Source organism: Tachypleus tridentatus, chromosome 6 (genome assembly GCF_004210375.1).
Source record: "Tachypleus tridentatus isolate NWPU-2018 chromosome 6, ASM421037v1, whole genome shotgun sequence".
Classification (NCBI taxonomy): Eukaryota; Metazoa; Arthropoda; class Merostomata; order Xiphosura; family Limulidae; genus Tachypleus; species Tachypleus tridentatus.
In genome coordinates, this window is record NC_134830.1 from 64,805,126 (window position 1) to 65,072,707 (window position 267,582).

The 267,582-nt window shown below is 32.6% G+C and overlaps 4 protein-coding genes across 14 annotated transcripts; 3 read left to right on the forward strand and 1 right to left on the reverse strand.

The window, feature by feature from the left end:
- The first annotated feature begins 16,564 nt into the window (after nucleotides 1-16,564).
- Nucleotides 16,565-49,281, forward strand: LOC143252704 (cGMP-dependent protein kinase 1-like). Its single transcript, XM_076505257.1, has 19 exons — nucleotides 16,565-16,700; nucleotides 17,174-17,739; nucleotides 27,483-27,664; nucleotides 29,162-29,328; nucleotides 31,882-31,995; nucleotides 32,216-32,321; nucleotides 32,734-32,797; nucleotides 33,185-33,262; nucleotides 33,540-33,634; nucleotides 34,227-34,295; nucleotides 35,101-35,172; nucleotides 36,898-37,018; nucleotides 37,459-37,598; nucleotides 42,992-43,081; nucleotides 43,432-43,573; nucleotides 44,300-44,463; nucleotides 44,929-45,114; nucleotides 46,299-46,365; nucleotides 47,704-49,281. Exons 2-19 carry the CDS (start codon nucleotides 17,284-17,286, stop codon nucleotides 47,797-47,799), a joined length of 2,409 nt encoding a protein of 802 aa, XP_076361372.1. The 5' UTR covers nucleotides 16,565-16,700; nucleotides 17,174-17,283; the 3' UTR covers nucleotides 47,800-49,281.
- Nucleotides 49,282-53,821: 4,540 nt separating this feature from the next.
- Nucleotides 53,822-92,891, reverse strand: LOC143252706 (SPARC-like). Of its 2 annotated transcripts, XM_076505265.1 has the most exons (9): nucleotides 92,719-92,891; nucleotides 68,368-68,457; nucleotides 67,829-67,970; nucleotides 65,493-65,510; nucleotides 60,233-60,348; nucleotides 59,257-59,395; nucleotides 57,230-57,440; nucleotides 56,748-56,896; nucleotides 53,822-54,736 (listed from the first exon to the last, which is right to left on the reverse strand). In XM_076505265.1, exons 2-9 carry the CDS (start codon nucleotides 68,428-68,430, stop codon nucleotides 54,678-54,680), a joined length of 897 nt encoding a protein of 298 aa, XP_076361380.1. In that variant the 5' UTR covers nucleotides 68,431-68,457; nucleotides 92,719-92,891; the 3' UTR covers nucleotides 53,822-54,677. The 2 variants fall into 2 exon arrangements, with proteins under 2 accessions (XP_076361380.1, XP_076361381.1); XM_076505266.1 differs by lacking the exon at nucleotides 65,493-65,510.
- An 8,307-nt stretch (nucleotides 92,892-101,198) lies between these two features.
- On the forward strand, nucleotides 101,199-183,825 carry LOC143252705 (uncharacterized). 7 transcript variants are annotated; one of them, XM_076505258.1, is made up of 27 exons: nucleotides 110,767-110,976; nucleotides 112,311-112,384; nucleotides 122,909-123,256; nucleotides 126,094-126,189; nucleotides 126,928-127,001; nucleotides 128,791-128,938; nucleotides 132,148-132,216; nucleotides 132,808-132,895; nucleotides 133,157-133,296; nucleotides 135,550-135,648; nucleotides 136,189-136,280; nucleotides 136,967-137,062; nucleotides 138,493-138,567; nucleotides 138,661-138,754; nucleotides 167,565-167,912; nucleotides 170,642-170,737; nucleotides 171,985-172,058; nucleotides 173,680-173,827; nucleotides 177,446-177,514; nucleotides 178,042-178,129; nucleotides 178,391-178,530; nucleotides 180,361-180,459; nucleotides 181,057-181,148; nucleotides 181,831-181,926; nucleotides 182,926-183,000; nucleotides 183,104-183,197; nucleotides 183,538-183,770. In XM_076505258.1, exons 1-27 carry the CDS (start codon nucleotides 110,886-110,888, stop codon nucleotides 183,640-183,642), a joined length of 3,108 nt encoding a protein of 1,035 aa, XP_076361373.1. In that variant the 5' UTR covers nucleotides 110,767-110,885; the 3' UTR covers nucleotides 183,643-183,770. The 7 variants fall into 7 exon arrangements, with proteins under 7 accessions (XP_076361378.1, XP_076361377.1, XP_076361374.1 ...); XM_076505261.1 differs by lacking the exon at nucleotides 112,311-112,384 and adding an exon at nucleotides 117,750-117,800 and having other exon boundaries at nucleotides 110,770-110,976; nucleotides 183,492-183,824; XM_076505263.1 differs by lacking the exons at nucleotides 110,767-110,976; nucleotides 112,311-112,384 and adding an exon at nucleotides 101,199-101,340 and having other exon boundaries at nucleotides 183,492-183,824.
- Nucleotides 183,826-197,430: 13,605 nt separating this feature from the next.
- LOC143254564 (MFS-type transporter SLC18B1-like) lies at nucleotides 197,431-224,759 on the forward strand. 4 transcript variants are annotated; one of them, XM_076509722.1, is made up of 15 exons: nucleotides 197,431-197,694; nucleotides 198,554-198,661; nucleotides 207,258-207,605; nucleotides 211,425-211,520; nucleotides 212,714-212,787; nucleotides 214,402-214,549; nucleotides 218,161-218,229; nucleotides 218,770-218,857; nucleotides 219,119-219,258; nucleotides 221,094-221,192; nucleotides 221,788-221,879; nucleotides 222,562-222,657; nucleotides 223,724-223,798; nucleotides 223,902-223,995; nucleotides 224,289-224,759. In XM_076509722.1, the coding sequence occupies exons 3-15, from the start codon at nucleotides 207,285-207,287 to the stop codon at nucleotides 224,454-224,456; spliced, it is 1,560 nt and encodes a 519-aa protein (XP_076365837.1). In that variant the 5' UTR covers nucleotides 197,431-197,694; nucleotides 198,554-198,661; nucleotides 207,258-207,284; the 3' UTR covers nucleotides 224,457-224,759. The 4 variants fall into 4 exon arrangements, with proteins under 4 accessions (XP_076365837.1, XP_076365836.1, XP_076365838.1 ...); XM_076509721.1 differs by lacking the exons at nucleotides 197,431-197,694; nucleotides 198,554-198,661 and adding an exon at nucleotides 200,499-200,634; XM_076509723.1 differs by lacking the exons at nucleotides 197,431-197,694; nucleotides 198,554-198,661 and adding an exon at nucleotides 200,499-200,634 and having other exon boundaries at nucleotides 224,335-224,759.
- Nucleotides 224,760-267,582: the final 42,823 nt, after the last annotated feature.

The following is a 267,582-nucleotide window of genomic DNA, read 5'->3' on the forward strand; positions in this document are numbered from 1 at the left end:
CTAACAAGTAAAGACACCAAAATTGTCGATCATTTTATGGAACATTATATATTACCATATTTATTTCTCTGTTGCGTTGTCTTCATAATTGGATTAAAAATAATTTGTGGGTTTTGAAGTAAAAATTTATGAAGTAACAGTAAGGGAAGAAAAGTCTACGAATAAATTCTGAAATATTATAGCCTAGCATGATCCCTGTTTTGAATCCTCTTCACTGAATGTAGTCGCCATTTCAGTTGTGAAGAGCGTTATAATGTAACAGTCAATCTTACAATTCATTGGTAAAGGAGTAAACTAAGAGTTGACGCAGGGTGTTGTTTGACTAGTTGCCTTTCCTTTGTCTATCCCTACTAAATAAGGAAAGACTAGTGGAGATAGCCCTCACAGATGTGAGCTACAACGACGCGATGAAGCTCAAAAATTGTTTTAATATATATATATATTAATATAATAGTTTCATACGCAAATCAATGAATTGATATAATAAGTTTTTAATGTTTATATATAAAAGTGACTGAATTCGGGTAAGTTCGGTAAATAAATACATCCGTATTTATTAGCGAATGTGATTTGTAAAATATAGTTAATTTAAAATAATTAATTAAAGATGTTTAGCAAAAAATAAATAAGTTTTAGTATAATCCTTTTGAATTTCATTCTTAGAAAGGATTAGTAGCTGTATGTTAAGCTGTAAATATTAAAGTATTGGATGTATATAGCCTATAATTGAAAATATTCTGGATATAGCCTAAAGCTAATTTTTACTCTTTGTTGCGTTGTTATAGGTTGTTTTTAACAAAGTTATATAAATATTCTGAGCTTATAAATTCATACACACACTTAATTAGTTAAACCTATCTAGTACCGGGAAGGACCACCTTTTGCCTTCAGAACAGCCTGAATTCTTTTCGGTAGATTCAACAAGGTGCTGTTAGCATTTCTTAGGGATTTTGGTCCATGCTTACATCTATAGCACTACGCAGTTCCTGTAGATTTGTCGGTCACACATTCACATTGCGAAATTCCCGTTTCACCTCATCTCAAAGGTGCTCTATTCGATTGTGATCTAGGGACTGTGCAAGCTACTGGAGTACACTGAAGTTACTGTCATGTTCGTGGAACCACCTGGAGATCATGAGATGATACTGTGCTTTGTGATATGGCGCATTATTCTGCTGGAAGCAGCCTTAAGAAAACGAATATACTATGGCCATAAAGAGATTCACATGGTCAGAAATAATGCTCAGGTATGCTGTAGCATTCAAATGATGCTAAGTTGCTATTAAGGGGCCTAATGTATGCCAATAAAGCATTTTACACACCATTACATTACCAACAACAACAACCTGTACCTTTGACACAAGGCAGGATGGGTCCATGCAATTATGCTGTTTACGTCAACTTCTGATCCTACCATCTGCATGTCCCAGCATAAATCGAGATTCGTCAGACCAGGTGACGTCTTTCCAATCTTCAGTCTCCTAGTTTTGGTGATCCCGTGCACACTATAGCCTCATCTTTCTGTTCTTAGCCAACAGGAGTGGAACCCGACATGGTCAGCTACTGCTGTAGCCCATCTGCTTCAAAGTTCGACGTATTGTGTGTTCAGAAATGCCCTTTTGCACACCATTGTGGTAAAGAGTGGTTATTTGAGTATTTGTGGCCGTCCTTTAAGGTTGAACAAGTCTGGCTAGTCTTATCTGGTCTCTCTCATTAACAAAGTGTTTTCGCCCACGGAACTGCCGATGTTTTTTTTTTTCACACCATTCTCTGTAAAATCTAGAGACTGTAGTACGTGAAAATCGCAGGAAGTCAGCAGTTTCTCAGATGCTGGAGTCACTACCTCTGGCACCAACAATAATCCCATCTTCCCTTTCTAATATTTAATCGAACAACATCTAAGCCTCTAGACCATATCTGCATGCTTTATATATTCAGTTCCAATCACATGATTCGATGTTTGGATGAGTGTACAGTAGTAATTGTACACTAACAAAGTATTTAATGCTGGATTATCAATTAAATAAAAACCTCCCTATGAGCCAACGGTCAGGTTGGAGGCCTGTAATGTTTCAGACTTCGGTTCCTTCTATGGTCACCGTGGAGAATGCTCATCGTAGAGTTTTATGTTTAAAACAAATCAAATAACAAAACTATTATTAGTGTCGCCATCTGTCCGTAGTTTGAATAACAAATTGTGATGATTATTACAGAACTGAATGGCTGAGAGGACAAGCATATCCGGTGATTGGGATTGTAACTTAATCTCTCAGCAACACTTATCATATAAAGCTCATACTCAAGAATTTCTTTTAACACAATGAAAGGCAGTTACGTTACTGTTCAATGTTTTGCTGATGTTTGTCTTTTGGTAAAACTTTAAACAGTAACTGTCTTATAGTGAATTAAAACAAACCCTCCAGTTTGAGTTTTACACGATAAGTGTAGCTAAAGAATTACGAATCTATCGCTTTAATATATATAACATAATATATAATAATTTTAAGATTTACTTAAGCTAAACAGATGTTATATTTTTGTTATTTTTGTTTTAAATAAAATTTATCTTTTATGAGAACTGAGCGTTTCAATATGCAACACTAAATATATGTATACATAAACACACCTCTGTGCACATATATCTTCATACACAGATATATACGCATATATTCTTTTATTGCTCCTTGCTGATATTGCGTAACACGTGAAATAACTCATCAAATTAATGCACACTTTATGTTAATAGGTTATTGCTGCAAAACTAATAAGCTAAAATGAAAAATAAGTTTACAAGAAATAAAATCGGTACCACATGCTTCAGTTTACCTCATTTTCTTTAATAAAATCGGTACCACATGCTTCAGTTTACCTCATTTTCTTTAATAAAATCGGTACCACATGCTTCAGTTTACCTCATTTTCTTTAATAAAATCGGTACCACATGCTTCAGTTTACCTTATTTTATTTAATAAAATTGGTACTACATGCTTCAGTTTACCTTATTTTATTTATTGCTGAAGCTTGATCATTTATTTTACTAGGGTGATTAGGCTGCTTTGTTCTAGACGAATACGACATTGTGGTTAATTTGTTTGTTTGTTTTGGAATTTCGCACAAAGCTACTCGAGGGCTATCTGTGCTAGCAGTCCCTAATTTAGCAGTGTAAGACTAGAGGGAAGGCAGCTAGTCATCATCACCCACCGCCAACTCATGGGCTACTCTTTTACCAACGAATAGTGGGATTGAGCGTCACATTATAACGTCCCCACGGCTGGGAGGGCGAGCATGTTTGGCGCGACCGGGATGCGAACTCGCGACCCTCAGATTACGAGTCGCACGCCTTAACACGTTGTGGTTAATGCTAGACCTATTTTACCATACTTTGTTTGCCCTTTAACAGGATGTGATCTGTTTGTAAAGCTAGTCTTCCTCTGAGTTGTCCTCTGATTTTAAACTTAAATGACAAAAACAAATAATGAAAAATAAACCTCTTTAATTAATGAAGTTTCTAAATTAGAAGACAACGTTTTAAAAACATTTATATTTTGTACATTTCATTTTATACCTTCAGCACAGATACTCTTAACAACATTATCAGGTTATACTGTTATTCCCAAGCAATATGATGTACACGCCGTTATCGGAATGCATTGTTGTCAAAACGCAAGGGCTTTTGCTATATATATAAGAGATTGTTATATACGGAAGGAAACACTTCTTCTCTATATGTTTTTCCCTAGGCTACCTCATTCCCTAATATTATCACTAAAATATATAATAATGAGGTGCATGCCTCATTAAAAAAAATACGTATGCACGTGAACATTTCTTTTCTGTGTGGTTTCTTACACAAAAAGATTCGCACGTGCAATATTGCACTCACTGGATAATGAATAATACCCAAGTGCACATCCTCAGAGTACGCTTAGTATGAGTCCAAAATGTCTGGCTTCTAGGTGCTTTGCTTTTCGTGCTTCTTCGTGTGGGTATTTGGGTATGTTGGAAATTTTAGATACACAGGAGGATCAGGTGCAAAAGATCTCTTCCTCCATCCCTAATTTATATTTCAGCTACTACTGTGTTGTAATTGTGATGCTCCGGTCATTTTCAGGGCAATGTCCATATATTGTCTTGAGTTGTCTTTTTGTTATTTATTTTATTTATTATTATTTATTTTTTACTCTTATTATCTTTTTTCTTCCCTTAGATCTATTTAAAAAAATAACTATGATTATTATACTAGTTCTAATCGTCTAGTGCCTGGTGGCCAGCTTGATTTCTATTTCTTAAATATATATTCATAGGAGAGAGGTATTTAAAACTTTGTTTATCATGTGTGTATATCACACAATAAATCATTTTATGCCAATTTTTATTATAATAATTTAGTGCATTGTGCAAGAGTCTATCGAATATTGTCTCTGTGTCTGCATACTTGTGCTTGTTTGTTTGTTTTGTTTTGAATTTCGCACAAAGCTACTCGAGAGCTATCTGTGCTAGCCGTCCCTAATTTAGCAGTGTAAGACTAGAGGGAAGGCAGCTAGTCATCACCACCCACCACCAACTCTTGGGCTACTCTTTTACCAACGAATAGTGGGATTGACCGTCACATTATAACGCCCCACAGCTGGAAGGGCGAGCATGTTTGGTGCGACGGGGATGCGAACCCGCGACCCTCGGATTACGAGTCGCACGCCTTAACGCGCTTGGCCATGCTGGGCCGCATACTTGTGCATAAATGTTTTTGTGTTATGTTTATCCAGGTTGGACATGCGTATTCTATAATGGGTCTAATGTATGTTTTGTAGATTTTTATTATATTATCAGGTGATGTGCATTGATTTTTATCCGATAGGATTCGTGCATACTTTGCTCTTTTCTAGATTCTAGTCAGGATATTGTTAATATGCTGTATCCACGTTAATTTGGTTTCGTAAATTAATCCTAAAAATTTAGCCGAGGTAGCAGTCTGTAAAAGTGATTCGTTCATGTATAACTTTGGTGGATTGTTTTTTAGTTCATTTAATCTGGTGAATAATACTACTTGGTTTATCGGAATATCAATTTTATTCTATATTTCTGGCAGTATTCTTCTAAGCTATTGAGAACTGGTTAGAGATTTGTTGCTGCTATTGAAGGAGTGGGGACACTTTTCCAGACCGCTACATCGTCAGTAAATTGTGATGCAAAACCTAAGTTTAGGTCTGACAGTGGCATATTATCACATACCTTATAAGTAAGATAGGGAAAACTACCCCTGCCTCAAGTGAAAAAGACCCTGAGTAGGCACCATTCATATCTACTTTACACGTTCTATTGCCCAGAAAGTTAGATAGCCAGCGAATAGTTCTCTGAGGTAAATCCATTTCCGTTAAGCGGTAACGTAATCCGTTATGCCAGACCGTGTCGAATGCTTTCTCAATGTCAAGAAAGCGAGCTACAATGCATTTGTTTTTGTAAAACTGTCTGTAATTGTTTCAGTTAATCTGATTAGGTGGTCTGTAATTTCTCTATATTTTCTAAAGCTTGGTTGAATTTTGAGTAATTTTGAAGTTGCTTCTAAGTTTATCTATAGTCGATTGCTAATTATTCTTTCTAATATTTTTTCTATGCAGCTGGTTAGACTATTCGGGCGGTAATCGTTTGGTTTATTTGCTGGCTTTTTTTTTTCCTTTTGAACATTAAAATTACGGTTTGCTTCAAAGAAACAGTGATATATGCAGCTGAAAATGATAAGTTAGATTAAGTTGTTAGGTGCTCATATAATTTCTGAGTACCATTTTTCAGGAGGATGGTTTGTATACCATCTTCTCTAGGTACTTTGTTTTTTGTGTTTTTTTATGGCTGTTGATATTTTCGTTACTGTTATTTCTTTTATCAGTTGATGAGTGCTCCAGTCTATTGTTTTCTCTGGTTTTATTAATGTGTTGACTGGGAATTTTGGCATGTATATGGTTTTGTTCTGTTCAATGAAGTTAATGACTTTATTATAGAAGTATCTGTTTATGTTTGTTTCATTGTGTGTTTTGAACGTGTTTTTCAGGTGGTCTTTAAATATATCTGCTTTTTCTAGGTTAGTGTAAGCTGTTTTGTCATCTGTTTCAAGTGGTGGGTACTCTTTGTTTGTTTTTTACTGTGGTGATATATCTTTTCAAGTGTGTCCAGAATTGTTTTAGATCTGTTTTATGATTTAATTGTGAGCAGGAGGTGTCCCAACTGTCTTTGCTGTCGGATCTGATTTCTTATGGTATGTATCTGTGTTTTTAGTTTCGATTTTGTATGTATTGTCCACGTAGTTGGTTAGCGCACGGTACTTATAAGACAGTACATGTGAGTTATGTCGGGGTTGTGAGTTCGTGCCTCATCTGGGGAAGTTTATTTCGTCAGAATGGCCGAGCGGTCTAAGGCGCCAGATCCAAGGTACAAAAACCTTCCGTTATTGTAACAGGTTTGTGTATTCTGGTCTCCAAATGGAATTGTGGGTTCGAATTCCACTTCTGACAATAGTTTTGCGTACTGCTCTTCGTGCTATGGGGATTTGGTTTGGTTTTCTAATTTCGCGTAAAGCTACACAAGGGCTATCTGCGATATCCGTCCCTAATTTAGCAGTGTAAGACTAGAGGGAAGGCAGCTAGTTATCACCACCCACCGCCAACACTTGGGCTACTCTTTAACCAACGAATAGTGGGATTGACCATAACATTATAACTCCCCCACGGCTGAAAGGGCAAACATGTATGGTGTGACGGGGATTCGAACCCGCGACTATCAGCTTACGAATAAGTTGCCTTAACCACATGGTCATGCCGGACCTGCTACGGGGGAAGTCACATATTCTTTCCTGTGATGTTTTTATTAGCTTGCTTCGCAAAAGCGTGTGATCGCACATCATTGTAGATTAGCAATAATACCCAGGCTCTCACCCTCAGAGTCTACTTAGAACGGGTGCACAATTTTAGGTTTTTAAATTCATTCCTCTTGGAGTTATAGCGGTCACTCTTTATATCTGATATAGTCTTCGTAGCAGTCAGTAGCTCTAGGGCAAGATTAAGTAAGTGCTCAATAAGATATGTCGTAAAATAGCTGTATCCACTCGTTAATACTTCCATAGTAACATGAAGGAAGTGAACAACACTTTTAATTACGCATGTAAATTTTTCATTGATCCTGCCTCTTTTGTTTCACGATCCCCGCTAGTACAGTGGTATGTCTCCGGATTACAACGCTAAAATCAGGAGTTCGATTCCTCTCGGTGGGCTGATCAGATAGGGCGATGTGGCTTTGCTATAAGAAAAACACACTTTTGTTCTATAGCACAAAAATCAAAAGTTAATGATATACATTTTTCGTTATTTGTAACATTAACTTTAAAATAATAAAAACAAACGAACAGACAATGCTATAAATTTATTATTGCTAATATTATTTTTTTATGATTTAAAAATGAATACAGGTTACTTTATATTGGAATCATGAAGGGTGTCATCGCTACGTTAGCTTTTAAAAGTTTCATTAGACATTTTTGTCTTTCTATAATTACGAATAGTTGCTGTCCAACTGATTTTCAAGAATAATTTGTTTTTCACCATACCTGCATAATATGAATGAACAAGCAATTAGCGTTTCCGGCTTCCCATTATTTCAATTTTGGAAACCACATCATGCCTTACTGATAGTTCTTCCTCTTAGCAATTAGTCAATGTTCAATTCATTAAAGAAGTTGAATTGGGTTGGGGCACGTTTTCCTTGAAAATTCATAGTTGAGTTTGGTTCTCAGAAATGTACGTGGGAAACTCATAATAACATAGGTTAATAGATTGAGAAAAAAACGATTTACCTTGTTGAGAAATTGTTGAGCATGTGTTGATTTGAAAAAGGAAACAAGGAACTATATACGTGTTAATTACGTCATAGAGTCGAACAGATGACATTTAACACTGGTGAGGTATGCGCATGAATAAGACGTGTGACGGAAGTTTGGTAATTATTTTTCTGGCAAAGTTTATTATCTCGTGTCTCAATTGAGAGAAAAACAACATAATAGATTTTGGTGCTAAAGTCTGAAAGCAATTAAGGTCATATCTAGATTTGTCCTTCTACGAGAATGTGTTAAACAAGTTCTTAGTGGTTCATGAAATGAGAAACAGGAGTACTTGTAAAAATAAACAGCTTTACATAAGTATTTTGTATTTTAGACAATTAAAATAGTCCATAAAATTACCGTTTAAACAAATCAGTGAGTAAAAAAAGTGATACGAATATTATGGCTATTATGTGGTTACATCAACAAAATGTTTTGTCTTTTTGAATAAAATTATGTTTTTAAAATGTGTTTGTTTGTTTTTCAATATTGCACAAAGCTACACGAGGGCTATCTGCGCTAGCCGTCCCTAATTTTGCAGTGTAAGGATAGAGAAAAGGCAACTAGCTATCGCCACCCACCGTCAACTCTTGGGCTACTCTTTTACCGACAAATAGTGGGATTGACCGTACATTTTAACGCCACCACGACTGAAAGGGCGAGCATGTTTGGTGCGATAGGGATTCAGACCCGCAGGTTACGAGTCGAACTTCTTAACCCACTTGGTCATGTAGAGCCTATTAAAATCTGAATTCTAAAATGTATTACAAATCCGAGGTCAAACATGCTCGCCCTTTCAGCCATGGGGGCGTTATAATGTGACAGTCAATCCCACTATTCGTTGGTAAAAGAGTAGCCCAAGAGTTGGCAGTGGGTGGTGATGACTAGCTGTCTTCCCTCTAGTCTTACACTGCTAAATTAGGGACGGCTAGCACAGATAAACCTCTAGTAGCTTTGTGCGAAATTTAAAAATATATAATTACAAATCCAGTTATTTTCTAAATATAAATATTGCTATTTTCAATCTATAGAAACTTTTATGACACACTCACAGTTTTTTTTTTTTAATGTTTACCTCATTATTACGAAAAACACGATTCCTTGGTCTTATTTTGACAATAAATATAATTTACTATTTACTTCGTAAATTATTATTTGTGCTCAGTTTCTCACAAGTAATTTTTACATTTTCACTGGCAGATGACTTTACTTCCATGAGGGCACCACCGGTTTAACTGCTGAATTATCGATATTTTAAGGGTAGTTTGGAGACACTATAAATAAGCGTATAAGTAAAATGTTGTCCTAAAAAAAACAGGCAATAATTAAAAAGTAATATTAAAGTTACAAGATACTCAAATACCCTCTCCAAAAATTGTCACTGAAAAGCATTATTAACGTTTTCGAAGCACATATGAAGGTCATTGTTCTGTTTGCCGTTCAGTAACTGGTAATTTTTTTATTGGTTCGGTTCATGCGTATGTTGATTCGGACAACACTGTTTCTTCAATTAGAAACGTATAAACTTTCTACATATTGAAATAAGTAATGAAAAACTTCGAACTGTTCAATCAGCATAGTATTCTATTAAAACTTTCTGTTATTGTACAACAAGGACGCTACGTATCAAGCAACGGTAATACTTAAATATAAACTAATTACTCACATAATGATTTGATTTAAATTTGAGAGAACTCTTGACACAGAAAATACTTGTACAAATAGATTCAAATTGAAAACAAAATATAAAATAACTATTAGTTTTGCTTAGATAAGGCAAGAAGAGTTTCTGACATTCAAAAAAATACTTTAACAAAATGAAAGAAAGTTTTGAACCGTGTGTTCAAAAGCTTGTACTTGTACAGACTGAGAAACCGAAACGGATCTAATGTTTTTCAGATGTTTTCTCATTATTTTACTAAACACAAACAAAATAAAAAAAAATATCGAAGTATTTCAACAATATTTGATATAACTTCTAATGTAATAGGTATTACAATACACAAACATATGCATATTATTTTCAACAATACTTGATTTAGCTTCTAATTAAACAGTTTTTACAATACACAAAACATATGCATGTTATTTTAAACAATACTTGTTATAGTTTCTAATTAAACAGTTTTTACAATGCACAAAACATATGCATGTTGTTTTAAACAATACTTGTTATAGTTTCTAATTTAGTAGGTGTTACAATACAAAACTTATGTATATTGTTTCAAACAATACTTGATATAGTTTCTGATTTGATAGGTGTCAGAATACACAAAACATATGCATATTGTTTTAAACAATACTTGATATAGCTTATAATTTGATAGGTGTTACAATACTCAAACGTATGCATATTATTTTAAGCATACTTTTCATGAAGAAGTAACTGTCTTGAAAGAGTAACAATAAATAATAATATTTTCATTTAAAATATTACAGTGTAATAAACTATAGTGAGTTTAATAAATATATTATAACAAACATATGTTGATGATAACCTTAATTAGTCATAAGTGAGAATATAATTGCTATGATGAAAAAAAAATAGAAAGTATATCATTATCCTTAGAGATCGTCTTCCTGTTTTGAATGGATTTAGAAAATATTCAATAAGCAGAAAATAAATATATAGAATACAAATATTTAAGAGCCTGGGAAAATTCTATGATGTACGTCATTCGATTCGAACAGTTCTAATCATATAGTGTTTGACCATGTTACTTTGGTATACTGTGGATATGAAGATTCAGTTATCGCAAAAAAAGTAACAAAAAAAGAAAACAAAATGGGAATATTACTTTAGGGCCGTGTACGTGTCAACTACACATTGATCTATTAGTTCTGTACTCCTTCCGTAACTGTGCGCGAAAATCCGAAACAAACAAATACACTAGAATAGTGTATCATGTCATTTCCATTTTGTCGTCTATTACTTTAAGTTTTCTTGACATGGAACATGTTTTTTCTTAACTCAAATTCTCAGATAATTTGATTTTCTGAGGACCAGCTTGGTTATTAGTAATCGGATATATTGTTATTGATTTCACACATGTGAAGCACCCAGGTAAAAATAATTTAAAAAATGCTTGCGTTAAAATGTTTAAACTCTGTGTTATTCCTTAGACCATGAATTCAACTATGTATATGCAGAAAAACTCTGTATATTATACAGGCTACACAAAAGACCTAAAGTGAATGTAATTGTTTTTGACAATATGAACTTGTACAAGTGTGGCAGTTATGAAAGCTGACTTGAGGTTAACGTTTCTTTGGTACGGCCTCGAAACATGCTTTGATAAGACATTGCTTTGGTATCTGTTGTTCTCATGTACGACGTAAATATAGCTTTTTATAAGAACAGTTGTTCATTTCTTTTTGTCGTGAAGTAGCTATTGATGATCAAATACATTAGACTGATTAAAGAATATCTGAAGCAATTTTATCTAAATTGGGGTTATACCACGAATATCCTTCTAGCCGGCTATTCTATCGGGTTTATTTGCCCTTTTCCTGCCAATGTTTTAGCTTTTGTTTTTGCTAAGCATTCAGCATTCAGTAACATCACGTGAAAAAATCAACTGATAATAGCTCAACAAGTACAACTCCCTAATCGTTTATCACATTATGTTTGTTTGTTTGTTTGTTTTGGAATTTCGCACAAAGCTACTTGAGAGCTATCTGTGTTAGCCGTCCCTAAGTTAGCAGTGTAAGACTAGAAGGAAGGCAGCTAGTCATCACCACCCACCGCCAACTCTTGGGCTACTCTTTAACCAACGAATAGTAGGATTGACCTTAACGACCTTTGTAAAGAAAATAAACGAAATGCTTTAAAGTTAAGGTTGAACAATCCAACTGCCCTTGTGTACGTTGTGTTTTTTTTTCATTTATATATTGTTTTTTCTTCTCTTCTCATAAAGTGATGGGCCCGGCATGGCCAAGCGTGTTAAGGCGTGCGACTCGTAATCTGAGGGTCGCGGGGTTGCATTCCGGTCGTGCCAAGTATGCTCGCCCTTTCAGCCGTGGGGGCGTTATAATGATACCGTTGATCCCACTATTCGTTGGTAAAAGAGTAGCCCAAGAGCTGGCGGTGAGTGGTGATGACTGGCTGCTTTTCCTCTAGGTCTTACACTGCTAAATTAGGGAAGAATTAGGAAGGATCCCTCGTGTAGTTTTGCGCGAAATTTAAAACAAGCCAAAGCAATCTTTACAGAGGATAAAAAATATCAAATTACGCAAAGGTTTTGGACAAGATAAATAATTTATTTTTTCATAAATGAAAGCTTTTAAGGCACGAGTATAATGACTGATACAAAACAAACGAAAATGTTAAAAACATTCTATATTGTAAAAATCTTGAGTCATATCAAGATTTGTTTCCTTGTTTAGGGATAAGCACAAGGCTACAAGATGGCCTATTTGTGCTATGCCTGCCACGAGTATCAAAACACGGTCTTGTGTGTGTGTATGTATTTTCTTATAACAATTTAACAAAGCCACATCTGGTTATCCGCTGTGTCCACTGAGGGAAATCAAGCCCTAGTTTTAGACATTGTAAATTCATAGACTCACCGCTGTATCAGGGGGGGTAGGGTCCCTCAGTCATATGAAGGAGAATCTGCGATTGTAAGTAATTATTTGTCACTCTTCACTTTTCCTAAAAATTTGCTTATGATTGGTATTCGAATACTGTTTTATTGTTAGTGTTTTAATGTTTCAAATATTTATTAAGTTAATTTTAGCCCTTAATTTTTACATCCATTTACTTTTATATTGGAGAACATTAATTTATCCACAAATGATACGTTTTGTTTGTCTATAACTAAGCACAAAGCAACACAATGGGCTATTTCTGCTCTACCCATCACGGTATTGAAACCAAGATTCTAGCATTTAAATCCAAAGATATACAGATGTGCAACTGTGGAGGAGGGGCACAGGTAATAAGAAGCTAGTGTTGTTGAGTCGTACTAAATATACCGCTGTGCAACTGTGGAGGAGGGGCACAGGTAATAAGAAGCTAGTGTTGTTGAGTCGTACTAAATAGCAGTTCTACGTGTGTTTCTTTCGACCTCTTTAAATTTCAGGACTTTAATTATTTAGTTTTATTTTTTCTTTTAGTAGCAGAGGTGTGAAGTGTCTTTCTCAGATTTGGGTCCTTGAATTTCTTAGACATTTGTTTTACAGTTAATGATGTTGCATTATCTTTGTCTATGAACAAAGGTTATAAGGAGAGCGTGGAACAGTTGATTCCAATGAAAGTAATATAAATACAAAACTTTATTGCTCTTATGCCTCGTCTATATGCTAACTGGATTTGACAACATTTTATATGTTATGTATTGAGTAACTGCAAAGTACTTAACTGTGTTTCTGGATGTTTGTAAAAGACTTCTCACTTCCCATACTTCTATTCATGTGAAATTAAAGATAATTTTTCTAATAATCTAAAAAGTTGAAAGATTAGTAAAACAGAACACACGTGTAATCTCCTCTTTAAAGTTTAAGCCTTTTTGGTCTCATTTGGCTGAAGTATTTTCGACGGGGTATATAATACAGATGCAATTGCTTTTAGTATAATAAAATATTACAATAAGTTTTAAAAAAATGTTATTCTTTAATTATTCTTTTCCTAATGGTCAAAAGAATAAACATATTAATGCAGCCCTTAATATAAAAAATCATAAATTTCTAAGAATTACGCTTTTTATGGGTTTGAAATAGTTAATTAAAATTAATTTTGTAATTACTTAAGTTATTGAAAAATATACATATATAAATATGTACATACTTTTGGCATTAAAAAGCAATTAGATTTTTTTATAACTATAATGTATATTTGCAAATCTTGAAAAACTTTACTTTTCATTAACGTATAACAGCGAAATTGAAGAAATTTGAATTTTTATCACAATTCTGTAAGTTTTGTTGAGCAGGTATTTATTCTATAGTTTTATTCTTTAACTTGAGAAGAAAAAATCACTTTATGTTTTAGTTTAATTTGGTTAAAAACAAAGGATCATGTTAGTGTATATTACTTTGTTCTAATGTTACGAGCTATGTTATGAATGTACTTACAACTTTCTTTTTAGATTTTACTTTATGGTGTTCATATAGAAATTTAAAGGCCTATAAATGTGTTTTGAACTTTAAATGTAATATTTAGTAAACTTATGAATAGTCCTACAAACTATTCTGGATAAAATTACTAATTTATCACCAAGGTTCATAGCACGAATGACATTTATTTCTGATATATCTTAGTGGTATTATTAAGTTTAGTTTTATTAATTCGTATCAGCAAAATCTCAAACAAGTATCTTAAGTTGATAATTAACTGGATTCACAAACATGAAAGTTTATAATTTGTAGCTTTAGGAAGAGGTTAAAAATTAATTCACTTGTTTACCGATATCTTAAACAATTAATATTTATCGTAGATCTAGCTGTTCTTAAACTATAAGTTTGAAGATTATATGAGCATACATAACTAATGACATCAAAATGTCTGATCCCTTGCTGTGAAGAGAAATATAAATAGGATTTTTATAACTAACCATATCTCTCATAATTGAAATAAGGCTGTGTTTTCACGCATGAAACTTATGTGGGTAGCATTGACGTTGGAGCAGTTTCTGCAATGGTGGTGTGGAAAAACCAATCGAAATCTCTGTACAATATATGATAAAAGTAACTCATTCGGAGAACTCTCGTGGCCCACTAAAAGAGATTGCCCTGTTTATAAAGCTAGTAATATTAAAATTTTTCTTCTAAGGCTACCTGTCATATATAATGCGATAAAATAAGTAATTTGAAAAATATCATTTGCGTATTCTTCAAACGGTATTATAGCTGTTAAAGTTAGCTACGACTAGAAAGATCGGTTTCTTGGCATTCAAAGATATACGATCAACCCTTCTCTACTGCATGATTGACTGCTCTTACATAAGCACCATTAGGTAGAAACGACAGATAAAAGATATAATTCTAACTTCTAGCAAATCATAAGTTGTGCAATACATGCTCAAAACTGTAAAATATGTGTAAATATGAAAAGCCAAAATACCAGCTTCTTTCAAGTTGTGTCTCTTCATATCGCAAACTCATACAGGTCTCTCGTTCCCATTACTGAAGTTACACATCCGCCAATAGGTTTGTTTGTTTAATTTTGCGCAAAGCTACACGAAGACTATTTGCGCTAGCCGTCCTTAATTTTGCAGTGTAAGACTAGAGGGAAGGCAACTAGTCATTACAACCCACCGCCAACTCTTGGTCTACTCTATTTACCAACGGATAGTGGGATCGATTGTCATATTATAACTCCTCAGGGCTGAAAGGGCGAGCATATTTGCTGTGAAGGGGATTCGAGCCCGCGACCCTCATATTACGAGTTGAGTGCATTAACCACTTGGCCATGCCAGGCCCCTTTAATAGGTCGGTGATAGCTATTTGAACTAAGCAGTGCTTACCTTTTGATTAAGAATTATTTTGTTTTTTTAAGTATTCATTAAGTGTAAGTTCTGAAATTATGCTTCTATTAAATACGTTATTAATCTACTTTTAGTTAGCAGTGACATGCATTCTAGGATTGCATTCAAAACAGTTACATTCACCATGTTTTAAATCATACATAAACCATACCGAAAAATTTTTATAGTGTAGTAAGAATAGTGTTCACCCTTAGGGTCCACTTAGTATGGACGCAAAATTTCAGGTGTCTAGGTTCTTTTTTCTTGGAGTTATCACTGTCACACAGAAAAAGACTCACAAACAAGTCCATTTATTATTACAGATGCATCTCAGTGACACACATTATAGGGTTACATTCAAAATAGATACATTCATCGTATTTTAAATCGTACATAAACCATACTTGAAATTTATGTGGTATAGAGCAACTTTATATAATAGATTAGTATAGCTTTTATTTATAGTTTTCTTTGGAAGAGGTTTAATAAAACATTATATAATCAAAACTAGCGGCACCATGGTAACGTATAACAACATATTTATTTGATCATTTTGAAATTCAAACTAAAATGTTTTAGGAAACTTATGTACCCCTAGTGAACATTCAAATATAAACAAGAAACTATCTTCATTTTAATTCTTTTTTTCTCAATTTAATGTTTAGCTTTAAATTTTCTCATTCATCTAATTTTTGAAACTTATTTTTTTCTGTTGTTTTTTAACTCACTTTTACTTCACAGTGCTATTTATATATGTATATCTACCACATGTATATATATGCATGTTTTATATGATTTTATAGTCTGAAGATGTAAATTTCGAAATGATTCAATAAATATTTCGTTAAGTGTTGCCGTGGTACTTATATTCCTAATTAGACTACTTTAAGTGTTGCCATGGGACTTACATACCTAATTAGACTATGTTTTACGCCTAATGAGTCTATTAGTATACTACAAACTCAAAAGTTCACAAATGCAATTGTTTTAAGTTTTGAAGGATATTTTGTATCATTCTCTGAATTCTATCGTCTTTTCAAGTATTTAAGCTAAGACTCAAATAGAAACAGTACTCAACTGTGATTTATAATTCTAGCAATGATGATAGTAAAATTTATTGATATAATTATATAGTTGAGCAGCTTCGACGAATCAAAGTATCGCAATATTTGTGCACGCGCCAGTGGTATAAGACGTGTAGCTTTGCCGAGTACGATGCTCGCGCGCTATAAAGCATCGTGTTCTCAGAGTAAAGGTGTTTCGCGTCATGTCCTGATGAGTCATTGAAGTAGTTGACGTAAAGGTGAATTGTCTTTCCAGTAGCCATCTCTATCCCACCAATTATAGTCTACTGAAACAATATACACGTTTAGGTAAGCTAAAGTAATTGTTTCTTTATATATATATATAGTCACCTTCAGATTTAAAAGGGGATAATCAGAATTATACCATAAAGAATAGATAGGATATTTACTGAATGTAAACCAGAATACATTCTGTTACCGAGATTAGATGTTTAAGCTAAGATAATATTTAATCTATAAAAAACAAACAAACGTAAGGGACAGATGAAGCAAAAACGTTTAATTGCAACAACGAGGGGTTTAAAGTTGAAGCTGGTAGTTGCAAGGTGTGAAAATAAATGAATGTGCTTTTTAAACAAAACTCTCTAAGTACTGAATAATAAGCTAACCATAAACCGATAGGTCTAATGAGCAATTTATTCAATATTCGTCAGACTATTTTAATTATTCAAGAGGACTCTGTTGTAGAACAAAAATAAAAACAAATCCAATTAACACTCACGAAAACGACTTGTTCATTTAAGATTTTCTTTGTTACTTAGTTAACAGAAGAATTTACTTGCCCAAGAGAACTTTTGGCAGTGAAAGAATAACTACTTACTCAAAAAGCATTGGCCTAGGTCTTCCACAAATATCTGGTGGATTTTATACAATGGAATCCATCTCCATAGGAAACCCTGACGACTTGCATCAAAATGCGCCGCAGATATCTAAGAACTCTCGATGGCGGCAGGGTGTGTTTCAAGCCTTGACAGAGCACAAAGGTAGATTTAATAGCTCTAACAGGCTGGTTAAGAGTGCTCGTCGTTTTTTCCGAGCTGCCGGCCGTTTGAGGTCAAGGGTGACTGGAACAAATGTCGCTGAATTCTGTAGCAAAAGAAAGTCAAGCTTTGACGTGAACAAACGAACGTCGTGTGATGTTATTAGTCAAAATTTTCATAAAGAAGAAAACAACAGTACAGCGCTTATTTCGGATATGAAGAAGGAACTCGGAGAGCAAAAGAAATATGTGCAAGAACTCGAGAATAGTCTGAGAGTGATCAAAGAAACGCTGGGCGAACGAGAAGATACAATTAATCGTCTGACCAGTGAAATTCACAAGCTCAGGGTAAGCCTAGTTTACTTCGTTCTATTCAATTTTCCATTGTAGCGTTATATAAGCTGAATGTATCACCCAACGTTTTACAAAATAAGTAACCAATCTGTATTTCAGATTACTCACTTGTTTACGCTGGAACATTACTGAGAGATGAAAACCACTCGTGACTGAAATATTTGAACTTAAAAATTCCAACTAGACAATATGTTCGCATGTGGTGAAGACAGAGCCTTTTCAGGACAGTTATGCTAGTTTGATTGAATATTTATTTAAAGAACTATGTACAAATACATTTGAAACTCTATATTGGGCTGTTGAAACTAGAAAACTGTGACAGAACTGTTACATTACATTCTTTATCAACCTTCTGTAGACGAAAGTCACAAAGACCCACTTTAGTACTAAAAAATACCTTGAACTAAAAAATGCTCAAAAACGCTCACTGGTTAATATGGTAGCAGTGAATCATTCAATGAATGGATGTTGGGATCTGCCGGCACAGTCTGCAGACTTACAATGCTAAAAACTGGGCGGAGCACAGACAGCCCTTTATGTAGCTTTGTGCTTAATAACAGACAACAACAATAACAGCGACGTTGGTGTTTAATGTCTTAGAGAATAATTAATATACCACTAGTGTGATGAAAATGGTATATTACCAAATGCAACAAAAATCATAATGTTTGTAGAAGTATACATGGACTTTTTCTCTACTTTAACTTAGTATTTTAACCTAGAGAAAAGTCCGTATACATATTAATTTACTTACCTCATGAGACTTAAACAACAGAACCATAATGTTCACATTTTATCAAGACATTTTCTCTGCTGAAGGTCTTGCCCACGACAGTTTAAGCAACACTTACTTCAACATACAGTTACTTATTAGTGCATTTCACTCTTCTCCTTGTTTATAATTGGTTACAAACTATTTTGTTACGAAAGAAGACGGTAAGCAAATTCTGTCATGATTGTTGTGCTGTAGCGCAAAACAACACAATGGGTTCTACCCATCGTAGGGAATCGAACCCTGGATGTTTGCGTTATAAGTTAATAAACTTATTCTCTGGAAAACATCCATAACAGAAAATTGTAGTATCCTATCCTATGTCTCTTATAATATCGTCAGCATTCCTGCATGAATGATATCTAACGGTGTGTCTAGAATATTCACGTGAATATATATTAGTATAATAGCTATGGATAATGGTAATTTATCTTGAGGCTGCAGGTATTTTAGGATGAGAATATGGATCCAAAAGCTCGCGGGTTTTTAATATTTAGTGAAGTAAACTCTATCCTTTTCTTCACAAAATTTGGTACTTTTTGAGCCTCAAATTATGTTTGAACCAATGATAGAAGAGGTCAAAGGTAAAGGCCCACAAGCTGAGAAATAATTTTTCTTACCTATCCGCAACTTCTAGTATATTTTTCAAGCACTTCAAGAATAAATAAAAAAAGTGTCAATGCAAATTTAATGCTTACCAAATTTTATTGCCTCTTTAGAGCATACAAGCATACATATTCCATATACCTTTGTAGGAAGACACCTTTTACCAAATGATAGCGTGAATAATATTAATAACGGTAATTTTATATTCTGAAACTTAGTATGAAGCATTTCGCTACGGAAGTTATCTGGCAGTTAAAATCCTAATAATGATATTTGAGTGAATTCATTTCCGTATATTCCAGTCACGTTTCCATCTCTTTTTCTCCAAATGATTTGCAGTCCTCTTTAATCCTGTAACCCGCTAGTACAGCGGTATGTCTCTGCGTTTACTAACAGCAGCGGTTCGATTCCCTTCGGTGGGTTCAGCAGATAGCCTGATGTGACTTTGCTATAAGAAAACACACACACTCTTTAATCCTCTTATTCTCACAAATCATCATATTAAATTATAGCTGGAGTACCAGTCCAATATGAATGGAAGTTATATAAATTAATGAAGGGTTGTCCTAGGCTTGGGTTGATTTCTTTTGAATTTCGCTCAAAGCTACACGAGGGCTATCTGCGCTAGCCGTCTCTAAGACGAGAGGAAAGGCAATTAGTCATCATCACCCACCGCCAACTCTTGGACTACTATTTTACCGACGAATAGTGGGATTGCCCTTCACATGATTACGCCCCTACGGCTGAAAGGGCCTGCATGTTTGGTGTGATGGGGATTCGAACCCGCGACTTTCAGATTACGAGACGAGTAACTTAACCACCTGGCCATGCCGGGCCGTTATTATTGGTCATGAAAAGTTTCTTCCCTTATATGTAATAGTGAGAAAACAAACAAAAAACAACAACACGAAAAATTCCCTTAAAAATTACAAAATACAAATTATGAAATTGCAAGCATGCTTGTATCTCTTCACGGACCCAATAAACCTTCATGTCTAATTTGGTGAAGGTCCATCAACAGGAAATGAAGTAGTGATAAAAAACAGAAACACACCCACAAAAAACCCGAAAAAAGCAGAATGTGATACTGATAATTTATATATGCACCTAATAAATCTCCATACAAAATTTGATGAAGAACCATTTATAGGGGCGAAGTAAAGTTAAAAAAAATGTCCGTAAAAACTGGAAAACGTAAAATGCAAAACTCATAAAAGTGTGTGTGACTCTCCATGTACCCTATCGACCTCCAAATCAGATTTGGTGAAGATCAATTTACATCCTGCGAAGTAAAATGTATCTCAGTACGGCTGGTATGGGTGTTAACACTTTTGGTAATAAAGTAGAGAACAACGCTTCGACCTTCCTAAGTTATCTTCAGGTTAACAAAGATAGAGTTTGCAACTGACAGTTACCGGGCACATTTCTTCAGGACGATTGTATAAACGGTTACGGGATTGTAGGAGGCGTTGCAGTTAGATATTAGGTTATTAATTGGTATGGGTATAGAGTTGTTCCTTTATATTAGTTTAATTTTGGGTTTAGTTGTTGTATAAGTAGGGCTTCTTTGATTTTGCGTTTGTTTATATTGGTTTTCCCATTTAGTATCAGAGTGTTTTTTATGGTTATGTTGTGTTCATTTGATTTATGTTCAAAAACGCATGAAGGCGTTTTTTTGTTGTTGTCCTTTGAATCCAGTTTCCATTTTTCTGCTTATTTCTCCAATAAAGAAGTCGTGATAATTGTTGCATTGTATTTTATAAATTATGTTGGTGTTGTGTTTGTCAGTGTAGTTTTTACATAGTATGGACTTTAATTTTGTACCTCGTTTTTTGAATAAATTTGGTGTTTACTGGAATATTATGTTTTGTTATACGTTTTTTTCCAAATATTGCTTATTTTTTTGCTGATGTCAGGAACATACGGTATGCAGCAGTGTGAGGTTTTGTAGTTTGTTGTAGCTTGGGAGTTAATATTACTTGTTTATTGTTGATCTCAAAAAACGTTGAAGAAAATTATACCAAACTATTATGTATTGAAATTCCAAAGATGTATTAAAAACCTTTTTAAAATTTTTGTATAAGTTTATGGTCGTGAAATGAGAAAAAATAACCAAATACACAGATCGATTAGTTTATTTTGGGATACTCGCTGAAAACTACTTCAAGACAATATACGTTAGCCGTGCATAATGGTCCCCATTGGGACAGCGGTAGGTCTACGGATATACCACGCTCAAATCAGGGGCTCGATTCCCCTCGATGGACATAGTAGATAACCCGATGAGTCTTTGCTATAAAATAACACACACACCCATCCTCAATGTTGAACTAGTAGAAATGGGAAAAGCAGGTAGTCATTAACATTATTCAACAAACTCTTCCGCTCTTTTAGTCTGGTTCAAAAGTGGGATTTGACTGTTACTTTTATAACGCACATACGACAGCAAAATATGGAGATCAATGTTTCTGTTGTTTTTTTGTCGACAGCATGAAGCAGACGACGGGCCTGCAGGAAATTGGATTATTAAAGAAAGTCTAAGTGTCTGTGAAAAGCAATCTACATAATGAATTACAAATTACAATCCACATTATAGAGAAGTAAAATAGCCTATCTTTCAAATAGGAGAACTTCTTATTTTCTGTTTTTCTTAGTTGTATCAAATATTATTGGCTGGATAAACGACGTTTCATTTTCAAACAAAATTATTTACTTTAACCCAGGGTAAGGTTTCCAACAAAACATTCAGCTTTTACCATTATGAGTGATTGTGTGTATGAGAGATAGAGTGAAAAAAAACTGTGTCTTAGGTCATAGGTGAAATCAATGAGAATAGATAGTTTTACATTTTCCAACAACCTAACTTCCGACTTAAATCCTAAATTAAATGCACTTATCATTTTTTAAACTAGAGATTAATTATTAGTGTTACTTAAATGTCGAAATAATTCATTACTATTTTGCCATATGGACTATCTCACATCTTGCTTCAAAAATGATATTTTTGGAAAGGAATAATTGTTGATAACATTTTCTCATGTCCGTCAAAAATGATTGCTTCATAGTTTTCATTACTGTAATATTAGTGCTGGTATCATTATTATTCTAAAGAAAAGCATTATATAGTGATAGACTAGAGGAAGACAGCTTGTCAATATCAATCATGTATTAATTATTGTACTACTCAGTCAACAGTATTCCCATACTAATTTTGTACTACTCATTCAACAATATTCGTATATTAATCATTGTATTAATTATTATACAGTATTCACGTATTAATCATTGCACTACTCAATCAACAGTATTCATATATTAATCATTGAAATATTCAGTGAACAGTATTCATATATTAATCATTGTTCTGCTGAGTCAACAGTATTCACATATTAATCATTTTACAGGTATACCACCGATTTTCGGCACCCTTAGTTTCAGAGCATTGCCAGATTTTTCGTTTTACCGAACCAATACACCTCTGACCCAATAATTATACCCCTCCCGTGTTTCTAAATCACTATGGACTGCTATAGACTTAAATAAAACAAATATTAATTGTAAATAAAATATGAATTGAATGATTAATGAAATACATTAGTACAGGTATAAATGATAAAGGTTTATTAGTACAGTATTTTTTGTTTAGAATTTCGCGCAAAGCTACTCGAGAACTATCTGCGCTAGCCATCCCTTACTTAGCAGTGTAAGACTAGAGGAGAGGGAGCTAGTCATCACCACCCACCGCCAACTCTTGGACTACTCTTTTACTAACGAATAGGGAGATTGGTTGTAACATTATAACGCCCTCACGGCTGAAAGGGCGAGCATGTTTGGTGCGACCGGCATTCGAACCCGCGACCATCGGATTACGAGTCGAACATGGGAGCGTTTTATGTGACGGACAATATCACTATTCGTTGGTAAAAGAGTAGTCTGAAAGTTAGCGGTTGGTGGTGATGACCAGTTGCCTTCCCTTTGGTCTTTCACTGCTAAATTTGGGACGGTTTGCGCAGATAGCCATAATGTAGTTTTGCGCAAAATTCAAAAAACAATCATATAATAAAATCGAGAGAAATAACATCTAATAATGATAAAATCGCTGGATTTCTTACCTATAATTTAAGTGATGTCTCTTCTAATGCGTTTATGATTCAACCTTATGATTATTAAAATGGTATTTTAAACTGTAAGTAAATTTTCCTCGACGATTAGAAGTTTGCATTATAAAACCAATTTAGCCCAATAACGTTAATAATAATAAAACAAAAATATGCAGAAATGTTCCACTCTAAGGTAAAAAATAGAACTTTCTGCTGAAGAAAGGTGAGAGACATCAGAAGACCGAAATAATTGCAATTTAAATTCAACAGCGTAGTTGGTTTTAAATAAAGTGTTTTTGTAATTTAAGATTTTTTCTCTGAAAAGAACAAAACCGTTGGCGTGGAATGTAAACAAAAGAATTACTACACATTACTTTTTTTCTTCTGAAGAACATTGAAATACATACTGATTAGTAGCAAAAGGTTTCATTAAAAGTTGTGTTAAAGCTCGTCTGCTAAGAATTAATTTATTAAAAGCCTTCATTAAAATCACTGTAACTTTCCCATTTTCATCTAGGGCAATTTTATGAAAGTAACTGTTGAAATAATTGCTTTTGTTTTGTATATGAGAATCTAAACGTAACAAAAATCGTGTAATGCATGACAAAACAATTATTACATGATCGAAAAATCATGTATTTAGTAAAAAGGGATGTCACATGTGTAACAGATATACTAATGCATATTTATTTTAATATCTATATTTGTTCCAGTTTTAATATATATTTGGAAATGCATGTCATTTATATTGTTAAATGTGTATTGCAAAAGTCCCGTCTGTTCTCTGAATTTGTAGATTCTCGAGTGTAAGAATCATCAATATATGTTTTACATTGTTCCTAACTGAACTTTCGAGAACCCATTGAACAGCTGAGAGAGCCCCTCGCTAGTACAGCGGTATGTCTTTGGATTTACAACGCTAAAATTAGGGGCTCGATTCTCCTCAGTGGGCTCAGTAGATAGCCAGATGTGGCTTTGCTATAAGGAAAACACACACAACAACTGAGAGCTACTGCACAATCTTGTTTTAATAAACAGGCTCTGATATAATTACCGTTCATAGTTATTATGCATATAATTTATTTTTTAATCGATTAGAACTTATCTTACAGTTTTTGTGCTTTTATATAAAGCATTCAACCATCTTAACAACCGAAAACTACGAAATGAAGACATTCTGATATTCAAAGACAGTGATTAAAGAATAATAATAATAAGAGGACATGTGGTTGTTATATAAAGACAAAATATTAAATCAATGCATTATTATTTTGTAAATAAATAGGCTAGAAAAAAATGAAACATACATAAGGACATATATATGTACATCAATAAATAAAATATCATTAATTTTTTTAAATATATGCTCTCAAAAATATTACATTTTTAAATTTATCCCTATTTACTTCACTGATTGCAAAGCAACATACTGCTCATATCTTTAATGTTTTAAAGTAATAAAACATAAATATTATGCCCTTTGATGGACGAGTGGCAAATGTACAGGGCTAAAGCGCCACCTCCATCTGCGAAATATATTGTAGCGTCTGAGATATCTGTAAGCGTGACTGAAAGCTATAATTGCTAATATTTAATAAGAAATATTGAAAAACGGGCACAGTAAATTTCTTCCAGCTCTGAAATACTTCCTGTGTTACTACTGTTTGTATTAAGTATGCTTCTTTGAGTACAAATTAGGAAAGTAGTTTTTCAAAAGTTAATAATTTTAGCATGTAAATTACAGTTTAAATTTACTTTGATAAAAACTTTGGATAGAGATTAGAGCAGTTAAAACTTGTTTAAAGTGTTTTTTTCTGTTATAAATAATAAAATTCAATAGATATTTACTTCACTTTGTAGGTTGTTTGTTCTCTGCTCACTAGGGGTATCGAAATCAGGATTTTATCGTCGAGAGAATGCAGACTTACTGATGGGTCTCTTGGGGGGATTTATTTGGAAAACAGTGTTTAGGTGGTACATTACTAAACTGCTATTACTTTCGTATTTTCGTCATATTAATGCGGTATACGTACTTACATATATTATTTTCTTTACGACTCTGTCCCCACCCATGGGTTCAGAAGTAATTCAGAGGACTTTTAGTACTACAACTGGTTTTTAGTACTCATGGCGGGCACAGTACAGATAACCTTTATGTAGCTTAACTAGAAATGAATAAGGAAATGTTACGATCTTAATACCAATTAATTAAAGGTCAGCGACATTTTTAAGCCAAAAATGTTTACACCATGGTGTCTTGTCCAGTCAAAAACCATCCAGTACGAGCATATTTAGCGACAGGATTCGAGCTCGCTAAGATCAAGTTGCGAGTCAAGCGCCCTGACACCAAACCATGCAGGGCCCACAAATATATATGTATGCTACAAATGCTGTTGAATGTTTCAAAAAGATAGATGATGTTGCAAACATCTGGACATCATTAGGATGACTGCTGAACCTAATTGTGATAATTTAACACGTTTATAAGAATTATTTTAAAGCAAAGCGACAGTTTACTTGGATTAATTGTAACGATAAAAACAATATACTTGGAATAATCGTAACAATAACAACAATATACTTAGATTAATCATAAGAATGGCAAAAGTATCTTGAATTAATCATGATAATAATAACAATTTCAATAAATTGCTCAAAATAATTAAAAATAATCAGAATTCGCAATGATATAATGACGACCAGGCCAGACTGCTGTTATAAAATAATGGAAGTTACTCCGCTCATTTACTTCTTATGTAAATTAGTTATTTTATGAGCGGATGTTTTGGTCTGATATATTAACGAATGATTATTCTCACCAACCTCGTAAGTGCTGATTTGGTTGATGCAGCCTTCCATCTTTAAGTTATGTTAAGTTTCGGTTGCATAGGAAATATGATCACCATGAACAACCAGAGAAATCTCGAACCATATATTACATTATTGAAATTAGTGTATTAACAAACTCCTCAGCAATCCTTCACCACTCTTTTGGGAAAAAAATCAACAACAAAAAAAACAAACTGTTTTCGGACATCTTCAATGTCCGGGGCCATTCAACGAAATGTGATGCGTTCCTGAAGTGCACACCTCACACCAGGAGTGGGGGAAGCGACAATTTACCAAAATTCATGGAGTACCCCTTCACCCTGCGAATATTATTGCACGTCCCATCCTCACATGCTAGATGAGATGGAAGTCTGATGAGCATGAAAGCCATCCCATTAGATTAATTTCTCTTCCTTAATGCAATGCTGAAAATGGCAGTATGATGGGAGTGGTAGCTATTGCTCACTAGTCTGAAATCAAGGCTACTTGTATTAACATACAGTAGCACAAACGGCTGTCGGATGAGGTTTCTATTATGTGTGATGCCAATGGAACTATTTTGTATGATGTAGAAGTCTATAAATTCAACGATAGTTATTATTCCTGTTTCTACCACATTTTCATCCCTGCTATATGTGTCCAATTTTTATATGAAAATGGAGAGAATCAAGTTCCATATTCCGTCTAAATGAGTATAGGCATGTAACATGGCAGCAGGTAACTCACTTTACGTGTCCTTGGCACTACTGAAGGTGAGATGTTTTGTACAATTCTACGAATGAAACGTGTTTTACTGTGCATCTGACATGCAGGCTGATCTTATGAAATCTATTTCTAGCATTCGTACTCTGACAAGGCATTCAATTGTTTCTAATAGCATCTGATGTATTCTCAGATTACTGTGATCTGCTTTTTTCTTCGATGATGGCCTCCTTTGTTTAGGTGTTTGATAAACAGCACTGTTACATTGAATTGAAAACAGTTCTACGTTCTGCTAACGAAACCTCGATTCACTTGAAACCAATTCTGAACAGCTCTCTCTGTTTGAGGGGCTTTCACATGTCTAATGGTTCTCCACATGCATAAACATGCACACGTCTTTCTGACACCTAACCATGGTCTGTTAGTGCCTGGAAGTACTTTGAATTTCGCGTAGGCTGAAAAAATATCACATTTAAAATCACGTAACAGGATATTACAATAATAATTTTAGTAATAATGAGCCTCCTTCTATTTTTTTATGGTTATAAGATTATGAATTCCAAAAGTACTTTAATTGTTTTGGGCAGTAAAATTTAAGAAACATCTATATCGTCACATTAAGGCAGAATATACACGTATCTATGCTCAATTTATTGTATTAACAAATGTCATGATAGTATGAATCTTTACAAGAGGATCAAATACATTCCTCTAACCTTTGATTTTAGTCTGTGCTCCAGGTAAAGTCTAAGTTTCAAGAGAAAAAACCGGACATTTTGGTTACTCTTAACAAACAACACCCATTGTTAGAGAGGACTGGATTTACTAAAAGGCAAGGAGTGTCAGGAGAAAGCGCTAATGACCGCTCTTTTTCTGATTCTTCCATACCTAGCTACACGAAAGACATTCGGTAGGTAGCGCAATATAATCTAATCTTGTTCTGAAGTGACTTATCGATAAATAAATCTAAATCTAACGTAATGTTATAAGTATCAACTATTATGTCTTAATTTTTTGCAAAATGTTTTTTGTTAAAGCACACAATATGCTTTGTATTTAAAAAGTTTGGTGCCAAAATTGTATTTATTTTTGTGCTTATATTACACATTTCCGTTGATGTAATAGTAAATTCTCTTGTTGATCTCAGTATATTTGTTTAACAAAATTATTAGTTAACTATAAAAGTGAAAAAAGGCACTTATTTTAAGTGTTCTGGTTACATTTGTAATGAAAGTACGTAACTAGTATTGAAAACGAAAAACCTTACAGATTAAATTCATCAAGTCTTATCTTATATTTTTCAGAGAAGAAACCTGAAGAATGAAAACAAATATTGAATTGTTTAGTGGCGGCGTTATGTTTGTAAATTTTGCAGAATATAAATTATTAAATCTCAGTATTTTGAATGAAACTTGTTTTGAACCTTGAACTTGTTTTTATCGATACATCATTTAAAAGATTTCACTAAAAATAAATTGCATGTACCTTTCAGAAATTAATTTGTTAAACTCCCTTTTATCAGTTGTCAAATACATTTGTCGTCAGGTAGTCGCTAGTTAAAATGTTTTCCACCTACCGTTATTGACAGATCCAAGTGAATTAGGTTTGACAAGCTACTAAGCTTTACATGCTGTGCTAAAAGGACTAATTCTTTCAACAGTAAACAAGATCTAACTAACTTTATACGTGTCATGCAAAATTAATTTTATCAATGACATATATCATCCAAAACCACCTATTTTGGAGGCAAACAAAAACAGTATGGACTCAGTAGTATTTAGAGTGCAAACCGCAGGCAGTAAATAACTGTATCCATTTGAAATGGTTTATAAAAAGGTTTACCCTGTTCTGAATTGAAGTAAAGTAATATAGGATGTCTGACCTTGTCTATGCTGTTCTAACATTAGTAATATATACCATGATAAGTTCTTAATGACCTATGTCACGATAAGGTTTTACTAATGTATGCCGCGATAAGTTCTTAGCGATCTATGTTATACTAAGTCTAAGTTATTAATCTATGAGATCTCAGACGTGGTCAAATACAGTAATAAAAAGGGTTTGATACCCTGAGTCTAAAACTGTAATTAGATCTCAAATCGGTAACAAGATAATGGAGTTAGCTGAAAGTTTGTATATGAAATCTCAGAGCCGTTTTATGAGCCACTATGCCGTGACTGAAAAGATCATTCAAAAATATATTAATTATAAGAGTTATTATAACTTCATTATCCAGGCAAGAATTTACAGACCTATCTAGACAAATGGACAACAAAACTACTGCAATGTATTTTCTTTACCTACTTCTGCTTTTATTTGTTAAAAGAATGTAGCAGAGGTTGAACTAATATTTTTAACATTGTTTATTTTTAACGTATTCTATGCATAATACTGTTATTTTCAAAAGTTCCAAACAGCTAATCAAAGACGCAATCATGGATAACGATTTCTTGAAAAAGTTAGATTCTTCTCAAATGCGAGAGATAATCAATTCTATGTATTCCAAGAGTTTCGAAGCAGACGAATATGTTATCAAAGAGGGCGATGTTGGAAGCCATCTGTTCGTTTCTGCAGGTTTGTACTTGGCTGGTAGTTAATTTCTTTAAATTAATTTCACTTGGGATAATAGTGAAGGTTTAAAAAAGCATATCTGTGATCCGTAAAATATCAGTATTTGTATATAATCTACACATATGATTTATACAGTGTTATAACAGTTTATATGAAAGATGCGGTTATTTGTATTCTTAATTTTATGGAATTCTATAGTGAAACTTCATACTTAGCGTGTTTACTATATTGAATACAGAAACGACTGCTTTGTCTACATAAAAAAAACAAATAAACTTGTTTAATGTTCATTATTCCGCCTTGGGAATTCTTCCGGAGCTTTCCGCCACTGACACAGCGCGGGTATATCAAAGAATGTGCAAACCAGATGTGCTATTTGTTTTACGGATAGCGGGAGTCGCTGGAAACCAGCGTAGTGGTTCATTTTTAGTTTTTGCTTATTTGTTTGATTAGAATTAAGAACAAGGCTATATACAATGAGCTGCCTGTGCTCTGCTCACTAAGTGTATTGAAACCAGTTTCTAAGGGTGTGAATCCGGGAGATATACCGCTGTGCTAATGGGGGGCATAGTTTTTGTATTCTACGTAAAACTTTATTCCTTCAATAAGTACAACCCAGTGGCTCAGGACTTGTTTACAGACTTCTAGCGCGAGAAATCTGGTTTGGATATCCGTGGTGGGCGGAGCACAGGTAGCCCATTGTGTAGCCTTGTGCTTAATTATAGAAATAAATAATATGTTCACTTATATATCTAAAACTACTCGTTTGGGTTGAGAAAATTTTTTAGGCCTTCTTCGGTCATCGTCAGGTTTACAAAGAAAGGAAGAGGTAATTGACCGGAAGCTGACCACATGTTTGAAAGGGGTTGTGTAACTGAGTGTCGGAATGTAGAGGGCGTTTTAGATGTTTGAATATATAATTTTATAATTATTTCATTATTATTATTTATTACATTATTTTTAATATAGGTATAAAGGTGTTCTTTTGTATTGGTTTATTTTGGGCTTGAGTTGTTGTATAAGTAAGGCTTCTTTAATTTTGCGTTTGTTTATGTTTGCTTCTTTATTTAGTATTTGAGTGTTTTCTGTGGTAATGTTGTGTTTATTTGGTTTTCAGTGTTCGAAAACGTGTGAAGGTGACTTTTTATGTTCTTTTAATCTGGTTTCCATTTTTTTACTTGTTTCTCCAATATAGAAGTCGTGGCAGTTATCACATTGTATTTTATAAATAATGTTGGTGTGGTGTTTCTCAGTGTAGTTTTTACATATATAGACCTCAGTTTTGTGCCTGGTTTTTGAATAAATTTGGTATTAATTGGAATATCATATTTTGTTACTAGTTTTTGCCAAATTTTGGTTATTTTTATGCATGATTCCCAAAATTACTGATCGTAAAATTTTGTTCCGTTTAAAATAAACTAATCCCCAAAATAAATTTTTCTATCTAATCTCCCTCTCTCTCTCTATATATATATATATATGGCCCGGCATGGCCAGGTGGTTAAGGCACTCCAAGGGTCGCGGGTTCAAATCCCTATCGCACAAACATGCTCGCTCTTTCAGTCGTGGTGGCGTTATAATGTGATGGTCAGTCTCACTATTCATTGGCAAAAGAGTAGTCCAAGAGTTCGCGGTGGGTGGTGATGACTAGCTGCCTTCCCTCTAGTTTTACACTGCTAAATTAGGGACGGCTAGCGCAGATAGTCCTCGTATAGCTTTACGAGAAAGTCAAAACAAACAAAAACTCTCTCTGTATATATATCGTGATAGTTATGTTATGTCTACTGATAATTTCAAATAATGCTAAATTAACGTAATATTTTTATTGCAGTGCTGTAGCATTTTATCACTTGGGTTCTGGTAGATAATTCATGCATTTTAACAGAAGGTTATCTAATTACTGTGCCCCTAACAAAACACAATACTTAGTTGTGTTATGAGTATGATTATTCACAACCAATCATGAGATTGTACAGTTATTTCATTATAACACTGGTATTACGAAGAGAGAATTTAAACTAATTTAAATTTGTTCTTCAAGTACGGGGATAAAACGTAGTTCTTAATGCAGTGTAAATTTTAAAACTTATAGAAAGAACTGAAACTTTAATTTAGACTACCTGGATATTTAACATAAATATCCATAGCCTAATAACCGAATATCTAGTATCACGTACAAAATAACTGGCTGTGTTAAAACTTGTATGAGTGAAATTGGTTGCTTTGTTTTTGAATTTCGTTCAAAGTTACATAAGGGCTATCTGCGTTAGCCACTCCTAAAATTTAGCATTTTAAGACTAGAGGGAGAGCAACTAGTCATCACTAGTCACTGCCAACTCTTGTGCTCTTTTGCAAATGAATAGTTGGATTGTCCGTCACACAATAAGGGCGAGCATGTTTGATGGGGTGGAATTCGAGCCCACGACCTTCAATTGCGGGTCGAGCATTCTAACAACCTAGCCATACTAGACTCAAAGAGGGAAAATTAAACAACTAAATAAGAAAAAAAAAAGTGTTATTTTATAACATTAATGTCAAGTCGTTTTTCTTCTTCAGCTGGAGAGTTGGAAGTTCTCAAAGATGACAGCGTTCTTGGTATGATGGGACCAGGAAAAGCCTTTGGAGAACTGGCTATTCTTTACAACTGCAAAAGAACTGCGAGCGTTAGAGGTAAAAAAAAATCATGAATTTTTATTAGTTTGAAAAAAAAAAACAGATAACATTTATGAAACCTAAAGCGCAACGAATAGTTTTGGACATAAAACAAAAGCAGAAAACATGACATTTAAAATTCAATTGGTACGGTCAATGTAAATATGAATCAATTATTAAATACCTACCTCTTTTATTGGAGTAAATTAAACGTTACCTTTGCTTTCTTTTACACAAGCTGCCACTAATGCTACTGTTTGGATGCTTGATCGTCGTATTTTTCAAGCAATTATGATGAGAGCTGGAACGCAACGTCGACGGGAAAATATTTCCTTCTTACGCAGGTTTTTTTCTCATGTTTTTGTAATTCGCGTTTAATATTTTATTAAACGCTCTACTTGGTGTAAATAATTTAATTAAATATATCTAAGAGATGCTCTATTACAAAAGCAAATTAACGTTCAATGTGTAAATAATACAATGTTTCTCCACTTCTTTCTTTGTTGATGTAATAGGTTACTTATTGCTTCTGTCTTCACTGTTTGTCATCTTATTATTTCCTGTTGTAAAAATCAATTCATGTTTATTGTATAACATTTTAGATTTGTAATAGATTGCAACTCTACGTTTAAATATATTTAATAAGATTCGTTGACATTACACAGTTATTCTTTAACGTTGAAATCAAATAATCGTCGCTGTTGACCTTTCTTCTTGTCGCATGTCTAACACTTCTCTTAATCATGTTTTGTTTAGTGTTCCATTACTCCAGAATCTGGATGATGACACCTTATCAAAGATATCTGATGTTTTGGAACTTGTAAGCAATATCCATGGTCTTATTCTATATGATATTCCTTTATTATATATAAAATATCCTGTCTAAATAACGTTACTGAATCCTTTGTTTCCTTAACCTTTTAAGTGCTAACTGGAGTACATAATTCATATTAACAGTATATATTCATGATTTGTTAAATGTGTATTTTTAAAAGATTTCGAAACTTAAACATATATAAAAATAAGTCTTTCTGGAAACATAGGTCGGTACTTTGGCTTAGCATTCTTCGAGTTTACCGTGTATTCATGTTGTATTTTTCAAGTTTGGTGGTTGTTTCTAACGGTTCGTATTGCCTTTTACATTCTTTAATATCTCCGGTTTTATTATTATTGGTTTGTAATACTAAAATCGGCTTTACTCTTGCAGGAGTTTTTTCCAGCTAATGAGCACATAATTCATCAAGGTGATATAGGGTGTACGTTTTTTATCCTCATCAATGGAAAGGTCAGTTTTTGTCATCGCTTCTCACCAAATGGTTGCTTAAGGAAAAAACAAACAAGCTTAAAAGAAGTTGCTGTCTTAAAGGAGATAATATTAAATACTTTTAGATTTATAAGATTTTTAAGGATTAAGAGGTTACTTTAATATCCGGAATCACAGCATTTTTGTATGGTTACAGAAGTTAAAAAGCCAAATTCAGATGGTATAATATATCTAAGTTTACAATAATAAACAAAACAACGAAGCACAATACAACTGGTTTCTCTGATATATTCTATAGGTCAAGGTTACGCGGAGAAACTTGATTCTTGAGGAAGAGCAAGATTTACGAATTCTTCAAAAAGGAGAATATTTTGGAGAACAAGCTCTTCTCAGGTAAAAGATAACACAAGTTTAGGTCTAATGAATAGGACGGTATTTAATGAAACATTTTTGAAATAATATTGAGGGTTATTTTCATAAATGTGTATATGATGCACGTAAATTCAGAACGGGACATGTTTTCTATCGAGATTATTATCAAGGGTTGTAGAGATATTCAACAGCTTAATTTATTTGTTACATTGTTTACGCCTAGAATCGAAAAATAGTAAATAGTTGGACGATAGAGAAGAAATATTGAATACGAAAAAAAACGGCTTATTTAGGTTCCATTGCTATTTGTTGTATGAAGAATCTCTCCATATATAACGTGTAAATAAGCTATATGAAGCTACTTGATATATTACGAGTTACATTCTGACAAGTTTAACGTGTGTTATTCACTCCTAGGAAAATAAGCTACATAAATATATGTGGATATACATATTCGTTATACAATGCATTTCACAGCAACACCTATTTAAATATATTTATGTGTATATATATATATATATATATATATACACACTTACACATAAGTATTAAGATTTTAAATTATTCATTAAAATCTACATGAAGTTACCTAAAACTAATGTTTTATTTTTAGGGAGGAAAGGCGTACAGCTAATGTTATAGCTCTAGAGCCAGGAGTGGAATGTCTCGCGATAGACAGAGAGTAAGTGGCAAAAACTTGTATTACTTCGATATTTCAGAGAAAAACTAAAATATTCATTTTTTAAAATTGATTTTGGCTTCTTCTTTTCTTAATCCAAAATCTGCACAATATCTAACTACAAGTGGTATAGAAACCCAATATCTAGTTGGGACTAAGTTCGGTAAATGCATTTAAGTAAATTAACGAATGCTGAATAAGACATGTCTACCATTTAATTTGCTGACTTACGCGCTTTATACTGGCATTAAAAATGAAAGAAACATTAATTTCTAACTGACAAAATAAAAACCAAAGACGAACTTTCATCTGGTTTGACTAGTGTTTGTACAGCCTCATCCATGCATGTTTGCTGATATTAAAGTTATGTTTGTGTATCTTCTATCGGTCTGGCATGGCCAAGTGTGTTAAGGCGTGCGACTCGTAATCTGAGGGTCGCGGGTTCGCATTCCCGTCGCGCCAAACGTGCTTTCCCTTTCAGGCGTGGGGGGGGGCGTTATAATGTGATGGTCAATCCCACTATTCGTTGGTAAAATAGTAGCCCAAGAGGTGGCGGTGGGTGGTGATGACTAGCTGCCTTCCCTCTAGTCTTACGCTGCTAAATTAGGGACGGCTAACACAGATAGCCCTCGAGTAGCTTTGTGCGAAATTAAAAAACAAACAAACAAGTATCTTTCATCTTACAAAATAATCATATTCCGTTGTGTAAAATGAGTAACGTGTGTGTGCTGTGAGTGTTTATAAACTACTTTTTATCAGACTTTGAGCCTCAGACTGAACTTGAAGTTTACTAATAATTTTATTACAGGTCGTTCAATCAGTTCATTGGCGACTTAGAGGAACTTCAGAACAAACGCTACAATGACGACCAAAGATACAGGTATGAAAATTGAGAACGAAATAAATTTATTAAATCTTGTGTAATCTTAATAAACTTCTTCATGAAAAAAACCTTTTATTTCTTACTACAAGTCGGTGTGAGTCAAATAAAAAGAGAAATGTTAAAGTATCTTCATGACTTAAAATTTTTCGTGAAGAATAGGGCCCATAAATCACCTAAAAAATTGGCATGCTAAACTTCAAATTTGAAGGTTCAAAGCTAGGGCTACAATATAACACTGAACATAGCCAACACTTTTACCTGAGGGAACACTATAAATGTAATACGTAATTCCGTTTCTTCTATTAAAAGTAGCCATGTAGACGACGGATGCCGCTGACTGATAACCTCTTCGTGTAGACGAGTGTAACTAGAGCGGACATTAAATTTCTGTTTAAAAAAGGAACGTGACTGTATTACTTGTTACATTATATTATATTACTATATTTCTTTTAAAAATAACTAGAGTAAATTTATCACAGTTAAATATTAAGTTGGTAGCTGTCTAACTCAAAATATATATTCTTGGTAATTTATTTGTTTGTAGTTAGGCCCGGCATGGCCAAGCGTGTTAAGGCGTGCGACTCGTAATCTGAGGGTCGCGAGTTCGCATCTCCGTCGCGCCAAACATGCTCGCCCTTTCAGCCGTGGGGGCGTTATAACGTGACGGTCAATCTCACTATTCGTTGGTAAAAGAGTAGCCCAAGAGTTGGCGGTGGGTGGTGATGACTAGCTGCCTTCCTTCTAGTCTTACACTGCTAACTTAGGGACGGCTAACACAGATAGCCCTCGAATAGCTTTGTGTGAAATTCAAAAAACAAACAAACACTTGTTTGTAGTTAACTGTAAACCTAAACAATGGACTATTTGTACTGTGCCTATCACGGGTATCGAAGCCAGGTTTCTAGTGTTTTAATTCCGCAGACTTAATTAAAAAAGTCCATTATAATATAATTAGTATTATAATTAGTTATAATACTAATTATATATTAGTAAAGATATAATGCTTTACTAATGAGAAAGGCATTTTTGGTGGCATCAAATGTTATTTGCTAAGGATGGTCCCTCAAGAAAGGAACTCAGCACAATTATAACTTATCAGTTAACAACTTAGCGTAACATAAACTAAATCTATAGTCCTTTAGTTTCTCGTTAAAGATGTTTTCAAAAAACGAACACCACCATGATCTAAAAAATAAAATAAACAACATTTTTCCTTAAAATCTGTTTTAATCTGTAGAGTGCCAATTACTATCAACCTGAATCTCACAATTATTGAGCTGTGGTATTTATTTTTATCTATAAAAGTAGTTGTCCGGTTTTTTACTAGTTTTGTACTTCATAGCTTAAGGGTAATAAATAATTCTACATATATTTCATTCTTGATATATTATAATCTTTATGTTTTCCGAGTTTATTAAAATTTTACTTATATGTATATATTAATAAGCCTTATTTCCGGACTCTGCTGATAATTTGATACGTGTGTTTCGAAACATTCGATGAAATATTTAGACAAAAAACATTTCATCCTCCCAACTGTTTTTGTCTTGATTGGCAGATTTCATTTTCCCCCTGACGAATACATCATGACTCTCACAAGTGTTTTTTTTCAAATACATATCATTAACAGTAACTTTCAAAGACATTTGATAATGCTGTTTAAATCAGTGTGTTATCATGAAAACATATTTTACCATTTTCCTAATTTTGGTGTTACTGAAGATTGTTGAGTCAGGATTCTTGTAATTTGTACGATCCGAATGAAGACTTCACTGACGTACGTTATAATGAGCTTGATGTCATAGTTACGCTTGGTGTTGGTGGATTTGGAAGAGTGGATCTGGTGAGTGTTTACTTTTTTATCACTGCACATACTTTAACACACAAAGTATCTGGGCCGTACAAACATTGAAAATGATCTTAGGTTATCATTTTACTTTTCGGCAGATTTTGCAAAATTAGAAAAAAAAACACGTAAGTTTTATAAAATAGTATAGCAACTATAGCAGAAAAAAATGGTGTTAATAGAGAAGAGAGTTTCCCACAATAACTGTAGAATAAATAGAATAATAACATCAATGTCACAATACGACGATCATTGTTTCTCTTCCCTAACATGAATTTGTACACAAGTACACACACACATATATATATATATATATATATATACCTATATACTGATCTCGACTTTAAATATTTTTAAACATTATAGGCATGACGTATATAATGTTTTATCATTTGCTGTTATATATTGTAAACGTATATGGCAACAATTTCTGTTAGGTGCGTTGGAAAAGAGACAAAAGCAAGGTTTTTGCCCTAAAGTCTTTACAAAAATCTCACATCGTCGAAACTCAACAACAAGAACACACGATTTGTGAAAGGTCAATCATGATGACCTGCCGACATCAGTTTATCTGTAGGTAAGAGTACTTGGTAAAGTAAAATTCACAGCAGTAAATAATTAGAATTAATACACACAGTTTACCGGTTCAATCATGTTTTATTTAAAATGTAAGAGAAACTAATATAAAATCATTCGAACATTTTCAGTTGATCTGAGTTCCTTAAAATAACTAAATATATTTAAATCAATGCACTTAATACATATTTTAGTTGCAACACTTCTATATAACTAAAGTATATAAACCTATAGATAAGTTCTGATAATGTTTGTTTTCTACAGTGTGTGGTTGAATAATTAGTGTTTCTATGTTTACTTTTTCAAGTATATTTAGTTTTTACGAATGAAAGTTTACCTGTGGATACTTTTAGAAATAAAGAATATATAAGTATATATAGTTGTTTATTATTCATTATTCAGATGGTAATAGAAAGTTCAACTGTAACACCGGCTACCGTGTGTGTTTAGTTTTTAAGAACAGTTTTAGAAAGTATATTCCGTACCGAACACCTGGCCCGGCATGGCCAGGTGGTTAAGACACTTGATTCATTATCCGAGGGTCACGATTTCGAATCCCCATCACTCCAAACATGCTGCCCTTACAGCCGTGGGAGCGTTATAATGTTTATCATTTCAAAGTAATGGCTGTTTTATTGATTAAAATATTCTGTGTAAGAATACTTTAGATACGTTATTTTGACATAGGAAACAAAGATTGGATTTTCTTTCTTTGAATAAGGTACTGATAAAAAAGATTATATATGTTGTATAGAATTTTATATAGAGGATCTCTTTTCTGGAACCACAACTGAAAATCATATTAAATAAATTATTACAAATTAAACAGTGTTATTCTTTTATAACAACTTTATTTCGAATAAAGATACTTGAGAGTTAATCATATCCCAAAAAGGAGGAAACCCCGAGAGTTTATTATATTATGGGTTATCTATAGATGCTGGTCGTCATAAGCTGTTAAGATCCCCGTCACACCAAACATGCTCGTCTTTTCAGCCGTGGGGGCGTTATAATGTGACGGTCAATCCCACTATTTGTTGGTAAAAGAGTAGCCCAAGAGTTGGCGGTGGGTAGTGATGACTATTTACCTTCCCTCTAGTCTTACACTGCTAAATTAGGGACGGCTAGCGCAGATAGCCCTCGTGTAGTTTTGCGCGAAATTCAAACCAAACCGAACACTTTTACGATAGTTTCTTAATTAAACGGCTACTCCATTATTAGACATGACAGGAAGGATAATAGAGATCCAAACAGAGGTATTTTATTATTGTACAGGACTGAACTTATAGTTCAGGAACTTAGCATTCCTTCCCGTAACGAATCCATAGTTATCAATATAAAAACGCATAATCATACGGACGTTACTGTGGCGGGCATCTACTCCTCGCCTAGTACAGTGTTAGATGCAAATCTTTTGCATTCATTGAATAATAACAATCCAAATCTAATCATTACAGGCGATATAAATAGTAAACATATAGCATTCAACTGTCGAAGTACAAACGCAAACGGCAATATACTTTATCAATTTCTGGATGAAACTAACTTGATTTTATTAAACGATGCAACACCGACACATATCTCGTACGCACACGGCACCAGTAAAATACTGGACCTATGCCTGTGTTCGTCTAATATGAGTCGCAAATTTGTAAACTTTCATGTTGGTCACGACTTGGATAGTGACCACCTCCCAGTTTGGTGTATCTTCAATCTCACCCCCCACTTAAACAAAATTAAAGTTAAAGATCAACTGAATTACAACAAAGCTAATTGGCCATATTTTCAAACTATCTTAAATCAAACCTTACCTCCCGAAGTACTACATATTGCCGCGGACGCGTTGGATATAGATGCATACTGTCACATCATCTCCGTGTGTCTAAAACATGCAGCCAAAACTCTATACCGAAACAAAAACACTTCACAACAACTCACTCATGGCAACCACATAAGGATATAATACACTTAATAAAAGACGTATACTCCGCAGACAGTACATACAAAATCGCAACCCCACACTTAAAACACAGATCAACACTATAAGGAATAAGATACGACATTTAATCCGACAACAAAAACAAGAAAACTGGGACACCTTCTGTTCAGAACTAAATCAAAAACTGATCTAAAACAATTCTGTACACACTTAAAAAGATTTACGAATACAGGAACAACAAACACAGTATATCCACCACTTGAACTGGATGGAGAAACAGCATACACTAACATAGAAAAAGCTGAGATATTTAAAAAAACACCTAGAAAACACGTTCAAGACACATCATGAACCAGACATGAACAGATACTTCTATAATACAGTTAATAACTTTATTGATCACAACAAAAGCACTTACACACCTATATTTCCAGTAAACACTATTATACACCCAGAAAAAAAAAAAGATTGGAGCACTCATCAACTGATTAAAGATATCACTATAACGGAAGTCGTAACTGCTATTAACAACACAAAAAACAAATCCCCTGTAGAAGATGGTATACAAGCTATCCTCCTAAAACACGGCACTCAGAGATTATATGAACACCTAACAGCCTTATTTAATCTATCATTATCAGCTGGATATATCCCCGTTTCTTGGAAGGAAGCAATAATCTTAATGTTCCAGAAAGAAGGAAAGTCAGCGAATAACCCAAACAACTACCGCCCAATTAGCTTAACCAGTTGTATAGGCAAAGTATTAAAGAGGATAATTAGTAATCGTCTCTCAGTATACATAGAAGAAAATTCAAAATTACCTGAAATTCAAAACGGATTTCGAAAATACCGCCAAAATTCAGACCACCTGATTCGACTTACAGAATCAATTACTGACAGCTTTAACAAAAACGAATGCACTGTAGCTTGCTTTCTCGATATTGAGAAAGCTTTTGACACAGTGTGGCATAATGGATCATATGTCATAGATTACATGAAATGGCTTTACCCCAAGAAACTATTCGTTGGCTGTCCAACTTTCTGGAAAACCGAAAGTGCAAAGTAAATGTGAATGGGGCCCACTCAGGGTCCTTTTCACCCGAAGCAGAAGTCCCGCAGGGAGGGGTTGTTAGCCCTGTATTATTTATCATGTATGTGAGTAATATGCCTCTGTCGGACCTAAATTTAGGTTATGCATCACAGTTTTCTGAGGATGTAGCAGTCTGGAAAAGTGCCCCCACTCCTTCAATTGCAGCAACGAACCTACAACCAGTTCTAAATAACATCGAAGAATACTGCCAGAAATACAGAATTAAAATCAATATTCCGAAAACTCAAGTGATATTATTCAGCAGACTCAATAAGCTGATAAAAGATCCACCAAAGCTCTACATGAATGGATCACTTTTACTGACTTCTACTTCTGCAAAATTTCTAGGTCTAACTTACGATTCAAAATTAACGTGGTTACCGCATATTAAAAATATACTGAAACGAATCTGGAAAAGAGCAAACTATGCAAGAAGTGTTTCAGGTAAAAACCAAGGAACATCACCAGACAATATACTTAAAATCTACAAAACGGACATTAGACCCATAATAGAATATGCATCACCTGCCTGGATCAACATAGCACCCACACATTTACAGAAACTTCAACGAATACAAAATTCAGTTCTAACTTCGGCATATAAAGTACCATGTAGCACTTCATCCACATTCATGCACAAGTATGCGAACATAGAAACAATATCTGAAAGTTTCTTGCAAAATTCTCTAAAATATTTCAATAAGAATTGACATAAGAATGACTTAATGTGTGATCTCGACAGATACCACGTACATGATGTAAATAGTCCTAAATACCTCTCCTCTTTTAACATGTATTTAAGGAATGTTGCACAAGCTGGCCACCTTGCACAAGAAACTTAATCCTTGTTTTTCTTTCATTGATCATGAATTTTCTCATATAATTATTATTATTATTTTTTTTTTTTATTTTATTGTTACTACTAGTAGTAGTAGCATTTTCTCCATGGAGAAAAGCAACATAAGAAGAAAAAGGAGAAAAATACAAAAAAGTATATTAAATGAAAATAATATATCTATATATATGTATGAAAAATACAAAAAAATCAAAAAGAAGAAAAAATACAGAAAATATATTAAAATAAAAAAAGAAATAATTAAAGTAAAAAAACAACAACCTTTTCTTGTGCGTCCATGCATGGACTGTGCCCTGAAATGAGTACGGTGTCATACTTTTACTCTGGCCCAAAGCTATTATAAAACAAATCCCTGAACGACAGACGCTATCAACGTTCGGGAGGGAGGAAGAGGTCTAATGTACCTGACCCTCCTGGGTATTTAACATCAATACCCAAATACCCTCTCAGCGAGACTCGAATTCGATAGTTTCTTCTGAGTCCAAGTTAATAACCCTCGAGTGACTCAGCGGTATTTCTATACTCCTGGCGGGCAAAGCATAGCTAACCCAATGTGTATTTTCGTGCTTAACTTCAAACAATTAAGATATTTATTTATGTGCAAAATGATTTCGCGGTTTTAACTCTCGTAGAAGCTTTTATATTCTCCACGTTTTCATGCAACGTTCATTGAACACATAAAACCTAGCCACGTTCTGAATTTTTTCACAGTTTCTCTCATCATTTTTCAAAGACAAAATGCATCTCTATTTAAACTTCCACTACTGATCTTGTAATAAATCTTTCGTGAAATACTCAAATACATTAAATATCCAAAGTTTTGTAAACGTCTGTAATTTTGACATTTCATAATAAAATGTAAATCTTTTTACTAAGACATTACCTTTTATAACTGTTTCATTATCTAGCCCACACTGACAATGTTGCACACGTCACAGCTCTACTTATGCGCCATTTGATATCGGTGTTACAGACTAGAACACCAGATTAGTGAATATTTACAGATATGTGAGAGCTTCTTGTTTACAGACTGGTGCTTAACACGGGCTTCGAGTAACTATAAAGGTAAATTATAACACACACATATATACATATATTTAGAGAATGGTTTAAATGAATATGTTGCCTTTTGTGAATTTATTTTATGTTCGTTTGTTTATTTTTGAATTTCTCGCAAAGCTACACGAGGGCTATCTGCGCTAGCCGTCCCTAATTTAGCAGTGTAAGACTAGAGGGAAGGCAGCTAGTCATCACCACCCACCGCCAACTCTTGGGTTACTCTTTTACCAACGAATAGTGAGATTGACCGTCACGTTATAACGCCCTCACGGCGGAAAGGGCAAGCATGTTTGTTGCGACGGGGATCCGAACCTGCGACTCTCAGATTACAAGTCGAGCTCCTTAACCACCTGGCCATGCCGGGCCTTTTAACTTTATGTAAGCATGTTTTAAATAATATTGTATACATGTGTATAGATTTATATTTACATGTTAAGTTTATACCCCTAGGCTGTACAAAACCTTTAAAGATAATAAGTATGTGTATCTTATGATGGAAGCCTGTCTTGGAGGTGAACTGTGGACAATGCTTCGCAATAGGTAAATATATCTAAGAGATCTAAAACTTTATTAAAAATTAGTAACATCTTGTAGGTACCTATAACCTTTTATGAATTTCTCATATGTTTCTCTTACTTTTCATTAGTAGCATGCATATAATAATTATATCATACTATATAATAGCATGACGTAGCTGTACAGCAAAAGTGTGCTAAAATCTTAATGTAAATCCAATAATAATAGCTTCCATATAAAAAAAAAAAACTATTTGTTGGTAACCAAAGTGAGGCTGTTGTATTAATGTAAAAACTGCAGTATTCAGTTCATAACCGGTATTCTGATTATAATACAGTTACTTGTTTTGGTGTCGGATTTATGTTATCTTTCAGAGGGCGATTTGACGAAGAAAGTGCTCGTTTCTACATTAGTTGTGTCATTGAAGCTCTATGCTACCTTCATTCCAAGCAAATCTTGTATCGGGATTTGAAACCAGAAAACGTGATGTTGGACAGTGCAGGGTATATAAAACTTGTACGTCAAACAGTTCTTCCTTTATATTATTCATGCATATCATTTTATTGTTATATTAGATGTCAAAATAGTGTAATGCAAATTCAATCGCAATTGAGTGCGTTTCTTATGAGATGTGTGTAAATATATATACATATCAAGCAGGCGATAACACTGTCTTTGTAGGGATGGCACGGATTTTTCATCGAAATGGTATTTTGTATATCTCGTCAATAAATCATCAGAACTTAACAATACTAGTCAGTATTTTCTGTTATAACAATATCTATGTTAAGTCTGAGTCACAAGTTATGTAGATATCTAAATATCATATAAAAATTTTGAATTTCTTCTTTTTCCCTATACTTCTTTTTTTAATTATCTGATAATGATCATAGAGTTATTTTATTTGTTCATATTCGGGATAATAAATAACAATTTGATATATATATATATATGTATGTGAAAGGAAAAGGTAAGAACATTGTATAATTAAATATTATATTGAGGTAATTTGTAGTTAAAATCAAAATACTTACCTGTGTTCGATAACTTTTTGTTCGCCTATAAATAACAAGATTTCAATAGGAATTTATATAAAATACATATCATCGATTTTTTTTTCAGTCAAGCAATAGTTGCCAAAGATATATTTTTTATTACAACAGGTTTTTAGGATCTTACAGAAGAAGACTATGTGATGCTGTCTTTTGTTAAATTCTGAGCTTTTACTTTAAATAATAACAGGTTGACTTTGGATTTTCAAAGTATCTGAAAAATGGACAGAAGACATGGACTTTCTGCGGAACTCCAGAGTATGTAGCACCTGAGATTATATTAAATAAAGGTCACGACAGAGCTGTGGATTATTGGTCTCTTGGAATTCTTATGTTCGAGCTCCTTACATGCAAGTACGAACTTTTCTTCTAATGATCCTTTCCAAGTATATAAAAAATGATAAATGTATTTACGTAATATAGTGTAAATATATATATTTGTAATCCAATATATGATAACTTACTACGAATTTAATTTTTGCTGAAATTCAGTTTGTACTAATGATACAGCTGCGACAAACGAAATAATTATTTTAACTTTCGCGTAGTTTTTACTACAATAAAATGATGCCAATTGAAAATAAATTATTAATACATTATGTTTTCTGAATAATGTTTTTTAAACCTTCACAGAAAGAGCGAGCACTTTGATAACATGTTTTTTGTTTGTTTTTTCTGCGGTGCGATGTTCCTATTAATACTTCTAAAGCATGTGATATTTTAATTGGTTTCAAAACCTAATGGCACACTTTATAAGAATTTAAAATATCTAAAACAAATTTTATAAAAGTGAAACATTCTCTTCTTCTATTACAAAAGACCACCCTTCTACTCTCCTGATCCCATGAATACCTATAACATTATTTTGAGAGGCTTACATGTGATCGAGTTTCCACCAATTATCGGGAAACATGCTGAGTCACTCATCAAAAGCCTTTGTAAGGAAAATCCAACAGAACGCCTTGGTTATCAAAAAGGTGACTTCGGAGATATTAAGAAACATAAGTATGCTGTATTACCTTTTTTGCCTGTTCTTTTCTATGGTTTTTATTTCAAGAGAGTTCTAAAAGTTGTCTGAAGAGCAGAGACTGTTTTATATAATTCAGTGTAGTATTTCATCTGTTACCATTTTATTTTATAAATTAAGTGGTTTTCATACTATCAGTATTTATATAAAGAGTGAAGAAAAACAGAGCAAGACAAGGGTTATTTTTACACATTTGCCACTAATTGTGAACTGACAGACTAGCGGGAAAGCAGAGAGTAAACCACATCATTGCCAAATATTGGGCTATCAGATCGAATAGTGAGACTTTACAGATACTCTTACAAAGTGCGGAGTGCATTTTTGTGGCAACGGCAATAAGATATGCACCACAAACCCATCTTCTTACATTACAAGTATTGTAATCTTTGTGTAATGGTTATTGGTAAATAATATGACATTTCTTGCATTTGTTCTACTGATTCGTTTCCAATTATTGTCATTAATAAGCATCAAATCACATTATTACAGGACCAAAATTAACTTCGTTAATGCATATAAGAGTTAATTAGAAATAACATCAAGAAGATAGTGGTTTCTCGTACTGGTCTCCTTGTCACTGTGGCACAGAAAATTTTACCAGTTAAATCTACACCTTGTAATATCAGGGACTGCTTTATTTGTGACACAGAATTACGTGACAAATGTGCTAGGCCCGGCATGGCCAAGCGTGTTAAGGAGTGCGACTCGTAATCTGAAGGTGGCGGGTTCACATTCCCGTCGCGCCAAACATACTCGCCCCTTTTAGCCGTGGAGGCGTTATAATGTACATTTGTATATTGTCACAACCTTCAGATGTCTAATTATATAAGTGAACCGCTTGAAAAAAAAAAGCACAACCTTTTGCCGCACGAAAACTATCGAATGCACCTTTATATCTCAGACAAAGGTTATTACTTTATCATTTAGAAAGTAATTTTAGTATTTTAAATTTATAATAAAGGTTGATTGAAAATAATGTGTAACAATGTTTTTTGATTGGTAAAAAATGAGAAGTGTGATAAAAGAGTTAAAACACTATTATTTCTGTTTAAGTATTTAGATGGTTCTGAAAGTATTTGGTTTTCTTTTTGTTGGCTTTAATTTTTGAGTTGCCTTCTTTATTTGTTTTCAGTAATAAAGCTTAAACTTGTACATTTCTTAGGTGGTTTCAAGGGTTTGATTGGGACGGACTTCGAATGCGGCTATTACCTCCTCCAGTTGTTCCTGAGGTAAATGGTAATAGTAAAGATAACGACTTCCTTAATTTAATGGTGGAAATATTTCCTGAAGCAATGTACATTTTGTAAATTAGCAACTTAAATGAAACATATGTGTACATACATATTTCGCTCTATTCTTTATGAAAAGTTTCATTTTATCCAGTACTGTTTAACAAACAAACACTTTATTTTAAATTAGTTATGTAAATTTGCCCATCTGTTTTCAATAACGAAAATAATATGAATTCAAAAAACAACGATTTAATAATTTATAAATAATGATTCACATCCATCTTCCTTTACGGTTAAATTGGAAGGAAAAAAGTTTTGAATGAAAGGTATTTTGATTAAATTATTTTTATGTTTTATTACTAAGTTATTATTGCTATTGGAAGCTATTAATATTTAGTTGTAAACATGAAACATTCAATTATCCGAACTTTTTATTTTTTATATTGTGTATTACTTTCTTCTACCAATTTCGTGACTTTTACAGATAAGAATAGTTAAGTAAGGTTAGTAAGAATTATACAATAGTGAAAACTATTAATATTAACTACTTAAATGACAATAAAGTAAGTGTGAAGTATATTTTGTATTAAATTGTTAAAGATTATGGCGATAAATTGATTTTATATAACGATAGGAGAAAGTATAATTGAAATAAAGTTTTATTTAACAGAGAAATAAAAACAGAAAATAAAATAAACTATATTTCATAAGCTGTAACTAGTTTATATTTGAGTATATTTTAATGCATTTGATTAATATATAAAAATTGTATTTTATATTTATATGTTTTGGAGAATACGTTTTTTAATTCAGGCGATTTATGTATAGTTTTAGTATGGTGTTTGAACTTTTTTATCATATGTCATCTGTAAAACTGCACCCTGAAGGTTAATCTTTGAAAATACCTGTAGAATAAAACAATAAAGAAGAGAAAATATAAAGAAGTAGTTTAAGAATTGTTGTGTTTTTGTTATTTGTACCCATAGTTGAAGACTTGTAGGTGTTTCGGTTATTTATTATGGAATACATATAGTAGCTTATTTTGATTTAAATAATTTGTCAGACGAAAAATAACGTTTCAGCTAATCGAAATATCAATTGAACTAGAAATGTGTACACATTTTATGTGTGACGAAACTATCCGTATTCTTAAATATATTCGCAAACTTTCTCGAAATTAATAAGAACCAAATATCAATAAAATAAATTAGATTATTTTCTGGTTCTCATAACAGTCGTAACATCAATAAGCAGGCCAACTGAGATACAGCAGTAGTATGAGAGAAATATCAGTTACATGTTGAAACGTAACAAAACTTTGATATTTTATTACAGATCAATGGCCTATTGGATTCCAGCAATTTCGATACTTACCCTCGAAATGTTGTAGTACCTCCTGATGAAGTTTCTGGCTGGGATAGCAACTTCTGAGCGTTAAGACTTCTGATGAGGCTTAAGTTTCAAAGAATGTCTTTTGGCTAGAAACATTACTTCACAACGATGCTTTTCAGTTTTAGCAGGGAAATTGAATGATTTTATGCAAAATGTTGGATTTAGTTATTATTGGATTTAGTTTCATGATTTATAAGTGATATTTTGATGGTTTCCCCAAACAATTTCAATTATTATTTATTACATCAAATAGCATTTTATAGTTTTGAAATTTTAAACGTGTAACAATGAAAGTGACAAAGCATATGATACTTTTATAAGTTTAAAGGGAGATATAGTATAAGCGTTAATATGATTCAATGCAACTGATGTGACGTACCTTTGAGAAGATATCCTGGCTGATAGGTTGTTATTACAAGATTTTTTAGTTTCATTCAATAATTCTTTTAATTAGTATCGCATATATTCTTCATTTGTTTTTCTCGAATTTCGCGCCAAGCTATTCGAAGGCCATCCTTGTTTAACGTTCCTAATTTTGAGGTTATAAACTATCGGGAAGTCAGCTAGTCAACATCACCCATCACCAATTTGTGGGCTACCCTAATTGAACAGTGGGATTTGACTCTCATTTTTATAAAGCAACCATGGCACCAAAGTATGGAATACGATTTTTTTTCTTTGGCGTTAATATGACGAGAACCACTGAACGTCAAATCTATCGTTTGGCGAGCTTATTATTGTTAGAAAGGAATGCACTTTAAAGAGTAAGGGCGCTAAATTATGAAAAATGGGGAGGATAGGTGCACACCTCTAATCCGCTGATAAGATGTTTGAAAAGAAACCAGGATTCACCAAAAACGCTCAAAGTTTACTCAAACTTAATCATATTAATATTCTAGTCTGCAGTTCTTTTGTAACCCATTGATCTTTTGTCGATCCATTTTTCTAAATAGTAACTGTTAAATTTCTCTACGATAGGTGATTTTAGTAAATACACTGCAGTGTGTTAAGGCTGACGGTATCTCTTTACACCTTATGATGTAATGCAGAAAACCTAAGAAGTATTTATTACAAGTAAATGAGAGATGAGGTCTTTACAGTTAGCAAGTCTGTTTTGTATTATAGGATTTAATTTAAAGTCAGCGGTTGCAATGGTCCGAGACAGAGCTGACAGTTAGGAAGATTATATAGAATTACAAGCGGAAAAACAAAAGCTGTCAGTTTAATATGACCTTTCTCTGATTTTTTTTATACTGTTGCGAATACTTTTAAGACAGTACCATATTTTGTGGTGATCGTTGACTATCGTGGAAGTAATTATGTTATTATACATGTATTGTTGTTGGAATAAATTATTCGTTTTCTTTTCTATATTTACAAACAAAAATGGAAATAAAAACATTGAACACGAGAGCTTTGTTTATTTAATAAAACATAATAAGTGTAAAGTACAAAACTTCTTATTATACGTGTGTGTACACAGAAATATTTAATTCTGCAATTTAGTACCAAAATATTAAGTCTTTTGGTGAGTTAAGGTAAAGTTTGTAAGTTTACAATTCTAAAAATCGGGTTTTATAAATCGTATATTTTTATTGATTTGGTTTATTTTAAATTTCGCGCAAATCTACACGACAGCTATCTTCGGTAGCCGTACCTAATTTAGCAGTGTAAGACTAGAGGGAAGGCAGCTAGTCATCACCACCCACCGCGATCTCTTGGGCTACTCTTTTACCAACGAATAGTAGGATTGACCGTCACATTATAACGCCCCCACGGCTGAAAGGGCAAACATGTTTGGTGCGATAGGGATTTGAACTCGCGACTCTCGGATTATAAGTTGAGTGCCTTAACCACTTTTCAAAAACACATTTTCTCACAGACAGCCCTTAGTGATGTCTGTTAATTTGTATTTAAATATAAATTGAATAATTTTTTTATATATTGTATGTTACGTCGACCTGAAATATTGTTATTATAGCATTATTGTCACTGAAAATATCCGATTGTATTTATTGTTTTCGTTCGATTATTGGAATCGTTTGATGATATTTTGGGAAAGTCATTCGGTAACCTCGCTGGTATACATTCAAGTACTACCTTTGAAACAGTACTACATACACGCGCCAATTAGAGTACAGACACGAGTATTAAGGTCTTCTATTTGGGTCTTGAAGCTACTATTGGTTTCTTTACTACAGTAGTCTTAAATATGAAACACAGTTTTTATCTTCAGGAATCGTCTTTAGGAGTCGTAATATGAAATATTGAGTTTCACACTATATTAAAATTGATGTGCACGTGTGAATGCATGTTGCCACACGTGAAAGATACAACAATATGGATAACACATTTAACAGGTATCTAAATGGTTCATATCTGACAGGTTCGTTACTAAAAAACAGTTCAGTACAGCTACCACAAGAAGAAAAATGCGTTTCTGAAATCTGACAGCAATTATTCACTATGTTTTCTCACATTCTCAATGAACACAGAATTCGATCTCTACTGGCCCGGCATGGCCAAGTGGTTAAGGCACTCGACTCGTAATCCGAGGATCAAGGGGTGTGAATCCTCGTCGCACCAAACATGCTTACACTTTCAGCCGTGGGGGTGTTATAATATGATGGTCACTCTCACTATTCGTTGGTAAAAGAGTAGCGCAAGAGTTGGCGGTGGGTGGTGATGACTAGCGGCCTTCTTTCTAATCTATCATTGCTAAATTAGGGTCGGCTTTGTCAGATAGCCCTCGGGTAGCTTTGCTCAAAATTCGAAACAAACTAAACGTCATGCCGTGTTTTACTCTCCGTCTTAATATAATCACAATGTTTTGATGGCAGTTTCGCATATACAATTTTCTTACCCTTCAAATCTTACATACTGCTTCCATTGGAACACATTCTGGTTCTAGCATTCAATGTTATGTAATATGTTCATTCTAGAAAAGAAGCAAGTACATCTTTTCAATGTTTAATTGTGATGTTATTGTTATTAATGCATGTAATATATCGATTTTGTCACTTGTGGAAAAGAGTCTGTAGGATTTAAAATTTTATTACTAAATACAAGACTGTAAGAATGCTTGAAGAGTATAGATATTAATTTTAAAATAGGTATGGATATATTTCTCATTAATGATTTAAAGACTTCTTAGAAAAGAGTACAATATTTAAAGAACAGGCAGAATATATTAATTAACTTATAAATTTTTCGTCTTGAGAAAAATGCATGTGTTTTCAAGTTTTTATTTCCTTAACACACGGAGATATTATCAAGGCTAGAGAACTTTGAGTTAAGTATCAGATAATACTAAATGCTTTGATTGTAACGGGCGAAATATATACACATACTTTATTATGAATATCTCGTCTAAGTCTCCCGTTTCTATTGGCACAGCGGACCAGTGGCGGCGCCAGGATATTTTCGTTGGGGGTGGGGGAGTGGCTGGGGGGCTGAGGTAAACTGTGGAGGGGCTTCTCAAAATGCCATCAATATGAAGTATAGATGGTAATTTATAATAATGCAAATACCAAGGTACATTTCAGAAAGATGTGTTATTTTGAACTACGTTTTCAATGCAGTTTTCATTGGAAACTCATTCTCTGATTAATAATTCATTATTACAAATTAGAAATGATCTGTTTATGAAAATATGCGTATATGTAAAAGAGAAAGCTCACCTAAATTCCACTCAAGGTAATACATAATAATAAAGAAAATCAAGATTACCTTAGATTGAATATTTAATATACCATTAAGAGTAAAGCTACAAATCGATAGAAATATAACATAAAGACATAGTTTATATAGCAGAAACGAATTATCCCATGTGAAGTTAATACACTCTGAGGAAAAGTAAGATCACTATCACTCTAACTATCTTTCATCATGTTGTGTTTATAGTCAATATTACTTCAAAATAATGCGCCTGTTCTGGTGATTGGCAGCAAATGTGTCTATAACAGTATATAAGTAAAACAAAGAACCTGACGATGACCGAAGAAGGTCGAAACGTTGTTCGCTCCTCTACGTAAAATATTTTCTGAACCCAAACGAGCCGTTTTTACATATATATTTCCTACAAGTGGGTTTTCTCGACATCAATGTCTGTAACAGTATCAATATCGAGTTGTTTTGCCATCCTGGAGTTTAGTGATATGACAGCAAGATTGCTGGTGCGGTTGTTACCACTGCTGTTGCGCAAGTATGTCTGGAGAAGCTTCAGACATGAGAAACTTCTCTCACAGGCAGCTGAAGTTACAGGCAGGGTCACAGCGATGCATACAAGTGTGTGGAGAACCATGAAGGCATTATTGTATGGCTCCAGCATGGTTGCAAGCTCCAATGGTGTAGATACTTCCTTCCTCTTGTCTTTCTTCCTAGCAATTAGCCGGTTCAACTGGTGGACCTCCACTGCAAGGTCATCCACTGCCACACCATAGTTTGCTGCCATTACTAAGAGTGCTTGCTTGTCCAGAAATGTGGAGTGTTTGGGGTTCAATGCAGTTGCACCCATCAGAACACTGCAGGCATCGGAGGAGAATCTTCTATTCAGCTTGTTGAGCATCCTGTCTATGATGGCATAGAAGGTGTGTCTGCTGGCACTGGTGCTGGTTCATATCTATGGACAGTACTAGATGTGATTATGAATTCGTCCTGGTGTCTGGGGGCAACTTGCTGTCCACCTTGACGCACCATCTAAGTGCGTATTCCAATTTCTTAGATATATTCTCAACAGACTCTTCCAAGTCTTTCCATGCTGCTTCAGTTCTCATTTCTGAGAGACCAGAGATGACAGATTGTACTAGGTTTCTTCATAAGTTCACATTATTCATACAGGCCAAACTGTGATTGTGATATTGTTCTTATCATAAGTGTGACAAGCGACTGTTACAATAATGTAACTACTACATTACACTAAATTAGGCACTTATAAATAACCCAATGACAATTTCAAAATTCATTCTAGAATTGTTTAGAAATATTATTTGGTCAGTTAACATGTAAGGTTATTATCTAATCATAAGTATAACATTAATTAAATTGTAAGTCACAATTTTAAGTGTATGCCACAATCATCAGTACAATTTTGGATGGCTGATACACAATGCAAAATGATCTCACAGAAGACACAACACCGGCTAAATGCTTCATAGTTTTGACCTATGCACAATACACTTATACATGCATGCTATGTTTTACTTTTTAATAAAAGATAAATGAAATTAATGGGTAAATACCTGTGAAGCCTTTGGTTTATCAAGTAAAATTCCCAATGATCTGTTGTAACTTGAATCAACGTGGTTGCCTAATCTTCGTCAAAGCTCAAGATAGAATGGCATTATACAGGGAGCGGGAATACAGCGCATGAGTTTCAGTGCATTCGGTACGTTGCTATGGGACACATGACACATACTTCCGTCTTAATGAAGACGTTGAGTTCTACAGATCTATGTCTCTTTGATGTTAATTGTTATGCAACAATGACGATTGTGTTTTCCATATTTTACGAATATATGTAGGTAACAATATTGGGGGACTAAGGGGGGAGCTGGCTGATTTTGGAAGGGTTCAAGCCCCCCCTGCCGTCGCCACTACAGTGGACCCACACCGCTAGAAACTAGGATTTCATAACCGTGGTGGGCAGAACACAGATAGCCCATTGTGTAACTTTGTGCTTAATTCCAAACAATAAATCAGTCAGTTACGTTAAAAATTAAGATTGCTGATTATTACAGTTATAATTTGAAAATTACAGCAAACAAAATTAGGACATAACTTTACATAATACCACGTTAACTGTGTCACGTTACTATGCACTGAAAATTACCAGGGAGACAAAAAAGTGAAAATTTCAGCCGAAAATCGCATAAGTCTGGAAAAGAAGGAAGCATTCCACTTTGTGTTAAGATAACGTATTTTTTGTATCAGCCAAACACAGTTCCAGGTAAGCAGCTTCACCAAACTGAATTGGGATAGAGATGACATTCCATATAAGGTGACATACCTCCTTGAAATGTTTAATTTTTGCTTTATTAAAACGGTAACTCGAAGCTTTATACATGTTGTTGAGAAATATTTTATTCAATGTCAATTATACAAAATTAGTGAAGCCAAATGAACTTGTTTTACTCTGCACCACTGTGAAACGTTTTAAAAATTCAATGCACAGCACAAAGATAAAAGATTTATTACATTCACTGAATGTATTGGTTGTATTTGAAAAAAGTATGTAACAGTAATAAAGCAATGAAAAAATCGCCTTTAAAATGTTGAAAAATGCTAAGTTAGTAGATAGAAACTAAACTTTAAACACAGCTGTTTTTATCCATATTCACAAGAAAAACTAATAATATGTTAATAATAATTATTAGAAATATGGTCAAATAATTTCTAACTGAAAAAACAATCATATAATTCCTTTAAGACACATTGTAAACACAATTATAATTGGTATATTGTGGCATTAAAAGCAGCCTATAAATAAACAATAAACAATGTTACAGCAACTATTGGGCAAAATAAATTGTCAAAGATAAAACAAAAAATAATGTTGTAAATGCTAAGCCTAAAACACAAAGGGTGAAAAACTTTAATTTAATTAATTACTACGCATAAGATCAAACTGTCAAGCCTCTATGATAAAAGCTGATTCGATAATATGCTACCATATTTAAAAATTATAAAATTACATGAACCACTTACGTAACATCCCAAAAATCGTGTCACTGAAAAAATAGTCAATGCATACAAAAAAAAAAAAGAGTATACAACTTAGAGTTTATTTAATTAAAGATGATCATACGTTAATATGAAAGAGGGCGGCATTCTCTCGTACTGTCTGATTAAACTGGAAGTTATATGGTCAAATGCACACCTTACTGCTCTGGATTTTTAACAGTCACAATAATTTGGGTTTATTTTCCTTTTCTCTCCTGAATTTTACGCACAGATTTGCATTTGTCTTCAATTTCGTCTGAAAAGATATAAACAACATAAAAACTTTAAATTTATGTAAAGAAAAAGATGTTATTTTTTTGATGTTTGAAAACCTTTTCATAATTTAACACCTTCCTGATTTAGAAACATAATAGTTCTGTTTTCTGTGGATGTTTATTTAATTTATTATTAGGTTATACTTTTAATTATTTTAATTAATTTCTTGATCATAATCTTTGTTTTATGTTTTACAGTTTGATGGATGCAATGCAAAAGAAATTGTTTAGAAACACTTCGGATTAATCCTATCCTGTAATTCTTATTTATCACATGTGGCTTGAAGACTGTAAAGAATTATTTCAGCTGAAAGTTGACTAACCAGTTTGATAGTTTGTACAGTATTGGAGAATTGCATAAAGTAATTACTCATGTTGTTATGTTTGTGATAAAATATTACCATTTATGAACTCATAAATAATAATCTTGTATAATGTATATTAATGTTACACACAGTATCATTCCGTCTTAAACATTTGGTAATACTCCATCTGATTTAAAAATTCCTAGATTGACAATTTATTTCGTTCAGTCTTTGAAATAAGAGAGTTTCACCGATATTTTTAGTAATTAAATATCAGTACTTAAATTACACAATAAACTCTACAATACACATAGCAATAATGCAATTTCTTCAATCAGTTTACAATAAAAATGCATTAAGAGTTACTTCTGTTAGTTGTCAACCATTTGTTATCAGAATTAAAATTTTCTTTGTTCAAGCTAGGATATATTTACACAGAAGTATCTGTCAGAACAGTTTGGTAGCTAACACCACATTGTTCTGTTTTCAGTACACCTTAATCTCACTCAGTTTTGGTTTAAAGTTTGATCAATCCATAACATTTACGATCTTTGGAATCGAAGATCCTTACAGTAAGGGTTCATACACATTATAATAAATATAACTGGAATAACCTTTTCATTCAGTAATGTGCAGTGAAAATAAAAAGTGTAGAGACTCATTAACAGAAATAGGCACTTTTTATGCCTCTTAAGGCAAGCCTTTTTTTTTGTTTTGCGGGGTGGTGATGCTGGAAAAGACTGTAGGAACTGTGGGTTGGTTCTGGTACACTTAATGTAAAAACCCATAAAAACAACTAGACTCTCTTTTATTCCTGTTTAGTTGTCCTTATAAACGTTTATACAATCCAATATAAACAGTTATTTTTTGCTTGTGAATACTTAATGGTATATTACAATTGTTATTATTTTTACTGTAAGGTCTTTTTTAGATCCCGCAATCCACTATTTTTAAAGAAAGTTAATTTTTTCTTTCCTAATAGCTTTCAGCAAGAAAGGTACGGAATCAGGTGCATATTTTCGTAGTTGTTGGCAATTCTTAGGAAGAGAAAAAGGTCACTTTTGAGGCATAAGAGTAAGATGACGGGATTTTGAATTCATGCAGTTACAAAACTTATGCACACGTCACTGTTCCTTTTAAACTCGCAGGAAAAGCCCATTAATATATGTAATTTTAAAAAATAGTAAAAATGATCGCAAAATTTAAAAAATTTGAATAAACTTTCTTGAAACTACATATTTAAGATCATGAAGTTACTCCGTAAACAATATGGAAGTAATTTAAAGTAGTACAATATCACGTGTAAATTAACTTCTGTTTTCGGTTTATGATTTATACTTGTGAATACAAAAGTGTCATTCCAACTAATAAATACTGTAACACGCGCGATGCTTTTTTGTAGTTTTAGTGTATTGTACAATGCATATTATCGTAACTCGAGAAATCTGTGCGAGAACATTGAGCAAAGTTGTAATAAATACTACATCTCTTATTATATAGAGCAATGTCCTATCCTTTATCGAACATATCTTTTGTATTACTTTTCTGTAGGTCATTATTAAGTAGAAACTAATTATGTTTGTGTAAACAAAAAAATAAAATCGAGATTAAGTATTTGCTCTCCGAGAGGAACATTTGAGAATTTTTAAAGATTCATGTATGTGGTAAAAACAGACGTTTTACTTACTTTCCTTCAGACCAAGACAAGTTCCCCATTCAACTAGGTTAATAATGTGGTCGCTATCCAAATCACAACTGTCTAAAAAGGGTGCAATACAATGCTCCATGGCCAACAGTGGAGCTCGAATTGGAAATAGTTCATGACGAGAAACAGCTCTAGTGTATAAGAGATATTCCATAATTTTTACCACAATTCACTCAGCTTTAACGAGAAATGATATTTAAATTATGAAACTTTAGAGAATTAAATTACTGATAGTTTTAATGATGTAGTTTGTATGTAAATCGTTAATAATGAAAACGCACACGAAACTGATAGACAATACATATTTCAAACCTAACAGTAAATATATATATATATATTCAATATGTTTTTATCTACCTTTCTCTTTGAAAGAAAAATAAGGTTAATTTTAGTAATTTTGTTTTTAATCTGTATTTACTGGTATGTATTATGTATATTTAAGAGATAAACAGTTTCCACGTTACCTATCTTTGGGATGAGCATCCAGGTCGCAAAACTTCCAAACGATAGCGTTTACCCACTTGACTGAGATATCTTCTTCTGCTTCCTCTTCCAGTTTCATGTAGTACATATCCAGCTCATGTCTTCGAGCCAACTCCTGCATCACAGCAAACAGCCACTCGCGCATTCTTCGAGGGAAATCTTCCATCTCCTCTTTTGCACACTCCGGAATTTCTGATTTTCAACGGATTCAAACATAAAATTAACAACGATTATTTCAATTGCAATTAAAATATCAGTGCAATCACTTTACTTGTGCAGGTAATTATAACAGAACGAATGCCCATAAAAACATTTTGATTTAAGGAACGCCAAAGGAAAAAGAACGTCCAACGTTTAAATAATTAACAAAGCGTGTTTTTAAGCATGAGTAGTTTAAGCACCTTTGTATTGATGCGTCATGCCAATATACAGGAAGAGTTTTTTTTTTTAATTTCGCACAAAGCTACTCGAGAGCTATCTGTGCTAGCCGTCCCTAATTTAGCAGTGTAAGACTAGAGGGAAGGCAGCTAGTGATCACCACCCACCGCCAACTCTTAGGCTACTCTTTTATCAACGAATAGTGAGATTGACCGTCACATTATAACGCCCTCACGGCTGAAAGGGCGAGAATGTTTGGTGCGACCAGGATTCGAACCCGCGACCCTCAGATTACGAGTCGAACGCCTTAACCCAAACAGGAAGAGACAGCTGCTTATAAAATAATAACAGAAGGATGCTATTTCAAGTAACTATTAATATTAAGACTTAAAGAAGCCCTTGCCTATTATTTTTCATGCGCTGTAAGTGTGTTTCTCATAGAAAAGCACACGGGCTGTGTGTCGTGTCCACTGAGGGACTCGAACTGATGATTTTAGGGTTGTAAATCCGAAGACTTACAGCTGTAATAGCGCAGGACTTATGCCTTGTAAACGTTGAAAAGCCTATTAGCAAAACGTAAAACTGCAAAAAAAGTTGTGAATAATAACGATGTAGCTGAAATAACTTTTACCTTAAAGCAAAAATTCGTTCATGTATTTTTAATCAATCGTAAAAAATCTTATTGACAATTTGAAAAATCGAGTAGTTTGTTTTGTTTATTTTTTAAATTTCTAGCAAAACCACAGCCAAGGGAACGGGCTTGGAGGTAAGGCAGCTAGTCATCACCACCCACAGCCAATTCTTGGGTTACTTTTTTACCAACGAATAGTGGGATTGACTGTAACATTATAACGTCCTCACAACTGAACATTTAGAATATAAATGAAAACAATTAACTTTTTTTAAAAATTAAGACTATGGCTGGAAATGTAATAAGGTATTTTAAATAAAAGAAAAAGAAAGTTTTAGTCAGTTGTAACAAAAACATTAAATATTTAACAATTCAGAATCGAACTTAATTTCCATGAGTGAAAACAGAAATGCTTCATTGTGTTCAACAAAGTTTAAAATATAAATAGCAAAAGTAATTTGTAAGGGTAAGAAAATAATAAAACTTGTGGTCATTTCGATCAAGCATGGACCTAGCAAATAAATATAACAAGTGCAATATGAAAAAGTACATTGGTAAAGTGATTTTAAAAAATCGTATTTTCTCAAAACTAGTCTTTATAAAGATGCTTTTGTTAACTGTAGTCTTAAAAATTACAGTTAAAACTTTAAGTAGAGAGTGTTGTCTGTTAAAAGGTTTTTGACTTTCGCGCAAAGCTACATAAGGGATATCTGCGCTAGCCGTCCCTCATTTAGCAGCGTAAGATCAACAGGAAAGACAGTTAGTCATCGCCACCTACCGCCAACTCTTAGGCCAATTTGTTATTAACGAATAGTGGTATTACCCATTTCATTATAACAACACCGTGGCTGAAAGGGTGAGTATGTTTGGTGTAACGTGTAGACGAACCCATTACCTTCAGATTACGAATCGAGAGCCTTAACCATCTGATCACACCGGACCTATGTCAAAAAGAATTTTAATTTTTCAAAATGGTTTGCAAACCTTAAATGAACTTACCTCTACATGCTCCGTAATAGTTAACATGAACATGATTATATTTGTTCTTGAGACATTCTTTACGGTTTTTGTTACATAAACATCTCATACGGTAGACTTCACAATCGCTGCTCCAAGTCTCGTTATGATTACTACAGACCTATAAGTGTTGATAAAAATAGTGAAAATAGGTCACATATTTGTTTGTTCTTATGCACAAAGCTACACAATTTGCTATCTTTACATTGTCAACCGCAGATATTGAAACCTGATATTTTTAGTTACTATCCTTTCGACTCGTTGGTGGGTCATTGGAAGACAGTTCGTGAACAATAAGAAATGGATAAAAAGTACAATAGTAACATAAGTAAATCTGTCTTTATCTATTGTTAATTTGAAACAAGCTCACATCAGTTAATAACATGCCACTCTACTGCGCTAATGTTATTTTTATTTCTGCTGTACTGTGTGTGTGTATGTGTTTTGTAGCAAAGCCACATCGGGCTATCTTCTGTGTCCGCTAAGGGGAATCGAACCCCAGCTTTTAGCGTTATAAATCCTTACGGGAGGTAATATTTTATGTTCTGTTATGCGTACTTTTTTATAATTGTACAAATATAATAGTTCTCCAGTGCTTCAGCGGTAAGATTAAAGGCTTATAATGCTAAAACCTGGGTTTTGATACCCGTGGTGAGCACAGCACAGATAACTCATTACTTATGGTTGTGCTCAAATGCGAACATACCACTGCAATCACGTTATACAAACCTGTTGTAAAAAAATACATCAGTTATTACGTTAGAACGTGCCCTATTGTTTAAAACAAATTTTTTCTGTTTCACCAAATTCAACACATTTATCAGTTGAATGCACAACACGGCCTGAGAAAGTTGTATTCAGCTATTTGTTTACGTTTGTTTCGCATTCATAATACCTAACTTTTGAGCTGTTGATAGAATTTAGATAAAATTAAAACACATGAAAACTTTTGCTGTACCTTTCTACGTTCATCTGTCTCAACTGGACATTTGGGGACACACTCACAAATAGGCTTATCTTGGTCATTTAGGGCACAGATACGACCAGCGCCACAGTAGTGTTCAGCGCAAGGATCTAACCATTAGAAACAACGACTATTACTGACATATGAATACTTGACTTTACATATTAGTAAATTTTAACACTTCATCAAGTCACTTAGTAAATGTTACTGATGAGATTACATTAAAGAAAGCGTTATATATATGCATATGATGTGTAAACTACGAACTAGTTTTAAAATATTTGCATATAGAAACATTTGAGCAAAGATATAGCAAACTGAATTATTTTAGTTTATAAAAGCGGAAAAGCATATATAAGCATTAGTTCGTGCCAGTAGCTTTAAAATATTTCACAAAATGTTTTATGTGGTGAATTGTGTTTTATGGTTTGAATTATTTTTACAAACACTCGCTGAATTTAGTTACATGTCTATTGTGTCATTTTTATTTTTTTTACATTCTGGTTTGATTTTTTTTCTGTTTTTCATTATGGCGTAACGTATTTTATATATTTTACCTTAAACGACATAATACAGGAGTAAATTTTTGTATGATCCATTTTAAAGTTTCTTTTGCTTTGTTATGATGTTTTTAGTAAAAATTAAATGTCATATTATTGTATTCGTATATTCCAAAAACCTTTCTGTTTAAGGACGTATTTTTTCCAAATGGTGGCATATTCATGGTTCTTTATTCTCGAGCTACGGCTTGAAGACAAATAAAATTGGTGGATATTTGATTTAATCACAGTTCAGTGTCGTATTCTGACTGGTTCTATTGGGAACAACACAGGATCCAGAATTATCAATTATTCTAATCACCTCAATTGGAAGGTGATTTGAAATGAATATTCAAGCTGCCTGTAGTTTCTTCATCTCCAATATTAGTAATTTACAAGGACAATAAAGATATTTAACAAGCTGCAGAAGTTCACAAAATAACACATCTCATCACCTATATTCATCAATACTGAATAGTAAATGTCTATCAGTTACCAAAAGTTTAGACAAGGAGATAAGTAGTTACAAACTTATGAAATAGATATCTGATGCGACAAAAGGTAAACTGTCATCTATGAAAATATTAAGTTGTGCTTTAGTGAAAGGTTATACACAAAACTGATATCATGAAAACACCGTGGTAATGTTTGAAATTAATAGTAAAGTCCAGGATATTTCTTGTGGTTGAGATTCAAACATGCGACCCTCAGATTACGAGAAGAGCGCCTTAACCACCTGACCTTTCGAGGCCCGTAAGCTTAAATGTGTTACGTAACTAGTGAAATTAAAATACATTCAAGTGTTGGTTTCCACAAATCTATGTAAATAGAGTTTTCCCCTACCTGCCCCTGTTTTACGATAATATCTTTGGTAAACAACTTAACGTTTAACGTAAATATTTCTTTGTTTTCAATTTTTTATACGCTCTTTTAATGTTTTACTTAGTGAATGTTTTAAAATCGTTGTAATCGTAATTGTTTGTTTGGTTTTGGAATTTCGCACAAAGCTATTCGAGGGCTATCTGTGCTAGCCGTCCCTAATTTAGCAGTGTGAGACTAGAGGGAAGGCAGCTAGTCATCACCACCCACCGCCAACTCTTGGGCTACTCTTTTACCAACGAATAGTGGGATTGACCGTCACATTATAACGCCCCCACGGCTGGGAGGGCGAACATGTTTGGCGCGACGCGAGCGCGAACCCGCGACCCTCGGATTACGAGTCGCACGCCTTACGCGTTAGGCCATGCCAGGCCCCGTAATCGTAATATAATTAGTGATTTATTTTGCATATGAAAGCTCAAATAATGTACATTACTGGCCAAAATCTTAAGGCCAATGAACATAAAGAAAAATATGCATTTTGTGTTGTTAGACTCAACCACTTATTTGAGTGGAGTTTCGAAAGATGAAAATAAGAAAACGGAAAATATAAATAAAAAAACTATTTTAGCATTTAATAGGGAAAATGTGAACAGTATGAAATTAACATAACTACTAGCTGGTCAAAAGTTTAAGATCCAACTAAAAAGAAGTCGTAAACAAGGTATGAAATGCCTAACAAGAGGTCTCAGTAGTGAGTTGTTCGGCCGTCATTGCGAATAACTGCAAACATTCGCTTTGGAATGGTTGATATAAGCATTTGCAAAAGAGTGGCTGGAATGTTATTCCAAGTGGTGAAGAAAGATGGCTTCACGAAGATCATGCACTGTTCGGAATTGACGTCCATTTCTATAGACTTCCCTTGCCATTCACCCACAAACATTTTAAATGGGGTTCAATTCAGGTGAACACGCTGAATGGTCCACAAAAATCACGTTATTCGCCATGAAAAAGTCCTTTGTCCTGCGGACATTGCGGATTGCAGCGTTGTTCTGCTAAAATATCCAGTCCTTTCCACACAAGCGAGAGCCTTCAGTCAATAAGGATGCTCTCTCTAACATGCCAATGTAACCAGGTGCTGTTTGACGCCCCTGTATGGCCCGAAGCTTCATTGTTCCATGGAAAGAGAAAGCATCCCAGATCATGATCTGTGTCGTGTAGCAAATGTTTTTGGTAGAATATCCTTATCGTGCCAGTAACGTTGGAAGTCATTTGGACCATCGAGGTTAAGTTTTTTTCTCATCAGAGAACAAAACTTTTGTCCACTTTTCTACGTCTCATGTTTGGTGCTTCTCAGCAAAGTTTAACTGAGCTGTTTCATGGTGTGGAAGGAGGCGTGACCTTTGAAAACGTTTACGGTTTTTAAAGCCTTTCTCTCGTAGATGCCGTCGAATTACTCTTGACCTGCATTTTGCGTCCGTAAGGACCTTAATCTGGTTCGACGATCGGTTGGCGTCTTGCCGGAAAACCTGTCAAATCCTCCTGCTCAACGCCGACGAAATTTTCTTGGGCCGATCACTTGAAATTCTTGTTCCGTATCCCTCAGAATATTTTAAGAAATTTTCAAAAGCAGTTTTACTACGCCCAATATCACCAGCGATGGCATGTTGACAGAGACCTTCCTTTTGCAGCTCGACAATTCTGCCACGTTCAAACTCTGTCAACCTTTTAGTCTTTGCCATGTTTTTACCCAATATAACACAGGAGATGTCAGTGAGAGATGTTGGCAACGCTAATGCTTGAACACAAATGACTATATTTCGTTACGTGTTCACCGATTGACGCTTCGTTTCGATATGGTCTTAAACTTTTGACCAGCTAGTATTTAGGCTAATTTCAAAGTGTTCACATTTTCCCTATTAAATGCTAAAAAAGTTTTTTATTGTTATTTTCCCTTGTCTTATTTTTATCTTTCGAAGCTCTACTCAAAGAAGTGGTTGAATCTAACAAGGCATAATGCATATTTTTTTTCTATGTTCATTGGCCTGAAGATTTTGGCTAGCAGTGTATATGCTCCGAAACTATTGTCTTAATTAATGTGGAACAGTTAGTGGAATATAAGTTCTAATTAGAAGGATAATTTACATCTAGCAGAAATTTTTATCTGGAGTAATTAAAATGGCAATAATGGGCACCGCCTAAATATGTTTACACGAAATAATATTTAAGTTGTTTATACACATGTTTATATACAGTAAAATCTGTCTAAGGCGGAATCGCATAGGACTGAGTAAAATTTCCGGTTTAGACATAGTGAACATGCATTTCCTTTATTATATATAATTTTTGAGCGGAACGTTATACTTGCTTGACTCAAGGGAAGTAAGACGTTTGTGAAATAAGTTATCATACTCTTTATGCTATATTCATTAGAATAAGAACAAAATAGACATTCAAAATATACGTAAGTACCCAAAATCTTAATCAAATTTATTTGAAGAAAATGTCTAATTTCAACTGTCGTTTTAATAGTCTTTCTCATGCGGTTAAATGAGAACACCAATTCTACGGTATTTTCATGAAGTTCATTTTCCCCTTTCATTTTTGCAAACAACTTGATAGCGTTAATATAACTTAAAACTTGCGATGAAATAGGAATTTCTATTTCCTCACTATCTTGTCCAATTTGTTCATGTTCTGAATCTCTCACACTGTTACCATCTTGCGATTATATTATAGATTTTAAATCAATTTAATCAGTTTCTGTTAAAACATTCTTGTCAACGTTCACAAAATTTTCCACGTTCACAGAATTATCTGCATCAATCTTCTCAATCATAGTTTGGATTTCACTAAAATAGTTATAACAAACAACTTTTCCACAATCTCCACCATTACCAAGTATAAATCCACAGTTTCGAAAGCACTTTATTACGCATTTGACTGAATGACTTAAAAATGCAATTTTTTCTAACATGTCAATTTTCATTGTCATTTCAGATACTCTCTTACAGTCGTCCATGTTTGCAATAATATGCTGAAGCATCAATTTTCTGTATTTCAATTTTATAAACTTTTTAATTCCATTATCTCGTGGCTGTAAAACTGATGTTGTACATGGAGGTAGAAAGACTAAATAAACATTTGAAATTAGAACTTTCGGGTGACAAGTTGCATTATCTAGGAAAAGTAGAATATTGCTATTTTCTTGTTCCATTCTTTCGTTTTCTTTAATTGCGAAAAATAATGACGGCAGAAAGAAAAACAGAAGAAATTTACTTACTGTAACAAAATGTCCGAGAATTTATTAATATTTAAACAAATTATTAATTAAACAAGAATTTATTAATATTTAAACAAATTATTAATTAAACAAGAATTTATTAATATTTAAACAAATTATTAATTAAACAAGAATTTATTAATATTTAACGAAGTTATTAATTAAATAAATTAATATTTAATCAAAACATTTTTCCGCCTTATTCTGGTTCTAATCATACTTGTTGATAGATGAGGTAAGTGAAAGATAGTTTTCCTTCCGCGTTACGCAGATTCCACCATATAGAGGGCCTTTTATAACAAAATGCTGCACAATTTTGATATTTTCGGCTTGTCCAGTTTTCCGCCCTATACAGTTTCCGGGTTAGACAGGTTTTACCGTATATATATCTTAATAAGAAGTACCAAGAGTAATAATATATTTTGACACAACAAGCATAATTTTACATTAATTTAACAAATTATAAATAAAATGCTTAAAACTAAAGTATGAAAAGATATTTGAAGCTCTAGTATTTATTATAAAGCAACAAGCAACTATTATGCGCACTGCTAAATGTTTTTTGAACAAGACAGCGAAGCGTTCTCTAGTGGTTGAAATTAAAAGTACTTACGTTTTTTCTCACTTTCCACTGAAACAAAGAAAAACATTTAAGTTTGTATTATTAGTACTTTAGGCTCTGCATTTGAAATGAAGTATACCTATTAATGTAACTTTTGTTACTATTTATTAAGTCAATAGGTACTATTGGTTAAAATATGTTTACAATTTAGAAAACAAAAGAAATGTGACAGTTATTGATAACTACTGTTACAAAAATAAAGTTTTTACATTGATTCACAGCGTACTTAAGTGGATCAGCGGCAACCTTATGAATTTGCAATGCTAAAGTTCGAAGATCAATTCCATGAGGAGGACAGAGAGCAGATGGTTTATTATGTATCTTTACGCTGAAGCAAATAATCTGGGCAAGACATTTTTGATTAAGTAGCCAAATCGACAACTGAAAGAAATGATAAACTATGAATCGTTCCAACGCTTGAAAACAAATATATTTTAATTAGGATACAGACATGATATTGAGTATCTCCTTACATGCATTAAGACATTGTGTTTGTTTGTTTTTGAATTTCACGCAAAGTTACACGAGGGCCATCTATTCTAGCCGTCCCTAATTTAGCAATGTAAAGCTGCTTGCTAGTCATCACTACCCATCTCCAACTCTTTAGATACTCTTTTACCAATGAATAACGTCATGGAATCCATTGATTTCTTCACTTCAGTCTCTTTAATTCACTCACAGGTGAATTGTCACATCTTTCACACAGAATCCAGTGCTGAATTTCAAGTTAATTGGAACATATTGAAAATTCGTACACACGCAAAAGAATAGTGTAACAAAACTAATGGATACGAAACTCACTGCAATGGTCACTTTCAATTATGATAAAGATTATTTAAAATTTTTTTACCTGGACTAGAGGAATGTTGCTATGAAATCACATTTTTATTTTACCACTTGATTCTACCATAAACAAAGGTTTTAAGGCAATTTTAGTTAAACACCTTATGTTTGTCTTGATTCGAGTATTTTTAACGAAATAATTAGTCAATTCTCCTTGAATTTTGATGTTTTACGAGGGCATCGCTAAAGCGTATCTAAAATAGGTATAATTTACTCATAATTGAAGTTATTGCAAACTCACTATGAAACTAGCAAGGAAGGAACTAGAATTTGCGATAAAAATATTTCTTTAGCATATTTGGAAAAGTTGTACAACTCACAAGTGTAAATTGGTTTATTATTATATATTTATTTTAATACTAATTTTTGTTTTAGTTTAATATGTATTTAGAAATGGGTGTAACTTATGTTGTTAAATATCTATTGTAAATTTCCTGCTTAATGTCTAAATTTGTAGAAAATTCTCGAGCGTAAAGATTAACAATGTACGATGTGTCTATGTAAATATTAGCATTGTTGCCAATTGAAATTTTGGAACCTCGCGTAAAGTTTATAAATTGATGCATCGAGACACAGTTTTGTATTGTTAGTTTACTGTAGCTACTATACTATAAACCTCGGGAGCTATAATTATGATAAATGCTTGTTAATCGGAAAACTACAGACAACTGACTAGGAACTTTTATTGATTTCGAACATTACAAACCGTTCAGCTTCAAAAAATTAACTACGGATCTTAGTATTTCAAGAGACACATTAACTAGCTCCTTCGATTAAAAGTCAGCTTGTAAATCGCGTGAGGCCAGCTAAGAGAAGAGCTAGTTAGCATTCCCGTCAAATAAGGTGTACCTGTGTATTAACATAGAATTAGCTCACTCATTGTGAACCGTCGAGAAAAGATTCAGTTCCAAACCAGAATGAAGAGATAGTATTGTTTGTAAGTTTGCAAAACTTTTGTATACATAACATTATTTGTAATAATTACTTCTAAAGATTATTGTTATAAATTATATTGCTGTTTGTATTGTTTGTGCAAAGACAGAAAATTGTATGTATCAATCTTGTTGACAAATATATATCAACATTCAATTCTAAATTAAAATTTCAAGCTATTTGAAATCGTAATACGTACGTAACATAAAAAATCGGTAGTTCGCCTGAGATAAATTATAGCATGCAACATTACATGTAATTAAAGCTATCGCAAAATCACGATGAAACCAGCGAGAAAGGAACTCAAAATTTAAGATAGAAGTATCTCTTTAACATATATGAAAATGTAGCACATATCACACGAGTAAAATTTAGTATTAAACAAGCATATAAAGTAATATATTCATTAAATTGTAATTGTTTCGAGTAGAAAAAAATTGATATTAAAAGATAAAATGAAACTTAATATCAGTGTTTTATTGAATAATGTTGACCATAAGAGTGAATAAATATAAATAGAATGAAATATTTGGTTTTTCTCGGGTATTTACCTTTCAGTGTTTGTAGTTTTTCTTCGTCAGTGACTTCATTTTTTTGCTCATTTTCTTCAGCGTCATCATCAGCAATCAAGTCTAATTCATCTTTCTTATCGTTGTCTTCAATCTCCTTTTCATCTTCGTCCCTCACATTTTTCTAGTGACGTCACAGTTTACTTTTGTTATTTGTATTTTAATAACAGGACACAAATAAATATTTAAAATATGTAAATAAAAAATGCTTAAATCGTTTAGGTATCACGAAAGTTTAAGAGGTAAGATATGTTTTCCTGAGAGAGTTTAAGAATTCTCCATACTATTTCCCTGTACAAAGAATTTTACCGAATTAAGAAAAGCTTCCCGTTGTTAATTAGTTTTCAACGCGAACTTGATTTACTATAACATACTTACAAGTGTTCTTATCCTTGAAGATATTTTGTTTTATGATAATGGCACTTTAAATATTAATTTTCACAAAGGAGACAGGTTTGACTAAAAACCTACTTTTTTGCCAAAGTATCTGTATACAGAATAAAGCATAGTAGAAAACCTACCTTTTTTGCCAAAGTATCTGTACATAGAATAAAACATAGCAGTAACACAAAAATAAACTTCATTTTAATAGTCTTCGGTAGGTGGAAAATCTAGAAAAACGAAGAGAATTATTGATCAAAGTATTGCTAGGAAACTGTGTTAAGCAGATAAAAAAATAGTAGTAAAAATGAAAAGCAAACATTGGCCAAAGATTGTTTTTCTTTACAATGGTTCTAAACAATTTATTTGTATCTTGTTTTAATCATTGTGATTAGCCTGACATTTAACCTACTTTCTGTTTGCCTCGGGTTTACCTTGTAACAAAAGAATTACTCTATATTTTGTAAAACAAAATTTAAAACGTAAAAGGTTTTAGCATTAGTCCTAATTGCTTTTTTTCGGAATTTTCATGCAAAATTACACATCTGGACACCTAAATACAGCCATTCTTAAATTAGGGAGAGGGAAAGCTTGTCAATTCTACCTAATGTCAACTCTTGGGCTATTTTTATTTGACAGAATATTCGGAATTAAATGTTTCTCTCGTAGCACGTGCACCCAAGACCCTAAATTACGAGCAAAGTAATGGGATTCGAACGATGAAGCGTCAACTTTAGAATTCAGGCATGCTATCAAATGAACCCGGCCTGATTCAGTTGTGGAGGAAGGCAAGTAGCGAGTCTACAGTGCAAACTTCCAACTTTGTTATGACTCAGCAGCCAAATTTGAACATCAAGTTTCACACTGCAAAGAGAGTTTTGCAACAACGGGACGCGAATCGTGATTATGCAGATTCAAAGCACACCTGAAACTTTTATTTTACTAAAATTACATCTATGTGGAACGTAAAGTTTTCATTGTTTGTTTTGGTTTCATCAGTGTGCTAAAACAATCAGTCAAATTAATGATACGAACTTAACTTAGGCGTGTCTTATGAGAGCAGAAATGTAAACTAGTTTTGATTTAAAATCGGTTTCCCTTACACAATGAATAGGATGTCTTTATTTTTAATGTGTTTTCTGCTTTGGGGCGACTGACGGTTTCAACGTTCCACTTTCACAGTGTATTAACTTAAGGGCGTGCAGTTCCATATATTCTATCTTTCTTTGCTGCAGCAGAATTGATAAAAAATTGTCGTATAAAGAATCTAAATTACTCGAAAATGTTCTATGCATATTATTTATTTTTTAATTAAAAATGTAAAAGATTATTTGTTTTAAATTTCGCACAAAGCTACACGAAGGTTATCTGCTTCAGTTGTTCCTAATTTAGCAGTCTAATTGGGCTATGTTTTCACTAACGAATATGGGGATTGACCGTCACGTCATAGCGCCCCCACATCTGAAAAGGCGAGCATGTTTGGTGTGACAGTGATTTGAACTTACGACTCTCGGATTACGAGTCGAGCCACTTAACTATCTGACCATGCCAGGCCCATAAGTTTAAATGTGGTATGTAACTAGTTAAATTAAAATACATCTAAGCGTTGGTTTCTACAAATCTATGAAAATCTAAAACACTACTGCTCCTTAGACTTATACATTAAAAGTAGAAATATCAAAATATATATGAACCCAAGAAAAATTGGCTTAAATATTCAAAAACTTCCGAACAGAAAACACTTTATGTATTTCAAGGTAGACTGCTTGGCTTAGCATTTAGGGTTTCTTAATAATAGTTAACAAGGAAAAATTATAAAGACCACTTTACCAATAGAAATGTTATTAGCGTAGGCGACTTAAAGTTTTCAACAAAGGCTTTTTACAATGAAAAATAAGGATCTGACGTAAACCCGCTCCGAAACGGTGAAGCTAATAACTTTTATGCGGTACATGCTTCTATGGTGTTACGAATATTTTAACAGAACAAACTAATATATACATATAGGTTTTGAAATATGAATACTAGTTGAAAATTACGTATAGTTGCAATATCCATAAATAAACGATAATGTAGCGGTAAAACAAACTTTTAAGAGATTCTTGATGACGAGAAATCCACTTGAAATAAAAATGTATCTCAGAATAACTGGTGTGGATATTAACACTTTTACTGATAAGCAGAGAACAACATTTCGACCTTCCTAGGTCATCTTCAGGTTAACAAAGATAGTTTGCAACTGACCGTTGCCGGACACATGTCTTAGGGACGAGGGTATAAACGATTACGGGATTGTAGGAGACGTTGCAGTTGGATGTTAGGTTATTAATTAGTATAGATATAAAGTTGTTCATTTATATTAGTTTAATTTTGGTTAAAGAAATGTTAACGCAGATGTTTTTTATATTAAGGTCCATACTTTATTTACTCTAAGTTACACTAAAAATATTAATTCAGATGTTTTTTAACGTTTATACTTTATTTACTCAAAGTTACATTGAAAATGTTAACTTAGATGTTTTTTAACGTTCATACTATATTTATTGTAAGTTACACTGAAAATATTAACTCATGTTTTTAACGTTTATACTTTATTTACTCAAAGTTACATTAAAAATGTTAACTCAGATGTTTTTTAATGTTCATACCTTATTTACTCTAATGTTAATTCAACTGATTTTAGTTGACTTAATGATTTCATTACAACACACTCGATGTTTATGGACAACATTTCACAATTTGCGACACCCCAGCATATATATATATATATATTTAGTTCTTTTAACGTCAGATTGTAAGAAGCAGGAGCTTAAGAGAGAAAATACTGCAAGGATCTGATTCTTTTGTGAAGACCAGGTATTGTGTTAACTCTTGTGTTTTAAACACTAGAAGCTATATCGAAAAATATCCAATGTGATCATTTTTAAAACCTCTATATACCTATATCTCATCATAGAATTTGCAGTACGTTTTGCTTCGAAATATTGAAATTCACAATCTATTACATTTTGATATTTTAGTTATGACTAACACAGTATATGTATTATCACGTTTTCTTAAATTATCTTGTTTTGTATTACGTAAACCACGTACTAATATTCAACCAGTTAAAGATTAGTTCAAATATAAAGTATGTGTATAGATTAAGATTACAAGCAAGATTAATATACCAAAGAAAACGTTCATTCAAGACAGCAAGTCTGGCGCCACGTCAACTTCTTAACACAATAACGTCAAAGCTCATGATTAAGTACGTTGAAGTTATCGTATTATGTTGCATTTGTTGAACACATTTTTAAAAGCAGAGAGAATCTTACATATTTCATTTCAGAATTTACTTGTGTATTTTTTCTCAGTACCAACTGGCATTGTAGTGGAATAGTTAAAACTTTACATAGGTTGTAAATCCATAGCGGCTAAATCATCTTTGTCACTAGAGTTCGTCGTGGAATATTCGTGTCATTGTTAGTACTTATCAAGTCATACGATGAAAGTTTGTATTTTTATTTAAGCTTATATTGCATGACTTTATGTTGCTCCCTCCTGGAAAGAAATACTGGTGTGAAAGTGGTTGATAAAGTTAAAACAGAGACATCTGGTTCATATCAGATTGTCTCTAAACTTTGCCCTTGGACTGCAATATATGCTGATATTAAATGTTTTACTACTTAACGTTGTTGGTAAGATTTACCGTAGTTACTACAAGTTTATTAAATTTAATAAACTTAACGTTGTTTTAAAACGTGTGTTTATCGTAGGGTGGTATCAATAAAAGACAAAAAAGTGCTCGTGGTTCACACTTTCCACGTGCTTAAGTTACATTTTAAAAATTGATTTGAGTAGAATTAAATATTGAGATATTATAATGTTAGGAAGTATCAGGTTTCTGGGTCATAGCATGATTTAAAGAAAAAAGTTCAGTGCAGTGTATTGGGCTCTGATATTTTTATTTATGAACAAAGAGCTACTCACACATAAGGTCTAACTTTTCATAAATTCGTGGACAGGGAAGTAAAAACAGGTGTTAATTTAATTTTATATATGTTATAAAGCACCAAAATAAAAACTAAAACGCATAAATACACTTATAATTCATACCATACCTTATTATGCCTATCGTAAATACAAAGATTTCAAATTAAAATGAAAAGTCAGAAGAAACTCCATGTTACATTGACAAATATCGGACATTTTTAAAAATAATGTAACTTCAAATACAGCAACATATGAAAATAAACACACACACACAAACTATGTATCTACATAATAATGTGGTAATCCTGTGAGACATGATATTTATGTGAAACTGGAAGAAGCGTTGAACAGAAAGTTTCAGAAGATAACAAAAATATTGAATACGAAAACACAAATAATAATTTTTTGTTCATATGAATGATCATAACCATGAAATTGAAATCAACAAGAAATTTATACAAAATTTCTAACATCATAGACAGAAGATCCATTTAAAATATCTCAATTAAAAGCCAGTCTTATTTCAACACCTCTCAAGGTCACTTTAATCTAAACAGCTTCTGACTTCCTTCTTTGACCTTTAAGGGAATTCGAAGTAGCAAAATTATGTAGGGGTTGTTAATTAGTCTTCTAGCCAGAAGACAACCAGAGGCCAAAGAGAACTTCTGAATATGTCGCACCTAGTTTTCTTCTATAAAGATTCCTGACAAGTTTGTTTCCCTTACTCTGATTTTCTACTAACCATGTTATCATGAGAACGTTGCGTAGTACATCACGCCAGTTTGTGGGAGTTGCTAGGACTGCAAAGATGCAACAGCTATTAAATCAGCGTAGCAGCGTATTACATATATATACTGTAGAGTTTATTTGGAAGGTTTGCCTCCCTCCAAAATAATTAATCCAACAAATGTTCCTTGCCCTCATCGACTCGGCGCTTGTGCGCATATACAGCAATTTAAAAATGATAGCTCCAACAATGTAATTAATTCTATGTAGCAAACCACGTGCGTGCTAAAATGGGTCAAATCAATGTTCAACCAAACAGAAATTCAAACCACAAGAAGCTGGATTTTGAACACACAAAACAAAGACAAACTGCATGAATTAAACTAATATTTTCAGTTAATTTTGTATTTTACTTCGTCGTAGATTAGTAACAATAAATCAACCGACAGTTAGAATAGAACAAAAGTACAAAACTGGCTAACATCTTTATTCTTATTCGATTGGAAGGTTTATTTCTTTGTGTTTTTTTTTTAGTTTTGCGCAAAACCGTCCCTAATTTAGTAGTGTAAGACTAGAGAGAAGGCAGCTAGTCATCACCACCCATTGCCAATTCTTTAGCTACTCGTTTACCAACGAATAATGGGATTGACCGTCACATTATAACACCCGCACGGCTGAAAGGGCGAGCGAAGACATTTCTCAAAATAATTACGCAATCCTGTGATGATTTTATTATCATGAAATTATTATATTTCCTACAGTAATTCCTGTACACTTAATCCGAAAATATCAATTTTTTTCTCCACCGTGTACAGAGTTTCCCCAAAACGTCATACGTACTTGTGCATAAGTGAATCATTTTCATTAAAATATGGTTACATTATTTTATGCTCGGAATGATGACGACCACTGGCTATAGATTTCTCTACACAGTTACGATGGGAGAGTCTTATAAACTTTTTTTTTTGTAAATAAGCGCAAAGCCACACGACTGGCTATCTGTGCTCTGCCCACCACGTGCATCAAAACCCGATTACTAGCGTTGTAAGTCCGCAGATATACTGATGTACTACTGGGATGCGAATCTTATCGATTGTTCTAGAACTCAAACATAACAATAAAAAAATTAATTATGGTAAACGAATTAAGAATTTTTTCTTCCCTGTTTGTAAAAAAATCCTTACGTGGTAAAAAAAATATTATTTTCGAAAAGTACTAAACTGAATTATGGAAAATCCGTTATTAAAACCAAAAGAGCTCTTAGTAAATTTAAATCCGTATGTCCGTGTTATTAGTATTTAACTGTTTGAACTGAAATAAAAGAATTTAATGTCTAATACTTTCAGTTTAATATTTAATACAAATCTGACATCTTGGCTTGAAGATATATTACTACTTTTAAATTTGGGGTTGTAATAAGACTAATAATATGGAAGTTACTTCTCGTTGATGTAAGCACTTTAATCATCACAAAAACTTTCATTTTTATGATAGTGCTAGCAGACGAAAATTGGACATTTTATCAATTAATAACACTAGCTGGGGTATCGGTACCCTGGACGGAAGTTTTGTAAATTCATGATCAATGAAATGCTATCTCAGGAAATGAAAGGTTGTTTTTTTACATACATATAATTAAAAAAAACAAAATCAACAAATCAAAACACCCATAAAGAAACATCAAAACAAAAAATATGAAACCGTAAACTTGTATGTATCTCCTCATGGGCCAAACAAACCTTTATGCCGTATTTGGTGAATATCCATCAGCAGGGACGAATTAGTGGTTAAAAAATTCGCAAAAAACTCACAAAAACCTCAAACTGCAAAACTAAAAACGTGTTTGTATTTTTCCATAGACCTGTGTGTATTTTTCCATAGACCTGTGTGTGTGTGTGTGTGTATTTTTCCATAGACCTGTGTGTGTGTGTATGTGTGTGTTTTCATATAGCAAAGCCATGCCGGGCTATCTGCTGAGTCCACCGAGGGAATCGAACCCCTGATTTTAGCGTTGTAAATCCATAAACTTGCCGCTGTACAGCACATGGACCTAATGAACCTTCCTACCAATTTTGGTGAAGATCTATCTACACCCTGCGAAGTATTTACGTGGACGTGTAACAGACAGTACTATTATATTTTTATATTCGATGCCAGTGCATTAGATCCGCGTATAACGTATTCACGACGATACGTAAGCACCCTGAGAATGTAAAAAAAAAAAAAGTTCTTTGTGATGGGAAACAGAGAAACGGAAAAATTGCGACCCATATTTCAAATCTACATGCACACAAAATAAAAATTTCGTGAAGATAGGGGTCGCAAATCGTGTAATAAAGAAGTTGTACCAGTATCATATAAACAGAAATTATATAATAGTATGATATGATTACACTTTTATGGCGAAATTCAAGCAGTCTAACGCGAAGGGATTAAATAGTTCTATATTTAGATTCTCTCTACTAAAGGAGAATTGTATTTTTTTAGACTTTTCTGTTTTCTTAAAATTGCAAGCAAAGTGCGAGGTTTTCTAACCGACATAAACGTTTAACATTACGATTTCACAAAATTTCTATCAGATACAATTAGCTTTCCTGTGGCACAGCAGTATGTCTGCGAATTCGAACCGCTAAAATTCGGAATTCGATACCCGTGGTGGGCAGAGTACAGATAGCCCATTGTATAGCTTTGTGCTTAATTCAAAACAAATACACACAGTTGAGGTTTTCTTACAGTGAAATACTTAGTGTTCTAAGTACGTTTGATTTCGTACATTATTTTGCATAAAAACATAAAAAACAACGTAATTTAGATTTTAGAGGCTGGCTGAAGCATAAAATTGCTGACGAACTTTAAATTAAGACGTAAATCAGTTCACGTAATTTGATCCCCATGTGAACAGACTAGTCTTCCGGCTCGTACAATGAACACTCTGTGGTTTGTTGATGATTTTATCACAGTGTTGAACAAGAGAAACATTCTTATTATCTCGAACAGTAGAGTCTGTACGTGTACTTCAGAAACGCTTCCCATGATGTTTAGATATGGTCTTAAACATATATTAATTATCCTATACTCGGCCATTCAAAATCTTATTTTATATTCTAGAAAAGTTGTGTAAACATTTAAAATGATGCAGGAAATTGAGAGGTTTTTTTTTCAGAAGTGGACATTATTTGGTTTTTGTTCTTTGATCTTGATATTTTTCACAGAGGGATTAAAATCTGTGTGTTTATTATGTGATGATAGACGCGAAAATGTTATCTCTACTTGTAAAATAACACCAAATATACTTCCAATACAAGTTATTAACAGCCCAAATGGTTTACTGTGGCCTAATACTAAATTTTTTAGGCTGTAGATTATAAGCTCAATGTTTCGTGTCCCGTTACCGCAAAATCGCACCCTACACTTTGGGGCATTGTGTGCATTAAAAGAGTAAAAGTCGAACCTCAATTTTCGATTAAAGTAAGCCAACGGTTGGCAGAAGCACCTCCCCTCTAGTGTATCAGTTTCGAATTAGAGTAAGCTAAGCGAAGATAGTTCTTGAATAGTTTAGTGCGAAAATTCTGAAACAAACAAATAACCATAAATAAAACGCGGTGTTGAAAATATAACATTTTTGATACACTGAAGAGAAAAGACGGAAGGCTTTCGAAAAGTCGTCCTCTAAACTTGCGTTTCCGTAACAGGCAGTTTCCGTCCATTCCACAAAGTTGCATCATGAATACTCTGCCTGAACAATCTATCAAAGAATTATGTTGTTGTTGTTTGAAGTTAAGTACAAACCTACACAGTGGGCTATCAGTGCTCTGACCACTTCGGTTTCTATCATTGTAAGTCCGAAGAAATACCGCTGTGTCACTGAGGATTAATTTATATTAAATGTAGCGAGAGAACAAAGGATTGCAAGCTGGAACAAAATAAGCAAAACTCATTTTGGTGGCCTCTACATAAAGAACTCCGATATAAACTGAGTTTTATACTGCGGATTCCCCTTTTTGATAGGAGCCACTCCAAGCATTCTCGATTTTAAAGTATTTAAGTACAATTTTTATGGTGATCAGAATAACTTTAAAAAAAAACATAATAAAACAAAAATTCACAAATATTCTTAACGCACTAACTTCGACGTTTCCCGTGGCCCAGCATGGCCAAGCATGTTAAGGTGTGCGACTCGCAATCTGAGGGTCGCGGGTTCGCATCCCCGTCGCGCCAAACATGCTCGCCCTTTCCGCCGTGGATGCGTTATAATGTTACGGTCAATCCCACTATTCGTTGGTAAAAGAGTAGCCCAAGAGTTGGCGGTGGGTGGTGATGACTAGCTGCCTTCCCTCTAGTCTTACACTGCTACATTAGGGACGGCTAGCACAGATAGCCCTCGAGTAGCTTTGCTCGAAATTAAAAAAACAAACAAACATTGACGTTTCCCCGTTATTTGTAACAAAAATGTAGAAAGTGATCTTTAGAAACATCTTTTTCCATAGTTTGTTTTCTAAAATCTAATTTATTTCATGTATGAAAAACAAATCATAAACTATACACCAGAGTTATGTATATAAAACTACGGCCAAGAGTTTAGCATCATTCTAGAGTTTTAAATTTGCGGTCATGGATACAATGAACTTCTGAAGGGTCAAATAATCCTTTAGGATTCTCCTTGTATCATTAAAAAATTAACGTAATATTATTCTGTAGGTTTTAATAGACCTTATGAATAAATTAGATAAATCTAGGATGATTCAAAATCTTTGGCTATTGCTGTAGGCTGTTTGTGAAACACAATCTTAATGTGTACTTTTGACCCGTATAAATTAAGATCACATGGATCTGTTGAAGATTACATTTCCAACTCTCTGTTGAAGGTTCTCTTAAAGTTTTATAACGTTGTTCCCCTTTCGATTAAATCGTTACAAGCTTAACTTATTTCATCAAGATAAATTTTATAAGTAAACAGGGTTGCAAGAGCCACTTTCCATTTTATTATTATTTTCTCTTCTTGACATCAAAAATGAAGGTTGAATATGAAATCAATAGTAGTAATGCATGGTACTTTGAAACGTGTTTTTCTCTCACAAAATTTCAGAAAAAAACAGCAACGATGCTACTGATTTATTTATGTGAATTACACATCCAGATAAGCTACTTAAATAAAATTTGAAGTGCAAGCTATTATTGGATTTCACCTATTGTCACTCGGTTATACTGGTGTCAGGGGGTTTCATTTAACGTAGTAACCTTGGACAACAGTATTCCTATATAAATGTAAGGTTAATGCATGAATGAAGATGTTTCAAGAAACTGTAAATTATAGTTTAGGCTTCTCATTTATTTCTAACAGTAGCGTGTGTGTCTGTTTTCTTATAGCAAAGCCGCATCGGGCTATCTGCTGTGTCTACTAAGGGGAATCGAACCCCTGATTTTTGTGTTGTAAATTCGTAGACGTACCAGTTGGGAACCTAACAGTAGCAATAACATACGTTAGCAGCATTACAAGATGTGGATAGTAGTAATTACAACTCAAGGAGTTTATTTTTGGTTTTAAAAATCAAAACTGTAGAAAGGCACATGGCATGTAGATTTAGAGATAGCCTTCAACGTTCTCTGCATTTTTTAAATTGTTCGCTTTTTGAATTAGGGGAACTAGCTGTGAAGTGATTAAATGGCATATTATAATTATGTCTTTTCCTGTCACCAAATATAAATGATATATCAGTAACTTTTTATTTTATTGTGGCCTGAATAGCTGGGTTGTTAGTCATGGGATCGACTCTGTCACTAAAAATGCTCGCTCTTTCAGTCATGGGGCGTTGTAATGTTACAAGCAATCCCAGTATTTGTGAGTAGATAGTGTTCCAAGAGTTGGTAGTGGGTGTTATTGTCCATCCCCTATATTTGACTTCAGAATCTTGGATGGTTAGCGCTGCTAGCACTCGAGTAGCTTTGAACAAAATTCGATAAACAAACTACAGTGGTACCTCGGTTCTCGAACTTAATCCGTTCCAGAAGGCTGTTCGAAAACCGAATCAATTTTTCCCATAAGAAATACTGTAAATTAAATTAATCCGTTACAGACCTCCAAAAATTACGCATTATGAAGCATTTTAAGTAAAAATATTGGTTATTTATACCTGTATAATAATACTTACATGCATAAAGTCAACCACAAGAACTATAAACACAATAAAAAAACAATAAATGAAAATTAACTGCACTTTACCTGTGCTGAGGAGAGTTGATTGTGTAAGTGAAAGGTGGTGAGGAACGTGGAGAGTAGGAGAGTTATTATTGTTTGGAAGGAGAGTCACCTTCCATAAAAACGTCAGGTAACTCTCCTTTTGGGTTTTTTTTCTCTTTTTCATCTCTTTGCACCGCTACAGACTGCTTGAGACTCACTGGACCTATTTCTCACAAAAACTTGTCTAATGAGGTTTGTTTCTGCCTGCATTTTAAAATGTTTTTGAAGTAAGACATGGCATTGTCATTGAAAAGGTTTATGCTGCGGTTTGCTACAGCTTTCTCAGGGTGAAATTTTTCCACAAATCTTTGTAACTCTCCCCATTTTTTACACATTTCCTTGGTTAGTGAACTAGGAACATCCTCCCTTCCCTCCTCCTCATCTGAAGACATTTCCTCAGTTGCCTTCTGTTGCTGCTTCTTCTGAAAGTCTTGGAGTTCTTCCGTGGTAAGCTCAGTGTTGTGGTCTTCCACCAACTCCTTCACATAATCACAACTCACATTCAAGCCCATACACTTGCCTAGTGAAGCAATATCCTCGACAACAGGCTCAGCCTCAAAGCCTTCAAAGTCTCTATCTGCTACTCAATCTGGCCACAATTTCTTCCAGGCTGAGTTCATGATCCTCAAAGACACTTCTCTCCAGGTTTTGTCTATGATCCTCAAGCAATGGAGGATATTAAAGTGATTTTTCCAGAACTCTGCGGGTTAACTCTGTGTCAGAGGTCACTTCAAAGCACCTTTGAAACGGTGCTTTGGTGTGGAGTTTCTTAAAGTTCGATATGACCTGCTGGTCCATGGGCTGAATGAGAGGAATCGTGTTAGGGGGCAAGAGCTTTACCGTAATGAAATTGTACTCCTCCACCAACCCGTCCTCCAAGACTGGTGGGTGAGCAGGCGGATTTCCCATCACAAGAAGGGCCTTGAGTGACAACTGTTTTCCCGTGAGGTAATTCTTTACACTTGAGGCAAGCACTTTATGGTTCAACACATAAGAAACTGCCTGATTACTCATGCTTTACTATTAGCCCTCCACATGATATTTAGTTTACTTTTCAGGACATTATTTTTTTTAAACCCTCGGGTTCTCAGAATGTTACACAAGTAAAGGCTTAAATTTTAAGTTCCCACTTGCATTACTACATAACAATAGAGTTAGCCTGTCCTTCATTGGCTTGTGTCCTAGCAGTGATTTATCCTTGGTGGTGTAGGTCCTCTTTGGCATTTTCTTACAAAAGAGGCTTGTCTCATCACAGTTGAATACTTGTTGGGGAATAAAACCCTGAGCTTCTACATAGTCCTTAAATTCCCTAACATATTTATCAGCAGCGTCTTTATTAGAACTGGCACCCTTCCCATGTCTCACGACACTATGTATGCCACTTCTCTTCCTAAATTTTTCAAACCACCCCTTCTAAACTTAAAGGCATCATTTGTATCAGCACTCGTTCCAGGGGTGTTTTTCAGGAGGTCAGCGTGCAGCTGCTTTGCTTTCTCACAAATGATGGTCTGAGAAATGCTATCACCAGCTAACTGTTTTTCGTTTACCCAAATCAACAACAGTTTTTCTACCTCTTCCATTGTTTGTGATATTTGTTTCGTAAGCACTGTCACTCTTTTTGCAACATCAGCTCATTTGATGACCTCTTCATTTTTCAGTTTGGTGCAGACTGTAGACTTCACCATACCAAACTGTGTAGCAAGGTCAGACACGCAAACACTACTATTATACTTTGAGATATCTTTTCATCTCTGTTGTGGTTCTAACAACTTTTGTTTTTGGTTTGCTGCTTTCATTATCCTTCTTTGACCCCATGGTGGCTTATTTAATCAGAATATTTAGAAAAACAACAACAAAGAAAAACGAAAACGAGAACGTTCACAGCAGATTTTAGCGGGGGTGTGGACAGAGTGACAGGTGCGGGTAAAATGTTTTGGGCAAGCTTGGCGTGAGCCGAAAATGGTCGAAGGGTCGTTTGGGTCATCAGTCGGGTTATATGGGGTTCGAGCCACGACAGTTTGGTTCGGAAACCGAGTTTATGTTCAAAAACCGAGACATTTTTTTTCTCAAGCAATACGTTCGAAAACCGAATTGTTCGAGAAGGGAGTCGTTCGAGAACTGAGGTACCACTGTATTCGAATATTGTTGTTTTTGGACATTGGCTTATCAAAGGAAGATTAAGCTTTATGGATTCGTAGAATACATACTTGCCCTTCCATCTTCTGGTATCTTCCCAAAGGCATCGATTTAAATTTCTTTAATAAATTTCATGAAAGTTCTTTTTTTGGCGGGGGGATTATTGTTAATCGAATATTTTTATGACCTGCTTAAATAAATCTAGCTTTTCCTAGTAATCCTGGATAGTTTCTTTAGGTCTTACATAGTGACAATCTGGCAAATGACTTAGGAATTTCGAAATAAAATTCACTAAGGATCCCCTGCTTTTTTGTTCCATATTGAAGTAGTGATCTTAATTTCCTTATTTGATCTAATTTCTGACATCAGTAACAAAGACCAGTCTCAACAATACCCATGTAGATATCTATAGCACATAAACCTTTCTTAGTTTCGATTTGGTGTACACGGGGATAACATATTTTAAGTCCGATTTTGCCAGTTTTAACATAACTGTATGGAAAATCGAAAGAATAAACATCTCTAGAACTCTCAACAACTGATTACAGGGAATTTTAAAGACAATCTAAACTTGTCGTCGACGCGAAAATAGTGACGGAAGTATGTATTTTACTATTTCGATATAAATAAACAATTATGTGGCATATTAGAGGCTGATAGCATATACTTTGTATTTCACAACTTTTTTCCACCTCTTGCTTTTCATTAATAGAAACTGAAACATTTCTGCAATATCTATGGTAAGTTACTGTAAAAAATGAAAGGTACTTAATCTTTCTTTCCACGTGGCCAATTAGAACCAGCACATGCATCTGGCATATTATTATTATATATACACAAATGTGTATGTTTTCTTATAGCAAAGCTACATCGGGCTATCTGCTGAGCTCACCGAGGGGAATCAAACCCCTGATTTTAGCGTTGGAAATCCGTAGACATACCACTGTACTAGCGGGGGGCTATAAATACCAATGAAATACCAGAAATGAACATAACCAAACACAAATTGCCATAGATCTGTACTTGAAAAAAATCAATCTTGCTTAAAATTAAATTAAATAGTCAATACAGTGAAATGATTTTGAAATCCAAAGTATACAACAATAAGTCAATTCCTGATTATATATTGTCTACTCACAAATAAAGAAAAGCTTGGATTTCATAAAATTAATAAGTTCATTCTCATAGTACTTCTGTATAATAAGAGTTGATACAAAAACACTAGAAACATGACAGTTTCTTATATTCAAATATAACTAAATATTATTAAATATTACATCATATAAACATATTTTAAGTACTACAATGTAAATTTGTGTTAGACAAGGATACTTAGTATAACCATGACATAGTTTGGCTACTTATATTAATAATTATTAAGACCCGTATAGTATAAATCTGGTGTTTTTACAGGAACCGGGCATTAAGTTAAAATAATATTTTACATATGAATGTGAAATTGATAATTTGTAAATATTGAGAGTTAAACACCTCATTCAAAATTGTCAAATTATTCGAAACTTTCTTCCATCAAATCTTTGATAATTTATGCACAAATATATGCTTAAAGTTGAAATATCCTAAAGCATTTCTTGCCAAATGATCGTTGCTTTACAAAAAACGTAACAAAGATATCAATATTAACAGAAAGTGCATGATTACACCTCGGAGATTATTTTATTAATATACGGTTGCAAATTACAGATATCCATATTACAAAAGAGACAAAATACACCACTGTATTTTACCTTACAGGATGTTTATATTGATATATCTATATCCTGTTTATATGCAAACTCATGAGTACGATTCTTGCTCCTAGGAAAGTCACATTGTCTACAGTGACATTAACTAAGAATTACATAATTTCAGTTGGACATTAGCTTAGAAATATTCTATTTCAGCTAGACACTAATTTGCCATTATGTTATTTCAGCAACACACATTATGTTATTTCAGATGGAAACGAAACTGGCATTATGTTACTTTAGTTGGACACTAACTCATCGATGCTATTTAAACTTGATACTAACTTAGCATTATGCTACTTCAGTTGGACACTAACTCATAGATGCTATTTAAGCTTGATATTAACTTAGCATTATGCTATTTCAGTTGTTTGGTGTGTTGTCCTTAAGCACAAAGCTACACAATGGGTAATCTGTGATGTGCCCATTATAGGTATCGAAACCTGAATTTTAGCATTGTACGCCCTCAGATTTACTGCAGAGCCGCTACTGCAGTTCAGAACTAACTTATAATTATGTCAGAATTATTTCATGTTGATAATAATTTAACCTAACTCTGTTACAACTTGAGATTCACTTATAATTACTTCGGTAGTAGGATAAAATGATATTTTGTTTAGATTTGGTATTAATTTTTTTTCGAGTTATTTGAGATTTCCACAAATTAACAATGCAATATTTTAGCCGGCTCTAGCATAACCGTAACTTAGCATTAAGGTTCTTTAGTCTAACATTACATTTCTCCTATTTCATATTGTTTTAGCACGGTGACAGTACCTAAAAATAACATTGCATCTGGATAGTATTGCGAATAAAAAACAAATCTTGTTGATGTTTTTATATTAGACATAAAATCAATACGCTATCTTAAAGATCAATTAACGCACATTGTTGTCTTCAGTTTCTCCGCTGAAAAAAGTACCATTTACATTGCATCAAATTTTGCACTATTTATAAACATAATAATATCCACATCTATATGTACAAGATTGAACTTATATCAAACGCGAAGAATTGAAGAATGAATTTTATATTTGAAAATTTCGTAGTTTTAACCTTTGCATCTTTACCTACGGCATGAATTTCAGATAGAAAATGTTTCAAATTACCTTTTATGCGTTTCAGACTTTACTAACAGGATGTAACCAAAATAGACATACGGCGTCGTACAAAGATTGTTATTAGTATTACATTATATGATTTAAGTACAATAAAGTTGCGCTACGTCAGTTTGATAAACAATAATAACATTATCTTATGTAATCTTAGCAGCTAAGAATTACGTTCTGTCAGCTTGACAGTATATTAGCATTACGTTATGTAATCTCAGTAGCACAAGGTTCTGTTAGTTTAATAATATGTTATCACTAAATTGTATTAGCTTACTACTAGTAATATCTTATCGTTAAGATATTTCTGGTAAGCATTTACTTAAGTCTACATTGTTTTAGATATAAAAGGAGAACAATCTAAGTTTTATTAAACAAATTCTGTGAGAAAAACTGATGATAATTCAAGTGGTATGCAGAATGTTAAACAAATATGCATACAATGTATTATTGCAAAGTCTGAAATCTAAATCGCAATGGGGCAAGACTTGAACTCTATTGTTCTCAACACAACAATTAAAATTGATAATTTGTGTGTTAGAGCATCTTCACTCACGCCACAAAGCAGAAAGCTCTATTGAACAAACAATAACAAAGTAACATTTTACGTCACTGTACTTAATGCCACGACGGTTGCTCCTCACAATTGTCAGATATATTTAAAACTGATTAGATAATACAAGTCGGTTCCACCTTTATTGTCTACTGTTAAGAACATTGTGAAACACGTACTGCAGTGTTATATAGGTTTATTAACCCCTGACAGAAAAATAACTCAGATAAAACATTTATTTTATTTTCACAAATATATATCACTGAAAATAATTAGAAGTTATTTATCGTTGATCAAGGTTATAGAAATTAAGCCTAAATAAATGTTATTCTAAGAAAGTGCTTTTAGAACTTATAAAGCGTTATTGTTCTAATATTTTAAAAATGAACTACATCAGTTTAATACTTCTTGTTTTTTTGAGTGTTCACTTCTGTTTTGGATCAGTTGCTTTAAAGACTGACAGACAGCAAACAATCCAGTTTTGTGGTATTTAGCAACATGATTTCTCTGTATATTACAGTTGATTGTTTGGTTTGGTGTTTTATGGCACAAAGCAACTGGGCTATTGCGCCAAATATCCGGTAAAAATTTAAAATTAAAGTAAAATTAATAAAAGGAAATTAAGGTAAAACAAAACAAAGTTTAATAAAACATAAATAGCAGTAAAACAAATTTTTACATCTTGTCTACAGCGGTAAGAGAAAAACTACAGTAATACAAGTTGTAAAGGACTTTCTGTAGCATAATTGTAATTATCATAAATCACCAGGAATACTAACAGATATCTCCAAAAACCACCGTTAGTCACCTGAAGTTGGCCTTTCCAGTCCTGGCTTCGAGTTATTTGACTTCACGGCCATTTTCTAATTTCAAACCAAACTAGATGTACTTTGATTTTTAATAGGGAATCACATTAAAAAAGGTCTAATTATAAATTAAAAAAAACTTAAATGGCATTAAAAAGATTAATAGCCTTTAAAAAATAAAAATAAAACATTTCCAAGGTGGGCATTGTCACCATCACCAATAAAAAAGTCTAACGTTACGGATAAACCGTGGGACAGAACATGTTTAAAATGGTGCCGTCGTTGAGAGTCATAACGATGGCAAGAAAGTAAAATGTGGCTTATTGTGACCTGAGTGTCACACAGACAACACATTGGTGCCTGACTCTCAGATAAAAGAAAACGGTGAGTCTAGTTGGAACAACTTCCTATTTCCAATCCTTCCGGCAGCAAGACGGCCAAAGTCCAATAGAGGGTTTTATTTGGAAAAGCCTGTTTTCACGTTGCTGACTCCAAGTCGACTGCCAACTAGCACGGAGCCGAGCCTTGAATACAGGGCCATAGTCCATGTATGGAACAAGCACAACGATGATAGTGCCAGAGCAGATAGATTTAGCTGCGGTGTCGGCGAGCTCGTTCCTGCGAATACCAACGTGGCAAGAATCCAGAAAAACTAGATAAAAGTGGATGTTAAAGAGAAATGGGTCAGTCGGTTTTGAATATCGACGAGAACAGGGTGTGAACTAACGTCAAGCGATTCCAGGGCCAGTAGAGAACTAAACGAGCAAGTATAAATAGTGCAGTTTGAGTACTGCTTTGTTTCTATGTGATCCAAGGCAAGAGAATTGATTATAGTTCAGCAGTGAACACAGAAGCTATAGAGTAGATTCTGCACACAACCACCGAACCACAACAAACCATGGCAGAGCCACACATTCACCTGATTTCGAACCATCTGTATAAATAGGAATGGAAGGATAGTTCAAAAGATGTTCAGAAAATAGCAGACAGTATTTCCAATCAGAAGTGTTTGCTTTTCTCAGATGACTTAAAGATAGGTCACATTTTGGAACTGTAAGAAGCCATGGTGGGATGGGCTGACCAGTGGATACAGCAACATTATCCAAGGATAGAGCCATTTTATCCAACTACACTTGGATACAAAGGCCAAAAGGAGCAATAAGAGATTGTCTGTTCTGAAAAAGTATGGCTCACCGAGGAAGGAAAACACAACTCCAGGTGGGATGCTGTGGTAAGGAAAGAAGTTTCGAAGCATACAGTAAAGACAGTTGCAAACGGCGGAGGTGCAAAGAAGGTTCATGAGACTATGTGTAAACTCTGAACTGGGAACGTGCGGAAAGCCCAGGAGCAGAGCCGAAGTCCTTGATCATGAATGGGGTTCAGCATCTTTAAGGCCGAGGTCCAGACAGAGCCATAGGCTTGTGCTCCATAGTCGAGTTTCGATCGAATAAGAGCCCGATATATCTTTAGCATAGAACATCGATCCGCTCCCCAAGTGATGGAAGAGAGGACACGGAGGATGTTCAGTGCTTTTGTACATTTGACCTGTAGCTGCTTGATGTGTGGTATAAAAATCCACTTACGGTCAAAGATAAGCCCCAAGAACTTTGTCTCAGGGACCACAGGCAGCACAACTTTGACGATACGGAGTTCAGGTTCGGGGTGTATACCCCGTCGGCGGCAAAAGTGCATGAAACGGTTTTAGAGAGAGAGAGAAATTAAAGCCGCTTGCTATTTCCACTTCAGTAAACGATTGAGGGCAGTCTGTAGCTGCCGCTCAATATATCTCATGTTCAACGACTGATATGAGATGTGAAAGTCGTCGAAATTGTGCCCGTTTTCAACAATAAGAGGGAGTTGTTCAGTGATGGCATTAATCTTTATACTGAAAAGTATGACACTCTAGTCACAGCCCTGAGGGACTCCAAGTTCCTGTAGAACAAAAACGGGAAAGTGTCGAACCCACACGACTTGGAATCGCCTGTACATTAATTTTTTTAATAAAAATGGGTATACCTCCATGTTGTATAATAAGCTCTCTCAATGTCAAAGAATACTGATACAAGATGTTGTTATTTGAGAAAGATTTCTCTGATTAACGTTTCAAGTCGAATCAGGTAGTTCATGGTGGAGTGCTGTCGTCGGAACCAACATTGGAGGAACCAAACAAACCGAGCATTAATCATCCTCTTCAAGGTTTTATAGAAACAGCTCGTCAAAACAATTGTTCGGTAGTTTGAAGGAATCTTGGGATCCTTCCAAAGCTTAGAGAAAGGTAAGACAATAGCCTGGCACCAGGCATCATGAAAAACATTCTCCTTCTAGATCCCATTGAAAACAATCAAAAGAATAGCAAGAGAAGCTGGAGATAGATGGCGCAACATTTTGTAGTGTACATCATTAGGTCCGACCAGTGTACTGCCAGATCAATGATGGGCCAGTTTGAGTTCCACCAGTGTAAAGGGACGATTATAGTCATAGCAACAATCAGTTTGAAGGAAAAAAGGTGATTGCTTTGCCCGAGTCTTAATGGCTAAGAAGGTGGAGGAAAAAGCAGAAGTTCTAGATACCCGGCAAAACCTTTCACCTAGAGTATTGGCGATGCTCCGGGTATCAGCTACTTCTTTGCCATCAGAGAGCAAGATCAAATGGGGGACAGAATTATATTGCCCTGATCTTTCGAATCTTGCCCCTATTGACTTTGGTACTGGTGGTAGAATATATGCTGGTAATGAACTTAATCCAAGATTCCTTCTAGCTTTGCTGTCTTACCCACTGAGCATGTGCACATGCATGCTGGAAAGCGATGCGGTGCGAGAGTGTGGGATACCTACGAAAAGCATCCCAGCCCGGTTTTTGAGCCTTCCGTGTCATGTGCCAGCCAGGATTTCACCACGAACGAGGCTATCGTGGAAACATGTCGAGGTTTCAGGAATACACTGAGAAGCTGCTTGTATAATACAGTCAGTTACTGCTGCCACACAGTCGTCTATTAATGGCTTACAGACGATGGCAGGATCAAGTACTGCGAGAGCAGTGAAAGAGGGCCAGTTTGCTTGATCCAGCTTCCACTAGGGCACGCGGGTCGGGTGGCATCGATCACGTCTAGTTTCTCTAAAGGTTATAAGAAAATGATTACTGTCTCGTGAATTATTTTGTCAATTCTCCATGAAAAGTGGGAGAATAGTGAAGGGAAGCAAGTTGAGAGATCAATACCAGTAAAGGACAGACTAGGTGCATGTAAATAAGTAGAAGAACCGCTAATAAAAAGAAAAAGGTTGTAATTAGAGAACATACGCTCCACTGAGCGACCCTTCCCATCAATATCAGCACTTCCCCAGAGGGGCTGATGTCCATTAAAGTCCCCCAGGATTAGAAAGAGAGACGGCGACTGTTCACTGACAGCATCAAGGTATGATTGATCATAGGTCTCGTCAGGCGACAGGTAGAGAGAACTAACAATGATGGTACGACCAAAGGAAACAAGGATGGCTACGGCCTCGAAGGTTGTGTCGAGTGGCAAACACAAGGTGGGCACATGCTGATCAACCAACACTGCCACCCCTTCATGCACTCGTCCATCACACAGCCTGATATTTCTGTACAAAGAACGCCGCCGAAAGGTGCCTGTATCAGCAGGTTTCAGAAATGTTTCCCGTAAGGAAAGACATACAGGATGGTAGGGAGCAATCAGTGTTTTAATGTCATTCAGATTAGAACGTAAACTTCGACAGTTCTATTGTATCAAGGTGCCATTTTTATTTACGTGTAGGCGAATTGAGTGGAAAACCTTTCTGTTTTCGACCACGTCTTTCTTCTTTACTGTCTTTATTCGAGGGAGGTTGATTGGACAGGTCTTTGCTGTTGGAAGAGGATTCCAGCGACTGAGGACGTGAACGAATAATCGTTTTGCATTTTGGGGTGGGAGAAGAAGATGTATCCGAGAAAATGTCTGTACCCAGAACCAAAAGAAGTGGATCTTGGGATTTGCTGGAATGTATGTTAAGGAATGGGTGTTGAAGTTGATTCATCAAATTTTTTAACCATGGCGGTCAAAAGATTTTTTCATTTGGCTTGAGAACGATTCTTTTTGAGGCACAGAGAGATCCATCTGCACTCCCACTGTATTAATGGAACGAAGTGCAGCAGCATACGCCCGAAATGAAGTGGTGGACAGGAACTTTTGAGCCTCAGGGTAAGTAATGTTGTGAATTGTTTTCCAACGATGCACCTCTTTTTCTCCCAATTATTTACGGTAAGTACGAAAGTAGGACTGGTGAGAGCCATTGCAATTGACACAATGAGGGTCCGTTTCACACTCATAGGCACCATCTTTACGAGTGGAGATACGCCTCACTGCAAAAACTCCTTGGTTGGAGAGACCATCGAGAATCTATGACTCGGGGATGTTCTTCAGATACCTCTTGACAATAACTCCTCGTGACGAATTCAAAGTAACATAAGGTGTAACCTGAAATGGTGTATCCTCAATCGCCTCTTAATGCAAGAGGAGTTCACTGTGTTGAGATGTGGATGTTTCCTCTAATATGTCACCTGGGAAAAAGGAAGACATCTGATCTAAAGGTTTGTCTGAAAGAGAATGCAGTATAAGAAAATGAGTTGCAATAGGTGTTACAGATGTTGAAGATTACTGCTCAGAATCTTCAAGACATGGTCGTTTACTTATGGACTGTTGTTTCACTGTTTTTCTTAAGTTTTTATTTACAGAATCCCTAATAAAAGAAGGAATATTTTGGTGCCCACTGAACCCACCCACCATGGAGCCCTACGAGAGAAGCACTACAATGCCAAACAAGGACACTGTAGCAAAGACAGGGTTTCGTGAACACTATACCCAAACACCAACATCAGATACAATGTCCACAACACATGTTGAGAATATCCAACACCGGTATTTTGTTGACCCTAGCCCAAGTGGAACAGCTGATGGACCCGAGCGGGGCCACCCCAAAGCCGCCCGTTGATTTTATTTTGATTTTTAATTACTTCATGCGCTTCTTTTAGTGCGCATACTCGATGCCACACCACACTGTTATTTTCTGCTTTAACCATTGTAACATTTTGTACATTCTCAAGGTCTGTGGTAACAATTTGTTTAACCAGCCATTTTGTTAGTAGCCATCTTGTGGTTTTTTACTGTACAGAGTAAAGCACTAACTCTCCCACTGCAATTCACTTGAAAAGCGGTAATTTTCAAGTATAGATAGCGTTAAAATCGATTCATTTTTCAAAGGCTAGATTTGATCTTGAACCATTACGAAACCTCAGTTAGATCTAATTACTACTTTAACATGAAAATCACACAAAAGATTCTAATAAAAGTTTCATTGCTCTTAATGCTTATATCTATTGGATAATTAACATATGCTATAAAAAAAGCAACACGGAATGGCATATTCATGTTGGTTAAAATGTTCATGATTTCTGAAGCAAATTTTGTATAAAATTAAAGGTGTGAAAGCATTAAAACACCAGACTAAGGCTATATTTGCAGGCGATGTTGAAGTTGGAAAAAAATTAAAATGCATTGGGTAGTCTATTCTAAAAGTATATTACTAGAAAATAAACATAGAATTCTCTAATTTCTTTAGTAATTTCGTATGACGTGATTACTCAGACAAATGTAGTTAGTAAGTAAATGTAAAGCTCAACTATACGAAGTTATATTGCCAGTAATTTATTCAGTGACACACGGTAACTATTTCACGGTACAGAGAAAAGGAACTCGAAAACGCCGTAAGGAGCGTTAGAGAAATGGTAGAATAATTAATAGTTGTTTCAAAATTACCAAAGCCTCGTGTATGAATAAGGAAGAGCCATGTTAGTTAATGGATATGATGATTAAAAAACATTGTAACTTTATATTATAGTGGATCCTGCTATAACTTTGAATCTCCACGTGGTTATATGTTATTTTGTTATTCTTGTGTTATTTTAAAAATAATAAAACAAGGAACAAAATAACTAGAAAGATCACGTATGGATTTAGTTGTAGACTATATGCAGCATTATTCAGTTGTCGAAAATCAAAGTTGAGATACATTTCTTCCAGAAACATATGACGTTCCTGGAACACTACATTTTATTTTTAAAAATTATTTGGCTGCAGTATATCTAGACTTGTTCACTGTTCTTAGCCTCTGTTTACTGCTCCAGTGACTGTTGCGTCAACTGAAAGCTCTCAAAGATGATATATTAAAACTAATCTGAGGTCTAAGGAACGCCTTACACTGTTGGCTACATTTTCCACAGCAAGAAAGGCTGCAAGATAATTGAGTTTGCAAAATTCTGTTAAATAATTTATAACAAAAACAATATTGAAAAATAAATATCACACTTTGCCTTCTGTATAAAATGTGTGTATATTTAGAGACTTATTATATATCTAAGTAGATAAAACAAATTATTTCACTTTAGCATTATATTTACATGTGGAGAGAATTGCAATTAATTGCCTTAAAAAAGGCCCAGAATTTTGTTGGGATGTCCTTTGTAACCACATTTACTCATATTGTTAAATATTGAGTTAAAAGTATTAATGAATCTTTATTTACAGTCAAAAACAACGTGTTAACGAAACATCTGTCAACTGCAATAATCTAAAATTTAATCACACTGCTAAATTGTAGAACAAATGCAAGTAATTATTGTCCTATTCTACAAGACTAAAGTCGTACAGCTAAACAGGAGTGCCCATACAGCTTATTATTGCCCAATTATATTATATTTAACTTGCTCTGCTAAAGTGGAATGTTATAATAGAATTACTACAGCGTAGAACTATAACATTTAACCTCAATGTTGAGCTTAAGTGTTCTTACTGTTTCGTCATTGTAACTGTTTTCTACTGTAGAAGTTGAAATTGAACTCTTATACTATAAACGTTTACGTGACTTCTTTGATTTACGCTGAGAACAACAACACGTCTAACAGTCCAGCCAAGAAAGACCTTTAGGTATTTAAAGTAAAACAAAGAGAAGGGATAAACAGTACAGTATTTATTCAAAGAGAGTTTCGGATACATGGAAATGGTTTAGTTATATAAGTACAGCAAAACTAAATCTTAAAGATTGGCATTGAACTGCAATGAGAGATAAAACCTTAGCTAGATTCATCGTCATCATGATAGAAATTCTTTACTTTGTATATTGCTTCGTTACGAATAAAATCGGATCTTACCTCCAGGTAGAACAAGATGAATGTCACACACTCCCTACAGCTGTTCCTACAGTACCAGTACCAATTCTGTGTTATAGTCTGACAGAAGGAATACTAATGATCTCCTGTCACCTTGAGTTGAGGAGGCGAGAAAATGTTTTACACTCCCTCTAGTGGATTTGCTGTCTACTGCGTAAACGAATTACGGATGAAAGAAAGAATCGTAAATATGTCGTTGGTTCTTTTTATTTTATTCTATTGTACGTTTTGATGACTTTGGTAATTATAAAACCTCCTACGTTCAATTAGCTTGGAAAAGAGATCGAACACAATACAGCTAGCACTGAGTGATACACGACTGTTTGATTCCAACTTGTACATCATTTGAAAGCTTTATGGTCGAGTAATAAATCTTTAATACTACAAATGAACTGTACTGAACATACGAATGAAAAAAGAATCAGTGCCAATGGCCTCGTATTTTGATGTAATCTCAGTATCAAATACTTATTTCCACAAATCAGCTCACAAACCATGAAAACGTGAAATGTGGTGGCAAACTAGGTATATTTATTTTAAATAGCTTACCGAAACGATATTAACTTATTGGTAACGTTTCTATTTAATATCGTATATCCCTATGTAAATGGTAAATTGGTAAGTCTACGGATTTACAACGCTAAATTCAGGGGTTTGACTCCCCTCGGTGGACTCAGCAGATAGCTCAATGTGACTTTAATATAAAAACACACATGCACACGCGATAAGTTTACTGACTTACAACGCTCAACTCTGGGAGTCTATTCCCTGTAGTGGGCACAGCAGAAAGCTCACCGTGGCTGTTCTCCAATAAAATAACTGACTAGAAATCCCTATGCAAATGCAGTTTGATGATAATGCATAGAGACAATATTTGTCATAAAAGTGATTTAGTGTTGAAGGCTTGCACGTGTCTACACAATGGCGGTCAGAACATACAACAAGCTTTCTTGACAAAGTTCTTAACTTTGTTTGTTAGGGGACTTCAAATTTTACAAAGATATATTATACAAAGATGGTGTTTCACCATATACTGTAACCATCACTTCAGATTATGACGCAATTAGACAGTAAAAAATAAAATAAGATACTTGTATTGGTAAAACATGTGTAAGTATTCTGAGATATACAATGAACTGTAAATATTTATCCTCTATCTCCAGTATGGAGAAATTCAAAATAATACGAAAAATTTAAAATAATAAATTTTAATGTTACAAACATAGTGTTCTTATGTAAATTTTTGATTTAGATTAACAATGAAGATAAAATCTTAATTTATATTTACATGGACTAAACTGAAAGCGAAAAACAAAAACAAAGTGATTTGGCTAAGTATCACATGACTAAAGTCTGATGAGTTTGTACAGCGCCATCTTATGACTAGATAAATCAACTATGACATTTGGTTTGATCTAACTAATTATTCTGGAAAGAAATTCCAACTTAACGATTGTTTCTATTTATTTATTTTTAATTGTTGTACTCATGTTCTAGTTCTATTCTTGTTTCTTACTGGTTTATCTTAACAACGGGGACATCTAAGTGGGCGATCAGTCGATAAGTCTTGAAATTTATTTATGTATCATGAGACTCCACACAACATCGAACGAATCCTTATAACGGCAAAACGTTTTCAGCTTATCTAGTTTACTTGGACATGACATGAGTAGACCGTTATATTGCAGTGTATGCATCTACACACAGCAATAAATAATATTATTTTCTACAAAAATGAAATCGTACTTAACCTCAAGTCTACGGATTTACAACGCTAAAATCAGGGGTTCGATTCCCCTAGGTAGACTCTACAAATATCCCAATGTGGTTTTGCTATAAGAAAACACACACACACATCATCATCAAGTTTATGAGTATATAAAGTAATTATTTTCCTATATTATTCCTACGTTAAATGGTTAGAAAAGTATTTCCCGAAAATCTTATTTCAGTGACGTAGGCAAGAATATTACAATTTGGAAAATGTTTGTGACTTACAATATATATGGTCATACTTATAGACATTTATAAACATTGTTTCATAAAAATCAGTTACAAATATTTTAAAGGAAATAAAACTGTGGATTTTTTCTTTATATTTGATACATTACCACTGCAAATATAAAATAGAGCGTATAGAATCTGTAATATGATAATTATGATCCGGACAGCGGTAATCTTACAATGCTAAAACTCGGTGTTTGATTCCCCGCGGCAATTATGGTTTTACTCTAAAAACAGAAGTAAACAAACTTGTTCACTTCAATGACTTGTTTGTTGCCAAGCAGAAAAATTTCATTGAATTATCCTTTTATCTAATATCCACAAACAACGAAACATAGTTTTGATATTTATAAGTTCTCATAGTTTCCATGTGGCACGCTTTGAACAACATTTAATTTTGTCAATCATTTACGTTGAAGTAATGAAGAACTTAATATATAAATTTCAAAAGTGATTTTAGAAATATTTGATTGTTTGTAGCTAAGTACAAAGCTGCACAAAGGACTATATGTGCTCTGCCCACCATAGATATCGAAACCCATAAATACAAGTGTTCTGAGAACACCATACTAGCATGTACCAGGTACTATTTTATAATTCGGTCTAAAGGATCTTATGACGTTAAATTACATTTACTTGGCATTCACACTACGGTACTAGTTGGATTTGTTATGTGCATAAGATACGAGTACTGAGAGGAAATCCGTATTTTCTCGGTGCTTTTAGTAGGCGTTAAGCACAGAGTTACAGAACAGGCTTTCTGTTCCCCGAATTTTAAAGTTATAAGTCTTTCTCCCAACCTTTCCTAAGTCTCTGTAATTATATTAAGTTTTACTTTGTGATGGAAACAATGCTTCATACAGAATAAAGTGAGAACTACATATTAACCTTCAGGATGAGAGAGTTTGTTTAAAATCACTATTAGGTTTGTTTGTTTTGTCATTTCGCGTAAAGCTATTCTAGAGCTATTTGCGCTAGCCGTTTCTAATTTAGAAGTGTAAGACTGGAGGGAAGGCAGCTAGTCATCACCACCCACCGCCAACTCTTGGGCTACTCTTTTACCAACGAATAGTTGGATTGATGGTAACATTATAACGCCTCCACTACTGAAAGGGCGAGCATGTTTGATGCGACAGGGATGCGAACCCGCGACCCTCAGATTACGAGTCGCACGCCTTAACCCACCTGGCCATGCCATGCCATTCACTCTAAAGATAGCTCTGATAAACCTAAATGAAGTTAATTGAGTGTTTTAGAAATCTGATTTTTAACCATAACCCATAGTAACTATTATACATGTAAGTTATGCTTACATAGAAAATAATGAAAGCGTTTCACATAAGTTGTGGATTACGTTTTGTACAATTTTCATCTTTATTTCGCTGTAAAATAAGTAAAAAAACAAACACTGTTTCCTATTTAAAATTTTATTCGTATTTAGCTCTTAATTTACCGACTTGTTTACAAACAATCACAACCATTAGGCTTCACATAATACATCACATCGTGTAATATTTTCCCCATTGGGTCAGCGGTAAGTTTACAAAAATAAAACACTAAAGGCCAGAGCTAGGTTCCCTCGTGGAAAGAGAGGATAATTCCCGTAGTGTAGCGTTGACTGAAACAAAGTGCATATAATATACATATACGAGGGCTGTTCAAAAAATACGCGGACTGTGTGAATTGCGCGGCTCCAGTTAGTTCCAGGGAAATCCGCTTGGTGTCGCTAGGTTTGCACAAATCAGCTGATTACGACGCCATTTCCTGATTGCAGATATCTTCATTTGTGTATTAGCTACGCGGTTTTAAGTGAAGTGCGATTTTTTCGTTTGGCGGATTTCAGAATGAATGACCTGAAGAAGCAACGAATTGCTGTAAAATTTTGTGTTAAACTTGAAAAATCTGCGACTGAAACTTTTGCTATGCTTAAAACGGCTTACGGTGATGTTGCTATGAAGCGTACGGCATGTTTCAAGTGGCATGAACGTTTTAAGGATGGTCGGCAGTCCATTGAAGATGATGTGCGTCCTGGCCTCGTACATACACGCTAGCCGTCTCTAATTTAGTAGTGTAAGACAAGAGGGAAGGCAGCTAGTCAACACCACTCACGGCGGCTAACTCTTGGGCTACTCTTTTACCAACGAATACTAGGATTGACCATCACGTTATAACACTCCCACGGCTGAAAGGACGAGCATGTTTGGTGCGACTTGGATTCGAACCGTTGTACTTAACTAACGTTATTCAAATATAACGTAGGTTTGTTTCTGGATCATATCTTTATAAGGTAATAATGAAGACAGTTATTCACGATTTCCACTTTTATTTATTTTTTCAATTTGTGTTAAGCCCGGGCCTTTTTATGGTTTCTATTAAGAAATTAATAAAATCTGTAACTGTTATAATCCTGAAAAAAATAAATTCTACAAAGCGATTTATCTTTATTATTTAAAGTGACTGTAAATTGTTAATAATAAAAAAATATATAAATTTAAATGCAAACGTTTTGATATTATTCGGAATGCTAATAAATTTGAAATTACCAATCACTGCGATTACAAAATCATGGTCTTAAAGTGTTTAACACCATATTATAATGAATAAAGCTATTTATCCATTACATTTTCCTTTGTAGTTAAGCACAAAGTTACACAACGGGTTATCTGTGCTCTGCCTACCACAGGTATGGTAACCCGATTTCGAGAGTTGTAAATCCGCAGACTTTCTACTGTACCACTGGAAGCCTGTTCGTTAGAATTCCAACGATTTTATTTTGCAAGGTGTCTATTTCTACGTATCCTATCTTTTTGAAAGAACTGATGTCGAAAAAAAGAATAATCTAGAAATATAGGAAAATTAAATTAGATCCTCTGATGCTTGAAGCGTTCTTAAAAGATCCTTTGAAACACTGTGAAGAACTTATTTCAATGAATCAAAAACAGAGTTCGCAGCTAAAGAAAGCTGACAACCTGAGAAATTCCCAAAGAAGGATTTGTTACTCCATGGACAAACTGACAAGGAAGGGACGACTAAGAGATTTTGATTTGCTCATTTTATATGGATTGGTCGTCTTTAAGTACATGGGATATCTGTGTTCTGATCTGTCTGCTACGGGCTTCGACAACTGAATTTTAACACTGTGAGTCTGCACACTTAACACTGATCGGTCGGAGGACTTGTTTAATAGAAGGATTAGGACGGATATCTCTGATGTCTGACATAAACGAGGACTGAACGACCCTCTCTCCGAGGTCTGAGTGCTAGATCTCTACTTATATTCCTACTCACTACAAACCCAGATCTGTAGATAGGGTTCGGAAGTTACTTGAAATGTTAAGGTGAACGATCAGTCACTATCACAGGCATTGCTACTCGTAACGAAACCTCGTCAAAGAAACATATTTTTATTTAAACTGTGTTGATACTGTTTTCATCGTAAAGTTATACAATGACCTATCTGCTATCTGTCCACTACAGGATATCGAACCTTGGATTTTAGCGTTGTTAGTCCGTAAACTAATCCATGATCCATCAAGGAGGATATTAGCCAGATATTTATTTCATTAGGTTTCTTTAATCAAGACGCTTTTAGAAGGCATATTTTTGCATAAGAAACGATACTTGTTTTCAGAAAAAAAAATCCTTTGTCTAGCAAGTGAGTCAAAAACAAGATGAAATAAAACGTTTTATAGGCAACAGTTTACCAAAAGTATAAAATTAAAAGAATATATTTTGTTTTAGAGATGCTTACGCTTTTAAGCACACAATTTTATGCACACAATAAGCTAAACAGCAAAACCAAAGACCTCTATGACTCACGCGTACCTGTCTCTAATTTTGAACTGCAGAAAGAAAGACAACCAGTTGACAGCATCTGCAAGCTAAAGCTGCTACTTTTAACTAAAAAAGCAGGACTGATCGTCTTTTTTATAATGCACCCAAAGTTGTAAGTGTGAAGCGTGTTTAGCAGTACAAATATCGAGACACAGCCCTCGGTACTTAGTGGGCCACGCTCGGTTCCTTTCTGAGTGCAGAAGAATGTATTGAACAAGCACCAAGAAAGCTACAGCGGTATGTCTCCGGATTTACAACGCTAAAATCAGGGGTTCGATTCCCCTCGGTGGGCTGAGCAGATAGCCCTATGTGGCTTTGCTATAAGAAAAACACACACACACACCAAGAAAGCTCCAACTGCAATTGTAAACTTTAAGAAATTCAGTTATTTATTCTATTGTCTGAGCTGTTTCGTTTGATTTGATTGTGAGTGGACTTAAAAGTCTAATTATAACACTGATACTGGAATGCCGCAAAATACTCTTTAACAACAGATATCCTGTTAATCTAATTACCTTATCAGTACACTTACATGCATATTATTATTCTATAGTATAACTGTCAACTATTCGAAAGCGCTCGAGCTTTGAGCCTTTTTTTTTTTAAATCCAATGCATATTGAGTAATTTTAAGGATTAGGTTGTATTGCTATCTGATGATATGAAACTGAGCTATTGCAACAATTTCTCCTTTTTGATTTTTCACAAACACCAAAAGGTATCAAGGTGTGTATGTTTGTAAACATAACACGCCTTTATTAACAGAAAAAAGACATTTTCAGGCGTTTTCAGATTATGCTCTTATTCCTTTATTTTATTATTTTTACTTTTAGGGTTAAATTTTGTCCATTATTAAGTCTTTCAAGATTTTCGTTTGTTTGTTTGCACTACCTCTTGGCAGAAGTCAATTATTCATAAACAGCTTTATTAACTTTTGGATATTTCATAGATGTGCGTTTTATACTTAAAATAATGAATCCTACTTCCATTACCTTTAATGGGAGAATTTTTTATCTCCATGAGGGAAATTTCAGAACTTAATTTTAGTGTATATATATGTATTTACCGGATCTTTTGAAGCTATAATTTATTGAGCATATTTCATTTAAAATATTTAAACAATAAACCTTTTCAGACTAAGAAACATTTATATGATTAAACATAAACATTTTCAACATATTTTATCGTTCTCCGCTTGGACAGCGGTAAGTCTACGGATTTACAACACTAAAATCAGCTGTTTGATTCCCCTTGGTGAACATATCAAGTACCTCGATGTACAAACCGTACACAAAAAAATAAAACAAACAGTGGCATATTGAAGTTGGAAAATAACTGAACAATCAGCTTTTAAAGCAATCATGAAATATAATAAAACCGATAAATTATAAACGGTATTAAAGACTTTTTTTTCGTTACAGGCCCGCAATGGCCAAGTGGCTAGAGCATTCGACTCGCAATCTGAGGGTCGCAAGTTTGAGTCCCCTTCACATCAAACATGTACGCCCTTTCATCCGCGGAGGCGTTATAATGTGATGGTGAATTCCACTATTCGTTGGTAGAAGAGTAGCCCAATAGTTAGCTGTGGGTGGTGATGACTAGCTGCCTTCCTTCGTGTTTTATACACTACTAAAGTAGGGACGACTAGCAGAGATAGCCATTGTATAGCTTTGCGCGAAATTCAAAGCAAACCAAACCATTGCTTTACATATCTTGCAGACGGAGGTTACAAATAATAAGGCATTATATACCACAAGCAAAGAAATATTAGTTCTGATTTTAGCAGCTTGCTCTTGTCAAAATGTTATATTTCTAAATTTAAAACAAGAAAAAGTAATCATAATCAATCATTTTCTATGGATTATATTATTCCTAAGTATCAGAATTAAGCGTACTATTATCTGTTTGCTGCTAAGCGCAAAACTACACAGTGAGTGGTTTATACACCAGATAATGGAAGCATATCTTATAAACATGCAAGTCCTCAGAGATACTGCCGAGCCATCGAGAGTCTGAGCCTTGCTTGTTTCAGTTGTTTCAATTAATAGCAATGACGTAGAGTCAAGATTATCTAACACGTGGCTTTCTAACTAGATGTGATTGAATGTACGAATCTATTAATCTGTTAAGGTACCCAAGATATGATGAAATATACGTGAACTCTAACCATTTTGAATACATTCATTTTCCTAGGGCTTATCCAAAATGAAATTGCTAAATATTTGTTGTTTCACGAAGTTTCGAAACCCATCCAGCTACGTCACCAATTATCCTACATCCGAGTCCTTCTCCTATTACCCAAGAACGTAAAAAAACAGAACATTTTAATCCTAAGATGTTTTGACACTTTTTCTTCCACTAATGCACGTTTGATTGGTGTTGAAAAAACCACTTTCGATACTTATATTTAAAAATATTTGTGTATGAAGTAAACTCTCTCTCCTTCGTTCTGTCGGGTGTACTTGACCTCTTCTTCTATCAAGTAAATTGTTTACTAAATAAGGTTATTTGACGCCGAAATCACACCTCCCATCCATACGGAATATTTAGATACGTTGACCTTATATATATAACGTTATATATAACAGCTGATAGTACTCTCAGATACTACTTTAACTTAAGTAATAAATAACAAGAAGTAAACATTTGGAGCATTTACAAGCGCTTGTTTTATAAACACATTAACAACTAAACTTGTGGTTAATAGTACTGCTTTCTATCTCCATGAACTTGCACTCTGGGTAGAGAAAGAACCTCTTTTTCTCAGGTGAGTTTTGGTTGATAAATATGATTAATGATGTCAAAAAACAACAACAGTTTAAAACAATTGGCAAACCAATGTTGTTAGTACACCAATAAGCTTTCGTGATTAATGTGTAAAGGTTTATTCTAATCTTTCTTATTAAGTTTATTACGAATGAAATTTTCATTTGAAATGAGCACTAATCGAAGATTTGTGGACTTTAGTTGTCCTCCCTAACTAAACTCAAAGTCTCAAGATGTAAGACTTCAAATTTAGTCAATTATGCATACTACACTTACGCGATGGTGCGCAGCTACGGGAGAGAGGTGGGAGGGGGAGAAGTTCTCGTGATATTTCAAACATCTTTACATAAGTGCACGTTTCATCATAGAAAACTGAAGTTTATTCTTGTCATATTCGTTTGGAACAAATAATACAACAACGTTGCCAAGCGAAAGATTCGTTATGATTTGTTTCTGTGGCAACGAACATAAACCGGATTGGAAGGTACTTTATACAGAGCTGTGCAGTGTATAAGTTACATGATTTTCCCCGTAATATCCGAGAAGACTGGATGATCTATTGGATTTTCCCGCAAAAAGATCACAGGCTGATCTATAGTTGTATCCGTTTTTAACAGAATAACGTAAAAAGACGTTGTTTTTTGTCATCAGACTTGGAGTTACAAAAGTTGGGCAGGACGGGAATCACTTAGAACGTTTTTCTTCTAGGGTTTCTAAGGCGTCCTAGCCAAATTACACAAAAGCTATACCAAATTTCATATTTCAAGAAGGGCTTCTTATACAAAACAGATGATTGAAAATAATCGTATAATGCTTCATAATCCATTCAGATTGCTAAATTAAACTAGCTTGTGGTGATAACACACGCATAACAATTGAGTGTATTCAGTGAGTTGAATCCAACTGCAATTGGCAAAGTGCTAATCATTTTCAGATTATCCATTTAATAGAGATTTACAAAATTGTTTTAGACTATTATAAATATGCCGTTTACAGTTAAATGAAAAACACACGTTCTTTACCTAACCTTCTTGAAGGTATCTCGGTTTGAATGATACCCTTCTCATTTAAGTTAATGTTCCTAAATCTTTTTTTATTGCAAAGACTAAAAAAATTTAGCTGATTAATGAAACTGTTCCAGTACAATATAATCATTCTGAAATTTCACTGAGTATCCCAGAAAGATACTTCAAACCAGTAATTAATGATGATGAATAGTATTTATAAGATTAATGTTAAAGCAACATTGACAAAACTTTAGTTGACACTGTCTTTGTAATGAGAAAACGAAGTTACCATCAAGCTGGATGTCATGGATGTGAAATAATGTGTTTGCATTTTGCTGTCATCAATAAATGCAGTCAAGTCACTTACGTACCTAACATGTTTCTATTGGTACTTACAACAGGAACTGTTAATATATTGTGTATTAAAGAATCATTTTCATCAAAGAAATCTTTCTGTTTAAGCTGTAGTCATCACTCGTTGGGTCTAGCTCCCCGACAGATCAGTTCAGTATTTTTCATTCTTAGCATACCATCTCTCTCTAACCTCTACTTTTACAACTATATTATCCTACTATCTTCTCTTTTGCCTACACTCATATCTTTTTCCTCTCCTACGTTCTTATTTCATTGTTCTTAATACTACCTGTTGTCGGAATAACTTGCTACATACCCAGCCCATTTCAATTTAGTTCTTAGAATAAAGCTTAATGCATCCATCACACTTGTTTTTATTATTCTATCATTCATCAATTTGTCTTGTAGTGTTATATGAAGTATTTTTCTATCCACAGCCACCTGCATTGTTTCTATCTTTCTCCTTATCTCTTTTGTTAGTGCCCATGTTTGGCAGCCATATGTTAAGATTGGTCGTACACACTGATCCATGATATTTTTGTTAAACATAATGGGACTATAGTGATCCTCTAAAATATATATATACGCATTCCAAAACGTTACAATTGTTGCCTTTATTCTTGTCATGGATTTTTCCCTTGTTGTGTTTTTCATTAGAGGGTTTGTCTTAAATATTTGTACTGTGACAATTTCCATATTTCTTCACTTTTAGATTTTGATAGTATCGGAGCCACGACAGTTGATCATATGTTTAATTTTCCCTTATGCATTTTTAATCCTGCTTTTCTGATACTGGCATTAACACTTTTTAATAGGGCTTCTACCTTTCTTGTTGAATTTGTAGAGAGAGCTACATCATCTGTAAACCTGAGATATGTTAGTGTCTCACCATCTATTTTTTATACCTTCATTCTGTAGTTCAATTTGTCTGAATACTTCTTGAAAAATTGCTGTAAACAGTTTCATAGATACATAATCCTCCTATCTCACCCCTGTTTTTATCTTTATCATTGATATTACCCTTTTGTCAAGATGCATTTTTGCTGTTGTGTGTGTGTATATATATGTGTATATCATAATATTTCGACGTACGTTAGATTGGCTCCTGTTTTAGCTAAAGAAGTTAATATTGCGTTGTATTCTACAGATTCAAATGCCTTTTTATAATATATAACTCCCAAACATAAATGTAAGTTGTATTCCTCTGATTTTCTATTATTTAGTTAGTAACATCCAGATGAGATGTTGTTGCGAAATATTTTCCACATCCTATTTGTTCTCGTGGTTGGTGTTTGTCCAAAATGTTTTTAAATATTTTTTATAGTACCGTTGTGAATAATTCATAAAAATGGGATAATAGACTTATGGCACAGTAATTTTTTATATCTTTTTTGTCTCCCTTCTTCTTTGAAATAATGATCTTGGACACTTCTATTTTTGGTATCTTTTTTTCGACTCCAAAATTTTGTTATCTGCCTTAATGTTTTAGTTTAACTTGCTTTCAAACTTTTTGAGCTAGAACTTACTCAACAGCAGACTAAATTACTGCATCCTTATTTCAAAATGATATAATAATGTTGAAATAAAATATACACTTAACTTTGGTGTAGAAACAATGCTTAGAGAAAATAATTCCAGAGTATAACTTGGAAAACCTACATTTAAAGATGCAAAATTGTTTCTCATCGAAATATTAACCTTTACTCAAGGCAAGTTGATAACACCACAAACAAAGTTTTGTAATTTGTTTCTTATTCCAATTATTTTTAATTTAGCAAATTCAGTACAACAGCTTGTTCCGTTTAAATGAACTAAAATCCAATATAAAGAGGCATCAATGTAAGAATTTGATTTTATTTGTTTTGAATTTCGCGCAAAGCGACACGAGGGGCTATCTGCTCTAGCCGTCTCTAGTTTAGCAGTGTAAGACTAGAGGGAAGGCAGCCAACTCTTAGACTACTCTTTTTCGAACGAATAGTGGTATTGACCGTCACATTTTAACGACCTCACGACTGAAAAGGCGAGTATGTTTGGTGTGACGGGGATTCGAGCCCCCGACTCTTAGATTACGAGTCGTGTGCTGTAACCACCTGGCCATGCCGGGCGTACAATGTAAAGATTAACATACAACGCAACTGATACTAATTTAGCTGTTTTTCGAGTCTTTTAGTCTTTTCGTGAAGATCTAAAAAAAGCAAAATAGAATGAAATAGACGTCACAGTATTACATAGAGGATTTTTAAATTTCTAGCCATTCTTATTCTTTGCTGTTTCAAGATGTTGCAAGAATAACTTGTCATCAGCCTTTTTATATATGTTTGGAACGTTTTATTTGAAATGTCAAAAAATAACAATGAAACAAACAAAAACAATCCAAGAAAACAAGAACTGATATCAGGATAAACGTCAATTCCAAAAATATCAGAAATCATCTTTGTGACATCGTACGATACTTATTTTAATCTAGCTGAAAATTATATAGAGAATGGAATGTGGTGATTAAATAATATCAATAACAAATAAAACTCATTATCTTGTACGTGGATGTTTTCCAGTGCGTCATACTTTGGCATTGCTTGCTGTTACTTATAATTGATAAAGTGCCTTTTTAATCACAATCATGATAACCAGATTATTTGGTGTATAAACCACTCACTGTAGTTTTGCGCTTAGCAGCAAACAAATAATAGTACGCTTAATTCTGATACTTAGGAAAAATATAATCCATAGAAAATGATTGATCATGAATAGTTTTTTCTTGTTTTAACGTAAGAAATATAAGATTTTGACAAGAGCAAGCTGCTATTATCAGAACTAATATTTCCTTGTTTGTGGTATATAAAGCCTTATTCTTTGCAATCGCCGTCTGCAAGGTATGTAAAGCAAAGATTTGGTTTGGTTTAAATTTCGCGCAAAGCTACACAAGAGCTATACGTTCTAGCCGTCCCTAATTTAGCATTGTAAGACTAAAAGGAAGGCAGATAGACATTACCACCCACCGTCAACTGTTGAGCTACTCTTTTACCAACGAATAATGGGATTGACCGTCACTTATAAAGCCCCCAAGGCAAAAAGGGTAAGCATGTTTGGTGCGACGGGGATTAGAACCCGCGACCCTCGGACTAAGAGTCGAGCCCACTTCTCTTGGAATCCACGATTTTGTTTGGTCATTCAGAATTTTTGTGCAAAATTATATTCGAAATACAGTTATTCAACACTAACCGTCGCTAACACTTCGGTTATCTTTGTGTTATAATGTGGTTGGAATTGACCGCCACACTTAAACGACTCAAAGTGAGAAGCATGTTTTTGTTGTAGTGAGTCACGAACCATGGCTCCTCGGATTCAGAGTCTGAGCTCACTAACCCTAAAGTACACTTTGCTCCACTATGAAAGTGGAAAGGATTCTGATACTTTAGGACGTATTTTTTGTTAGACATTGTAACGGATTTAGTAATGTATATATATTTAAATGTCGATGTTTGCTTCATTTTTATGCATGTTATGTATATCGTTAAATGTGTGTTGCACAAGTCCTATCTGTTCTCTAAATTTGTAAAATATTCTCGAGGGTGAGAATAAACAATGCACAATATATGTAAAATACCAGCGATCTTCAGTATTGTTGCCAACTGAGCTTTCTTAAACCTCGCCTTAAAGTATATAAAACGATGCACTGAAAAGCAAAATTTTATTGGTTCGTGACAGTCAGTATGCCGTAACGTTGGGAAACCATAATTGTGATAAACGCTTACTTATCTGAAAAATTACAAATATTTGACCAGGAACGTTTATAGATTTCGCAAAAATTCAGAGAATTGACTTCGGACTTTAGTTTTTAGGAGGACATTAAATATCTATATTCTTGTGTGTAAAGTAAGCTTGTAAACCGCGTTAGGCCAAACAAGAATAGAGTCAGTTCACATTCCCGTCAAGTGAAGTGTATCAGTGTGTGTTTTTGTTACAGAAAAGCCACATGGGGCTAACTGCTGAGTCCACCAAGGGGAATTAAACCTCTGATTTTAGCGTTGTAAATACATAGACTTACCGCTATAACAGCGGGGGATTTGTATTTGTGAATCAACATAATTATAATTTGCGCCTAGTGGGACTGGACCGTTGAAAAAATATTCAGTTCTAGACCTGATAGATGATTAAATATTATTTGTAAGTTTGTAAAATTGTTGTGTATGAATAATTATTTGTAATAACCGTAAGCATAATTTTTTTTCTTTTGCACATTAAATATATATTTTTGTTAAGAAAAAAAATTGTGTGTATCGATCTTATTGGCAAATATTGTAGATTTAATACATACCAAAATTTAATTAATATCTAAATTTCCGGCTATATAATATCGTAATATACGTAGCATAAAAAATCGAAGACTCGTCCGAGACAAATTATAATACGCAACAATATTTATTAGGGGGGTCGTCCCATGAAAAAATACTGAGCTAACATAAACTTTTAATATAAAATATAAATAAAAAGTAACCAATAAAAAGCTCCCCAGGGGCTCAGCACTAAAGCTTGGTTCTTTAACACTTTAAATCGGGTTAAAATATTCGCAGTACCTCAAAGTGTTGCTTTATGTTTAAAAACAAAGAAAGAAACCTATTAACAGCTGCATTCTAACTTTTAAATTTTACTTAATATTTATATGGGTAAGTCAGACAAGTTATAAGTTTACGATTAAAAGAATTTCATGCACTAATACATATATATCAGAACAAATGGTTTCCATAATATCTGTCGTAATATTTATAAGAAATTGCTTTAATGTTTGTTTTTGAATTTCGCGCAAAGCTACAAGAGAGCTTTCTGCGCTAACTGTATCTAGCTCAGCAGCGTAAGACTAGAGAGAAGACAGCTAGTCATCATCTCCCACCGCCAGCTCTTGAGCTATTCTTTTCCCTATAAATAATGTGATTAATCTTTAAATCGGTTGAAAGAGCGAGCATGTTTGGTGCGACGGGTATTCGAACCCGCGACCCTCAGATTACGAGTCCAGTGGTTTATCGACCCGGGGCCTTGATAAATAGATAGAAAGTAAGTGTACATACACTTAATCAGTTTCTATTTGAACTTTGTCATCATGTGTGACGTCATTCTTAACCTGGGAACAGTTTGAATTGCGTAGAAATTTCATGTATCGTTGTAAACAAGCACTGAACTGTTTTCGTATTTTAGCACAAGAAATACTATTATGCGATGAGTAGAATGTCTCGCCATCCAAGCATCCTTTTTTAATTCAACTGTTTCCATAATCACCTTAGACTAAAGCTGTAAAAATCCCTTAATCCTTTCCATACTGATAATTGTTAAGTAGATTTATCTCGCACTCAGTAAGTGAAATTCACTGTAGATCAGGTATCCATTCTTATTTTTTTCCAAAAGATTCAGCACAAAAATTTTGCAATTTTACGTTGCGAAATCCTATTCCTATTATTAATTCTAAAGACGAAACAAAGAAATAACATTCTATTAAGTAGGCCTAAGAGAAGTCAACAAAAACGTATACGCTTCATTATAATTCTTTTTATCACATGTTTGTTTTCAGAGTACTGGTAATTGAGTCACTTTTTTGTCCCCCCACTTCACGGTTAAGAAATTCCAGATTTTCAAAACTACAACTGGTTTGTATTTTGAATCTTACACACAGCTATTCAAGGAGTATCTTCACGAGCCGTTCCTAATTTCGCAGTGTAAGACAATAGGGAAGGCAACTAATAAACATTACTCACCGCCAACTCTTGGGCTGCTTTTTTCCAACTAAAAGTGTGATTGACCATTAGATAACATCGATCCCACGGAAGAAAGGGCGAGTATGTTTGGTGATTGAATTCGAATTCGCGCCTCATAGGTTACCGGTCGAGCACCCTATTCACAATCCTATCAAGATTACAGTTGTTGTTTGCTATTAAGCACAAAGTCTGCACAAAGAGCTCTCTGTGCTCTTCCCACCACGGTTATCGAAACACAATTTCTACTGTTATAATTCCGCAGAATAGTAAGGACCAGAATTAGAGAAAAATCACGTTAGAAATAAAGTGTAGGATGTTGTTAGTCCTGATTAAAACTTATAACAGGCTTAATCCTCAATGACATAATTTATTGGAAACATACTGACATACAACACTATCGCAGAGCTCTAAATATATGCTTTTTTTCTTTGTTCTTGCTTACTTCATGAATTACACTGGTTCACCTTCGAAAAATATTTGTTTTCGCATGATCTTAATTTTGAGAACATTAACCATTTTTTGAACATTTTACATCCTCAGGAGCTCGTGATTGTCCACTTTTTGTTTAGTATTAACACTTCAGACACAATTGTTCAAAACCCTCAAACGTCTTTCTCTTCTATTTTGATTTATTTTTTCTTCAAATTTCCAGAATTTTATCAGATAAAGCCAAGTCTACTTTCGAACAACTCACCATACGATTTACACATTTTACACCAGATCTGAATTAAGATAACGCTTTCCTGTAAATATATGAATATCATAGTACAATGGAAGCAATGAATATCAGGATAGTTGTAAACAATAATATTGCCTTTTGCTTTTATTTTTTATGCTTAATTAAAGCTTTATAAGTAAAACTAATATTAACCACACCAGGTTCAACAGAGTTAACGAACATGTATAATACGTCTGTCTCGAACTTGGGATTCAGTGTGAAATACTCCCTATTATTATCGGAAGAAATAAACCAACAGTATCAATAATAGCTTGGTTGAAATGTACTGGTTTATTAGCGGTTTTAGATGATTAATTAAGCATTAGTCTTTGTTTCAGTTAATCCGATATCGTAAAGTTGGTGGTTCACATAGATTTGGCAAATAATGTTTGATGTGGTGTCTTACTGGATACTAGCATACTTTATGATACGAATATGGAGACTTAGGGTGAGATTATTTGGATATTGTTCAGAAATATTTTAATATTAAAATGACACCTTAAGATAAGAAATAAATGTTCGGCCTCATTGCACGCTGAAAGCGACAAAGCACTTTATTTAAAATGAACGTTGATTATTTACAGTAATTTAGTTAATTTTCTTGTTTGTTAACTGTTAAATGTTGATATTTTGATATATATTTAGGTATCAGTTTTTAGTCTTTTTTATTTTAACAAACATTTAAGAATTCGTTTTAATTTGATAACTATTATGTGTGTTATTTTTAAAAATATTTAATATCATTTTTAAGTGGGATACTTTAATAACATATATATGTACATATATTATGTTTAAATACCACTTCTAAAACATTTCTGGGTATGGCTAGTTTAATTTAAGTCAGGCCTAGCATGGCCAAGCGTGTTAAGGCGTGCGACGCGTAATCTGAGGGTCGCGGGTTCGCGTCCCCGTCGCGCCAAACATGCTCGCCCATTTATCGGTGGGGGCGTTATAATGTGACGGTCAATCCCACTATTCGTTGGTAAAAGAGTAGCCCAAGAATTGGCGGTGGGTGGTGATGGCTAGCTGCCTTCCCTCTAGTCTTACACTGCTAAATTAGGGACGGCTAGCACAGATAGCCCTCGAGCAGCTTTGTGCGAAATTCAAAACCAAAAAAACTTGATTTGAGCCTTTGATGAAGACACTTTGTTTTATTATTGACTTTCAAGTTTCTCCAACCAACCCAATTATTTTGAAGTCGCTGACACTTACACACAGGTCAGTCACTCATGTTTTCCAAGCAACAGGCTAGCTGGAGTCAGATTATAATTTGATATATTCTTAAGAATGGAAAAACATTATATTTAAACTTGAGCTAAGCCTCACCTGTAATTAAGATAAGTGAATGTCTTTAAGCCCACAAACAGCACTTTCATGTTTAAACACGTTATTTCAATGCATAAACACTGTAACACAGAATTTTAGTACTTTTCTCCAGTTTTATTAGTAATCATACATAATATTGTATCTTTCGTATCAAAATGTTCTCGTGGAATTCGAATGCACACGAACATAGCTGAATACGCAATGTTATCTGTAACCAGCTTTCATATATTTGCTTGATTGTTTATTTGTTTTATATTACAAGCTACTCAGCGGGCTATTTGCACTATATCCACCACGTGGATTCGAGGTCCCGGATTTCAGCGTTGCAAGTCAGTGAACTTCTCGCTTACCTACTAAGAGACACTTGCGTGTATCAGAGGATTCAAAATGTAGAATGGCTAGACCGAGTAAAATCAGTATTACTGTTCTTCAAAAATGTGTGTCGAACCAGCATAACCTGTTCTGCATTGGTTTAAAATCTAAATGTACGTTATGGTGCAATATATGTAATCCCTTTTTGCTTCTTTGAAATACGTAACTAGGCTTCAGCTTCTTTGTTGAAAAAAAAAGAAAAAGGAAGTAATAGTAAAAAATCGATACGTATTATACTTAGAGTATTTACTTAATTTAATAATATTGAAACATCTTTATATGTTGGTAATTTTTATACCGCATTCACATTGTTGATTCGAAATTAAAATACTGGATTTTATTTTAAAATTTTAATTTTTTCCATGTATTCATGTTAGAGTATGGTTCGAGCCGGGATAGAAGAAAGTAAAAATAGATTATGAGTAATAACTATTATTACTTATTCACCATATAAAAGTATACATGCATGATCGTTTGTGCTTGTCTTTGTACATGAAAGAAAGTATATATAATGTGTAGACATAATGAAGTATTGATTAAAATTCATTGCGGTTTAGTTTAGGCGGAAACTTTTGAGTAAATGTCAGTTTTTGTCTCAGCTTAGAGGTGAGGAACTTTAACAATGGTATAGTGTTTCAAATCATTCTTTAGGAGTTCACTCTATCTACTCTTACAGTTACTGAATTTAGAATTTTGTCTAAAACGTCTTTATAAATGACTTAGAATGACACTTAGATAGTGTAACTTATTCTCCTACGCAATGTATTTTAGTAAATAGTTTAAAGTATAAAATGATAGTTTGTTTGTTTAGAATTAAGCACAATGCTAAAAAATGCACTATCTGTGCTGTGCCCACCACGGGTATCGAAATCCTATTTCTAATAGTGTGAATCCGCAGACATACCATTGTATCACTGGGGAGCATATACAATGAAGATATAATATCTGCATCAAACAATTCCTCACTCTCAGAAATGTAGGTCTATTGTGTAAGATCCTGTTTTCGTAGAGCTGTAGGATTGGGGTATAAGATCTTGATTTTGTAGAGCTGTAGGTCTAGGGTTTAATATCCTGTTTTTGTAGAGCTGTAGATCTAGGGTCTAAGATCCTCTTTTTGTGGAAATGTAGGACTGGAGTCTAAGATCCTTTTTTTTGCAGAGATATAGATCTAGTATCTAAAATCCTTTTTTTGTAGAAATGTTAATCTAAGGTATAACATCCTTTTTTTTTGTAGATATAAGTTTAGGGTCCAAGATCATACTTTTTTACATATGTAGGTCTGGGTCTACAAAATCTTTTTCTCTCAATTTTTTCTGAAGTTTAGCGTATTTTCAAATCTTCTTTGGATGACATTAGTGCGAACCTGTCATTTGATATATGTTTACTAAAAGTAATACGACTGGTGTGGGGGACACTTAACCTTTGAACTAAGTTTTATCACTTTTAGATACAAACCTCTCGAATTATCTTCAACATGCGTACAAAGAAGTGAAAAACAGTAACCTTGCCCACTTGACGTTGGTAAATATTTATATAATTATACTTTTTGTAACCTCTATGTCAAAGTAAAACTTTCTTTATATTTCTATTGAAGATTAAGCTTCAAAGTAATTGAAACATTATGTATTTGACCTAACCCTTAATTCTTTAAAAGATGACAACAAACTTTCGACACTGAATTTGAAAAACTTTTAAAATAATACATAACATAATCAGACTAGAAATAACTATATGTTAAGTATGTTTGTCTCACTAATTTTTAATAAATAATAGGTCTCGATTCGACTTCGTCAGTGTTTTTTCTCGCAATATCACCCGTACGTTGTTCCACTAAAAACATTAAAATTATATATCTATGATCGATTCCTCAACCATCATAAATTAATCTTTTAAACGCTTATTTTTAGATTCTCTTTTCAACCACTGATGCATAAGCATAATGAAAATTCAAGAAAACAATGGTCTCTCTTCATCAGATGTAAAATATGCTTACGTATACAAATAACTAGATATATTATATATTTACTTATTTGTCGTCACGGTTTTCAAAAACGAAAATGTTTACTAAAGCAAAGAAATAAAGTGTGATGTCTTAACTCTTATTTCCAGGTTCTTGTGCCCGTACTGAAGTGCACAACCAGTTCTAATACTTAACAATTTACACTGTTTATCATTATTTTGAATTTTTTTATTTTTTTTATTAATTCCTTTTAATTTTTTATTTTTATCATGAAGCTTTTATAAATAATTATTTTTATACGTTATATTATCATTGTTCAAAGTCCCCAGTGGCACAGTGGTATAGCTACAAACTTACAATGCTAGAAACCGGATTTTGATACCTGTGGTGGTAGACAGAGCAGAGACAGCGATTCGTATAGCTTTGTGCTTAACCTAAAACAAAACAAATCGTTGTTCATATTAACAATGACTAGTATGAAATATACACACTTCAATGTAGGCACCTTAGTCAAGCTCCTCCAGAAAATAACTCATTAGACCACGGTCGGATGTTCTAGTGGGTTTGTTTCTGGGTACCCACTCCCTTAGAATAGATACAGAAATATCTAGATATAATGGAGGAGCTTGATGAGGAGACCTAAAGTTTATTGTAAATATTTAATATTATAATACTAATCAACATATAGTCAATAGTTAATCGTTCGGTCTCGTTAGCTTGTGATCTGAAGTAGGAACTTACTTCGAACCATGACACACCCTGAATCTTAAGGGGCGCCTGGAACATTTCGATGCTATTATCAAAGTCTGTTCATAAATTCGTATTGTGTCTGGGTGCCCGGCTATAAACCCGCTTTCAAGTATTACGCGTACGGAATTCCAAAGAGAGAAGTCAGGAACTCGAAATCCGATGCCAAATTCGATCTCAGCGGCACGAAAAATATCCCCCTAGATTGCTCTCAGATAGGGGCACCTACAGGTTATGTTTTATTCTTCCTTGGAGCCATTTGTGTGAAATACGCCATACTGATAAGAATCACCCTGAATATGCTTGCCAAGTTTGGTGTTGCAAGCTCCACAACCAAGAAAAGCACTGGACCTTTGCGTCTATCAAAATGAAACACCGTGCAAACGTCTATTTCAGAAATTCACAACCCCACAACATGAAATAATGTAATCATACAACTTTGTTTTTTCTACTTTGTATTATTACATTATTTCACTTCACATTCTGGGTTTTGTTAGTTTTTAAATAGTTTTACATAGTGATTTGTATTAATAGAAATAAATGTATAGTGTTCGACTACAAGCTCCTATTTCATTACAGTTAGTTTATGGACGCTTATTAGGAGGAGCTATCATTCAAAAAAATTGACAATGAATGTATGTTTATAAAAGTAACAGAAAGTTCATGTTTAGCAACTGGGTTTCACAACACTATCAGTGTAATACAACGCTTATCTTAATTAGCAGTCACTCAGAATTTTAAATAACTAATGGTGAAACATCAACAGTGATATGTTTCTAACATAATTTTAAAGTTTTTGAACAGAAATATCCATATATGTTATATTTAAGGTATTTGCCTGTAATAGCCAACGAGTGTCGTGACAAATATCAAAATACATTTTTTTCCAAAAATCCATTTTTGCCAGCGCATGAATAAATTTTTTTTGTTTAAGTCAATGTCACTTGGTTTTGTAGCGGATTTACTATTATATATTTATTTTAATATCGACATTTGTGTAATTTAAGTTTATATTTAGAGAAGTTGGTAACTTATACTGTAAAACGTGTATTGTGAAATTCCCGCTTATTCTGAAAATAAGAATATTCTCGAGTGCAAGAATTAAGAATATATATTTTACGAAAGAATTATCGTTTTATTGGGCTAACTGAAGCTTCTAGAATCTAGAACCTCGCCTTAACTTCTGTAAACCGAAAATATGTGTTGACACACAAGAAATAATGAAAAAAGTGAAATATACGCTTGGAAAATAAAGAGTTTCCATTTTTGTACACTCCAATTATTTTATCTTAAAACAGAATAGCGACGTTTTGTATTAATATGCACGTTACAGTATTATATTGTTTTCATATTTGTATATATATATATATATATATATAAATATACATGCATATAGATATGAACTAAATCTCTTTAAATAGAATGCTTATGAAAACACCATCAACAAAATGTCATTAAATTATTAAAACTTGATAGTGACAACGTGTAGTATGTCACAGTCACAACTATAACGTATTTAGCTAATACAATCAGAACACTGAAAAATATGTGTAACAATAAGTCACTTGGGTAAAATTTGTACAAAACGAAGACACGTTTAGTAACATTATAAGATCGATAAATAGTAATGGTATAATTGTAAGAGCTAAGTACGATAAAACTAGTGAATAAATACCCTGCTGGCCAAAATCTTAAGGCCAATGAACATAAAGAAAAAATATGCATTTTGCGTTGTTTGATTCAACTACTTACTTGAGTAGAGCTTCGAAAAATGAAAATAAGAAAAGGGAAAATAAAAATAAAACTTATTTAGCATTTAATAGGGAAAATGTGAACACTATGAAATTAACCTAAGTACTAGCTGGTTAAAAGTTTAAGATCCTACCAAAAAGAAGTCGTAAACAGGGTAGAAAATGCCAAACAAAAGATCTCAGCAGTTAGTTGCATAGCGTCATTGCGAATAACTGCAAGCATTCGCTTTGGCATGGTCGATATAAGCGTTTGCAGAAGGTTGGCTGGAATGTTATTCCAAGTGGTGAAGATGGCTTCACGAAGATCATGCACTGTTTGGAATTAACGTCCATTTCTATAGACTTCCCTTGCCATTCACCCCCAAACATTTTCAATGGGGTTTAGTTCGCGCGAACACGCTGGATGGTCCAAAAGAATCATGTTATTCACCATGAACAAGTCCTGCGGCATTGTGGATTGCAGCGTTGTTCTGCTGAAAGATCCAGTCATTTCCACACAAGCGAGGGCCTTAAGTCAATAAGGATGCTCTCTCCAACATGCCAATGTAGCCAGTTGCTGTTTGACACTCCTGTATAATCTGAGATTCTATTGTTCCATGGAAGGAGAAAGCACCCCAAATCATGATGGAACCTACTCCACTGTGTCGTGTAGCAAATGTCTCCGGTGGGATATTCTTATTGTGCCAGTAACGTTGGAAGCCATCTGGATCATCCAGGTGAATTTTTTTCTCATCAGAGAACAAAACCTTCGTCCAATTTTCTACGTCTCATTTTTGGTGCTTCTCAGCAAAGTTTAACGGAGCTGTTTCGTGATGTGGAAGGAGGCATGGCCTTTGAAGACGTTTATGGTTTTTAAAGCCTTTCTCTCGGAGATGCCGTCTTGTTCTTGAGCTGCATTCTGCGTCCGTAAGAGCCTTAATCTGGTTCGACGATCGGTTGGTGTCTTGCCGGACAACCCGTCGAATCCTCCTACTCAACGCTGGCGAAATTTTCTTGGGCCGACCACTTGAAATTCTCGTTCCGTATTTCTCAGGGTTTTTAAAGAAATTTGCAACAGCGGTTTTATTACGCCCATTCTCACCACCGATGGCACGTTGAGTGATACTTTGCTTTTGCACCACAACAATTCTCCCACGTTCAAACTCTGTCAACATTTTAGCCTTTGCCATGTTTTTACCCAATGTAATACAGGAGATGTCAGTGGGAGACAATGCCAATGCTTGAACGCAAATAACTGAATTTCGTTACGTGTATATTGATTGACGCTTCGTTTCAGTGTGGTCTTAAAATTTTAACCAGCTAGTATTTAGGCTAATTTCATCGTGTTCACATTTTCCATATTAAATACTAAAAAGTTTTTTATTTTTATTTTCTCTTTTCTTATTTTCATCTTTCGAAGCTGTACTCAAATAAGTGGTTGAGTCAAACAACGCAAAACGCATATTTTTTCTTTATGTTCATTGGCCTTGTGATTTTGGCCAGCAGTGTATATAATACAGTTATGACAGTGAAGCGTGTTCTTCGGTTATAATAGTAAGACTCTTTTTGATACAGTCGTAAGATAAGTTCATTAGGAAATTGCTTAAATTGCACGAGAGTAAAATATATACGCGAATATCTTGAAGCAAAAAAAATAATAAGATAGAATTATTGCCAGGTGACAATCATCTAGCACAGTCGACGAGTTTGTTTGTGTAATTATCTTTAAATTTTACAGAAATGGTCTGTAGACACTAACCTTGATTTTTTCTTGACAATGATCTATTGTTTGATGGCGAGTTTGTGTATAGCAAACTCTTTTTTAATATGATCAATTCCGTTTTTAACGCTAATTTCAAAATCCCTTTATTAAGGAATGTTGCTGATATTGAGGGTGCTATATAGACTACTAACGTCAAACCAAATGATATTACTTTCATTAAATAAAATAAATATTTTATATTGTGGACAAAGAAACACTAACATGATTAATTTAATTTCAAAAAGTGCTAGTTTGAGATAATGTTTACCATCCATGCGATACGCGCTTGGCTATACAGTATTCACTAAAAAATCATGTACAGTCTCTTTATTTCATTTAATATAGTGTAGAAATATATCGTTTAGTGTATATGCTTAAATTATAAAGTGAGGGAAATTAAATATTCTACAACATGGTTAAAATAGATTGAGGAGCGAAACACGTAATCCCATTGAAAATAATATTGACCTCATATGTCCGATTATCGTCTTTATCTGTTCACAGCTCCTTTACCCAATGGAACAATGCATTCGAACAAAACAGGTGAAAAAATGATAAAAATGGTAAAATATTTTGTCCACTACATAAGCTTTTGAGTCAGTTTATATTGTTTTATATCCATGCTTACCAATTTATGGTCAGGTTGTTGCTTAGAAATTCACTGTGTAAATTAGGTTCTCATCTTAGCATTGTATTGAAGACAGGAAAATCTCACTGTACGGTGACACACGTTAAAAGGTGAGCTTTTAGAAGTTACTTGATTTTATACTGTAGTTAATTTTACACTTCATATTTGTTTAAAATTAAACTAAACTAGCACTTTGTTAATATTTATATATTATTTGATAAGATTATCGTGACTTTTTGCATTGCAATTAAGGTGCAATCCATTTTTAGTTTTATTAAATAGTTTATCAATCTTTCGCATTCTCTGCTTTCACCAGAAAATACTGAAGACTACAATAGTTTAAATAATACCAAATTAAAAGTCCTATTTATTTAACTCCCAGTATATTCCACCAGATCTGTCAAATCACAGACGTGGGTCTTAAAGCGTCTGAAGGATTGTAGTAAACGTGCCTAAACGTAACGACTTCATAAAGAAGTCTAATACAGTAATTTGGGCTAAACAGTTGTGAGCAATATAAGTTTCGAAAAACTCATGTTATCCCAGGAATGGGCATGCAATCTTGGTGCCTATCGATATGGTAGTTACTAGGTTCTGATAAAATAATTTATCAACATAATATTTTCTCGTACTTTATTACTTTGTATCTCGAAACGGCTGGTAATGAGTATTAAAACTTTTATTGATAAGCAGAAAAGAACGTTTCGACTTTCCTAGGTCATCTTCAGGTTAACAAAGAGAATATAAACCCGTTTATACTCTCGTCCCTAAGACATGTGTCCGTTCTGAAATACATTTTTATTTCAAGTGGATTTCTAATCATCAAGAACTTTCAACTCCTTTCAACATTGATATAAATCTGGTTATGAAAAAGGAACTGTCATAAAAGAAAATTACATCAATTTCAACCTGTTTATGTCACGGTTATGAAAATTGACTACACTTCTATAATTTAAATATCCCTTCCCGCACCTCTTAGCAACTGGTTATAAACATTTAATGCCAAGGAAACTGATGAAAAACTAACTTTAAACAAGCATGGTTATGTTCTAAATAGCACAGTTAAAAGTAAACAAACGTTATAGGTCTTAAAGATTGGGTGTCGTTCAAAACACATTACCCGTCATTCCTTTACGAGGAGCTACTTTTGTGAACTGGGAAAGAATTCACTAGTTAATTATCTTAGGCGATTTGTCAACGTCTACAAACTGTCGTAACAGTAAATATATTTATAAGTATTATGTTTAGAAATATTATTTTATATTTATATAAAAATTTAAGAATGTGCGGTGTATTGATACTACTAGCTAATTCTTGTGAATTATTCAACCAAGAAGATATTAATAACACTAAAATACAAATGTTTTTAATTTGGTTGTCTTAAGTTACTAATTATTGGAAAGTTGTAGTTCTAACCTTAAAGTAAGTCGAGCATGATCTAGGATGCCTCTCTTGCCCACCACTAGTACAGCGGAATGTCTACGATTTACAACGCTAAAATCAGGGATTCGATTCCCATCGGTGGGCTCAGCAGATAGCGTGATGTAACTTTGCTCTAAAAAAACAAACAAACAAGCTATTATGTCTCTTCACTCTTCCAGTGACACAGCAGTAAGTCTGAGGGCTTATGATGCTAGAAACCGCGTTTCATACCCGTGTTGGCCACAGCACAGCTTGCCTACAAGAAAACTAGCATAAAAATGGTTTAGGTGGTTCTGTAACTTAAAATACGGCACTGTGTCTCTAAACTGCAAGGTTCTAACATTACGAAATCTTATTTTCAAGCAACTGCAACAAGTGTGAAAAGTACTAAACACTGCGTTTAGAATTTTTGCTAAAGTAGAACTATTACAGCTTTAAGAGAACAGAATATTATTTAAGAAAAATATTTATCTTTTATAAATTCATTGTCTCAAAATCTTACTAAATTTATAATCAGTCAACTTATTTGCCAAAACTATTTCTATGTTGTTAAAAGCCTGCAAAATAATAAAGCTACTTGTAATTATTGGCCTGTCTGACATCCATGAAATATATAAACGTTTTCACTAATTAGTTTCTCAAATGACGTACATTAGAAATGAGCATTAACAGATATGTTGTTTTAGATTTAAACACCTGAAGAATATCTTTACTCGTAAAATACCTTTATAACTTTTTCGGCACACTTAGTAAGAATGTATATATGAGTTACGTTGTCAAAACTTGAAGTTCGTATAACTATATACCTTTTATTAAAATTTCGTGTATATTTTACTTTTGTCTCCCTGGGGGATAGCTGTAAGACTACGAACTTGCAACGCCAAGGTCAGGGGTTGATTCCCCACGGTGGACACAGGAGATATCCCAGTGTAGATTTGCTCTAAATCAAATAGGCATTTTCTTGACTACAAGCTCAATTATCAATAATATGTAACATACTGGTAAAATTCTTATTACAATCTGCTTTGCGTGATTCGCAATAGAAACAACTTATCGGTGCGTGATAATGAATTCATTGATGACAATGTAGTGAAATCTGAATCAGGTAACTTTGCTTGAATTCGAAAATCACATGATGTTTCATGGCACCATCAGTAGACACAAATAATTGAGATTACAAATCACAAAATTTCATTGGGCGAAGCAGAAACAAACATTTACCTCATGCTTACGTCATTTCTGTAAGATAAAAACAGAATTAAAGATTAAAGTATGTTAGCTTGATAGCATTGGCTATTCTGCGATTTACTTTCAGTTATATCGATGTAAGTTTATATCAGTTAGTTGCTCGATATTTTGATTAAAAAGTAACTCTGTTTTACACAATTTCTGATCGACGATTAAAATTGTGTAGCTTTCAATGAATAAGGAATGCAGTATTTTATCTAAAAATCTGTATAAACAAAAAACTAAAGTATAATGCAAAGATAAAAGTATTGTTAATATACAAAAATAACATCTCACAACGTAGAACAAAATATCATAAAACTCACACATACCAGAACTTTTAACTAGGTACAATCATTTTAAAATGCTCAACGACTTTTTTTTAAATATGGTATAAATATTTCAAATAGTACTTTCAATTGAAAACGACAAACGTTTAAGAGCAGCATTTTGAAACGTTATTATTATTTTTATTTTAATTCTTCTCTGCATGGCTAGGTGGTTAGGGTGCTCGACTTGTAATCTAGGGGTTGTGGGTTCGAATCCTATTATCACCAAACATGCTCACCCTTTCAGCTGTAGAGTTAGGAGTGAGTGGTGAGGACTATTGTCTACCGTCTAGTCTTTCACTGTAGCTTTGCGTGAAAGTTATGACAGATCAAACAAATACTTTAATCCTTATTTCTTACTTTATATAAATTGTGTAAAATTCACCATATTCAACACACAAAAAGTAATATGCACAACTAACTAACCTTTAACTTCCACTTTTGACGTATACTCATAGCTTAAGGAACAGGGAATATTTTGTGGTACTGCAATTATTTAAAATTGGCTGCTAGCTACGAAATCCAGAAATTCTTTGATGTTAAGCACAAAGCTACATGAAGGGCTGTCTGTGCTTTGCCCACCATTCGTATCGAAACTTGGTTTCTAGTGTTGCAAGTCCGCAGATATGTCGCTGTGCCACTGGGGCGCACGAAAACCACAAGGCAAACCTACGCCCTAAAGAATTATGTTAAGAAAATAACACGATTTTTGCACAATCAACTTATTGTTATGGACAAAATATTGGATCCACATGTATAAATGTGCACAATGCCCTTCTTAACACGTGTACAAGCTTTTGATTGTTTTATTTGGTTGATAATGGTTTAAAGTGACTCATTCACGTGTGGAATAGCTTGTTATAGAAGTAAAAGTGCTAAAACAACCAAGGTGGTAGGGTTAGGGTAGTGTTTACGATTCACTTTATCCTTATCACTTAGTTGAACCTTAAGACTTTCCTGTTCTTAAACTGGAATTTGAGTTTTTATACAAAGAATCAAATCCTGGATTTTCCTGATTATCGTCTTCGACCCTGCTGTTGTTGTTGGATCTACCTTATACTTTTAAGTAAATCATCTTAGGTGATAATAACGTATAAGTATAGAGCTTTCAGACTTGTTTGTTTGGAATTAAGCATAAAGCTACACAATGGACTATCTGTGCTCTGCCCACTACGGACATTGAAATTTGGTTTCGAGCAGTATAAATCCGTAGAAATAACGTTATGCCACAAAGTGGCGTATAGGGCTTTCGTCGATGCGACGGGTTTAAATGCCTAGTACTTTAAAATAACATTCGAATTGTGATACAAAGTTATATTTTACTTCGTTTATGTAAACTGTTTGAAATTATATCATAAATAAATAGTTTGATGTGAACCGTAGTCCTCACAGTAGTCTTACTGATAAGGCTTATATATTTATCGATAATGTATTTGTAGCTCGTCCGCGAAATACTATTTAACCTTTTACAGCAACATAAGTGGTTTGTTCAACGGCGTTCTTAGCAGGCTGAATCTGTATTGGAAGTTATGTGATGACGTTTTGAGCTGTTAGCTCAGAAATACATAAGGTGAAATTGCAAAGCGTTTGCTGTCGAATGGCTACATTCCTTCTAGTCACTAGTTCCAATTTAGGGATAACATCATTCATGTTTGAAAATCTAAAGATTTTACTACTACCCCTCCGTTTCTATATTATGCCTTTTAAAATATTAGTCTGTATGTCAAATGCATTTTGAAGGCTTATTAGATGAAAAATGTATACGTAAAAAAAAAGGCTTAATCCACTATAACCTTGGTTGTTTGTGTGTATGTTTGTGTTTTCTTATAGCAAAACCACATGAGGCTATCTGCTGAGTCCACAGAGGGGAATTGAACGCCTGATTTTAGCGTTGTTAAACCGTATACATACCGATATACAGCGGAGGACCCATAACCTAGACTAAAGCTACATCAATACTAAAATTACATTTTTTATGTACCTTGTTTTGATACATCATAAGGCATATGAAAATATATTTATATAATGAGCTCTTTTTATGCTCATGTATTTAATGGCGGGAGTTGTACAACGATGTTATCATAAGCAATAATTAACTGTATCACAAAATATTACTCTTATAAAATTTACTTGAAACTAACATTATAATATTGTTTAGTAACAAATGTATTTCTAGCTATTTGAACAAAGTGTTAAAGCAGTAACAAACAGTTACTCTTGATTGTATGTTTTTTTATCAGTTTTCAATTCTGGATCATTGTGGAGCGATGACGTCACTTACGATGTCAACAACATCTGAAATTGTCTCAAACTACCCAAAACATCACTCGTCTTCTACACCAACACTTGAGGAACAACTCAACCAATCAGAATCTTATCCTTCAGAAACAATTTTTTTAAAAACTGACGATTCAAAATATTATTCTCATAAACATTCAGAAGATCCATTTGAGCGATCGGATTTTGGAAACAACAACAAATGCCCTTGGATTACGAAACGTCAGATCTTAGTTTTATCCTTAATCAATTTTGCTTTCTTTTGTCAAGCCAGCTGCTACGCTCTTCTTGCGCCCTTCTTTCCTGAAGAGGTACTTTTTTATGAATTATTTAAGGTAGATGTAGAACTGTTAAAATGCCCTATGTTATACTAGGTATTATTTAAACTTATTATATACATATATTAAGCATTAAAATTATTTTATTTTAAAATCTCATTGTCAGTTTTCTCTTCAGTTGTAAGTTTAAAGTCATAATGGAAATTGTCTGTGGTGACAGCATCCAAAAGCATAGGGAATATACCATCCATTAGACAAAGTCCAAACGCAGATAAAAAACTAGTTATTAGTCATGAAAAATTAAATAAGGGCGCGAAATTGTGTGTTTATAGTTATACCCACAATATCTCAACTCCTATTGTTTTTAACTCTCTGCAACCAGTTATAGAAAGGCAGTTACAGTTAAAGTTATTCTAATATTAGAAGTAGAAAAATAATCCCTAGAAATATTTCCACTAAAAGTTCCTCCTAACCTTCTACCCCCCCCGTCGCACCAAACATTTTCATCCTTTCATTTGTGAGGGCGTTATAATGTTATTGTCAATCTCACTATTCGTTGGTAAAAAAAAAGTAACCCAAGAGTTGACGGTGGATGGTGATCACTAGCTGCTTTCCCTCTAGTCTTACAATGCTAAATTAAGAAAGGCTAGCGCAAATAGACCTCGTGTGGCTTTGCGCGAAATTCAAAATAAACCAAATTCACCCCCCCCTACCTTTAAAATTTCTAATAGTTCCTAAAATAGAAGAATAACAATAAAAACACGCTAAAATTTTACAATAGATTAATCCCAATGTTTACTTTTTTTGGGTGCATCATCCAAACAATTTCTTTTTTTACTTTAAGGTTAGGACTGAAAAATGTCAGTATAATTTTAAAATAAAATTAATTTTAAGGCTTAATTTATATTAAATTCGTTACTAGTTTATAGTGCTCATTTTAATCGCCTATTTACAGCTAAGTTAGTTAATATAATAATAGCTTTGAAGCTTTTTTCTGTATTATATGTATCTAGATACACAAAAGTCAAATAATTTAGCTAAATAAAAAACATCGAAAAAAATCAACAAAAAATAAAATTTGGACTCCAGCTATACCGAGTAAAATGTAAAATGCGCCTTAGTACATTCCCCGTTGGAACAGCATTAAGTCTATGTATTTATAACGCTAAAATTATGGGTTCCATTCTCTTTGGTGGGCACAGCAGATAGCCCGATGCAGCTTTGTTATAAGAAAAACTCACACATACGCCTTAGTAAGAGAGGTATCTGAGGAATTGAATCCACATAGTAGTTGAAGTACGCCGTCAGAAACTTTTAATATAAAATTTTATAAAGCGAACAAAGCTAGAACGAATAACGAGATACATGGAAAGTAAAGAGCAAATATGGATTTTTGAGGCCCATACCTTTTCACATCCGAAACTACTATTCACTATCTATAGTCAGTTGAGGGAAAACAATTACTCCTAATGAAATATATGCAATGGGAAAGATAAGTTGCTACAATTGTATTAATATGTAAAACGCATATCCTGAAATGGATATTTTAGTCTCATGATTGCTGCGCACTAGTATGAAAACTATAACCAAAAACTAAAAATCCATGAGTCAATAATATTACTATTAGCAAAGTAAGGAGAAGAATTGCTTTCTAAATACCAAAAGGGTAATAATGCCTTAAATTCTAATAAGCCCATTGTTTTATGTGATATGCAAAAATACGGTTTTGGTTCAGAAGTCTGAAAGGCTTTTGTGGTTTAAATATTACTTAAGAATAGGAGTTCCTTATATATATTCAACTTAATTTTACTTATATCCAAAATTTAGAGGTAGATAAATAGAAATAAGGATTGTCAGCTATTTATAATAGCTATATATGTAAAGGGACTGTGTGTTTGAATGTATAACAACTGAGATGAATGGTAAACAATGTTTCGTTAAGTGCAAATACTATTTCGGAATCCTAAGAACAACATCACTTCAATGAAATTAAGTTTTCCTTTATTGCGATTATAGAGTTATCTTGATAAATGTTTTGTTCTGTTTAAAGGGATATCAAATAGAGCAGCACAAACACAGGTTTAAACATTTTGAATTAAGTAAATTTCTACTGGTTTACTCACTAGGTTAACTAAAACAATATTTGAAACAATAATATATGATTTTGACGAACATCAAATAGAAAGTAATTCTCTATTTTTAACGAAAATTGTATTTTGAAATCATGGTTTGTTTTGAATGTCGCGTAAAGCTACACGCGGGCTGTCTGCACTAGCCGTTCCTAATTTACCAGTGTAAGACAAGATGGAAGGCAGCTAGTCATCACCACCCACCGCTAACTCTTGGTTACTCTTTTACCAACGAATAGTGGGATTGACCAAAACATTATAACACCCCCACGGCTGAAAGGGCGAGCATGATTCGCGCGACGGGGATGCGAACCCGCGACCCTCAGATTACGAGTCGCACGCCTTAACACGCTTGGCCATGTCGGGCCGGAGGGACAGATGAAATCAAATTAAAACCTTTTGAGTAAAAGAGATTACTTTTCGGAATGTCCATTACATATGAGAAATTAATAAATTGGACATTAACTATTTATTTTTTTATTGTGAACAAGAGTATTTTTGTGAGAATTAATCATTGTAAAAATAGTGAAGGTTATACGCTTAATCTAATTCCTCTTTAAAAACTGAGTGAACTGACAGGAAATATGTGTACTTGCTGTAGATAGATAAAGATACAAATAAACATATAGTTAAAGCAAATAATTTCAGTTTAAGGTGCATTTCTTATGAATTATTATTCTTTGTTTGTTTAGAGATTTTTATGTTCTTAAACCATCATTATTTGTATATGAACTTTTTCAGGCAGAGAAAAAACAACTATCATCAACCCAATATGGATTTGTTTTTGGAATGTTTTACTTCGTTGTATTTATTCTCTCTCCGTTCATGTGCAAGATGGTGAGTATCAATTAAACAATATAGTTTGGGCTGGATTAAGTTATTTATTGTATTGTTTTGTGGCCAAGAAACATGTTCTTTAAAATGCGAACAGTTCGATCCCAAGTTATTATAATACATGCTACTATATGCTTTCATTTTCTGCTTTATAAAGATTAAAATTGCTAATATCAACATGTACAACTAAATGTAACATTTCAAACTAAAATCCTACCTCCAAAGCACTTAACAAATGACAAAACGTTTCAAACATGGCAATTCTACTCGACGCAAATAATATGAATTTCATACATAGAAACTGAATGGTTGAATCTCATGTACAAAAAGCAACGATTACAAAACTGTTTGCGCAATAAACATAAACTTATAAGTTATGACAATAAAACAAACAAGATACATTTTTGGGTACGCTCTCAAGCCAGTTGACAGAAATGATTATAAGGTGTCTGTACGTGCATGGGAGAAACGATTCCAGTCTGTGAGACTGACAAATTAATAAATATAAGTAATGCAAACTGTCGGTTAGTCAGTATGTACTCTGTTAGTTGCATTTTTATTCATACAAAACCGAAGCTGTTAGATTAACATCTAGAAGTCATAATTTTAGAGGTATTTTATTTTACCATTTTATTACTTTCATTAACTGATTTGCTACAAAGGTTTTCGACGTAACTACTAAAACATTCTTAGTATGTTGCGTATTTTTATTTTTAACTGATATATTTTTTTTATTAACAGGTTCCAACATTGTCTCCAAAATTTTTAATAAACTCTGGGGTATTTTTTGCTGGAGGTGCTACGATATTGCTTGGGTAAGTTTACCACTCATGTTCGTTTGTATTTTAACAATTATTATAAAGGTAAAGGTATATTTAAAACGTTTTGTCAAACGTGATGCTGTTTATTTGTGTTCTTGAACCTCAAAGGTTTCTTCAATCAAATGAAAAAAATAAGATTTTGGCAAATATTTCTTGAAACAACAGCGATATATTAAATCGCTTCTTATAGGTTTGTTTACAATTAAGAACAAAGTTGCTACACAGTGGGCGATTTGTGTTCTGCCCACCAGGAGTATATAAACCCAGTTTCTCGCGTTATAAGTCCGCAAAGACATCGCTTTGGCAATAAGAGGGGTGCACTTCAAATGGGTACTTAAGAGCGTGTTTCTGTGTTTTTCTTATAGCAAAGCCACATCGGGCTATCTGCTGAGCCCACCGAGGGGAATCGAACCCCTGATTTTAGCGTTGTAAGTCCGTCGACTTACCGCTGTACTAGCGGGGGGCGGGGTACTTAAGAGAAGAGACAGAACGTTTTTTTTAATCTTTGCATAGGTTGTTTTTAGTCTCCTTTGTTGGGCGTCAGCTTTTATGTATGAGCCGGATTTTTTACACTAAATGTCTCTGATTTCTTGGCGATAATTTTCACCGATACACACACAGCACACAGTTCATTTGTTTGAAAATAATATATTAAAACTTTTCAAGCTGATATACAAATGTTGGTTACCTGGTTAATCACAACATTTGTATTCAGAGCTTTATATTTGAGCATCTTTTCGTCAAAGTCGACACAGACTGGTTCATTTACGTCAAAACAGAATTAACAAGACGAATTGTTCTCCTCTCCTCTATTATTACATTGAGAAATCTATTGTGTTTGTCTAATATTAGTTTGTTAAAGCTTTGAAATAATCACATAACAAAATACTCAAACCCTTCATGAACATTGCAAACACACCTATATTGTGATGATTTGCAAAAACGATATTGGAAATCTTGTGCATCAGTTTAAATTCTTAAAAATGCAACTTTTAGAAAACACACATTCATTTGAATAATGACCTATAAGATCATTTCTTTAAAAGCAGACTATGGCGTAAAATTAAAGAAATAATTCAGTTATACACGTTTTTTCACTATTTTTAGGTTCTTTCAACTATATTTACTCGTATAGTACTGAACACTATCTTAATATCTGAGAATGATGATAATTGATTGGGTTATGCATCAGCTGCGTCGGAGGATATTTAAAACTTCGGTAAAATATATTTTGCACAAATGCACGCATGAAATTTAAAAAATAGTTACATTATAATTTTTAATATTTATTTATAATAAATAAAATTTATTTTATTAAGAACATTTTTGTGGCTGGAAAGTTCACGGAATAGCTATTAATTTTTAATCTGTACACCATTTAAGTAATAATTTTTAAGATATACAAGTGATTAAAGTAGTCAGAACATAATATTGGCATTTGTTAAGGATAAAACACTTTGCTAGTTAAGAAGCTTTGTTTGAAGATAAGTAAAAAAATAAATGATATATAACCCTTTAGAAACGTGGTTAACTGAACAAATTAGAGATTACATAGCACTCTATAAAAATGATTTAAAAGTATAAGTAAAATAAGATTTGAATAATTCATTAAAACATAACTTACACTACATTAATATGTTGATATAGTCAGTTTAAACTGCAGGTGTGAATGTTGAAACTCAGTATTTTGTCTATTATTAATATTAGGAGGAAAGTGTTTGTTATTCTGTGCAGTGTATCCAAGAAGTCTTTTTATAATTTAGCAATGATGTTCTGTCTTTAGCACTGTAATAAAGTCCGCACCTGGAGTTACCTTTTTCTCGTTGTCGTTACTGGGAAGGATTGTTCAAGCTTTGGGATCCACAGCTCTGTTCACTCTGGGTTACACCATCGTTGCTAATGAATTTACTGAACGTCGTGCTACAGCCCTTGTAAGAAGAATCATTTTCAATAAACTTAAATGTAATGCCTTTTCATAAGCATTATGTACAGTGTGCTCACTTGTTTCCTTGAAGAAATATAGTCTGATTAAATAAATAATATTCAAGGAAATAGGTTTATTTCAAGAACAGAATGCTGTAATAATTGAGAGATGTTAGATATTTCCAGATACGCAGATACTATGTTGTTAAAAAGCAAAAAAAAATTGAAAAAATTCTGGATTTTAATTATTTCTTAAGAAAACATTATTCTATTTGTATGATGAATAGAAATTATAACAGAATAATTTAGAAAGCAGCTTCAAAACTATCAACATTAGCTTGCAACTCACAAAATGTTGCTTTATGACAAATTATCACTTAAATATAATGTCTCTGATTACACAGCAGTGTATCCAAATGTTTGATTTTGAATCCGTGCAATAGTCTATTGCGAGTTTTATAATACATTTGCAAAACTGAAATATGTAAATTGCGTTATCGTACTATAATGGAAATTGCTTGTATCATACTGGAATTTTTATACCATTACGTGACGTGCAACTCCCAACTTCGCGAAATTTTTATCCCGTGTGTATGTAGATTTGCAATAGGGATCACGATTCTCCCGTTACGGAGAACTTTATTTTTCTCTATCCTCAGGATGCAGATGTAACGTCATGAATACGCCACACGCGGTTCTAATGCACTGGCGTCATCTATATAAATATAGTAATATAGTCTGTTGTATGTTCATGTGAACACTTCACAGGGTGTGGATGAATCTTCACGAAAATATGGTAGGGAAATACACACACATTTTTTATTTTGCATTTTGTGTATTTTATAAGTATTTTTGCGGTATTTTGTACCACTATTTTGCCCTTGTTGATAGATTTTCACCAAATGTGGCATGCAGGTTTGTTGGGTCAATGATGAGATACGGTTTCATATTTTTTTGCTGTTTTTATGGGCGTTTTTATTGTTGTTTTTAAAGAATATATAAAGGTAACAACTTTTCATGTTTTAAGATAATTTTTCATTAGTAATGAATTTAAGTAACTTTTGTCCAGGGTACGGGTATCCCAGATGGTTATTGTAACTCCGATATTATATGTTCTACCAGTTTCACTGTAACATCACTTTGAAAAATCAGAACTTATCTGAATGCGCATGAATATTTAATTAAATTTCTACAGTGAATGAAATAATAATTTTTATCTATAAATTTATGGTCATTGCATTCATCGTTAACTTTTTTTAACACTTAATAAACTATTATTACAATTGTCATTTTTTGATATTATTTATCTGATAAAACAATGTGGTTTAAGAGGTTTTAGCATGCCATAAATAATTCCCATATTCTGACGTGCTAAGTAAATCTGGAAACTCAAGCATTTTAAGTGATACGATAGGTGAAGTGTAAAATAAATGATTATGTAGTTTTTAAGATCTCAAACGATAGCTGAAGATAATCTCTAAACATATAGACACAGCGGACGTTTTCCTAATATTGCTGCTCAGTCGTTGTCAGAAATTCTCGTTTATAAGATATAAGTAAACTGATATTCACTGAAATTTTGACTTTCGAACTGAATCTGAAACCTAACAGCAAACAAATTCTTTGTTGTTTCAGTATCTAGCATTTCTCGCTGGGAATGATTGATATCATTTTTAAAATTGGATACTGTGAGCAATGCTACTTACTGTATGTTAAGTGATGGAACATAGGATACTATAGTTAAGAGTATAATATGCAAGTTTCATGTACCTCTATTTATTGATGAAACTGCAGTTCAGGGACAGAATATTTAGCATTCTCAAGGATATATGTCTTAAACTAACAATAATATAAAGAGATTTAATAACGACTGTATCTGCATTGAAACTATAATTGAAAACTGCATTCTGAGAGAGAGAGACAGAATATGAAATAAATCATTAAGATAATGTTGCTCAGTTTGCTATAGTTTTAACACTGTTTTAATATAAAGATATAATGAATGAATTCATATCATTGTAAGTTTACTTTTCTCTACAGCTGAATTGTAATCATGCAAATAATTATTTTTATTTTTATCCGCATGTCAATTGTGGCATTGTATTGCGTGCATGAATGTTTCTTTTTTGATTAAAATACGTTGTATTCAACGAGATTAACAATGCAAAGGAGAAGACGCAATACGGAGAATACACTTTCCCTTTTTTACATAACTAAAACTGAAGTCTAAAAGAAGATGCCAAGATTGTTTCACAATGTTTTTGTAATCTTTTCAAGTACCAACAGGCGACACATTATTACATGTTCTCATTGACCTTTTACTAAGGACAAGTAGAAAAAAGTTAACAAATTACAAACACACATGTGTATTTATATATGTCAATATAAACATGTTATACAACAAAAAATATATTATACATATGCATGTATACATAAATAGCTTACAAAATAAACAAAGTAAGATAACTTAACTATTCACAGTCTGCAATACTTAATGGCTATTATTATATATACAACCTTTATATTTAAAAATGCACACATCTGTCTGTTCAACTAAATATAACCAGTTTAACAACTTTCATAACCTATCGCTAAACAATGACACAATAAACTCTTGAACAAAGCTAAACAGTGCGCTATCTGTGTCCTGCTCACAACGGGTATCGAAACGTAGTTTCTAGTGTTGTAAGTCCACAGATACATTCAAAGTATACAACATCCACTAACCTTTTAAAGAATCTTATTGCTTAGAAGATGAATATGTAGTTGTTCAACTAAAATTTAAAATGTATCAGAGTTTTAGGGACAAGAACTTATTCTTGCTTCGCACTGTGTTTTTGTTAACCTGTGTTAACTTGCGTTAAACTGTATCCGTGGTTAAACTTATTACTATTGGTTTTCTGGTGCAAATATTAACTGATACGCTTCTTGTAATATATGCTCGAATAAATTCCAAGGTCTTGCTTATTTACATTCACTTTTGCATATAAGAGAAATAGGTACCCAGAATTTACAGGCAAGTAAAGTAGCATTTTATCTTACAATAGTTACTGTTAAATTATAAGCGTATCAGGTCCTCGTATTTCACGTTACTAGTAATTCTAAAGCAGTGGGTCTAAACAGGTAAGTTTTGATGTTAGATTCCATCGTAATAAATAAGTAATTTCATTATGTTAGAATGTTCAACTTAAGTAATAATATTTTTCAATTGTTAAAGGCCATTGTTGAAATGTTCTACGGTTTGGGAATAACGATAGGACCGACAATTGGAGGCGTTCTTTTTGAGGTAAATTTATGATAAGTTTTTCGTATTTATTGAGTTTTAAAATTTATGGATTATGTAACTTGCACACAACGTTGCAATCTGGGGTTCGATCGCCCGCAGTAGACTGAATACACATAGATTAGTGTGTTGCTTTGATATAAAACAACAACCCTTCTACCTACCTATAAGGGTTCTTGGTGATATACAAATAAACATCTAAATATACATGATTACGTTGCTTGTTTCTAAAAGGAATTTTAAACTATCTAAAAATATATTATCATAATGATAATAGTCTTCAAACAGTTTGAAACTAACAATCCATTACAAATTTCGTCTGTTTGATGTGTTTTATTTAATGCAGTGATTAAGAGTGTAAAAAAAAATCCGAAGAATATATTATAATACTTGTATATTATATAACCTGCTGAAACGAAAAAGCTTTAGAGCATTTTAAATCCGAAAATTAAGCATATAACTGAATGAAATTGTATCTTATAGGTCACTTCATTCAGATATAACTTATTAGCACGACGAATGTATTTAAAATCATATGCAATGCATATAAATTATTTACTTAAGCTAATATTGACAGTGTTACCTGGTTTTCAGGTAGGAGGTTTCATGTTGCCGTTTTTCCTTCTTGGAGCGATTCTGGTATGTTTGTCTGCTATCATGATCTGTTTCTTGCCAGAAACGAGTGAGTAAAATTAACTTCTATATATTTATTTTAATTAGATTCTCTTACGTTACTCGTTCGTGGTTATCTCAAAACAACCTGAACAGTTTGAATACTTCGTTGCGAAACGGTTTTGTTTAAACGGTGAGATACAAAAAGCAATCCCTCTTATCGAGTCGAAGTTTTAATACATCATTCGAATTGTCTATTTAACAGTCATCATTCTTATTTTCTATCGAGCTCGACTAATTTTTTTAACCCTTTACTTTTATTTATAATCAGAGTGTACCATGAACGAGAACGAAGGTGAACTTTGGAAGATTATCCTCAACCCAACTTTTATTGTAGATATGGTAAATATCTTAACTGGCTTTCTTATCGTGGGCTTTAACGAGGCGACCTTGGAGCCACACGTAAGACAGGTAGGTAGCTTCCTTTCTTTTTTAGGGTTTCGTGAATTTATTATTGCAATGCTTCAGAAGTCAAGTTGGATGTTGGAAACAAACAAAAGCTAAAACGAATTTAGACAGTACTTACTGACAGTTAAAAATTATATTTAGAAAACATTTTTTTTAGAATGTTCAATTTTTCTCGACCCTAGCAAGTAAACGTGCATTTGTAGCGATAACTTAACAGATTGAAACATAACTGGGTCGCTATCATTTTGTTTTACGAACTAAATATTAATATAAAATATGTTATTTGATTTAGTTATGTTACTAAATTACTTTATTTTAATAAAGTATTAATACCAATACCAGCCGTCTTTAGAATACATTTTTACTTCAAGTGGATTTCTCATCATCATGTATCACAATATAATTATCTTGAAAAATGCACACGTATTTTTGGAGATAATTGAAGAAATACCGTATTACTTCAACTTTAAGACAACTTTTTCACATTTTTCGAATTTGAAATTAGGATGCGTCTAAAATTGGAGGTATTTTTCACTTTTCGAAAGTTTCGAAAACATCATCTCCTTCGAAGAAGAAAGATTTTCGAAAAATCCTGCATTAACAAAGACTGGGCTATAGTTTAAAAAAATAACTTAACTTAGAAAGACTAAAAAACACGTACAAAACGTCAAAATAACTGTTGTCGACACCTCCAGCGGTGTAGTTGGATATCACCGTCTTCAGTCTTTGTCTGGCTTTCGTGTTGTTCAGACTCTAGTTTTTTTATGTTTCTTTAGTTTTATTGCATTTTTTACCCATGGAAAAGCGTTTTACGCACGATGCCGTATTTAAAAGAAAAGTTAATTTGTTCGCCGAACAGATTGGGAATCAAACAGCCGGTAAAAAGTATACATGAGTGAGGCTAATATTGGTGTAGTATGAAAACCAAGTTGTTTACTTGAAAGAAAAGTACAAAGTCATTTTCTTTACACGTAAAGGAAGAAATTTTGAAATTGATGCCACCGTTTAAACGTATTTTGGAGAGTTAAGAAATAAAGAACTGTCTGTAACAAGATTAGTCTTAATGTTAAAAGAAAAAAGTATGTGCAGGAAATAGTGGTACTTCATTCAAGGCTGGTCGTGACTGGTGTGAGAAATTTATGGAAAGAGAAAAGTTATGATTACCGCAAAGGACAACAAGTAGTAAAAAAGATGACATTCTTTGGGACAACAGTGAATCAAAGGACTAACATGCTTCAACCTCAGAATATAACAGTGAGTGAGAAGAAACATCGGAGTAACTTTCTGATTAAATAAAGAAAACAGGAAGAAAAACATTATTCTAACGTAAATTTAAAATTCCCTGTATATGTTATATGTTTTTTATTATATTTCATGTTAAATACATTGTTAACATTTTTCATTCTTTAATAAACTCTCTTAAAACGTATTCACTCCCTTCTAATTTTTTTTCAGTTTTTGTTTTTCTGAAATTTCTTTATACAAGAGTGTGTGTCTAAAATTTCAAGAAAATTTCACGTATTGAATAAAACTAACTTGTTATCTTCTAACCAAGTTCTCAGATATGATGTACATAATAATTTTTATTAAGACTTATTTTTCATTACATTGTATTTCTGCAATACTAGAAGTATGACAAATTGTTTATTTTCTTAATGAGCACCTAGTGTACACAGTGAAACTATCAGACAAGAAACCCTTACGGTTGAGGCAAACGGTCCTTAATCTTTATTTATGGACAATAGAGGTAGTGCCAGTTATAAAAGGCGGCTTGACTTAACCAAATAGTAGTAGTTACTTCACTGTTACGACACACCAAGTAGATCCCAGATCAATGTTCTAATTCTTACGCCACTCTCAGTGTATGTTACATAGTTGTCAGTGGTTATGAATACAATATTAAACACCTTTTCAACTAATTTTAATATAGTTAGTTTAAGTTATTAAATTAATTCAGATTGAACTATAAAGAATAATATAAGTTAGTAACAAAACATGTAGTGATTTTGTTTTGTTTTTTACATAATCCCTTGTCTACAGATGACATTAATCAAATTACGGTTTGTTATTCGAGCTATGAATAAGTACCCAAGAAGATGGAAATATAAACGAATAAAAATAGTTATTGTCATACAGATATGTAACCAAGAATAAAAAGTTACATTGAAATCCAAGTTAATTCCTGTTTCTCATGAAATAAAGTCGTAAAAGAACGAATATAAATTATACCTTTGTCTCTGTGTATATTTTATATAGTTTGGACTAACTCCATCTGTTGTGGGACTACTGTTCATTGCTTCTGGTGGAATATATGCAGTTGGAACTCCAGTTTGGGGATACGTGTATGACAAAATTGTAAGTACGTTACATGCCTAAATTTATTGTTTTTTGTTGTTGTGGTAATAGTACCAGAATATTATTTGAATACATAGAGAAAACAATTTATTTATAAATTATAGAGATGAATTTGCACCTTTGATTGTAACTCGTTCGGAGGAAGTTTTATTTTGAAAGGATATACTGATTATTTTATCTTAGCTTCTAGTGGCTTGGCGATAAGTACGAAGTCTTATAAGGTTAAAATTGGTTTTAGATAACAAGAGCCCATTGAGTAATTTTATGCTCAACAACAAATACATTTTATATTTTATAAACGAAAAAGTCTTAGGATTTTCCCCTTACACTTAATCAGACTTTGTTTTCTGCACTTATTTCTAACTCTGTGTTTTAGGTATTAATCTAAATGATTGAAGATCAGTTTGAAGAAATGTTTGTGACTCAATCTTATTTTTTATACTTAAATCATAGGATGTAAGTATAAAAAACACAACTTGTATCAAGTCATCATTTATTTAAATTAAACCTTAACCACCATTTTTTCCCCTTATTTTTAAGCCTGACTCTTACCTTACAATGTACACATCAAGCATTGTCTGCGCAGCAAGCTTTCTACTTCTTGGACCCGCGCCGTTTCTTCCTGTGGAAACGTAAGCATAATATAATAGAAACAAATTACCATTATTGTGTATCACTTATGGAACTAAACTCTCCGTTACAGAAACGAATTTAGTGTTTTGAATTTGAATACGAGGACTACTCATATTAGATTTTTTTCTGTTAAAATGATGTATCAAAATATTTTTATTCATAAACACCCCTTGAGGTCATTTAAATCAAATTTACATTCAGTTAACACTTAAAATGTTTCGCCAAATTAGCCGCACGTACTAAATGATGGAGTTGTGCGTATTTACATACGTTCTTACATTAGTTTCTGTTATGTTCCATCAAATATCATACTGTGTTTTAAACGAATATTATAGTCTGTTTTAATATTAGTTATTTAAAAAAATACTTGCAAAAGTGAATACTTAAAGAAATATATTGATTTTCTTCTCACAGTGAGTGTTTTTTTAAACCAAACTTGTGTTCAGTGCGCATATATAGGCTGGTATATTTCTTGGAATATTTCTTCCAACCTGTTTTAAGTCTCTATAAGATGTGAATGTCCTAGTTTTTTTTAAGATCTGAATTTTAATATATTAGTTTGTGTTGCTGAGAAGTGTAACTGCATTACATTTAACATTCGTTTTCTTAGCATGTATGATTATTTACAGACACTATTGTGGAATACACATTCTAACACACTATTAATCTATATCAATACTTACAGCACCCTCTGGTTGGTAATTATTGCTCAAGTTCTACTTGGTCTTGGTGCGGGAGGAAAAGTAATCATAGGATTCAACCACTCCTTGAGAGTCACTGTGTAAGACTTGTGTATAAATGTCATATATAATTAAATGCAAGGAAATAACCAGAGAAAAACTTATTTTTTTTTAAAACAAGAAATAAATGTGAAGATGGTGTTACACATCATAATTTATCTTGGACGAGCATCCAATTTATTGTTAAACTTCTAATCGAAATGTAAGAAATTCAACTCTTTTTACCATGGTATTTACAGACATTCCCAAAATTTGTGACTCAATCATTACACAGCTATTGTTATTAAAGGATATACCGTATAGTACTGTAAATTTCTAATGACGTGTTAAGAAGACATTTAAAATACCATTTCTATGAACAATCCGAACCATACCTTACTGTATGGACAATACTACCGCCTGCCTGATAAACACTCGCCCATTGTATAAGGGTATCGATGTCAGTATCTATGTAACCAAGATAGAAAATGAAATATGTAGCATACATATACAACGCTTTTGGTTTTATGAGCTTTTTAATAAACTCCAATCTCTGCCTCAGCCTCAAATGACACAGCGGTATGTCTGCGGTCTTACAACGCTATAAACCGGGTTTCAGTATTCCTGGCGGTAGAGCAATGATAGTCCACTGTGTAGCATTGTGCTTAACCTCAAACAAACACTGCCTTATTTGCTGAATATGATGTGAAATTGAAGGTTTGACTCGTTGTGAAGGAGTAATGACTTATTATTTAATTGAAGTAAGTATGAAAAAGAAAGATGTATAGAAAATCTTATTGTCTTTGTAATTGGAAAGAAAACAATGATTTGTATATAAAAACTACGAACGTTCACACTATTTCTCCAGATAGAATGAAGATGTTCATAATCGAAGCGATATCGAAAGCTGTACTTGACTATTGACTCAGAAGACTAGATGCACTTCATTACTGTCCCTAAAAGCGTTCTGTTTCAAGAGGAGATAAAACTAGAATTAAGACTAACGAATATTTTTTATATCTTGCTTTCGGAGTTCCCATGTCATACTGTGTTGTAGTTTACACAGTGCATAATTTATTCCATAATTCATGGCATGCGCACGTTTTACTGACATCATATCAGTGCAAGTTGCAACGCTAAGCGTCTCTCATGTGACACCAATTTAGTGTCTACTAAATGACTGAGAGAATAGATACTACTGTGTAGAGGTGATAGTGGTTAAAACAGGTGATATTTCCAGAGGGCTTAGGCCCTCTTTCAATCAGTATATAATCCACTCATAGTTATTTTGGTGCAGCTACAGTGAAGAAATAACAGCTGAAAGAAAACAAAACAATGAAATTAAAGACTAAAAAAATTAATATATTTTGTTGTGTGTATAATTTGTGCGACGTACATGAAACTTAAGTTCCATTCTTTGTACTTACCTCATTTTATTACTTAAATAACAATGAATCACTGATTATTAATATTTCTGTTTAATTTTTTTCAGATTACGAGGTTTCCCAGACGACATACCAACTTTAACGATTGTTTCGGGGCTCTTTAACTGTACTCTTGCTCTTGGGTAAGGAATTTAAAACATACATAATAATTAATTATTTCTAATTTGAAGGCTCATTTATGAATTTGATTGTAAAGTTTGGCTTTCTTTATGTAGCGGTTTCATTGGACCATCTATAGGGGGCACACTTCTCGATCATATGGGTTATGAAAATGGAACTATGGTTCTTCTGGGAATTGAACTGGCAGTAGTAAGTTTTCTTTTTACAATGAAAAAATTTACATTGAATGTTGATTATTCATAAAGAAATTTTACTTAAAATAATTTGAATTTGATTATTTTTTCAATTCTATCTGGTAAATAGAAGTAATACAATTAAAAACAGTACCGTATGAAAAGAAATTGTGATAAATATATTTATAAGAAACTTAAATAAATATGTAAAACCCAAATTAGTTTGTCACAAATTAGGTTTCAAAGAAGTCAATTCGTATAATCATTCTCTACTGATTGTTTAATACATATTTTTAATACATACAGATAAAAAATAGCAAGTAGGCTTACAATTGTCAAACTATTGCTTTTAGTTGGTGATAACTATTATACATTCACTGTGGACATCAATAACCAGATTTTGTGGACGATCAGAGGAATTAAAACCTATCCTATCAAATGGTTCTTTGCGGTCATGAAGAAATACTTGTTGTTCACTATAAAAACTCAACAATATATATTTATATATGTATAAATATCGATAGACTTTAAAAACTGTTTGTTTAAATAAAACGATATGAAAAACATAATATACGTACTTTTACGATTTTTGTTTCCATTTCTATATTTGTCATTAAGTTGTTTATTTTCGTTTGATTGTGAAATATGATTACGTAATTTAAATTAAGGAAAATATACATTTTAAACATTTTATAACAAATAATATTTAAAAAAAATATTTAGAATTTAAGAAGAAAAAATACATGTGGTTCAATAAAAACTTTTCCTATTTTCATTAAAACGTCATTTTTATTACTCATTTCACGGACCATAATTCTTTATTTTTTCTTTGAGTGTTTCGTGTGATTTTTCATGTAAATGAATATTTTATTTTGAGAGCTTTAAAATAAATATCCACTAATTAAATTCTAATAAGTTAACTGCCTTTATTCATATACTATTTAAACGTGTTAGAGTATTTGTAGTCCGTATTAGTTTTGAAATAACTTTTTAACTTTATGAATTAATTTTTATAGTACTCACTTCCCATCTTCTAATAATTTTTTAAGCGTTTCTATAGTACACGTTTTAAGGCAGAAATAATTCACAACCGTGCAATTCCAAATAAAAGCCTACTAAAATACTTTTAAACTGTCAAGATGATCTGCTTTAGATATCCGTGATTTTATTGTAGGTAGTTTTACTATTATTCATATTCACATTTTACCCACGCTAATTGTTACCAGTTCGTTTTTGAATACAGCGCTCTGATTATCGGATGTATAATTTTGTAAAGTAATATAGATTTTTTTGAAATTAAATTCAGGTTTTTTTCGTTTTCAAACCATACGCCTCTTTAATTACTTTTTTTGGGTGAGCGTAATATGCGAAATAGCAATTAGTACTCAAATAATTTGCTTTTAAAAATAGCAATATATTTTTTATATATAATCTACTTTGAAATTTAAAAACATTAAGAAATTATTTCCAAGAACAATGTTTAAATAGAAAATTACATACTTATTTTTTTACCTTTTATATCCTTTCATTTGAAGAGAAATACCATCTTTCTTCTACAAATACAAACAGCAAACTCATTGCCCTCAGATTGTGATTCTTTCTTCGGACTATGGGAGGTACAGATGCGAATTTAAATGAGACTAAGATGATATAGAAAATTACCGAATGAAACTATATTTTCTTAAAGGGTGTCTTAAAGCTGCTCTTGTGAATACTTTCCGTTACTGTTTTTTAGGAGACGTTTGTCAATTTTTCAACCTTTTAAACATGTAAATAAACAAATAGTGTATATTGGAATTACTAATACAGCATAGTTTATATACCTTACTCTTTAATCTCGTCATTTATAAAATCTGTGTGACGTTAACATAAAGTTACATATTCGTAATTTAAACATGGCCAATGTTTGTCTGCTTTGTTTTTAAACACAAAGTTGCAGATTTCGCTATCTGCAACGTGTCCATGCTGTGATCGAACCTAAATATTTTGCATAGTAAGCCCTCAAATTTACTGCTGAGCCCCTGGAGACAGGGAGGTTAATGTGATCATAGTAAGTGTCTAGAAAATTAAAATATGGGCATAAATTCAGATTACTGTACAGTAGTTAAGTTTATATCATGAATGATTTCATAACTTTGTCTTCTAATATTTGAGTTCCCCCGCTAGTACAGCGATATGTCTCAGGATTTACAACGCTCAAATCAGCGGTTCGATTCCCCTCGGTGGGCTCAGCAGATAGCCCCATGTGGCTTTACTATAAGAAAAGCCATTCTAATATTTGATAAACTTTGTGACACTCCTTTATTTAGAAATTAGATTTGAAAGTTACATATCTCTTATACTTGATTTACCATTCTTATTTCTGTATTATAACCACTTTAGATTCTACAGATAATTGTCGAAAAAAGTAGCTGTATCGACTCTATAAACAGAAACATTCTTTTATAATGTTTTAACCTCACATCATTAAAAAACACATACGTTTTTCGATCGGTCCTGAAAAACACGTTGCAATTCCGTAATATTCGTTTTGTGGATACTTTTAAAATTTCTGTTATATTCATTGGGCATGAACAACGCATGGGTAAACAATATTTTTCGCATTCTTACAAGTCAGAAACACCTGTTCTTTGAAATTTTGAATCTACATAGAAATATTTCTGTTCTAGTGAGAATGATCTTATTTGACTAATAGAATATAATTTCTTTTCCTACGCGGTATTTTGTTTCAATATTAAGCGGTTTAGAAACTTAGTTTCAATTTTTTTTGCTTAATAAGCTACGGAAAGTAATTGTATCATTAAAAATTCCAGTAATACTAATAAATTATGCATATTGAAATGAGCTAAAATTAAGAACTATCAATTTTTTGAGAGCCATCAGCTGAGAAGCTTGATATTATATGAATAATTATTAGGTTTGAAGTTTTGTACAAATGTGAGCGGCCCGGCATGGCCAGGCGTGTTGAGGCGTGCGTCTCGTAATTTGTGGGGGCGTTATAATGCGACGGTCAATCCCACTATTCTTGGTAAAAGAGTAGCCCAAGAGTTGGCGATGGGTGCTGATGACGAGCTGCCTTCCCTCTAGTTTTACACTGCTAAATTAGGGACGGCTAGCACAGATAGCCCTCGAGTTGCTTTGTGCGAAATTCAAACAAACAAACAAACAAACAAACAACAAATGTGAGCTAGTAATATACAATAGTAACAATAGGATGAACAATAAGCAAGACACAAGAAAAGACAAAAAACTGAATTTCGTAACTTTGCAGAGCAATGATACTCCATAATATAGCTTTATCATTAATTGAAAAAGAACAAAAATAACTCGTTATAACTTCAAATTTTAAGTTTTTTTAAATAAAATTTGTTCGTTCGAATACATGACAGGCCAAAAATTGGTTTGTAAGAATTAACAAGAGGAAATTCTCAATTGCCGCTGCAACTTGAAAGTGTATAGGCAGGATTAGAGTAAATAAAGTTATGAAACCTTTATTGTTCAGACGTTAGTATTTTTACAAAGACATTAGATATCTTTCTCGGTAAAAACTGAGATTGTAAGCCGCGTTAAGCAAAACAAGAATAGAGCTGGCTAGCATTCCCTTCAAATGAAAGGTGGCTGCGAATCAACAAAAAATTCATTTTACCTTGTGGACATGGAACGTTGATAAAATATTCAGCTACACACCAGATAGAAAACTGAATATTGTTTGCGAGCTTGTAAAATTTTGTATAGAAATATTTATTTGTATTAACCGTTAACATAGCTTGTATTGTTGTTTGTATGTTAAAATATATTTGTCTTAAGAAAGGAAAATCAGCGGATCAATCTTGCTGGCAATTAATATAAATTTGATACATATTTATATTTAATTAACTTTTAAATTAAAATTAAAATTCTGGTTGTTTCAAATCGTAATACATAACGTACGTAACATAATAAACTGAAAACTTGTCCGAGATAAATTACGATACGTAACAAGTTTCATTGACTCATTTCACTACACTAGGAAAGAAATAATTATAATTTTTCAGATAGTTTATTTGCATAGAATAGACCATGATAAAATATAAACATTAATTTTATATTATGAAAATGTTCATAATTTCAAGACTAAAATTTAAGTGAGAAATAAAAGTTTCATAACTTATTTTTATAACAATTATTTCGATCATATTTTCTAAGCACGTAGAAGGTCATCACATGATTTTCTCCATATACAGAAAGTTCTGTATCTATTTCGTGTTTACGGATATTTCTAAAAGATACTAACGAAACTGAAACGAATAAATTAGCCATAATAATTAAATTATCTTGAATTTATCAGTTCAGCACAAAACACACCTTGTAATATATAAATACTATGTATGTTTTATTTGTAAATCTAAGTATTCTCGTTTATACTGTCTTCTATGTAATACAAACTAACACAATATGGGTAGGAAGCTGGTCCCTTGTACCTAGCTAGTCCTATGTGAGAGAATTAAGTTTAATGCGACATATTTAAAACACTGCATTAAATTACGCTAATAAGTATTATGTATGAGACATATGCAGAAAACTTTGTGTAGGTGGCACAGGAGTCACCTGAGAATTGTGTTAAAAAGTAAAACTGTACAGGCCTTACGAAAACAGTATTGTTTATATCATGGTAGTCAATAGATTACGTGTGATAAAACTTATGTTGTCAAATGTCATTCGATAGTTTTAATGACACTTCAACTAAATTGTTTGGAAAACATTTATTGTAAAACATATATAAACAACGCAGTAAAAGCATTATTTCTATGTGATATGACATAACCGTGTTACAGAAGGTAAACTCAGAACAAACACAGTAGTTATACCTGTATTTCAGACACACAGACGCTTATCAACTGTCTCAAGAATAGTGGAAGAAGAAAAAACGATAATGTTATAGTGCTGCGCACAAGATAAAATTATTACATTTAATTTAACAGCTTTAAAAATTTTGTAACCTTTTGTGAATTTCAAGACCTTTATCACGTAATTTTCCAGTTTGTATTTATTTTATGTTTCGTCTGTTTGTTTGAAGTTAACCACAGAGCAATACAATGGGCTATCTGTGTTGTGCCTGTTACGAATATCAAAACCTAGTATTTAGGTTTATAAGTATCATATTAAGACTTACCGCGTTGCCCATGTAAGGTTTGCAGGTTAGATTCAGTTCTGAGCGATATCGTATTACTACGGTTGTGTGGATTCTATTTCTGCACATTTCTCTCTTTCTATCGTACTTTTTCGCTACATTTTTGTATCGTACTTTGCTGTTTTTTGGGTCGGACACGTGCGATATTTTTGTTCTTAATTAGAAATGAAAAACCACAATTACCTGTTGAGAAAAGAACGGGAAAAGAATAGCGTAATAGCTGGATGAATAGGTGAAAGCAAAATTGATTTGGGGTAAAGTTGCAAACTGACGTTTCGTAATCCACTGCTTTTTCAGGATTATTAATAATTACGGAAGAAGATTCTGATTGGTAAGGTAAATATTCCTGATCTAGATCATATCCACTTTCTGAAATATCAAGCTTGAATTAAAAGTGACATTCTGATGAAACAGTTGCTAGAATATTTGTTTCTGAAGTATTGAACTCTGATAAGTCAAGCTTGTTTTCACATGTGCTGAAGACGGAGTTTCTGCCCTTTGTGCTCAGGGAGAAGAAGAATGAAGTTCAGGAAACTCCAACAGAATTTCATATGTTTTCGACATAGGAAATAACGTCAACCTTGTATATTAGAAGCCTGATGAAATAAGAAAAGCCAGATATTCTTTCTGGTTAAATGTAAATGATGATTTTTTTTGTTAAATTAATCTCAATAACTGGTAAGTATATGAACGTTTGTAGAAAATAATAGCTCTAGATTAACAATGATTTTGTAATACGTACTACTGGTCACAAGTACCGAGAGCTATAGTGAGATGCTATTAGATTGTAAATTATCTCATTACGAGAAAGAGAAATCAGAGCATCTGAGATATATACGGGAACACAGTTACTTAAAGGTGTCATACGTATAGCCATATTAAATGTTTGAGTATGACTCTTAATATAGCTAAAAACAAACAAATTTTGTAGAATATAATGTAACTATTTATATAGTTTAAGAGCTGACAATTTGAACATTAGTATTTTGATAAGTGTATTTATATGTAACTATATTTGTAACGTTAGCCTTCCAAGGGAGGTGTGAGGTACGATACAAATGGAGTAATAGGTGAATTATTTAAAACTGTTTCAAAACAGAAATCTAAGCAAGCCTTCTGTTCCTCGTGGCATAAATACAATGACATTTATATTCGTGTAAAGGTCCTGTTGTACTATTACTTATAAAAAAGCTGTAACAAAACTTTGAGTATGCATCTTTGTTTTTAAATTTCGCACAAAGCTACTAGAGGTTTATCTGCACTAGCCGTCCCTAATTTTGCAGTGTAAGACTAGAGGGGAGAGGGCTAGTCATCACCACCCACCGCCAACTCTTGGGTTACTCTTTTACCAACGGATTGACCGTCACATTATAACGCCTACATGGCTGAAAAGGCAAGCATATTTAGTGTGACTGGATTTGAACCCGAGACCCTAGGATTAAGAGTCGAACGCCTTAATCCACCTAGCCATGCCAAGCCGTAGTATACATGTTACCAATAAACAGTAACGCTTCAGCACAAATAACTTGTAAACATAAAAATCCATTTAAACTACATGTGCTATCTTCTAAACAATGTTATTTTCTATACAATATACTTAAGACAGGAATCTGAATTTGTTTTCTTTGTTGAATGCAATTTATAGCGTAGTGAGAATACGGAGTAAGACTATACCACCAATGATACATCTACAAAATTGTTTGTATGAAAGCTCTCAGTAACTTAGTCACTTTCTAGATAATTCTCTAAAAATTGTTCTTTTATTTATGAGTGCTATGAATGTTGTTAATGATAACATTTAATTTATCAAAATCTAATTATTTAAGTAAAGTATGAATCACAGTTATGAGAAGTTTTGAGAAGATATATGCCGAATGGAAACAAGCTAAGCTTGTTTAAAGTGAAAGAGACGAAATGTATGATATGAAATGAGAATTTACAAAAATTATATTTTGAAACAGTGCTCGACAGAATCACCAAATTTTAACAGCAGCTTTAAGAAGGAATTGGATTTACTCGCACCTGTATTAAAGTCCAAGCTCAGTTAGAGCTTCTTATCATGCTAAAATATCACGAAAGCAGTGTTTTAATTAGAGAGAGTAAATATAGAGCTTTCTGCGAATGTTCAGTAAGACATACGACGTGATAAAGGGTATAACGTAAGACATAGTTGTTTACAGCTAGACGAACCCAGTACTAAAATTAAAAAAAAAGTACCAGTACAAAAATATTTTTAAGATTATTAAAACTTTGTTCTCTTTTATTTAAGGACAGTCCTCTATCTGACTACTTCTTTTAGAGAGAATTAGAAATATAGATTGTCATAACTTATTGCTGTGAAATTTCTAGCATTGAATCTCATTCCTAGTTAGAATTATTGTTAATGGCCGGACCGTTTATAACATATTGAGGGAAGAATAACTTTGCGTTTATCGCAAACTACTTTGTTTTCTAAGCTATTGAACACGTGCTTTATTTATACCAGTTAGGTAAACGTATAATTTGAAGAAAATTCTATGACGAATAGAAGTTTTCACAATCTGTTCAGGATGTTGCACTTGTATCACATGCATACGAATAGAGGGCTTATGAAAACAAATTATAAAATCTAGCTGCCTCCCCCGTAGGATATCACTTTAATAATTGTGACAGCGAGCGCAAAATATTCCCTATCAGCTATGGAAAATATACACCAAACAAACAAACAAGCATGTTTTTCTTTTAATTCAATGAAATTCCATTTTTTAACAAGGAGATTTACTATTTCTCAAAGTTATAAAATTATATTTCATTGTTTCACTTTCTGAAGGCATTTTAAAACCGTATTTTACTTAAAATATTAAATATTAGAAATAACCTTATTCCTTAAAACTGAACAAGGTGTGAAAGTGTGTTATCAATATGTTGTTGTTGTTGTTGTTTTTTCTGAAAAGTAACAATGAAGAGGAAACAATATCTGTGTGCCTTGAAGAACGTGGAAGTTTAATGTTATAAAGTACGATAAACCGTTGGCGGTAATTCACTAGCGCAGCGACAAAAGATGTCTCCCAGCATTAAAATTAGTTGGTCATCTGTATTTATTTCCTTGCAATTGTTCCCAGCATGGCCAAGCGTGTTAAGGCGTGCGACTTGTAATCTGAGGGTCGCGAGTTCGCATCCCCGTCGCGCAAACATGCTCGTCCTTTTAGCCATGGGGGCGTTATAATGTGACGATCAATCCCACTATTCGTTGGTAAAAGAGTAGCCCAAGAGTTGTCGGTGGGTGGTGATGACTCGCTGGCTTCCCTCTTGTCTTACTATGCTAAATTAGGGATACCTAGCACAGATAGCCCTCGAGTAGTTTTTTGCGCAATTCAAACAAACAATCTTTGCAATTGTAGTTATAATTTTGGCTGATTGATGTTATTACCCTAACAGAATTGTCTAACTGCCCTTTAGGTAAAAAGAAATTTAGTTATATGTTAATACCCTTCTTGGCAATTGTTAAAACTATCAAGCCATTTCGGACTCCCTTGTGCCCCCACATCTGCAATTTCTAGGACTGTGGTGACTTATTTCCGCGACTGAGTGGCGTCTTCAGTTTAAAAGAATTAATTTAAATGACCACAAACAATTTCTGAAATTATAAGTAGTTTATTTCGGTGAGTACGTTAGCGAAATTGTCAAGGTAGAGGAAACCAAAGTGAAACGAAAGTAGTAATATTGGGTAAATAAAATATGTTAAAAAGATTAGAGACATATGACCGTGATAGCGTATTATCATCTCAAACTAAATATACGTTTTCAGAGGAAGCAAAAGGTGCAGGCCCAAGAAAAGGAATACTTGCTCTGCAGGTAATGTTGGAAGTATATAACAGAAATGAGAACCTGGTTAAAAATTAACAATACAAGTTTAGAGAAGTTTTAGGTTGTAGAAGATTTATAGCAAATTATATATATAAATTTTATCACGATGTAAGCTAGTTAATGCAGTTTTTAAATTAAAATAAATAAACATCCAACATAAATTGCAATTGGATTTATTCAGAGGTACTGGCTAGTTTACAAGTAAAATACATAGATTATAAAAAAAAAGATTTATGTGTACAACAGTAATAATTTGGTTAAATCTTAAATGCTTACAAGTTACTTTCACTAATATGCTATTTGACTTCTTGAGAAAATTACCATGAAGTGGAATTTAATCTATCTACATACCAATCTATTTATAAAATATTGAATATTTCTATTTACATATCGCCCTTCCCCAATGGCACAGCAAAACGCAAACGAACTTGGCAGGGGTTTAGTTTAGAGAGAGAGAAGTGTGAATAATCCTCTCTCCAACAGGGGTGGTCAGGAACTTTGTGGTTCCTCTTCTTTCCCTCACATGAAATATGGGCCTGTCATGGCCAAGTGCGTAAGGCGTGCGAATCGTAATCCGAGGGTCGCGGGTTCGCGCCCGCGTCGCGCTAAACATGCTCGCCCTCCCAGCCGTTGGGGTGTCTAATGTGACGGTCAATCCCACGATTCGTTGGTAAAAGAGTAGCCCAAGAGATGGCGATGGGTGGTGATGACGAGCTGCCTTCCCTCTAGTTTTACACTGCTAAATTAGGGACGGCTAGCACAAATAGCCCTCGAGTAGCTTTGTGCGAAATTCCCAAACAAACAAACAAACACATGAAATACTATTTAATTTTACTTGGAATTTTGACTATATTTAACTTTTTGAATGTGAAAAAATGCGGTGGGGTATTATAAAAATGACGGGTGAGAAAGGGGAAACGAAGACGGCACCGGAAAAATTGGCCAGGCCGGAACCTGACAAGCAGATATCAACGTCAAACGACCATATTCAGGACTGTGCAATAGTGTTGCCTTGATTGGGATCTAAAGATCCAATGCCTTAGATTTGGAAGTGGGGGGAAACGGGAGTGTCTCGTGAAAATATGCTATTTGACTTCTTGAGAAAAATTACCATGAAGTGGAATTTAATCTATCTACATACCAATCTATTTATAAAATATTGAATATTTCTATTTACATATTGCCATTCCCCAGTGGCACAGCGGAATGTCTGCGGACTTATAACTCCAGAATCCGGATTTTGATACACATGGTTGGCAGAGCACAGATAGCCTTTATGTAATTTTGTGCAAAACAACCACAATAACCTATTTACATTTGGTATTTAATGAATCAATAATTGTGCTAAGGCTACAAAGGTCTAGTAAACAGTGGTGTGGTTCATGTTTAAAAAGTTATATAAATGTTGTTAAATATGTTTCAAAATATTCAAAATATATGTTATGATTTTAAGTAGATTGTTTTTTAGAGTTTTCTTTTACTGGCTAAAATAGCAGCAACAATTTGAAGTATGAGTTTTGTATTTATATTTATTCATCTTTAGTAAAAATAAGTCGAGGGTGAGTCAGTGGTAATTTTAGTGACTCACAAAAAAGTAAGGGATTGGAATCGCCACAGTAGATCGATAAAAAAACAGTACTGAAAAAATTCTAACACACTTCTTGTTAATTTAGTAAATACCAAGATAGAATAATTCGTTTACTTGGTATAGCTATGAAAAAGATTTAAAAATCTAGTTTATAGTAGTGTAAGTCATAACTGATTTCTACATTAGTCTTTTCTGTTCCAAATTTCGAATTTCTTGTCTCGAGTAATAGAAAACAAAAACAATAACTGGATGTAGCCTTCCTGTCTGATGTTCCAGATCACAGGCCTGGCATGGCCAAGCGCGTAAGGCGTGCGACTCGTAATCCGAGGGTCGCGGGTTCGCGCCCGCGTCGCGCTAAACATGCTCGCCCTCCCAGCCGTTGGGGTGTCTAATGTGACGGTCAATCCCACGATTCGTTGGTAAAAGAGTAGCCCAAGAGATGGCGATGGGTGGTGATGACGAGCTGCCTTCCCTCTAGTTTTACACTGCTAAATTAGGGACGGCTAGCACAAATAGCCCTCGAGTAGCTTTGTGCGAAATTCCCAAACAAACAAACAAACACATGAAATACTATTTAATTTTACTTGGAATTTTGACTATATTTAACTTTTTGAATGTGAAAAAATGCGGTGGGGTATTATAAAAATGACGGGTGAGAAAGGGGAAACGAAGACGGCACCGGAAAAATTGGCCAGGCCGGAACCTGACAAGCAGATATCAACGTCAAACGACCCCATTCAGGACTGTGCAATAGTGTTGCCTTGATTGGGATCTAAAGATCCAATGCCTTAGATTTGGAAGTGGGGGGAAACGGGAGTGTCTCGTGAAAATATGCTATTTGACTTCTTGAGAAAAATTACCATGAAGTGGAATTTAATCTATCTACATACCAATCTATTTATAAAATATTGAATATTTCTATTTACATATTGCCATTCCCCAGTGGCACAGCGGAATGTCTGCGGACTTATAACTCCAGAATCCGGATTTTGATACACATGGTTGGCAGAGCACAGATAGCCTTTATGTAATTTTGTGCAAAACAACCACAATAACCTATTTACATTTGGTATTTAATGAATCAATAATTGTGCTAAGGCTACAAAGGTCTAGTAAACAGTGGTGTGGTTCATGTTTAAAAAGTTATATAAATGTTGTTAAATATGTTTCAAAATATTCAAAATATATGTTATGATTTTAAGTAGATTGTTTTTTAGAGTTTTCTTTTACTGGCTAAAATAGCAGCAACAATTTGAAGTATGAGTTTTGTATTTATATTTATTCATCTTTAGTAAAAATAAGTCGAGGGTGAGTCAGTGGTAATTTTAGTGACTCACAAAAAAGTAAGGGATTGGAATCGCCACAGTAGATCGATAAAAAAACAGTACTGAAAAAATTCTAACACACTTCTTGTTAATTTAGTAAATACCAAGATAGAATAATTCGTTTACTTGGTATAGCTATGAAAAAGATTTAAAAATCTAGTTTATAGTAGTGTAAGTCATAACTGATTTCTACATTAGTCTTTTCTGTTCCAAATTTCGAATTTCTTGTCTCGAGTAATAGAAAACAAAAACAATAACTGGATGTAGCCTTCCTGTCTGATGTTCCAGATCACAGGCCTGGCATGGCCAAGCGCGTAAGGCGTGCGACTCGTAATCCGAGGGTCGCGGGTTCGCGCCCGCGTCGCGCTAAACATGCTCGCCCTCCCAGCCGTGGGGGTGTATAATGTGACGGCCAATCCCACTATTCGTTGGTAAAAGAGTAGCCCAGGAGTTGGCGGTGGGTGGTGATGACTAGCTGCCTTCCCTCTAGTCTTACACTGCTAAATTAGGGACGGCTAGCACAGATAACCCTCGAGTAGCTTTGTGCGAAATTCCCAAACAAACAAACAAATCCAGATCACAAGACTTTGCATAAACTGACAAACCTTTGTTTTATATTACCAAGCTATACAATCAAACAAAACTTTCTATTTACTCTTACATGGGTGAATAAAGAAAAGTCATAGATAGTAATATCAGATGATCTGTTGTATCAAATTTATTAAGGTTTTTATTTTTCTATTTAAAAATGTAATCATTGGCTTCGTTTCATAGAGTAGTTTCACTTTTATAGAACATCTATAGCTATGATAATTCTATTTTAACTTTGTAAAAATAAATATATATATATTGTTCAATCGAAATTGTCACACCAGGAGATCGTTCACATTTCGAAATTAAAAGTAAAGTAAGACTAAGGACTGTTCTAAACAGGGTCGATGGAGGTGCAATATAACGAACAACAACATTAAAAATGAAATACCTTTATTATGTTATGTTAAGGTTATTATTTCCAAGCTACATAGGTAGAAGTTTCTGAGAAAATATATTTATGAAGTGTACTTTCTGTAAGCCTGAAATACACTTGAAAAATAAGTGTTGTTACTGTATTCGATGGTAACTGTGTATTAATGCATTACATGTACGTGATTATCATAGTTTTCATACAACGTGATATTAAGAATAAATAAACTATGGAGTGTGAAGGGATACATAGCTCAGATATATCCGTATTTGTTACACATTCACTGCTAAGTTGGGAAGCTAATGTTGCAAGTATGTTTTGATACAACTCTTTAATTATTGTGTTTTGAATTTTCAGTTCTTACTCTTTACAACAACTAGTGAAAAATTCTGTGAATTTTTCGCTATTGTATTAATTCCATGTATCTAATCTAGCTATGTATATAACATACGACTATGTTTCATGAACTTAATGATGTGGTTATTCATAGTATAACAGTATTTTACTATAGACAGTGATTGCTTGTAACACAAACTTTTATATGTTATAAGAGTACATTTAAACCGAAGTAATTATTTCCTACACACGTTGACAAATTTATCAGCTATTCAGATTAATTTTAAAGTTATGTTATATTCGATTTTAATTCCTTTTAATCGGAACAAGCTGTTGTACTGAATTTCTTAAGATAAAAATAACTGAAATGAGAAACAAATTACAAAACTTTATTCATGGTGTTTTCAACTTGCCTTGTGCAAAGGTTAATATTTCGATGTGAAAAGATTTTCCATCTTTAAATGTAGATTTTTACAAGTTATATTCTGGAATTATTTTCTTTAAGCATTGTTTCTACGCCAAAGTTGTGGCGTAACTTTGAAATGTATATTTTTTCTCAATATTATAATAAACATTATTATACAAGTTTGGAATAAGGATGCAGTAAATTAGCCTGCTATTGAGTCAATGCTAGCTCAAAAATTTGAAGGCAAGTTAAACATTACATAACAAAATTCTTTAACCAAATATTGGAGTCGAAAAAGGATGCCAAAGAAAGTGTCCAAGATCATTACTTCATAGAAGATAGGAGACAAATAATATATAAAAAATGCTCTACTATAAGCCTATTATCCCACTTATATGAATTATTCACAAGAATACTACAAAAATATTGAAAGCATTTTGGACAAACACTAACCACAAGAACAAGTAGGCTGTGGAAATAATTTCGCAACAGCATATCATCTAGATGTTACTAACTAAATAATAGAAAATCAAAAGAATACCATTTACATTTATGTTTGGGAGTTATATATTATGAAAAGACATTTGACTCTGTAGAATATAGCGCAATATTAACTTCTTCAGATAAATCTGGAGCAAATCTAATGTACGTCGAAATTTTATGATATGTACACACACACAGACATTACAGTAAAAATGCATCGTCACAACAGATAACATCAATGATACAGATAAAGACAGGGGTGTGATGGGAGGGTTCAAGTATTAAGACAAACTGAACTACAGAATGAAGATATAAAAATAGATGGTGAGACACTAAGAGATCTTATGTTTACAGATGATGTAGCTCTCTCTACAAATTCAACAAAAAAGATAGAAGGCCTATTAAAAAGTGTTAATGCCAGTAGCAGAAAAGCAGGAAAAAATGCATAAGGGAAAATTAAACATATGATCAACTATCGTGACTCAGATACTATCAAAATCTGAAAATGAAGGAATATGGAAATTTTCAGAGTACAAATATTTAAGACAAATCCTCTAATGAAAACAGAACAAGGGAAGAATCTGTGAGAAGAATAAAGGCAAGAATTGCAACATTTTGGAATGCATAAATATATTTCAGAGGATCACTACAGTTCCATTATGTTTAACAAAAATATCGTGGATCAGTGTGAACGACCAATCATAACATATGGTTGTAAAACATGGGCACTAACCAAAGAGATAAGGAGAAAGATAGAAACAATGCAGAGAGCTGTGGTTAGAAAAATACTTCATATAACACTACAAGACAAATGGATAAATGATAGAATAATAAAAACAAGTGTAATGGATGCATTAAGCTTTATCCTAAGAATAAATTGAAATGGGCTACACAGGTAGCATTAAGTACAATGAAATAAGAACCTACGATAGGAAAAAGATTTTGATGGCAGGCAAAAGAGAAGACAGTGGGATAAAATAGTAGTGGATTGTGTTCGTTGCCACAGAAACAAATCATAACGAGTCTTTCACCTCGCACCGTTGCTGTATCACTTGTTCCAAACAAAAATGACATGAATAATGTAATGTGCATTTATCTAAAGATGTTTGAAATATCCCGAGAACATCTCCTCCTCCCACCTATCTCCCGTAGCTGCGCACCATCGCGTAAGTGTAGTATGCATACTTGACTAAATTTGAAGTATTACATCTTTAGACTTAGAGTTTAGTTATGGAGGACAAATGAAGTCCACAAATCGTCGATTAGTGCTCATTTCAAATGAAAATTTCATTCGTAATAAACCTAATGAGAAAGATTAGAATAAACTTTTACACTTAATCACGAAAGCTTATTGGTGTACTAACAACATTGGTTTGCCAATTGTTTCAAACTGTCTTTGTTTTTTGACATCGTTAACCATATTTATCAACCAAAACTCACCTGAGAAAAAGAGGTCCTTTCTCTACCCAGAGTTCTATCATGGAGATAGAAAGCAGTACTATTAACCACAAGTTTAGTTGTTAATGTGTTAATAAAACAAGCGCTTGTAAATGCTCCAAATGTTTACTTGTTGTTGTTCATTAATTAAGTTAAAATAGTATTCAGCTGTTATATATACCATATGGATGTGAAGTGTGATTTTGGCGGCTAATAACTTAAACTAAAACTTAGTTAGTAAACAGTTTACGTGATGGAAAAAAGATCAAGTACGCCCGACCTAACGAGAGAGAGAAAGTTAACTTTATACACAATATTCTTTAAATATAAGTATCGACAGTGATTTTTCAACACTATTTAAACGTGCATTAGTGGAAGAAAAAGTGTCAAAACATCTTAGGATTAAAATGTTCTGTTTATTTATGTTCTTGGATACGAGGAGAAAGACTTGTATGTAGGATAATTGGTGACGAAGCTGGCTGGGGTTCGAAACTTAGTGAAACAACAAATTTTTAGCACTTTAAATGTAGTTAAGCACTAGGATAATGAACTTATTCAAAATGTAAAAGATACTAATGGTTAGAGTTCACATGTATTTCATCATATCTTGGCTAAATTAACAAATTAAAAGAGTCGTACATTTAATCACATCTAGTTAGAAAGCCACATGTTAAATAATCTTGACTCTACGTCATTGCTATTAATTGAAATAACTGAAACAAGTAAGGATTAGACCTTCGGTGGCTCGGCAGTAACTCTGGGAAATTGCAAGTTTATGAGATATGCATCCATTATCTGGTGATAAACCACTCACTGTGTAGTTTTGCGCTTAGCAGCAAACAGAAAATGGTACGCTTAATTCTGATACTTAGGAATAATATAATCCATAGAAAATGATTGATTATCATCAGTTTTTCTTGTTTAAAGTTAGAAAATATAACATTTTAACAAGAGCAAACTGCTTAAATCATAACTAATATTTCTTTGTTTGTGGTGTATAGAGCCTTATTGTTTGCGAGTCAAACACTTTCGCTACTTCGCCATGCTGTACCTATAAAGGAAAAAAAAGTATTTATTACCGTCCGTAGTTAATCGGTTTTTTATAATTCATGTTTGTTTTAAAATCTGTTTGTTCAGTTAGTTTCTAACTTTAATCTGCCGCTGTTTTTTTTTTGTATCTCCGTTTATGTTTTTGTTGTTGTTTTTTTAAATACCCAAAAACCATTTCATAAGAAACCAACTCAAACGGCCGATAAAGAAATTAGTAAAGTGTATGTGTGTTTATTTATAGCAAATCCACATCGAGGTATTTGATATGTACACCAAGGGGATTCAAACAGCTTATTTTAGTGTTGTAAATCCGTAGACTTACCGCTGTCCTAGCGGAGAACGAAAAAATATGTTCAAAATGTTTATGTTTAATCATATCAATTTTTCTTAGCTTAGCCTGGAAATGTTTCTTGTTTAAATATTTTAAATGGAGCATGCTCAATAAATTATCGCTTCAAAAGATCCGGTAAATATATATACACTAAAATTTAGTTCTGAAATTTCCCTCAGGAAGATAAAAATTATCCCATTAAAGTTAATGATAGTACGATTTATTATTCTACATAGAAAACGCACATCTATGAAATATCCAAAAATTAATGAAGGTGTTTGTGAATAATTGACTTCTGCCAAGAGGTAGTACAAAGAAACAAACGAAAATCTTGAAAGACATAATAGTGGAAACAATTTAACCCTAAAAGTGAAAATAAAATATTGAAAAATGAGAGCATAATCTGGAAACGCCTGAAAATATCCTTGTTGTGTTAATAAAGACGTGGTATGTTTACAAACATACACATCTTAATACCTTTTGGTGTTTGTGAAAAATTAAAAAGGAGAAATTCCTGCAATAGCTCAGTTTCATACCATAAGAGGGCATTACAGCCTAATCCTTAAAAATTACACAATATGTATTGAATTTAAAAAAAAGGCTTAATGCTTTTGCGCTTTCGAATAGTTGACAGTACTTCTTTAGAATAATAATATACATGTAAGTGTACTGATATGGTAATTAAATTAACAGGATATCTATTGTTAAAAGAATGTTGCGGCATTCCAGTATTAGTGTTATAATTAGCATCTTTAGCCTGCGTATGCTGCCAACTGGTTGTCTATCCTTCTACAGTTCAAAATTAGAAACAGGTACACGTGAGCCATAGAGGTCTTTGGTTTTGCTGTTTAGCTTATTGTGTGCATAAAATTTCTTTCAGGTGATTAAATACGCAAGCATTTCCAAAACAAAATATATTCTTTTAATTTTATACTTTTGGTAAACTGTTGCCTATAAAACGTTTTATTTCGTCTTGTTTTTGACTCACAAGTATCGTTTCGCATGCAAAAATATGTCTTTCAAAAGCGTCTTGAATAAAGAAACCAGATGAAATAAATATCCCACTAGTGCCCCCCTCAATGGATCAGGGATTAGTTTACGCACTAACAACACTAAAATCCGAGGTTCGATATCCTGTAGTGGACAGATATCAGATAGGTCATTGTATAACTTTACGTTGAGAACAGTATCAACACAGTTTAAATAAAAATATGTTTCTTTGACGAGGTTTCGTTACGAGTAGCAATGCCTGTGTTAGTGACGGATTATTCACCTTAACATTTCAGGTAACTTCCGAACCCTATCTACAGATCTGGGTTTGCAGTGAGTAGGAATATAAGTAGAGATCTAGCACTCAGACCTCGGAGAGAGGGTCGTTCAGTCCTCGTTTATGTCAGACATCAGAGATATCCGTCCTAATCCTTCTATTAAACAAGTCCTCCGGCCGATCAGTGTTAAGTGTGCAGGCTCACAGCGATAAAATTCAATTGTCGAAGCCCGTGACAGACAGATCATAACACAGATATTCCATGTACTTAAAGACGACCAAACCATATAAAGTGAGCAAATCTAATTCTGTTAGTCGTCCCTTCCTTGTCAGTTCGTCCACGGAGTAACTGTCAGTACATAAGAAATCCAACTAGTACTGTACTTTGAATGCCAAGCAAATGTAATTTAACGTTATAAGATCCTTTAGACCGAATTATAAAATAGTGCCTGGTATAAGTTAATGTGATGTTCCCAGAATACTTGTTTTCATGGTTTCGATATCTATGGTGGACAGAGCACATATAGCTCTTTGTGTTGTTTTGTACATAGCTACAAATAAACAATTATTTCTAAAATCACTTTTTAAAAATATATTCCAAATTTTTCACAACTTCAACATAAATCATAATCAAAATTAAATGTTTTTTAAAGCGCTGCCACGCGGAAACTATGAGAAACTATAAATCTCAAAACTGTGTTGCGTTGTTTGTGGGTTGGAGACAACAGAGTAATTCAATAAATATTTTTCTGCTTGGCAACAAATAGGTCATTCAAGTAAACAAGTTTATTTACTTCTGTTTCTAGAGTAAAACCATAATTTCCGCGGGAAATTGAACACCGCGTTTTAGCTTTGTAAGTTTACCACTGTCCGGATCACAATCATCGTATTGCAGTTTCTATAGCTCTATTTTATATTTTTAGTGGTAATGTATCAAATACGAAGAAAGAATATACAGTTTTATTTCATTTAAAATATTTGTTATTCATTTTTATGAAAAAAATGTTTATATATGTCCAGATGTATGACCATGTATATTGTAAGTCACAAACATTTTCCTAAGTCGCTGAAATAAGGTTTTCGGGATAGGCATTTGTAACCATTTAACGTAGAAACAGTACAAGAAAATAACCATTTATATACTCTTAAACTTGATGTTATGTGTGTATGTGTGTTTTCTTATAGCAAAGCCACATTGGGATATTTGTGGAGTCTACCTAAGGAAATCGAACCCCCTGATTTTATTATTATAAATCCGTTGACGTACCGCTGTTGTTGCTAAGGGCGACTTGAGGTTGAGTACCATTTGATTTTTGAAGAGAATAATATTATTTATTGCTTTGTGTAAATGGATACACTGAAATATAACAGTCAACTCATGTCATGTTCAAATAAACTAGATAAGCTAAAAACGTTTTTAACGTTATAACGGTTCGTTCGATGTTGTGTGGGGATTCATAGTACATAAATAAATTTCAAGACTTATCAACTGATTGCCCACTCAGATGTCCCCGCTGTTAAGATAAACCAGTGAGAAACAAGAATAGAACTTGAATATGAATACAACAATTTAAAATAAATATATAGAAATAATCGTATAGCTGGAATTTCTTTCCAGAATAATTGGTTGGATCAAACCGAATGCAATAGTTGATTTATCTAGTCATAAGATGGCGCTGTACATCCTCATCAGACTTTAGCCATGTGAAACATAGCCAAATCACTTTGTTTTTGTTTTTCGCTTTCAGCTGAAGACACACAATAATATTTAGTCCATGTAAATATAAATTAATATCTGATCTTCAAGGTAAATCTAAGTTCCTTATTTACATAAAAAACACTGTGTTTGTAATGTTAAAATTTAATATTTTAAATTTAGTGGTATTATTTTTAATTTCTCCATAGAGGATAAATATTTACAGTTCATTGTAAATCTCAGAACTCTTATACACGTTTTATCGATACAAGTATCTTATTTTATTTTTTACTGTCTAATTGTGTGAAAGATTACAGTATATAATGAAGCACCGTCTTTGTGAAATATATCTTTGTAAAATTTGAAGTTTCCTAACAAACAAAGTTAAGAACTTTGTCAAGAAAAATGTTCTGACCGCCATTATGTAGACACGTGCAAGCCTTCAACACTAAATCACTTTTACAACAAATATTTCTTTGCCATGAGACCACATTTACATAGGGGTTGTCAGTCAGTTTTTTTATTCGAGGACAGCTAAGGTGGACTTTCTGCTGTGCCCACTACAGGGAATAGACTCCCAGAGTTGAGCGTTGTAAGTCAGCAAATTTATCGCGTGTGTGAGTGTGCTTATATCAAAATTACATCCAGCAATCTGCTGAGTCCACCAAGGGGAATGAAAACCCTAATTTTAGCGTTGTAAATCAGTAGATTTACCATGTACTATTTACATAGTCATTTACGATATTAAAGAGAAACGTTACTCATAAGTTAATACCGTTTTGGTAAGCTATTTAAAATAAATATACCTAGTTTGCCACCACATTTCACGTTTTCATGGTTTTTGAGCTCTTTCGTGGAAATAAGGATCTGATGCTGAGATTATCTCAAAATACGAGGTCATTTTTCATTCGTATGTTTCGTACAGTTCATTGTTATTGTTTCAAAGATTTATTACTCAACCTTAAAGCTTACAGATGATGTTCAAGTTGGAGTCAAAGAGGCGTATTTCTCAGAGCTAGCTGTATTGTGTTCGTTCTCTTTTCCAAAATAATTGTGTGTAAGAGGGTTTATAATTACCAAAGTCATCAAAACGTACAATAGAATAAAATAAAAGAACCAACGACATATTTACGATTCTTTCTTTCATCCGTAATTCTTTTACGCAGTAGGCAGCAAATTCACTAGAGGGAGTGTAAAACATTTTCTCGCCTCCTCAATTCAAGGTAACAGGAGATCATTAGTATTCCTTCTGTCAGACTGTAACACAGAACTGGTACTATTACTGTAGGACCAGCTGTAGAGAGTGTGTAACATTCTTCTTGTTCTAGCTGGAGGTAAGATCCGATTTTATTTGTTACGAAGTAATATACAAAGCAGTTCAATGCCAATCTTTAAGATTTAGTTTTGTCACATTTATATAACTAGACCATTTCCGTGTATCTAAAACTGTGTCTGAATAAATACTGTATTGTTTATCCCTTCTCTTGGTTTTACTTGAAATACCTAAAGGTCTTTCTTGGTTGGACTGTTAGAGGTGTTGTTGTTTTCAGGGTAAATCAAAGAAGTCGCGTAAACGCTTATAGTATATGAGTTCAATTTCAACTACTACAGTAGAAAACAGTTATAATGACGAAACAGTAAGAATACGTAAGCTCAACATTGAGGTTAAATTTTATATTTCTACGCTGTAGTAATTCTATGCGAACATTGCACTTTAGCAGAGTGAGTCAAATCTTATATAGTAGGGCAATAATTAGCTGTATGGGCATTTCTATTTAGCTGTGCGACTTTAGTCTTGTAAAATAGGGCAATAATTATCTGCATGTCTTCTACAATTTAGAAGTGTGATTTAAATTTTATATTATTGAAGTTGATAGATGTTTCGTTAACACGTTGTTTTTAACTATATATAAAGATTCATTAATACTTTTAACTCAATCATTTAATGATATAAGTAAATGTAGTTGCAAAAGACATCGCAACAAAATTCTGGGCCTTGTTTAAGGTAGTTAATTGCAATCCTCTCTACATGTAAATATGATGCTAAACTAAAATAATTTGTTTTATCTACTTAGATATATAATAAGTCTCTAAATATACACGCATTTTATACAGAAGGCAAAGTGTGAAATTTATTTTTGAATATTGTTTTTGTTATAAATTATTTGACAGAATTACGTAAAGTTAACTATATTGTAGCTTTTCTTGTTGTAGAAAATGTAGTCCACAGTGTAAGGCGTTCCTTAGACCTCAGATTAGTTTTAATATTTCATCTTTGAGAGCTTTCTCTGATTGAGAAGGCTTGTGATATAACATGGAAGTCTGCCCATTTTTACTAAAAACATTTTAATGGACAGGAGATTCCAAGTGGTGTGGGTTCGACACTTTCCCGTTTTTTTTACAGGAACTTGGAGTCCCTCAGGGCTGTGTCTTGAGTGTCACACTTTTCAGTATAAAGATTAATGCCATCACTGAACAACTTCTTCTTATTGTTGCAAGCGGGTTCAATGTCGACAACTTTCACATCTCATGTCAGTCGTCGAACATTAGGTATTTTTAGCGGCAGCTACAGACTGCCCTCAGTTGTTTACTGAAGTGGATTCGAGTCCCCAACCCTCGGATTACGAGGCGTGTGCCTTAACCTCCTGGCCATGCCGGACCCACATTGTAAGAAATTAAACGTACATCGCAACTGATCCTAATTTAGCTGTTTTTCGAGTGTTTTAGTCTTTTCGTGAAGATCTAAAAAAACAAAATAGAATGAAATAGTTGTCTCAATATTACATGGATGATTTTTAAATTTCTTGCCATTCTTATTCTTTGCTGTTTCAAGATGTCGCAAGAATAACTTTTCATCAGCCATTTTATATATGTTTGGAACGTTTTATTTGAAATGTCAAAAAATAACATTCCCGCCCTTTCAGACGTGGGTGCGTTATAATTGTTGTGTATGAATAATTATTTGTAATAACCGTTAGCAAAATTGTATTTTTTCTTACATATTAAATATATATTTGTGTTAAGAAAGAAAATTGTGTGTATCGATCTTGTTGGCAAATATTATAAATTCAATACATACCAAAATTTAATTAATATTTAAATTTCCGGCAATATGATATCGTAATATACTAAGTTAAGATAAACTTTTAACATAAAATATCAATAAAAAAGTAACCAATAAGAAACTCCCCAGGGGCTCAGCATCAAGTCTTGGTCTTGTAACCCTTTAAATCGGGTTAAACTATTTGCGGTAACTCAAAGTGTGAATTTATGTTTAAACACAAAGAAAGAAACCTATTAACAACTGCATTCTAATTATTAAATTTTACTTAATATTTATATGGGTGAATCAGACAAGTTTTCAGTTTACGATTAAAAAATTCAATGTACTAATTCATATTTATCAGAACAAATAGTTTCCATAATATCTCTTGTAATATTTATAAGAAATTGCTTGTTTGTTTGTTTTTGAATCTCTCGCAAAGCTACAAGAGAGCTTTCTGCGCTAACTGTATCTAGCTCAGCAGCGTAAGCTAGAGAGAAGACAGCTACTCATCATCTCCCACCGCCAGCTCTTGAGCTACTTCTTTACCTATAAATAATGAGATTAATCTTTGAATTGTAACGTTCCCTCGATTGAAAGAGCATGTTTGGTGCGACGGGAATTCGAACCCGCGACCCTCAGATTACGAGTTTAGTGCTTTATCCACCCGGCCATGCAGGAGCCTTGATAAATTAATGGAAAGTAAGTGTACATACACTTAAATTAATTTGTATTTGAACTTTGTCATCATGTGTGACGTCATTCTTAAACTGGAAACAGTTTGAATTGCGTATAACTTTTATGTACCGTTGCAGACAAGCACTGAACTGTTTTCGTATTTTAGCACTAGAAATACTATAATGCGATGAGTAGAATGTTTCGCCATCCAAGTATCCTTGTTGAATTGAACTGTTTCAATAAATACCTTAGACTAAAGCTGTAAAAATCCCTTAATCCTTTCCATACTGATAATTGTTAAGTAGATTTATCTTGCACTTAGCAAGTGAAATCTACTGTAGATCATGCTGGTTGATAGAAGTTTATCAAGTTTTATGGTATCCATACTTAATTTTTTCAAAAGATTCAGCACAAAAATTTTGCAATTAAACGTTGCGAAATCCTATCTCTATTATGAATTCTAAAGAGGAAAGAAAGAAATAACATTCTATTAAATAGGCCTAAGACAAGTCAACAAAAACGTATACGCTTCATTATAATTCTTTTTATCACGTGTTAGTTGTCAGAGTACTGGTAATTGAGTCACTTTTTTGTCCCCCCACTTCACGGTTAAGAAATTCCAGATTTTCAAAACTACAACTGGTTTGTATTTTGAATCTTACACACAGCTATTCAAGGAGTACCTGGACGAGCCGTTCCTAATTTCGCAGTGTAAGACTATAGGGAAGGCAACTATCAAACATTACTCACCAACTCTTGGGCTGATTTTTATCAACTAAAAGTGTGATTGACCATTACGTAACAACGATCCGACGGATGAAAGGGCGAGTGTGTTTGGTAATTCAATTTGAATTCGCGCCTCGTAGATTGTCGGTCGAGCACCCTATTCACAAGCCTATGAAGATTACAGTTATTCTTTGCTATAAGTCCGCAGGCTAGTGGGCACCAGTATTACAGAATAATTACGTTAGAAATAAAGTGTAAGATGTTGTTAGTCCTAATTAAAACTTATAATAGGCTTAATCCTCAAAGACATAATTTATTGGAAACAAACTGTCATATAACACAATCGCAGAGCTCAAAATATATGGTTTCTTTTCATAGTTCTCGCCTACTTCTCCATGAATTGCACTGGTTTACTTTCGAAAAATATTCATATTCGTGCGATCGTAATTTTGAAAACTTTAAAAATTTTACATCCTCAGGAGTTTATGATTATCCACTTTTTCTTTTTTGTTAACACTTAAGACACAATTTTCCAAAACCCTCAAACGTCTTGCTCTTCTATTTTGATTCATTTAACCAGAACGTAGATTATTTACAGTAATTTGGATTATTTTCTTATATGATAACTGGTAAATGTTGTTATTTTGATATATATTTAGGTATCAGTTTTTAGTCGTTTTTATTTTCACAAACATTTAAGAATTCGTTTTAATTTGATAATTATTTTCTCTGATTATTTTTAAAAAATATTTAATATCATTTTTAAGTGGGCTACTTTAATAACATATATATACATATATTATTTTTAAATACCACGTCTAAAACATTTCTGAGTATGGCTAGTTTAATTTGAGCCTTTGATCAAGACACTTTGTTTTATTTTTGTCTTTCCAATTTTTCCAACCAACCTAATTATTTTGAAGTCGCTAACACTTACATTCAGATTAGTCAGTCATGTTTTCCCTGCAACAGGCGAGATAGATTCAGATTATAACTTGATATGGTCACAAGAATGGAGGAACATAATATTTAAACTTGTGCTAAGCCTCACCTGCAATTAAGATAAATGAATGTGTTTAAGCCAACAAATAGCACCTTTCAAGTTTAAACACCTTATTTCAAAGCATAATCACTGTAATGAAGAATATAAGTACCTTTCCTAAATTTTCTTAGTAATCATATATAATATTGTATTTTTCGTATCGAAATATGCCCGTGGAATTCAAATCCACATCGAATATAGCTACTCAACGTGGTATTTGCCCTATATCCACCACGTGGATTCGAGGCCCCGGATTTCAGCGTTGCAAGTCAATAAACGTTTCGCTGACCCACTAGGGGACACGTGCGTGTATCAGAGGATTGAAAAGCTAGAATCGCTAGACTTAGTAAAATCAGTATTACTGTTCTTCAAAAATGTGTCGAACCAGCAACTGTTGGCATAAACTGTTCTGCATTGGTTTGAAATGTACGTTATGGTGCAATACATGTAATCCCTCTTTGCTTCTTCGAAATACATTACTAGGCTTCTGCTTCTTTGTTGAAAAGAAAAAGAAAAAGTAATAGTAGGAAATCGGATACGTATTATACTTAGAGTATTTACTTAATTTAATAATATTGAAAGATCTTTATATGTTGGTAATTTTTATATCGCATTCACATTGTTCATTCTAAATTAAAATACTGGATTTTATTTTATAATTTTTAATTTTTTCCATGTATTCATGATAGAGTATGGTTGGAGCTGGGGTAAAAGAAAGCAAAAATAGATTATGTGTAATAACTATTATTACTTATTCACCATATAAAAGTATACATACATGATCATTTGTGCTTGTCTTTGTGCATGAAAAAAATATATATAATATGTAGACATAATGAAGTACTGATTGAAATTCATTGCGGTTAGTACAGGTGGAAACTTTTGAGTAAATGGCAGTTTTTGTGTCAGCTTAGAGGTGAGAAAATGTAGCGATGCTACAGTGTTTCAAATCATTCTTTTGGAGTTAACTCTATTTAATCTTACAGTTACTGAAATGAGAATTTTGTAATAGAATTAGAATGACACTCAGATAGTGCAATTTCTCCTTCTCCGCAATGTGTTTTAGTAAACAGTTTAAAGTATAAAATGATAGTTTGTTTGTTTAGAATTAAACATGATTCTACCAAATGGACTATCTCTGCTGTGGCCACCACGGGTATCGAAACCCATTTTCTAGTTGTGTGATTTTGCAGACATACCACTGTATCACTGGGGAGCATATACAATGAAGATATAACTTCTACGTGAAACACTCTTAAAAATGTAGGTCTAGGGTATAAGAACCTGTTTTCATAGAGCTGTAGATCTAGGGTATAAGAGTCTGTTTTTGTAGAGCTGTAAGTCTACGGTTTAAGATCCTGTTTTTATACAGCTGCAGATCTATCGTCTAAGATACCCTATTGTAGAAATGTAGGACTGGAGTCTAAGATCTTCTTTGTGTTTAGATGTAGGTCTAGGGTCTAAGATCCTCATTTTTGTAGAGATATAGACCTGGTATCTAAAATGTTTTTTTTGTAGAAATGTTGGTCTAAAGTGTAATATCCTCTTTTTTGTAGATATATAAGTCTAGGGTCTAAGATCTTACTTTTGTACAGATGTAGGTCTCGGTGTACAATATGTTTCTTTCTCAATTTGTTCCAAAGTTTAACATATTTCCAAATCTTCTTTGTATGACATTTAGTAGGATCCTGTCTTTTGTCATATGTTTACTAAAAGTAATACGACTGGTGTAGGGGACACCTAATATTTGAACTAAATTTGGCCACTTTTAGATATAAATTTCTCGAGTTATCTTCAACAAGCGTACAAAGAAGTCAAAAACAGTAACCTTGCCCACTTGGCGTTAGTAAATATTTTTATAATTATAGTTTTTTGTAACCTCTATGTCAAAGTAAAATTTTCTTTACATTTCTAATGAGGATTAAATTTGTCTATTCGTTCAGTTTTCTCAAAGGGCACATGATCCATAGTAATTGAAACATTATGTATTTGACTTAACCCTTAATACTCTGAAAGATGACAACAAACGTTCGACACTTAATTTGCAAAAATTTTGAAACAATACATAACATAATCAGGCTAGAAATAACTATATGTTAAGTACGTTTTTAATAAATAATAGGTCTCGATTTGACTTCGTCAATATTTTCTTCTCGCAATATCACCCACACGTTGTTCAACTAAAAACACTAAAGTTATATATCTATGATCGATTCCTCAAACATCATAAATTCATCTTTTAAAAGCTTATTTATAGATTTATTTTTCAGCCCGTGATGTATAAGCATAATGAAAATTCAACAAAACAATGGTCTCTCTTCATCAGATGTGAAATATGCTTACGTACACAAATAACTAGAGATATTATATATTTATTTATTTGTCGTCACGGTTTTGAAAAATCGGAATGTTTACTGAATCAAAAAAATCAATTTTGATGTCTTAGATCTTATTTCCAGGTTCTAGTACCCATACTGAAGGACATAGCCAGTTGTAATGCTTAACAACTTACCCTGTTGATCATTATTTTAATTTCTTTTATTTTTATCATAAAAATTTCATACGTAATTGTATTTATACGTTATATTTTCATTGTTCATCGCCCAATGTGGCACACCGGTATATCTACAGACTTGTCTGCGAAATACTATTTAACCTTTTATAGGAATATAAGTGATAATTTCAACGGAGTTCTTAGAAGGCTGACTTTGTATTGGAACTTATGTGATGACGTTTGGAGCTCTGAGCGGAAAAATACATAAAGTCAAATTGCAAAGCGTTTGGTGTTGACTGGCTACATTCCTTTTACTCAGGAGTTCCAATCTAGGGATAAGTTCCTTCATGTTTGAAATTCTAAAGATTGTACTACCACCCATCCATTCCCATATTATGTCTTTTAAAATATTAGTCTCTTTGTCAAATGTATTTTGAAGGATTATTAGATAATAAATGTATACGTAAAAAAAGAAAGGCTTAATCCACTGTAACCTAAGTTGTTCGTGTGGATGTTTGTGTTTTCTTAACAGCAAAACGACATCAGGATATCTGCTGAGTCCACCGAGGGAACTCAAACGCGTGATTTTAGCGTTGTTAATCGGTATATTTACCGAATACCAGTGGAAAACCCATATTCTAGAATAAAGCTACATAACCACTGATGTTACATTTTTTATATATTTTGTTTTTTGATACGTCATAAGGCATATGAAATTTTTGTATATATTGAGCTCGATCTATGGTCGTGTATTTAATGATGGGAGTTGTACAACGATGTCATCATAACCACTAATTAACAGTATTCCATAATATTAATATTGTAAAATTTACTTGAAACTAACATTATGATATTGTGTAGCAACTAATGTATTTACCAACTATTTGAATAATGTGGTAAAACCGTAACCAACAGTTACTCTTGATTGTGTGTTTTTCTATCAGACTTCTGTTCTGGATAATTGTGGAACGATGACGTCACTTCCCATGTCAACAACACCTGAAATTGTCTCAAACTACATCAAAAATCACTCGTCTTCTACACCAACACTTGAGGAACAACTCAACCAATCAGAATCTTATCCTTTAGAAACAAATTTTCTACAAACTGACGATTCAAAATGTTATTCTCACAAACATTCAGAAGATTCATTTGAGCGATTGGATTTTGGAAACGACAACAAATGCCGTTGGATTACGAAACGTCAAATCTTAATTTTATCCTTAATCAATTTTGCTTTCTTCTGTCAAGCTAGCTGCTACGCTCTTCTTGCGCCATTCTTTCCTGAAGAGGTACTTTTTTATGAATTATTTAAGGTACATGTAGAACTGTTAAAAATGACTTATGTTATACTTGGTGTTATTTAAACTTATAAAATAGATATTAAGCACCAATATTATTTTATTTTAAACTTTCATTGCCAGTTTTCTTTTCAGTCGTAAGTTTAAAGTCATAATGGAAATTGATTGAACAAAATTCGAATGTAGATGAAAAACTAGTTATCAGTTGTGGAAATTCAAATAAGTGCGCGGAATTGAATGCTTATAGTTATACCCACAACATCTGAGCTCCTTTCTTTACCTCTCGGCAGCCAGTTTTGGGAAGGCTGTTACAGTTAAAGTTATTCTAATATTAAAAGTAGAAAACAATCCCCAGAAATATTTCCACTAAAAGTTCCTCCTAACTTCTTCCCCCCCGTCCCACCAAACATTCTCACCCTTTCAGCTGTGAAGGCGTTATTTTATGTTACAGTCAACCTCACTATTCGTTGGTAAAAGAGTAGCTCAAGAGTTGGCGGTGAGTGGTGATACTAGCTGCCTTCTCTCTTGTCTTACACTGGTATATTAGGAAGGGCTAACGTAGATCGCTCTCGTGTAGCTTTGCGCGAAATTCAAAACAAACTATCATTTCAAAATACAATTTTCGTTAAAAATAGAGAATTACTTTCTATTTGATGTTCGTCAAAGTCACACATTATTGTTTCAAATATTCTTTTAGTTAACCCAGTGAGTAAATCAATAGAAATTTACTTAATTCACAATGTTTCCACCTATGTTTGTGCTTCTCTATTTTATATACCTTGAAATAGACCAAAACTTTCGTCAAGATAACTTTATAATCGCAATAAAGGAGAACCTGATTTTGTTGAAGTAATGTCGTTCTTAGGATTACGAAATAGAACCTGCACTTAACGAAACATTGTTTTCCATTCATCTCATAATTTTTATACATTCAAACACACAGTCCCTTCACATATATAACTGTTATAAATAGCTGTCAATTCTTATTTCTGTTTATCTACCTCTAAATTTGGATATAAGTAAAATTAAGTTGAATATATATAAGGAACTCCTATTCTTAAGTAATATTTAAACCACAAAAGCCTTTAGGACTTCTGAACCAAAACCGTATTTTTGCATATCAAATAAAACAAGGGTCTTACAGAATTTATGGCATTATTGCCCTTTTGGTATTTGGAAAGTAATTCTTCTCCTCACTTTGCTTATAGTAATATCATTGACTCAGGGAGTTTTAGTTTTTGGTGTTTAGTTTTCATACAAGTACGCGGCAATCATGAGACTAAAATATCCATTTGAGGAGATGCGTTTTACATATTAATCCAATTGCAGCAACTTATCTCTTCCCTTGCATATGTTTCATTAGGAGTGATTGTTTTCTGTCAACTGACTATAGATGGTGAAGAGCAGTTTTGGATGTGGAAATGCATGGGCCTTAAAAACTCGTATTTTTTCTTTACTGTCCACGTATCTCGTTATTCGTTCTAGCTTTATTCGCTTTATAAAATCTTACATTAAATGTTACTGATAAACGGGATACTCGAACTGCTATGTGGATTCAACTCCCCAGACTTCTCTTACTAAGGCGTATATGTGAGTTTTTCTTATAGCAAAGCTACATTGGACTGTCTACTGTCCCACGAAAATCGAACCCCTAACTTTAGCGTTGTAAATACATACACTTAATGCTATTCCAGCTGGGAACGTGCTAAGCCGAGTTTTACATTTTACTCGGAATAGCTGGAGTCCGAATTTTATTTTACTTCATTATGTTCGATGCTTTTTTATTTCAGCTGAGTTATATGACTATTGCATAACTAGATACATATAATTCAGAAAATAGCTTCAAAGCTATTATTATATTAATTAACTTTAGTTGCAAATAGGCGATTAAAATGAGCATTATAAACTAGTAACGAATATAATATAAATTAAGCTTTAAAATTAATTCTATTTTAGAATTCTACTGACATTTTTCAGTCGTAACCTAAAATTAATAAAGGAAATTGGTTGGGTGATGCACCCAAAAAAGGTGAACATTCTATTGTAGAATTTTAGGGTGTTTTTATTGATATTATTCTATTTTAGTAACTATAAGCAATTTTGAGGGTGGAGGTTGGGTATGGTTAAATATCTTGCTTATGAAGAATTGTGTACCACATTGACAATTTCCATGCTTTAGAATAAAAATCTCTACTGCTAAGAAATTCCATGTTCAATATCAACAGTTTTTTCTTATGTCATCTCATCAATCTGAAATCATAACCTATGTAACTAAGAAACATCTTGGTTTTCAACGACAATATTTTATGTTCGTGGACACAACATACTTAGGTTTTTTTTGTATATCACACACATTTTATTACAAAAAAATCAGAGGAACAGATGAAAAGAGATTACTTTTCGGAATATCCATTACGTATGAGAAATTAATAAATTGGACATTAACTATTCATTTTTTATTGTGAACAAGAGTATTTTTGTGAGAATTAATCATTGTAAAAATAGTGAAGGTTATACGCTTAATCTAATTCCTCTTTAAAAACTGAGTGAACTGACAGGAAATATGTGTACTTGCTGTAGATAGATAAAGATACAAATAAACATATAGTTAAGGCAAATAATTTCAGTTTAAGGTGCATTTCTTATGAATTATTATTCTTTGTTTGTTTAGAGATTTTTATGTTCTTAAACCATCATTATTTGTATATGAACTTTTTCAGGCAGAGAAAAAACAACTATCATCAACCCAATATGGACTTGTTTTTGGAATGTTTTACTTCGTTGTATTTATTCTCTCTCCGTTCATGTGCAAGATGGTGAGTATCAATTAAACAATATAGTTTGGGCTGGATTAAGTTATTTATTCTATTGTTTCATTGCTAAGAAACATGTTCTTTAAATGCAAACATTTCGATCTCAAGTTATTATAATACATGCTAATAACTATTTTCATAGTTATTATGCTTTCATTTTCTGCTTTATGAAGATTAAAATTGCTAATATCAACATGTACAACTAAATGTAACATTTCAAACTAAAAACCCACCTCCAAAACACTTAACAAATGACAAAACGTTCTAAACATAGCAATTCTACTCGAATAAAAAATTATGAATTTGATACATAGAAAACGAGTGCTTGAAAGTCATCTATAAAGAGCAACGATTACAAAAGTACTTGCACAGTAAACATAAACTTACAAATTATGACAATAAAACAAACAACATTTAATTTTGGGCACGCTATCATGCCAGTTGGCAGAAATGATTATAAGGTGCCTGTAAGTGCATGGGAGAAACGATTCCAGTCTGTGAGATTGATAAATTATTAATATAAGTAATACAAACTGTCATTATGTTAGTTAGTATGAGCAATGGTTTTGCTCTGCCAGTTGTATTTTTATTGATACAAAAACAAAGCTGTTAGACTAACATCTAGAGGTAATTATTTAAAATTCTTAATTGAATTTTTCTGTGGACAAAATCACACTGTCAGGCAGATAAGGTAGTAAAGACAACAGTTCCAAGTGTTAGTTTTAACAGACGCAACGGTTTCTTATTGTCGTGCAGATAATGTAATAAAATCAACAAGTATAAGTTTTAGTAAATTCAACAATTCCATATTATCACGAAGAGAATCTAGTCCAGGCAATAATTTCAAGGATCATTATTAGTAGGCTCAACTACTCCGTATTGCTACACAATTAATTTTGTTCAGGCAATAACTCCAAGTGTTAGTTTTCTTAGACACAGTTTACTCGATATCGTCACGCAGATAATATATAGTTGAGACAACAATTCCAATATTGTAATGCATATTAGAGGTAAGAATTTATACCGTAAGGAAATAATGTAGCAAATTAAACAAATTTAAGCTATCTATTCTGGTGAAAATTCTTTTAACTATTAACTCAATCAGAATTTACTCAAATAAAAAAGAGTTTATTTTACCATTTTAAAACGTTCATTAACTGATTAGTTACAAATATTTTTCACGTAACTACTAAAGCATTCTTAGTATGTTGCGTATTTTTATTTTTAACTGATATGTTTTTTACTTACAGGTTCCAACATTGTCTCCAAAATTTTTAATAAACTCTGGGGTATTTTTTACTGGAGGTGCTACGATCTTGCTTGGGTAAGTTTACCATTCATTTTCGTTTGTTTTTTAACAATTATAATAAAGGTAAAGGTAAATTTAAAACGTTTTGTCAAAGGTGATGCTGTTTATTTGTGTTCTTGAAAATCAAAGGTTTCTTCAATCAAATAAATATTTTCGCAAATATTTCTTGAAACAAAAGCGATATACTAAATCGCTTCTGAAAGGTTTGTTTACAATTAAGAACAAAGCTGCTACACAGTGGGCTATTTGCGTTCTGCCCACCAGGAGTATATAAATCCAATTTCTGGCGTTGTAAGTCCGCAAACATACCGCTTTGGCACTAAGAGAGGTGCACTTTGAATGGATACTTTTTATCTTTGCATAGTTTAAGTTTAGTTTCCTTTGTTGGGTATCAGCTTTTATGTGTTAGTTGAATTTTTTACAGTAAGTGTCTCTGATTTCTAGGCGATTACTTTAACAAATATCACAAACAATACACAGTTCATTTCTTTGAAAATAATATATTAAAACATTTCATGCTGTTACACAAATGTTCGTTACCCGGTTAATCTCAACTTTTGTATCCAGAGCTTTATATTTGAGCCTCTTTTCGTCAAAGTCGACACAGACTGGTTCTTTTACGTCGAAACAGAATTGACAAGACGAATTATTCTCCTCTCCTCTATTATTACATTGAGAAATCTATTGTGTTTGTTTAATATTAGTTTGTTAAAGCTTTGAAATAATCACATAATAAAATACTCAAACCCTTTATTAAAATTACAAACACACCTATATTATGACGATTCCTCAAAAAAGAGGTTCGAAATCTTGTGCATTAGTTTAAATTCTTAAAAATTCAACTTTTAGAAAACACACATTCATTTGAAAAATGTCCCTTAAGATTATTTGTTTAAAAGCAGACTATGGCATAAAATTAAAGATATAATTCAGTTATACACGTTTCTTCACTATTTTTAGGTTCTTTCAACTATATTTACTCGTATAGTACTGAACACTATCTTAATATCTGAGAATGATGATAATTGATTGGGTTATGCATCAGCTGCGTCGGAGGATATTTAAAACTTTGGTAAAATATCTTTTGCACAAATGCACGCATGAAATCTAAAATCTTGTTACATTATAATTTTTAATAGTTATTTATAATAAATAAAATTTATTTTACGAAGAACATTTTTGTGGCTGGAAAGTTCACTGAATCGCTATTAATTTTTAATCTGTACACCATTTAAGTAATCATTTTTAAGATATACAACTGATTAAAGTAGTCAGAACAGGATATTGGCATTTGTTAAGGATAAAACTCTTTGCTAGTTAAGAAGCTTTGTTTGAAGATTAGTAAAAAAATAAATGATATATAACCCTTTAGAAACGTGGTTAACTGAACAAATTAGAGATTACATAGCACTCTATAAAAATGATTTGAAAGTATAAGTGAAATAAGATTTGAATAATTTATTAAAACATAACTTACACTACATTAATATGTTGAAATAGTCAGTTTAAACTGCAGGTGTGAATGTTTTAACTCAGTATTTTGTCTATTATTAATATTAGGAGGAAAGTGTTTGATATTCTGTGCAGTGTATCCAAGAAGTCTTTTTATAATTTAGCAATGATGTTCTGTCTTTAGCACTGTAATAAAGTCCGCATCTGGAGCTACCTTTTTCTCGTTGTCGTTACTGGGAAGGATTGTTCAAGCTTTGGGATCCACAGCTCTGTTCACTCTGGGTTACACCATCGTTGCTAATGAATTTACTGAACGTCGTGCTACAGTCCTTGTAAGAAGAATCTTTTTCAATAAACTTAAATGTAATGTCTTTTCATAAGCATTATGTACAGTATTCTCACTTGTTTCCTTCGAGAAATATAGTCTGATTAAATAAATAAATGTTAAAAAAAAATAGGTTTATTTCAAGAACAGAATACTGTAACAGTTGAGTGATGTTAGATATTTCCACACACGCAGATACTATGTTCTTAAAAAGCAGAGTGTAAATAGAAAAGATCCTGGATTTTAATTGTTTCTTAAGATAACATTATTCTATTTGTATGATAAATAGAAATTATAACCGAATGGTTTAGAAAGCAGCTTCAAAACTATCAACATAAGCTTGCATCTCACAGAATGTTGCTTTATGATAAACTTTCACTTGAAAATAGTGTCTTGATACACAGCAATGTATATAAATGTTTGATTTTGAATTCGTGCAATATTCTATTGCAAGTTTGATAATACATTTGCATAACTGAAACATGTCAAATGCGTTATCATACTATAATGGAACTTGCTTATATGATATTGGAATTTTTATACCATTACGTGACGTGCAACTTCCAACTTCGCGAAATTTTTATCCTGTGTGTATATAGATTTGCAGTAGAAGTCACGATTTTCCCGTTACAAAGAACTTTATTTTTCTTTATCCTCAGGATGCAGAAAAAGCGTCACTAATACGTCAAAAGCGTTTGTAATGCATTGGCGTCATCTATAAAAATATAGTAATATAGTCTGTTGTATATTCATAGGAACACTTCACAGGGTGTGGATGAATCTTCTCGAAAACTGGTATGGAGGTTCATAGGGAAATACACACACATTTTTTATTTTGCATTCTGTATTTTTGATAAGTATATTTGTGGTATTTTTTTACTACCATTTTGCCCTTGTTGATAGATATTCACCAAATTTTGCATGAAGGTTTGTTTGGTCAATGAGAAGATACGGTTTCATATATATTTTTTTTATGGGCGTGTTTGTTTTTGTTTTTTAAATATATATAAAGGAAATAACTTTTCATGTCTTAAGATAACTTTTCATTCGTAATGAATTTAAATAACTTTTGTCCAGGGTACGGGTATCCCAGCTAGTTATTGTAACTCCGATATTATATGTTCTACCAGTTTCACTGTAACATCACTTTGAAAAAGTCAGGGTCACTTTGGAATCGATTTGTCTAACTTCGTTTAGCTTGTATGATGTCGGAACTTCAAAACTAAGGAACTCAGTATGAAAATGTGTAGCTTATTGTAGAGTATATGATCTCACATGAAACTGATCTGAATGCATATGAATATTTAATTAAATTTTTACAGTGAATGAAATAATAATTTTTATCTATAAATTTATGGTCATTGCATTCATTGTAAACATTTTTAACACTTAATAAACTATTATTACAATTGTCAATTTTAGATATTATTTATCTGATAAAACAATGTGGTTTGAGAGATTTTAGCATGCCATAAATAATTCCCATATTCTGACGTGCTTAGTAAATCTGGAAACTCAAGCATTTTAAGTGATACGAAAGGTAAAGTGTAAAATAAATGATTATGCAGTTTTTAAGATCTCAAATGATAGCTGAAGATAATCTCTAAACATATAGACACAGCGGTGGTTTTCCTAATATTGCTGCTCAGTCTTTGTCAGTAATTCTCGTTTATAAGATATTATTGAACTGATCTTCGCTGAGATTTTGACTTTCGAACTGAATCTGAAACCTAACAGCAAACTAATTATTTCTTGTTTCGGTGTCTATCATTGCTCACTGGGAATGATTGATATCATTTCTAAGATTCAATACTATGAACAATACTACTTGTTATGTTTGTTTTTTTTCAATTTCGCGCAAAGCTACTCGAAAGCTATCTGCGCTAGCCGTCCCTAATTTAGCAGTGTAAGACTCGAAGGAAGGCAGCTAATCATTATCACCCACCGCCAACTCATGGGCTAGTGCCCTCTTTCACCAACGAGTAGTTGGATTGGCCGTCACATGACAACGCTCACCACGGATGAAAGAGCGAGCATGTTTGGTGCGACCGGGATGCGAACACGCGACCATCAGATTACGAATCGCACGCCTTAACCCACCTGGCCATGCCGACCACAATGCTCCATACTGTATGTCAGGTTATGCAACATAGGATACTTTAGTTAAGAATATAATATGCAAATTTCAAGTACCTCTATTTATTGACAAAACTGCAGTTCAGGAATAGAATATTTAGCGTTCTCAAGGTAATACCTCTTAAACTAACGATTATATTAAGAAATTTAATAACGACCGTATCTGTATTGAAACTATAATTGAAAACTGCATTCTGAGAGAGAGAGACAGAATATAAAATAAATCATTAAGATAATGTTGTTCAGTTTGCTATAGTTTTAGCACTGTTTTAATTTTAAGATATAATGTATGAATTCATATCATTGTATGTTTACTTTTCTCTACAGCTGAATTGTAATCATGCAAATAATTCTTTTTATTTTTATCCGCATGTCAATTGTGGCATTGTATTGCGTGCATGAATGTTTCTTTTTTGATTTAAATACGTTGTATTCAACGAGATTAACAATGCAAAGGAGAAGACGCAATACACTTTCCCTTTTTTCACATAAATAAAACTAAAGTCTAAAGAAAGTGCCAAGATTGTTTCATAATGTTTTTGTAATATATTTACTTACCAACAGGCGAGACATTAATACATGTTCTCATTGACCTTTCACTAAGGACAAGTAGAAAAAACGTTAACTAATTACAAACACACATGTGTATTTATATATGTCAATATAAACATTTTTCTCAACAGCAAATATATAATGCGTATGCATGTATACATAAATAGCTTACAAAATAAACAAAGAAAGATAACATAACTATTCACAGTCTGCGATATTTAATGGTTATTATTATATATACAACCTTTATATTTAAAAACGCACACAACTGTCTGTTCAATAAAATATCACCAGTTTAACAACTTTCATAACCTATCGGTCAACAATATCACAATAAACTTTTGAACAAAGCTAAACAGTGCGCTATTTGTGTTCTGCTCATCACGGGTATCGAAACCTAGTTTTTAGTATTGTAAGTCCGCAGTTATATTGAAAGTATACAACATTTACTAACCTTTTAAGGAACCGTACAGCTTAAAAGATGAATATGTAGTTGTTAAACTAAAATTTAAAAATTATCAGAGTTTTAGGGACAAGAACTTATTCATGCTTCGTACTGCGTTTTTGTTAACCTGCGTTAACCTCTATCTATGGTTAATCCTCTTATTATTATTGGCTTTCTGGTGCCAATATTAACTTATACGCTTCTTGCAATATATGCTCGAATAAATTCCAAGGTGTTGCTCATTTACATTTACCTTTATATGTAACAGAAAGAGGTACCCAGAATTTACAGGCAAGTAAAGTAGCATTTTATCTTACAATAGTCCCTGTTGAATTATAAGCGTGTGAGGTCCTTGTATTTTACATTACTAGTAATTCTAAATCACTGGGTCTAAACAGATAAGTTTTGATGTTAGATTCCGTAGTAATAAATAAGTAATTTCTTTGTGTTAGAATGCTCAACTTAATTAATAATATATTTCAATTGTTAAAGGCCATTGCTGAAATGTTCTACGGTTTGGGAATAACGATAGGACCGACAATTGGAGGCGTTCTTTTTGAGGTAAATTTATCATAAGTTTTTCGTATTTATTGAGTTTTAAAATTTATGGATTATGTAACTTGCACACAGCGTTGCAATCTGGGGTTCGATCGCCCGCAGTAGACTGAATACACATAAATTAGTGTGTTACTTTGATATAAAACAACAACCCTTCTATCTACCTATAAGAGTTCTTGGTGACATACAAATAAACATCTAAATATACATGATTACGTTGCTTGTTTCTAAAAGGAATTTTAGCCAACCAAAAATATATTTTTATAATGATAATAGTCTCCAACAGTTTGAAACTAACAATCTGTCACAAATTTTGTCTGTTTGATGTGTTTTATTTAATACAGTGATTAAGAGTGTATATAAAAAATCCGAGGAATATATTATAATACTTGTATATTATATAACCTGCTGAAACGAAAAAGTTTTAGAGCATTTTAAATACGAAAATATAATTATTTTTCATAATAATAATTATATATAATTATTCACTTAAGCTAGCTCATATATTCACAGTGTCACTTGGTTTTCAGGTTGGAGGTTTCATGTTACCGTTTTTCCTTCTTGGAGCGATTCTGGTATGTTTGTCTGCTATCATGATCTGTTTCTTGCCAGAAACGAGTGAGTAAAATTAACTTCTATATATTTATTTTAATGAGATTCTCTTACGTAACTCGTTCGTGGTTATCTCAAAACAACCCGAACAGTTTGGATACTTCGTTGCGAAACGGTTTTGTTTAAACGGTGAGATACAAAACGCAATCCCTCTTATCGAGTCGAAGTTTTAATACATCATTCCAATTGTCTATTTAACAGTCATCATTCTTATTTTCTATCGAGCTGGATTAATTTTTTTAACCCTTTACTTTTATTTTTAATCAGAGTGTACCATGAACGAGAACAAAGGTGAATTTTGGAAGATTATCCTCAACCCAACTTTTATTGTAGATATGGTAAATATCTTAACTGGCTTTCTTATCGTGGGGTTTAACGAGGCGACCTTGGAGTCACACGTTAGACAGGTAGGTAACTTCCTTTCTTTCTTAGGGTTTCGTGAATTTATTATTATAATACTTTAGAAGTCAAGTTGGATGTTGGAAACAAACAAAAGTTAAAACGAATTTAGACAGCACTTACTGATAGTTAAAAATTATATTTAGAAAACATTTTTTTTAGAATGTCCAATTTTTTTCGACCCTAGCAAGTAAACGTGCATTTGTAGCGATAACTTAACTGATTGAAACAAAACTGGGTCGCTATCATTTTGTTTTAAAAACTAAATATTAATATAAAATACGTTATTTGATTTAGTTATGTTATTTCCTACGTTAAAACTTGCTGTTATAATACTCAATTTCCTTCTTTCTCATATAATTTCTACTTTGTTTTAATAAACTATTAATACCCATACCAGCCGTCTTTAATATACATTTTTACTTCAAGTGGGTTTCTCATCACCGTCTTCAATCTTTGTCTGGCTTTCCTGTTGTTCAGACTCTAATTCATTATGTTTCTTTAGTTTTATTGCATTTTTTACCCATGGAAAAGCGTTTTTGCCGTATTTAAAAGAAAAACTAATTTGTTCGCCGAACAGATTGGGAATCGAACAGCCGGTAAAAAGTATACATGAGTGAGGCTAATGTTGGTGTAGTATGAAACCCAAGTTGTTTACTTGAAAGAAAAGTACAAAGTTATTTTCTGGCACAAGAAAAGGAAGAAATTTTGAAATTGATGCCACCGTTTTAACGTATTTTGGAGAGTTAAGAAATAAAGAACTGTCTGTAACGAGAGTAGTCTTAATGTTAAAAGAAAAAGTATGTGCAGGAAATAGTGATACTTCATTCAAGGCCGGTCGTGACTCGTGTGAGAAATTAATGAAAAGAGAAAAGTTATCATTACGGCAAAGGACAACAAGTAGTAAAAAAGATGACATTCTTTGGGACAACAGTGAATCAAAGGACGAAGATGCTTCAACTTTAGAATATAATATAATATCCATTCTTTAATAAACTTTTTTAAAACATATTCACAACTTTCTAATTATTATCCAATTTTTTTTTCTGAAAATCCGTTTATAAAAGGGGGTGCGTCTTAAATTTCAAGAAATACAGTATTGAATACAACTAACTTGTTATCTTCTAACCAAGTTCACAGATATGATATATATTATAATTTTTATTAAGACATATTTTTCGTTACATTATCGTTGTATTTTTGCAAAACTAGAAGTATGACAATTTGTTTATTTTCTTAAACAACACCTTATGTACACAGTAAAACAATCAGACAAGAAACCCTTACGGTTTGGCGAACAGTCCTTAATCTTTATTTATAGACAATAGAGGTTGTGCCAGTTATAAAAGGCGGCTTGACTTAACCAAATAGTAGTAGTTACTTCACTGTTACGACACACCAAGTAGATCCCAGATCAATGTTCTAATTCTTACGCCACTCTCAGTGTATGTCACGTAGTTGTCAGTGATTATGAATACAATGTTAAAAACCTTTTCAAATAATCTTAATATAGTTAATTTCAGCTATTAATGTACTTCATATTGAAGTATAAAGAATAGCATTAGTTAGTAACAAAACATGTAGTGATTTTGTTTTCTTTTTTACATAATCCCTTGTCTACTGATGACATTAATCAAATTACGGTTTATTATTCGATCTGTGAATAAGTACCCAAGAAAATGAAATATAAACCAATAAAAATAGTTATTGTCATACAGATATGTAACCAAGAATAAAAAGTTACATTGAAATCCAAGTTAATTCCTGTTTCTCATGAAATAATGTCGTAAAAGAACGAATATAAATTATACCTTTGTCTCTGTGTATATTTCATATAGCTTGGACTAACTCCATCTGTTGTGGGACTACTGTTCATTGCTTCTGGTGGAATATATGCAGTTGGAACTCCAGTTTGGGGATACGTGTATGACAAAATTGTAAATATGTTACATGCCTAAATTTACTGTTTTTTGTTGTTGTGGTAATAGTACCAGAATATTATTCGAATACATAGAGAAAATAATTTATTTATAAATTATAGAAATGAATTTGCACCTTTGATTGTAAGTCGTTCGGATGAAGTTTTATTTTGAAAGGAAATACTGATTATTTTATCTCAGCTCGAAGTGGCTTAACGATAAGTCCGAAGTCTCTTAATGTTAAAACTGGGTTTAAGTAACAACAGCCCATTGAGTAACTTTATGCTTATCTACAAGTACATTTTATATTTTATAAACGAAAAAGTCTTAGAATATTTCCCTCAGACAGAATCAGACTGTTTGTTTCTTGCACTTACTTCTAACTCTGTATTTTAGTTATTAATCTAAATGATTAGCATCATAAGTTAATGCTCGCGTTTGTTGAGATACAACTGAATTTCAATAAACCATGAAGTTCAGTTTGAAGGAATGTGTGTGACTTATTCTTATTTTTCATACTTAAATCATAGGATGTAAGTATAAAAACCACAACTTGTATCAAGTCATCATTTATTTAAATTAAACCTTAACCACCATTTTTTCCTTATTTTTAAGCCTGACTCTTACCTTACAATGTACACATCAAGCATTGTCTGCGCAGCAAGCTTTCTACTTCTTGGACCCGCGCCGTTTATTCCTTTGGAAACGTAAGCATAATATAATAGAAAGAAATTACCATTTTTGGGTATCACTTATAGAACTAAACTCTCCCTTACAGAAACGAATTTAGTGTTTCGGATTTAAATACGAGGACTACTCATATTAGACTTTTTCTGTTAAAATGATGTATCAAAATATTTTTATTCATAAAAATCCCTTGAGGTCATTTAAATCAAATTTACATTCAGTTAACACTTAAAATGTTTCGCCAAATTAGCCGCACGTACTAAATGATGGAGTTGTGCGTATTTACATACGTTCTTACATTAGTTTCTGTTATGTTCTATCAAATATCATACTTTGTTTTAAACGAATATTATAGTCTGTTTTAATATTATTTATTTAAAAAATACTTGCGAAAGTGAATACTTAAAGAAATATATTGATTTTCTTCTCACAGTGAGTGTTTTTCTAAACCAAACTTGTGTTCAGTGCGCATATATAAGCTGGTATATTTCTTGGAATATTTTTTCCAACCTTTTCGAAGTCTCTTTAAGATGTGAATGTCCTAGTTTTTTCAGATCTGGATTTTAATATATTAGTTTGTGTTGCTGAGAAGTGTAACTGCATTACGTTAAACATTCGTTTTATTAGCATGTATGATTATTTACAGACACTATTGTGGAATATACATTCTAACACACCATTAATCTATATCAATACTTACAGCACCCTCTGGTTGGTAATTATTGCTCAAGTTCTTCTTGGTCTTGGGGCGGGAGGAAAAGTAATCATAGGATTCAACCACTCCTTGAGAGTCACTGTGTAAGACTTGTGTTTTAAGTTTCATATATAATTAAATACAAGGAAATAATAGAAGAAAAACTTTTTCTTAAAAAAAAGGAAATAAATGTCAAGATGGTGTTACATATCATAATTTATCTTTGACGAGCATCCAATTTATTGTTACTTATTGCGATTTCAAATAGATTTACACTTTTATTTACAGACATTTCCAAAATTTGTGACTCAGTTATTACATAGATATTGTTGTTAAAGGAAACACCTTATAGAACTTTAAAGTTCTGATAACGTGTTAATAAGACATTTAAAATACCATTTCTGTGAACAATTCGAACCATACCTTACTGTATGGACAATACTACCGCCTGCCTGATAAACACTCGCCCATTGTAGAAGACTATCGATGTCAGTGTCTATGTAACCAAGATATAAAATGAAATATGTAGCATACGTATACAACGCTTTTGTTTTTTTGAGCTTTTTAATAAACTCCAATCTCTGCCTCAGCCTCAAATGACACAGCGGTATGTCTGCGGACTTACAACGCTATAAACCGGGTTTCAGTATTCCTGGCGGTAGAGCAATGATAGTCCACTGTGTAGCATTGTGCTTAACCTCAAACAAACACTGCCTTATTTGCTGAATATGATGTGAAATTGAAGGTTTGACCCGTTGTGAAGGAGTAATGACTTATTATTTAATTGAAGTAAGTATGAAAAAGAAAGATGTAGAAAAAATCTTATTGTCTTTGTAATTGGAAAGAAAACAATGATTTGTATATAAACATTACGAACGTCCACAATATTTCTCCAGATAGAATGAAGATGTTCATAATCGAAGCGATGTCTAAAGCTGTACTTGAATATTGACTGAGAAGTCTAGTGAGCAAATTTTTCTGTTCCTGAAAGCGTTCTGTTTCAAAAGGAGATAAAACTTAAGTTATATTCTTTGTAATTACCTCAGTTTATTACTTAAATAACAATCAATCAATAGATACTAATATTCCTTTTTTTTTTATAGATTACGAGGTTTCCCAGACGACATACCAACTTTAACGATTGTTTCGGGGCTCTTTACCTGCATTGTTGCTCTTGGGTAAGGAATTTAAAACATACATAATTATTAGTGATTTCTAATTTAAAGGCTCAGTGTTTTTGATTTGTGAATTTGATTGTAAAGTTTGGGTTTTTTTATGTAGCGGTTTTATTGGACCATCTATAGGGGGCACACTTCTCGATCATATGGGTTATGAAAATGGAACTATGGTTCTTTTGGGAATTGAACTGGCAGTAGTAAGTTTTCTTTTTACGATGAAAAAAATTTTGGTGAAAGTTGATTATTCATAAAGAAATTTTACTTAAAAAAATTGAATTTGATTACTTTTTTAATTCTATTCTGATAAATTGAAGCAACACAAGTGGAAACAGGACCGTATGAAAAGAAATTGTGATATATTAAATACATTTATAAGAAACTTAAATAAATATGTAAAACCCAAATTAGTTTGTCTTAAATGAGGTTTCAAACATGTCGATTCGTATAATAATTCCTTATTGAGTGTCTAATATCTATTTTTTCTAATGCAGATAAAAATAGCAAGTAGGAATACAATTGTCAATCTATTGCTTTTAGTTGGTGATAACTATTATACATTCACTGTGGACATCAATAACCAGATTTTGTGGACGATCAGAGGAATTAAAACCTATCCTATCAAATGGTTCTTTGCGGTCATGAAGAAATACTTGTTGTTAACTATAAAAACTCAACAATATATATTTATATATGTATAAATATCGATAGACTTTAAAAACTGTTTGTTTAAATAAAACGATATGAAAAACATAATATACGTACTTTTACGATTTTTGTTTCCATTTCTATATTTGTCATTAAGTTGTTTATTTTCGTGTGATTCTGAAATGTGATTATGTAATTTAAAGTAAAGAAAATATAAATCTTAAACATTTTATAACAAATAATATTTAAAAAAAATATTTAGAATTTAAGAAGAAAAAATACATGTGGTTCAATAAAAACTTTTCCTATTTTCATTAAAACGTCATTTTTATTACTCATTTCAAGGACCATAATTCTTTTTCTTTTCATAGTACTCACTTCCCATCTCTTACTAATTTTTTAAGTGTTTCCATAATACATGCTTTAAGCCACGAGTAATTCAAACCCGTACAATTGCCGATAAAAGCTTAGTAAAATAGTTCGTTTTTGAATACAGCGCTCTGATTATCGGATGTATAATTTTGTAAAGTAATATAGATTTTTTAAAAATTAAATTCAGGTTTTTTTCGTTTTCAAACCATATGTCTCTTTAATTACTTTTTTTGGGTGAGCGTAATATGCGAAATAGCAATTAGTACTCAAATAATTTGCTTTTAAAAATAGCAATATATTTTTATATATAATCTTATTTGAAATTTAAAACATTGAAAATTATTTCCAAGAACAATGTTTAAATAGAGAATTACATACTTATTTTTTTACCTTTTATACCCTTTCATTTGAAGAGAAATACCATCTTTCTTCTACAAATACAAACAGCAAACTCATTGCCCTCGGATTGTGATTCTTTCTTCGGACTATGGGAGGTACAGATGCGAATTTAAATGAGACTAAGATGATACAGAAAATTACCGAATGAAACTATATTTTCTTGAAGGGTGTCTTAAAGCTGCTCTTGTGAATACTTTCCGTTACTGTTTTTCAGGAGACCTTTGTCAATTTTTCAACCTTTTAACCGTGTAAATAAACAAATAGTGTATATTGGAATTACTAATTCAGCATAGTTTATATACCTTACTCTTTAATCTCGTCATTTATAAAATCTGTGTGACGTTAACATAAAGTTACATATTCGTAATTTAATCATGGCCAATGTTTGTCTGCTATGTTTTCTCAAAAGAAAAGCAGAAAGTATAAGTTACATGTCTTCCATACTTGATTTAACATTCGTATTTCTGTATTATAACTACTTTAGATCCTACAGAATAATTACCGAAAAAGTAGCTGTATCGACTCTGGAAGATATAAACACAAACGCACTTTAATAATGTTTCAACCTCACATCATTAAAAGACACACACATTCTTTGTTCGATCCTGAGAAACACGTTACATTTAGACATCTGAGATTGGTTATATTTTCTTGACTTTTAGATGTAGATAGAAGTTTAATATAGTTTATTAAATTATAAAAGAATTACAAAATGCAAGCATAGGATAAAGTGTTTCTACTGAACTTACCAATCAAAAATCCGCATGTGTTACTTCTATAAAGTCATCAATTAATTACACAACGACAACTATTCAAATAAAATATTCAAATATACTAATTTTGTTCTCCATCCCAGTAGCTTGGTGGTAAGCTTGAAGACTTAAGATGCTAGAATTCTGTGTTTCTTCCCTTTAACCGGCACATCAAATATCCTAATGAGTAGTTTTATGCTTAATTACTTAATAGCAAAGAAACAACGTGTTTTTTCACAAATGCTGATGATACTCAGAAATAAAAACGAAGGATTGAATTTATATGAATTGTTTAAATATACAAGTATTGTTTTGATCGAAATCAGTTTACTGGGAAAAAGTGTCTCCTCGTGGCCAGTGATAAGTTTATGACGTGATCACTCCCTCCATTTTCACGGAGAAGAGAGGAAACATAGTCCTTTGTGTATTTTTGAATTAAGAAAAAAACCACTGAAATGTTTGTTTGTTTATTTTTGAATTTCGCGCAAAGCCAAACGAGGGCTATCTGTGCTAGTCATTTATAATTTGTGCGAGATTCAAAATAATCAAATTGGATGTACAGTTCTCAGTGATTTAAAGCTGGCCGGTAGGCAAACAAAGACTGCAAATAACGATTTTATCTCTTTGTTCAAATGTGTCTACTTCTTTCATTTATTGTTATATTCGAATTATTCTCTGCGTAACAATTCCGTAATGTTCGTTTTGTGGATACTTTTAAAATTTCTGTTATTATCATTGGGTTTACGCATGGGTAAACGGTATTTTATCGCATAATTACAAGTCAGAAACACCTGTCCTTTGAATTTTTGAATCTATATATTTGTTCTAATAAGAATGATCTTAGTTGAAAAATAGAATATAATTTTTTTCTCTTATGCCTCTTACGCGATATTTTGATTGAATATTAAGCGGTTAAAAAACTTAGTTTCAAGTTGTTTGCTTAGTACGCTACGGAAAGTTAATTGTATCATTAAAAATTCCAGTAATACTTATAAATTTTGCAGATTAAAACGAGCAAAAATTAAGAACAATTAATATTTTTGAGAGCCATCAGTTGACAAATATGAGATTATATGAATAATTATTACGTTTGAAGTTTTATACAAATGTGATCTTATAATAAACAATAGTAACAAAATAGTGAATAATAAGCAACTCACAAGAAAAGACAAACAAAACTCAATTTCTTGATACTCCATTGTATAACTTTATAAATTAACTGAAAAAACAAACAAAATAACTTGTTATAACTTCAAATTTTGAGTTTTTTTAATTAAATTTGTTCAATAGAGTGTATACTCTGTTAGGTTTTATTATCTCTATCAGCCTTCTCTTAAATTGAAATTCTTTTAGGCAAGGCTGGAGAAAATTAATTTATGAAATCTTGGACATGACTAAATAGATCAACCGAAATAGGTTGACTCTCAAGTATACAATTGTCATTATATTTCAAATCGGTGAAGAGATGTCAAACTTATGAGCTAAAAGTTTGTACTTGATAAACTCCCAGCTATTCTAAGAGCCGCTATGCTGTGGCTAAAAATGTACTCTTCCACGAACAAACAGAATTTAATTTTAGATTGTGAGGGATTTAATATTTTAATATATATATTCGAGTTAGTTTAATATATATTTATAAATGTATGTACCGTACATTGTTAAAAGTATATTTTACAAGTTTCCCTGTTTTCTAAATTTGTGGAATATTCTGTAGCATAAGAATCAATATTGTACTAGGTGTGTATGAAATAACACTAATTGCCATTATTGTTCCCCAGTAAACTTTTGAGAATGTGACCTTAAAAATTATAAATCGAGACGTATGGAGAAAGTTTAATAATAAACAGTGTTTTGCTACAGTTTGTATACTGTAAACCACGGAGCTATAACTGTAATTAACACTTATTAATTGTAAAACCACAGAATTTAGCTAGGAACGTTTGTAGATTCCTGACATTACGAAACGTTTAACTTCAGAGAGCTGACTTCGGACGTTAGTATTTCTTCTACATGTTCATTAGATACTTTCCTCGGTAAAAAGTGAGATTGTAAGCCGCGTTAAGCAAAACAAGAAGAGAGCTAGCATTCCCTTCAATTGAAAGGTAGCTACCTGTGTATGAACAAAAAAGTAATTTTTTGCTTTGTGGACATGGACTGTTGACGAAATATTTAGTTGCACACCAGATCGAAAACTGAATATTGTTTGCTAGCTTGTAAAATTTTCTACATAAATAATTATTTGTAATAACCGTTAACATAGCTTGTATTGTTGTTTATATGTTAAAATATATTTGTCTTAAGAAAGGAAAATCTGTGTATCAATCTTGTTGGTAATTAATATAAATTTGATACATATTCACATTATATTAAATTTTAAATTAAAATTAAAATTCAGGTTGTTTCAAATCGTAATACGTACGTAACATCATTACCTAAAGACTCGTCCGAGATAAATTATAATACGTAACAAGTTTTATTAACCCATTTCGATGCACTAGGAAAGAAATAATTAATTTTTTTCGGATAATTTATTTGCATAGAATAGACCATGATAAAATATAAAATTTAATTTTATATTATAAAAATGTTCATAATTTCAAGATTAAGACTTAAGTGAGAAGTAAAAGTTTCTTTATATATTTTTTTAACAATAGTTTCGATCATATTTTCTAAGCACGTAAAATGTCATCACATGATTTACCCGTATGCAAAAGGTTTTGTATTTATTTTGTGTTTACGGATATTTTTAAAATATACAACCAAACTGAAACGAATAAATTAGCCATAATAATTAAATTATTTTGAATTTATCAGTTCAGTACAAAACACACCATGTAATGTCTAAATACCATACATGTTTTATCTGTAAATCTAAGTATTCTTGTTTATACTGTGTTCTATATAATTCAAGTTAACACAAAATGGGTAGGAAGCTAGTACCTTGTACCTAGCTAGTCCTATGTGAGAGAATTAAGTTTAATGCGACATATTTAAAACACTGCATTAAATTACGCTAATAAGTATTATGTATGAGACATCTGCAGGAAACTTTGTGTAGGTGGCACAGGAGTCACCTGAGAATTGTGTTAAAAAGTAAAACTGTACAGGCCTTACGAAAACAGTATTGTTTATATCATGGTAGTCAATAGATTACCAGTGATAAACTTATGTTGTCAAATTCAGTTGATCGTTTTAATGATACTTCAACTAAATTGTTTGGGAAACAGTTATTGTAAAAAATATATAAACAAAGCAGTAAAAGTATTATTTCTATGTGATATGACATAACCGGGTTACAGAAGGTAAACTCAGAACAAGCACAGTTGTTATACCAGTACTTCAAACGTCTGTGTGGCTGTGTGTCAAGTGACACCAGAGTGTGCTTTGTTATTTACAGTTAACAATAATGAGATAATTTCTCACGATTACCGTTTGACTTTAAAAGTAAGATATTAAATCTGCTATTTAAATTTAACAACTTCAAAAATTTTGTAACCTTTTGTGAGTTTCAGGATCTTTATCACGTAATATTCCAGTTTGTATTTATTTTATGTTTCGCCTGTTTGTTAGAAATTAACCACAAAGCAATACAATGGGCTATCTGTGCTGTGCCCATCAAGAATATCAAAACCCAGTATTTAGCTTTATATGTATCATATTTAGACTTACCGCGTTGCCCATGTGAGGTTTGCAGATTGACTCTGGTCTGAGCGATATCGTATTACTACGGCTGTGTGGATTCTATTTCTGCACATTTCTCTCTTGCTATCGTACTTTTTCGCTACATTTTTGTATCATACTTTGCTGTTTTTTGGGTCGGACATGTGCGATATATTTTTTTGAAGTTAGTTGTCTGAGTCCTTTATTTACTTTCATTAATTGAATTAGAAATGAAGAACCACAATTTCCTGTTCAGAGAAGAACGGGAAAAGAATAGCATAACAGCTGGCTCAATAGGTGAAAGCAAAACTGATTGGGGATAAAGTTGCAAACTGACGTTTCGTAACCCACTGCTTTTTTTCAGGATTATTAATTATAAAGGAATAAGATTCTGATTGGTCAGGTAAATATTCTTGATATAGATCATATCCACTTTGTGAATTATCAAACTCGATTTAAGAGTGACGTTCTGACGAGACAGTTGCTAGAATATTTGCTTGTGAAGTATTGAACTCCGATAGGTCAAGCTTGTTTTCACATTTTGCTGAATATGGAATTTCTGCCGTTTTTGCTCAGGGAGAAGAAGAATGAATTTCAGAAAACTTCAACAGAATTTCATATGTTGTTGACATAGGAAATGACATCATCCTTGTATATTAGTAGCCTTACTAAAGTAAAAAAAGTCAGATATTCATTCTGGTTAAGTTTAAATAATTATTTTATTTGTTAAATAAATCTCAATAATTGGTAAATATATGAAGATTTGTAGAAAATTATAGCTCTAGTTTAAGAATGATTTTGTAAAACGTGCTACTGGTTACAAGTACCGAGAGCTTTTGTGAGATGCTATTAGATTGTGAATTAGCACATTAAGAAAAAGAGAAATCAGAGCATCTGAGATATATAAGGTAACATAGTTACTTAGAAATATAGATGTGTCATACGTATAGCCATATTAAATGTTTGAGGATGACCCTTAATATAGCTACAAACAAACAAATTTTGTAGAATATAATGTTACTGCTTTATAGTTTAAGAGTTAACAATTTGCACATTAATAACTTTATAAGTGTATTTATATGTAACTATATTTGTAACGTTAGTTTTCCAAGGGAAATACTAGGTACGGTACAAAAGGAGTAATATAAGAATTATTTAAATATCCTACTGTACTATTACTTATAAAACAGCTGTAACAAAACTTTGATTATACAAGTTTGTTTTTGAATTTCGCACAAAGCTACACGAGGGATATCTGCGCTAGCCGTTCCTAATTCAGCAGTGTAAGACAAGAGGGAAGGCAGCTAATTACCACCACCTACCGCTATCTCTTGGGTTACTCTTTTACCAACGGATTTAACGTCACATTATAAAGCTTCCATGGGTAAAAGGACAAGCATGTTTGGTGATACGGGATTCGAACCCGCGAACCTCGGATTAATAGTCGAACGCCTTAATCCACCTAGCCATGCCAAGCCGTTGTATACATGTTACCAATACACATCAACGGTACAGCACAAACAGAAAATTCAATAAAAACCACATGTGCTATCTTCTAAACAATTTTATTTTCTATGCAACATACTTTAGACAGGAATCTGAATTTTTTATTCTCTGTTGGTGGCAGTCCCTGAATGAGTGTAGTGAGAATACGGAGTAAGACTATACTATCAATGATACATCTACAAAATTGTTTGTATGTAAGGTGTCAGTAACTTAGTCACTTTCCAGCTAATTATAAACAAAATATCTTTGGTTTATGAAATATATAAACGTTGATAGTTATAACGTTTAATTTATCAAAATGTAACTATTTAAGTACAGTATGAATCACAGTTATGAGAAATTTTGAGAAGACATATGCCGAATGGAAATAAGCTAAGCTTGTTCAAAATGAAAGACACGAATGGTATGATTTGAAATGAGAATTGACAAAAAATATATTTTGAAACAGTGCTCGACAGAATCACCAAATTTTAATAGCATCTCTAAGAAAGAACTGAATTTACTCGCACCTGTATTAAAGTTCAAGCTCGGTTAGAACTTTATATCATGCGAGGACACCTGGTCACGAAACTTTTAAATGGAGAAAGTGAAAGTAGAGCTTTCTGCACATGTTCAGTTCGACATACGACGTGATAAAGGAAATTACTATTTGTCACGTGTATTAGAACTTATGTAGATGTATCAAACCAGTTGTTGGATTAGACAGACCTATACTTATTCTAATGATGCTCATGTACGACATAATTGCTTACAGTTAGACGTACCCAGTACTAAAATTAAAAAACATATGTACCAGTACAAATATATTTTTAAAGTTGTTAAAACTTTATCTTGATTTATTTAAAGGCAGTCCTCTATCTGACTCTTCTTTTAACTTTAAGAGAGAATTAGAAATACAAATTGTTATAACTTATAGCTGTGAAATTTCTAGCATAAAATCATATTCCTAGTTAAAATTGTTATTAATGGTCTGACCGTTTATAATATATTGAGGGAAGATAATAACATTCCGTTTATCGCAAACTACTTTATTCTGTGAACTATTGAACACGTGTTTTATTTATACCAGTTACGTAAACGTATAATTTGACGAACATTCTATGAGGAAAAGATGTCTTCACAATCTGTTCATGATGTGGGACTGGTATCACATGCATACGAATAGCGGGCTTATGAAAACAAATTATAAAATCTAGCTGCCTCCCCATAGGATATCACTTTAATAATTGTGACAGCTAGCGCAAAATATTCCCTATCAGCTATGGTAAATATACACCAAACAAACAAACAAGCATGTTTTTCTTTTAATTCAATGAAATTCCCTTTTATAACAATGAGATTTACTATTTCTCATAGTTATAAAATTATATTCCATTGTTTCATTTTCTGAAGGCATTTTTAAACCGCATGGTACTTAAAATACTAAATATTAGAAATAACCTTATTCCTTAAAACTAAACAAGGTGTGGAAGTGTGTTATCAATATGTTGTTGTTGTTGTTGTTTTTTCTGAAAAGTAACAATGAAGAGGAAACAATATCTGTGTGCCTTGAAGAACGTGGAAGTTTAATGTAATAAAGTACGATTAACCGTTGGCGGTAATTCACTAGCGCAGCGACAAAAGATGTCTCCCAGCATTAAAATTAGTTGGTTTTCTGCATTTATTTTCTTGCAATTGTAGTTACAATTTTGGCTGATTGATGTTATTACCGTAACAGAATAGTCTAACTGCCCTTTATTGTAAAAATAAATTTTGTTATATGTTAATACCCTTCTTGGCAATTGTTAAGACTATAAGCCATTTCAGGCTCCCTTGCGCCCCTATCACTGCAATTGCTAAGACTGTGAGGACTTATTTCCGCGACTGAGCGACATCTTCAGTTTAAAAGAATTAATTTAAATGGCCAGAAACAATTTCTGAAATTATAAGTATAAATAGCTTATTTCGGTAAGTACTTTAGCAAAATTGTCAATGTAGAGGAAACCAGAGTAGTACGACAGTAGTTACATTGGGTAAATAAAATATATTAAGAAGATTAGAGACATGTGACTATGATATCGTATTATCATCTCAAACTAAATATACGTTTTTAGAGGAAGCAAAGGTGCAGGCCCAAGAAATGGAATGTTTGCTAAGCAGGTAATATTGGAAGTATATAACAGTAAATAAGAAGCAGGTTAAAAATTAACAATACAAGTTCAGAGAAGAAGTTTTAGGTTGTAGAAGATTTAGAGCAAATTATATATATAAATTTTATTACGATATAAGCTACTTAATGCAGTTTTTAAATTAAAATAAATATACATCCAAATTAAAATGCAATTGAATTTTTATTAAGAAGTACTGATTAGTTTACAAGTAAAATATATAGTTACAATTTAATTTCATTTATATGCTATTTGACTTCTTGAGAAAAATATCGTGAAGTGGAATTCAGTGTATCTACATACCAATCTATTTATAAAACATTGAATATTCCTATTTACATATTGCCATTCCCTAGTGGCACAGCGGAATGTCTGCGGACTTATAACTCCAGAATCCGGATTTTGATACACGTGGTTGGCAGAGCACAGATAGCCCAATATGTAACTTTGTGCAAAACAACTACAATAACATATTTACCTTTGGTATTCTATGAATCAATAATTGTGTTAAGGCAACAAAGGTCTAGTAAACAGTATTGTGGTACATATTTAAAAAGTTACATAAATGTTGTTAAATATGTTTGAAAAGATTCAAAATATATGTTATGATTTTAAGTAGATTGTTTTTTAGAGTTTTTTTCTTACTGGCTTAAATAGCAGAAGTTATTTGAAGTATGAGTTTTGTATTTATATTTATTCATCTTTAGTAAAAATAAGTCGAGGGTGAGTCAGTGGTAATTTCAGTGACTCACAAAAAATACGGGATTGGAATCGTCACAGTAGAAGGAGAAAAAACGACAGTGAAAAAATGCGAACACTCTTCTTGTTAATTTAGTAAATACCAAGATGGAATAATTCGTTTAATTAGTATAGCTATGAAAAAGATTTAAAAATCTAATTTATAGTAGTGTAAGTCATAAGTGATTTCTACATAAGGCTTTTCTGTTCCAGATTTCGAATTTATTGTCTCGAGTAAAGGAAACCAAAAACAACAAAAAAAAAAACTAGATGTAGCCTTCCTGTCTGATGTTCGAAATTCCTAAACTTTGCATAAACTGACAAACCTTTGTTTCATGTTACCAAGCTATAAAACCAAACAAAACTTTCTATTTATTCTTACATGGATGAATAAAAAAAACTCATAGATAGCAATATCAGATCATCTGTTGTATCAAATTTATTAAGGCTTTCATTGTTATATTTAAAAATGTAATCGTTGGCTTCGTTTCATAGAGTGGTTTCACTTTTATAGTAATATATATAGCTATGATAATTCTATTCTGACTTTGTAAAAATAGATATATATATATTGTAGTTCAATCGAAATTGTGACACCAGGAGATCGTTCACATTTTGAAATTAAAAGTAAAGTAAGACTAAGGACTGTTCTAAACTAAGGGTCGATGGAGGTGCAATATAATGAGCAACAACATTAAAAATGGAATACCTTTATTATGTTATGTTAAGGTTATTATTTCCAAGCCACATAGGTGGAATATTCTGAGAACATATATTTATAAAGTGTACTTTCTATAAGCCTAAAATACCCTTGGAAACAACTGTTGTTATTGTATTTGATTGTAACTGTATATTAATGCATTACATGTACGTGATTATCATAGTTTTCATACCACGTGATATTAAGAATAAAATAACTATTGATTGAGAAGGTATGCATAACTTACACATATCCCTATTCGTTACACATCCACTGCTAAGGTGGGAAGCTAATGTTGCAAGTATGTTTTGATACAAATCTTTAGTTATTGTGTTTTGAATTTTCTGTTCTGACTCTTCACAAAAACTGGTGAAAAAATTTGTGATTTTTTTCGCTATTATATTAATTTTACGTATCTAATCTAGCTATGTATATAACATACGACTATGTTTCACGAAATAAATGATGTGGTTATTCATAGTATAACAGTATTTTACTACAAACGCTGATTGCTTGTAACACAAATTTTTATATGTTATAAGAGTACATTTAAACCGAAGTAATTATTTCCTACACACGTTAACAAATTTATCAGCCATTTAGATTAATTTTAAAGTTATGTTGTATTTGATTTTACTTCATTCTAAACGGAACAAGCTGTTGTACTGAATTTGTTAGGATAAAAATAATTGAAATGAGAAAGAAATTACAAAACTTTGTTTATGGTATTGTCAACTTGCCTTGAGTAAACGTTAATATTTCGATGTGAAAAAATTTTACATCTTTAAGTGTGGATTTTTCCAAGTTATACTCTGAAATTATTTTATTGAAGCATTGTTTCGGCACCAAAGTTAAATGTAACTTTGATACGTATATTTTTTCTCAATATTTAAATAAACATTATTTAAAAAAGAGGTTCTTTCTCTTACCATAGTTCAAGTTCTTGAAGTTAGAAAGCAGTACTATTAACCACGAGTTTAGTTGTTAATGTGTTTATAAAACAAGCGCTTGTAAATCCTCCAAGTGTTTACTTGTTGTTGTCATTAGTTAAGTTAAAGTAGTATTCAACTGTCATATACACCGTTATATATATAAGATTAATATATCTAAATATACCGTATGGTTGAGAGGTGTGGTTTCGGTGTCTAATAACTTGAACTAAAACTTGGTTAGTAAACAGTTAACTTGATGGAAGAACAGGTCAAGTGCACCCGTCCGAACGAGAGAGAGTTCATTTCATTCACAAATATTTTTTAAATATAAGTACCGACAGTGGCTTTTCAACACTAATCAAACGTGCATTAGTGGAAGAAGTGTCAAAACCTCTTAAGATTAAAATGTTTTTTATGTTCTTGGATAACAGGAGAAGGACTCGGATGTAGGTTAATTGGTGACGTAGCTGGCTGGGTTTCGAAACTTAGTAAAACAACAAAATTTTAGCAATTAAATGTAGTTAAATACTCACTGTAGTTTTGCGCTTAGCAGAAAACAGTTAGAAATATAACATTTTGACCAGTGCAAGCTGCTTAAATCAGAACTAATATTTCTTTGCTTTTGGTATATAGAACCTTATTCTTTGTAACCTCCGTCTGCAAGGTATGATAATCAAAAGTTTGGTTTGAATTTAGCTCAAAGCTACACAATCGCTCTCTGTGGTAGCCGTCCCTACTTGAGCAGTGTAAAACAAGAGGAAAGGTAGCTCATCATCACCACCCACAAATAACTGTTGGGCTACTCTCCTACAAACGAATAGTGCGATTCACCACCTCATTATAACGCCCCCACGAACGAAAGGGTGAACATGTATGATGTGCCGGTGATTCAGAGTCTCGATCCTGAAATTGCGAGTCAAACGCTTTAGCCACTTGACCATGCTAGGCCTCTAAAGGAAAAAAAAAAGTATATATTACCGTTCGTAGTTAATCGGTTTTATTGTAATTCATGATTGTTTTAAAAGCTGATTGTTCAAAATTTTCTAAGTTTAATCTTTTGCTGTTTTTTTGTATCTCCGTTTTTGTTTTTGTTATTGTTTTTTGAAATACTCAAAAACCAGTTCATAAGAAACCAACTCAAACGGCCGATAAATAAATTAATAAAGTGTGTGTTTTCTTGAAGCAAATCCACATCGAGGTATTTGATATATCTACCAAAGGCAATGAAACAGCTGATTCTGGTGTTGTAAATCCGTAGACTTACCGCTGTCCTAGCAAAGAACGATAAAATATGTTGAAAATGTTTATGTTTAATCATATAAATTTTTCTTAGCTTAGTCTGGAAAGGTTTTTTGTTTAAATATTTTAAATGAGGTATGCTGAATAAATCATAATTTTAAAAGATCCGGAATATATATATATATATATATATACACTTAAATTAACTTCTGAAATTTCCCTCAGGAAGATAATAAATTTTCCTATTAAAGGTAATTAAGTAGGATTCATTATTCTAAGTAGAAGACGCACATCAATGAAATATCCAAAAATTAATAAAGCTGTTTATGAATAATAGACTTCTGCCATGAGGTAGTGCAAAGAAACATACGAAAATCTTGAAAGACTTAATAATGGAAAAAAAAAAAACCCTAAATGTAAAAATAATAAATTAAAGAAATGAGAGCATAATCTGAAAAAAATATCTTTGTTCTGTTAATAAAGACGTGCTATGTTTACAAACATACACACCTTGATACCTTTTGGGGTTTGTGAAAAATCAAAAAGGAGAAATTGTTGTAATAGCTCAGTTTCATACCATCAGATAGCAATACAACATAATCCTTAAAATTACTCAATATGCATTGGATTTAAAAAAAAAAAAAAGACTTAATGGTCTTGTGCTTTCGAATAGTTGACAGTTTTTCTTCAGAATAATAATATACATGTAAGTGTACTGATATGTTAATTAAAAAAACAGGATATTTATTGTTAAAGAGTATGTTGCGGCATTCCAGTTTTAGTGTTATAACTAGCAGCTTTAGCCTGGCAACTGGTTGTCTTTCCATCTACAGTTCAAAAGTAGAGACAAGTACGCGTGAGCCATAGAGGTCTTCGGATTTGCTGTTTAGCTTATTGTGTGCATAAAATTTCTTTCAGGTGATTAAACACGTAAACATCTCCAAAACAAAATATATTCTTTTAATTTTATACTTTTGGTAAACTGTTGCCTATAAAACATTATATTTCGTCTTGTTTTTGACTCACAAGTGTCGTTTCGCATGCAAAAATATGTCTTTTGAAAGCGTCTTGAATAAAGAAACCAAATGAAATAAATATCCCTCTAGTGCCCCCTTCAATGGATCAGGGATTAGTTTACGCACTAACAACACTAAAATCCGAGGTTCGATATCCTGTAGTGGACAGATACCAGATAGGTCATTGTATAACTTTACGTTGAGAACAGTATCAACACAGTTTAAATAAAAATAAAAATAAAAAACCTTTGACGAGGTTTCGTTACGAGTAGCAATGCCTGTGATAGTGACTGATCGTTCTCCTTAACATTTCAGGTAACTTCCGAACCCTATCTACAGATCTGGGTTTGTAGTGAGTAGGAATATAAGTAGAGATCTAGCACTCAGACCTCGGAGAGAGGGTCGTTCAGTCCTCGTTTATGTCAGACATCAGAGATATCCGTCCTAATCCTTCTATTAAACAAGTCCTCCAGCCGATCAGTGTTAATTGTGCAGGCTCACAGCGTTAAAATTCAATTGTCGAAGCCCGTGACAGACAGATCAGAACACAGATATCCCATGTACTTAAAGACGACGAATCCATATAAGGTGAGTAAATCAAATTCCGTTAGTCCTCCCTTCCTTTTCAGTTCTTCCATGGAGTAACTGTCAGTACTCGTATTTTATGCACATAAGAAATCCAACTAGTACCGTACTTTGAATGCCAAGTAAATGTAATTTAACGTTATAAGGTCCTTTAGACCGAATTATAAAATAGTGCCTAGTATATGTTAGTGTGGTGTTTACAGAACAATGGTTTTCATGGGTTTCGATATCTATGGTGGGCAGAGCACATATAATCCTTTGTGCAGCTTTGTACTTAGCTACAAACAGTCAATTATTTCTAAAATTACTTTTTGAAAAATATATTCCGAATTCTTCATTACTTCAACGTAAATGATAGTCAAAATTAAATGTTGATCAACGCGCTGCCACGCGAAAACTATGAGAACTTATAAATCTCAAAACTGTGTTGCGTTGTTCGTGGGTAGGAGACAACAAGTCATTCAAGTAAACAAGTTTGTTTACTTCTGATTTTAGAGTAACACCATAATTTCCGCGGGGAATTGAACACCGCGTTTTAGCTTTGTAAGTTTACCGCAGTCCGGATCCTAATCATCGTATTACAGATTCTATACGCTCTATTTTTTATTTTTAGTGGTAGTGTATCAAAGACGAAGAAAGAATCCACAGTTTTAATTCATTTAAAATATTTGTAATTCATTTTTATGAAAAAATGTTTATATATGTCCATATATATTATAAGTCACAAACATTTTCCTACGTCGCTGAAATAAGATTTTCGGGAAAGACATTTGTAACCATTTAACGTAGGAATAGCATAGGAAAATAACCATTTTTTTATATTCTTATACTTGATGTTATATGTGTGTGTGTTTTTTTATAGCAAAGCAACATTGGGATATTTGTGGAGTCTACCTAGGGGAATCGAACCCCTGATTTTAGCGTTGTAAATCCGTAGACTTACCGCTGTCATTGTTGATGACGACATGAGGTTGAGTACCATTTGATTTTTGTTGAAAATAATATTATTTATTGCTGTGTGTAAAAGAATACACTGCAATATAACAGTCAACTCGTGTTATGTCCAAGTAAATTAGATAAACTAAAAACGTTTTGACGTTATAAAAATTCATTCGATGTTGTGTGGAGGCTCATAGTACATCAATAAATTTCAAGACTTATCGACTGATTGACCACTCAGATATCCCCGTTGTTAAGATAAACCTGTAAGAAACAAGAATAGAAGTTGAACATGAGTACAACAATTCAAAATAAATATATAGAAATAATCGTTAAGCTGGAATTTCTTACCAGAATAATTGGTTAGATCAAACCGAATGTCGTAGTTGATATATCGAGTCATAAGATGGCACTGTACAACCGCATCACACTAGTCATGTGATACTTAGCCAAATCAAATTTTTTGTTTCTGTTTTTCGCTTTCAGCTGAGAACATACAATGATATTTTGTCCATGTAAATATAAATTAAAATCTTATGTGCAAGGTAAATCTAAGTTCCTTATTTACATAAAAAACACTGTGTTTGTAATGTTAAAATTTAATATTTAAAATTTATTGGTATTATTTTTAATTTCTCCAGAGAGGATAAATATTTACAGTTAATTGTAAATCTCAAAACACTTACACACTTTTTACCAATACAAGTGTCTTATTTTCTTTTTTTACTGTCTAATTGTGTCATAACCTGATGTGATGATAACAGTATATAATGAAGCGCCGACTTTGTGTAATATATCTTTCTAAAATTTTAAGTCCGCTAACAAGTTAAGAACTTTGTCAAGAAAAATTGTTGAATGTTCTGACCACCATATCTAGAAACGTGCAAGCCTTCAACACTAAATCACTTTTATAACAAATATTGTCTTTATACTTTACCATGAGAACACATTTACATCCGTGGGGGTGTATAATGTGACGGTCAATCCTACTATTCGTTGGTAAAAGAGTAGCCCAAGAGTTGGCGGTGGGTAGTGATGACTAGCTGCCTTTCCTCTAGTCTTACATTGCTAAATTGGGGACGGCTAGCACAGATAGCCCTCGAGTAGCTTTGTGCGAAATTCCAAAACAAACAAACACATTTACATAGAGGTTTCTAGTGAGTTCTTTTATTAGAGGACAGCCACGGTGGTCTTTCTGCTGTGCCCGCTACAGGCAATACATTCCCAGATTAGAGCGTTGTAAATCAGTAAACGTATCGTGTGTGCGTGTGTGTGGTTTTATATCAAAGTCACATCGAGCTATCTGCTGAGTCCACCGAGGGGTGTCAAACCCCTAATTTTAGCGTTGTAAATCCGCAGACTTACCGATGTACCATTTACATAGGGATTTACGATATTAAATAGAAACGTTACCCAATAAGTTAATACCGTTTCGGTAAGCTATTTAAAATAAATATACCTAGTTTGCCACAACATTTCACGTTTTCGTGGTTTTTGAGCTGATTTGTAGAAATGAGGATCTGATGCTGAGAATACCTCAAAATACGAGGCCATTGCTATTGATTCTTTTTTCATTCTTATGTTTCGTATAGTTCATTGTTATTGGTTCAAAGATTTATTACTCAACCTTAAAGCTTTCAGATGATGTTCAAGTTGGAGTTAAAGAGTCGTGTATCACTCAGAGCTAGCTGTATTGTGTTCGATCTCTTTTCCAAGATAATTGAATGTAAGAGGGTTTATAATTACATAAGTCATCAAAACGTATAATAGAATAAAATAAAAAGAACCAACGACATAATTACGATTCTTTCTTTCATCCGTACATGTTTTATGCAGTTGGCAGCAAATCCACTAGAGGGAGTGTAAAACATTTTCTCGCCTCCTCAATTCAAGGTAACAGGAGATCATTAGTATTCCTTCTGCCAGACTGTAACACAGAACTGGTACTATTACTGTAGGTCCAGCTGTAGGGAGTGTGTAACACTCTTCTTGTTCTAGCTTGAGGTAAGATCCGATTTTATTTGTTACGAAGCAATATACAAAGCAAAGAAAAATCTTTCATGATGACGTTGAATCTAGCTAAGGTATATCTCTCATTGCAGTTCAATGCCAGTCTTTAAGATTTAGTTTTGTCATACTTATATAACTAGACCATTTCCGTGTATCTAAAACTGTGTCTGAATAAATACTGTATAGTTTATCCCTTCTCTTGGTTTTACTTGAAATACCTAAGGGTCTTTCTTGGCTGGACCGTTAGACGTTTTGTTGTTCTCAGCGTAAATCAAAGAAGTCACGTAAACGCTTATAGTATATGAGTTCAATTTCAACTTCTACAGTAGAAAACAGTTACAATGACAAAAGAGTAAGAACACTTAAACTCAACATTGATGTTAAATTTTATAGTTCTACGCTGTAGTAATTCTATGAGATCATTCCACTTTAGCAGAGTGAGTTATATCTTATATAGTAGGGCAATAATAAGCTGTATGGGCACTCCTTTTAGCTGTGCGACTTTAGTCTTGTAGAATAAAGCAATAATTAATTGCATGTGTTCTACAATTTAAAAGTGTGATTTAAATTTTATATTATTGAAGTTGACAGACGTTTTGTTAACACGTTGTTTATAACTATAAATAAAGATTCATTAATACTTTTAACTCTCATTTAATGATATAAGTAAATGTGGTTACAAAGGACATCTCAACAAAATTCTGAGCATTGTTTAAGGTAGTTAATTGCAATCCTCTCTACATGTAAATATGATGCTAAACTAAAATAATTTGTTTTATCTACTTAGATATATAATAAGTCTCTAAATATAACCGCATTTTATACAGAAGGCAAAGTGTGATATTTAATTTTGAATATTGTTTTTGTTATATTTTATTTGAGAGAATTACGTAAACTTAACTATCTTGCAGCCTTTCTTGGTGTAGAAAACGTAGCCAACAGGGTAAGACGTTCCTTAGACCTCAGATTAGTTTTAATATTTCATCTTTGAGAGCTTTCTCTGATTGAGAAAGCTTATGATACAACATGGGAGTATGCCCGATTTTACTAAAAACATTTTAATGGACAGGTGATTCCAAGTGGTGTGGGTTCGACACTTTCCCGTTTTTTTACAGGAATTTGGAGTCCCTCAAAGCTGTGTCTTGAGTGTCACACTTTTCAGTAAAAAGATTAATGCCATCACTGAACAACTTCTTCTTATTGTTGCAAGCGGGTTCAATGTCGACAACTTTCACATTTCATGTCAGTCGTCGAACATGAGGTATTTTTAGCGGCAGCTACAGACTGCCTTATTTACTGAAGTGGATTCGAGTCCTCAACCCTCGGATTACGAGTCGTGTGCCTTAAACTTTTGGCCATGCCGGACAAACATTGTAAGAAATTAAACGTACAACGCAACTGATTCTAATTTAGCTGTTTTTCGAGTCTTTTAGTCTTTTCGTGAAGATCTAAAAAAAACCAAAATAGAATGAAATTGTATTCTCAATATTACATGGATGATTTTTAAATTTCTTGCCATTTTTATTCTTTGCTGTTTCAAGATGTCGCAAGAATAACTTGTCATCAGCCTTTTTATATATGCTTAGAACGATTTATTTGAAATTTTAAAAAAATAACATGCCAGCCCTTTCAGCCCTGGGTGCGTTATAATTGTTGTGTATGAATAATTAGTTGTAATAACCGTCAGCAAAATTGTATTTTTTTCTTGCATATTAAATATATATTTGTGTTAATATACTGAGTTAAGATAAACTTTTAAGATAAAATATAAATAAAAAAGTAACCAATAAGAAGCTTCCCAGGGGCTCAGGACCAAGTATTGGTCTTGTAACCCTTTAAATCGAGTTAAATATTCGCGGTAACTCAAAGTGTAGATTTATGTTTAAACACAAAGAAAGAAACCTATTAACAGCTGCATTCTAATTTTTAAATTTTACTTAATATTTATATGGGTAAGTCGGACAAGTTATAAGTTTACGATTAAAAGAATTCCATGTACTAATTCATATTTATCAGAACAAATAGTTTCCATAATATCTCTTGTAATATTTATGAGAAATTGCTTGTTTGTTTGTTTTTGAATTTCTCGCAAAGTTATAAGAGAGCTTTCTGCGCTAACTGTATCTAGCTTTGCAGCGTAAGACTAGAGAGAAGACAGCTAGTCATCATCTCCCACCGCCAGGTCTTGAGCTACTTCTTTACCTATAAAGAATGAGATTAATCTTTAAATTGTAACGTTCCCTTGGTTGAAAGAGCATGTTTTGTGCGACGGGAATTCGAACCCGCGACCCTCAGATTACGAGTTTAGTGCTTTATCCACCCGGCCATGCAAGAGCCTTGATAAATTAATAGAAAGTAAGTGTACATACACTTAAATTAATTTGTATTTGAACTTTGTCATCATGTGTGACGTCATTCTTAAACTGGAAACAGTTTGAATTGCGTATAACTTTTATGTACCGTTGCAGACAAGCACTGAACTGTTTTCGTATTTTAGCACTAGAAATACTATAATGCGAGGAGAAGAATGTTTTGCCATCCAAGCAACCTTTTTGAATTCAACTGTTTCCATAATCACCTTAGACTAAAGCTGTAAAAATCCCTTAATTCTTTCCATATTGATAATTGTTAAGTAAATTTATCTTGCACTTTGCAAGTGAAATCTACTGTAGATCACGCTGGTTGATAGAAGCTTATCAATTTTTATGGTATCCATACTTAATTTTTTCAAAAGATTCAGCACAAAAATTTTGCAATTTTACGTTGCGAAATCCTATCCCTATTATTAATTCTAAAGACGAAAGAAAGAAATAATATTCTATTAAGTAGGCCTAAGAGAAGTCAACAAAAAAAGTATACGCTTCATTATAATTCTTTTTATCACGTGTTAGTTTTCAGAGTACTGGTAATTGAGTCACATTTTGGTCCCTACTTTACAGTTAAGAAATTCCATATTTTTTAAAACTACAGCTGGTTTGTGTTTTGAATATTACACACAGCTATTCAGGAGTATCTGCACTAGCCGTTCCTAATTTAGCAGTGTAATACTATAGGGAAGGCAACTAAGAAACATTACTCACCGCCAACTCTTGCGCTGATTTTTATCAACTAAAAGTGTGATTGACCATTACCTAACAACGATCCGACGGATGAAAGGGCGAGTATGTTTGGTAATTCAATGCGAATTCGCGCCCCGTAGATTGTCGGTCGAGCACCCTATTCACAAGCCTATGAAGATTACAGTTATTCTTTGCTATAAGTCCGCAGGCTAGTGGGCACCAGTATTACAGAATAATGACATTAGAAATACAATGTAGTATGTTGTTAGTCCTAATTAAAACTTATAATAGGCTTAATCCTCAATGACATAACTTATTTGAAAAAAAACTGACATATAACACAATCGCAGAGGTCAAAATATATGGTTTCTTTTCATAGTTCTCGCCTACTTCTTCATGAATTGCACTGGTTTACATTCGAAAAATGTTCATTTTCGCACAATCTTAATTTTGAAAACTTTAAAAATTTTACATCCTCAGGAGTTTATGATTATCCACTTTTTGTTTTTTGTTAACGCTTTAGACACAATTTCCTTGGGCCTGGCATGGCCAAACGTGTTAAGGCGTGCGACTCGTAATCTGAGGGTCGCGGGTTCGCAACGCCGTCGCGCCAAACATGCTCGCCCTCCCAGCTGTGGGAGCGTTATAATGTGACGATCAATCCCACTATTCATTGGTAAAAGAGTAGCCCAAGAGTTGGCGGTGGGTGGTGATGACTAGCTGCCTTCCCTCTAATCTTACACGGCTAATGTAGGGACGGCTAGCAAAGATAGCCCTCGAATAGCTTTGTGCGAAACTCAAAAACAAAGAAAACAAGACATAATTTCCCAAAACCCACAAACGTCTTGCTCTTCTATTTTGATTTATTTAACTAGAACGTAGATTATTTACAGTAATTTAGATTATTTTCTTATTTGAGAACTGTTAAATGTTGTTATTTTGATATATATATTAGGCATCCGTTTTTAGTCGTTTTTATTTTCACAAACATTTAAGAATTCGTTTTAATTTTATAGTTATTTTCTCTGATTATTTTTAAAAATATTTAATATCATTTTTAAGTGGGTTACATTAATAACATATATATACATATATTATTTTTAAATATCACGTCTAAAACATTTCTGAGTATGGCTGGTTTAATTTGAGCCTTTGTTGAAGACACTTTGTTTTATTATTGTCTTTCCAATTTCTCCAACCAACCTAATTATTTTGAAGTCGCTGACACTTACATACAGGTTAGTCAGTCATGTTTTCTCTGCAACAGGCTAGATAGATTCAGATAATAACTTGATATGGTCATAAGAATGGAAAAACATAATATTTAAACTTGTGCTAAGCCTCACCTGCAATTAAGATAAGTGAATGTGTTTAAGCCAACAAATAGCACTTTTCAAGTTTAAACACCTTATTTCAGTGCATAATCACTGTAATGAAGAATATAAGTACCTTTCTTAAATTTTCTTAGTAATCATACATAATATTGTATCTTTCGTATCGAAATGTTCTTGTGGAATTCGAATGTACGTGGAATATAGCTACTCAACGTGCTATTTGTATTATATTTAATTTTTGTAAAGATATAGACCTAGTATCTAAATGTTCTTTTTTGTAGAAATGTAGATCCAGGGTGTAATATCCTTTTTTTTTGTAGAGATATAAGTCTAGGGTCTAAGATCTTACTTTTGTGCAGATGTAGGTCTCGGTGTACAATATGTTTATTCCTCAATTTTTTACAAAGTTTTATGTATTTCCAAATATTTTTTGGATGACATTTAGTAGGATCCTGTCTTTTGTCATATGTTTACTAAAAGTAATACGACTGGTGTAGGGGACACCTAATATTTGAACTAAATTTGGCCACTTTTAGATATAAACTTCTCGAGTTATCTTCAACAAGCGTACAAAGAAGTCAAAAACAGTAACCTTGCCCACTTGGCGTTAGTAAATATTTTTATAATTATAGTTTTTTGTAACCTCTATGTCAAAGTAAAACTTTCTTTACATTTCTAATGAAGATTAAATTTGTCTATTCGTTCAGTTTTCTCAAAGGACCCATGATCCAAAGTAATTGAAACATCATGTATTTGACTTAACCCTTAATCTCTTAAAAGACGACAACAAGCGTTCGACATTGAATTTGCAAAAATTTTGAAACAATACATAACATAATCAGGCTAGAAATAACTATATGTTAAGTACGTTTTTTAATAAATAATAGGTCTCGATTCGACTTCGTCAATATTTTCTTCTCGTAATATCACCTACACGTTGTTCTGCTAAAAACATTAAAATTATATGTCTATGATCGATTCCTGAAACATTATAAATTAATGTTTTAAACGCTTATTTTTAGATTTTTTTTGAACCAGTGATGTATAAACATAATGAAAATTCAACAAAACAATGGTCTCTCTTCATCAGATGTAAAATATGCTTACATACACAAATTAATAGAGATATTATATATTTACTTATTTGTCGTTACGGTTTACAAAAATCGGAATGTTTACTGAAGCAAAAAAAATCAAGTCTGATGTTTTAGATCTTATTTCCAGGTTCTAGTACCCCTAATGAAGTGCACAACCAGTTCTAATGCTTAACAACTTACCGTGTTGCTCAATATTTTAATTTTTTTTTTTAATTTTTATCATAAATATTTTATAAGTAATTGTATTTATACGTTATATTTTCATTGTTCATCACCCCATGTGGCATACCAGTATATCTACAGACTTACAACTTGTCTGCGAAATACTATTTTAGCTCTTATAGCAATATAAGTGGTTTATTCAACGGAGCTTTTAGTAGGCTGAATCTGTAATGAAAGTTATGTGATGACGTTTTGAGATGTTAGCGCAGAAATACATGAGGTGAAATTGCAAAGCGTCTGGTGTTGACTGGCCACATTCCTTTTACTCAGTAGTTCCAATCTAGGGATAACTTCATTCAAGTTTGAAAATCTAAAGATTTTACCACTACCCATCCATTCCCATATACGTCTTTTAAAATATTAGTCTGTATCTCAAATGTTTATTAGATAATATTAATTAGATTATTAGATAATAAATGTATACGTAAAAAAAGAAAGGCTTAATCCACTATAACGTAGATTGTTCGTTTGTATGTTTGTGTTTTCTTACAGAAAAACCACATCAGGATATCTGCTGAGTCCACTGAGGGAAATAGAACGCCTGATTTTAGCGTTGTTAATCGGTATATTTACCGAATACCAGCGAAAAACCCATATTCTAGAATAAAGCTACATGAATACTAAATTTACATTTTTTATATACTTTGCTTTTTCATACATCATAAGGCATATGAAAATATATTTATATATTGAGCTTGATCTATGATCGTGTATTTAATGATGGGAGTTGTACAACGATGTCATCATAACCACTAATTATCTGTATCTGAAAATATTAATATTGTAAAAGTTACTTAAAACTAACATTACAATATTGTGTAGCAACTAATGTATTCACCAACTATTTGAATAATTTGGTAAAACTGTAACCAACAGTTACTCTTGATTGTGTGTTTTTCTATCAGACTTCTGTTCTGGATCATTGTGGAACGATGACGTCACTTCCCATGTCAACAACACCTGAAATTGTCTCAAACTACATCAAAAATCATTCGTCTTCTACACCAACACTTAAGGACCAACTCAACCAATCAGAAGTTTATCCTTTAGAAACAAATTTTCTAAAAACTGACTATTCAAAATATTATTCTCATAAACATTCAGAAGATTCATTTAAGCGATCGGATTTTGGAAACGACAACAAATGCCCTTGGATTACGAAACGTCAGATCTTAGTTTTATCCTTAATCAATTTTGCTTTCTTTTGTCAAGCTAGCTGCTATGCTCTTCTTGCGCCATTCTTTCCTGAAGAGGTACTTTTTTATGAATTATTTAAGGTAGATGTAGAACTGTTAAAAATGCCCTATGTTATACTAGGTGTTATTTAAATTTATGAAATAGATATTAAGCACCAACATGATTTTATTTTAAACTCTCATTGCTAGTTTTCTTTTTAGTCGTAAGTTTAAAGTCATAATGGAAATTGATTAAACAAAATTCGAATGTAGATGAAAAACTAGTTATCAGTTGTGGAAAATCAAATAAGGGCGCGGAATTGAATGCTTATAGTTATACCCACAACATCTGATCTCCTTTCTTTACCTCTCGGCAGCCAGTTTTGGGAAGGCTGTTACAGTTAAAGTTATTCTAATATTAAAAGTCGAAAAACAATCCCCAGAAATATTTCCACTAAAAGTTCCTCCTAACCTTCTACCCCCCCCCGTCCCACCAAACATTCTCACCCTTTCATATGTGAGGGCTTTATAATGTTATAGTCAACCTCACTATTCGTTGATAAAAGAGTAGCTCAAGAGTTGGCGGTGAGTGGTGATACTAGCTGCCTTCCTTCTTGTCTTACACTGGTATATTAGGTAGGGCTAGCTTAGATAGCTCTCGTGTAGCTTTGCTCGAAGAAAACAAACTATCAATTCAAAATAGAATTTTCGTTAAAAATAGATAATTACTTTCTATTTGATGTTCATCAAAGTCATAATTATTGTTTCAAATGTTGTTTAAGTTAACCCACTGGGTAAAACAATAAAAATTAACTTAATTCAAAATGTTTCAACCTATGTTTGTGCTCCTCTATTTGATATACCTTGGAACAGACCAAAACATTTGTCAAGATAACTTTATAATCGCAATAAAGGAAAATTTGATTTCGTTGAAGTGATATCGTTCTTAGGATTCCGAAATAGAACCTGCACTTTATGAAACATTGTTTTCCACTCATCTCATTTATTATGCTTTCAAACGGACAGTCCCTTCACATATATAACTGTTATAAATAGCTGTCAATTCTTAATTCTATTTATCTACCTCTAAATTTTGGATATAAGTAAAATTAAGTTGAATATATATAAGGAACTCCTATTCTTAAGTAATATTTGAACCACAAAAGCCTTTCAGACTTCTGAACCAAAACCGTATTTTTGCATATCAAATAAAACAAGGGTCTCATAGAATTTATGGCATTATTGCCCTTTTGGAATTTGGAAAGCAATGCCTCGCCTCACTTTGCTTAAAGTAATATTAACCCACGGATCTTTAGTTTTTGGTGTATAGTTTTCAGAAAAGTGCGAGAATCATGAGACTAAAATATCCATTTCAGGAGATACGTTTTACATATTAATCCAATTATAGCAGCTTATTTTTCCCCTTGCATATGTTTCATTAGAAGTAATTGTTTTCTGTCAACTGACTATAGATGGTGAATAGTAGTTTTGGATGTGGAAAGGCACGGGCCTCAAAAACCCGTATTTGTTCTTTACTTCCCATGTATCTCGTTATTCGTTCTACCTTTATTCGCTTTATAAAATCTTATATTAAAAGTTTCTAATAAACGGCGTACTTCAACTACTATGTGGATTCAATTCCCCAGACTTCTCCCACTAAGGCGTATATGTGAGTTTTTCTTATAGCAAAGCTACAATGGACTATCTACTGTGCCCACCGAAGAGAATCGAACCCCTAATTTTAGCGTTATAAGTACATACTCTTAATGCTATTCCAACGGGGAATGTATTAAGACGAGTTTTACATTTTACTCGGTATAGCTGGAGTCCAAATTTTATTTTTCTTCATTATGTTCGAAGCTTTTTTGTTTTAGCTGAGTTATATGACTATTGCGTACCTAGATACATATAATACAGAAAATAGCTTCAAAGCTATTATTATATTAATTAACTTAGTTGCAAATAGGCGATTAAAATGAACACTATGAACTAGTATGAATTTAATATAAAGAAAGCTTTAAAATTAATTCTATTTTAGAATTCTACTGAGAATTTTCAGTTGTAACCTAAAATTAATAAAGGAAATTGGTTGGGTGATGCACCCAAAGAAGTTGAACATTGGGAGTAATCTATTGTAGAATTTTAGGGTGTTTTTATTTATATTATTCTATTTTAGTAACTATAAGCAATTTTGAGGGTGGAGGTTGGGTTTGGTTAAATATCTTGCTTATGAAGAATTGTGTTGACAATTTCCATGCTTTAATCTAAAAATTTATATTGCTGAGAAATTCCATGTTCAATATCAACAGTTCTTTCTTATTTTAAATCTTCAATCTGAAATCATAATGTATTTAACTGAGAAACAACTTACTTTAAAACGATAATATTTTATTTTAACGGACACGGTATTTAAACTATAATAAATTCATACTGAAGGCCAATTTTTAAAATGTGATGTCTTTTATTAACAAACTCTTTATTAGTTTATCCAGCGTACCAGTCTTTTAATACGTCTTGCAAGTTAATATTTAGTTCTGAATATTTAACCAATCTATTATTAAGTTTGTAGAGTAAACAGTTATGTATTGTTTAATTACTTGTGATTTAGAAAATGGTTTAAAATTTCGTAAAAATTAAATGATGTATTAAATTATATTTATGATGGTATAAGCATCTAGTTAATCTAATTTATAATGTAAAATTAGGTGTACACCTTATTATTAAGTATACGTATTTGTATTCGTGTGTCATTGCAAAACTCAAAAGTGTAATAAAAGGGTGTATTTTTGATATTTGTTTGTTTTTTTTTAATTTCGCAAAAAGCTACTCAAGGGCTATCTGTCCTAACCGTCCTTAATTTAGCAGTGTAAGACTAGAGGGAAGGCAGCTAGTCATTACCATCCAGACCCAACTCTTGGGCTAATCTTTTACCAAGGAATAGTGGGAATGACCGCTGCATTATAACGCCCACTCGCCTAAAAGAGCGAGCATGTTTTGTGCCATAGGGATTTGAACCCGCGACCCTTGGATTACGAGTCGAACGCCCTAACCCACCTGGCTATGCCGGACAGTGTATTTTTGAAGATGATTGGAAATTGCGGCATAATACTGAGGAATTACATAGTTTAAAATATTAAAGTATTGTTAATACACATTTCTCGATTGCATTACTTTTGAATGAATTCCCTTGTTCAACGCTATGACCTCCGAGTAAATCTATATGTCCCAAATCCTGAGATTACAATATCAACAATTTTTTAAATCTTTTGTTGCGAAAAAGATGCTAGTTTGTTACATTTCGAAATGAAATCACAAAAACTTATGTCCACATTTTCAAAGCATATTAATTTCTTAAAACTATACATATTCGTGATTCTTAAGTAAGAATGTTCGTTGTTGTTATTTACTGCTGAAATTTTAGATTTTTAAGGTAAGATTTCATTAATGATCATTTACGTGAGTACTGGAACCGTATTTTGTCGCATCAGTTTAAATCTCGGTTCCTCGTTCTTGATTTAAAGTGTAATTACTGAGGTTTTTTTCTGTATATCACACAATTTATTACGAAACAAACAGAGGGACAGAAGAAAAGAGATTACTTTTCGGAATGTCCATTACGTAAGAAAAATTTATTTTTTGTGAACAAGAATATTTTTGTGAGAATTAATCATTCTAAAAATAGTGAAGGTTATACACTTAAGCTAATTGCTTTTAATAAATTAAGTGAAGTAAGTGGAAATATGTGTACTTGCCGTAAATAGATAAAGATAGAAATAAACATATAGTTAAGGCAAATAATTTCAGTTTAAGGTGAATTTCTTATGAATTACTATTCTTTGTTTGTTTAGAGATTTTTATGTTCTTAAACCATCATTATTTCTATATGAACGTTTTCAGGCAGAGAAAAAACAATTATCATCAACCCAATATGGATTTGTTTTTGGAATATTTCACTTCGTTGTATTTATTCTCTCTCCGTTCATGTGCAATATGGTGAGTATCAATTAAAGAATATAGTTCGGGCTGTATTAAGTTATTTATTGTATTGTTTCATTGCCAAGAAACATGTTCTTTACTGGAGGTGCTTTCATTTTCTCCTTTATAAAGATTAAAATCGTTAATATCAACATGTACAACTAAATGTAACATTTCAAACTAAAATCCCACTTCCAAAACACTTAACAAATGACAAAACGTTCTAAACATGGCAATTCTACTCGAATCAAAGATTATGAATTTGATAGATAGAAAATGAATGATTGAAACTCATCTATAAAGAGCAACGATTACAAAAGTTCTTGCACAGTAAACATAAACTTACAAATTATGACAATAAAACAAACAACATTTAATTTTGGGCACGCTATCATGCCAGTTGGCAGAAATGATAATAAGGTGCCTGTAAGTGCATGGGAGAAACGATTCCAGTCTGTGAGACTAATAAATTAATAAATATAAGTAATACAAACTGTCATTATGTTAGTCAGCATGTGCAATGGTTTTGCTCTGCCAGTTGTACTTTTATTCATAGAAAAACAAAGCTGTTAGACTAACATCTAGAGGTAATTATTTAAAATTCTTAATTGAATTTTTCTGTGGACAAAATCACATACTGTCAGGCAGATAAGGTAGTAAAGACAACAGTTCCAAGTGTTAGTTTTAACAGACGCAACGGTTTCTTATTGTCGTGGAGAGAATGTAATAAAATCAACAAGTATAAGTTTTAGTAAATTCAACAATTCCATATTATCACGAAGAAATCTAGTCCAGGCAATAATTTCAAGGATCATTATTAGTAGGCTCAACTACTCCGTATTGCTACACAATTAATTTTGTTCAGGCAATAACTCCAAGTGTTAGTTTTCTTAGACACAGTTTACTCGATATCGTCACGCAGATAATATATAGTTGAGACAACAATTCCAATATTGTAATGCATATTAGAGGTAAGAATTTATACCGTAAGGAAATAATGTAGCAAATTAAACAAATTTAAGCTATCTATTCTGGTGAAATTTGTCTTAACTGTTAACTCAATCAGATTTTGCTCAAATAAAAAATAGTTTATTTTACCATTTTATCACGTTCATTAACTGATTAGTTACAAATATTTTTCACGTAACTACTAAAGCATTCTTAGTATGTTGCGTATTTTTATTTTTAACTGATATGTTTTTTACTTACAGGTTTCAACATTGTCTCCAAAATTTTTAATAAACTCTGGGGTATTTTTTACTGGAGGTGCTACGATCTTGCTTGGGTAAGTTTACCATTCATTTTCATTTGTTTTTTAACAATTATAATAAAGGTAAAGGTAAATTTGAAACGTTTTGTCAAACGTGATGCTGCTTATTTGTGTTCTTGAAAATCAAAGGTTTCTTGAATCAAATGAAAATAATAAGATTTTGGCAAATATTTCTTGAAAGAAAAGCGATACACTAAATCGCTTCTTATAGGTTTGTTTACAGTTAAGAACAGCGACACAGTGGGCTATTTGCGTTCTGCCCACCAGGGGTATATACACCCAATTTCTGGCGTTGTAAGTCCGCAAACATACCGCTTTGGCACTAAGAGAGGTGCACTTTGAATGGGTACTTTTTATCTTTGCATAGTTTAAGTTTAGTTTCCTTTGTTGGGCATCAGCTTTTATGTGTTAGTTGAATTTTTTACAGTAAGTGTCTCTGATTTCTAGGCGATTACTTTAACAAATATCACAAACAATACACAGTTCATTTGTTTGAAAATAATATATTAAAACATTTCAAGCTGTTATACAAATGTTCGTTACCCGGTTAATCACAACATTTTTATCCAGAGCTTTATATTTGAGCCTCTTTTCGTCAAAGTCGACACAGACTGGTTCTTTTACGTCGAAACAGAATTGACAAGACGAATTATTCTCCTCTCCTCTATTATTACATTGAGAAATCTATTTTGTTTGTTTAATATTAGTTTGTTAAAGCTTTGAAATAATAACATAATAAAATACTCAAACCCTTTATTAAAATTACAAACACACCTATATTATGACGATTTGCAAAAAAAGAGGTTCGAAATCTTGTGCATCAGTTTAAATTCTTAAAAATGCAACTTTTAGAAAACACACATTTATTTGAAAAATGTCCCTTAAGACCATTTGTTTGAAAGCAGACTATGGCATAAAATTAAAGATATAATTCAGTTATACACGTTTCTTCACTATTTTTAGGTTCTTTCAACTATATTTACTCGTATAGTACTGAACACTATCTTAATATCTGAGAAGGATGATAATTGATTGGGTTATGCATCAGCTGCGTCGGAGGATATTTAAAACTTTGGTAAAATATCTTTTGCACAAATGCACGCATGAAATCTAAAATCTTGTTACATTATAATTTTTAATAGTTATTTATAATAAATAAAATATATTTTACGAAGAACATTTTTGTGGCTGGAAAGTTCACTGAATAGCTATTAATTTTTAATCTGTACACCATTTAAGTAATCATTTTTAAGATATACAACTGATTAAAGTAGTCAGAACAGGATATTGGAATTTGTTAAGGATAAAACTCTTTGCTAGTTAAGAAGCTTTGTTTGAAGATTAGTAAAAAAATAAATGATATATAACCCTTTAGAAACGTGGTTAACTGAACAAATTAGAGATTACATAGCACTCTATAAAAATGATTTGAAAGTATAAGTGAAATAAGATTTGAATAATTTATCAAAACATAACTTACACTACATTAATATGTTGAAATAGTCAGTTTAAACTGCAGGTGTGAATGTTTTAATAATGTGTATTATTAATATTAGGAAGAAAGTGTTATTCTGTACAGTGTATCCAAAAGTTTTTTTTTATAATTTAGCAATGATGTTCTGTCTTTAGCACTGTAATAAAGTCCTCACCTGGAGCTACCTTTTTCTCGTTGTCGTTACTGGGAAGGATTGTTCAAGCTATGGGATCCACAGCTCTGTTCACTCTAGGTTACACCATCGTTGCTAATGAATTTACTGAACGTCGTGCGACAGTCCTTGTAAGAAGAATCTTTTTCAATAAACTTAAATGTAATGTATTTTCATAAGCATTATGTACAGTATGCTCACTTGTTTCCTTCGAGAAATATAGTCTGATTAAATAAATAAATGTTCAAAAGAAATAGGTTTATTTCAAGAACAGAATACTATAACAGTTGAGTGATGTTAGATATGTCCAGATACGCAGATACTATGATCTTAAAAAGCAGAGTGTAAATAGAAAAAATCCTGGATTTTAATTGTTTCTTAAGATAACATTATTCTATTTGTATGATGAATAGAAATTATAACCGAATGATTTAAAAAGCAGCTTCAAAACTATCAACATAAGCTTGCATCTCACAGAATGTAGCTTTATGATAAACTTTCACTTGAAAATAGTGTCTTGATACACAGCAATGTATATAAATGTTTGATTTTGAATCCGTGCAATATTCTATTGCGAGTTTTATAATACATTTGCATAACTGAAACATGTCAAATGCGTTATGATACTATAATGGAACTTGCTTATATGATATTGGAATTTTTATACCATTACGTGACGAGCAACTTCTAACTTCGCGAAATTTTTATCCTGTGTGTATATAGATTTCCAATAGAGGTCACGATTTTCCCGTTAGAAAGAACTTTATTTTTCTTTATCCTCAGGATGCAGAAAAAGCGTCACTAATACGTCAAACGCGGTTCTAATGCATTGGTATTATCTATATAAATATAGTAATATAGTCTGTTGTATGTTCATATGAACACATCACAGGGTGTGGATGAATCTTCTCGAAAATTGGTACGGAAGTTCATAGGGAAATACACACATATTTTTTATTTTGCATTCTGCATTTTTATAAGTATTTTTGCGGTATTTTTTTACTACCATTTTGCTCTTCTTGATAGATTTTAACCAAATTTTGCATGAAGGATGTTGGGTCAATGAGAAGATACGGTTTCATATACTTTGCTGTTTTTATGGGCGTTTTTTTTTTTTAATATATATAAAGGAAACAACTCTTCATGTCTTAAGATAACTTTTCATTAGTAATGAATTTAAATAACTTTTGTCCACGGTACGGGTGTCCCAGCTAGTTATTGTAAACTCCGATATTATATGTTCTACCAGTTTTACTGTAACGTCACTTTGAAAAAGTCAGGGTTACTTTGGAATTGATTTATCTAACTTCGTTTAGGTTGTATGATGTCAGAACTTCAAAACTAAGGAACTCAATATGAAAATGTGTAGCTTATTGTAGAGTATATGATCTCACATGAAACTGATCTGAATGCATATGAATATTTAATTAAATTTCTACAGTGAATGAAATAATAATTTTTATCTATAAATTTATGGTCATTGCATTCATTGTAAACATTTTTAACACTTAATAAACTATTATTACAATTGTCAATTTTTGATATTATTTATCTGATAAAACAATGTGGTTTAAGAGGTTTTACCATGCCATAAATAATTCCCATATTCTGACGTGCTAAGTAAATCTGGAAACTCAAGCATTTTAAGTGATACGAAAGGTAAAGTGTAAAATAAATGATCATGTAGTTTTTAAGATCTCAAATGATAGCTGAAGATAATCTCTAAACATATAGACACAGCGAACGTTTTCCTAATATTGCTGCTCAGTCGTTGTCAGTAATTCTCGTTTATAAGATATAAGTAAACTGATATTCACTGAAATTTTGACTTTCGAACTGAATCTGAAACCTAACAGCAAACTAATTCTTTCTTGTTTCTGTGTCTATCATTGCTCACTGGGAATGATTGATATCATTTCTAAGATTCAATACAATGAACAATACAACTTGTTATGTTTGTTTTTTTTTAATTTCGCGCAAAGCTACTCGAAAGCTATCTGCGCTAGGCGTCCCTAATTTAGCAGTGTAAGACTCGAGGGAAGGCAGCTAATCATTACCTCCGACCGCCAACTCATGGGCTACTTTTTCACCAACGAGTAGTGGGACTGGCCGTCACATGACAACGCTCACTACTGATGAAAGAGCAAGCATGTTTGGTGTGACCGGGATGCGAACACGCGACCCTCAGTTTACGAATCGCACACCTTAACCCACCTGGCCATGCCGACCACAATGCTCCATACTGTATGTCAGGTTATGCAACATAGGATACTTTAGTTAAGAGTATAATATCAAATTTCATGTACCTCTATTTATTGACAAAACTGCAGTTCAGGAATAGAATATTTAGCATTCTCAAGGTAATACCTCTTAAACTAACGATTATATTAAGAAATTTAATAACGACCGTATCTGCATTGAAACTATAATTGAAAACTGCATTCTGAGAGAGAGAGACAGAATATGAAATAAATCATTAAGATAATGTTGTTCAGTTTGCTATAGTTTTAACACTGTTTTAATATAAAGATATAATGAATGAATTCATATCATTGCAAGTTTACTTTTCTCTACAGCTGAATTGTAATAATGCAAATAATTTTTTTATTTTTATCCGCATGTCAATTATGGCATTGTATTGCGTGCATAAATGTTTCTTTTTTGATTAAAATACGTTGTATTCGACGAGATACACAATGCAAGGGAGAAGGCGCAATACGGAGAATACACTTTCCCTTTTTTCACATAATTAAAACTGAAGTCTAAAGAAAGTGGCAAGATTGTTTCATAATATTTTTGTAATCTTTTCAAGCACCAACAGGCGACACATTATTACATGTTCTCATTGACCTGTCACTAAGGACAAGTAGAAGAAAAGTTAACTAATTACAAACACACATGTGTATTTATATATGTCAATATAAACATGTTATACAACAAAAAATATATTATACATATGCATGTATACATAAATAGCTAACAAAAGAAACAAAGAAAGATAACTTAACTATTCACACTGCAATATTTAATGGTTATTATTAAATATACAACCTTTATATTTAAAAACGCACACAACTGTCTGTTCAATAAAATATCACCAGTTTAACAACTTTCATAACCTATCGGTCAACAATGACACAATAAACTTTTAACAAAGCTAAACAGTGCGCTATTTGTGTTCTGCTCATCACGGGTATCGAAACCTAGTTTTTAGAAGTGTAAGTCCGCAGTTATATTGAAAGTATACAACATTTACTAACCTTTTAAGGAACCGTACAGCTTAAAAGATGAATATGTAGTTGTTAAACTAAAATTTAAAAAGTATCAGAGTTTTAGGGACAAGAACTTATTCATGCTTCGCACTGCGTTTTTGTTAACCTGCGTTAACCTGTATCTATGGTTAATCCTCTTATTATTATTGGCTTTCTGGTGCCAATATTAACTTATACGCTTCTTGTAATATATGCTCGAATAAATTCCAAGGTGTTGCTCATTTACATTTACCTTTGTATGTAACAGAAATAGGTACCAGAATTTACAGGCAAGTAAAGTAGCATTTTATCTCGCAACAGTCCCTGTTGAATTATAAGCGTGTGAGGTCCTTGTATTTTACGTTACTAGTAATTCTAAATCACTGGGTCTTAACAGGTAAGTTTTGATGTTAGATTCCGTAGTAATAAATTAGTAATTTCATTGTGTTAGAATGCTCAATTTAATTAATAATATATTTCAATTGTTAAAGGCCATTGTTGAAATGTTCTACGGTTTGGGAATAACGATAGGACCGACAATTGGAGGCGTTCTTTTTGAGGTAAATTTATCATTAGTTTTTCGTATTTATTGAATTTTAAAATTTATTGATTAAGTAACTTGCACACAACGTTGCAGTCTGTGGTTTGATCGCCTGCAGTAAACTGAATACACATAGATTGGTGTGTTGGTATGATATAAAACAACAACCCTTCTACCTACCTATGAGGGTTCCCGGTGATATACAAATAAACATCTAAACATCTACATGATTACGTTGCCTTTTGTTAAAGGAACTTTAGCTAGGCAAAAATATATTTTTATAATGATAATAGTCTCCAACAGTTTGAAACTAACAATCTGTCACACATTTCGTCTGTTTGATGTGTTTTATTTAATACAGTGATTAAGAGTGTAAATAAAAAATCCGAAGCATATATTATAATACTTGTATATTATATAACCTGCTCAAACGAAAAAGTTTTAGAGCATTTTAAATCCGAAAATTAAGCATATAAATAAATAAAATTGTATAATATACAATGCATATAATTATTCACTTAAGCTAGCTCATATATTCACAGTGTCACTTGGTTTTCAGGTTGGAGGTTTCATGTTACCGTTTTTCCTTCTTGGAGCGATTCTGGTGTGTTTGTCTGCTATCATGATCTGTTTCTTGCCAGAAACAAGTGAGTAAAATTAACTTCTATATATTTATTTTAATTAGATTCTCTAACGTTACTTGTTCGTGGTTATCTCAAAACAATCTGAACAGTTTGGATACTTCGTTGCGAAACGGTTTTGTTTAAACGGTGAGATACAAAAAGCAATCCCTTTTATCGAGTCGAAGTTTTAATACATTATTCCAATTGACTATTTAAGAGCATTAAACTTCTTACTCTCTTTCGAGCTGAACTAATTCTTAACCCTTTACTTTTATTGTTAATCAGAGTGTACCATGAACGAGAACGAAGGTGAACTTTGGAAGATTATCTTCAACCCAACTTTTATTGTAGATATGGTAAATATCTTAACTGGCTTTCTTATCGTGGGCTTTAACGAGGCGACATTGGAGCCACACGTCAGACAGGTAGGTAACTTCCTTTCTTTCTTAAGGTTTCGTGAATTTATTATTACAATACTTCAGAAGTCAAGTTGGATGTTGGAAACAAGCAAAAGTTAAAACGAATTTAGACAGCACTTACTGACAGTTAAAAATTATATTTAGAAAACATTTTTTTTAGAATGTTCAATTTTTCTCGACCCTAGCAAGTAAACGTGCATTTGTAGCGATAACTTAACAGATTGAAACATAACTGGGTCGCTATCATTTTGTTTTAAGAACTAAATATTAATAAAAATATGTTACTTGATTTAGTTATGTTATTTTCTACGTTAAAACAACTTGTTGTTATCATATTCAATTTCCTTCTTTCTCATATAATTTCTACTTTGTTTTAATAAACTATTAATACCCATATCAGCCGTCTTTAATATACATTTTTACTTCAAGTGGGTTTCTCATCACCGTCGTAAGTCATTGTCTAGCTTTGCTGTTGTTCAGACGCTATTTCATTATGTTACTTTAGTTTTATTGCATTTTTTACCCATGGAAAAGCGTTTTTGCCGTATTTAAAAGAAAAGTTAATTTGTTCGCCGAACAGATTGGGAATCGAACACACGTTAAAATGTATACATGAGTGAGGCTAATGTTGGTGTAGTATAAAAACCAAGTTATTTACTTGAAAGAAAAGTACAGAGTTATTTTCTGGCACAAGAAAAGGAAGAAATTTTGAAATTGATGCCACCGTTTTAACGTATTTTGGAGAGTTAAGAAATAAAGAACTGTCTGTAACGAGAGTAGGTTTAATGTTAAAAGAAAAACGTATGTGCAGGAAATAGTGGTACTTCATTCAAGGCAGGTCGTGGCTGGTGTGAGAAATTTATAAAAAGAGAAAAGTTATCATTACGGCAAAGGACAACAAGTAGTAAAAAAGATGACATTCTTTGGGACAACAGTGAATCAAAGGACGAAGATGCTTCAACTTTAGAATATAATATAATATCCATTCTTTAATAAACTCTTTTAAAACATATTCACAACTTTCTAATTATTATCCAATTTTTTTTTTCTGAAAATCCGTTTATAAAAGGGGGTGCGTCTTAAATTTCAAGAAATACAGTATTGAATAAAACTAACTTGTTATCTTCTAACCAAGTTCACAGATATGGTATATATAATAATTTTTATTAAGACTTATTTTTCGTTACATTATCGTTGTATTTTTGCAATACTAGAAGTATGACAATTTGTTTATTTTCTTAAACATCACCTTATGTACACAGTAAAACAATCAGACAAGAAACCCTTACGGTTTGGCGAACGGTCCTTAATCTTTATTTATAGACAATAGAGGTAGTGCCAGTTATAAAAGGCGGCTTGATTTAACCAAATAGTAGTAGTTACTTCACTGTTACGACACACCAAGTAGATCCCAGATCAATGTTCTAATTCTTACGCCACTATCAGTGTATGTCACGTAGTTGTCAGTGATTATGAATACAATGTTAAAAACCTTTTCAAATAATCTTAATATAGTTAATTTCAGCTATTAATGTAATTCATATTGAAGTATAAAGAAATAGCATTAGTTAGTAACAAAACATGTGGTGATTTTGTTTTCTTTTTTACATAATCCCTTGTCTACTGATGACATTAATCAAATTACGGTTTATTATTCGATCTGTGAATAAGTACCCAAGAAAATGAAATATAAACGAAGAAAAATAGTTATTGTCATACAGATATGTAACTAAGAATAAAAAGTTACATTGAAATCCAAGTTAATTCCTGTTTCTTATGAAATAATGTCGTAAGAGAACGAATATAAATTATACATTTGTCTCTGTGTATATTTCATATAGCTTGGACTAACTCCATCTGTTGTGGGACTACTGTTCATTGCTTCTGGTGGAATATATGCAGTTGGAACTCCAGTTTGGGGATACGTGTATGACAAAATTGTAAGTATGTTACATGCCTAAATTTACTGTTTTTTGTTGTTGTGGTAATAGTACCAGAATATTATTCGAATACATAGAGAAAATAATTTATTTATAAATTATAGAAATGAATTTGCACCTTTGATTGTAAGTCGTTCGGATGAAGTTTTATTTTGAAAGGAAATACTGATTATTTTATCTCAGCTCGAAGTGGCTTAACGATAAGTCCGAAGTCTCTTAATGTTAAAACTGGGTTTAAATAACAACAGCCCATTGAGATACTTTATGCTTATCTACAAGTACATTTTATATTTTATAAACGAAAAAGTCTTAGAATATTTCCCTCAGACAGAATCAGACTGTTTGTTTCTTCACTTACTTCTAACTCTGTATTTTAGTTATTAATCTAAATGATTAGCATCATAAGTTAATGCTCGCGATTGTTGAGATTCAACTGAATTTCAATAAACCTTGAAGTTCAGTTTGAAGGAATGTATGTGACTTAATCTTATTTTTGATACTTAAATCATAGGATGTAAGTATAAAATCACAACTTGTATCAAGTCATCATTTATTTAAATTAAATCTTAACCACCATTTTTTCATTATTTTTTAGCCTGACTCTTACATTACAATGTACACATCAAGCATTGTCTGCGCAGCAAGCTTTCTACTTCTTGGACCCGCGCCGTTTCTTCCTTTGGAAACGTAAGCATAATATAATAGAAAGAAATTACCATTATTGTGTATCACTTATGGAACTAAACTCTCCCTTACAGAAACGAATTTAGTGTTTCGGATTTAAATACGAGGACTACTCATATTAGATTTTTTCTGTTAAAATGATGTATCAAAATATTTTAATTCATAAAAATCCCTTGAGGTCATTTAAATCAAATTTACATTCAGTTAACACTTAAAATGTTTCGCCATATTAGCCGCACGTACTAAATGATGGAGTTGTGCGTATGTACATACGTTCTTACATTAGTTTCTGTTATGTTCTATCAAATATCACACTTTGTTTTAAACGAATATTATAGTCTGTTTTAATATTAGTTATTTAAAAAATACTTGCGAAAGTGAATACTTAAAGAAATATATTGATTTTCTTCTCACAGTGAGTGTTTTTCTAAACGAAACTTGTGTTCAGTGCGCATATATAGGCTGGTATATTTCTTGGAATATTTTTCCCAACCTTTTCGAAGTCTCTTTAAGATGTGAATGTCCTAGTTTTTTCGGATCTGGATTTTAATATATTAGTTTGTGTTGCTGAGAAGTGTAACTGCATTACGTTTAACATTCGTTTTATTAGCATGTATGATTATTTACAGACACCATTGTGGAATACACATTCTAACACACCATTAATCTATATCAATACTTACAGCACCCTCTGGTTGGTAATTATTGCTCAAGTTCTTCTTGGTCTTGGGGCGGGAGGAAAAGTAATCATAGGATTCAACCACTCCTTGAGAGTCACTGTGTAAGACTTATGTTTAAGTTTCATATGTAATGAAATACAATGAAATAATACGAAAATAAAGAGGAAATAAAAAAGTAAATAAATGTGAAGATGGTGTTACATATCATAGTTTATCCTGGACGAGCATCCAATTTATTGTTACTTATCACGATATCAAATGGTCTAAAACTGTATTAAATTGTAATTTAGAATAAGAAGTTAATTAAATATTGACATGTAAGAAATTCAACTATTTTACAATGATATTTACAGACATTTCCAAAATTTGTGACTCAGTTATTACATAGATATTGTTGTTAAAGAAAACACTTTATAGTACTGTAAAGTTCTGATAACGTGTTAAGAAGACATTTAAAATACCATTTCTGTGAACAATCCGAACCATACCTTACTGTACGGACAATACTACCGCCTGTCTGATAAACACTCGCCCATTGTATAAGAGTATCGATGTCAGTGTCTATGTAACCAAGATAGAAAATGAAATTTGTAGCATACGTATACAACGCTTTTGGTGTTATCAGCTTTTTAATAAACTCCAAACTCTGCCTCAGCCTCAAATGACACAGCGGTATGTCTGCGGAATTACAACGCTATAAACCGGGTTTCAGTATTCCTGGCGGTAGAGCAATGATAGTCCACTGTGTAGCATTGTGCTTAACCTCAAACAAACACTGCCTTATTTGCTGAATATGATGTGAAATTGAAGGTTTGACCCGTTGTGAAGGAGTAATGACTTATTATTTAATTGAAGTAAGTATGAAAAAGAAAGAAGTAGAGAAACTCTTATTGTCTTTGTAAATGGAAAGAAAACAATGATTTGTATATAAACATTACGAACGTCCACAATATTTCTCCAGAGAGAATGAAGGTGTTCATAATCGAAGCGATGTCTAAAGCTGCACATGAATATTGACTCAGAAGATTAGTGAGCAAATTTTACTGTCCCTAAAAGCGTTCTGCTTCAAGAGGAAATAAAACTTAAGTTATATTCTTTGTAATTACCTCAGTTTATTACTTAAATAACAATCAATCAATAGATACTAATATTCCTTCTTTTTTATAGATTACGAGGTTTCCCAGACGACATACCAACTTTAACGATTGTTTCGGGGATCTTTAACTGCACTCTTGCTCTTGGGTAAGGAATTTAAAACATACATAATCATTAATGATTTCTAATTTAAAGGCTCAGTGTTTTTGATTTGTGAATTTGATTGTAAAGTTTGGGTTTTTTTATGTAGCGGTTTTATTGGACCATCTATAGGGGGCACACTTCTCGATCATATGGGTTATGAAAATGGAACTATGGTTCTTTTGGGAATTGAACTGGCAGTAGTAAGTTTTCTTTTTACGATGAAAAAATTTTTGTTGAAAGTTGATTATTCATAAAGAAATTTTGCTTAAAAATTTGAATTTGATTATTTTTTTAATTCTATTCTGATAAATTGAAGCAATACAAGTAAAAACAGGACCGTATGAAAAGAAATTGTAATATATTAAATACATTTATAAGAAACTTAAATAAATATGTAAAACCCAAATTAGTTTGTCTTAAATGAGGTTTCAAACAAGTCGATTCGTATAATAATTCCTTATTGAGTGTCTAATATCTATTTTTTCTAATGCAGATAAAAATAGCAAGTAGGCTTACAATTGACAAACTATTGCTTTTAGTTGGTGATAACAATTATACATTCAATGTGGACATCAATAACCAGATTTTGTGGACGATCAGAGGAATTAAAACCTATTCTATCAAATGGTTCTTTGCGGTCATGAAGAAATACTTGTTGTAAACTATAAAATCTCAAAAATATATATTTATATATGTCGATAGACTTTAAAAACTGTTTCTTTAGATAACATGATATGAAAAACATAATATACATACTTTTACGATTTTTGTTTCCATTTCTATATTTGTCATTAAGTTGTTTATTTTCGTTTGATTGTGAAATATGATTATGTAATTTAAATTAAGGAAAATATAAATCTTAAACATTTTATAACAAATAATATTTAAAAAAAATATTTAGAATTTAAGAAGAAAAAATACATGTGGTTCAATAAAAACTTTTCCTATTTTCATTAAAACGTCATTTTTATTACTCATTTCAAGGACCATAATTCTTTTTCTTTTCATAGTACTCACTTCCCATCTCTTACTAATTTTTTAAGTGTTTCCATAATACACGTTTTAAGCCACGAATAATTCAAACCCGTACAATTGCCGATAGAAGCCTACGAAAATACTTTGAAACTGTCAAGACGATCTGCTTTAGTTATCCGTGATAGTATTGTGGTGTAGTTTTTCTGATATTCATATTCACACTTTACACATGCTAATTATTACCAGTTCGTTTTTTAATACAGCGCTCTGATTATCGGATGTATAATTTTGTAAAGTAATATAGATTTTGTTGAAATTAAATTCAGGTTTTTCTCGTTTTCAAACCATATGCCTCTTTAATTACTTTTTTTGGGTGAGCGTATTATACGATATAGCAATTAGTACTCAAATAATTTGCTTTTAAAAATAGCAATATATTTTTTATATATAATCTTATTTGAAATTTAAAAACATTAAAAATTATTTCCAAGAACATTGTTTAAATAGAGAATTACATACTTATTTTTTTACCTTTTATACCCTTTCATTTGAAGAGAAATACCATCTTTCTTCTACAAATACAAACAGCAAACTCATTGCCCTCAGATTGTGATTCTTTCTTCGGACTATGGGAGGTACAGATGCGAATTTAAATTAGACTAAGATCATACAGAAAATTACCGAATGAAACTATATTTTCTTGAAGGGTGTCTTAAAGCTGCTCTTGTGAATACTTTCCGTTACTGTTTTTCAGGAGACCTTTGTCAATTTTTCAACCTTTTAACCGTGTAAATAAACAAATAGTGTATATTGGAATTACTAATACAGCATAGTTTATATACCTTACTCTTTAATCTCGTCATTTATAAAATCTGTGTGACGTTAACATAAAGTTACATTTTCGTAATTTAAAAATGGCCAATGTTTGTCTGCTTTGTTTTTAAACACAAAGTTGCAGATTTGGCTATTTGCAACGTGTCCATGCTGGGATCGAACCCAAATATTTAGCATAGTAAGCCTTCAAATTTACTGCTGAGCCCCTGGAGACAGGGAGGTTAATGTGATCATAGTAAGTGTTTAGAAAATTAAAATATGGGGATTAATTCAGTTTACTGTACAATTACGTTTGGATCCATAGATTATTTCATAACTTTTTTTTATAATATTTGATAGACGTTTTGATAGTCATTTCTTTAGAAATTTAATTTGAAAGTTTTCTCAAAAGAAAAGCAGAAAGTATAAGTTACATATCTTCCATACTTGATTTAACATTCGTATTTCTGTATTATAACCACTTTATATTCTACAGAATAATTACCGAAAAAGTAGCTGTATCGTCTCTGGAAGATATAAACACAAACGTACTTTAATAATGTTTCAACCTCACATCATTAAAAGACACACACATTCTTTGTTCGATCCTGAGAAACACGTTACATTTAGACATCTGAGATTGGTTATATTTTCTTGACTTTTAGATGTAGATAGAAGTTTAATATAGTTTATTAAATTATAAAAGAATTACAAAATGCAAGCATAGGATAAAGTGTTTCTACTGAACTTACCAATCAAAAATCCGCATGTGTTACTTCTATAAAGTCATCAATTAATTACACAACGACAGCTATTCAAATAAAATATTCAAATATACTAATTTTGTTCTCCATCCCAGTAGCTTGGTGGTAAGCTTGAAGTCTTAAGATGCTAATATTCTGTGTTTCTTCCCTTTAACCGGCACATCAAATATCCTAATGAGTAGTTTTATGCTTAATTACTTAATAACAAAGAAACAACGTGTTTTTTCACAAATGCTGATGATACTCAGAAATAAAAACAAAGTATTGAATTTATATGAATTGTTTAAATATACAAGTATTGTTTTGATCGAAATCAGTTTACTGGGAAAAAGTGTCTCCTCGTGGCCAGCGATAAGTTTATGACGTGATCACTCCCTCCACTTTCACGGAGAACAGAGGAAACATCGTTTTTTGTGTATTTTTGAATTAAGAAAAAAACCACTGAAATGTTTGTTTGTTTATTTTTGAATTTCGCGCAAAGCCAAACGAGGGCTATCTGTGCTAGTCATTTATAATTTGTGCGACATTCAAAATAATCAAATTGGATGTACAATCTTCCAATTGTACATTTAAATTAACTCAGTGATTTAAAGCTGGCCAGTAGGCAAACAAAGACTGCAAATAACGATTTTATCTCTTTGTTCAAATGTGTCTACTTCTCTCATTTATTGTTATATTCGAATTATTCTCTGCGTAACAATTCCGTAATGTTCGTTTTGTGGATACTTTTAAAATTTCTGTTATTATCATTGGGTTTACGCATGGGTAAACGGTATTTTTTCGCATAATTACAAGTCAGAAACACCTGTCCTTTGAATTTCTGAATCTATATATTTGTTCTAATAAGAATGATCTTAGTTGAATAATAGAATATAATTTTTTCTCTTATGCCTCTTACGCGATATTTTGATTGAATATTAAGCGGTTAAAAAACTTTGTTTCAAGTTGTTTGCTTAGTAAGCTACGGAAAGTTAATTGTATCATAAAAAATTCCAGTAATACTTATAAATTTTGCACATTAAAACGAGCTAAAATTAAGAACAATTAATAATTTTGAGAGCCATCAGTTGACAAATATGAGATTATATGAATAATTTTTACGTTTGAAGTTTTATACAAATGTGATCTTATAATAAACAATAGTAACAAAATAGTGAATAATAAGCAACTCACAAGAAAAGACAAACAAAACTCAATTTCTTGATACTCCATTGTATAACTTTATAAATTAACTGAAAAAACAAACAAAATAACTTGTTATAACTTCAAATTTTGAGTTTTTTTAATAAAATTTGTTCAATAGAGTGTATACTCTATTAGGTTTTACTACTTAGGTTTTATTATCTCTATCAGCCTTCTCTTAAATTGAAATTCTTTTAGGCAAGGCTGGAGTAAATTAATTTATGAAATCTTGGACATGACTAAATACATCAACCGAATTAGGTTGGCCTCTCAAGTCTATAATTGTCATTATATTTCAAATCGGTGAAGAGATGTCAAACTTATGAGCTAAAAGTTTGTACTTGATAAACTCCCAGCTATTCTAAGAGCCGCTATGCTGTTGCTAAAAATGTACATTTCCACGAACAAACAGATTTTGATTTTAGTTTGTGAGGGATTTAATATTTTAATACATATATCCGAATTAGTTTAATATATATTTATAAATGTATGTACCGTACATTGTTAATAGTATATTGTCCAAGTTTCTCCTGTTTTCTAAATTTGTTGAATATTCTGTAGCATAAGAATCAGTATTGTACTAGGTGTGTATGAAATAACACTAATTGCCATTATTGTTCCCTAGTAAACTTTTGAGAATGTGACCATAAAAATTATAAATCGACACGTATGGAGAAAGTTTAATAATAAACAGTGTTTTGCTACAGTTTGTATACTTGAAACCTCGGAGCTATAACTGTAATTAACACTTATTAATTGTAAAACCACAGAATTAAGCTAGGAACGTTTGTAGATTCCTGACATTACGAAACGTTTAACTCCGGAGAACTAACTTCGGATGTTACTATTTCTTCTAGAAGGTCATTAGATATTTTCCTCCGTAAAAAAAGTGAGATTGTAGGCGGCATTAAGCAAACCAAGAAGAAAGCTAGCTGTGTATGAACAAAAAAGTAATTTTTCCCTTATGGACATGGACTGTTGACGAAATATTCAGTTACACACCAGATAGAAAACTGAATATTGTTTGCGAGCTTGTAAAATTTTGTATATAAATAATTATTTTGTAACAACCGTTAAAATAGCTTGTATTGTTGTTTATATGTTAAAATATATTTGTCTTAAGAAAGGAAAATCTGTGTATCAATCTTGTTGGCAATTAATTTAAATTTGATACATATTCACATTAAATTAATTTTTAAATTAAAATTAAAATTCAGGTTGTTTCAAATCGTAATTCATAACGTACGTAACATAATTACCTAAAGACTCGTCCGAGATAAATTATAATACGAAACAAGTTTTATTAACCCATTTCGATGCACTAGGAAAGAAATAATTAATTTTTTTCGGATAATTTATTTGCATAGAATAGACCATGATAAAATATAAAATTTAATTTTATATTATAAAAAATGTTCATAATTTCAAGATTAAGACTTGAGTGAGAAATAAAAGTTTCTTTCTTTTTTTTTAACAATAGTTTCGATCATATTTTCTAAGCACGTAAAATGTCATCACATTATTTACTCCGTATGCAAAAGGTTTTGTACTTATTTTGTGTTTACGGATATTTTTAAAATATACAATCAAACTGAAAAGAATAAATTAGCCATAATAATTAAATTATTTTGAATTTATCAGTTCAGTACAAAACACACCATGTAATGTCTAAATACTATGTATGTTTTATCTGTAAATATAAGTATTCTCGTTTATACTGTGTTCTATATAATTCAAACTAACACAAAATTGGTAGGAAGCTGGTCCCTTGTACCTAGCTAGTCCTATGTGAGAGAATTAAGTTTAATGCGACATATTTAAAACACTGCATTAAATTACGCTAATAAGTATTATGTATGAGACATATGCAGAAAACTTTGTGCAGGTGGCACAAGAGTCACCTGAGAATTGTGTTAAAAATTAAAACTGTACAAGCCTTACGAAAACAGTATTGTTTATATCATGGTAGTCAATAGATTACCAGTGATAAACTTATGTTGTCAAATTCAGTTGATCGTTTTAATGATACTTCAACTAAATTGTTTAGAAAACATTTATTGTAAAAAATATATAAACAACGCAGTAAAAGCATTATTTCTATGTGATATGACATAAACGGGTTACAGAAGGTAAACTCAGAACAAGCACAGTTGTTATACCTGTACTTCAGACGTCTGTGTGGCTGTATGTCAAGTGACACAAGAGTGTGTGTTGTTATTTACAGTTATGAATAATGAGAGAATTTCTCACGATTACCGTTTAACTAAAAGTAAAATATTAAATCTGCTAATTAAATTTAACAACTTCAAAAATTTTGTAACCTTTTGTGAGTTTCAGGATCTTTATCACGTAATATTCTAGTTGGTATTTATTTTATGTTTCGCCTGTTTGCTAGAAATTAACCACAAAGCAATACAATGGGCTATCTGTGCTGTGCCCATCAAGAATATCAAAACCCAGTATTTAGCTTTATATATATCATATTTAGACTTACCGCGTTGCCCATGTGAGGTTTGCAGATTGACTCTGGTCTGAGCAATATCGTATTACTACGATTGTGTGGATTCTATTTCTGCACATTTCTCTCGTACTTTTTGCTACATTTTTGTATCGTACTTTGCTGTTTTTTGGGTCGGACATGTGCGATATTTTTTTTAAGTTATTTGTCTGAGACTTTTACTTTACTTTCATCAGTTGAACTAGAAATAAAAAAACACAATTACCTGTTCAGAGAAGAACGGGAAAAGAATAGCATAACAGGTGGCTCAATAGGTGAAAGCAAAACTGATTGGGGATAAAGTTGCAAACTGACGTTTCGTAATCCACTGCTTTTTTCAGGATTATTAATTATTAAGGAATAGAATTCTGACTGGTCAGGTAAATATTCTTGATTTAGATCATATCCACATTGTGAATTATCAAACTCGATTTAAGAGTGACGTTCTGACGAGACAGTTGCTGGAATATTTGCTTCTGAAGTATTGAACTCTGATAGGTCAAGCTTGTTTTCACATTTTGCTGAATATGGAATTTCTGCCGTTTTTGCTCAGGGAGAAGAATGAATTTCCAAAAACTTCAACAGAATTTCATATGTTGTTGACATAGGAAATGACGTCATCCTTGATATTAGTAGCCTTATTAAAGTAAGAAAAGTCAGATATTCATTCTGGTTAAGTGTATATAATTATTTTATTTGTTAAATAAATCTCAATAATTGGTAAATATATGAAGATTTGTAGAAAATTATAGCTCTAGTTTAAGAATGATTTTGTAATACGTGCTACTGGTTACAAGTACCGATAGCTTTTGTGAGATGCTATTAGATTGTGAATTATCACATTAAGAGAAAGAGAAATCAGAGCATCTGAGATATATAAGGTAACATAGTTACTTAGAAATATAGATGTGTCATATGTATAGCCATATTAAATGTTTGAGGATGACTCTTAATATAGCTACAAACAAACAAATTTTGTAGAATATAATGTTACTACTTTATAGTTTAAGAGTTAACAATTTGCACTTTATTAACTTTATAAGTGTATTTATATGTAACTATATTTGTAACGTTAGTTTTCCAAGGGAAGTACTGGGTACGGTACAAAAGGAGTAATATAAGAATTATTTAAATGTCCTACTGTACTATTACTTATAAAACAGCTGTAACAAAACTTTGAGAATACATGTTTGTTTTGAATTTCGCACAAAGCTACACGAGGGATATCTGCGCTAGCCGTTCCTAATTCAGCAGTGTAAGACAAGAGGGAAGGCAGCTAATTATTACCACTTACCGCCATCTCTTGGGATACTCTTTTACCAACGGATTTAACGTCACATTATAAAGCTTCCATGGGTAAAAGGACAAGCATGTTTGGTGATACGGGATTCGAACCCGCGAAACTCGGATTAAGAGTCGAACGCCTTAATCCACCTAGCCATGCCAAGCCGTTGTATAGATGTTACCAATACACATCAACGGTACAGCATAAACAGAAAATTCCATTAAAACCACATGTGCTATCTTCTAAACAATTTTATTTTCTAAACAATATATTTTAGAGAGGAATCTGAATTTTTTATTCTCTGTTGGTGGCAGTCCCTGAATGAGTGTAGTGAGAATACGGGTTTTCTTATAACAAAGCCACATCGGGCTATCTGCTCAGCCCACCGAAGGGAATCGAACCCCTGATTTTAGCGTTGTAAATCCGGAGACATACCGCTGTATTAGCGGGAGGCGAGAATACGGAGTAAGACTATGCTATTTATGATACATCTAGAAAATTGTTTGTATGTAAGCTGTCAGTAACTTAGTCACTTTCAAGCTAATTCTAAAAAAAAAATATATATCCTTGGTTTATGAAATGTATAAACGTCGTTAGTGATATCGTTTAATTTATCAAAATCTAATTAGTTAAGTAAAGTATTAAACCACAATTATGAGAAGTTTGGAGAAGACATATGCCAAATGGAAATAAGCTAAGCTTGTTCAAAATGATTTGAAATGAGAATTTACAAAAAATATATTTTGAAACAGTGCTCGACAGAATCACCAAATTTTAATAGCAGCTCTAAGAAAGAACTGGATTTACTCGCACCTGTATTAAAGTTCAAGCTCGGTTAGAACTTTACATCATGTGAGGACACCTGGTCACGAAACTTTTAAATGGAAAAGTGAAAGTAGAGCTTTCTGCACATGTTCAGTTCGACATACGACGTGATAAAGGAAATTACTATTTGTCACATGTACTAGAACTTATGCAGATGTATAAAACCAGTTTTTTGGATCAGAGAAACCAAAACTTATTCTAATGATGCTCATGTACAACATAATTTGCATATAAATTTCTCAACAAGTGGGTTTCTCGTCATCACTGAGTACGACATAATTGTTTACAGTTAGACGTACCCAGTACTAAAATTAAAAAAAATATATACCAGTACAAATATATTTTTAAGGTTATTAAAACTTTATCTTGGTTTATTGAAAGGCAGTCCTCTATCTGACTCTTCTTTTAACTTTTAGAGAGAATTAGAAATACAAATTGTCGTAACTTATAGCTGTGAAATTTCTAGCATAAAATCACATTCCTAGTTAGAATTGTTATTAATGGTCTGACCGTTTATAATATATTGAGGAAAGATAATAACATTCCGTTTATCGCAAACTACTTTATTCTGTGAACTATTGAACACGTGTTTTATTTATACCAGTTACGTAAACGTATAATTTGACGAAAATTCTATGACGAAAAGAAGTCTTCACAAAATGTTCATGATGTGGGACTAGTATCACATGCATACGAATAGAGGGCTTATGAAAACAAATTATAAAAACTAGCTGCCTCCCCCGTAGTATATCACTTTAATAATTGTGACAGCTAGCGCAAAATATTCCCTATCAGCTATAGAAAATATACACCAAACAAACAAACAAGTATGTTTTTCTTTTAATTCAATGAAATTCCCTTTTTTAACAATGAGATTTACTATTTCTCATAGTTATAAAATTATTTTCTATTGTTTCATTTTCTGAAGGCATTTTTAAACCACATGGTACTTAAAATATTAAATATTAGAAATAACCTTATTCCTTAAAACTAAACAAGGTGTGAAAGTGTGTTATCAATATGTTGTTGTTGTTTTTTTGTCTGAAAAGGAAGGATGAAATAGAAACAATATCTGTGTGCCTTGAAGAACATGGAAGTTTAATGTAATAAAGTACGATTAATTGCTGATGGTAATTCACTAGCCTAGCGACAAAAGATGTCTTCCAGCATTAAAATTATTTGGTTTTCTGCATTTAATTTCTTGCAATTGTAGTTATAATTTTGGCTGATTGATGTTATTACCGTAAGAAAATAGTCTAACTGCCCTTTATTGTAAAAATAAATTTTGTTATATGTTAATACCCTTCTTTGGCAATTGTTAAGACTATCAAGTCATTTCAGGCTCCCTTGTGCCCCTATCTCTGCAATTGCTGACACTGTGGGGACTTATTTCCGCGACTGAGCGGCATCTTCAGTTTAAAATAATAAATTAAATGGCCACAAACAATTTCTGAAATTATAAGTATAAATAGCTTATTTCGGTAAGTACTTTAGCGAAATTGTCAATGTAGAGGAAACCAGAGTAGTACGACAGTACTGACGTTGGGTAAATAAAATATATTAAGAAGATTAGAGACATGTTACCATAATATCGTATTATCATCTCAAACTAAATATACGTTTTCAGAGGAAGCAAAGGTGCAGGCCCAAGAAATGGAATGTTTGCTAGGCAGGTAATATTGGAAGTATATAACAGTAAATAAGAAGCAGGTTAAAATTAACAATACAAGTTCAGAGAAGAAGTTTTAGGTTGTAGAAGATTTATAGCAAATTATATATATAAGTTTTATCACGATGTAAGCTAATTAATGCAGTTTTTAAATTAAAATAAATATACATCCAAATTAATTTGCAATTGAATTTTTATTAAGAAGTACTTATTAGTTTACAAGTAAAATACATAGTTACAATTTAAATTCATTTATATGCTCTTTGACTTCTTGAGAAAAATATCGTGAAGTGGAATTCAGTCTATCTACATACCAATCTATTTATAAAATATTGAATATTCCTATTTACATATTGCCATTCCCTAGTGGCACAGCGGAATGTCTGCGAACAAAATCCAGAATTAGGATTTTGATACACGTGGTTGGCAGAGCACAGATAGCCCAATATGTAACTTTGTGCAAAACAACTACAATAACATATTTACCTTTGGTATTCTATGAATCAATAATTGTGTTAAGGCTACAAAGGTCTAGTAAACAGTATTGTGGTTCATGTTTAAAAAGTTACATAAATGTTGTTAAATATGTTTGAAAAGATTCAAGTCGTTATGATTTTAAGTGGATTGTTTTTTAGAGTTTTTTTCTTACTGGCTTAAATAGCAGAAGTTATTTGAAGTATGAGTTTTGTATTTATATTTATTCATCTTTAGTAAAAATAAGTCGAGGGTGAGTCAGTGGTAATTTTAGTGACTCACAAAAAATACAGGATTGGAATCGCCACAGTAGACGGAGAAAAAACGATAGAGAAAATATGCTAACACTCTTCTTGTTAATTTAGTAAATACCAAGATAGAATAATTCGTTTACTTGGTATAGCTATGAAAAAGATTTAAAAATCTAATTTATAGTAGTGTAAGTCATAACTGATTTCTACATTAGTCTTTTCTGTTCCAAATTTCGAATTTCTTGTCTCGAGTAATAGAAAACAAAAACAATAACTGGATGTAGCCTTCCTGTCTGATGTTCCAGATAACAAGACTTTGCATAAACTGACAAACCTTTGTTTTATATTACCAAGCTATAAAACCAAACAAAACTTCCTATTTATTCTTACATGGATGAATAAACAAAACTCATAGATAGTGATATCAGATCAACTGTTGTTTCAAATTTATTAAGGCTTTTATTGTTATATTTAAAAATTTAATCGTTGGCTTCGTTTCATAGAGTGGTTTCACTTTTATAGAATATATATAGCTATGATAATTCTATGCTGTCTTTGTAAAAATAAATATATATATATTGTTCAATCGAAATTGTCGCACCAGGAGATCGTTCACATTTTGAAATTAAAAGTAAAGTAAGACTAAGGACTGTTCTAAACAGAGTCGATGGAGGTGCAATATAACGAGCAACAACATTAAAAATGGAATACCTTTATTATGTTATGTTAAGGTTATTATTTCCAACCCACATAGATAGAAGTTTCTGAGAACATATATTTATAAAGTGTACTTTCTATAAGCCTAAAATACCCTTGGAAAACAACTGTTGTTATTGTATTTGATGGTAACTGTATATTAATGCATTACATGTACGTGATTATCATAGTTTTCATACCACGTGATATTAAGAATAAAATAACTATTGATTGAGAAGGGATACATAACTTACACATATTCCTATTTGTTACACATCCACTGCTAAGCTGGGAAGCTAATGTTGCAAGTATGTTTTAATACAAATCTTTAGTTATTGTGTTTTGAATTTTCTGTTCTGACTCTTTACAACAACTAGTGAAAAAATCTGTGCTTTTTACGCTATTGTATTAATTTTACGTATTTAATCTAGCTATGTATATAACATTCGTCTATGTTTCATGAAATTAATGATGTGGTTATTCATAGTATAACAGTAATTTATTATAAACACTGATTGATTGTAACACAAATTTTTATATGTTATAAGAGTACATTTAAACCGAAGTAATTATTTCCTACACACGTTAACAAATTTACCAGCCATTTAGATTAATTTTAAAGTTATGTTGTATTTGATTTTACTTCATTCTAAACGGAACAAGCTGTTGTAATGAATTTATTGAGATAAATATAATTGAAATGAGAAACAAATTACAAAACTTTGTTTATGATGTTGTTAATTTGCCTTGAGTAAACGTTAATATTTCGATGTGAAAAGATTTTACATCTTTAAGAATGGATTTTTCTAAGTTATACTCTGAAATTATTTTTTTTAAGCATTGTTTCTACACCAAAGTTAAATGTAACTTTGATGCGTATATTTTTTCTCAATACTTAAATAAAAAATATTACATCATTTTGAAATAAGGATGCAGGAATTTAGCCTGCTATTGAGTTAATGCTAGCTCAAAAAGTTTGAAAGCAAGTTCAACAGAAACATTAAGGCAGATAACAAAATTGTTCAACAAAATATAGGAGTCGAAAAAGGATACCAAATAAATAGAAATGTCCATGATCATTACTTCAGATAAGAAGGGAGACAAATAAGATATAAAAAAATACTGTGCCATAAACCTATTATCCCACTTATATGAATTATTCACATGAATACTACTAAAAATATTTAAAAACATTTTGGACAAACACCAACCACGAGAAAAAGTAGGCTGTGGAAAAATTTTGCAACAACATCTTATCTAGATGTTACTAACTAAATGATAGAAAATCAGAGAAATACAATTTACATTTATGTTTGGGTGTTATATGTTATGAAAAGGCACTTGACTCTGTAGAATACAGCGCAATATTAACTTCTTCAGATAAAACTGAAGCGAATCTAATGTACGTCAAAATTTTATGATATGTACACACACACAGACATTACAGTAAAAATGCATCTTCACAACAGGTAACATCGATGATACAGATGAAGACAGGGGTGTGACAGGAGGGTTCAAGTATTCAGACAAACAGAACTATAAAATGAAGGTATTAGAATAGATGGTGAGACACTAACAGATCTGAGGTTTACAGATGATGTATCTCTCTCTACAAAATCAACAAAAAAGATAGAAGGCCTATTAAAAAGTGCTAATGCCAGTAGCAGAAAAGCAGGAAAAAAAATGCATATGGGAAAATTAAACATATGATCAACTATCGTGTCTCAGATACTATCAAAATCTGAAAATGAAGGAATATGGAAATTATGAGAGTGCAAATATATAAGACAAACCCTCTAATGGAAAACACAACAAGGGAAAAATCTGTGAAAAGAATAAAGGCAACAATTGCACCGTTTTGGAATGCATACATATATTTTAGAGGATCACTACAGTTCCATTATGTTTAACAAAAATATCGTGAATCAGTGTGTACGACCAATCTTAACATATGGTTGTCAAACATGGGCACTAACGAAAGAGATAAGGAGAAAGATAGAAACAATGCAGATAGCTGTGGATAGAAAAATACTTCATATAACACTACAAGACAAATGGATAAATGATAGAATAATAAAAACAAGTGTAATGGATGCATTAAGCTTTATTCTAAGAACTAAATCGAAATGAACTGGGCATATAGCAAGGTATTCCGACAAGTACATTGAAATGAGAACCTAGGAGAGGAAAAAGATTTTGAGGGCAGGCAAAAGAGAAGATAGTTGTGGTTTGTGTCCGTTGCCAAAGTAAAAACTCATAACGAATCTTTCACCTCGCACCGTTGTTGTGTTATTTGTCCCAAACAAAAATGAGATGAATAATAAAATCTGCATTTATGTGAAGATGTTTTAAATATCCCGAGGACATCTCCTCCTCCCACCTCTCTCCCGTAGCTGCGCACCATCGCGTAAGTGTAGTGTGCATACTTGGTTAAATTTGAAGTCTTACATCTTTAGACTTAGAGGTTAGTTGTGAAGGACAATTGAAGTCCACACATCGTAGATTAGTGCACATTTCAAATGAAAATTTCATTCGTAATAAACTTAACAAGAAATATTAGAATAAAGCTTTACACGTTAATCACGTACGCTTATTGGTGTACTAACGACATTGGTTTGCCAATTGTTTTAAACTGTTGTTGTTTAATGACATCGTTAACCATATTTATCAACAAAAACTCACCTGCAAAATAGAGGTCCTTTCTCTTTCCATAGTTCAAGTTCTTGAAGTTAGAAAGCAGTACTATTAACCACGAGTTTAGTTGTTATTGTGTTTATTAAAACAAGCACTTGTAAATCCTCCAAGTGTTTACTTGTTGTTGTCATTAGTTAAGTTAAAGTAGTATTCAGCTGTCATATACACCGTTATATATATAAGATTAATGTATCTAAATATACCGTATGGTTGAGAGGTGTGGTTTCGGTGTCTAATAACTTGAACTAACACTTAGTTAGCAAGCAATTAACTTGATGGAAGAACAGGTCAAGTGCACCCGACCGAACGAAAGAGAGTTCATTTCATACACAAATATTCTTTAAATATAAGTACCGACAGTGGCTTTTCAACACTAATCAAACGTGCATTAGTGGAAGGAAAAGTGTCAAAACCTCTTAGGATTAAAATGTTATGTTTTTTATGTTCTTGAATAACAGGAGAAGGACTCGGATTTAGGATAATTGGCGACGTAGCTGGCTGGCTTCCGAAACTTAGTAAAACAACAAATTTTAAGCAATTATATGTAGTTAAATACTCACTGTAGTTTTGCGCTTAGCAGGAAACAGTTAAAAATATAATATTTTGACCAGTGCAAGCTGTTTAATCAGAACTAATATTTCTTTGCTTGTAGTATATAGAACCTTATTTTTTGTAACCTCCGTCTGCAAGGTATGATAATCAAAAGTTTGGTTTGAATTTAACTCAAAGCTACACAATCGCTCTCTGTGGTAGCTGTCCCTACTTGAGCAGTGTAAAACAAGAGGAAAGGTAGCTCATCATCACCACCCACAAATAACTGTTGGGCTACTCTCCTACAAACGAATAGTGCGATTCACCACCTTATTATAACGCCCCCACGAACGAAAAGACGAACATGTATGATGTGACGGTGATTCAGACTCGCGATCCTCAAATCGCCAGTCAAACGCTTTAGCCACTTGACCATGCTAGGCCTATAAAGGCAACAAAAGTATTTATTACCGTCCATAGTTAATCGGTATTATTATAATTCATGTTTGTTTTAAAATCTGTTTGTTCAGTTAGTTTCTAACTTTAATCTTTCGCTGTTTTTTTGTATCTCCGTTTTTGTTTTTGCTATTGCTCTTTGAAATACTCAAAAACCAGTTTATAAGAAACAAACTCAAACGACCGATAAAGAAATTAGTAAAGTGTATGTGTGTTTTCTTGAAGCAAATCCACATCGAGGTATTTGATATATCTACCAAAGGGAATGAAACAGCTGATTTTAGTGTTGCAAATCTGTGGACTTACCGCTGTCCTAGCGGAGAACGATAAAATATGTTGAAAATGTTATTTTTAATCATATAAATTTTTCTTAGCCTAGACTGGAAAAGTTTCTTGTTTAAATATTTTAAATGAAGTAATAAGTTATGAATAAATTATAATTTCAAAAGATCCGGTATATATATACACAAAAATCCAGTTCTGAAATTTCCCTCAGGAAGATAAAAATTCTCTCATTAAAGTTAATGAAAGTAGGATTCATTATTTTAAGTAGAAAACGCACTTCTATGAAATATCGAAAAGTTAATAAAGCTGTTTAGAAATAATTGACTTCTGCCAAGAGGTAGTGCAAAGAAACAAACGAAAATCTTGAAAGACTTAATAATGGAAAAAAATTTAACCCTAGAAGTAAAAATAAAAATAAAGGAATGAGAGCATAATCTGAAAACGCCTGAAAGTATCTATGTTCTGTTAATAAAGACGTGCTATGTTTACAAACATACACACCTTGATACCTTTTCGTGTTTGTGAAAAATCAAAAAGCATAAATTGCTGCAATAGTTCAGTTTCGTACCATCAGATGGCACTACAGCCTAATCCTTAAAAATTACACAATATGTATTGAATTTCCTGGTTGTCTTTTCTTTTACAGTTCAAAATTAGAAACAGGTACGCGTGAGCCATAGAGGTCTTTGGTTTTGCTGTTCGGTTGATTGTGTGCATAAAATTTATTTCAAGTGATTAAGCACGTAACCATCTCTAAAACAAAATATATTCTTTTAATTTGATACTTTTGATAAATTGTTGCCTATAAAATGTTCTATTTCGTCTTGTTTTTGACTCACAAGTATCGTTTCGTATGCAAAAATTTCTCTTTTGAAAGCGTGTTGATTAAAAAAATGTAATGAAATAAATGTCCCACTAATGCCCCCTTCAATGGATCAGGGATTAGTTTACGCATAACAACGCTAAAATCCGAGATTCGATATCCTGTAGTGGACAGAGAGCAAATAGCCTATTGTATCTTTAGCAAGGTTTTGTAACGAGTAGCAACGGCCTGTAATAGCGACACATCATTCACCTTATCATTTCAGGTAAATTCCGAACCCTATCTAAAGATCTGGGTTTGTAGTGAGTAGGAATATAAGTAGAAATCTAGCACTCAGACCTCGGAGAGAGGGTCTTTCAGTCCTCGTTTGTGTCAAACATCACAGATATACATCATAATCCTTCTATTAAACAAGTTCTCCGGCCGATCAGTGTTAAGTGTGCAAACTCACAGCGTTAAAATTCAATTGTCGAAGCCCGTAGCAGACAGCTGAGAACACGGAAATCTCATGTACTTAAAGACGATCTAACCATATAAAGTTAGCAAATGAAATTATGTTAGTCGTCCCTTCCTTTTCAGTTCGTTCATGGAGTAACTGTCTGTACTCGTATTTTATGCACATAAGAAACCCAACTAGTACCGTACATTGAATGCCACGTAAATGTAATTTAACGTTATCAGATCCTTTAGACCGAATTATAAAATGGTGCCTTGTATAAGTTAACGTGATGTTCCCAGAACACGTATTTTCTGAGCACATATAATACTTTGTACAGCTTTGTACTTAGCTACAAATAATCAATTATTTCTAAATTTACTTTTTGAAAAATATATTCCAAATTCTTCATTTCTTCAACATAAATGATAGTCAATATTAAATGTTGATCCACGCGATGCCACGCTGAAACTATGAGATCTTATAAATCTCAAAATTGTGTTGCGTTGTTTGTGGGTAGGAGATAACAGGGTAATTCAATAAAGATTTTGCTGCTTGGCTACAAACAAGTCATTCAAGTAAACAAGTTTGTTTACTTCTGTTTTCAGAGTGAAACCATAATTTCCGCCAATTTGAACACCGCGTTTTAGCTTTCTAAGTTTACCGCAGTCCGGATTATAATGATCGTATTGTAGTTTCTATACGCTCTATTTTATATTTTTAGTGGTTATGTATCAAATACGAAGAAAGAATATACAGTTTTATTTCATTTAACATATTTGTAATTCATTTTTATGAAAAAATGTTTATATATGTCCTGAAGTATGACCATGTATATTGTAAGTCACAAACATTTTCCTACGTCCCTGAAATAAGATTTTCGGGAAAGACATTTCTAACCATTTAACGTAGAAACAATATAGGAAAATAACCATTTTATATACATTTAAACTTTATGTTGTGTGTGTGTGTGTTTTCTTATAGTAAAGCCACATTTAGGGAAATCAAACCCTTGATTCTAGCTTTGTCAATCCGTAGACTTTTCGCTGTCGTTGCTGAGGACGACTTGCGGTTGAGTACTATAATATTGCTGTAGAAATTATTATTATTTATTGCTATGTGTAAATGAATGCACTGCAATATAACAGTCAACTCATATCATGTCCAAGTAAACTATATAGTATAAAACGTTTTGACGTTATAACGGTTTGTTCGATGCTGTGTGGAGACTCATGGTACATAAATAAATTTCAAGACTTATCGACTGATTGTCCACTCAGATATTCCTGTTCTTAAGATAAACCAGTAAGAAACAAGAATAGAACTTGAACATGAGTACAACAATTAAAAATAAATAAATAGAAACAATCGTTAAGCTGGAATTTCTTTCCATAATAATTAGCTAGAACAAACCAAATGTCATAGTTGATTTATCTAGTCATAAGATGGCGCTGTACAAACTCATCAGACTTTAGTCATGTGATACTTAGCCAAATCACTTTGTTTTTGTTTTTCGCTTTCAGCTGAGGACACACAATAATCTTTAGTCCATATAAATATAAATTAAAATTTTATCTTCAAGGTAAATTTAAATTAATTATTTACATTTATTGTTAATGTTAAAATTTATAATTATAAATTTTTCGTATTATTTTAATTTCTCCATACAGGATAAGTATTTACAGTAAATTTTAAATCTCAGAACTCTTATATACGTTTTACCAATACAAGTATCTTATTTTATTTTTTACTGTCTAATTGTATCATAACCTAATGTGAGGATTACAATATATGGTGAAGCACCGTCTTTGTGTAACATATCTTTGTAAGATTTGAAGCCCCCCCAAAAAAAACTTTGTCAATAAAAATTGTTGAATGTTCTGACCGCCATATGTTGACACGTGCAAGCTGTCAACACTAAATCCCTTTTATAACAAATATTGTCTTTATGCTTTGCCATGAGACCACATTTACAATGGTGTTTCTAGTCAGATATTTTATCAGAAGACAGCCACAATGGACTTACTGATGTGCCCACCACAGGGAATAGAATCTCATATTTGACAGTTGTAAATCAGTAAATTTATCGTGTGTGCGTGTGTGTGGTTTTATATCAAAGTCACATCGAGCTATTTGCTGAGTCCACCGAGGGGTGTCAAACCCCTGATTTTAGCGTTGTAAATCCGTAGATTTACCGATGTAACAGTTACATAGGGATTTACGATATTAAATAGAAACGTTACCCAATAAGTTAATACCGTTTCGATAGGCTATTTAAAATAAATATACCTGGTTTGCCACCAAATTTCACGTTTTTATGGTTTGTGAGCTGATTTGTGGAAATAAAGATCTGATGTTGAGATTACATCAAAATACGAGGCCATTGGCACTGATTCATTTTTCATTCTAATGTTTAGTACAGTTCAAAGTTATAGTATTAAAGTTTTATTACTCAAAATTAAAGCTTTTACATGATGTTCAAGTTGGAATCAAAGAGTCATGTATCACTCAGAGCTAGCTGTATTGTTTTCGATTTCTTTTCCAAGTAAATTAAGTGTAAGAAGTTTTATAATTATATAATTCATCAAAACGTATAATATAAAAAAAACGACATAATTACGATTCTTTCTTTCATTGGTACTTGTTTTATGCAGTAGGCAGCAAATCACGTTGATGGAGTGTAAAAAATTTTCTCGCCTCCTCAATTTAAGGTGACAGGAAATAATTCGTATTTCTTCTGCCAGAGTGTAACACAGAACTGGTACTATTACTGTAGGACCAGCTGTAAGGAGGTGTGTAACACTCTTCTTGCTATCGCTGAAGGTAAGATCCGATTTTATTTGTTACGAAGGAATATACAAAGCAAAGAAAAATATATCATGATGAAGATGAATATAGCTGAGGTTTTATCTCTCATTGCAGTTCAATGCCAATCTTTAAGATTTAGTTTTGTCATAATTATATAACTAGACCATTTCCGTGTATCTAAAACCGTGTCTGAATAAATACTGTATTGCTTATTCCTTTTCTTGGTTTCACTTGAAATACCAAAGGGTCTTTCTTGGCTGGACTGTTAGACGTGTTGTTGTTCTCAGCGTAAATCATAGAAGTCGCGTAAACGCTTATAATATATGAGTTCAATTTCAACTACTACAGTGGAAAACAGTTATAATGACGAAACAGTAAGAACACGTAAGCTCAACATTGTGGTTAAATTTTATAGTTCTACGCTGTAGTAATTCTATGCGAACATTGCACTTTAGCAAACTGAGTTAAATCTTATATAACAGGGAAATAATAAGCTGTATGGGCATTCCTATTTAGCTGTTCAACTTTAGTCTTGTAAAATAGGACAATAATTAGATGCATGTATGTGTTCTAAAATTTAGAAGTGTAAATAAATTTTAGATTATTAAAGTCGATATATGTTTCGTTAACACGTTGTTTTTAACTATAAATAAAGATTCATTAATACTTTTAAATCAATCATTTAATAATATAAGTAAATGTGGTTACAAAGGATATCCCAACAAAATTCTGGCCCTTTTTTAATGTAGTTAATTGTAATCCTCTCTACATGTAAATATAATGCTAAAGTGAAATAATTTGTTTTATCTACTTAGATATATAATAAGTCTCTAAATATACACGCATTTTATACAGAAGGCAAAGTGTGATATTTAATTTTGAATATTTTTTTGTTATAAATTATTTAAGAGAATTACGTAAACATAACTATCTTGCAGCCTTTCTTGGTGTAGAAAACGTAGCCAACAGTGTTATGCGTTCCTTAGACCTCAGATTAATTTTAATATATCATCTTTGAGAGCTTTCAGTTGACGCAACAGTCACTGGAGTAGTAAACAGAAGCTAAGAGCAGTGAACAAGTCTAGATATACTGCAGCCAAATAATTTTTGAAAATAAAACCTAGTGTTCCAGGAACTGATTTATCTTCCATAAAGCTGCATATAGTCTACAGCTAAATCCATACGCGATCTTTCTAGTTATTCTTTTCTTTGTTTTATTACTTTTAACATCACGCAATAATAATAAAATAACATATAACCACGTGGAGATTCAAAGTTATAGCAGGATCCACTATAATATAAAGTTACAATGTTTTTTAATCATCATATCCATTAAATAACATGGTTCTTCCTTATTCTTACATGAGGCTTTGGTAATTCTGAAACAACTAATAATTATTCTACCATTTATCTAACGCTTCTTACGGCATTTTCGAATTCATTTTCTCTGTACCGTGAAATAGTTACCGTGTGTCACTGAATAAATTACTAGCAATATAACTTCGAATAGTTGATCTTTGCATTTACTTACTAATTATATTTGTTTAAGTAATCATGTCAAACGAAGTTACTAAAGAAATTAGAGAGGTGTATGTTTATTTTCTGATAATATACTCTTAGAACAGTCTACCCATTAATTTTAACTGTTTCAAGCTTCCACACCTCTGCAAATATAGCTTTAGTCTGGCGTTTTAATGCTTTTAAACCTTTAATTTTATACTATATTTGCTTTAGAAAACACCCACATTGTAATCAACATGAATAACTCTTTCCGTTTGCTTCTTCAGCAGTGTTATTTTTGTAGTATATGTTAATTATCCAATATGTATAAGCATTAAGAGCGATGAAACTTTTATTACAATATTTTGTGTGATTTTCATGTTAAATTGTTGTTTTGAATTTCGCGCAAAACTACACGAGGGTTATCTGCACTACACGTCCAGAATTTAGCAGTGTAAGACTAGAGGAAAGGCAACTAACAAACATTACTCACCGCCAACTCTTGGGCTGCTTTTTTACCAACTAAAAGTGTAATTTACCATTACATAACAACGATCCCTTTCTTTAAGCCTTGGTAGAATCCCAATATTCCTTCAAACTACCGAACAATTGTTTTGACGAGCTCTTTATATAAAACCTTGAAAAGGATGATTAATGCTCCGCTTGTTTGGTTCCTCTAATCAAATAACCCCCTCTCGCCCATCCAGAGTGAATTTTGACGACAGCACTCCACCATGGTCTACCTGATTCGACTTGAAACGTTAATCAGAGAAGCCTTTTTCACACGACAACATCTTGTATCAATATTCTTTGACATTGAGAAGGCTTATAATACAACATAGAAGTATGCCTATTTTTTTAAAAAACATTTTAATGGACAGGCGATTCCAAGTGGTGTGGGTTCGACACTTTCCCGTTTTTTTTTTTCTACAGGAATTTAGAATCACTCAGGACTGTGTCTCGAGTGTCAAAATTTTCAATATAAAGATTAATGCCATCACTGAACAACTCCCTCTTATTGTTGCAAGCGGCTTCAATGTCGACAACTTTCACATCTCATGTCAGTCGTCGAACATGAGGTATTTTTAGCGGCAGCTACAGACTGCCCTCAGTTGTTTACTGAAGTGGATTCGAGTCCCCAACCCTAGGATTACGAGTCGTGTGCCTTAACCACCTGGTCATGCCGGACCCACATTGTAAGAAATTAAACGTACAACACAACTGATCCTGATTTAGCTGTTTTTCGAGTTTTTCAGTCTTTTCGTGAAGATTTAAAAAATCCAAAACAGAATGAAATAGTAGTCTCAATATTACATGGAAGATTTTAAAATTTCTAGCCATTGTTATTCTTTGCTGTTTTAAGATGTTGCAAGAATAACTTCTCGTCAGCCTTTTTATATATGTTTGGAACGTTTTATTTGAAATGTCAAAAAATAACAATGAAACAAACAAAAACAATCCAAGAAAACAAGAACTGATATCAGGATAAACGTCAATTCTAAAAATATCAGAAAACATCTATGTGACGTCTTATTTTAATCTAGCTGAAAATTATATAAAGAATGGAATGTGGTTATTTAATGATGTCAGTAATAAATAACACTCATTATCTTGTACGTGGATGTTTTCGAGCGCGCCATACTTTGCCATTATTTGCTTTTCCTTAGTTGATAAACTGTCTTTTTTATCACGATGATGATAATCCGATTATCTGATGTATAAACCACTCACTGTAGTTTTGCGTTTAGCAGCAAACAGATAATAGTACGCTTAATTCTGATACTTAGGGAAAATATAATCCATAGTAAATTCTTGATTATGATTATTTTTTCTTGTTTTAAAGTTAGAAATATAACATTTTGAGGAAAGCAAGCTGCTAAAATCAGAACTAATATTTCTTTACTTGTGGTATATAATGGCTTATTATTTGTAACCTCTGTCTGCAAGATATGTAAAGTAAAGGTTTGGTTGATTTGGTTTGAATTTCGTGCAAAGCTTCACAAGTGCTATCTGTGCTTGCAATCCCTAATTTAGCAGTGTAACACGGACAAGATGGAAAACAAATAGTCATCACCACCTATCGTCAACTTTTGGGCTACTCTTCTACCAACGAATAATGGGATTAACCGTCACATTATAACGCCCATATGCCGAAAAGAACGAGCATGTTTGGTGCGACGAGGATTCGAACCCGCGATCCTCGGACTAAGAGTCGAGCGCCTTTACCCACTGGCCATCCTTGGCCCCCTTCTTTTGGAATCCACTATTTTGTTTATTCATTCAGAATCTTTGTGTAAAATTATATACGAAAGACAGCTAGCACTTAGGTTATCCTCGTGTTATCATGTGGTTGGAATTGACCGCCACACTTACACGACCCAAAGTGAGGAGTGTGTTTTTGTTGTAGTGAGCCACGAACCATGGCTCCTCGGATTTACATTCTGAGCTCACTAACACTAAAGTACACTTTGCTCCACTGTGAAAGTGGAAAGGATTCTGATACTTTAGGACGTATTTTTTGTTAGACATTGTAACGGATTTAGTACGGTATATATATTTAAATGTCTATGTTTGCTTCATTATAATGCATGTAATGTATATCGTTAAATGTGTGTTGCACAAGTCCTATCTGTTTTCTAAATTTGTAAAATATTCTCGAGGGTGAAAATAAACAATGCACAATGTATGTAAAATACCAGCGATTGCCAGTATTGTTGCCAACTGAGCTTTCTTAAACCTCGCCTTAAAGTATATAAACCGATGCACTGAGAAGCAAAATATAATTGGTCAGCGACAGTCAGTATACCGTAACCTTGGGAAATCATAATTGTGATAAACGCTTACTAATCTGAAAACTACAAATATTTGACCAGGAACGTTTATAGATTTCGCAAAAATTCAGAGAATTGACTTCGGACTTTAGTTTTTAGGAGGACATTAGATATCTATATTCTTGTATGTAAAGTAAGCTTGTAAACCGCGTTAGGCCAAACAAGAATAGAGTTAGTTCACCTTCCCGTCAAGTGAAGTGTATCAGTGTGTGTTTTTGTTATAGAAAAGCCACATGAAGGTATCTGCTGAGTCCACCAAGGTGAATTAAACCTCTGATTTTAGCGTTGTAAATCCGTAGACTTACCGCTGTAACAGAGGGGGATTTCTATTTGTGAATCAACATAACTATAATTTGCGCCTAGTGGACCATTGAAAAAATATTTAGTTTTAGACCTGATAGATGATTGAATATTGTTTGTAAGCTTGTAAAATTGTCATGTATGAATAATTACTTGTAGTAACCGTTAGCAAAATTTTATTTTTTATTGCATATTAAATATATATTTGTGATAAGAAAAAAAAATGTGTGAATCGATCTTGTTGGCAAATATTATAAATTGAATACGTACCAAAATTTAATTAATATCTAAATTTCCGGCTATATGATATCGTAATATACTGAGTTAAGATAAACTTTTAATATAAAATATAAATAAAAAGTAACCAATAAGAAGCTCCCCAAAGGTCAGCACTAAGTCTTAGTCTTGTAACACTTTAAATCGGGTTAAAATATTCATGGTGACTCAAAGTGTGGATTTATGTTTGAACACAAAGAAAGAAACCTATTAATAGCTGCATTCTGATTTTTAAATTTTACTTAATATTTATATAGGTAAGTCAGACAAGTTATAAGTTTACGATTAAAAAAATTCCATGTACTAATTCATATTTATCAGAACAAATAATTTCCATAATATCTCTTGTAATATTTATGAGAAATTGCTTGTTTGTTTTTGAATTTTTCGCAAAGCTACAAGAGAGCTTTCTGCGCTAACTGTACCTATCTTAGCAGCGTAAGACTAGAGAGAAGTCATCTAGTCATCATCTCCCACCGCCAGCTCTTGAGCTACTGTTTTACCTATAAATAATGTGATTAATCTTTAAATCGGTTGAAAGAGCGAGCATATTTGGTGCGACGGGAATTCGAACCCGCAACCCTCAGATAACGAGTTTAGTGCTTCATCCACCCGGACATGCAGAAGCCTTGATAAATTGATGGAAAGTAAGTGTACATACACTTAAATCAATTTGTATTTGAACTTTGTCATCATGTGTGACGTCATTCTTAACCTGGGAACAGTTTGAATTGCGTAGAACTTTCATGTACCGTTGTAGACAAGCACTGAACTGTTTTCGTATTTTAGCACTAGAAATACTATAATGCGATGAATAGAATGTTTGCCATCCAAGCGTCCTTTTTGAATTCAACTGTTTCCATAATCACCTTAGACTAAAGCTGTAAAAATCCCTTGATCCTTTCCATACTGATAATTGTTAAATGGATTTATCTTGCACTTAGCAAGTGAAATCTACTGTAGATCATGCTGGTTGATAGAAGTTTATCAAGTTTTATGGTATCCATACTTAATTTTTTCGAAAGATTCAGAATAAAAATTTTGCAATTTTACTTTGTGAAATCCTATCCCTTTTATGAATTCTAAAGACGAAAGAAAGAAATAACATTATATTAAATAGGCCTAAGAGAAGTCAACAAAAACGTATACGCTTCATTATAATTCTTTTTATCACATGTTAGTTTTCAGAGTACTGGTAATTGAGTCACATTTTTGGCCCCTACCTTACGGTTAAGAAATTCCATATTTTCAAAATTACAGCTAGTTTGTGTTTTGAATCTTACACACAGCTATTCAGGAGTATTTGCACTAGCCTTTCCTAATTTAGCAGTGTAATACTATAGGGAAAGCAACTAACAAACATTACTCACCGCGAACTCTTGCGCTGATTTTTATCAACTAAAAGTGTGGTTGACCATTACATAACAACGATCCTACGGATGAAAGGGCGAGTATGTTTGGTAATTCAATTCGAATTCGCGCCCCGTAGATTGTCGGTCAAGCACCCTATTCACAAGCGTATGAAGATTACAGTTGTTCTTTGCGATAATTCTTCCTGAATTGCACTGGTTTACTTTCGAAAAATATTCATTTTCGTGCGATCCTAATTTTGAAAATTTTACATCCTCAGAATTTTATGATGATCCACTTTTTGTTTTTTGTTAACACTTTAGACACAATTTTCGAAAACCCTCAAACGTCTTGCTCTTCTATTTTGATTTATTTAACCAGATCGTAAATTATTTACAGTAATTTAGATTATTTTCTTATTTGATAACTGTTAAATGTTGTTATTTTGATATATACTTAGGTATCAGTTTTTAGTCGTTTTTATTTTAACAAACATTTAAGAATTCGTTTTAATTTGATAATTATTTTCTCTGATTATTTTTAAAAATATTTAATATCATTTTTAAGTGCGCTACTTTAATAACATATATATATACATATATTATTTTTAAATACCATGTCTAAAACATTTCTGAGTATGGCTAGTTTAATTTGAGCCTTTGATGAAGACAGTTTGTTTTATTATTGACTTTCCAATTTTTCCAACCAACCTAATTGTTTTGAAGTCGCTGACACTTACATACAGGTTAGTCAGTCATGTTTTTCCTGCAACATGCGAGATAGATTCAGATTATAACTTGATATGGTCATAAGAATGGAGAAACATAATATTTAAACTTGTGCTAAGCCTCACCTGCAATTAAGATAAGTGAATGTGTTTAAGCCAACAAATAGCACTTTTCAAGTTTAAAAACCTTATTTCAAAGCATAATCACTATAATGAAGAATCTTAGTACCTTTTTGAAAATGGAGCGGCATTGCCAAGCGCGTTAAGGCGTGCGACTCTTAATCCGAGGGTCGCGGTTTCGCAACCCCGTCGCGCCAAACATGCTTCAACCGTGGGGGCGTTATAATCTGCGGTCAATCCCACTATTCGTTTTTAAAAGAGTAACCCAAGGCTTGTCGGTGGGTGGTGATGACTAACTGCCTTCCCTCTAGTCTTACACTGCAAAATTAGGGACGGCTAGTACAGATAGCCCTCGAGTAGCTTTGTGCGAAATTCAAAAAACAAACAAATCTTTCTTAAATTTTCTTAGTAATCATACATAATGTTGTATCTTTCGTATCGAAATGTTTTCGTGGAATTCGAATGCACATCGAATATAGCTACTCAACGTGCTATATGCACTATATCCACCACCTGGATTCGAGGCCCCATATTTCAGCGTTGCAAGTCAATAAACGTTTGGCTGACCCACTAGGGAATACGTGTGTGTATCAGAGGATTGAAAAGCTAGAATAGCTAGACTTAGTAAAATCAGTATAAGTGTTGTTCAAAAATGTGTGTCGAATCAGCAACTGTTGGCATAAACTGTTCTACATTGATTTGAAATATAAATGTACGTTATGGTGCAATATATGTAATCCCTCTTTGCTTCTTCGAAAAACGTAACTAGACTTCTGCTTCTTCGTTGAACAAAAAAAGAAAAAGAAAGTAATAGTAGGAAATCGGATACGTATTATACTTAGAGTATTTACTAAATTTAATAATGCTGAAAGATCATTATATGTTGGTAATTTTTATACCGCATTGACATTGTTCATACTAAATTAAAATACTGGATTTTATTTTATAATTTTTAATTTTTTCCATGTATTCATGTTAGAGTATGGTTGGAACTGGGGTAAAAGAAAGCAAAAATAAATTATGTGTAATAACTATTATTACTTATTCACCATATAAAAGTATACATACATGATCGTTTGTGCTTGTCTTTGTACATGAAAAAAGTATATATAATATGTAGACATAATGAAGTACTGATTGAAATTCATTGCGGTTAGTATAAGTTGAAACTTTTGAGTATATGGCAGTTTTTGTGTCAGCTTAGATGTGAGAAAATGTAGCGATGCTACAGTGTTTCAAATCATTTTTTTGGAGTTAACTCTATCTAATCTTACAGTTACTAAATGAGAATTTTGTAATAGAATTAGAATGACACTCAGATAGTGCAATTTCTCCTTCTCCGCAATGTGTTTTAGTAAACAGTTTAAAGTATAAAATGATAGTTTGTTTGTTTAGAATTAAGCACGATTCTACAAAATGGACTATCTCTGCTGTGCCCACCATGGGTATCGAAACCCATTTTCTAGTAGTGTGATTTCGCAGACATACCACTGTATCACTGGAAAGCATATACAAAGAAGATATAACTTCTACGTTAAACAATTCCTCACTCTTAGAAATGTAGGTCTAGGGTATAAGAACCTGTTTTCATAGAGCTGTAGATCTATCGTCTAAGATACCCTATTGTAGAAATGTAGGACTGGAGTCTAAGATCTTCTTTGTGTTTAGATGTAGGTCTAGGGTCTAAGATCCTCATTTTTGTAGAGATATAGACCTGGTATCTAAAATGTTCTTTTTGTAGAAATGTTGATCTAAAGTGTAATATCCTTTTTTTTTGTAGAGATATAAGTCTAGGGTCTAAGATCTTACTTTTGTACAGATGTAGGTCTCGGTGTACAATATGTTTCTTCCTCAATTTTTTACAAAGTTTTATGTATTTCCAAATATTTTTTGGATGACATTTAGTAGGATCCTGTCTTTTGTCATATGTTTACTAAAAGTAATACGACTGGTGTAGGGGACACCTAATATTTGAACTAAATTTGGCCACTTTTAGATATAAACTTCTCGAGTTATCTTCAACAAGCGTACAAAGAAGTCAAAAACAGTAACCTTGCCCACTTGGCGTTAGTAAATATTTTTATAATTATAGTTTTTTGTAACCTCTATGTCAAAGTAAAACTTTCTTTACATTTCTAATGAAGATTAAATTTGTCTATTCGTTCAGTTTTCTCAAAGGGCCCATGATCCAAAGTAATTGAAACATCATGTATTTGACTTAACCCTTAATCCTCTGAAAGATGACAACAAACGTTCGACATTGAATTTGCAAAAATTTTGAAACAATACATAACATAATCAGGCTAGAAATAACTATATGTTAAGTACGTTTTTAATAAATAATAGGTCTCGATTCGACTTCGTCAATATTTTCTTCTCGCAATATCACCCACACGTTGTTCAACTAAAAAAGCTTAAAATTATATATCTGTGATCGATTCCTCAAACATCATAAATTAATCTTTTAAACGCTTATTTTTAGATTTTTTTTCAACCAGTGATGTATAAGCATAATGAAAATTCAACAAAACATTTTATTTTAATTCTTTTTATCATAAAGATTTTATAAAAAATTGTTTTTATACGTTATATTTTCATTGTTCGTCGCCCCAAGTGGCATACCTGTGTATCTACAGACTTACAACTTGTCTGCGAAATACTATTTAGCCTTTTATAGCAATTTAAGTGGTTTATTCAACGGAGTTCTTTGTAGGCTGAATTTGTATTGGACGTTATGTGATAACGTTTTGAGATGTCACATGAGGTGAAATTGCAAAGCGTCTGGTGTTGACTGGCTACATTCCTTCTCGTCAGGCCCCCCGCTAGTACAGCGGTATGTCTCCGGATTTACAACGCTAAAATCAGGGGTTCGATTCCCCTCGCTGGGCTGAGCAGATAGCCCTCTGTGGCTTTGCTATAACACACACACACACACACCTTCTCATCAGTAGTTCCAATATAGGGATAACTTCATTCAAGTTTGAAAATCTAAAGATTTTACTACCACCCATCCATTCCCATATATGTCTTTTAAAATATTAATCAGCATGTCAAATATATTTTGAAGGATTATTAGATAATAAATGTATACGTAAAAAAAGAAAGGCTTAATCCACTATAACCTAGATTGTTCGCGTGTATGTTTGTGTTTTCTTACAGCAAAACCACATCAGGATATCTGCTGAGTCCACCGAGAGAAATCGAACGCGTGATTTTAGCGTTGTTAATCGGTATATTTACCGAATACCAGTGGAGGACTCATATTCTAGAATAAAGCTACATAAATACTAATGTTATATTTTTATATGCTTTGTTTTTTGATAAATCATAAGGCATATGAAAATATATTTATATATTGAGCTCGCTCTATGCTCGTGTATTTAATGATGGCAGTTGTACAACATAACAACTAATGAACTGTATCCCAAAATATTAATATTGTAAAATTTACTTAAAACTAACATTATGATATTGTGTAGCAACTAATGTATTTACCAGCTGTTTGAATAATGTGTTAAAACCGTAACCAACAGTTACTCTTGATTGTGTGTTTTTCTATCAGACTTCTGTTCTGGATCATTGTGGAACGATGACGTCACTTCCCATGTTAACAACACCTCAAATTGTCTCAAACTACACCAAAAATCACTCGTCTTCTACACCAACACTTGAGGACCAACTCAACCAATCAGAAGTTTATCCTTTAGAAACAAATTTTCTACAAACTGACGATTCAAAATATTATTCTCATAAACATTCAGAAGATCCATTTGAGCGATCGGATTTTGGAAACAACAACAAATGCCTTTGGATTACGAAACGTCAGATCTTAGTTTTATCCTTAATCAATTTTCTTTTCTTCTGTCAAGCTTGCTGCTACGCTCTTTTTGCGTCCTTCTTTTCTGAAAGGTACTTTTTTATGAATTATTTAAGGTAGATGTAGAACTGTTAAAAATGCCCTATGTTTTACTAGGTATTATTTAAACTTATAAAATAGATATTAAGCACCAACATTATTTTATTTTACACTCTCATTGCCAGTTTTCTTTTCAGTCATAAGTTTAAAGTCATAATAGAAATTGTCTGTGGTGACAGCATCCAAAAGCATAGGGGATATACCATCCTTTAGACAAAGTCCAAACGCAGATAAAAAACTAGTTATCAGTTGTGGAAAATCAAATAAGAGAGCGGAATTGATTGTTTATAGTTATACCCACAACATCTCAACCACTCCTTTCTTTACCTCTCTGCAGCCAGTTATGGAAGGGAGTTACAGTTAATGTTATTCTAGTATTAAAAGTAGAAAAACAAATCCAGAAATATTTTCACTAAAAATTCCTCCTAACTTTCTACCCCCCGTCCCATCAAACATTCTCACCCTTTCTTAGTATGAGGGCGTTATAATGTCAATGTCAATCTCACTATTCGTTGGTAAAAGAGTAGTTCAATAGTTGGCGGTGAGTGGTGATACTAGCTGCCTTCCCTCTTGTCTTACACTGCTAAATTAGGTAAAGCTAACGTAGATCGCTCTCGTGTAGCTTTGCGCGAATTTCAAAACAAACTATCATTTCAAAATACAATTTTCGTTAAAAATTGAGAATTACTTTCTATTTGATGTTCGTCAAAGTCACACATTATTGTTTCAAATATTGTTTTAGTTAACCCAGTGAGTAAAGCAATAGAAATTTACTTAATTCAAAATGTTTGAACCTATGCTTGTGCTCCTCTATTTGATATACCTCGAAACAGACCAAAACATTTGTCAAGATAACTTTATAATCGCAATAAAGGAAAAATTGATTTCGTTGAAGTGATGTCGTTCTTAGGATTCCGAAATAGAACCTGCACTTTATGAAACATTGTTTTCCATTCATCTCATTTATTATGCTTTCAAACGGACAGTCCCTTTACATATATAATTGTTATAAATAGCTGTCAATTCTTAATTTTATTTATCTACCTCTAAATTGTGGATATAAGTAGAACTAAGTTGAATATATATAAGGAACTCCTATTCTTAAGTAATAATTAAACCACAAAAGCCTTTCAGACTTCTGAACCAAAACCGTATTTTTGCATATCAAATAAAACAAGGGTCTCATAGAATTTATGGCATTATTGCCCTTTTGGAATTTGGAAAGCAATACCTCGCCTCACTTTGCTTAAAGTAATATTAACTCACGGATCTTTAGTTTTTGGTGTATAGTTTTCAGACAAGTGCGCAAGAATCATGAGACTAAAATATCCATTTCAGGAGATACGTTTTACATATTAATCCAATTGTAGCAACTTATTTTTCCCTTGCATATGTTTCATTAGAAGTAATTGTTTTCTGTCAACTGACTATAGATGGTGAATAGTAGTTTTGGATGTGGAAAGGCACGGACCTCAAAAACCCGTATTTGTTCTTAACTTTCCACGTATCTCGTTATTCGTTCTGCCTTTATTCGCTATATAAAATCTTATATTAAAAGTTTCTGATAAACGGCGTACTTTAACTACTATGTGGATTCAATTCCCCAGACTTCTCCCACTAAGACGTATATGTGAGTTTTTCTTATAGCAAAGCTACAATGGGCTATCTACTGTGCCCACCGAAGAGAATCGAACCCCTAATTTTAGCGTTATAATACATACACCTAATGCTATTCTAGTGGGGAAAGTACAAAGGCGCGTTTTACATTTTACTCCGAATAGCTGGAGTCCGAATTTTATTTTTTCTTCATTATGTTCGATGCTTTTTTATTTTAGCTGAGTTGTGTGACTATTGCGTACCTAGATACATATAATACAGAAAATAGCTTCAAAGCTATTATTATATTAATTAACTTAGTTGTAAATAGGCGATTAAAATGAGCACTATAAACTAGTAACGAATTTAATATAAATTAAGCTTTAAAATTATTTCTATTTCGGAATTCTACTGATATTTTTCAGTCGTAACCTAAAATTAATAAAGAAAATTGGTTGGGTGATGCACCCAAAAAAGGTGAACATTGGGAGTAATCTATTGTAGAATTCCAATGTGTTTTTATTGATATTATTCTATTTTAGTAACTATAAGCAATTTTAAGGGTGAAGGTTGGGTTTGGTTAAATATCTTGCTTATGAAGAATAGTGTTGACAATTTCCATACCTTAATCTAAAAATCTGTACTGCTGAGAAATTCCATGTTCGATATCAACAGTTCTTTCTTATTTTAAATCCTCAATCTGAGATCATAATCTATTTAAATGAGAAACATCTTAATTTTAAACGATAATATTTTATGTTGATGGACACGCTACTTGAACTATAATGACTTCATACCGAAATACCGAAAATTTTTAAAATATGATGTATTTTGTTAACAAACTCTTTATTAGTTTATCCAGTGTATCCATCTTTTAATACGTTTTGCAAGTTAATATTTCTTCTCTCTGTACATTTAAGCAATCTATTATTAAGTTCGTAGAGTAAACAGTTAATCGAATTTAAAATTTAAAATTAGGTGTACAACTTATTATTAAGTATACGTATTTGTATTCGTGTGTCATTGTAAAACTCAAATGTGTAATAAAAAGGGCGTATTTTTGATGTTTGTTTGTTTTAATTTTGCGCAAATCTACTCAAGGGCTATCTGCCCTAACAGTCCCTAATTTAGCAGTGTAAGACTAGAGGGAAGGCAGCTAGTCATTACCATCCAGCCTATAATTTAAAATATTAAAGTATTGTTAATACACATTTCTCGATTGCATTACTTTTGAATGAATTCCCTTGTTCAACGCTATGACCTCCGGGTAAATATATATGTCCAAAATCCTGATATTACCATATCAACAAGTTTTTAAAATCTTTTGTTGCGAAAATGATGCTAGTTTGTTACATTTCGAAATGAAATCACAAAAACGTATGTCCACATTTTCAAAGCATATTAATTTCTTAAAATTATACCTATCCGTGATTCTTAAGTAAGAATGTTCGTTTTACGTGAGTTCTGGAACCCTATTTTGTCGTATCAGTTTAAAGCTCGGTTCCTCGTTCTTGAGTTAAAGTATAATTACTAAGGTTTTTTTTTGTATATCACACACAATGTATTACGAAACAAACAGAGGAACAGATGAATCCAAATTAAAACCTATTGAGTAAAAGAGATTACTTTTCGGAACGTCCATTACGTATGAGAAATTAATAAATTGAACATTAACTATTCATTTTTTTATTGTGATCAAGAATATTTTTGTGAGAATTAATCATTGTAAAAATAGTGAAGGTTATACACTTGAGCTAATTCCTTTTTAAAAACTAAGTGAACTGAGAGGAAATATGTGTACTTGCTCTAAATAGATAAAGATACAAATAAACATATAGTTAAGGCAAATAATTTCAGTTTAAGGTGCATTTCTTATGAATTATTATTCTTTGTTTGTTTAGAGATTTTTATGTTCTTAAACCATCATTATTTGTATGTGAACTTTTTTCAGGCAGAGAAAAAACAACTATCATCAACCCAATATGGATTTGTTTTTGGAAACTTTTACTTCGTTGTATTTATTCTCTCTCCGTTCATGTGCAAGATGGTGAGTATCAATTAAGCAATATAGTTTGGGCTGGATTAAGTTATTTCTGGTATTGTTTCATTGCCATGAAACATGTTCTTTAAATGCAAACATTTCGATCCCAAGTTATTATAATACATGGTACTATATACTTTCATTTCCTGCTTTATAAAGATTAAAAATGCTAATATCAAGATGCACAACTAAATATAACATTTCAAACTAAAATCCTACCTCTAAAACACTTAAGAAATGTAAAAACGTTCTAAACATGTCAATTCTACTCGACGCAAAGATTATGAATTTCATACATAGAAAACGAATGCTTGAAACTCATCTGTAAAACTACTTAAAGAGTAAACATAAACTTACAAATTATGACAATAAAACAAACAACATTTATATTTGGGCACGCCATCAAGCCAGTTGAGAGGAATGATTATAAGGTGTCTGTAAGTGCATGGGAGAAACGAATCAAGTCTGTGAGACTGATAAATTAATAAATATAAGTAATACTAACTTAATTAATTTTATGTATGGATAAAATCACATACTGCCAGGCAGATGAGGTAGTAAAGACAACAGTTCCAAGTGTTAGTTTTAACAGACACAACGGTTTCTTATTATCGTGCAGATAACGTAATAAAAGGAACAAGTATAATTTTAGTAAACTCAACTATTCCATATTATCACGAAGAGAATCTAGTCCAGGCAATAATTTCAAGGATCATTATTAGTAGACTCAACTACTCCGTATTGCTACATAATTAATTTTGTTCAGGCAATAACTCCAAGTGTTAGTTTTCTTAGACACAGTTTACTCGATATCGTCACGCAGATAATGTATAGTTGAGATAACAATTCCAATATTGTAATGCATGTTAGAGATAAGAATTAAAACCGTAAGGAAATAATGTAGCAAATTAAACACATTTAAGCTATCTGTTCTGGTGAAATTTCTCTTAACTATTAACTCAATCAGATTTTGCTCAAATCAAAAAGAGTTTATTTTACCATTTTATCACGTTCATTAACTGATTAGTTACAAATGTTTTACATCTAATTACTAAACTGTTCTTAGTATGTTGCGTATTTTTATTTTTAACAGATATGTTTTTTAATTACAGGTTCCAACATTGTCTCTAAAATTGTTAATAAACTCTGGGGTATTTTTTGCTGGAGGTGCTATGATTCTGCTTGGGTAAGTATACCATTCATTTTCATTTGTTTTTCTTAACAATTATTGTAAAGATAAAGGTAAATTAAAAATCTTTTGTCCAACGTGATGCTGTTTATTTGTGTTCTTGAACATCGAAGATTTCTTCAATCAAGTGAAAAAAATAAGATTTTGGCAAATATTTCTTTAAACAAGACCGATATATTAAATCGCTTCTTATAGGTTTGTTCACAGTTAAGCACAAAGCTACACAATGGGCTATATGCGTTCTGCCCACCAGGAGTATATAAACCCAGTTTCTCGCGTTGTGAGTCCGCAAACATACCGCTTTGGCACTAAAAGGGATGCACGTAAGAAAAGACAGAACATTTTTTTTTTATCTTTGCATAGTTTGATTTTAGTCTCCTTTGTTGAGCGTCAGCTTTTATGTATGAGCCGGATTTTTTACACTAAATGTCTCTGATTTCTTGGCGATAATTTTCACCAATACACAAACAGCACACAGTTCATTTGTTTGAAAATAATATATTAAAATATTTCAAGCTTATGTACAAATGTTCGTTACCCGGTTAATCTTAACTTTTGTATCCAGAGCTTTATATTACATCCTCTTTTCGTCAGAGTCTTCATCGATTGGTTCATTTACGTCAAAACAGAACTGAGAAGACGAATTATTCTCCTCTCCTCCATTATTACATTGCGAAATCTATTGTCTTTGTCTAATATTAGTTTGTTAAAGCTTTGAAATAATCGCATAATAAAATACTCAAACCCTTTATTAACATTACAAACACACCTGTATTATGATGATTTCCCAAAAAAGAGGTTCGAAATCTTGTGCATTAGTTTAAATTCTTAAAAATGCAACTTTTAGAAAACACATTGATTTGAATAATGACTTATAAGATCATTTCTTTAAAAGCAGACTATGGCACGAAATTAAAGAAATAATTCAGTTATACACGTTTCTTCACTATTTCTTATTTATTGAGTTTTAAAATTTATGGATTAAGTATCTTGCACACAACGTTGCGATCTGGGGTTTGATCGCCTGCAGTAGATTGAATACAGAATACAGTATACTGATATAGTGCGTTGCTTTGAAATAAAACAACAACCATTCTACCTACCTATGAGGGTTCCCGAAGATATACAAACAAACATCTATATATACATGATTACGTTGCCTGTTACTAAACGGAATTTTAGACTATCTAAAAATATATTTTTATAATGATAATAGTCTCTAAACCGTTTGAAACTAACAATCCGTCACAAATGTCACCAGAACAGTTTTGATACTTTGTTGCGAAACGGTTTTGTTCAAACGGTGAGATACAAAAAGCAATCCCTTTTATCGAGTTGAAGTTTTAATACATCTTTCCAATTGACTATTTAACAGTAATAAACTTCTTACTTTCTTACGAGCTGAACTAATTCTTAACCCTTTACTTTTATTGTTAATCAGAGTGTACCATGAACCACAACGAAGGTGAACATTGGAAGATTATCTTCAACCCAACTTTTATTGTAGATTTGGTAAATATCTAAACTGGTGTTCTCAGCGTGGGCTTTAACGAGGCGACCTTGGAGCCACACGTTAGACAGGTAGGTAGCTTCCTTTCTTTCTTAGGGTTTCGTGAATTTATTATTACAATACTTCAGAAGTCAAGTTGGATGTTGGAAACAAACAAAAGTTAAAACGAATTCAGACAGCACTTACTGACAGTTAAAAATTATATTTAGTAAACATTTTTTTTAGAATGTTCAATTTTTATCGACCCTACCAAGTAAACGTACATTTGTAGCGATAACTTAACAGTTTGAAACATAACTGGGTTGCTATCATTTTGTTTTACAAACTAAATATTAATATAAAATATGTTATTTGATTTAGTTATGTTATTTTCTACGTTAAAACTTGCTGTTATAATACTCAATTCCCTTCTTTCTCATATTATTTCTACTTTGTTTTAATAAAGTATTAATACCCATACCAGCCGTCTTTAATATACATTTTTACTTCAAGTGGGTTTCTCATCACCGTCGTAAGTCATCGTCTAGCTTTCTTGTTGTTCAGACGCTATTTCATTATGTTTCCTTAGTTTTATTGCATTTTTTACCCATGGAAAAGCGTTTTACGCACGATGCCGTATTTAAAAGAAAAGTTAATTTGTTCGCCGAACAGTTTGGGAATCGAACAGGCGGTAAAAAGGATACATGAGTGAGGCTAATGTTGGTGTAGTATGAAACCCAAGTTGTTTACTTGAAAGAAAAGTAGAAACTTATTTTCTGGCACAAGAAAAAGAAGAAATTTTGAAATTGATGCCACCGTTTTAACGTATTTTGGAGAGTTAAGAAATAAAGAACTGTCTGTAACGAGAGTAGTCTTAATGTTAAATGAAAAAAAGTATGTGCAGGAAATAGTGATACTTCATTCAAGGCAGGTCGTGACTCGTGTGAGAAATTAATGAAAAGAGAAAAGTTATCATTACGGCAAAGGACAACAAGTAGTAAAAAAACAGATGATATTTCCAGAGGGCCTGCGTCTCTCTTTCAAGGTATATACACTCTACTCATAGTTATTTTGGTGTAGCTACAGTGAAGAAATATCAGCTAAAAGAAAACAAAACAATGAAATCAGAGACTAAAAAAAATTAATATATTTTGTTGTGTGCATAATTTTGTACGACGTACATAAAACATAATTTCCATTCTTTGTACTTTCCTCAGTTTATTACGTAAATAACAATCAACCAATAAACACTAATATTTCTTTTTTCTTACCTATTACGAGGTTTCCCAGACGACATACTAACTTTAACGATAGTTTCGGGGCTCTTTAACTGTACTCTTGTTATTGGGTAAGAAATTTAAAACATACATAATAATTAATGATTTCTAATTTGAAGGCTCAGCGTTTTTGATTTGTGAATTTAATTGTAAAGTTTGGATTTTTATATGTAGCTGTTTTGTTGAACCATCTATAGGAAACACGCTTCTCTATCATATGGGTAATGAAAATGGAACTATCGTTCTTCTGGGAATAGAACTGGCAGTAGTAAGTTTTCTTTTTACAATGAAAAAATTTACATTGAATGTTGATTATTCATAAAGAAATTTTACTTAAAATAATTTGAATTTGATTATTTTTTCAATTAAACAGAAGTAATACAATTAAAAACAGTACCGTATGAAAAGAAATTGTGATAAATATATTGATAAGAAACTTAAATAAATATGTAAAACCCAAATTAGTTTGTCATAAATTAGGTTTCAAAGAAGTCAATTCGTATAATCATTCCCTACTGAATGTTTAATACATATTTTTCTAATGCAGATAAAAAATAGCAAGTAGCAATACAATTGTCAATCTATTATTTTAGTTGGTGATAACTATTATACATTCACTGTGGACATCAATAACCAGATTTTGTGGACGATAAGAGGAATTAAAACCTATTCTATCAAATGGTTCTTTGCGGTCATAAAGTAATACTTGTTGTTAACTATAAAAACTCAACAATATATATTTATATATGTATATATATCGATAGACTTTAAAAACTGTGTCTTTAGATAAAACGATGTGAAAAACATAATATACGTAATTTTACGATTTTTGATTCCATTTTTATATTTGTCTTTAAGTTGTTTATTTTTGTGTGATTCTGAAATATGATTATGTAATTTAAAGTAAGAAAAAATATACATCTTAAGCATTTTACAACAAATAATATTTAAAAAAAATATTTAGAATTTAAGAAGAAAAAATACATGTGGTTCAATAAAAACTTTTCCCATTTTCAGTGAAATGTCATTTTTATTACTCATTTCACGGACCATAATTCTTTATTTTTTCTTTGAATGTTTCGTGTGATTTTTCATGTAAATGAATATTTTATTTTGAGAGCTTTAAAGTAAATATCCACGAATTAAGTCCTAATAAGTTAACTGTCTTTATTCATATACTATTTATACACGTTACTCTACTTGTAGTCCATATTAATTTTGAAATAACTTTTTAAGTTTTGAATTAATTTTTATAGTACTCACTTCCCATAAGTGTTTCCATAGTACACGCTTTAAGCCACGAATAATTCAAACCCGTACAACTGCCGATGAAAGCCTACTAAAATATTTTGAAACTGTCAAGACGATCTGCTTTAGTTATGCATGATAGTATTGTAGTGTAGTTTTTCTGATATTCATATTCACACTTTACCCACGCTAATTGTTACCAGTTCGTGTTTGAATACAGCGCTCTGATTATCGGATGTATAATTTTGTAAAGTAATATAGATTTTTTTTAAAAATTAAATTCAGGTGTTTTTCGTTTTCAAACCATATGCCTCTTTAATTACATTTTTGGATGAGCGTAATATACTAAATAGCAATTACTACTCCAATAATTTGCTTTTAAAAATAGCAATATATTTTTTATATATAAACTACTTTGAAATTTAAAAACATTAAGAAATTATTTCCAAGAACATTGTTTAAATAGAGAATTACATTCTTATTTTTTTACCTTTTATACCCTTTCATTTGAAGAGAAATACCATCTTTCTTCTACAAATACAAACAGCAAACTCATTGCCCTCAGATTGTGATTCTTTCTTCGGACTATGGGAGGTACAGATGCGAATTTAAATTAGACTAAGATGATACAGAAAATTACCGAATGAAACTATATTTTCTTGAAGGGTGTCTTAAAGCTGCTCTTGTGAATACTTTCCGTTACTGTTTTTCAGGAGACCTTTGTCAATTTTTCAACCTTTTAACCGTGTAAATAAACAAATAATGTATATTGGAATTACTAATACAGCATAGTTTATATACCTTACACTTTAATCTCGTCATTTATAAAATCTGTGTGACGTTAACATAAAGTTACATATTCGTAATTTAAAAATGGCCAATGTTTGTCTGCTTTGTTTTTAAACACAAGGTTGCACATTTGGCACATTTGTTGGGATTGAACCTAAATATTTAGCATTGTAAGCCCTCAAATTTACTGCTGAGCTCCTGGAGACAGGGAGGTTAATGTAATCATAGTAAGTGTCTAGAAAATTAAAATATGGGGATAATTTCAGTTTACTGTACAGTTAAGTTTAGATCCATAGATTATTTTATAACTTTTTTTTCTAATATTTGATGCACGTTTTGATAGTCAATTGTTTCGAAATTTAATTTGAAAGTTTTCTCAAAAGAAAATCAGAATCTATAAGTTACATATCTTCCATACTTGATTTACCATTCTTATTTCTGTAATATAACCACTTTATATTCTACAGAATAATTACCGAAAAAGTAGCTGTTTCGACTCTGGAAGCTATAAACACAAACTTACTTTGATAATGTTTTAACCTCACATCATTAAAAGACACGCACGTTGTTTGTTCAAATCCTGAGAAACACGTTACATTACGAACTCTGAGATTGGTTACATTTACTTGACCTTTAGATGTAGGTAGAAGTTAAATATGTTATATGAAACTGTAAAATAATTACCAAATGCAAGCATAGGATAAATATGTATCTACTAAATCTACCAATCAAATATCCTAATGAGTAGTTTTATGCTTAATTTCTATATAGCAAAGTAACAACGTGTTATTTCACAAATGCAGGCGTTACACTGAAATAAAAACGAAGTATTGAATTTATATGAATTGTTTAAATATACATGTATTGTGTTGATCGAAAACAGTTTACTAGGAAAAAGTGTCTCCCTATGTCCCGCAGTAAGCTTATGGCGTGATTACCCCCTCCAATTTCAATGAAAACAGAGAAAACATAGTCCTTTTTTAACTTATGAAGTAAGAAAACAACAAGAACGACTAAAAACTCCCTTTGTTATTGCGATAAATAAATATGATAAAAACCACTGAAATGTTTGTTTGTATGTTTCTGAATTTTACGCAAAGCTACACGAGGGCCATCTGTGCTAGTCCATTTTAATTTGTACGACATTCAAAACAAACAAAGAAATTGGAGTTACAGTTCCATAAAGTTATAAAGTCAAATTTTAAGTTTTTTTAAATAATTTTTTTTCAGATACATGACAGGCCGAAAGTTGGTTTGTAAGAACTAACAAGAGGAATTTCTCAATTGCCGCTGCAATTTGAAAGATTATAGGCAGGATTAGGGTACATTAAGTTATGAAACCTTTATTTTACTTCTTGTATGAGTTATATTTTTGTGCGTTACCAGTACCTAGGTTTGGCGAGGTTTTATTACTTATCAGGATCTCTATCAGCGTTCTCTTAAATTGAAATTCTTTTAGGCAAGGCTGGAGTAAATTAATTTATAAAATCTTGAACATGACTAAATACATCACCCGAAATAGGTTGGCCTCTCAAGTCTATAATTGTCATTATATTTCAAATCGGTGAAGAGATGTCAAAGCTATGAGCTAAAAGTTCGTACTTGATAAACTTGCAGCTATTCTAAGAGCCGCTATGCTGTGGCTAAAAAATATACTTTTCCACGAACAAACAGATTTTGATTTTAGTTTGTGAGTGATTTAATATTTTAATGTATATATTCGATTCAGTTTAATATATATTTATAAATGTATGTACCGTATATTGTTAATACTATATTGTCCAAGTTTCGCCTGTTCTTTAAATTTGTAGAATATTCTGTAGCATAAAAATCAATATTGCACTTGGTGAATATGAAACAACAGTAATTGCTATTATTGTTTCCTAATAAACTTTTGAGAATATGACCTTAAAAATTATAAATCGACAGGTATGGAGAAAGTTTAATAATAAACAGTGTTTTGCTACAGTTTGTATACTTGAAACCTCGGAGCTATAACTGTAATTAACACTTATTAATTGTAAAACCACAGAATTAAGCTAGGAACGTTTGTAGATTCCTGACATTACGAAACGTTTAACTCCGGAGAACTAACTTCGGACGTTACTATTTCTTCTAGAAGGTCATTAGATATTTTCCTCCGTAAAAAAGTGAGATTGTAGGCGGCATTAAGCAAACCAAGAAGAAAGCTAGCTGTGTATGAACAAAAAAGTAATTTTTCCCTTATGGACATGGACTGTTGACGAAATATTCAGTTACACACCAGATAGAAAACTGAATATTGTTTGCGAGCTTGTAAAATTTTGTATATAAATAATTATTTTGTAACAACCGTTAAAATAGCTTGTATTGTTGTTTATATGTTAAAATATATTTGTGTTAAGAAAGAAAAATCAGTGTATCAATCTTGTTGGCAATTAATATAAATTTGATAAATATTTATGTTTAATTAACCTTTAAATTAAAATTATAAATTCTGGTTGTTTCAAATCGTAATACATAACGTACGTAACATAATTACCTAAAGACTCGTGCGAGATAAATTATAATACGTAAGAAGTTTTATTAACCCATTTTGCTGCACTTTGAAAGAAATAATTATTTTATTTCAGATAATTTATTTGCATAGAATAGACCATGATAAAATATAAAATTTAATTTTATATTATAAAAATGTTCATAATTTCAAGATTAAGATTTAAGTGAGAAATAAAAGTTTCATTATTTATTTTTTAACAATAGTTTCGATCATGTTTTCTAAGCACGTAAAATGTCATCACATGATTTACTCCGTATGCAAAAGGTTTTGTATTTATTTCGTGTTTACGAATATTTTTAAAAGATACAACCAAACTGAAACGAATAAATTATCCATAATAATTATATTATCTTGAATTTATTAGTTCATTACAAAACACTTCTTGTAATGTCTAAATACTTTGTACGTTTTATTTATAAATCTAAGTATTCTCGTTTATTCTGTGTTCTATGTAATACAAACTAACACAAGATGGGTAGGAAGCTCGTCCCTTGTACCTGGCTAGTCCTATGTGAGAGAATTATGTTTAATGTGACATATTTAAAACACTGCATCACATAACGAACAAAGTTTTCTTCATATGTCTCAAGAGTCACATGAGAATTGTGTTAAAAGTTAAAACTGTTCAGGCCTTATAAAGACAGTATTGGTAATGCCATGGCTGTCAATAGATTACCTGGAATAAAACTTATGTTGTCAAATGTCATTCGATCATTTTAATGATACTTCAACTAAATTGTTTGGAAAACATTTATTGTAAAATATATATAAACAACGCAGTAAAAGCGTTATTTCTATTTGATATGAAATAACCGGATTACAGAAGGTAAACTCAGAACAAGCACAGTTGTTATACCTGTACTTCAGACGTCTGTGTGGCTGTATGTCAAGTGACACAAGAGTGTGCGTTGTTATTTACAGTTAACAATAATGAAAGAATTTCTCACGATTACCATTTAACTATAAAAGTAAAATATTAAATATGTTATTTAATTTAACAATTTCAAAAATTTTGTAACCTTTTGTGAGTTTCAGGATCTTTATGACGTAAAATTCCAGTTTGTATTTATTTTATGTTTCGCCTGTTTGTTAGAAATTAACCACAAAGCAATACAATGGGCTATCTGTGCTGTGC

Bases quoted from the DNA above. Each gene is read 5' to 3' on its own strand.
- LOC143252704 (XM_076505257.1), top strand. From the start codon at position 17,284: ATGGAATCCATCTCCATAGGAAACCCTGACGACTTGCATCAAAATGCG. The intron at 32,798-33,184 runs GTAAGCAATATC...TTACTCTTGCAG, and splicing joins TATCTGATGTTTTGGAACTT to GAGTTTTTTCCAGCTAATGA. The intron at 44,464-44,928 runs GTACGAACTTTT...CTATTACAAAAG, and splicing joins TTCGAGCTCCTTACATGCAA to ACCACCCTTCTACTCTCCTG.
- LOC143252706 (XM_076505265.1), bottom strand. From the start codon at position 68,430: ATGAAGTTTATTTTTGTGTTACTGCTATGTTTTATTCTATGTACAGAT. The intron at 59,396-60,232 runs GTACAGCAAAAG...CAACACTTATAG, and splicing joins AGACAGATGAACGTAGAAAG to GTCTGTAGTAATCATAACGA. The intron at 54,737-56,747 runs GTAAGTAAAACG...ATATCTTTTCAG, and splicing joins TTGTCTTGGTCTGAAGGAAA to ACGAAATTGAAGACAAATGC.
- LOC143252705 (XM_076505259.1), top strand. From the start codon at position 109,551: ATGTTTGATGTGGTGTCTTACTGGATACTAGCATACTTTATGATACGA. The intron at 138,568-138,660 runs GTAAGGAATTTA...TTCTTTATGTAG, and splicing joins AACTGTACTCTTGCTCTTGG to CGGTTTCATTGGACCATCTA. The intron at 138,755-167,564 runs GTAAGTTTTCTT...TTTTTCTATCAG, and splicing joins TGGGAATTGAACTGGCAGTA to ACTTCTGTTCTGGATAATTG.
- LOC143254564 (XM_076509722.1), top strand. From the start codon at position 207,285: ATGACGTCACTTCCCATGTCAACAACACCTGAAATTGTCTCAAACTAC. The intron at 212,788-214,401 runs GTAAGTTTACCA...TTCTGTCTTTAG, and splicing joins GGTGCTACGATCTTGCTTGG to CACTGTAATAAAGTCCTCAC. The intron at 214,550-218,160 runs GTAAGAAGAATC...CAATTGTTAAAG, and splicing joins AACGTCGTGCGACAGTCCTT to GCCATTGTTGAAATGTTCTA.